Source organism: Symphalangus syndactylus, chromosome 2 (genome assembly GCF_028878055.3).
Source record: "Symphalangus syndactylus isolate Jambi chromosome 2, NHGRI_mSymSyn1-v2.1_pri, whole genome shotgun sequence".
In the NCBI taxonomy this organism is placed as follows: Eukaryota; Metazoa; Chordata; class Mammalia; order Primates; family Hylobatidae; genus Symphalangus; species Symphalangus syndactylus.
The window spans coordinates 127,533,418-127,819,755 of record NC_072424.2 but is presented as its reverse complement, the minus strand read 5'-3'; the positions used below and the strand labels follow the sequence as shown (position 1 = coordinate 127,819,755).

Here is a 286,338-nt window from a genome sequence, read left to right as displayed (position 1 = left end):
TGCCACATTGTATTCTTGTAAACTTTCAGTTTCATCTCAAAAAACGTAAGATGTGCAAAGAAGCAGGGAAGGATCCCCAGACACAAACAAGGAACCAGCCCTTGGAACTGTCCCCAGGGAAGCCCAGCCATTGGCCTTAGTGAGTTACTCAATGTCACTCCGAGGCGATGGCAGTCAAGGGGAGACTGTGGGGAGGAGGCTGTCCAGCTTCCTCATTTCCATGGAGGACTCAACAGATGTGGTGCTAGAGACTGAATGTCTATGTCCCCCCAAACCTAATCCCCAATGTATACTAGGAGGGGCAAGTTTGATAGGTCATTAGGTTTTGAGAGAAAAGCTTTCAAGAATGGGGTTGGAGGGCCAGGCATGGTGGGGTCATGCCCGTAATCCCAACACTTTGAGAGCCTGAGGCTGGAAGATCACTTGAGGTCAGGAGTTCAAGACCAGCTTGGCCAACAAGGTGAAACCTGTTTCTGCTAAAAATACAAAAATTAGCCATGATGTGGTGGCAGGCACCTGTAATCCCAGCTACTCGGTAGGCCAAGGCAGGAGAATCACTTGAACACGGGAGGTGGAGATTGCAGTGAGCCGAGATCGCACCATTGCACTCCAACCTGGGCAACAATAGCGCAACTTTGTCAAGGAAGGAAGGGGAAGGGAATGGAAAAGGGAAAGGGAAACTGAAAGGGAAGGGAAAGGAAGGGAAAGGAAGGGAAGGGAGCAGGAAGGAAGGAAGGAAGTTAGGAAAAAAAGGAAGGAAGGAAGGAAAAGGTTATAAAAGGAAGGAAAAGAAAGAAAAAGAAAAAAGAAAACATGGAAGTAAATCCTTGTGACGTTGGGTTTGGCTAAGGCTGCTTAAGTACTGTATGCCAAAGCACTAGTGACAAAAGAAAAATAGTTTAATTTGACTTATTCCAATGGTAAAACTTCTGTGCTTCTAAAAGAATGCCATTTAGAAAGTGAAAAGACAACTTACAGCATGGAGAAAAAATGTGCAAATTATGTATCTGGTAAGGGACTGGTATCCTGAATCTATAAAGCACTCTTACAACTCAATATTGTAAAGACAAATAATGCAATATAAATATGTGGAAAGGATTTGAATGGACATTTCTCCAGAGGAGTATACATTGGTCACTAAGCCCATGAAAAGAGGCTGAACATCAACAGCCATGAGGGAAACATAAATCACACCCACGAGGAGATGCCACCTCACACCCAGTAGGAAGGCTGTTATCATAATCACAGTGAGGACATGGAGAGACTGGATCCTTCACCCCTTCCAGGGGCAGAGCAAAGAGAGATGGGGTAGGGGTGGAGTGTGGGCGAGCGTGTGGTCTGCAGGGCTGTGATGGTGAATATTAGGTGTCCAGTGTGGGTGGGCACCATACCATGGGCTGCCTGCCGGGCTAGAGGAAAGCAGGCGGGAGAGGGTGGGGTGACTCTGCGGGTGGAGCTCTCTGGCTTCTCTTTGCCTTCCCTGAGAGTTCTTGCTTCATTCCTCCTTGGACATCAGACTCCGGGTTCTTTGGCCTTCGGGCTCTGGGACTTGCACCAGCAGTTTCCGACTTTCGGGGGCTCTGAGAGCTTTGGCAGGGGGCTGAAGGCTGCCCTGTGGGCTTCCCCGATTTTGAGGCTTTCTGACTTGCACTGGCCTCTACTGGCTTGTCTCCTCCCCAGCTTGCAGACGTTCTACCATTGGACTTCGCCTTGAAATCGTGTGCACCAGTTTTCCCAAATTCCCGTTCATATATATACCTATATCCCATTGGGGCCGTCCCTATGGAGAACCCTAACTGGGGGTGGGGGCTTGTCCCTGTGTCACCCTCTCCCCATTTTCGGGGCGGGGGTTTCTTCTGGTTCTCCTGCCACCCGCTTCTCCTTCCCTTTCTCCCGTCCTCTCTCTGAACGTACTTTTCCACACATTCCCGGCTCAGGACGTCCATCCTGGAAGGGACCTCAGCCCAGCAGAGGAACCAGGGACCCTGTACTGCAGGCGACGGGGTGGGGAAGGGGACGACTAGAAGCTCCTGGCCCGACCCGTGGACCCTAAGGACCAAGTGGATCACGGGCGCCGCCCACCAGCACCCTCAAAGCAACCAGGAGGGGGATCCGCGTGGGAGCCGCTCTGTTGGAGCCCCAAGGACCCCAGCTGGAAGGTGACGTCTCCGCAGGAGCCAGGTGTAAAGTCCTCCCAGCCCCCCTCACCAGGCTTTGGGAGGAAACCAGCAGTCACCTCTGATTTCCCCTCACCTCAAGCCCCAAGAAAAAAAACATCCCTGCCGCCATGGGCTAGTCCTCCCACGTCTTCCAAAGGCGTTTCTGCCCGCGGCGACCCGCCCGGGGCCAGTCCCTCCCAGTGGGACATCCGGGCGCCCCCTGCGAGGCATCAGGCTAGTGGGGGCCCCAGCCTAGTAGTTCATCTACCTGAAGAGATAAAAGATCTTTACCGGAGAACTACAAAACACTGCTAAAAAAAAAAAAAAAAAAAATCAGACACAACACAAATGAATGGAAAAAAATATTTCATGCTCATGGGTTGGAAGAATCAATATAGCTAAAATGGCCATACTTCCCAAAACACGTAGGTGTTTGTTTCTATGCCTGGATTCTAAGTTCCTGGCGGACTGGACACATCCATCACCCACATGTAAACCCAGCACCTAACACAGTGGCTGCCATACAATAGGGTTTAAGACACATGGGAGGAATCCAATCATCAGACTACCCCAGGGCTGCTAGAACTCAGAAAGGGATCCCCATCATTAGGGGGATTGGACAAAGGTCTTCATTTCTGTTATTTCCAGCACCAATCTCCACGGCTCCACTCATCCCTACTGCTTCCTCCTGTTAAGATTGGCTGGTCAGGAGAGGGGTAGGGGCAGGAGCAGCTATACCTGGTCTCTTCCACCACCCACAGTGGAGTGCACCCTTGATGGGACCTGGGGAGCATGACAGCCCCTGAGCCGTGGGGACCTGGAGCCTCTGCAGCCCCACAGAGACCAGGAGGAGCTGTACAGTAACTCGCAGAGACAGCCAGAGAGGGCTTCAAGGACTGCATGGAGCTCTGCAGAAGTGGGGAGTTCAGGACCCTCTTTTGAGGGGCGTGAGATATTTAGGCAGGATCATGTCTACAAAAGTGGCTGTCACTTTGGCTTATCAATGCTTTCACCTCTTTACCCCTTCCAGATCAGAGTGGGTGCTTTACTTGCTTCTATGGATTATTGTGTCAACCAAAATGAGAGGTCAGAATCAACCTAAAAATTTGAAACTTCTTCCAGATTTGACGAATGCACAACATTTTAACACCACTTCTATTTTTAGGAAGCTGTGGCTAAAGAAAACATTTTATTATATAGCATTCCCCAAATTACTTATACAGAATTTTAAAAATCTACATAATGTCATACAACCATGTGAAAAGTAAAAACTAAAAAGCAATAACTTTTTGGGTCAGGAGTGGTGGTTCGTGTCTGTAATCCCAGAACTTTGGGAGGCCAATGCCGAGGATTGCTTGGGGCTAGGAGTTGGAGATGAGCCGTGGCAACATGGTGAGACCCTGTCTCTACAGAAGATTTTAAAATAGACCAAGTATAGTAGCATGTAACTGTAGTCCCAGCTCCTCAGGAGGCTAAGGCAGCAGGATCACTTGAGCCTGGGAGTTTGAGGTAGCAGTGAGTCATGGTGGTGCCACTGCATTCCAGACTGGGTGACAGAGTGAGAGCTTGTCTCAAAGAAAACAACAACAACAGCAACAACAACAGCAGAAATAACAAAAAAAAATTAAACTCCAATAAGCTAAATTGACAGAAGACTTGTGGGACCCAAATGACCAAATCATGCAATTTCTTACTTTTGAGGTATTCAGGGGTATGCTGAGTGTTACTATTCTCAGAAGGTTACATCTCATGAAATATAATTCCCTCTGGCGAATCCACTCCTTAGTCCAGGTCCTCTGAGAAGCAGATGCTTACATAGGATTCATATGGGGACTTCATTGGTGGAAACCCTGGGAGACCCATTCAGCAGGAGGCAGTTCTGACCCCAAGTGCAGGAGGAAGGACAGGAGGTGGGGCAGGTGCATCCTACACTGCAGTGAATGGTGCTGGGACAACTGGATGCCGCATGCAGAAGAATGAGGCTGACCCCTTCCTTACGGCACACACAAAAACTAGCTCTAGATGAATGGCAGATGTCCACCTAAGACATGACACTATGACAGTCTCAGAAGAAAGTAGAGCAGTAAATTTTTGTGATCCCGGATTTGGCTAATGCTTCTTAAGTACCATATGCCAGTAGTGCAAATGGCAAAATAAAAGGTAGTTTAATTTCATTTCATACTAACGTAAAACCTCTGTACTTCAAAAAGGCCTCCATTTAGAAGGTATAAACCCTTTAAAAATTTAGAAAATTTTTGAAAATCGTGTATCTGGTAAGGGGCTGCTATGCTGAATAAATAAAGAACTCTTGCAATTCAACATTATAAAGCAAAATAACCCAATTTAAATATATGCAAAGAATTTGAATAGATATTTCTCCAAAGTGAGAAACAAAGTGGTCACAAAAGAATAGAAAATTTTAGGCAGCAGTTTCAGGTGACTAGCAAAAGGAATTTGTTGAAATATCTATTAGGCTCTGGGCTGATAAAACCCTAAAAGACAGGATGTGGACCAAGCTGGCTAGGAAAGAGTGGACCCAACATGGCCCTGGATTTGACCTAGGTTTCACCTAGGACCTCATTATATGCTCATTAACATACTAAACACACACACACCAGCGTCCTGGCAATTCTGAGAACACCCATATTTGGTGTAAAAATGGGTGGCACCACAGTTCTGAGAAATCTCCACCTTCTTCCAGGAATTTTCATGAATATTCCACCCCTTGTTTGAAGAAACCCCCGAAAGGTGGCAGCCCCAAACCCCCTTGCCCCTGCCTCTCTCTTGAGTTCCCCTGCACTCCCTTTACTTGACTGTGTACTTTTCCTTTTACAATAAATCTCCGTTCTTTCTCTATTTTCCTACTCGTCCTTGAATTCATTTCCTCATGCAGTGTCAAGAGCCCCACACCGGCTAGAGTCGGGGTCCCATCAGCGTTTGGGGACCTCCCCTTGCCCACTGGCATCAGAAGAAGAATGCAAATTGCAGTGAGCACAGGAAAAGGTGTTTGGTGTTCACAGCCCTCAGGGAAATACCAATCGCACCCACAAGAGGACGCCTCATCCGGCTGAAATGGCTGATCCCAAACACAGTGAGGGTGGAGGGGGTGGGGCCTGCGTTCCTTACAGGGCAGAGAGCAGGAGACAGAGAGTCGGTGGAGTGTTGGGGCTGTGCTTATCACCCTCTCCCCACTTTCGTGGTGGGGGTTTCTCATTGTTGGCTCTGGCCTTACCTGCTTCCTTCCTCTCCCTTTCTCCCGCCCTCCCTCCGATCCTTCTTTTCCACCCATCCCAAGGATTTCTCCGCCTCACGACGTCCATGCTCCGGGCCCCCAGCCCAGTGGAGAAACCAGGAGCCCTGGACCGCGAGCGGCAGGGTCGGGGAGGCGACAACGGGAAGCCTCTGCCGGACCCTGGGCACTCAGGACCTAGTGCTCCATGGGCGCCCTCCCGCAGCAGCCCCAGGGCAAGGAGGATGGGGGTCCTCGCGGGGACTGCACTGCCGGAGCCCCATGGATCCGAACCGGACGGTGAGGTCTCCACACTGAGCCGGTGGCAAACTTTCCGCGAGGATGAAGGAGGAATCTTGTGCTCCTCACCCCACCGGCCCCCCGCATTTCCTGGCTCCTCCTGGCAAGGGAACCGCCTGTCCCTTGCCGCTACCGGCGAGTCCTCCCAGGTCTTCCAAAGGCCGTTTTGTCCGGACGCTGTGGACCCGGAGGCCCGGGGGCATCGGCCGGAAGCGGGGCACCAACTCCGCGGTCTCCACTGGGCAGGACCCGGGTCCGGAGCTCGGGGACAGCGCGCGCCCTGGGAGGAGCGCGCAGAACTCGGAGAGGACGCGGCGGGGTAGAAACTGAAACTCCCAGGAGAGAACTTTCCCCGAAAGTCATCTGTGGTTGAAATCAGCAATCACCTGTAATGTCCCCCCCATGACAACACGGTTGGGTAAATATCTAGAACCAGTGCCTCATCACTGCAGCAGCCTCGTGCGACTCTGCCCAGATTGCCCGTCCCCGGACTCTCGTAGCCCACAACAGATCAGGCGAGCTCAACTGGTGACCGTCGCCGGGGCTGCCGGCCCAACTCTTCCTTACTACTTCACCTCCATATTTTCACGTGTATCAGGATCCAAACCATGAAAAGTCATCTGTGAAAGGCTCCCCCGCCTATGCCTGCGTCCACTCTCATTGGCCACACAGACGAAACTTTATTGGCTTCTTTTCATCTTTCCAGGGAATCTTTACCCCATTTCAAATGCATATGAATACATATTCTTCATTCAGACTTGGATATTTTTGGCTCTTGATGAACCCTGTCACCCTGTCCCTCAGGAAGCCTGTTCCAGTTTCCCCTCCCTCTACAGTGGATGTTTCACCATCCTCTGCCCAAGCTGGGTCTTCACAATCACAGACAAGAGTGTCGCCAGCATTGCCATCCCGTGACATGAGACACTTTAAAGGTGCATTACTTTGCACAGCAATTCTGTGTCTGGAAATCTATTCTACACAATTAAATTGAGATTCATGCAAGCACAGTTTCTGTAGCATTTGACTTCTGTAAAAACAACTGACTGGAGACTATCTGGATTTTCAGACATAGACACTGTTTACATTTGATGCGATGCAGTCATTCTATACAATGTCGTGCAGAGAAAAAAAAGGAAAATAATCTGTATGTGAGGGTCTTGGAAGATCTTCAGAGTGTGTTATTTTGAGATAGAATCTGCATGCAGCAGAGTGCCTATGGGCTTATATTTAAAAACCAGCATTGATATGTATACACATCTCTACTGTTAGTAAGGAAAACAGTATTTCCACAACTTATTGCTAATCTGTTTATCCGTTTTAGGAAAAATCAATATAGTTGAAAAGCCATGGTGGCAGGAATTGGTCATCACCGATCCAGATTCTACACTGCCCTACAGATGATCCCAACTGAGGTTGCCAGAGGAACAGGATGTGGAATACAGTCACGTTTCAGAGAGGAACCTAAAGTCAATCTGGACCAGGAGTCTTGCCCTGACCTCTGCCTCTTCACCCAACCCCCACCTGGTCAGGCAGTGACCCTGGAGGGGCTGGGAGGATGCTGGGAGGGCAGTGATGATGGGGAGTCAATGGTGAGAGCATGGTGAACACAGTGAGCCTGGACCCTACAGTGTCTGGGAAGGAGCTGGTGTGATGCTGGGAGCACTGGGAAGGCAGCGAGCCTGGGCTCAGCACTCACTGCTCCTCCCATCTGGGACAGGATTGGGGTGGGTGATGAGAAAAGTTTCCTGAGTAGCACAGTTCCCAAGCCTGGCAGAATGACTCGCCCCGATTGCACTCACAGCCAAGACCCACTCGGACCCCGGACCAATCTACTGCAAGGCATGGTAAAGGCAGGAGTGTGACTGCTACTGAGGCTTCTGCCAGGGCATGGGAAACAGCAACCCGAGGACGGCTCAGAGGGAGGCTCAGGCTACCCTGCACCCCACTCTCCCACACTGAGTGGGGAGAAAGCCTTGAGCCCAGGAGGTTGAGGTTTCAGTGAACTTTGATCGTGCCACTGCACTCCAGACTGGTCACACACACGCTCACATGCACAAATTAAATTGTGGTATGATACATGTAACATGAAAGTTTCCATCTTAACCATTTTTAAATGTAAAGGCATCTTTTTCAAAATGCAGTATTTCCACCTGCCTGAGCAATCCTAGGCCTTCTTCACCTGAATTTTTTCTTCCTGAAGCAAGGACCACTTTAAAACAGAGAGTGTTAGCTTTCAATAGCTGTTGTAACAAAGTACTACAAATTTAGTGGCTTAGAACAACATATACTGATTTTCTTATGGTTCTGGAGCTCAGAAGTCTGAATGGTCTCAGGGGGATAATGTCACTGCACTGTCAGAGCTGTGTTCCTTCAAGGGGCTCTCAGAGAGAACCTGTCTCCTCCTTTCCTTTTCTAGCTTCTCCAGCTGCCCACATCCATGGCACAGGACCCATTTCCCCACCTTCAAATGGAGCTCCACCAGGCTGGGTCCTCAGTGTGCCCTCTGTCTCATTCTCCCTATTCTGTCCCCACCTTCCTATATAAAGATCCTGTGGTTACAATGGACCCCTGGGAAATCCAGAGAATTACCCATCTCCAGGACAGATGATGAGCAACCTCAGCTCCATCTGCAGCCTTCACTCCCCTTTCCATGTAACCCAATGCAGAGGTTCCAGGGACTCAGACCCACATCTTGTCAGGGAGGTGGGGGTGAGGGTAGGATGATTCTGCCCAGCACCCATATCGTATACCTTTTATAGTTATCATTTTTCCACCTTAAAATGGGGGAGGGAGCAGAGCAATCTTGGAGAAGAGATTTTACATCCTATTAAAATTAAGCATGCAGCTCATCCCTCTGCTCTTAGCACTTTGTAAGGCCAAGGAGGAAACATTGCTTGAGCCCAGGAGGTCAAGGCTATAGTGAGCTATGATCATGCCACTGCATGCCAACCCGGGTCAGCCCAGGAGGTCAAGGGTGCAGTGAGCTATGATCATGCCGCTGCATGCCAGCCCGGGTCAGCCCAGGAGGTCAAGGGTGCAGTGAGCTATGATCATGCCACTGCATGCCAGCCCGGGTCAGCCGAGGAGGTCAAGGCTGCAGTGAGCTATGATCTTGGCACTGCATGCCAGCCTGGGTATCACAGTGAGACCCTGTCTCCGAAAATAAAATAACATAAAATAAGATTAAAAGTTGTTTTTAATCCAATCTAGGTTGTGATAAATTAAGATATTAATTGCTATTCCCCAGGAAAACCACTAAGAAAGTAACATTTTAAAAATAATCAAGGAAAAAGAAACAAAAGGAAACTAAAGTGATGCAGTAGAAAATATCTATTTAACACAAAGGAAGGAAATAATGGTGGAAAAGACCAACAGGAAAGATATAGGACACATGGAAAAGTAAGAGCAAGGTGACAGGTGTAAATTCTGCCTTAGCAGTAATTCCATTAACTCTCACACTATTAAATACTCAAAAGCAAAAGCAGAGGTTGACAGAATGCATTGTATAAATGATCTAAAGATACAATATATATCCAAAGATACAAGTAGATTGAAAGTAAAACTGTGAAAAAGATAAAGCACAACAATAGTAAAGAAAGACAGTTGAGATTGCTATTAACAATTTTTTGTCTGTGTTTCTAGAGACAGGGTCTTGATTTGTTGCCCAGGCTGGCCTTGCTCCTGGGCTCAAGCAATCCTCCGATCTCGGCCTCTCAAAATGCTGGGATTACAGGTGTGAGCCACAGTGCCCGGCCTGAAATTAATAATATCAGGCAATATGGTCTTTAAGACAATAATATTTTCCAAAACACTCTTTAAAAACGAAATGATCAAAAAGAAAATGACAAGGAAAATCAGAGAATACTTTAAAGTGAATTAAAACAAAAACACAGCATATTATAACTTATGAGAAGTAGCTGAAGCAGTCCTTAGAGGGAAATACGTCGCTGTCAGTGTGAATATATTGAGAAAGAGAAAAGAAACTAATATTTCACTTGAAGAAACTCAAAAAAAGAAGCCATCTACCCAAAATAAACAAAAAAACAAATACAAATTAGAGTGTAAATAAATGAAATAGAGAAGAGAAAAACATTGGAGAACTCAACAAAACCGATAGCTGAGTCTTTGAAAAGCTGGGTCATTGGCATTGGAGGTGGTTTTGATGGATTTCTAGAAACAGACCAGAGAGAGGAAACGAAAAGTAATTCTCAAGAGAGGGAACACTAAGGAGAAAGATCTGAAAACACAATGACACCCACAGTTTCGAGGCTGGTGAGAAATCCACAGTGAGTGGAGCAGAAGCAAGTGCAGTGAGGAAGAAGAGTCAGAAGGGAGAAGGGAGAGGAGGATGGGAGAGCACAGGCACGCCAGCATGACTAGGAGGAGCCCCCCGTGAGGGGGTCATGTTCACACTCGCACACACACTCACACTCACACACACTCTCACACATAAACCTACACCTACACACACACACACACACACACACAAGGGTGTACTTCAATGGCATCTCCAGGGCACTCCCAGTGCCCCCCAGTCAGTTACCTGTGAGCACCAGCCTCTTTTCCCTGTGCGTGGGGAAGTCCCTAAGCCAGCTTTTGCAATCTCCCTTGGAGAGCTTCTGGAAGAACATGGTCATTTCCCTTCATTCTTCCACTTCTCTTTCATCTGTCTGCCTCCAGCATGAATCACTGTCCACTTTCTCTTCTCTGAGTCAGAGAGGAGGAAGATCTGTCTATCAAAGTCTAAATGCCAAGATCCACTGCTATGTCCATCACCCTCCCGCTCACAAGTCATCCTGGCCTGCAGGGTGAGGGGTTCTGCCCCCTTGGAAAGAGATCAGCTCTGCTCTTGACACATCCTGTGCCACTACCCTGTCCCACTTCCGACCTCCTGCTCTTGCTCTCGCTGCCACATCCTGTCCTTGCCTCTGGCCCTCTCGGATTTATATTGCTACAGGAAATCAATAATTGCCTCCAACCTACCACTGTGTCTGCTCCCTCCTGTCCTGGGCCATTTTAAACTTATCCCTGGGTGTGTCCTTCTCCAGCTGAATGTCCAGCAGTTGCTCTGGGAGCATGTCCACCACCTCTTTCAGTACTGGGTTCTGTGCTTTCCAGACCCGTGTAACATTTATTTTCTTCCGCAGGGAACTGAAGGATTTAACTGTGTTGTTGCAACAGAGAGAAGAAAAATCTTTTTATCCACCTGACCTTGAACCTCGCACTACCATGGTTCAGATCTGAACTTAAGGATGATGGTGACGTCATGGCAAAGAGAGTGAGGGCCTGAGCAGGAGAAATGTAGGCGACGGTTGGGTGGTAGTAAAAGGACAGCTGGACACCCCTCCCCCACACTGTGACAGCAAGAGGATGCCTCTGGAGGGATGGGCTGGCCAAGTAAGAAGTCCCCTCTTGGCCAGGCATGGTGGCTCACGCCTGTAATCCCAGCACTTTGGGAGGCTGAGGTGGTCAGATCACCTGAGGTCAGGAGCTTGAGACCAGCCTGACCAACATCGAGAAACCCCATCTCTACTAAAAATACAAAATTAGCTGGGTATGGTGGTGCATGCCGGTAATCCCAGCTACTTGGGAGGCTGAGGCAGGAGAATCGCCTGAACTCGGGAGGCAGAGGTCGCAGTGAGCCAAGATCACGCCATTGCCCTCCAGCCTGGGCAACAAGAGCAAAACTCCATCTCAAAAAGAAAAAAAAAAGAAAGTAAAAAAGAAGTCCCCTCTCCAGGGCTGTGGCCTCCACCAAGTACAGGCGAGTGCTCCTCCCTTGCTTGAAGACAAGGAGGAGGAGGAAGATCCTGCCTGCTGAGAAACCACATGTCCCAAGAAATGTCCCAGTGCCCCCATGTCCACATGGTTAACACATGACCATGCCGGGTAGGTGCTCGGCCTGCTAGAGGAGGAAGGGCCTGGGTGGCAACGAATCCTTAGCAGCAGCCCATGTGGATTGCAGGAGGTAGGAGGGGGGAGGGGCTGCCTCTGAGGATGCTGAACATGTTGAGGGTGGGGTGAGGACAGAATCCAAGTTGGATGATGGAGAGTTAATTATCATGGTCACAGGATTTAACACGTTGGTAAAGCACCTGGTGATGGTGCTCATCAGCTAAGAGGATGCATTCCGGCAACCTTTAACAAAGGGATGATCCATACAGCAAAAAACAGAAAATCCAGAACTTCTAAGGCAGGGAATAGAGCAACGGATCAAAGAGTCAGAGAAGTGCCCATGCTGGAGGGGTCTGAGTGTGAAAATCCAGAACAATGTCCATCCACTGTGCTCATGGGAAGCCTGGAGGACTCCTGTTCACCCAGCATGTAAAGAAGGCCCTGAGAGAAAGCAGCAGAATGAGAAGAAGCCCGGGGATGCCTGTTGCTGAAGGCCAGGGTTGCAGATACGAGGTGCTCTTTTTGAAATGGGCTCCCAGGAGTAATGGGATGAAAAATCCTGGGCTCAACTATTGGTAGCATGGAAGGTGCAATGATGGAAAGAATTGGAGAAGTCACAATGCCAGCTCGGGACGTAAGCCACAGAGAGCTATGCCCATGGCTCATATAAAACAAGGGGATCTGAAAGGCAAACAACACAGAGACCCAGCCTGGATACAGCTGGATTTATATAATTATGACAAGGAACATTAAACACAAGGATGGATGACCTGGAGGCTGAAACTAGGCAGTCTATTAAAAACCAGGCTTCTCTGCCCAACTTGCAAAACCAAGCCACTTCTCAGACCCTGAAGCCATTACTAGAAGGAGACACCAGGTTCCAATGAGGAAGGACCTTTCAACCCCACCTCAAGTGCAATGAGTCTTTCTGGCCTTCCCCACAGGTATTTATGGCCTCTAGAGTTTGCTGTGAATGGTGATCTTGTAAACTCTTAAAGGTTTGCAGAGAATGTATTCTCTGCCATAACTACTTAACTCTGCTATTGTAGCTCAAAAGCACTCACAGACAATCCACAAATGATGAAGGAGGCTGGACCTGTTTTGAGCATCCTAGGACCCAGGACACCCTAATCTCCTAGAGGTACCTGTGGTTGCAATTACTAATTGGCAAATCACAACATGGATGGTTAGTGTTACAGAGGCAAGGCAATGACACTGACAGCAGGGAAATCTCAACATTAAAAAGTGGCTCCTGTAGAGTACTGGCAGAGATGAGGCCTTTAGTCATGGGAGGGCAGTGATCACACAGCCTCAGAGCTGCCTATCACCGAGTGTTCTTCACTCTCTAGGTCATTAAGAAGATAGGCCCGGCAGTGAGAATACGAAGGTGGTTATCCTGGGATGGGCAGGAGCAGGGCCACAGGGAACCAAGAAGCTGTACAACCAGTTGGCTCCAATCCCAAGGACACCACCTGGCTGCACTCCCTCACCCTCAGATCACAGCTGTGGTTTCTGGGAGGATCCCTGATGGCCTCTATAGAGCAAAGAAGCTACTCAGCAGCCAAGGAGGGGAGAGTAGGCTTCAAACCATGGAACCCCACAGCCATCACATCCAACCACCCAGAAGCCACAGGCAGGGTGGGACCCACTTCTGATTCTTCAACCAGCAGCTGAGACACCACTTGGAGATGACACCTTAAGGGAAGGGGCACCAATTGCTGGGACACTGTGATCCACTTATTTGGGTCAGCAACCTAGGACGGTGTTCAAATCTGGTCCCTCTGTCATTTGCAGGTTGTCCTGGCCTGCTATTGCTCTATAAAGGAACAAAATTTGACACAGAGACAGAGAACCCATGGCCTGCAAAGATCAAAGTGCCTCCCACCTTCCCTTTCTAGAAAGGGTTTGCCAACCCCTGTTTACATAGTGACTATTTTCTGTGATGCTGGCTCCCCAGTACGAAGAACAGGCGTGGCTGGGACCCAAGGGAAGAGTGGATGCCTCTACTCACCAGCATTCCAAGGGTCACGAACAAAACAATGAAAGAATAAAAAGGAGAAATGAAAGCACAGACTTACTGAAATTAAAGTACACTTGACAGAGTGGTAGCTGGCTGGGGGAAGCCCCTCAAGAATGCAGCTGGTTACAGAATTTTCTGGGATTGGAATACCCTCTAGTGGTTTCCCATTGGTTACTTGGTTACACACTATGCAAATGAAAGAGTGGCCTGTGCCCAGGGGACCAATCAGAGACTGAAGTGAAGTTACAAAGTTACACCCTATGCACCTGAAGACTGGTTGCAGAACGGGACCAATCAGAGGTAATTTCTGTTTTTCTTCTGCAGGAGAGTGGAAATTGGGGGGATCGTGGATTGTCAAGGGAGTATCCTCTAGTCCTTTTGTTGCTTGGGCACAGAGAGGTGGGGTTTTCCTTTTGATTCACTTCTAAGAAGTCAGAGCAAATCACCCTTAGGTTCCCTGCATCCAGAACCTATTCTCCTGCCTCATTGAAGCCTCCTTCAATGGATTCGGGGGTGAGGTGGGCCTATGGGGTGACAAAAGGTGACAAGGCTGGGTAGAGAGGGAGTAAAAGGATGTGACCTGGGTGGTGGCAGTGAATGGTGAGGGGAGGGGTGGGAAGTGTCTGCTGATCTCCTGGGTGCAGGTGAGTGTCTGCAGCAAAGTGCAGGGGGAAGTTCAATGGCAGGGAGCCCTGGGGGTGCTCGAGAGTTTGTGAGGTGGAGAGTGGATGAGAGCAGAGCAGGCCTGTGGCTGTTGAAGGCGGGGATCTGGGGTTGACTCCCTGCGGAACCATCCACTTTCCCACACCCCCAGCCACACAAGGTCTCCCGTCTCCCTCACCAGACACGACCAGGGAAGAGTAACCTTGGTTTACAGATGCTCTCCGGCCCCAGCTGTATAGAATCTGCCAGAAAACATTTCATCCCTCCTCACCTCCCTCTTCCCCACCACTCCAGACCACAGCTCCCTGCTGCTGGCCAGGGCTCCCAGTTCCCAAGGGCGGGTGAGGCTGTAGAGGGGGCGCTTCGCCATCATCTCGCCCTCTCCAGCCCTCTCACTGCTCCCCTCCTGCCATTACTCCTTCGAGGGCCCACTCGGTGATGGTGGCCACTGCTGCTGGGAACCTGGAGCCAGGAGGAGGACAGCCCAGAAGAAAGCACAGCAGCAATGCTGAGTCTGGACCACGCCCCCCAGGCTTTTACAGGGCTAGGTTCGGCAGGTTCCCAACCACCAGCGGGAGCCAGTCCACGCCCCGCCCACCTGCTCTTTCTCCAGATCTAGAGGAATCGCTCTGACCCCTTTTTTGTATCCGCCCCTCACCCCTTCTTTTCTCCTTCTCTTCCCTCCTGACCCTTCCTTTTCCCATTTCCATTCCTGATTTCTGGCTCGTTCCTTTAAACAAAGTTTAAAGGGCAAGGTTTTCCTGCCCCAGCCACTCACAATTGTACCCTCTGGGTTCAATCAAAGAGGCTAAAGAGAGCAGCTTGCTGTCCTTCAATAATGTTTTCTAGAAGATTTTATCCTGCTGGGGCCCAGACCAGCTGCAAACCAAAGTTATTCTTCCTTGGAAAATATTTGTGGCCGCCCAGGCAGGCATTCACATTTCCAAATTGTGCCACCAATGAGGTCTCCAACCACGATATCCTCACCTTCAGGCCTCTGGGGGTTACAACCTCCACTCCAGCTCCACTTCTGCACCTGGGGTTTTCCCCTGAGCCCCATTCACTCCCACAACTGTCTCATTCATTCAGTCATTTGCTCAGCCTCCAGCCACCCTTAAATCATGTTAGGCTCTCCTGGTGATGAAGAGTAAAACCACCATCCTCTCTGGGTCCAGTCTTTGCCTTCATTTACACCCATTCAAAGAGCCCCCAGGGCCATGAAGAGGCCATGGCATGATCGCAGGGCTCCAGCTGTCACCTGGGTGGGCCTGGCCTTTGCTGAAGTTATGGAAGGCAGGGCTCACACGTGAAATAGGAAACCTTTGCTGGGTCCTTAGCATGTGCAAGGACAGGGTTCCTGGCATAAACTGCTCATTTCCTCTGTGTTCATAGTATTAATTTCCACATGTGGACACCCATGCCCAGAAAGGTGAAGAAACTTGCACAAGAATATTCGGCCACAATGCCAGCTGACTTCCATGTCTGAATGCATGCTGTCTAGATTATGGCCATTATAATCATCTTTCAGCCACGTCTATCCTCGTCCTGGGCTGGCCTGAATCTGGTGGCCAGGAGTCTGCAGCAGGTGTGAGGCAGGAGGACCCAGGTGTGCACAGAGTCCCCTCCTACTGTCACCTGGCTGTGCTGCCTGGGACTCTTCTGCCAGGCTTCTGCCTCTCTTCTGTTCCCCTAGTCCCCCAGTCTCTGGCCCAGGTCACCCAGCCTCAGGGGTGGGGGCTGCCAGGGCCTTCCCAGTGCCCTCCTTTCAAATGCTCCCGTTCCCAGCCCTATGCATGGGAGGCACTTCTCACACACAGATCCCTGGACCTGCCAAGCTCTGCCCCTCTCAGATCTGAGAACTGCCCACCCCTGTGTGTCTGTTGTCCTCCAGACCACCCTCCACATGGCCCCTCCTGGACAGAGGCTCTAGTGCATCAGGCCAGAACCTTCTAGGCTCCGGTGTCCCTGCACAGTCACAGAGGGGCTGCTATACCATCCCCCTGTCCAGAAGCAGAGACAGTCCCTGGGCTTGGTCTAGGCCTCCTCCCCTTTCCCACAGCCTCAGGGCCCTGGGGATTGCTGGTCACCAGGTGTGCATCCTCCCCACATGAAGACTGTGTGGAGAAGAAGGTCTGTGTCTATTTTACTCATTTAATAGGGAGAAGGCTGAGTGGCTGGGGGCAGTGTGGGACTCAGGGGCTCTGCCCATTCCTTACCCCAGCAGCCAGGGACCGCTGGGCCCCCCACCTCCCTCTGCCTTCTGCCTACAGGTCTAGGTGCCTTCATGGTGACTAAGACAAGGGGGCACTTGGGGTTGCCCCTTTGATAATGAGTCCAGTGACCATCTAGGAGCTGAGCAGAGGTGTGGGCGCAGTCATGGATTCAGGTGTGGTTGGCCACGGATTGGTGTGCTGGAAAGTGAACCCCACACATGTATAGACCCCTCCCTCAGCTCCTGCTCTTCGTGGAAACACAATTGATTACATGATTGAGCAAAAGTTGTTCACTAGGTCTTTTTAGGAAGGGATGTAGTGTACTCTCAAAGACCTCGTGCTTCTAGCAGAGAGGCCAAGAATTGTGTGAGCAGTTGTCACACAGGGAGCTCTGGATGCGCTCACTGTGGGCCCAGGTCTCAGGGAGCAGGAGGGTGTTCTGTATTGTGGGAAGATGAGGGACACACATGGGAGGGGGCATTTGTGCCCAGCTGTGAAGGGTGGCTGGCCCTTTGCCCAGGGGGAACAGGCCAGCAGAATGCACTGACAGTGGGGAACCACTAGGAACTTTCACTTGAACCTGCTCTTCTGAGCCCCCTGCGCCATCTGTGGACCTGGGAGAGGGAGACTGCTGAACTGGGATCTCAGGGCCCATCTTTCCGAGGAGCTTTCTAAATCAGCGAGTGTGTCACAGGTTGAGATTTTAGGAACGAGGTCCTCAATGCTGTCCTCGATTTTAATGAGTAGACTCTTTTGGCCAATCTGCATTGGGCAGAGCAGGAGCAAGACATAAATTTTGAAGATAATTTTAAAAGCTGTTTAATTTTGGTAAAAACATAGAAGATAAAATTTACCATCTTGACCAATTGTTTAGTGTACAATATGTTGTTTTAAACCTCTGGAACCCTGCCTGCTGTTCCTGTACTAAAACCTAGCCCTGGCCAGGCGCGGTGGCTAACGCCTGTAATCCTAGCACTTTGGGAGGCTGAGGCGGGTGGATCACCTGAGGTCAGGAGTTTGAGACCAGCCCGGCCAACACGGTGAAACCCCATTTCTACCAAAAGTACAAACAATTCGCCGGGCATGGTGGAGGGCGCCTGTAACCCCAGCTACTGTGGAAGCTGAGGCCAGAGAATCCCCTGAACCCGGGAAGTGGCGGTTGCGGTGAGCCGAGATCATGCCACTGCACTCCAGCCTGGGCAACATGAGCAAAACTCCGTCTCTAAATAAATAAATAAATAAATAAATAATAAAACCTAGCCCGGACTGTAACTACGTCCACTGGGAACTGGGGAAGTAGTGGAGGGGACGAGATCAGGCCCGTGGCTGTGCCCTGAGCATGATGAGCCAGGGACCCCGCGGCGCAAGTGGAGGGAGGGAGAGTGTCGCGGGCCCAGGCGGGGACAGGCAGACGCCGCGGCCGCTGAATATTCCTCTGCAAGTTTCTTCACCTTCAATAAAAAAATGCTGTGATGATTAAATGAGTCTGTAGTGGAAGGAACCGTGTCCTGGCAGGAGCCGGGCGGACACCCAGACACCAACCCCAAGGCGGCTGGGGCAAAGGGGAGGGACGCCCGAAAAGGGGAGGGTCACCGTCAGGGGCAGCCAATCATATTTCTAGCCTCTGTAACGGAGGGAAACGTGGATGGAGCGCGCCCATATATAAGCCGACTTTTCAACCTTGAAGTGATTCATCTTCCAGGCTCCCCTTCGATCAAGTCTCTCGTCCCCAGCGCCCTGGGTCCCCAATGGCAGCGGCCGCCGCTACCAAGATCCTTCTGTGCCTCCCGCTTCTGCTCCTGCCGTCCCGCTGCTCCCGGGATGGGCGAGCCGGTGAGTTCGTGGATGGAGCTTAAGCGGGGCGGGGGCCAAACCTGGGGGGCTGTGAACTGCAGCGGGTTTCAGAGGAGGGGAGGCTTCTGGAAGGACGGGGGAGATCTCCCCGAACTGCGCCCCCGTTCAGTTCCGGTCGGCGGCTCCTTCCTGCCGGGTCCACCGCCCCCCCACCCCCCCCCATCCCCGAGGCTGCTTCTTGCCCCGGGAGAGGCGAAAAGGAGCGGGGTGGAAAGGAGGCTGGCAGGAGGGTGGAGGGGCCAGAAGGCTGCAGAGAGCAAGGTGGGGCGGGGATCCCTGGTGCAGCCTGGCACTCCCACCCACCCTCAGAAAGGAAAAACCAGAGTCCCCAGAACCCGAGCTGGGGACAGGACAGGGGTGAAGCGGGGTTCCACAGGGACGCGATCACAGACACCCCCACCAGCCACAGGCCTGCTCTGCTCTCACCCGCTCTCCACCACACAAACCCTCCAGCACCCCCAGGACTCCCTGCCCTTGAATTTTCCCCTGCACTCTCCTGTAGACATTCACCTGCACCCAGGGGCTCAGAAGACACCCCCCACCCCTCCCCTCACCATCCACTGCCACCACCCAGGTCACATCCTCTTACTCCCCACCTCAGCCCAGCTGGTCACCCCAGAGGTCTCCCCATCCATGAAGGGGCCCTCACCACCTCCTATACCACGTAGCATCTTCTGCTTCTTGCCCGAGGACACACCCCAGCAAGCACACCCCAAGCTCCCCACAGAACCTGTGCAGGGGAGATGGGAAGCACCATTTCCTCCAGGATGACCCTGGGAACTCTGGTGAGTAGAGGCGCCCAATTCTGCCCTTGGGGCCCAGACCTGCCTGTTCTTCCTACTGGGGCGCCAGCGTCATAGAGAATAGTCAGTGTGTAGACAGGGGTCAGCAAACCCTTTCTAGAAAGGGAAGAAAGATGCCCTGTGATCTTTGCAGGCCTTGGGTTCTCCGTCTCTGTGTCCAGTCCTGTCCATTTGTAGAGCAACAGCAGGCAATGGCAACCTTCAAATGAGCGGGGCTAGATTCAGACCCTGTCCTAGGTTGCTGATCCCAGATCAGGGGATTACAGTGTCCCAGTGAATACTGCCCCATCCCCTAGGGTGTCATCTCCAAGTGATGTCTCTGGTGTCAGTTGGAGAGTAGAAGGTGGTCCAACCTTGCCTGTGGCTTCTGGGTGGTGTGGATGTGATGGGATTGGGGGTCCCATAGTTGGGGGCTTATTCTCCCCTCCTTTGTGCTGAGTGGCATCCACGGGGACCATCAGGGACCCTCCCTGAAGCCTCAGGTGTGAGCTGAGGGTGAGGGGCTGCAGCCACCTGGTGTCCTGGGGATCGTATCCAACTGCTTGTGCAGCTTCTTGGTGCCCAGTGGCTCTGCTCCTGTCCATCCCAGGAGAACCACCTGCGTCTTCTCACTGCTGGGCCTATCTTCCTAATGACCTAGAGGGTGAGGAGCCCACCAGTAATGGGCAGCACTGAGGCCCTCAGCAATAGGTATCACTAAGCTTCATTTCATTCTGGTGCCTTGTCATGGAGCCTTCTTTATATGCATGGCAAAAGGCCCCATCTCTGCCAAGGCACAGTACTCTACAGGAGCCACTGTTTAATGTTGAGATTTCCTTGCTGTGAGTGGCATTGCCTTGCCTCTGAACATTCACATGGAATCTCTGTTGTGATTCTCCAATTAGACATTGTGACCACATGTACCTCTAGGATATTAGGGAGTCTTGGGTCATTGGGCACTTAAGGCAGGTCCAGCCTCACTCATCATTCATGGATTGTCTATGGCTGCTTTTGAGCTTCAACAGCACAGTTGAGTAGTTACAATGGAGAATATATTCCCTGCACACCTTTACATGTTTACAACATTGCCCTTCACAGCAAACTCTAGTGGCCATAAATATCTTTGGAGAAGGCCACAAGGACTCATTGTACTGGCTGCAGGGTTAAAGGGTCCTTCCTCACTGGAAACTGGTGTCTTCTTCTAGTCATGGGTTCAGGGTCTGAGAAGTGGCTTCATTCTGCAAATTAGGCAAAGCAGCCTCGTTTTTGATGGACTGGCTACTTTCAGCCTCCTGATCATCCATCATTTATTTTATCTGTTTCTTGTAATTATTTAAATCCAGCAGTATCCGGGGTGGGTTTCCATCTCTTTTGGACCTTGGACCCCTTTGTTCTATGAGCCATGGGCATAACTTTGTATAACTGAGGTCCCCAGCTGGCATTGTGACTTCTCTAATCATTTCCATCATTGCACCCTCCTTGCTCCTGACAGTTGACAGCCTCCACCTGGAATTTGTAATTTCAGAATTTTTCATCCCATTACTTTGGGAACCGATTTCAGGAACAGCATCTCCTACCCTCAACCCTGGCCTTCAGCAATAGGCATCCCTAAGCTTCATTCCATTCTGGTGCCTTCTCATGGGGCCTTCTTTATATGCTGGGTAAACAGGAGTCCTCCAGGCTTCCCATAAGCACAGTGGATGGACATTGTTCTGGATTTACACACTGAGACCCCTCTGGCATGGGCACTTCTCTGAGCCTGTGATCCCTCCCTCTACTACCTGCCTTAGATTTTCAGATGTTCTGTTTCTTGCTGCGTGGACCATCCCTTTGTCCAAGGTTTCAGGAAGGCCTCCTCATAGCAGATGCATGCCATCACCAGGGGCTTTGCCAACATGTTAAATCCTGTGACCATGATAATTAACTCTTCTTTATCCAACGGGGTTCCAATCTCACTCTGTTCCACCATGCACCAGCATCCGCAGGGGTGGACCCACACCCTCTCCCACCTCCCACAGTCCAGGTGGGCTACTGCTGAAGATCCTCTGCCATCCAGGCCATTCCTCCTCTAGCAGGCCTGGCACCTCTCTAGCAAGGTCACGTGTCAACTGATGTGGGCAGACGGGCAGTGGGACATGTCTGGGGACATGTGGTTTCTCAGTAGACAGAGACCTCCTCCTCCTCCTTGTCCTCATGCAAGGGGCAAGCACTCGCCTTAAACTTGTGGACACCACAGTTCTGGAGGAGGCACTCCTTCCTGGGCCAGCCCAGCCCGCCAGAGGTGTCCTCTTATTGACCCAGTGTGGAGGGGGGCTAACTAGGGGTCTTTATCTCCTCACCCACACCTCACCTGCCTTTCTCCACAGACCCTCACTCTCTTTGCTATGATATCACCATCATCCCTAAATTCAGACCTGGATCATGGTGGTGTGCGGTTCAAGGCCAGGTGGATAAAATGATTGTTCTTCGCTATGACTGTGGCAACAAGACAGTCACACTCGTCAGTCCCCTGGATAATCAACTAAATGTCACAAAGGCCCGGAACGCACAGAACTCAGTACTGAGACAGGTGATGGACATACTTGCAGAGCAACTGTGTGACATTCAGCTGGAGAATTACACATGCGAGAGTAAGTTTCAGATGGCCCAGGACAGGAGGGAACAGATACAGTGGTAGTTTAGAGACATTTATAGTTTTCATGTAAAAATACAAATGGGTACTGGGCGCGGTGGCTCATGCCTGTAATCCCAGCACTTTGGGAGGCCGAGGTGGGCCGATCACAAGGTCAGGAATTCGAGACCAGCCTGACCAACATGGTGAAACACTGTCTCTACTAAAAGTGCAAAAATTAGCCAGGCGTGGTGGTGCATGCCTGTAATCCCAGCTACTTGGGAGGCTGAGGCAGGGGGATCCCTTGAACCCAGCAGGCAGAGGCTGCAGTGAGCTGAGGTTGTGCCACTGCACTCCAGCCTGGGCAACAGAGTGAGACTTTGTCAAAAAAAAAAAAAAAGCCAGGCATGGTAGCTCAAGCCTGTAATCCCAGCATTTTGGGAGGCTGAGGCAGGTGGATCACGAGGTCAGGAGATCGAGACCATCCTGGTTAACACAGTGAAACCCTGTCTGTATTTAAAATACAAAAAATTAGCCGGGTATGGTGGCGGACGCCTGTAGTCCCAGCTACTCGGGAGGCTGAGTGAGCGGAGATCATGCCACTGCACTCCATCCAGCCTGGGTGACAGAGCGAGACTCCGTCTCAAAAAAAAACAATACAAATGGGAAGGTCATCTCACCCCTCAAGAGGCCTAGTGGCAAGGCCAAGATGTGGCAGAGAGAGTAAGGCCAGGAAATTGTAAGGGGAACAGGATAGGGGTGCAAAATTTGTCAAGACCAGAGCTGATCTCTCTCTGATGGGGGCAGAATCCCTCATCCTGCAGGTCAGGATATGTTGTGAGCAGAAAGCCGAAGGACACAGCAGTGGATGTGGACAGTTCAGTTTCGATGAACAGATCTTCCTCCTCTTTGACTCAGAAAACGGAACGCAGACAACCGTTCATCCTGGAGCCAGAAATATGAAAGAAGAGTGGGAGAATGAGAAGAATGTGACCAAGTTCTCCCATTGCATCTCAATAAGACCCTGCACAGGTAGGCCTGACGACTTCTTGAAGGGCACCGACAGCCCCCTGGAGCCAAGTGCAAGAGGTAACAGAAGAAAAATATCTCAAATGAGATCAGAAATGGTGATCTCAAGAAACAAGTTCTTGAATTCAGCTTCAATCATCCCAGTGTACACGTTTATGTTAAAATGACCTCCTCGTGGGGTGCTTCTCCTGGGGGTGCTGGTGTGCCTGTGCTCTCCCATCCTCCTCTCCCTTCTCCCTCCTGACTCCTATTCCTCACTGCACTTGCTTCTGCTGCCCGCACTGTGGATTTCTCACCAGCCTTGAAACTGCAGGTGTCACCGTGTTTTCAGACCTTTCTCGTTAGTGTTTCCTCTTTTGAGAATCACTTTTCCTTTCCTTTCCCTGGTCTGGTTCTGGAAATCCATTAAAGCCACCTCCAACACCAGCCCAGAGACCCTCCCCTCCCCAAATCTGGGGCATCACCTCCTCTTCCCCCACAGCAGGAGGGTGGGGTGCACTGTCACCTTGCTTCCCTCAGCAGCTGTGTGAGCTCCCTGAGGACAAGACACACGCCCTCTCCCTTCCTAAGCCAGGACCTGCCATACTGGCTGCCCCACACCAGGGGTGAGGGGACAAAACTTTTGCCTCCCAGGAAGACCTAGGGTGGCAGGAACTGAGGAGGTGTCTCCTCAGATTTGGGGCCTGGACAAGGGTTGTCACTTTTGTGTTTCCATTTCAGCACCACCCACCATGTCCTCAGGCACAATCCAACTCAGGGCCACGGCCACCACCCTTATCCTTTGCTGCCTCCTCATCATCCTCCGCTGGTTCATCCTAGCTGGCATCTGAGGAGAGTCCTTTAGAGTGACAGGTACTGTGGGCAAAATTGGAAGGAGGCAAGGAGAAGGTGGGTGAGGAGGCAGGATGGGGAAAGAGAATTCCCGGAGTCCCACCCCTCCCCATGGCTGGGACCTTCTCATCCTAACATGAGACAGGTGAATGAGACCTTGTGTCGCCTGTTGGCAATGCTGGCAATGACCTGGGCAGCTCAGCCCTGAGTACTGATGGATTCTCACCTTCAGAGTCCAGAGGGAAAGGGAGGGGCCCATACCAAGGCTCAGGGTCTGTTGAGCTTGAGAAGATTTAGCAAGTTGAGCTCTGATTCAGAGCAGGTTCAGGCAGCAGGAATTCAGACATGGGCAGTCCTCTTAATCGGATTAGGTGCATCATGGTAGCTTTACATGAAGTGTGACAAGGGAAGGGGGATTCCATCTTTGAGGCTAAGAGAGAGATCTGGGTGTAATCCCAGGAGGAAGGGGCTGGGAGAGCCTTGGTACACCTAATTGAAAAGGAGGGAGTGCAGGGATGCCTTCCCACAGAAAGTGGCTTGGGTTCCAGGAATTCAGGTGAAGGTGAAAAGTAGAGGCTGCTCAAGAGAAGGATTTTTAAAAAGTCCGTCCCATGGACACGTGGGGTTTGAGTCTGGGCCCTGAGGCAGCTCCCCTGCCATCACCCTCCTGCACACCCCAGATCCTGAGCCCGCTGATGACCCTGCCAGGAGCAGAGTGGACTCAGAGGAAGGGGGGTCTGAGCTGCTGCTGGGGTTCCACAGGCACCACTGGGCTGGACCAGGAATGGATAAGGTGGAACAGGGAAAGACACCTTTAGAACTATGGGTGCTGCTCCCAGTGTGAGGAGAGGCTCAAGAAGAAGGGGAAAGAAGGATGTTTGCCTGCAGGCCCACCAAAGGCCAAGGGCACGGGAATACAGAGCCCTCTCTTTGGAAGTCTGCCCCACCCCTTGCCATGTTTTAGGCCCTGTCATCAGATGATAGAGAGGGCCTTGAGTGAGGGCACGGACCCATCACTACCAGCTTCAGACCTGTGGGCCCCTCCACTCCATCCCCTGGTCAGGTGCAGGGCCTGGGCTGACTCTGTGATGTGACAAAGGAGGAAAGAGGTAGGTCCAAGCTGCAGTCGCCAGGGCTGAGGCTCAAGGGAAAAATAGGTCCCTTAGCACATGGGGCTCTGAGACATGGAGTGACTAGGGAAAGATTGCCCTGGAAAAGTGATCCAGGTTCTCTGCCCCTTTCAACCAACATTTGTGTCCTTTCTGAAGGTTAAAGATGATACCAAAAAGCCCCTGTGAGCACGGTCTTGATGAAACTCACCCTTCTGGCTGGCCACCTGCCCACCACCTACTGTGTATGTCCAGCGGCCTCCAGCAGATCATGATGACATCATGGACCCAATAGCTCATTCACTGCCTTGATTCCTTTTGCCAACAATTTTACCAGCAGTTATTCCTAACATATTATGCTATTTTCTCTTGGTGCTACCTGATGGAATCCTGCACTTAAAGTTCTGGCTGACTAAACAAGATATGTCAACATTTTCTTTCTTCTGTTTTTGTTTGGAAAATCCACTACTTTGAATGATGATCTCTTTCTTGCAAATGATATTGTCAGTAAAATAATCACATTAGACTTCAGACCTCCGGGGATTCTTTCCATGTCCTGAAAGAGAATTGTTTAATTATTTAATAAGAAAAAAATTTATATTAATGATTGTTTCCTTTAGTAATTTATTGCCCTGTACTGATATTTAAATAAAGAGTTCTATTTCCCAAAAACCTGAGTTTAGAATTTTGTTGTATTACTCAGTAGAGAATTAATGTTATTTCATTTTTCCTCCATGATATGGAGTAATAAATGAGTGATTCTACCAGACTTTGTGTGGAAAAAGAGAATCTGCAAACTACAAAGCATGGCTGAAAAAAATCAGAGACAACACAAATACATGGAAAAATATTTCATGCTCATGGATTGGAGAATCAATATAGCTAAAATGGCTGTATTTCCAAAAGCAATTTATAGATGCAACACTATCTCTATCAATACCAATGTCATTTTCCACAAATTAGAAAAATCTAATCAAAAAGGTATTTGGAATTAAAAAAGAGCCCAAATCGCCAAAACAATCATAAGCAAAAAGAACAAAGCCAGAGGCATCACATTGCCTGACTTCAAACTATAATATAAGGCTACGGTGATCAAAACAGAATGGTACTGGTACCAAAATAGACACTTAGATCAGTGGAACAGGATAGAGAACTCAGAAAGAAACCTTCACACCTTCTAACCTTCAACAAAATCAACCAAAAAAAGCAATAGGGAAAGAGTCCTAATTCAATAAATGGTGCTGGGATAACTGGCTAGCCATGTGCAGAAGAATGAAACTGAACCTCTGCCTTTCACTATATATGTAAAATAACTCAACATGAATTAAAGATTTAAATGTAAGTCCTAAAACTATAAAAATCCTGGAAGATAACCTAGGAAATGCCACTTTGGACATAGGGCCTGACAAAGATATCACGATGAAGACACCAAAAGCATTTGCAACCAAAAACAAAAATTGACAAATGTGACCTCATTAAACTAAAGAGCTTCTCCACAGTAAAAGAAATTATCAACACAGTAAACAGCCTATAGAATGGGAACGATATCTGCAATCTATGCATCTGGCAAAGCTCTAATATCCAGAATCTACACGGAACTGAAACAACTCAACAAGCAAGAACAAAATTCCAATTAAAAAATAAGCAAAGAATGTGAACAGACACTTTTCAAAAGAAGACCTGCAAGTGGCCAACAAACATGAAAAAATGCTCTTTGGGAAGCCACGGTGGGAAGATTATGAGGTCTGGAGTTTGAGACCAGCCTGACCAACATGGTGAAACTCCGTCTCTACTAAAAATACAAAAATTAGCCAGGCATGATGGTGCACACCTGTAACCTGTAATGGTGCATAGTCTAATGTTGAAACTATAAAATACCTTGGACTGGTACTTTCTAGGGTTTTCCAGCAGATGACACTGCTCATCTTTCAAATATTTCACTAAGCCCAGAGGGTTTGCCCACAGCGAGTTTGTACCCTGGGCTCCTTGGCACACAGCTTGGGATCCACAGCCAAGGGCTACAGAGAAGACAAAAGAGACGTTGACATCATGGTGGAAGAGGAATCCATAAAGAGTTCATTTTTGAGGATTGGGGCAGTTCCTCCCACCCTGCAGATCAAGATGCCCTGAGGGCAAAGAGCAGAGGGGTGCTCTCTGGTGGCCCAGCAGTTCTGCCCCCGGGTAGCATTCTCTTCTGCTTCAGTGAAAACCAACAGGACGCTGCTTCATCCCAAGGGGAACAGGAAGATAGGTGAGAGTGAGGAGCTGTCTGAGTGTTTCAGATCACATAGTGACTGCCTGCTTGATGGCTTCAGAACTCCTTCATGAGCTGGGAGACAGCCCCCAAGGTGAAAGGTGCGTGGGCAAGATGGGCCCGACATGACAGCTCTCAAGATGACACGCAGTTTCTCTCGAATGTTTCTGTGTGTCTTTGTGTGTGCCTGGGTATGTGCATGGCTGCGTCTGTATTTCTGCATGCATTTGTGTATGTGTGTCTGTTTGTGTGAGTGTGTGTGCCTGTGTGGTGTGTGTGTGAGAGACTGTGCCTGCATGTCTGTGTGTGTGTGTGTGTGTGTGTGTGTGTAAGATAACATAAGTGTATGAATGTTGAATTGATTTTCTGGTTAACTTGCTGTGGAGAGAGACAGGGACTCCAGGGGGCTCCCTGCCCACCCCTCGTTCCCTGTAGCCAGTAGCACAAATGGCAAAATAAAAGGTAGTTTAATTTCATTTCATGCAAATGTAAAACTTTTGTGCTTCAAAAACGACTTCATTTAGAAGGTTAAAAAAAAAAAAAACTTCCAGAATGAGAGAAAATAATTGAAAATCATATATCTGGTAAGGGACTGTTATTCTGAATATATAAAGAACTCTTGCAACTCAATATTATAAAGGGAAATAACCCAATTTAAATGTATGCAAGGAATTTGAATAGGCATTTCTCCAAAGTGAGACAGGTATACTACACGGTGGTCTCAAAAGAATAGGAAATTTTAGGCAGCAGTTTCAGGTGACTAGCAAAAGGAATCTGTTGAAACATCTGCAGCGGCTCTGGGCTGATAAGTTGCTGAAAAACAGCGTGTGGACCAAGCTGACTAAGAATGAGTGGATCCAACACGGCCCTGGATTTGACCCTAGGTTTCACCTGGGACCTCAGTGCATGCTGATAAACATACTAAACACACACCAGCCAGCTCCCTAGCAGTTCTGAGAATACCCATATTTGGTGTAAAATTTCAAGGCACCAGAGTTCTGAGAAACCCTGTCCTTCTTCCAAGAATTTTCATGAATATTCCACCCCTTGTTTGAAGAAACCCAGAAAGGCGGCAGCCCCAAACCCCCTTGCCCCTGCCCCTCTCTTGAGTTCCCCTGCACTCCCTTTACTTGACTGTGTACTTTTCCTTTTACAATAAATCTCTGTCCTTCCTCTATTTTCCCACTGGTCTTCGAATTCACTTCCCCAAGAGCTGCCAAAAGCCCCGCACCGGCTGGGGTCGCGGTCCCACCCGCGTTTGGGGACCTCCCCTTGCCCACTAGCATCAGAAGAAGAATGCAAATGGCAGCGAGCCCAGGAAAAGGTGCTCAGTGTCCACAGCACTCAGGGAAATGCCAACCGCACCCACAAGGCGACGCCTCACCCCGCTGGAATGGGCGACCCCAAACACTGTGAGGCTGGAGGGGGTGGGGCCTGCGTTCCTTACAGGGCAGAGAGCAGGAGAGGGAGAGTTGGTGGAGGGTAGGGCTGTGCGTGTGTCATCCTCTTCCCATTTTCCTGGCGGAGGTTTCTCGTTCTCTGGCCCTCCCTGCTTCCTTCCTCTCCCTTTCTCTGGTTCTCCCTCCCATCCTTCATTTCCAACTATCCCAAGGTTTTCTCGTCCCCACGACATTCATGCTCGGGGCCCCCAGCCCTGCGTAGAAACCAGGAGCCCTGGACCGCGAGCGGCGGGATCCGGGAGGCGACAACTTGACGCCCCTGCGGGACCCTGGACACTCAGGACCTAGTGCGTCCCGGTGCCCTCCTGTAGCAGCCCCAGGGCAAGGAGGATGGGGGTCCTCGCGGGGCCCACACTGTCGGAGCCCCACAGATTCGAGCGGGACGGTGAGGTCTACACACAGAGCGGGTGACAAAGTACCTGCGAGGATGAAGGAGGGACCTCGTGCTCTTCACCCCACCAGGCCCCGCATTTCCTTGATCCTTCTGACACGGGAACCGCGGGTCCCTTGCCGAGACCAGCGAGTCATCCCAGGTCTTCGAAAGGCCGTTTTTTTCCGGACGCTGTGGACCCGGAGGCCCCGGGGTATGGGCCAGCAGCGGCGCACCCACTCCGGGGTCTCCACAGGGCAGGACCTGGGTCCGGAGCTCGGGCGAAGCGGACGCCCTGGGCGGAGCCCGCAGAAGCCAGAGAGGACGCGGAGGGGCGGAAACTGAAACCCCCAGGAGCGGAACTATCCCCCAAAGTCATCTGTGGTTGAAATCAGCAATCGCCTATAATATCCCCCGTGTGACAAACCGTTTGGTAAATATCTAGAACCAGTGCCTCCTCACTGCAGCAGCCCCGCCCGCCCCTGCTCCGGTTCCCCGTCCCAGGACCCTCGGGGCCCACGACAGATCAGGCGAGCCCATCGGGTGACCCTCCCTGGGGCTCCCGGCCTCACTCTTTCTTACTTCTTCACCTACGTATTTTCACGTGTTTCAGGATCGAAACCATGAAAAGTCATGTGTGAAAGGCTCCCCCGCCCCTGCTTGGGTCCACTCTCATTGGCCACAGCCCAGAATGAGACATTACTGGATTCTTTTCATCTTTCCAGGGAGTCTTTATGCCATTTCAAACGCATATGTATAGATATTCTTAATTCAGACTTGGATATTTTTTAACTCTTGATGAAACCTCTCACCCTGTCTTTCAGTTTCCCCTCCCTCTATAGTGGATGTTTCACCATCCTCTGCCCAAGCTGGGTCATCACAATCACAGACAAGAGTGTCACCAGCATTGCCATCCATGACACGAGACGCTTTAAAGGTGCATTAATTTGCACAGCAATTCTGTGTCTGCAAATCTATTCTACACAATTAAATTGAGATTCACGCAAGCACAGTTTCTGCAGCATTTCGTTTTTCTAAAAGTAACTGACTGGAGACCATCTGGATCTTCAGACATAGACACTGGTTACTTGTGATGCAGTCATTCTATGTAATGTCATGCAGAGATAAAAAGGAAAAGAATCTGTATGTGCGGGTATTGGAAGATCTTGAAAGTCTGTTATTTGGAGATAGAATCTGCGTTCAGCAGAGTGCCTATGGGCTTTTATTTGTTTTAAAAACCAGAATTGAAACATAAACACATCACTACCGTTAGTAAGGAAAACAGTATTTCCATAACTTACTGCCAGTCTGTTTGTCCGTTATAGGAAAAATCAATATAGCTGAAAAGTCATGGTGGCAGGAATTGGTCATCACTGGCCAAGATTCTACACTGCCCTACACATCATCCCAGCTGAGGTTGCCAGAGGAACAGGATGTGGAATGCAGTCACGTTTCAGAGAGGAACCTAAAGTCAAACCGGACCAGGTGTCTTGCCTCATTCTCTGCCTCTTCACCCAACCCCCACTTGGTCAGGCAGTGACCCTGGAGGGGCTGGGACGATGCTTGGTGGGCAGTGAAGATGGGGAGCCAATTTTGGGAGCATGGTGAACATGGAGAGTCGGGACCCCACAGCAACTGGAGAGGAGCTGGTGTGATGCTGGGAGCACTGGGAAAGCAGGGCGCCTGCTCCTCCCATCTGGGACAGGATTGGGGTGGGTGATGAGAAAAGTTTCCTGAGTAGCACAGTTCCCAAGCCTGGCAGAATGGCTCGTCCCGGTTGCCACTATGCCCAGCCCAACCTACACTTTATATTCTGTCAACAGCAAATTTTAAAACATCATATCCAGAACGCAGACAAAGATAATCAACCACATAGGGAGATAAGATAGCAACAACAAGAACCAGCTGAAACGTGCAACAGAGACAGAAAATACATGGAACCTCTGGATCAGTCCTCTGCTAGAAATATAATGCAAGCCACAAGTGTGAGCCACACAGGGAATTTAAAAAATTCTAGTGAACACATTGGAAAAATAAAAAGAAACAGGTAAAATATATTTTTACAACATTTTTAACTCAATATGTTTTAACTAAATTTTTTTAACCAAAATTACTATTTCAGCATGTCATCAATGGAAAAATGAATAATGAGACATTTGAAATTTTTATACTAAACCTTTGGAATTTGGTGTGCACCATATACTGACAGTACTTCTCAATTTACACTAATTGTATTGCAAGCTCTCAATAGCCTCATGTAGCTAGTAACTGCTGGGTTAGACTTTGCAGCTTTAGATTTTAGAATTATCTTGCCAGGCGCAGTGGCTCACCCCTGTAACCTCAGCACTTTGGGAGGCCGAGGCGGATGCATCACCTGAGGTCGGGAGTTCGAGACCATCCTGACCAACCTGGTGAAACCCCTTCTCTACTAAAAATACGAAAATTTGCTGGGTATGGTAGTGCACGCCTATAGTCCCAGCTCCTCAGGAGGCTGAGGCACGAGAATCAATTGAACCCAGGAAGTGGAGGTTGCAGTGAGCCGAGATCATGCCACTACACTTCAGCTCTGGCCAGCAAGTGAGACTCTATCTCAAAAAAAAAAAAAAAAAAAAAGAACAAAAAATTAGAATTATCAGGAACGGATTTAATAATAACTATGCTTACTATGTTTCAATAGCTTTTTAAAAAATCATTGAGCAAAAAATTTTCCTGGTTTTCTTGCTCTGTTGTTGCTATGGCACGTGTCGCCTGCCAGTTAGAGCTAAACAGTCAGTTTTGCTGTTTCTAGGCAGGAAAATGCTCACATCACAAGTAAATGTGTAGGCATCCCAGGAGGTGACTCTGGAAATGTATATTTTCATTAGTCAATTCCACTCTTAAAGGTACAATTCTCCTGATTTTTAACGTTTTCCTAGGGTGCTATCCTGTATGTTAAATCCAACATTGATGATTTATTCTCAAAGGCGGTGTTATCATAATTCACACCATTTAGATATATTATTTCAAAAGTGTTTAAATCTATTCAACATTGTTCATTAAGCTTCTGTTAAAATCGTAAAAATATCTTGTCATGTCTGATTAATTCAACTGAGTTCAGTTTTGAAACAGTACTGCTGTTCTACAATGTGCTATTTATTGTTTAAGCCTAGAATTCATTAGTGTTTCCAATAACTGAAAGGGACGGAGTATTTTACTAAGATATCTATCATAAATTATAGTAAATTTAAGACTGTGGGCTGATTTTATGAAATATATAAAATATAGAAATGATAGGAAGTAAAAATGAATTAAATATAGTCCTAGCATTCATTTTGTCTAAAAGCCAATGTTCAGTGAAAACATTGTTTTTCTCTTCTGCAAACCTGAAGCAAGTACTGCTACAAATGTGATTTTTCTACAGAATTGACAGGTTGGTAAGATGATACATGACTGAAGTAATATCATTCATCTGTTTAACGTTTATAGCCTGGGAACATGCCTTATAATATGGCCAAATGCCTACAAGTTTCAATATACTCCTAAAGATAAGAGACTTTAAGCTCCTATGTTCACAAAGGAGTATTGTCTGTAAATTATATCTCAGTAAGTTTAATATTTATGAAATTATGAAAGGTGGTAGGAGAGAAGACTAACAGTAGCTGAATAAGAGAAAAATAAGCTTGTCCGATCTACAAGTGCATCTATGAAAAGGTAGGCTAAAGCAGAAACCATTCTCAGCCTCCTTGAGACTGTGACTAACAGCCTAGAACAGTACAAATCCACTGGATGAAGACAGGAAATAAGGTCAGGCTTCTGGCTCCCTCCCCCAAATTACCCCAGAGAAACAATGGAAGGAAGAAGGAAACACTTGGCCCTCAGACTACACAACAATAACCCTGGTTGCAAGATAACAATGGAGTATTCTTTCTAAATTATGAAGGAAAAGAGCTTGAGCCTGGAATTGTATATCCAGTCAAATTCTCGTTTAAATAGGAAGGTATCTTTTCTGTTGCAGCCATAACAAATTGCCACATACTTACCTGCTTAAATCAGTACATCTTTATTATTTCACAGTCCTCTAGGTTGCAAGCCTGAGATGGCTTGATTGGTTTCTCTTCTCCCAGTTCCTCAAGGTCAAGGTCAAGGTCAAGGTGTCCACCCACTGGGCTCTGATTGGGAGGTTCTGGGAAGCATCTGCTTCCAAGTGCACTCAGGTTGCTGGCAGAATCTAGTCCTTGGACCTGTGGGACTGAGGTCCCAGCTTCCCTGCTGGCTGTCAGCTGCAGCCCTTCCCTAACTCCCAGAGGCCCCTCTCCAGTCCTGCTCATGGCCCCCACATCTCAGACCCAGCAACAGTGCATGGAATCCTTCTCATGCTTACAATCTCTCTGACATTTGATGCATGTTTCTTGGCTCCAGCCTGAGAAAATTCTCTGCTTTTTAGAGCTCATGTCATGGCACTGGGCCCACGCAGAGAACCCAGGAAAATCTCTGTTTTAAGGTCAACTGATGAGTAGCTTTAATTATGACTGTGCAGAGCCTAGACTACCGGTGCCTAGACTCACAGTACCTAGACTAGCGATGTCTAGACTCACAGTACCTAGACTAGCGATGTCTAGACTCACAGTACCTAGACTAGCGATGTCTAGACTCACAGTACCTAGACTAGCGATGTCTAGACTCACAGTACCTAGACTAGCGATGTCTAGACTAGGAGCTGCTGGTTTCTCTAGGCCCCTCACCCCTTATTATCTCCATCCCCTTCTTCCTGGCCCCCTTTTCTTTCCCATTTGCATTCCCACTTTCATACTCCTTCCTTCCTTCCTTGCTTAAAATACTGGATTTTCCTGAGGCTGGTACGCTCCATGCTCAATCAAACAGGCTAAGACAGTGGTTAGTTGTCCTATCATCAGTGTTTTCTAGAACATATCATTCTAGAAAAGGTACAGGAAACTTGAGGGTGCAGCTTCCAAATCCTGCCCACTGCAGTGTATTAGAAATATTCGAAATTAGAGAAAACCTGAAGGATATTTGCCTCCTAAGATCCAAGTTGGAAATGGTTTAGAGGAAGGTACCTTAATAGCAAGAGAAACACAGGAGATGTGACAAGAGAGCCGAGGAGGACGAGTGACCAAAGCATCTGTTCCAGATTACTGTTATCTCACAACAAGGGGAAATGTGAAGTTAGGATCACAGAAACAAGGAAGTGTAGCTAAGAATAACTGAGAATTACAGCTAGGAAAGCTATCAGGAAAATGGGGCTGGAGGTGGCATGGGAAAGGGATAGGAAAACATGCTGAGAGTTCTAAAACTAGGAATAAAACAAAACCAATAATACCAATAAATGTGACACATACTAATATGAGTCATAGGCTAAGGGCAGCCACCCTGAGAAGAAAACTAGAATGTATAACTTTTAAAGCAACAGAAAAAAACCCTCAGTATACTGAATGGAACACAGGTACAGAGGGGAAATGCCAGCATTAAAAAACACAATAAATACATGTGGATCAGGCACAGTGGCTCACGCCTGTAATCCCTGCACTTTGGGAGGCCGAGGTGGGAGGATCGCTTGAGCTCAGGAGTTCAAGACCAGCCTGGGCAATATAGGCAGACCCCATCCCTACAGACAAATATAGAAAATTAGCCCAGTGGGTGGCGCATGCTTGTAGTCCTGGCTACTCGGAGGCTGAAGCAGTAAGATGGCCTGAACCCAGGAGTTAGAGGCTGCAGTGAGCTATGACCACGCGATTGCACTGTAGCCTGGACAGAAGAGAGAGCTAGTATCAAAAAAAAAGGCGTAGCTAAATCCTAAACAGTAATAATTACAATAAACATGAATTACTATACTCATCACACAAATCACTGAAAATCCCAAGTTGCATTTTAAGATATCGAATAATATACACTATTTTCAAAAGGCAATGTTAAATGTAAAGATTAAAAATAAAAGGTGCTGTATCTGCCAAGAAAGGCTACTTTGTTTTTTTGTATTTGTTTCTTTTAGCGACTACAATATGCTTTATAGTTCTTGGAAAGGACTCAGGGTTTGGCTTTAAATCAGGCTGCACGCTTTTCATCAGTCTCACATCGCTCTCCCCATGCCAGGCTGGCTCCAGCCTGCAATGCTGCATTACATTCCAGGGAGACATTCAGGAGCTTACAGAAGCCTCCCCTCCTCCTGACATCCCTGCAGTCCAAGAACCCCCATGACCCCTGCTTAGGGTCCAGCCTGGAACTCACCGACCCGACCCACCCTGGACCATCCTGGCACCAGGAACAGAAGCTGGATGCAGACACCCAACTCTATGCCAGCACCTGTGCCACTGGGGACCTGGATCCCAGGGCCTGACACACTGAGAGGAAACAGAGGGCCCCCACGTGAGTCACCTCGGCTCTCAAGGCTGTCACAGTTCCAGTGGCCCCGCCCTGCCCACTTGCAACTCCAGGCCATGGGGCTGGAAATACTTGGATCCTGGCTCCCTCTCAGACCCTAACCCTTCTTTTCTCCTTCACTTTCCTCCTGGCCCCCTTATCTTTTCCCAATGCCATTCTTGCTTTCAGACTCATTCCTTCTTTGCTTAAATACAAGATTTTCGACCAGGGCGTAGTGGCTCACAACTTTAATCCCAACACTTTCGGAGGCCAAGGCTGGTGGATCATGAGTTCAGGAGTTCAAGACCAGTCTGGCCAACATAGTCAAACCCCATCTCTACTAAAAATAAAAATAAAAAAAAATTAGCCAGGCGTGGTGGTAGGTGTTTGTAACCCTAGCTACTGAGAAGGCTGAGGCAGGAGAATCACTTGAACCAGGGAGGTGGAGGTTACAGTGAGCAAAGATTGCGCCACTGTGTACCAGCCCGGGCAACAGTACAAGATTCCGTCAATAATAATAATAATAATAAAGGCAAGATTTTCCTGGCCATGGTGCACTCTAGGCTCAATCAAACCATATGAAGACAGCAGTTTGCTGTCCATCATTACACTACGTTTTCTAGAAGTTTCTATCCTGATGAAGCACCCCAGACTGGTTGAAAACCAAAGTTACTCTTCCTTGGAAAATCTTTGTGGACACCCAGGTGGGCATACAAATTTCCAAGTTGTGGCCGGGAGCAGTGGCTCACACCTGTAATCCCAGAACTTTGAGAGGCCAAGGCAGGTGGATCACCTGAGGCCAGGAGTTCGAGACCAGCCTGGCCAACATGGTGAGACCCTGTCTCTACTAAAATTGCAAAAATTAGCCGGGCACGGTGGCTGGCACCTATAATCCCAGCTACTCGGGAGGCTGAGGCAGGAGAATCGCTTGAACCCAGGAGCTGGAGGTTGCACTCAGCTGAGATCGTCCCACTGAACTCCAGCTTGAGCAATAAAACAAGACTTCGTCTCAAAAAAAAAAAGTAGGGACATGGATGAAGCTGGAAACCATCATTCTCAGCAAACTATCCCAAGGACAAAAAACCAAACACCGCATGTTCTCACTCATAGGTGGGAATTGAACAATGAGAACACTTGGACACAGGAAGGGGAACATCACACACCGGGGCCTGTTGTGCAGTAGGGGAAGGGGGGAGGGATAGCATTAGGAGATATACCTAATGTAAATGACGAGTTAATGGGTGCAGCACACCAACATGGCACATGTATACATATGTAACAAACCTGCACGTTGTGCACATGTACCCTAGAACTTAAAGTATAATAATAATAATAAAAACACCAACTAAAACACGAAAAATGGGCAAAAAAAATTTACCAACCTCGATGCTGCCACCTTCAGGCCGCTGGGGGTTACATCCTCCGCTCCAGCTCCCCTCTGCACCTGTGCTTTTCCTCTGAGCCGCATTCACTCCCACAACTGTCTCATTCATTCACTGGTTCACTCAGCCTCCAACCACACTTATATCATGTCAGGCTCACCAGGTGATGGAGAGAAAAGTCATCCTCTGTGGGTCTGAAAAACATGCCTGAGTCCTGATGGTGGGTCTTGCTTTCATTTCCTCCCCCTCACAGCACACTCAGGGCCATGAAGAGGCCACGGCCTGGGCTCAGAGCTCCAGCTCTCCTCAGGGTAGGCCCGGCATTTGCTGCAGGGAGGGCGGCAGGGCTCACAACTGAAATAAGAAACCTGCCCTGGGTCCTTAGCATGTGCAAGGACAGGGTTCCTTGTAGAATCTGCTCACTTCATCTGTGTGCAGATGAAATCTGTCTCTACCAATTGGTGGACAAGAAATGGAATATCAGAGACTTCTTACATTGTAGGTAGGAGTCCAGATTGAATCACCACTTTGACATCTACTCAGGCAGTATCCAGGACAGTGGGCGCGGTGCTCATCCCACTAACCAGCAATCCCAGAGTCAGTTCCGGGCTCCAAACATGTTCCACAGAGCATGGAGATACTGGACTGCTGACCGTGCTGTTCTTTGCCATAGCAAAAAGTTAACAATGAAATATTCTAGTACAGTACAAGATGCTTTTCGATGTTGATGAAAGATTTCTCTTTTGCCCTACGTCAGACTACAAAATCTGAACTAGCAAAAATGAACCAATCCAAATGCAGGATGAAAATGTTAAACTTTTCCAACATGTTAGTGAGGATTTCAGATTTACACACAATAAAAATAATCACATCAATTTAGATCACTTTCCATATTTCCAAAAATATACAGATCTACCACGGGGACAAATAGAACACCGTAACGTATATATTTAGGAAAATAAGGGGGTAGGAAATGCCCACATATATCAGCTCCCTGGTGATTAAAGGCATTCTTAGAACAATTGCTGAGCCCAGAGTGGTATCTGAGCATGAGGTGGTCGTAATGTCTGGAGTGAAATCTAATTTGGAGTTTGCACAGTGGTTATCTGGAGATTGTTCTGGTTTGCAAGGAAACCACAGTAAAGTATGGAGCATGAGGTGGCATCACTAAGACGGGGCATCAGCGTGACAGCTCACTCTCAAGTAGTGCAGGCAAAGAAGTTCTCCATAATGTGCTTGCAACCACTCTGTTTATTCTGATTGTTTCATATTTCTTTTACTAGTTGAAGATAGAAATTGAAGAAAAACTTACTTTTCAGAAATTGATGTGAAGGGGTGAATACCTCCATAAATGGCAGCAGAGCTCCTCCTCCTCCTCCTGCAAAGCCAGGGCCTCCAGGAGTTTCCTTCTCACCCCTCAGCCTCAGGCAGCTTCTCCTGCCCCCTCCTCCTCTGCAGGCAGCCCCCAGGCCCCTCCAGAGAACGAAGCAGCTCAGGTCCAGAATCCCTTCATCACCTTCGAAATATATGGCCTAATCCAGAGGAGACTCAGATCTGTGAAGGGTTGGATTTCCATGGGCACAGGAGCTGAGGGAGGGCTCTCCTTCCACCTGGGGCTCACTTTACCACACAGCCATCGATGGTCGCCCAGGCCTGAGTCTGCAGCAGTAACTCCTCTCCGTTTGGCTCATCCATGTGGTCACTTCGTTTAACCACAACTGAGGAATCCCCAGCAGATCCTCGTGTCAGTCACCACGGAGGCATCTAGACCTGTGGGCAGAAATATGAAGGACATGAAGAGCCCAGTGGCCCCTTGCTGGTGGGGAGGGCTTAGCCTGCGGTGAGGACTGGGCAGAGCCCCTGAGTCCCACTCTTCCCCCAGCTGCTCAGCCCTTTCCCCATTAAATGACAAAAAGTAAGCACTGACCTCCCTCTCCACACAGTCTTCATGTGGGGATCACCTTCATCTGGTGGCCATCAATCCCTAGGGCCCTGAAGCTTTGGGAAAGAGGAGGAGGCCTGGACCAAGCCCAGGGCCTGTCTCTGCTTCAGGACAGGGGCATGAGACGACAGCTGCCTCTGTGACTGTTTAGGGACACAGGAGCCTAGAAGGTTCTCGCCTGATGCACTAGAGCCTCTGTCCAGGAGATGCCACGTGAAGGGTGGTCTAGAGAACAACAGACACACGGAGGTGGGCAGTTCTCAGACTTGGGAGGGGCAGAGCTTGGTGGGTCCCGGGATCTGTGTTTGAGGAGAGCCTCCCATGCATAGGGCTGAGGACAGGAGCCCAGGTTAGTCTTGGGAGGAGGCCAGTGGGAAGGCCCCAGTAGCCCCCACTCCAAGGCTAGGTGACCTGGGCCAGTGACTGGGGAACAGGAAAAAGACAGAAGGCTGGTAGGAGAGTCCTGGGCAGCACAGCCAAGTGACAGGAGGAGGGGCATCTCTGCACACCTGGGCCCTCCTGCCTCACCCCTGCTGCAGGCTCCTGGCCACCAGACTCAGGCCCATGGAAGCTGGGAATAGAGGCAGCCAGGTGACTATAATGGCTGTGATCTAGCAATTATGCACCTCCTCCAGCAACCACGGGGACCCAGGACACAATTATCAGGAATCCAGAGTCCTTTTCAAACTCACAGAGGATGGTTTTTCTCTCCTTCATCAAGTGAACCTGACATGATTTAAGGGTGGCTGGAGGCTGAGCAAGCAAGTGAATGAAAGAGACAGTTGTGGGCGTGAATAGGGCTCAGAGGAAAACCCCAGGTGCAGAAGGGGAGCTAGAGTGGAGGTTGTAACCCCCAGAGGCCTGAAGAAGGCAGCAGGAAAATCCTAGCTGAAGAATAAGGCAAGATGAAGAAAGAAAAGGCATTCAACTAGGAAAAGAACAAGCCAAACCATCTCCCTTTGCCATGATGTGATTCCATTCATAGAAAACCCGAAAGACGGCCAGGCATGGTGGCTCACACCTGTAATCTCAGTGCTTTGGGAGGCCAAAGTGGATGGATCATGAGGTCAGGAGTTTGAGGCCAGCTTGGCCAATATAGTGAAACCCCATCTCTACTAAAAATACAAATAAATTAGTGGAGCGTGGTGGCGGGCAACTGTAATTCCAGCTACTTGGGAGACTGAGACAGGAGAATTGCTTGAACCCAGGAGGCAGAGGTTTGGAGTGAGCCGAGATCGCACCACTGCACTCCAGCCCGGGCAACAGTGCAAGACTCCATCTCAAAAACAAAAAGAAAGCCTGAAAGACTCTGTCAAAAGGCTCCTGGAACTGATACATGAATTCAGTCAAGTTTCAGGATACCAAATCAATGTACACAATCAGTAGCATTCTTATGCACCAACAACATTCTAGCTGAGAATGAAAGCAAGAACACAATCTTATTTACAACAGCCACAAGGAAAGTGCAGTACCTAGTAGTTCATCCACCCAAAGAGATGAAAGATCTTTACAAGAGAACTACAAAACATTGCTGAAAAAAATCAGAGGCAACACAAATAAATGAAAAAAATATTTCATGCTCTTTGGTTGGAAGAATCAATAGAGCTAAAATGGCCATACTTCCCAAAACAATTTATAGATGCAAAGCTATCTCTATCAAAATACCAATATTATTTCTCACAGAATTAGAAAAATCTATTCTAAAATTTGTTTAGAGCCAAAAAAAAAAAGAGAAAGAAAGAAGGAAGGAAAGAAGAAAGAAAGAAAGAAGGAAGGAAAGAAGAAAGAAAGAAAGAAGGAAAGAAGAAAGAAAGAAAGAAAGAAAGAAAGAAAGAAAGAAAGAAAGAAAGAAAGAAAGGGCTCGAACTGTCAAAACAATCCTAAGCAAAAACGACAAAGCCAGAGGCATCACATTGCCAGACTTCAAACTATACTATAAGGCTACAGTGACCAAAACAGACCAACATCAGTACAAAAATAGACACAGATCAGTGGAACAAAATAGAGAGTCCAGAAATAAACCTGCACACCTACAGCCATCTAATCTTCAACAGAAATGAGTAATGGGGGAAAAACTCCCTATTCGACAAATAGTGCTGGGATATCTGGCCAGCCATATGCAGAAGAATGAAACTGAACCCCTACCTCTTCCTATATATGTAAAATAACTCGATATGGATGAAAGATTTAAATGTAAGTACTAAAACGGTAATAATCCTGGAATATAACCTAAGAAATACCAATGCGGACATAGGGCCTGGCAAAGATTTCATGAAGAAGACACTAAAAACAATTGCAACAACAACAACAAAAAATTGACAAATGGGACCTCATTAAACTAAAGAGCTTCTGCACAGAGAAAGAAACTAGCAACACAGTAAACAGACAGCCTGTAGAATGGGGAAAACTATTTGCAAACCATGCATCTGACAAAGGTCCAATATCCAGAATCTACAAGGAACTTAATTCACAAGCAAGAACAAAAAACCCAATTAAAATTGGGCAAAGATATGAACAGACACTTTTCAAAAGAAGACATACAAGTATCCAACAAACATGAAAAAGTGCTCAATATCATTAATCATCAGATAAGTGCAAATCAAAACTGCAATGAGTTACCATCTCTTACCAGTCACAAAGTCAGAGATGATGGTGAGGCTGCAGAAAAAGAGAAACAGACACTGTCGGTGGGAAAGCAAACTTGTTCAGTTGCTGTGAAAAGCAGTTTGGAGATCTCTCCAAGAACTTAAAATAGAACTACCATTCAATCCAGCAATCCCACTACTCAGGATATATCCACAGGAAAAGAATTCATTTTATCAAAAAGACACCTGCACCAATATGTGCATTGCTGTGCTGTTCTCACTAGCAAGGACACAGAATCCAACCTAAGTGCCCAACAACAGTGAGTTGCATGAAAAAAATGTGGTACATAGACACCATGGAAAACTATGCAGCCACGAAACACAAGAAAATCATGTCCTTTTCAGCAACATGGATGGAACTAGAGGCTATTATCCTAAGCAACCTAATACAAGAAGAGAAAACCACATACTGCATGTTCCCATTTGAAAGTGGCAGCTAAACATTGAATTCACATGAACCACGGACACTGGAGATCACTAGATGGGAGAGACAGGAGGGGCACCTGGGCTAAAAAAGCACCTGTTACTTTTACTAAAAAAGTACCATGCTTACTGTTTGGGCGATGGGATCATTGGGACACCAAGCCTCAGCCTCCCAAAATCTACCCATGTAACAAACCTGTATGTGTACCCTTTAATCTATTACATAGGTTGAAATTAAAGTGAATAAATAAAATAAAATGACATAAGGTAAAAAAAAAAAATAGGGTTAACTGACCGGAGTGAGAGATCTCTCCACTATGAACCCAAACCCAGCTTAAAAAAATAAACTCTAGTCATTTAAAATAATCATACATTCTACGATGCTGATTGTATAAAAATTATACATGAAAGTGCCAAAACCCTAAAATTAAAGACTGTATAATAGAATTACAGATGATTTCCATCTTCTTCTTTATACCCTTACTTCTTTTTCCATTTTCAAGTGACATTTTTTGTTTATCCTCAGGAAATCCTCGCTGTCAGCCTTCTCCTTCTGCACCCACCTCCTCCTTTTACACTGTCCACCTCAGCCCTTCATCTGGCCTAGGACTGTGGCATCCTTGGCACTGAAAGCACAAGAGCTGCATTCAGCCTCTGGAGAGAGAATGATGCAGGGCAGGTTGTGGGGGTGGTCTCGGCATTGCAGGGGAACCTAACAGCTCTGGTCCTCTATTTCAGATAGCTGCATTTCTCCACCAGGCTAGCTACAACCAAGCCAATCTTGCCCCTGTCCTCATTGTTTTTTTTTTTTTTTTTTTTTCTAATTCTTCCCTTCACTTGAAAATTTATATTCTTCCTCCTAACACTTCTTTCTACTTCTTGTCTGCACAATATATGCTGATTTATTATGCCCAGAAAACACTGGACTCACCAGGTCCGTGACAGCTGCAAAGCCACAGTCTCCACTTGCTGGAGTGGCACGCTGGGCTTGGAGCCATTCAAAAGCCCCAGCTCCAGAGAACTCCATTTGGCCTGTCTGGGACTCACTGGAAAAGCCTCATTCATTGGGTTTGTCATCATTTGACCTGCCTGCTGAGGTCGCTCTCTAAGGGAAAAGCCAGATCTTCAGAGCATTGGCTGAAAGCAATCATTCCAACTGTACAACCTCACCGTTTGCATGTGGGACAAACAAGAGGCTGGGGGGAAATTGAGAGAAAGGTTTGGGGAATGAGATGTGCATAGCGGCTGGCGTGTGCCCAGGAAGCACCTGAGAAGGCCACATCTCTCAACTTTGGCTGAACTGGAGGTTCTGCGCAGGCAGGAAGTGGAGCTGCAGTGGTGACATCAGCTGCCCACCTGAGTGCGGCAGGGGCAGGAGTGCACCACACACACAAAGCCCTCTGCACTGGGGAGAGACTCGCCCACTCAAGGCATTGATGCAAACCTCTGTCCAACCTCACCTAACTGAGCAGAGACTTCAGGGTCCACCTGTGACAGGGAATACAGATGTTATAAGATCCATCCAGGAAAGTCACTAAACAAGCAGCAGCAACACACCTTGAAGAGTGGGGACATCTGATTCCCAGAGCTGTCACATTGTATTCCTGTAAACATTCAGTTTCATCTCAAAAAAATGCAATACATGCCAAGAACTAGGGAAGGATCTCCAGACACAAACAAGGAAACAGCCCCTGGAACTGTCCCCAAGGAAGCCCAGCCATTGGCCTTAGTGAGTTACTCAATGTCACTCCGAGGCGATGACAGTCAAGGGCAGACTGTGGGGAGGAGGCTGTTGAGCTTCCCCATTTCCATGGAGACAGGACTCAGCGGAGGTGGTGCTAGAGACTGAATGTCTATGACCCCCTAAACATAGTGCCCAGTGTGCACTAGGCGGGGGAGGCTTTGATAGGTCACTGGATTATAAGAGAAAAGCCCTCAAGAATGGGGTTGGATGGCCAGGTGCAGTGGCTCACGCCTGCAATCCCAGCACTTTGGGAGGCTGAGGCAGGCGGACCACTTGTGATCAGGAGTTCGAGACCAGCCTGGCCAACATGGTGAAACCACATTTCTGCTAAAAATACAAAAAGTAGCGATGCATGGTGGCAGGCACCTGCAATCCCAGCTACTCGAGAGGCCAAGGCAGGAGAATCACTTGAACCTGGGAGATGAAGGGTGAAGTGAGCCAAGATTCTGCCACTGTACTCCAGCCTGGGCAACAAGAGTGAAACTTTGTCATGAAAAGGAGGAAAGAAGGAAGGAAGGAAGGAAGGAAGGAAGGAAGGAAGGAAGGAAGGGAGGGAGGGAGGGAGGGAGGGAGGGAGGGAGGGAGGGAGGGAAAAACAAAAGAAAACATGGAAGTAAATCTTTGTGACTTTAAGTTTGGCTAAGGCTGCTAAAGTAGTGTATGCCAAGGCACTATTGACAATAGAAAAATAGTTTAATTTGACTTATTCCAAAGGTAAAACTTCTGTGCTTCAAAAAGAATGCCATTTAGAAAGTGAAAAGACAACTTACAGCATGGAGAAAATATGTGCAAATTATATAGCTGGTAAGGGACTAGTATCCTGCATATATAAAGCACTCTTTACAACTCAATATTGTAAAGAGAAATAATGCAATATAAATATGTGGAAAGGTTTTCAATGAACATTTCTCCAGAGAAGTATACATTGGTCACTAAGCCCATCAAAAGAGGCTCAACATCAATAGCCATTAGGGAAATGCAAATCACACCCACAAGGAGATGCCACCTCACACCTAGTAGGATGGCTGTCATCATAATCACAGTGAGGACATGGAGAGACTGGATCCTTCACCCCTGCCAAAGGCAGAACACAGACAGTTGGAGTCAGGGTGGAGTGTGGATGAGAATGTGGCATGCGCGGCTGTGATGGTGAATATTAGGTGTCCAGTGCATTGGATTGGGGGATTCCTAGATGGCTGGTAATGTACTCTTTCTGGGTGTGTCTGTCAGGGTGTTGCCAGAGGAGACTGACATTTGAGTCAGGGGACCGGGAGAGGAAGACTCCCATCAGTGTGGGTGGGCACCATACCATGGGCTGCCAGCCGGGCTAGAAGAGAGCAGGCAGGAAAGGGTGGGGTGACTCCTTGGGCAGAGCTCTCTGGCTTCTCTCTGCCTCCCCTGCGGGTTCTTGCTTCCTCTCTCCTTGGATATCAGACTCCAGGGTTTTGGCCTTTGGCCTCCAGGACTTACACCAGCAGCTTCCGACTTCTGGGGGCTCTGAGAGCTTTGGCAGGGGGCTGAAGGCTGCCCTGTGGGCTTCCCCGATTTTGAGGCTTTCTGACTTTGGCCTCTGCTGGCTTCTCTCCTCCCCAGCTTGCAGACGGTCTACCATTGGACTTCGCTTTGAAATCGCGTGCGCCAATTCTCCCTAATAAACTCCCTTTCATATACATATACCTATATCCTATTGGTGCAGTCCCTCTGGAGAACTCTGACTAACCTGGGGGTGGGGAGTTGTCCCTGTGTCACCCTCTCCCCATTTTCGGGGCGGGGGTTTCTCCTCGTCCTCCTGCCACCTGCTTCTCCTTCCCTTTCTCCTGTCCTCTCTCCGTACCTACTTTTCCACACGTCCCGGGCTTTTCTCAGCCTCAGTACGTCCATCCTGGAAGGGGCCCCAGCCCAGCGGAGTAACTAGGAGCCCTGGACCGCAGGCGACGGCGTCAGGAAGTGAACGACGAGAAGCCCCTGGCCCGACCCGTGGACCAAAAGTGCTGGGGGAAGTTCAAGGGCAGGGAGCCCTGGAGGTGCGGGAGGGTTTGTGTGGTGGAGAGCCAGTGGGAACAGAGCATCTGTGTTTGTCTGGGATGTGTGTGCTCCTGTTTCTGCGACACCCCCTCCCTCACCTCTGGTCACCCCTGTGTTCTGGTAGCTCAGGCTCCTTCAGCCCCAGGGCGCAGTGGAGATTCCAGCCTCAACGTAGAGTCCCGCCGTGTCCTCTGGCCCCCTCCAATCCTCTCGTCCCTCCCATCCTCCTGCTGTTATAGGAGATAAGAAAGAAATCATTTAGGTAAATAGGGTAAAAAGAGTCCACGGTAAAAAAAAATTTCCTTCTAACAAAAAGCAGCTCAGAAATTACTCCCTTTCTAACCCCAAGCAGTTCAAAGAAATAACTTCTCTTCTAACAAAGAGCAGCCTGGAAGATCAATAAAACCCAGGTAAGCAACTCCGGCACAAAACTTCCCCTGCGCAGGCGCCGCCCAGCAGCAGTCTCAAAGCAAGCAGGACGGGGATCCACGCGGAAGCCGCACTTTTGGAGCCCCAGGGACCGCAGCTGTAAGGTAACGTCTCCGCAGGAGCTGAGTGTAAAGTCCTCCCAGCCACCCGCACCAGGCTGTAGGAGGAAACCATCAGCCGCCTCTGATTTCCCCTTATCTCAAGCTCAGAGATAATAACTGTCCCCTGCAGCGATGGGGTGGAGTTCTCACGCGTCTTCCAAAGGCGGTTCCGCCCGCAGGTCCCGCTAGGCGCCCGGTGCCTGCTGGTGAGACATCGGCGGCAGCTGGGGGCTCCCTGCGGGGCATCAGGCAATCGGGACGTGGCCGGAGCTCGGGCGCAGCCGGCGACATGGGAGCGCGCAGAACCCTGAGGGATGCTGCCGGGCGGAACTGAAACCCCTCGCAATGAACTTTGAGGAAAGGCTTTAGCGGTTGAAATCCACAAAAGCCTTTAACATCCTCCCTGAGGCGCGCAAGAGACAAAGATGACTTTAGAGCGACTCCGACCCGATTTCACCACCCACAGACACACAAAAACGAACCACGCAGAAAAAGTACAAAACCCAATCCGTGCTCTTTGTGAAACATTCATTTAAGACAATAAAGAAGCAGCGCTCAAACGGGAGAAAAGATTTGCAAAACAATGAAGCGAAACGATCTCCTGGGAAGGATGGGAAGCAGGAGACTGGAGGAGTGAAACGTCAGGACTTTTCTCCGCGCTTCGGCTCCACCCGGGTGACCAAAGCTCCAGACGGCTCAGCGGGAGGCTCCGAAGTTTCCCCTGCGCGGCGAACACCGGTGTCCTCGGCATTCCATCGCCAGGTCCCGGTCCCAAAGGCGCTGTCTGAGGGCCGCACGTTCATTCATTGTATCCTGGCTCTGCTTCTGCTGCAGAATTGTCCCCGGACCGCGCGGGCCGGTGAGTTCCAGGAATAGGTCGGAGAAAGAGGAGAGGGCGTCGCGGAGGACGGATCTTTCTGACCGCGCCGCGCCCTTCTCAATTCCCCACGAAAGGCTCCTTCTGCCCCTGTCGCGTCCCTGGGGCTGCTTCTCCCGGCCCGAGAAAACACAGTGGCGGAAACGAGGCCAGAAACTAAGGGCAGTGAAACAGCTCGTTGTCTAGAATAAATGCTTGGTCTCGTGGCCAAGGAAATCAAGGACGGGGACGCAAATCCACGGAGTGAGATTGGAGAGGAAAGGAAAGGAAAGCTGTTCTTTATGGGCGAGAGGAAAGAACAGCTCTCTGTCACAGAGAGGTGTCCCGAACGGGTTGCCAGGTTGTAGTAAAAATATCAGGATTTTTATAAATGGGCCAGTGAGGATGGAGTGTCTTATCTCCACAGGGCCCGAAGAACCGGTTAGGACCAGGTGTGCTATCGGCATAGGGCAGAGTCTCCAGCAGCCCACACCCCATTCTTCGATCATACAGTCAGGCTCTTGGTTTGTGTTGCTCTGCGCTACTTACCTGCCTGTGACAAAAGGGGATGAAGAGTTTCTGTGCCTGTTCCCAGGCACCTTCTTGCAGCTGCAGGCATCCCCACCCCATGCGCGCTTCCGGCTTCCCTATCTCAGTGTGCCTAAAGAAATGGACAGGGGCCAGGCACAGTGGTTCATGTCTGAAATCCCAGCCCTTTGGGAGACTGAGGCCAGTGAATCACCTGAGGTCAGGATTTCGATATCAGCCTGGCCAACATGGTGAAACCGCGTCTCTACTAAAAATACAAAAATTAGCTGGGGATGGTGGCGGGCGCCTGTAATCCCAGTTACTTGGGAGGCTGAGGCAGGAGAATCGCTTGAACCCGGGAGGCAGAGGCTGCGGTGAGCTGAGATGGCGCGATTGCACTCCAGCCTGGGCGACAATAGCGAAACTCCGTCTCAAAAAAAGAAAGAAAAAAAAAGGACAGGCATGTGCTCATTGAGGCCCCGTTTCCATCTTCTGTATGTGAAGTTCGGTCATTATCCAGGAAGCTCCCCCTTCTGTGCCTATTATGTGCTCCTTCTGTGAGTTGCTTATTTGTGTTTTACAGCCTGATCTTCTAGGATGCTCTTTGTTAGAAGACAAGTGATTTCTTTGCACTGCTTGAGGTTGGAAAGGGAGCAATTTCTGAGGTGCTTTTTGTTCGGAGGAAAGTTTTTTTGATGGGGACACTCTTTAACCTATCTACATAAATGATTTCTTTCTATCTTCTATAACAGCAGGAGGATGGGAGGGACGAGAGGATTGGAGGGGGCCAGAGGACACGGCGGGACTCTATGTTAAGGCTGGAACCTCCACTGCGCCCTGGGGCTGAAGGAGCCTGAGCTACCAGGACACAGGCGTGACCAGAGGTGAGGGAGCGGATGTCGCAGAAACAGGAGCACACACATCCCAGACAAACACAGATGCTCTGTTCCCACCGGCTCTCCACCACACAAACCCTCCCGCGCCCCCAGGGCTCCCTGCCCTTGAACTTCGCCCTGCACTTTAATGCACTCACCTGCAACCAGGGGCCCAGCAGACATTTCCCTCCCAATCCCCTCACCACCCACTGCCGCCAAACAGGTCACATCCTTTTACCTTCAATCTCAGCCTGCAATGTCACCCCACAGGGCTCCTCCTAGTCATGCTGGTGTGCCTGTGCTCTCCCATCCTCCTCTCCCTTCTCCCTCCTGACTCTTCTTCCTCACTGCACTTGCTTCTGCTCCATTCACTGTGGATTTCTCACCATCCTCGAAACTGTGGGTGTCACCGTGTTTTCAGCCCTTTCTCCTTAGTGTTCCCTCTTTCGAGAATTACTTTTCGTTTCCTCTCCCTGGTCTGTTTCTAGAAATCCATCAAAGCCACTTCCAATGCCAACGACCAAGCTTTTCAAAGACTCAGCTTTCGGTTTTGTTGAGTTCTCCAATATTTTTCTCTTCCCTACTTCATTTGTTTACACTCTAATTTCTATTCTTTGTTTGTTTATTTTGAGTAGATGGCTTCTTTTTTGAGTTTCTTCAAGTGAAATATTAGGTTCTCAATTTGAGATTACTCCTTTGTTTCTTTTCTCTTTCTCGATATATTCACACTGACAGCAATGCATTTCCCTCTAAGGACTGCTTTAGCTACTTCTCATAAGTTATAATATGCTGAGTTTTTGTTTTAATTTATCTTGTTTTCTGATTTTTTGTGATTTTCTTTTTAATCATTTAGTTTTAAAAAAGTGTTTCAGAAAAAATTTCTGTCTTAAACACCATATTGCTTGATATTATTAATTTCAGGCCGGGCACTGTGGCTCACACCTGTAATCCCAGTACTTTGAGAGGCCGAGATCAGAGGATGGTTTCAGCCCAGGAGCAAGACCAGCCTGGGCAACAAATCAAGACCCTGTCTCTAGAAACACAGACAAAAGATCGTTAATAGCAATTTCAACGGTCTTTCTTTACTATTGGTGGCTTTATCTTTTTTATACTTTTACTTTCAACCGACTTGTATCTTTGGATCTACATTGTATCTTTAGTTCATTTATAAAACGCATTCTGTCAACCTCTGCTTTTGCTTTTGAGTATTTAGTTTGAGAGGTAATGGAAGCACTGCTAAGGCAGAATTTACACCTGTCACCTTGCTCTTACTTTTTCATATGTATTTATTGTATTTTTTAGTAGAGACAGGGTTTCTCCATGTTGGTCAGGTTGGTCTTAAACTCCCAACTTCAGAGGATCTGCCCGCCTCGGCCTCCCAAACTGCTGGATTTACAGGCATGAGCCACTACACCTGGCCCCTTAATTATTTTTAAAATGTTAGTTTCTTAGTGGTTTTCCTGTGGAATAGCAATTAATATCTTAATTTATCAAAACCTAGATTGGATAAAAAGCAACTTTTTATCTTATTTTATGTTATTTTGTTTTTGAAACAGGGTCTCACTCTGTGACCCAGGCTGGCATGCAGTGGCATGATCATAGCTCACTGTAGCCTTGACCTCCTGGGCTCAAGTAATGTTTCTTATTTGGCCTCCCAAAGTACTGAGAGCAAAGATGTGTGCCTCATGCTCAATTTTAATAGGATGAAAAATCTCTTCTCCAATATTGCTCTGCTCCCTCTAGCATTTTGTGCTGTAAAAATGATAAATATAAAAAGTATATGGCATGGGTCCTGGGCAGAAGCATCCCACCCCCACCCCCACCTCCCTGATAAGATGCGGGTCCGAGTCCCTGGAACCTCCGCATTGGGTTACATGGAAAGGGGAGTGAAGGCTGCAGATGGAGCTGAGGTTGCTCATCATCTGTCCTGGAGATGGGGTAATTCTCTGGATTTCCCAGGGGTCCATTGTAACCACAGGATCTTTATATAGGAAGATGGGGACAGAAGAAGGAGAATGAGACAGAGGGCACACTGAGGACCCATTTGAAGGTGGGGAAATGGGTCCTGTGCCATGGATGTGGGCAGCTGGAGAAGCTGGAAAAGGACACGAGGAGACAGGTTCTCTCTGAGAGCCTCCTGAAGGAACACAGCTCTGACAGCGCTGTGATGTTATCCCCCTGAGACCATTCGGACTTCTGAGCTCCAGAACCATAGGAGAATTTAAGAGAATCAGTGTGTGTTTTTGTTTTGTTTTGTTTTGTTTTGTTTTTGAGTTGGAGTCTCGCCCTGTCGCCAGGCTGTAGTGCAGCGGCATGATCTCGGCTCAGTGCAACCCCGTCTCCTGGGTTCAAATGATTCTCCTGCCTCGGCCTCCTGAGTAGCTGGGACTACAGCCACATGCCACCACGTGTGGCTAGTTTTTGTATTATTAGTAGGACGAGGTTTCGTGATGTTGGCCTCGATCTCTTGACATCGTGATCTGCCCAACTCGGCCTCCCAAAGTGGTGGGATTACAGGCGTGAGCCACCGTGCCTGGATGAATGTATGTTGTTTTAAGACACTAAATTTGTAGCAATTTGTAACAATAGCTATTGAAAACTAACACAGTCTGATTTAAAGTGATCCTTGCTTTAGGAAGAAAAAATTCAGGTGAAGAAGGTCCAGGATTGCTCAGGCAGGTGGAAATACTGCACTTTGAAAAAGATACTTTTACATTTAAAAATGGTTAAGATGGAAGCTTTCAAGTTACATGTATTATACCACAATTTAATTTGTGTGTGTGAGCTTGTGTGTGACAGAGTCTTGCTCTGTCACCAGTCTGGAGTGCAGTGGCACCATCATAGTTCACTGAAACCTCAAGCCCCTGGGCTCAAGGCTTCCTCTCCACTCAAAGTGGGACAGTTGGGGGCAGGGTAGTCTGAGCCTCCTGCTGGTCATCCTACGGTTGCTGTTTCCTATGCCTTGGCAGAAGGCTCAGTAGTATTCACACTCCTGATTTTACCATCCCCTGTGGTAGATTGGTCCAGAGGCCAAGTGGGTCTTGGCTGTGAGTGCAATCGGGGTGAGTCATTCTGCCAGGCTTAGAAACCGTGATATTCAGGAAACTTTTCTCATCACCCACCCCAATCCTGCCCCAGATGAAAGGAACAGTGAGTGCTGCACCCAGGCTCCCTGCCTTCCCAGTGCTCCCAGCATCACACCAGCTCCTCCCTTGACGCTGTGGGGTCTGGGCTCTCTGTGTTCACCATGATCTCACCATTGGCTCCCCATCATCACTGCCCTCCCAGCATCCTCCCAGCCCCTCCAGGGTCACTGCCTGACCAGGTGGGGGTTGGGTGAAGAGGCAGAGGTTGGGGCAAGACCCCTGGTCCAGTTTGACTTTAGGTTCCTCTCTGAAACGTGACTGCATCCCACATCCCGTTCCTCCAGCAACCTCATTTGGGATCATCTGTAGGGCAGTGTAGAATCAGGGCCTGTGATGACCGATTCCTGCCACTATGGCTTTTTAACTATATTGATTTTTCCTAAAACGGATAAACAGACTGGCAATAAGTTATGGAAACACTGTTTGCCTTACTAATAGTACAGACGTGTGTACGTATAAATGCTGGTTTTTAAAACAAAGATAAGCCCATAGGCACTCTGCTGCACGCAGATTCTATCCCAAAATAACACACTTTGAAGATCTTCCACGATCCGCACATAGAGATTCTTTTCCTTTTTATCTCTGCATGATAGTGCATAGAATGACTGCATCACAACAAATGTAACCAGTGTCTATGTGTCCATCTTCCCAGCAGTTCCTGTGCAGATGCTGCTGAAGAGAGGTGCCGGGGAAGGGCAGAGAAGAGGCAGTCTGTCCCTTAACATAAGGCTGATTCTCTTGAACTGTGCGACCAGCAGAAGCAGGTGTGTGTGAACTGGACACAGATTGAAGAATCTGCCCCTATTGAGGTGGATGGGCCTGATTGTTGTCCCCCAGGGTCCTAAAACTTGTACGGACTTGGATAATGAGGAGGCTTGGGCCGAGATGTGAGTCCTGTTGGAGACTCCCTCTCTACCTCCCACCTTGGTCCCTCTCAAATACCCAACGGAATTCCAACTTTAAGGATTGCATCCTGCTGGAGCTGAACTTGCCTGCCAAAGATGTGTCCGACCTGCGTTCCTGGCTCCCTGGTTCAGAGACTACCTTTCTCAAGGGCTCTGGGCCTGTGCTGGGAAGGAAACAACCATAGGAAGGAAATAAATGTGTATAAACTGCTGTCAGTAAATGACACCCAGCCCTTCCAGCTCAAAAAAAAAAAAGAAAAAAAAAAGACACCCAGCACTTCCAGCTAAAAAAAAAAAGACACCCAGCCCTTCCAGCTCAAAAAAAAAAAGACACCCAGCCCTTCCAGCTCAAAAAAAAAAAAAAGACACGCAGCCCTTCCAGCTCAAAAAAAAAAAAAAGACAGGCAGCCCTTCCAGCTCAAAAAAAAACACACAGACCTTCCAGCTCAAAAAAAAAAGAAGACACCCAGCCCTTCCAGCTCAAAAAAAAACACACAGACCTTCCAGCTCAAAAAAAAAAGACACCCAGCCCTTCCAGCTCAAAAAAAAAAGGACACCCAGCCCTTCCAGCTCAAAAAACAAACAAAAAAAAACACGCACAGCCCTTCCAGCTCAAAAAAAAAAAAAAAAAAGAGAGAATGAAATAAATATACTACTTTTTCAATTCATGTGACATATTTTCTTAAATGGTGATTAAATTGCTAGGTCATAAATATTTATTTCTTCATCCTAATTACTTAATAAATACATTCTTGGGTATTTCTTCTGTTTTAGGGTTGTCTTGAAAATGTTACAGAGGCACCTTCTGGATTTTCCCTGGATCACTCAAGGCCATTTTGCCGGCTCTGCCTCCTGAGGGAATGCTCACCCCCTTGAAGCCAGGATTCACATGTCACCTTCTTTGGAGACCTTCCTGTTCAGGCTACTGAGGACCTGGGGGCTCCCCTCCCGGTGGTCTCCTCCTCACAACCTTGTTCCCAGCCCCCCTGAATCATCTGTCACCTTCCTACGTCCGAAGCAGTGGACCTGCTCATTACGTTCACCTGCTGTTCCCACTGGAGCAGGGATTTTGTCTGTTTTCCTCAGGGAAGCATCCACAGCACAGCCCATTGTTGGTGCTGAGGCTGTACTTACCCTGTGAGTGAATAAATGAGAGGCAATGATTGGGGCAGGGACCTCTTTCCTGTCCACTCATTCACTACACTTTAGATGGTAACTTAAGACATGGTGGGACCAGTGTTTTCTGGGCACAATAAATCAGTATACACTGTGAAGACAAGAAGTAGAAAGAAATGTTAGGTGGAAGAATATGAATTTTCAAGAAGCAGTTGGGAATAGTGAGACAAAAACCAATCAAGAAAGGGGCGAGTTTGGCTTGCTCGTAGCTAACGTGGTGGAAAAATGCAGCCGTCTGCAATGTAGACTGGGCGCTGTTAGACTCGTTTGCAATGCCGAGACCACCCCCACAACCTGCCCTGCATCCTCCTCTCTCCTGAGGCTGAATGCAGCTCTTGTGCCTTCAGTGCCAAGGAAGCCATAGTCCCAGGCCAGAGGAAGGGCTCAGGTTGACACTGGAAAAGAAGGTGGTCGGTACAGAAGGGGACCCCTGGAAGCAATGAGTTCCTGAGAATAAACAAAAAATGTCACTTGAAAATGGGACAAAAAAAGAAGGATATAAATAACAAGGTGGCAATTATCCATGATTCCATTACACAGTGTTTAATGTTAGGGTTTTGGTATAATCATATGTAATTTTTATAAGATTATGATCATATACCTTACACTTATTTTACATGACTAGAGTATATTTTTTTAGAGCAGAGTTAGAGTTGATAATGCAGAGTTCTCTCTCACCCCTGTCAGTTAAACCCATTTTTTGTTTTTGCCTCATGTCATTTTATTTTCTTGATTCATTTTTAATTTCAACTCTTTTTATAGATTAAAGAGTACACGTGCAGGGTCGTTACATGGGTCAATTGTGAGAGGCTGCAGCTTGGGATCCCAACGATCCCATCGCCCAGACAGTAAACGTGGTACCCAGTGGGTGGTTCTTCAGCCCACGCGCCCCTCCTCCCTCCCCTGTCTAGTGATCTCCAGTGTCTGTGGTTCCCATCTTTATATTCATGTATATTTAATGTTTAGCCCCCCTCTTATAAATGAGAACCTGCGGAATGCACTTGCCTGTTCTTCTGTTAAGTCACCTATAGGATAATGGCCTCCAGCTCCATCCATGTTGCTGAAAAGGACTTGATTTTGTTGTCTTTCGTGGCTGCATGGATTTCCATGGTGCATATGTACCACATTTCCTTCATTCAGTCCCCTGCTGCTGGGCACTTAGATTGGTTCTGTGTCCTTGCTCATGAGAATAGCATTGCAATGAACATATGGGTCTATGTGACTGAATAAATTATTTTCCTTTAGATACATCCCCAGCAGTAGGATTACTGGGTTGAATGCTAGTTCTATTTTACCTTCTTTGAGAAATCTCCAAACTGCTTTCCATAGTGGCTGGACTAGTTTGCTTTCCCAGCAACAGGGTCTAAGTGTTCGCTTTTCTCCTCAGCTTCTCCAACATTTGCGGGTTTTTTTGACTTTTTAAGAATTGCTGTTTTGGGCCGGGCGGGGTGGCTCACGCCTGTAATCCCAGTACTTTGGGAGGCCGAGGCAGGCGGATCACAAGGTCAGGAGATCGAGACCATCCTGGCTAACACGGTGAAACCCCGTCTCTACTAAACATACAAAAAATTAGCCGGGCCTGGTGGCGGACGCCTGTAGTCCCAGCTACACGGGAGGCTGAGGCAGGAGGATGGCGTGAACCCGGGAGGCGGAGCTTGCAGTGAGCCAAGATTGCGCCAATGCACTCCAGCCTGGGAGACAACCAGACTCCGTCTCAAATAAAAAAAAAAAAAAGAATTGCCGTTTTGACTGGTATGAGATGGTAGCTCACTGTGGTTTTGATCTGCATTTCTCTGATGATGATTCATACTGAGCATTTTTTCATGTCTGTCGGCCACTTGCGGGTCTTCTTTTGAAAAGCGTCTGTTCATGTTCTTTGCTTATTTTTTTTTAATTTTTGTATTTTTTTATTAATTTTTTTTGCACACAAAACAATAAACATTTTCTAAAAATACATACAAACAAAAAGATGCATATCAAACATATTAGGAAGGTTGCACATGGGAAGACGGGGAATAGAAATGGGGAGTGGGAATTAAAGAAAATGAATGAGAGAGGGACTTTGTATGGATCAATGATAATAACTCAATCCTCTATTTGACAAAGAAGAAGGAGAAGGAAGAGGAAGAAAAAGAAAGTGGGATAAAGGATCAGAAAGGGAGGAAAATAGAAAAAATTAGAGTATGACTCCAGGGTAGACCTGTTTTATTGTCGCTGGGTTGGTTGGTTGGTTTGTCTGTTGTATTTTTCATATGTTTTGCCATGTTGGCCAGGCTGGTCTCAAACTCCTAGCCTGAAGTGATCAACCTGCCTCAGCCTCCCAGAGCGCCGGGACTACAGGCGTGAGCCACCACGTCCAGCCCTCACATTGCTTCTGGCCTCCGTGGTAGACCTCCCAGACGGGGTGGTCGGGCAGAGGCGCTCCCCACATCCCAGACGGGGCAGCCGGGCAGAGGCGCTCCTCACTTCCCAGACGGGGTGGCCGGGCAGAGGCGCTCCTCACTTCCCAGACGGGGTGGCCGGGCAGAGGCGCTTCCTCACTTCCTAGACGGGGCGGCCGGGCAGAGGCGCTCCTCACTTCCCAGACGATGGGTGGCCGGGCAGAGGCGCTCCTCACTTCCCAGACGATGGGTGGCCAGGCAGAGGCGCTCCTCACTTCCCAGACGATGGGTGGCCGGGCAGAAGCGCTTCTCACTTCCCAGACGGGGCGGCCGGGCAGAGACGCTCCCCACCTCCCAGACGGGGCGGCTGTCGGGCAGGGGCTGCAATCCCAGCACCCTGGGAGGCCAAGGCAGGCGGCTGGGAGGCGGAGGCTGCAGCGAGCCAAGACCACGCCACCGCACTCCAGCCCTGGCAACACCGAGCACCGAGTGAGCGAGACTCCGTCTGCAGTCCCAGCACCTCGGGAGGCCGACGCGGGCAGAGCACTCGGGGTCATGAGCCGCAGACCAGCCTGGCCAACATGGCGAAACCGCGCCTCCAGCCAAAGGAGAGAAAGCAGGCAGCTGTGGTGGCGCGCGCCGGCAATCCCAGGCAGGCCGCTGGCCGGGGCAGGAGAATCACGGGAGCCTGAGGCATGGGGTCTGCAGTGAGCGGACTAGATTCCAGCCTGGGCCACAGAGGGAAAAGAAAGAAAGAAAGAAAGGAAGGAAGGAAGGAAGGAAGGAAGGAAGGGAGGGAGGGAGGGAGGGAGGGAGGGAGGGAGGGAAGGAAGGAGGGAAGGAAGGGAGAAAGAGAGGCCTTTGCTTACTTTTTAATTGGGTTTTTTGTTCTTGCTTGTTGAGTTGTTTAAACTCCTTGTAGATTCTGCATATTAGACATTTGTCAGATGCATAGTTTGCAGATATTTCTCCTATTCTATAGGCTGTTTACTGTGTTGCTAGTTTCTCTTGCTGTGCAGAAGTTCTTTAGTTTAATGAAACCCCATTTGTCAATTTTTGGTTTTGGTTGCAGTTGCTTTTGGTGTCTTCATCATTAAATCTCTGCCAGTTCCTATGTCCAGAGTGGTATTTCCTAGGTTATCTTCCAGGATTTTTATAGTTTTAAGACTTACATTTAAATCTTTAGTCCATATTGAGATATTTTACGTATAAGGTGAAAGACAGGGTTCAGTTTCATTCCTCTGCACATGACTACCCAGTTATCCCAGCACTATTTGTTGAATAGGGAGTCTTTACCCATTGCTTATTTTTGTTGATTTTGTTGAAGGTTAGATGGCTGTAGGTGTGAAGGTTTCCTTCTGAGCTCTCTATTCTGTTCCACTGATCTAAGTGTCTATTTTTGTACCAGTACCATTCTGTTTTGATCACCATAGCCTTATATTATAGTTTGAAGTCGGGCAATGTGATGTCTCTGGCTTTGTTCTTTTTGCATATGATTGTTTTGGCTATTTGGGCTCTTTTTTAATTCCAAATAACTTTTATATTAGATTTTTCTAATTCTGTGAAAAATGACACTGATATTGATAAGGATAATGTTTCATCTATAAATTGTTTTTGGGGGTATGGCCATTTTAGCTATATTGATTCTTCCAACCCATGAGCATGAAATATTTTTCCATGTATTTGTATTGTCTCTGATTTTTTCAGCCACGTTTTGTAGATTCTCTGTTTCCATACAAAATCTAGCAGAATCACTCATTTATTACTCCATATCATGGAGGAAAAATGAAATAACATTAATTCCCTACTGGGTAATACAATAAAATTCCAAACTCAGTAGGTTTTTGGGACATAGAACTCTTTATTTAAATATCAGTACAGGGCAATAAGTTACTAAAGGAAACAATCATTAATATAATTTTTATTAGATATTTAACAAATTATCTCTCAGGACATGGAAAGAATCCCTGGAGGCCTGAAGTCTAACATGATTGTTTTACTGACAATATCATTTGGAAGAACAGGGTCATCATTCAAAGAAGTAACTGATTTTCTAAACAAAAGCAGAAGAAAGAAAATGTTGATATATCTTATTTAGTCAGCCAGAACTTTAAGTGCAAAAATTCCATCAGGTAGCACCAAGAGAAAATAGCATAAGATGTTAGGAATAACCGGTGGTAAAATTGTTGACAAAAGGAATCAAGGCAGTGAGTGAGCTATTGGGTCCATGGTGTCATCATGATCTGCTGGAGGCCTCTGGACATACACAGTAGGTGGTGGGCAGGTGGCCAGACAGAAGGGCAAGTTTGATGGAGACCGTGCTCACAGGGGCTTTTTGGTTTCATCTTCAGCCTTCAGAAAGGATGCAAATGTTGGTTTAAATGGTGAAGGAGAACCTGGATCACTTTTCCAGGTCTGAAAACCCAGTGACACCCACAGTTTCAAGGCTGGTGAGAAACCCACAAGGAGGGGAGCAGAAGCAAGTGCAATGAGGAAGAGGAGCCAGGAGGGAGAAGAGAGAGGAGGATGGGAGAGCACAGGCACCCCCAGGAGGAGCCCCCCATGAGGGGGTCCCATTCACACTCACTCAAACACACACACACACACACACACACCCCGGACTGATTATATCTGAACTCAGGACAGCTACCTTTGTTTTCTTCCCACTTACTTGTTCTCTTCAGCATTTTTTCCCAGTGTATCAAGAATTCCTCAAGCCAAGTTTCCGTCTCCCAGTGAAACCTTCTGGAAGAACATGGTCACATCCCTGTTCTTCTCCCACTTCTCTTTCATCTTCTTGGCTCCAGGATGAAGCGCTGTCCACTTTCTGTTGGTTGGGTCAAAGAGGAGGAACCTCTGTCCATTGAAGAGGAACTGCCAAGATCCTCTGCTGTGTCCACGGGCTTCATGCTCGCAAGACATCCTGGCCTGCAGGATGAGAGGTTCTGCCCCTTTGGAAAGAGATCAGCTCTGATCTTGACAAACCCTGAGCCCCACCCTGCTTCCCTTCCTGTCTGCCCCCCTTCCTCCTTGACCTCTTAAGTGATATAAACTTGATTTATTTGTTTATTTTTAATTAATTAATTTATTTTTTTAACTAGGCCAAGAACATTATTAACCTTTGTTTCAAACTTTATTCTCAGGCTTCTTTGGCCTAATTAGCTGCAAAGAATAAATTGTGTAAATGCAAAAACTGAAAAGAGCTCTGTGTCCAAGGGGCTTGGGCTCAAAAGTATTAGAGACCTAGATTTTATCACATCCGTAAACAAATATTTCTTAAAAAGCAGTCATAATATAAAATAGCAGTTCCTAGTAACTTCTTCAAGTTTTATCTTCAGAAGTTGACTCAATTCAGTTTGCCTCATTCTTGGAAGCCTCATCAAAATTCTCCATAAGACCTGGAACTTCATCATCATCATCCTCTCCAGTTGCAAGTGGTGCTGTTCCATCCACAGATTGTTTGGGCAGAGCTTCATCCAGTCTCCTTAAACTAGCCAGACTGTCTGCACCAAGCTGGATTAAGATGCTGGGTAGCATTTCTGTCAGCTGCTTTGTCTTAGCATGGCCTGTAATGGTGAAAGTGTTCCCTGCCAGAGATGTCTGAACTTCAGGGTTGTTAAAGTGGATCAGTGTTCCTTGGTTTGTAAACATATTCACCTCTTCAATACCAGAGATATTGGTTACCCCTAACTTCTTCAAGGAGAACTGAAAGTTTTTATCTTCTGCTGTGGCTGTTCTATGAACCACCTTCTTCTTTCTGGGAGCAGGTCCTTTCCCACCAACGCACACTTGTGCCTGCAGTTTGGCAAGATTTTCCAGGTTCGTGATTGTTTCTTTCATCTTGTCGGAGTGGATAAGGGGCCGCATGGGAGACTAGGGTTGGTGTTCAGGTTGTCTCAGGTGGACCAGCTGAGATTAGGCACACACACGCTGGGATGCCTACCTGATTTATTTTTTGCATGAACACATTAAAGGCTTCTAAGCTATTATAGTGTCTGCTCCCTCCTGTCCTGAGCCATTTTAAACTTACTGCTGGGTATTCAATTCTCCACTTGAATGTCAGGCAGTTACTCTTTGAGGAAATCCACCATGTCTCTTAGTGTTTCGGTCTGTTCTTCCCAGGCTTTTGTGACATTGACTTTCTTCCCCAGAGAAGCAAAGGCTTTGGCCTTATGGCTAACACAGTCATAGTGAAGAAAAGCCCTTTTATCCACCTGATCTTGAACTGCACACCACTGTGGTAAAGGTCTGAACTTAGGAGTGATGATGAAGTCATAGCAAAGGCAGTGTGTGTGTGTATGGAAGGAAAACACGGGAGGGGGTTGGTGTGGGGGGAAGTGGATCCTGAGACCCCTCCTCCCCCTTATGGTGACTGCAAGTAAACACCTCTGAGGGGCTGGGCTGGCAGAACAAGATGTGCCCCAGCCAGGACTGTCATGTCAACTAGTTAAAGACTAGAGTATCTCCTTTGCTAGAGTACAAGGTGAGGAAGGTCCCTGCAGCCATGAAAGCACGTGTCCTCCCAAGACATATCCCACCTGGGCTCTGCCCACATGGGTCAGCACATGACCTTGTCATGTCAGCAGCCAGGCCTGCTGTGGCAGGAAAAGGCCTGGATGAGGAGGATCTTCCTCAGCAGCCCCTGTGGACTGCGGGAGGTGGGAGAGGGTGTGGGGGCTGCCCTAGGATGCTCCAGCACGGTGGGTGGGGTGAGGACAGAATCCAGTTTGTATAATAAAGAGATTATTGTCATAGTCACAGGATTTAACACGTTGGCAAAGCCCCTGGCAATGCTGCCCATCTGCTATGAGATGCATTCCTGAAACCTTGGAAAAGGGATGGTTCACAGGGCGAGAAGTAGAAAATCTAGAACTTCTAAGGCAGGGCGTAGAGGAAGGGATCACAGGCTCAGAGAAGTGCCCACGCCAGAGGGCTCTGAGTGAAAATCCAGAACAATGCCCATCCTCTATGCTCATGGGAAGCCTGGAGGACTCTTGTTTACCCAGCGTATAAAGAAGGCCCTGGGAGAAGGCAGCAGACTGTCAAGAAGCTCAGGGATACCTGTTGCTAAAGGCCAGGGTTGGGGGTAGGAAATGCTGTTCCCTAAATGGCTCCCAGGAGTAATGATCTGAAATAATTGATCCCAGGTGGAGGCTGTCACCTGTCAGGAGGAGAGAAGGCCAAACAACCTGCAGTCTGAAGTTCAAGGAGGAAGGAAGCAAGGACCCCCAGGGAAGGCAGAGAGAAGCCAGAGAGCTCCGCCAACAGAGTCACCCCACCCTCTCCCACCTGCTCTCTTCTAGCCCGGCTGGTAGCCCATGGTATGGTGCCCACCCACACTGCTGGGAGTCTTCCTCTCCCCGTCCCCCGGCCCAAATGTCAGTCTCCTCTGGCAACACCCTGACAGACACACCCAGAAAGAGTACATTACCAGCCATCTAGGCATCCCTTATCCAATGCACTGGACACCTAATATTCACCATCACAGTGCCACAGGCCACACTCTCATCCACACTCCACCCCGACCCCATCTCCCTGTGTTCTGCCTCTGGCAGGGGTGAAGGATCCAGTCTCTCCATGTCCTCACTGTGATTATGATGACAGCCATCCTGCTAGGTGCGTGGTGGCATCTCCTTGTGGGTGTGATTTGCATTTCCCTCATGGCTGTTGATGTTCAGCCTCTTTTCATGGACTTAGTGACCAATGTATACTTCTCTGGAGAAATGATCATTCAAAACCTTTCCACATATTTATATTGCATTATTTCTCTTTACAATATTGAGTTGTAAAGAGTGCTTTATATATTTGGGATACAAGTCCCTTACCAGGTATATAATTTGCACATATGTTTTCCATGCTGTAAGTTGTCTTTTCACTTCCTAAATGACATTCTTTTTGAAGCAAAGTTTTACCTTTAGAATAAGTCAAATGAAACTACTTTTCTTTTGTCAATATTGCCTTAGCATACACTACTTTAGCAGCCTTAGCCAAACTCAGAGTCACAAAGATTTACTTCCATGTTTTCTTTTCTTTTTCTTTCTTTCCCTTCATTCCTTTTTCCTTTTTCCTTCCTTCTTCCTTCCTTCCTTTCCTTCCCTTTCCTTCTCTTTCCTTCTTACCTTCCTTCCTTCCCTTTCCTTCTCTTTCCTTCTTACCTTCCTTCCTTCCTTCCCTTTTCTTCCTTTCTTCCTACCTTCCTTCCTTCATTCCTTCCCTCCTTCCTTCCTTCCTTCCTTCTTTTCTTGACAAAGTTTCACTCTTGTTGCCCAGGCTGGAGTACAATGGCGCAGTCTTGGCTCACTTCAACCTCTGTCTCCCAGGTTCAAGCAATTCTCCTGTTTCAGCCTCCCTAGTAGGTGGGATTACAGGCACTTGCCACTATGCACAGCTAATTTTTGTATTTTTAGCAGAAATGGGATTTCACCATGTTGGCCAGGCTGGTCTCGAACTCCTGACCTCAAGTGGTCCCCCCCCCCCCAGCCTCACAAAGTGCTGGGATTATAGGCATAAGCCACCACGCTTGGCCAGCCAGCCCCATTCTTGAAGGCTTTTCTCTCATACCCTAATAACCTATCAAAGCCTCCCTCTCCTAGTACACATTAGGCACTATGTTGAGGCGCACATAGACATTCAGTCTCTAGCACCACCTCTGCTGAGTCCTGTCTTCATGGAAATGAGGAAGCTGAACAGCCTCCTCCGCACAGTCTCCCCTTGACTGCCATCGCCTCAGAGTGACATTGAGTAACTCACTAAGGCCAATGGCTGGGCTTCCTTGGGGACAGTTCCAGGGACTGGTTCCTTGTTTGTGTCTGGGGATCCTTCCCTAGTTCTTTGCACATCTTGCATTTTTTTGAGATGAAACTGAACGTTTACAAGAATACAATGTGACAGCTCTGGGAATCAGATGTCCCCTCTCTTCAAGGCGTGTTGCTGCTGCTTGTTTAGTGACTTTCCTGGATGGATCTTATAACATCTGTATTCCCTGTCACAGGTGGACCCTGAAGTCTCTGCTCAGTAAGGTGAGGTTGGACAGAGGTTTGCATCAATGCGTTGAGCCAGCGAATCTCTCCCCAGGGCAGAGGGCTTTGTGTGTGTGGTGCACTCCTGCCCCTGCCACACTCAGGCAGGCAGCTGATGTCACCACTGCAGCTCCACTTCCTGCCTGCATAGAACCTCCAGATCAGCCAAAGGTCAGAGATGTGGCCTTCTCAGGTGCTTCCTGGGCACATGCCAGCCCCTATGCACATCTCATTCCCCAAATCTTTCTCTCAATTTCCCCCACTAGCCTCTTGTTTGCCCCACATGCAAACGGTGGAGTTGTACGGTTGTAATGATTGCTTTTAGCCAATGCTCTAAGGATCTGGCTTTTCCCTAGAAAGAGACCTCAGCAGGTCAAACAATGACAAACCCAATGAATGGGGCTTTTCCAGTGAGTCCCCAGACAGGCCAAACAGAGTTCTCTGGGGCAGGGGCTTTTGAAGGGCTCCAAGCCCTGTGTGTCCCTTCAGCAAATGGAGACTTGTAGCTGTGGCCTTGTAGCTGTCACGGACATGGTGAGTCCAGTGTTTTCTGGGCATAATAAATCAGGATATATTGTGCAGACAAGAAGTAGAAAGAACTGTTAGGAGGAAGAATATAAATTTTCAAGTACAAGTTCGGAAGTATTAGAAAAAAAGCGAGGAAAAGGGCAAGGTTGGCTTGGTTGTAGCTAACCTGGTGGAGAAGCGCAGCTGTCTGAGATAGAGTGCTCGAGCTGTTAGGTTCCTCTGCAATGTGGAGACCACCTCCACAACCTGCCCTGCATCCTCCTCTCTCCCGAGGCTGAATGCAATTCTTGGGCCTTCGGTGCCAAGGAAGCCACAGTCCCAGACCAGAGGAAGGGCTGAGGAGGACAGTGGAAAACGAGGTGGTGGGTGCAGAAGGAGAAGGCTCACAGCAAGGATTTCCTGAGGATAAACAAAAATGTCACTTGAAAATGGAAAAAAAAGTGAGGGTATAAAGAACAAGATGAAACTCATCTATAATTCCATTATACAGTGTTTAATTTTAGGGTTTTGACACTTTCATGTATAATTATTATACAATTATCATCATACAAATTTTTATACAATTATCATCATACAACTTATGATTATCTTAAATGACTAGATTTTATCTCTTTGAGCTGGGTTTGGGTTCATAGTGCATGAACCTAAATGAATAATCATGAATGTAATATTTTCATATTAAATAATTAAAAATTTCTACAACAGGCACTGTGGTTCATGTCTGTAATCCCAGAGCATTGGGAGGCCAAGGTGGTAGGATTGCTTGAGACCAAGATTTGAAGACCATCCTGGGCAACATAGGAAGACCCTATCTCTACCTAAAAATAAAACAATTTGCCAGGCCTGGTGTCATGCACCTGTAGTCCCAGCTATTCTAGAGGCTGAGTCTAGAGGATCACTTGAACCCAGGAGCTGGAGATTACAGCCAGTGATGATTATGCCACTTGACTTCAATATGGTTGACAGAATGAGAAACTGTAAAAAGCCATAAAAATAAAAAGGATTATCACAATTCCTAGTCAGTGCATGGAAAGGATCCCTGAGGTCTGAAGTCCTGCATGCTATTTCACTAGCGATACCGTTTGGAAGAATAAGATCATGTTTCAGAGAAGTGTCTGCTTTTCCACAATCAAAGAAGTAGAAAGAAAATGCCTTTTGCTGGGATTTCTTGTTCAGTTAAAATGTGTGCAGGAATTCCATTCATTAGCACCGAGAGAAAGTGGCAGAAGGTGTTAAGAAAAATGGCTGCTGGGACCATGAGCAAAGGTAATGAGTGGCATGAGATGTTGAGTCTACAATGCCCTCATCACCTGCTGGGGCCTGTGGGCTTGCTAAGGCTTGAACTCCTGCTTTCCAGAAAGGCACAGTGGTGAGTAGACAGGCGGCCTCCCTGAAGGGAGAGCAGGATCCAGACCAGGCTAACAAGGGCTTCTTGATATCATCTTCCACCTTGAGAAAAGATGAAGCATTGGTTTAAGTGGCTGAGAAAAACCTGGGTCTGTTCTCCTGGGTGATCCCTCCCAGGCCCTCCCCATTTCAGAACCTCTCCCACAAATAAGGAACAGGTTTTTCCCTCCAACCCTACTCTTGGCTCTGTAGCCTGTCCCAGCCTCCACCCTCCTTCACCACACCACAGAGCCAGGCCAGGTCCTGTTACAGCCCATAGGGGCTTACAACTGAGGCTGGTAATGAGGGGTCTGCACCCTCACTGAGGGCCTGCTCCCCCTTCTCATAGAAGGGTCTAGAGGACTTGGGGGAGCCCTGTCCAAAGAGAGGTCTTTCTATCCATGTTCCCTGGCCTTGGGTGGGCTTGTAGGCAAACCTCCTTCTTTCCCCTTTGCTCTCAGCCTCTCCTCACCCTGGGAGCTGCACCCATAGCTCTGAATGGGACTGCCCCTGCCCCGCCCCATTCATTCCTGGCCAAGCTCAGTGGTGAGCATGGAACTCCAGCAGCAGCTCAGCTCCCCTGCCTGAGTCCACTCTGCTCCAGGCAGGGCCATCAGCTGGCTCAGGATCTGGAGTGTGAAGGAGGCAGAATGGCAGGGGCATCGCCCCAGCGCCCAGCAAGGACTCCCATGGGTCCAAGGGGCCTGGCCTTTTCCTGAACCTCAGTCTGGACACACTCTAATCTTCACCATCCAATTTAACTGCTGAGACCCGAGCTGCTTTCTCTGGGAATGCAGCCTTTGGAATTGGGTGGGCCAAGGCCCTCACAGCCCCCTCCTCCTGGGATTCTCCCAGATCACTCTCTTCTTAGCCTTCTCCAGGAACGCCCTTTCCCTTGACATCCTAGGTGAAGCAGCCATGCTGCTCCTCTCCTACTGTGCAGATTGCCCATGCCTGTGTTCCTGCTGCCTGCAGGCCACACACCACTACCCTTCCCGAATAGGAACCTCCTCTGAAACAGGCCTGAATTGGTTAAGCCCTCTCAAGCTCAACAGGCCTTGAGCCTTGGTATGGGTCCCTCCCTTTCCCTTTGGCCTCTGACAGTTAGAATCCATCAGAACTCAAGGTTGAGCTGCCCAGGTCATTGCTAACAGGTGACACCACGTCTCATTCATCTGTCTCATGTCAGGATGAGAAGTTCCTGGCCTCTGGGACTCTGGGAATTCTCCTTCCACATCCTCCCATCTCACCCATCTACCCCTTGCTCCCCTCCCAATATTGCCCACAGTACCTGTCACTCTAAACAACTCTCCTCATCTGCCAGCTAGAATGAAGCAGAGGAAGATGATGAGAAGGCCCCAGGGACTGAGAGTGGTGGCCATGGCTTTGGGTTCGGTTGTGCCTGGGGTCAGAGAGGGTGGTTCTGAAATGGAAACACAGGAATGACAACCCTGGTCCAGGCCCCAAATCTTAGGGGATGCCTCCTTAGCTCCTGCCACCCCAGATCATCCTGGAAGGCAGACCTTTTGTCCCCCTCTGCTGTGGGGCAACCTCCGGGACAGATCCTGGGGTAGGAAGGGAGAGGAAGTGTCCCCTGTCCTCAGGGAGCTCACACAGCTGCTGAAGGAAGCAAGGTGACAGCACAGTCCACCCTCCTGCCGTGGAGAAAGAGGAGGTGATGTCCCAGGGCCAGAGAGGGGAGGGTCTTAGGCCCTGGCATTGGAGGTGATTTTGATAGATTTACAGAAACAGATGAGGGGAGAGGAAAGAAAAGGTGATTCTAGGAGGAAGGAACACTAATGAAAAAGATGTGGAAACACTATGACACCCACAGATTCGAGGCTGGTGAGAAATGCACGGTGGGTGGAGCAGAAGCAGGTGCAGTGAGGAAGAGGAGTCAGGAGGAAGAAGGTAGAGGAGGATGAGAGAGTACAGGCACGCCAGCACCCCCAGGAGGAGCGCCCCATGAGGGGGTCATGTTCATAGGCAAACACTCACACACACACACAAACACACACACACTCACACACACTCACACAACAGGCTGATAAGATCTGAACTCAAGACAGCTTCCTTTTTTCCCCCTCTCACTTACTTGTTGGATCCAGCATTTGTTCCCAGTATGTCAAAAATTCTTCAAGCCACATCTTACAATCCCCCATTGAAACCTTCTGGAAGAACACAGTCACCTCCCTGTTCTTCTCCCACTTCTCTTTCATCTTCTTGGCTCCAGGATGAAGCACTGTCCACTTTCTGTTGTTTGAGTCAAAGAGGAGGAACTTGTGTCCATTGGAGAGGAACTGCCAAGATCCTCTGCCGTGTCCATGGGCTTCATGCTCACAAGACATCCTGGCCTGCAGGGTGAGGGGCTCTGCCCCATTGGAAAGAGATCAGCTCTGACCTTGACAAATCCTGAGCCCCACCCTTCTTCCTTTCCTGGCTCCTGGACTTGCTGTCTCTGCTGCATCCTGCCCATGCTCCTCAACCTCTTGGGTGACATAAACTTCTGATTTATTTTTTATATGAAATCAATAAATGACTCTAAGTTATGACTTGTCTGCTCCCTTGGCCATTTTAAACTTACCAATGGATATTAAATTCTCCACTTGAATGTCAAGCAGTTGCCCTTTAAGGAAATCCACCACATCTCTTAAGGTTTCAGTCTGTTCTTCCCAGGTTTTTGTGACATTGACTTTCTTCCCCAGAGAAGCAAAGGCTTTGGCCTTGTGGTTAACACAGTCATAGTGAAGAAAAGGCCTTTCATCCACCAGGCCTTGAACTTCACACCATTGTGGTTCAGGTCTGAACTTAGGAGTGATGATGAAGTCATAGCAAAGACAGTGTGTGTCTGTGGAAGAAAAACACAGGAGGGGGTTGGTGTGAGGGGAAGTGGAACCTGAATCCCCTCCTCCCCCTTATGGTGACTGCAAGTGAAGGCCTCTGAGGGGCTCGGCTGGCAGAGAAAGATGTGCCCCAGCCAGGACTGTCATGAAAACTAGTTAATGACTAGAGCGTCTCCCTTGCTTGAGTACATGGAGGGGAAGGTTCCTGCAGCCATGAAACCACATGTCCCCTCCAGACATGTCCCACCTGCCCTGTGCCCACATCGGTCAGCATATGACCTCGTCATGGAGGTGCCAGGCCTGTTGTGGCAGGAAAAGGTCTGGATGAGGAGGACCCTCAGCAGCAGCCCATGTGGACTGCAGGAGGTGGAAGAGGGTGTGGGAGCTGCCCTGGGGTGCTCCAGCACAGTGGGTGGGGTGAGGGCAGCATTCAGTTTAGATAAGCAAGTGATTATTGTCATGGGTCACATGATTTAACATGTTGGCAAAGCCCCGGTGAAGACGCCCATCTGCTATGAGCATGCATTCCTGGAACCTTGGAAAGGGATGGTTCACAGGGCAAGAAGTTGGAAACCCAGAAGTTCTATGTCAGGGTGAAGGGGAAAGAATCAAAAGGCTCAGAGAAGGGCCCATGCCAGAGTGGCTGCAGTATGAAAATCCAAAACAATGTCCATCCTCTGTGCTCATGGGATGCCTGCATGACTCTTGTATACCCAGCATATAAAGAAGGCCCTGGGAGAAGGCAGCAGTCTATCAAGAAGCCCAGGGATGCCTGTTACTGAAGGCCAGGGTTGGGGGTAGGAAATGCTGCTCCTGAAATGGGCTCCCAGTAGTAATGGGGATGGAAAATCCTGAAATAAGAGATCTCAACTGGAGGCTGTCAATTTTCAGCAGGAAGGAGGGTGCAATGATGTAAATAATTAAAGAAGTCACAATGCCAGTGGGGGACCTCAGTCATAAAAAGGTATGCCCATGGCTCATAGAACAAAGGGGTCAAGGATCCAAAAGAAATGGAAACTCAACCCCGATACTGCTAGATTTAAATAATTACAACAAACAAAGACAAAATGCAAGGATGGATGACCTGGAGACTGAAAGGAGTCACCCTAGGAAATAACTGAGCTCCTTTGCCCAGAGAACTGAGCCACATCTCAGACCCAGAGTCCATTGCTAGAAGGAGAGCCCAGAGGCCCTGGTGAGCCCCTTCAACCCCACAGCAACTGCAATGACTCCTTCAGCCTCCCCCACAGAGCCAGATGGGCATTCACTCTGGTAACTGTACGCCATGAAACAACAAATACCCAGACACTCCTAGTGAACACAGTGTGTGGTCCAACCTCCTCCCAGGGACCTGAATAATTAACTTGCTCCCCTATTACTCATGAGGTGCATTTAGGGCAAAGTAACGGATGGACACCTGTGTCAGGTCCAGCTTAGAGGGATGTGCTGGGTTCATAGACCCATTCGATGGTAATTTCACATTTCCTGGATTCGTACCAGGAATGGATAGTGTTTGTAGTTAATGTAGTAACTATTATAGGTTGTGCTGGTCGTATGACCTCCCCTGTCACTACTCAACTCTGCTCTTGTAGCTGGGATGCAGCCATACACACTCTGTGATGAGGGGTGACACTGGACCTACCAATATGGCTATTTGACCCTGGACTCCCTAAGATCCCAGAGGCATGTGTGGTTGGAAAAGGTGCTATGTGGATTTCATGGCAATTGCCAACCACAGAATCACAATAGGGTCCCCTAGTGCTCAGAAGCAAGGCTGTGCCACTCACAGCAGCAAAATCTCCTCATTTAAAAGTGGCTCCTGTTGTGTTCTTGGGCCCTGGTGGAGATGGGCCTCCGGCTATGGGAGGGCCTCAGAGCTGCCCATCACAGGGTGTGCTCCTCACCCTTCCGGTCATTAGGAAGTTAGGCCCCACAGTGAGGAGACGCAGGTGGGTCTCCTGGGATGGGCAGGAGCAGGGCCACAGGGAACCAAGAAGCTGCACAAGCAGTTGGCCCCGATCCCCAGGACAACACATGGCTGCACCGCCTCACCCTCAGCTCACACCTGAGGCTTCAGGGAGGGTCCCTGATCACCCTGAGGGACAAATGATGCCACCCAGCAGCAAAGGAGGGGGGCAGTGGGCCCAGAACCATAGAACCTCCATTCACATCCATCACATCCACACCACCCAGAAGCCGCAGGCAGGGTAGGACACACTTGTGACTCTTCAACTTACACCATTTGGAGATGACACCCTAAGGGATGGGGCAGCAATTGCCAGGACACAGCATGTGCCCGCATCTGGGGTCAGCAACCTAGGACAGTGTCCACATCTGGTCTCCCTTTTATTTGCAGGTTGCCATTGCCTGCTGTTGCTCTGCAAAGGGACAGGACTTGATACACAGAGAACTCATGGCCAGCAAGGACCAAAGTGCCTTCAGCCTTTTCTTTCTAGAAAGGGCTTGCTGACTCCTGTCTGCGTAGCGACTATTCTATATAACCCTATCTCCCCAGCAGGAAGAACAGGCGGGTCTGGGACCCAAGGGCAGAAGTGGGCGCCTCTACACATGGGCGCTCCCAGGGTCATCCTGAGGGAAATGGGATTTCCCATCCCCCCTGCACTAAGTTCTGTGGAAAGTCTGGGGTGTGTTTGCTGGGGTGTGTCCTCAGGCAAAAGGGAAGAAAATGCTAGTTGGTGGGGGAGGTGCTAAGGGCTCCTTCATGGATGGGGAGGTGAGGGAGGCCTGTGTGGTGACAGGGGTAAGCTGAGATGGGGAGTGAAAGGATGCGACCTGGGTGGTGAAAGTGAATGGTGAGGGAAGGGGTAGGAAGTGTCTGCTGAGCCTCTGGGTGCAGGTGAGTGTCTGCAGCAAAGTGTAGGGGGAAGTTCCAGGGCAGGGAGCTCTGGGGGTGCTGGAAGGTTTGTGTGGTGAAGAGCAGGTCAGAGCAGAGCAGGGCTGTGTCTGATGGGGGAGTCTGTGATCGCGTCCCTGTGGAACTCCCCTTCACCCCTGTCCTGACCCCAGCTAGGGTTCGGGGATCTGGTTTCTCCTTCCCTAGCGCGAGTGGGGCTGCGGGTCTGCACCAGGGATCCCTGCCCCACCTTGCCTTCTGTAGCCCTTTGGCCCCTCCACCCTCCTGCAATTCCTTTTCAGCCTTCTTTGACACTCCCCCTGGACTGCGGGGCTAGCAGCGGCCGCAGGAAGCGGACCCGGCGGAAAGGAGCCACGGAGGGGAACTGAGAGCCTTCAGCTGGGCATGTTTGGGGAGATCACGATGTTCGGGGAGATCGCGATGTTCGGGGAGACAGCGATGTTCGGGGGGACCGCGATGTTCGGGGGGACCGCGATGTTAGGAGGGACCGCGATATTCGGGGAAACAGGGTTGTTGAGGGGACCGCGATGTTCGGGGAGACCGCGATGTTCGGGGAGATCGCGCCGGTACTTCCAGAAGCCTCCCCTCCTCTGAAACCCGCTGCAGTCCACAGCCTCCCAGGTTTGGCCCCCGCCCCGCTTAGGCTACATCCCCGAACTCACCAGCCCGCCCTGCCCGGGACCAGCCAGACAGCAGGTGCAGAAGCCGGAGGCACAGAAGGAACGCGGGGCTGGCGGCCGCTGCCATTGTAGACCTGGAGCTCCGGGGACAGGAGGCGCAGTGGACGTAGAGACCGGCTGATGAATCGCTTCAGGGCTTCCACGCGGGCTATGTATATTGCGTAGTACGCACCGGGCGGGATCCTAGGAATGCTCCACCCCCTGACGCCCCGGGCGTCATCTGACAGCGGCCTGGCTGACGAAACTTTCCCCTCCAACCCGCCCCGCGGCTTGGTGGCGGCGTGCGCGGGCCCCGAGCGGGCCAGGACGCGATTCCTTCCATGGCCCCATCACATAATTTTTCAACACAGCATTTATCATTACCCCAATGTAAACACTGATGCACAGGAAGGTGAAGAAACTTGCCCAGGAATACTCAGTAGCGGCGGTGTCTCCCTGTCACCGCCTGCGTCAGCGACACCCGCCCTCCCTCCGCCTGCAGTCGCGGAGTCCCCGCCCCTCTCCGTCCAGGGCGCAGCCGCTTCCCCAGTCCGGAGCGGACCTTCTTTGCCTCTCCACTAAAAGCATGAGGTGGTCTTTGAGTATATTCTATATCCCTTCATGACTTCTGGAAAAAAAGAAGAAAGCCCTAGAGGGCTACCGTGATCAATCATCATGTGATCAATTGTGTTTCCCTGGAGAGCAGAAGCCGAAGGAGGGGTCTATACATGCGTGGGGCTCACTTTGCCACACACCCTTCTGTGTCTAACACCACCCAAATCCAAGGCTGTATCCGCACCTCGGCTCAGTCCCTGGATGGTCTCTGCAGCTATCCTCAAAGGGGCAACCCGAGTGCATCCTCGTCTCAGCCACCATGAAACCATCTAGATCTGTGGGCAGAAGCCAGAGGGAAGTGGGGGGCCCAGTGGCCCTTGGCCACAAGGGAGGGCTTAGCCTGGGGTGAGGACTGTGCAGAGCCCCTGAGTCCCACTCTGCCCCCAGCCACTCAGCCTGTCGCCCATTGAATGAGAAAAATAGGCACAGATCTCCCACTCCACAGTCTTCATGTAGGGATACCTTCACCTGGTGACCATCAGTCCCCAGGGTCCTGAGGCTGTGGGAAAGGGGAGGAGGCCTGGACCAAGCCCAGGGCCTGACTATGCTTCAGGACAGGGACATGGGATGGCAGCCATCTCTGTGACTGAGCAGGGACACAGGAGACAAAAGTTTCTGTCCTGATGCACTAGAGCCTCTGTCCAGGAGGGGGCACATGAAAGGTGGTCTGGAGGACAACTGGGCAGTTCTCAGATTTGGGAGGGGAATAGCTTGGTGGGTCCGGGGATCTGTGTGTGAGAAGAGCCTCCCACGTACAGGGCTGGGGGCAGGAGCCCAGGTTAGTCCTGGGAGGAGGCCACTGGGAAGGCCCTGGCAGCACCACTCCTGAGGCTGGGTGACCTGGGCCAGTGCCTGGGGGAACAGGAGGAAGGCAGAAGGAGGCTGGCAGGAGACCCCCAAGCAGGACAGCCAGGTGACAGGAGGAGGGGCCTGTGTGCACACCTGGGCCCTCCTGCCTCACCCATGCTGCAGGCATCTGGCCACTAGACTCAGGCCTGCCCAGGATGGGCATGGAAGTGGCCCAAAGGTTGTTGCAATGGCTGGGATCTAGAGATCATGCATTCAGACATGGAAGTCAGCTGATATGGTGGCTGAATATTCCTGTGCAAGGTTCTTCAGCTTTCTGGGCATGGATGTCCGCATGTGGAAATTGACAAATGCTATGCACACAGATGAAATGAGCAGATTCTACAAGGAACCCTGTCCTTGCACATGCTGAGGACCCAGGGCAGATCTCCTATTTCAGTTGTGAGCCCTGCCGCCCTCCCTGAAGTCAGCAAATGCCAGGCCTACCCTGAGGAGAGCTGGAGCTCTGAGCCCAGGCCGTGGCCTCTTCATGGCCCTGACTGTGCTGTGAGGGGGTGGAAATGAAAGCAAGACCTATCATCAGGACTCAGACACGTTTTTCAGACCCACAGACGGTGATTTTTCTTTCCATCAGCTGGTGAGTCTGAAATGATTTAAGGGTGGTTGGAGGCTGAGTGAACCAGTCAATGAATGAGACAGTTGTGGGAGTGAATGGGGCTCAGAGGAAAAGCACAGGTTCAGAGGGGAGCTGGAGCGGAGGTTGTAACCCCAGAGGCCTGAAGGTGGCAGCATCGAGGTTGGAGACCTCATGGCTGGCACAAGTTGGTAATTTTTTTTGCCCTTTTTTTTTTTTTTCTTGAATCTGAGTCTTACTCTGTCACCCAGGCTGGAGTGAAGTGGGATGATCTCAGTTCAGTGCAACCGCCTCCTCCTGGGTTGAAGCGATTCTTTTAACTCAGCCTCCCGAGTAGCTAGGATTACAGGGCCTGCCACTGTGCCCAACTAATTTTTGCAATTTTAGTAGAGACAGGGTCTCACCATGTTGGCCAGGCTGGTCTTAAACTCCTGGCCTCAGGTGATCCACCTGCCTTGGCCTACCAAAGTGCTGGGATTACAGGTGTGAGCCACTGAAACTGGCCAAGACTTGGAAATTTGAATGCTCACCTGGGTGACCACAAAGATTTTCCAAAGAAGAGTAACTTGGTTTTCAACCAGTCTGGGGGTGCTTCATCAGGATAGAATCTTCTAGAAAACATAGCATAATGATGGACAGCGTAATGATGGACTTCAGCTGGTTTGCTTGAGCCTAGGGTGCACCAGGGCCAAACGAATCTTGCCTTTTTTTTTTTTTTTTTAGACAAGAGTCTGTCACTGTCGCAGGGGCTGGTGTGCAGTTGTGCAATGTCAGCTCACTGCAACCTCCACCTCCCAGGTTCAAGCGCTCCTCCAGCCTCAGCCTCCCGAGTAGCTAGGATTACAGGTGCCCGCCAACACACCCGGCTAGTTTTTTTGTATTTTTAGTAGAGACGGGGTTTCACTATGTTGGCCAGGCTGGTCTTGAACTCCTGACTTCATGATCCACCCGCCTTGGACTCCCAAAGTGCTGGGATTACAGGCATGAGCCACAGTACCCAGCCGAAAATCTGTGTTTTAAACAAAGAAGGAACGAGTCTGAAAGTGGGAATGGAAATGGGAAAAGATAAGGGGGCCAGGAGGAAAGAGAAGGAGAAAAGAAGGGTTGGGGTCTGAGAAGGAGCAAGAATCCAGGCATTTCCGGACCCATGGCCTGGAGTTGCAAGTGGGCAGGGTGGGGCCACTGGACCTGTGACAGCCTTGAGAGCCAGGGCGACTCACACAGGGGCCCTCTGCTTCCTCCAAGCATGTCACGCCCTGGGCTCCAGGTCCCCAGTGGCACAGGTGCTGGTCCAGAGTTTGGTGTTTGCCTCCAGCCTCTATTCCTGCTACCAGGCTGGTCCGGAGTGGGTCAGATCGGTGAGTTCCAGGTTGGACCCTAAACAGGGGTCGTGGGCCAACATACGAGATCTTGGACTGCAGGGGTGGGGGTCAGGAGGAGGGGAGGCTTCTGGAAGTTTCTAAAGGTCTCCCTGGAATTTAATGTGGCATTGCTAGCTGGAGCCAGCTTGGCATGGGGAGAGCGATGTGGGACTGATGAAAAGCATGCAGCCTGATTTAAAGCCAAACCCTGAGTCCTTTCCAAGAACACTAAAGCATATTGTAGTCGCTAAAAGAAACGAACAAACAAACAAAGAAAGTAGCCTTTCTTGGCAGATACCTTCCATTTTTAATCTTTACATTTAACATTGCTTTTTGAAAATAGTGTATATTATTTGATGTTTTAAAATCCAACCAGGGAGTTTCAGTGATTTGTGTGATGAGTTTAGCAATTCACCTTTATTGTAATTATTACTGTTTAGGATTCAGCTATGCCATCTTTTCTGTTTGTTTGTTTTAAGATATGGGGTCTTCCTCTGTTGTCCAGGCTGGAGTGCAGTGGCATTGTCATCACAGCTCAATGCAGCCTCTAACTCCTGGGTTCAGGCCATCTTACTGCCTCAGCCTCCGAGTAGCCAGGACTACAAGCATGCGCCACCCACTGGGCTAATTTTCTGTGTCTGTAGAGATGGGGTCTGCCTATATTGCCCAGGCTGGACTTGAACTCCTGAGCTCAAGCGATCCTCCCACCTCGGCCTCCCAAAGTGCAGGGATTACAGGCGTGAGCCACTGTGCCTGGTCCACATGTATTTATTGTGTTTTTAATGCTGGCATTTCCCCTCTGTACCTGTGTTCCATTCAGTATACTGAGGGTTTTTTAATGTTGCTTTAAAAGTTATACATTCTAGTTTTCTTCTCAGGGTGGCCGCCCTTAACCTATGACTCATACCAGTATGTGTCACATTTATTGGTATTATTGGTTTTGTTTTATTCCTAATTTTAGAAGTCTCAGCATGTTTTCGTATCCCTTTCTCGTGCCACCTCCAGCCGCATTTTCCTGATAGCTTTCCTAGCTGTAATTCTCAGTTATTCTTAGCTACACTTCTTTGTTTCTGTGATCCTAACTTCACATTTCCCCTTGTGAGATAACAGTAATCTGGAATAGATTCCTTGGTCACTTGTCCTCCTTGGTTCTCTTGTCCAATCTCCTGTGTTTCTCTTGCTATTGAGGTACCTTCCTCTAAACTATTTCCAACTTGGATCTTAGGAGACAAATATCCTTCACGTTTTCTATGTTTTGAAGATTTCTGATACACCGTGGTGGGCAGGATTCGGAAGCTGCCCCCTCAAGTTTCCTGTACGTTTTCTAGAACAATATGTTCTAGAAAACACTGATGATAGGACAACTAGCTGCTATCTTAGCCTGTTTGTTTCAGCCTGGTGCATACCAGCGGCAGGAAAATCCAGTATTTTAAGCAAAGAAGAAATGATTATGAAAATGGGAAAGGAAAGGGGGCCAGGAAGAAGAGGATGGAGATAATAAGGGGTGAGGGGCCTAGAGAAACCAGCTGCTCCTAGTCTAGGCACCACTAGTCTAGGTACTGTGAGTCTAGGCACCGCTAGTCTAGGCTCTGCACAGTCATAATTAAAGCTACTCATCAGTTGACCTTAAAATAGAGAGATTTTCCTGGATTCTCTGAGTGGGCCCAATGCCATTACATGAGCTCCAAAAAGCAGAGAATTTTCTCAGGCTGGAGCCAAGAAAGATGCGTCCAATGTCAGAGAGATTGTAAGCATGAGAAGGATTCCATGCACTGTTGCTGGGTCTGAGATGTGGGGGCCATGAGCAGGACTGGAGAGGGGCCTCTGGGAGTTAGGGAAGGGCTGCAGCTGACAGCCAGCAGGGAAGCTGGGATCTCAGTCCCACAGGTCCAAGGACTGGATTCTGCCAGCAACCTGAGTGCACTTGGAAGCAGATGCTTCCCAGAACCTCCCAATCAGAGCCCAGCAGGTGGAGACCTTGACCTTGACCTTGATCTTGAGGAACTGGGAGAAGAGAAACCAATCAAGCCATCTCAGGCTTGCAAACTAGAGGACTGTGAAATAATAAAGATGTACTGATTTAGGCAGGTAAGTATGTGGCAATTTGTTATGGCTGCAACAGAAAAGATACCTTCCTATTTAAACGAGAATTTGACTGGATAAAAAATTCTAGGCTCAAGTTCTTTTCCTTCATATTTTAGAAAGAATACTCCGTTGTTATCTTGCAACCAGGGTTGCTGTTGTGTAGTCTGAGGGCCAAGTGTTTCCTTCTTCCTTCCATTGTTTCTCTGGGGTAATTTGGGGGAGGGGGCCAGAAGTCTGACCTTATTTCCTGTCTTCATCCAGTGGATTTGTACTGTTCTAGGCTGTTAGTCACAGTCTCAAGGAGGCTGAGAATGGTTTCTGCTTTAGCCTACCTTTTCATAGATGCACTTGTAGATCGGACAAGCTTATTGTTTTTCTCTTATTCAGCTACTGTTAGTCTTCTCTCCTACCACCTTTCATAATTTCATAAATATTAAACTTACTGAGATATAATTTACAGACAATACTCCTTTGTGAACATAGGAGCTTAAAGTCTCTTATCTTTAGGAGTATATTGAAACTTGTAGGCATTTGGCTATATTATAAGGCATGTTTCCAGGTTATAAACGTTAAACAGATGAATGATATTACTTCAGTCACGTATCATCTTACCAACCTGTCAATTCTGTAGAAAATCACATTTCTAGCATTACTTGCTCCAGGTTTGCAGAAGAGAAAAACAACAATGTTTTCACTGAACACTGGCTTTTAGACAAAATCAATTCTAGAATTATATTAAATTCATTTTTACTTCCTATCATTTCTATATTTTATAGGTTTCATAAAATCGGCCCACAGTCTTAAATTTATTATAATTTTGATAGATATCTTAGTAAAATACTCCATCCCTTTCAGTTATTGGAAACACTAATGAATTCTAGGCTTAAAACGTTGTAGAACAGCAGTACTGTTTCAAAACTGAACTCAGTTGAATTAATCAGACATGACAAGATATTTTTGTGATTCTGACAGAAGCTTAATGAACAATGTTGAATACATTTAAACACTTTTTTATAATATATCGAAATGGTGTGAATTATGGTAACACTGCCTTTGAGAAGAAATCATCAATTTTGGATTTAACATACAGGATGGCACCCTAGGGAAACGTTAAAAAGTTAGGAGAATTGTACCTTTAAGAGTGCGACTGAGTAATGAAAATATACATTACTAGAGAAACCTCCTGGGATGCATAGACATTTACTTGTGATGTGAGCATTTTTCTGCCTAGAAACAGCAAAACTGACTGTTTAGCTGTAACTGGCAGGCCCCATGTGCCATAGCAACAACAGAGCAAGAAAACCAGGAAAAATTTTTGCTCTATGATTTTTTTTTCATTTTTTTAAAGCTATTGAAACATAGTAAGCATAGTTATTTTTAAATCCCTGCCTGATAACTCTAATTTTTTTTTTTTTTCTTGAGACAGAATCTCACTCTCTGGCCAGAGCTGAAGTGTAGTGGCATGATCTAGGCTCACCGGAACCTCCACTTCCTGGGTTCAATTGATTCTCGTGCCTCAGCCTCCTGAGGAGCTGGGACCATAGGCGTGCACTACCATACCCAGCAAATTTTCATATTTTTAGTAGAGAAGGGGTTTCACCAGGTTGGTCAGGATTGTCTCGAACTCCCAACCTCAGGTAATCCACCCGCCTCGGCCTCCCAAAGTGCTGGGATTACAGTGGTGAGCCACCGCGCCTGGCAAGATAATTCTAAAATCTAAAGCTGCAAAGTCTAACCCAGCAGTTACTAGCTACATGAGGCTATTGAGAGCTTGCAATACAACTAGTGTAAATTGAGAAGTACTGTCAGTATACGGTGCACACCAAATTCCAAAGGCTTAGTATAAAAATGTCAAATGTCTCATTATTCATTTTTCCATTGATGACATGTTGAAATAATAATTTTGGTTAAAAAAATTTAGTTAAAACATATTGAGTTAAAAATGTTGTAAAAATATATTTCACCTGTTTCTTTTTATTTTTTCAATGTGTTCACTAGAATATTTAAAATTCCCTGTGTGGCTCACACTTCTGGCTTGCGTTATATTTCTGTCAGAGGACTGATCTAGAGGTTTCATGTATTTTCTGTCTCTGTTGCACATTTCAGCTGGTTCTTGCTGTTGCTATCTTATCTCCCTATGTGGTTGGTTATCTTTGTCTATGTTCTGGATACAGTGTTTTAAAAATTGCTGTTGACAGAATATAAAGTGTAGGATGGGCTGGGCATAGTGGCAACCGGGGCGAGCCATTCTGCCAGGCTTGGGAACTGTGCTACTCAGGAAACTTTTCTCATCACCCACCCCAATCCTGTCCCAAATGGGAGGAGCAGTGAGTGCTGAGCCTAGGCTCCCTGCCTTCCCAGTGCTCCCAGCATCACATGAGCTCCTCCCCAGCTGCTGTGGGGTCCCGACTCTCCATGTTCACTATGCTCCCAAAATTGGCTCCCCATCTTCACTGCCCACCAAGCATCGTCCCAGCGCCTCCAGGGTCACTGCCTGACCAGGTGGGGGTTGGGTGAAGAGGCAGAGAACGAGGCAAGACACCTGGTCCAGTTTGACTTCAGGTTTTTCACTGAAATGTGACCGCATTCCACATCCTCTTCCTCCAGCAACCTCAGCTGGGATGATGTGTAGGGCAGTGTAGAATCTTGGCGAGTGATGTCCAATTCCTGCCACCATGACTTTTCAGCTATATTGATTTTTCCTAAAACAAATAAACAGACTGGCAATAAGTTAAGGAAATACTGTTTTCCTTACTAACAGTAGAGATGTGTACATATACCAATGCTGGTTTTTAAAACAAATATAAGCCCACAGGCACTCTGCTGAACGCAGATTCTATCTCAAAATAACACACTTTCAAGATTTTCCAATACCCGCACGTACAGATTCTTTTCCTTTTTATCTCTGCACATTACATAGAATGACTGCATCACAACAAATGTAACCAGTGTCTGTCTGAAGATCCAGATGGTCTCCAGTCAGTTACTTTTAGAAAAACGAAATGCTGCAGAAACTGTGCTTGCATGAATCTCAATTTAATTGTGTGGAATAGATTTGCAGACACAGATTTGCTGTGTAAATTAATGCACCTTTAAAGCGTCTCATGTCACGCATGGCAATGCTGGCGACACTCTTGTCTGTGATTGTGATGACACAGCTTGGGCAGAGGATGGTGAAACATCCACTATAGAGGGAGGGGAAACTGAAAGACAGGGAGACAGGTTTCATCAAGAGTTAAAAACATCAAAGTCTGAATTAAGAATATCTATACATACGCGTTTGAAATGGCATAAAGACTCCCTGGAAAGATGAAAAGAATCCAATAATGTCTCATTCCGGACGCAGGCAGGGGCGGGGGAGCCTTTCACACATGACTTTTCATGGTTTCGATCCTCAAACAGGTGCGAATATGTAGGTGAAGAAGTAAGAAAGAGTGGAGCCGGGGCCCCAGGGCGGGTCACCGGATGGGCTCGCCTGATTTGTTGTGGGCTCCGAGGGTCCCGAGCAGGGGCGCGTGGGGCTGCTGCAGTGACGAGGCACTGGTTCTAGATATTTACCAAACGGTGTTGTCACACGGGGGATATTACAGGCGATTGCTGATTTCAACCACAGATGACTTTCGGGTAAAGTTCGCTCCTGGAGATTTCAGTTTCCACCCCTCCGCGTCCTCTCTGGCTTCTGCGGGATCCGCCCAGGGCGTCCGCTTCGCCCGAGCTCAGGACCCAGGTCCTGCCCTGTGGAGACCCCAGAGTGGGTGCGCCGCTGCCGGCCGATACCCCCGGGCCTCCGGGTCCACAGCGTCCGGAAAAAAACGGTCTTTCGAAGACCTGGGATGACTCGCTGGTCGCGGCGAGGGACCCGCGGTTCCCGTGTCAGAAGGATCAAGGAAATGCCGGGCCTGGTGGGGTGAAGAGCACGAGGTCCCTCCTTCATCCTCGCAGGTACTTTGTCACCCGCTCTGTGTGTAGACCTCACCGTCCCGCTCGAATCTGTGGGGCTCCGACAGCGTGGGCCCCGCGAGGACCCCCATCCTCCTTGCCCTGGGGCTGCTACAGGAGGGCGCCAGGACGCACTAGGTCCTGAGTGTCCAGGGTCCCGCAGGGGCGTCAAGTTGTCGCCTCCCGGATCCCGCCGCTCGCGGTCCAGGGCTCCTGGTTTCTACGCAGGGCTGGGGGCCCCGAGCATGGATGTCGTGGGGACGAGAAAACTTTGGGATAGTTGGAAATGAAGGATGGGAGGGAGAACCAGAGAAAGGGAGAGGAAGGAAGCAGGGAGGGCCAGAGAACAATGAGAAACCTCCGCCAGGAAAATGGGAAGAGGATGACACATGAACAGCCCCCTACACTCCACCAACTCTCCCTCTCCTGCTCTCTGCCCTGTAAGGAACGCAGGCCCCACCCCCTCCAGCCTCACAGTGTTTGGGGTCGCCCATTCCAGCGGGGTGAGGCGTCGCCTTGTGGGTGCGGTTGGCATTTCCCTGAGGTCTGTGGACACTGAGCACCTTTTCCTGGGCTCACTGCCATTTGCATTCTTCTTCTGATGCCAGTGGGCAAGCGGAGGTCCCCAAACACCAAACGCGGGTGGGACCGCGACCCCAGCCGGTGCGGGGCTCTTAGCAGCGCTTGGGGAAGTGAATTCAAAGACCAGTAAGAAATAGAGAAAGGATGGAGGTTTATTGTAAAAGGAAAAGCACACACTCAAGTAAAGGGAGTGCAGGGGAACTCAAGAGACAGGCAGAGGCAAGGGGGTTTGGGGCTGCCACCTTTCTGGGTTTCTTCAACCAAGGGGTGGAATATTCATGAAAATTCCTGGAAGAAGGACAGGGATTCTCAGAACTCTGGTGCCTCGAATTTTTACACCAAATATGGGTATTCTCAGAACTGCTAGGGAGCTGGCTGGTGTGTGTTTAGTATGTTTATGAGCATGCACTGAGGTCCCAGGTGAAACCTAGGGTCAAATCCAGGGCCATGTTGGATCCACTCATTCTTAGTCAGCTTGGTCCACACCCTGTTTTTCAGCAACTTATCAGCCCAGAGCCGCTGCAGATGTTTCAACAGATTCCTTTTGCTAGTCACCTGAAACTGCTGCCTAAAATTTCCCATTCTTTTGAGACCACCGTGTAGTATACCTGTCTCACTTTGGAGAAATGTCTATTCAAATTCCTTGCATATATTTAAATTGGGTTACTTCATTTTATAATATTGAGTTGCAAGAGTTCTTTATATACTCAGAATAACAGTCCCTTACCAGATACATGATTTTCAATTATTTTCTCTCATTCTGTAAGTTTTCTTTTTACCTTCTAAATGGAGTCTTTTTCGAAGCACAAAAGTTTTACATTTGCATAAAATGAAATCAAACTACCTTTTATTTTGCCATTTGTGCTACTGGCCTACAGTAGTTAAGCGTTTGCCAAATCCAGGGTCACAAAAATTTACTGCTCTATTTTCTTCTGAGACTATCATAGTTTCATGTCTTAGCTGGACATCTGCCATTCATTTAGAGCTAGTTTTTGTGTGTGCTGTAAGGAAGGGGCCTGCCTCATTCTTCTGCATGTGGCGTCCAGTTGTCCCAGCATCATTCACTGTAGTGCAGGATGCACCTGCCCAACCTCCTGTCCCTCCTCCAGCACTTAGGGTCAGAAGTGCCTCCTGCTGAACGGTTCCCCCAGGGTTTCCACCAATGAAATCCCCTCATGTGAATCCCATGTAGGCATCTGCTTCTCAGAGGACCTGGACTAAGGAGTGGGTTTACCAGAGGAAATCATATTTCATGAGATGGAACATTCTGGGAATACTGGCACTCAGCATACCCCTTTCTACATCAAAAGAAGGACATTGCATTATATGGTCATCTGGGTCCCACAAGTCTGTCAACTTAGCTTATTTGTGTTTAATTTGTTTTGTTATTTCTTCTGCTGTTGTTGTTTTTGTTGTTGTTTTCTTTGAGACAGGCTCTCACTCTGCCATCCAGTCTGGAGTGCCGTGGCACCATCTCAACTCCCTGCAACCTCAAACGCTCAGGCTCAAGTCATCCTCCCACCTTAGCCTCCTGAGGAGCTGGGACTACAGTCACATGCTACTACACTTGGTTAATTTTTAAAGTTTTCTGTAGAGACAGGGTCTCACCATGTTGCCATGGCTGATCTCCAACTCCTAGCTTCAAGCTATCCTCCAGCATTGGCCTCCCAAAGTTCTGAGATCACAGGCATGAGCCACCACTACTGGCCCAAAAAATTATGGCATTTTAGTTTTACTTTTCACATGGTTGTATGACATTATGTAGATTTTTAAAATTCTGTATAAGTAATTTGGGCAATGCTGTACAATAAAATGTTTTCTTCAGCCACAGCTTCCTAAAAATAGGAGGGGCATTAAAATGTTGTGCATTTGTCAAATCTTGAAGAAGTTTCAAATCTTTAGGGTGATTCTCACCTCTCATTTTGGTTGACACAATAATCCATAAAAACAAGTAAGGCACCCACTCTGATCTGGAAGGGGTAGGGAGATGAAAGTATTGATAAGCCAAAGTGACAGCCTCTTTGGTAGAAATGATCCTGCCTATATATCTCATGCCCCACAAAAGAAGGTCCTGAACTCACCACTTCTCCAGAGCTCCATGCAGTCCTTGAAGCATTCTCTGGCTGTCTCTGCAAGTGGCTGAAGAGCTCCTCCTGCTCTCCGTGGGGCTGGAGAGGCTCCAGGTCTGCTAGGCCCAGGGGTTGTCTCACGTACCTGGTCCCACCAACGGTGCACCCACCACCATGGGAGGTGGAGGAGACCAGGTGTAGCCGCTCCTGCCCCTACTCCTCTCCTGACCAGCCAATCTTAATAGGAGGAAGGAGTAGGGATGAGTGGAGCCGTGGAGGTTGGTGCTAGAAAGAAGAGAAATGAAGACCTTTGTCCAATCCCTTAAATTATGTGGATCCCCTTCTGAGTACTAGCAGCCCTGGGGTAGTCTGATGATTGGATTCCTCTCATGCATCTTAAACCCTATAGTATGGCAACCAGTAGGCTAGGTGCTGGGTTTACATGTGGGTGATGGATGTGTCCGGTCCTCAAGTCACCTAGAATCCAAGGATAGAAATAAACACCCACGTGGCCGCTGCTGCTGATGTGATGTCCTCGCGGAGGTTGAGGCTATCGGGGGGCAGAAGAGGGGGTGACTCACTCTGCCTGGAGAGTTGCATGGAGGCTTCTCGGGAGCTGGCATTTCAGACTGTTCTTTTAGGCATAGGAAGAATACAGCATGGCCAGGAGGCCTCGAGAAGACAGGGCATCCAGCAGATGGACAAGCATGAGGAGGAGGCCTGGGGATACAAATATCACAGAACTTTGGAGAGCTGTGAGACGTCTGCACTAACGAACCCTCAGTTACTGGGGTAGACTCTTTCCACAGGGAGGAGGGAATGTCAGAAGACAGGGAACAAGGAGTGGGCAGGAACCCCCCTGGAGTCCCTGTCTCCCTCCACAGCAAATCAACCAGAAAAATCAATTCATCATTCATACGGCATGTTATCACACACACACACAGACACACATGCACACACACAGAGACATGCAGGCACAGTCACACACACACTCACACCACACAGGCACAGACACATTCACACAAACACACACACATACATAAATGTATGCAGAAATACAGACAGCCATGCACATACACGGGCACACACAAAGACACACAGAAACACATGAGAGAAAGTGTGTGTCATCTCGAGAGTTGTCATGTCGGGCCCATCCTGCCCATGCACCTTTCACCTCGGGGGCTGTCTCCCAGCTCATGAAGGAGTTCTGAAGCCATCAAGTAGGCAGTCACTGTGTGATCTGAAACACTCAGACAGCTCCTCACTCTCACCTATCTTCCTGGTCCCTTTGGGATGAAGCAGCGACCTGTTGGTTTTCACTGCAGCAGAAGAGAATCCTCCCCCGGGGCAGAACTGCTGGGCCAGCAGAGTGCACCCCTCTGCTCTTTGTCCTCAGTGCCAAAGAGCTCAAGGCTCACTCGCTGTGAGCAAACTCTCTGGGCTTATTGAAATATTTGAAAAATGAGCAGTGCCATCTGCTGGAAAACACTAGAAAGTACCAGTCCAAGGTATTTTATAGTTTCAACATTAGACTATGCACCATTACAGTTTATAGGTATGCGCCACCACAGCTGGCTAATTTTTGTATTTTTAGTAGAGACGGAGTTTCACCATGTTGGTCAGGCTGGTCTCAAACTCTTGACCTTGTGATCTCCCCACTGCGGCTTCCCAAAGAGCATTTTTCATGTTTGTTGGCCACTTGGAGGTCTTCTTTTGAAAAGTGTCTGTTCACATTCTTTGCTTATTTTTTAATTGCAATTTCGTTCTTGCTTGTTGAGTTAAGTTCCGTACAGATTCTGGATATTACAGCTTTGCCAGATGCATAGATTGCAGATATTGTTCCCATTCTATAGGCTGTTTACTGTGTTGATAATTTATTTTACTGTGGAGAAGCTCTAGTTTAATGAGGTCACATTTGTCAATTTTTGTTTTTGGTTGCAAATACTTTTGGTGTCTTCATCATGATATCTTTGTCAGGCCCTATGTCCAAAGTGGCATTTCCTAGGTTATCTTCCAGGATTTTTATACTTTTAGGACTTACATTTAAATATTTAATTCACATCGAGTTGTTTTACATATATGGTGAAAGGTAGAGGTTCAGTTTCATTCTTCTGCACATGGCTAGCCAGTTATCCCAGCACCATTTGTTGAATTGGGACTCTTTCCCCATTGCTTGTTTTTGTTGATTTTGTTGAAGGTTAGAAGGTGTGAAGGTTTCTTTCTGAGCTCTCTATTCTGTTCCACTGATCTAAGTGTCTATTTTGGTACCAGTACCATTCTGTTTTGATCACCGTAGCCTTATATTATAGTTTGAAGTCAGGCAATGTGATGCCTCTGGCTTTGTTCTTTTTGCTTATGATTGTTTTGGCGATTTGGGCTCTTTTTTAATTCCAAATACCTTTTTGATTAGATTTTTCTAATTTGTGGAAAATGACATTGGTATTGATAGAGATAGTGTTGCATCTATAAATTGCTTTTGGAAATACAGCCATTTTAGCTATATTGATTCTCCAATCCATGAGCATGAAATATTTTTCCATGTATTTGTGTTGTCTCTGATTTTTTTCAGCCATGCTTTGTAGTTTGCAGATTCTCTTTTTCCACACAAAGTCTGGTAGAATCGCTCATTTATTACTCCATATCATGGAGGAAAAATGAAATAACATTAATTCTCTACTGAGTAATACAACAAAATTCTAAACTCAGTAGGTTTTTGGAAAATAGAACTCTTTATTTAAATATCAGTACAGGGCAATACATTACTAAAGGAAACAATCATTAATATAAATTTTTTCCGATTAAATAATTAAACAATTCTCTTTCAGGACATGGAAAGAATCCCCGGAGGTCTGAAGTCTAACGCGATTATTTTACTGACAATATCATTTGCAAGAAAGAGATCATCATTCAAAGAAGTAATGGATTTTCCAAACAAAAACAGAAGAAAGAAAATGTTGATATCTCTTGTTTAGTCAGCCAGAACTTTAAGTGCAGGAATTCCATCAGGTAGCACCAAGAGAAAATAGCATAATATGTTAGGAATAACTGCTGGTAAAATTGTTGGCAAAAGGAATCAAGGCAGTGAATGAGCTATTGGGTCCATGATGTCATCATGATCTGCTGGAGGCCGCTGGACATACACAGTAGGTGGTGGGCAGGTGGCCAGCCAGAAGGGTGGGTTTCATCGAGACCGTGCTCACAGGGGCTTTTTGGTATCATCTTTAACCTTCAGAAAGGACACAAATGTTGGTTGAAGGGGCAGAGAACCCGGATCACTTTTCCAGGGTAATCTTTCCCCAGTCACTCCATGTCTCGGAGCCCCCTGCACTAAGGAGCCTATTTTTCCCTTGAGCCCCAATCCTGGCGACTGCAGCTTGGACCTACCTCTTTCCTCCTTTGTCACATCACAGAGTCAGCCCAGGCCCTGCACCTGACCAGGGGATGGTGTGGAGGGGCCCACAGGTCTGAAGCTGGTAGTGATGGGTCCGCGCCCTCACTCAAGGCCCTCTCTATCATCTGATGACAGGGCCTAAAACATGGCAAGGGGTGGGGCAGACTTCCAAAGAGAGGGCTCTGTATTCCTGTGCCCTTGGCCTTTGGTGGGCCTGCAGGCAAACATCCTTCTTTCCCCTTCTTCTTGAGCCTCTCCTCACACTGGGAGCAGCACCCGTAGTTCTGAAGGTGTCTGTCCCTGTTCCACCTTATCCATTCCTGGTCCAGCCCAGTGGTGCCCGTGGAACCCCAGCAGCAGCTCAGACCCCCCTTCCTCTAAGTCCACTCTGCTCCTGGCAGGGCCATCAGCGGGCTCAGGATCTGGGGTGTGCAGGAGGGTGATGGCAGGGGAGCTGCCTCAGGGCCCAAATTCAAACCCCACGTGTCCATGGGACGGATTTTTTAAAAATCCTTCTCTTGAGCAGCCTCCTCTCTTCACCTTCACCTTAATTCCTGGAACCCAAGCCACTTTCTGTGGGAAGGCATCCCTGCACTCCCTCCTTTTCAATTAGGTGTACCAAGGCTCTCCCAGCCCCTTCCTCCTGGGATTACACCCAGATCTCTCTTAGCCTCAGAGATGGAATCCCCCTTCCCTTGTCACACCTCATGTGAAGCTACCATGATGCACCTAACCCAATTAAGAGGACTGCCTGCTCATGTCGAATTCCTGCTGCCTGCAGGCCACACACCCTTCCTCAATAGGAACCTGCTCTGAATCAGAGCTGAACTTGCTAAACCTTCTCAAGCTCAACAGACCCTGAGCCTTGGTATGGGCTTTTCCCTCTGGACTCTGAAGGTGAGAATCCATCAGTACTCAGGGCTGAGCTGCCCAGGTCATTGCCAACATTGCCAACAGGTGACACAAGGTCTCATTCACCTGTCTCATGTCAGGATGAGAAGGTCCCAGCCATGGGGAGGGGTGGGACTCTGGGAATTCTCTTTCCCCATCCTGCCTCCTCACCCACCTGCTCCTTGCCTCCTTCCAATTTTGCCCACAGTACCTGTCACTCTAAAGGACTCTCCTCAGATGCCAGGGAGGATGAAGCAGGGGAGGATGATGAGGAGGCAGCAAAGGATGAGGGTGGTGGCTGTGGCCCTGGGTTGGGTTGTGCCTGAGGACACAGTGGGTGGTGCTGAAATGGAAACACAAAAGTGACAACCCTTGTCCAGGCCCCAAATCTGAGGAGACACCTCCTCAGTTCCTGCCACCCTACGTCGTCCTGGAGGGCAGAAGTTTTGTCCCCCTGCTGCTATGAGGCAGCCGGTGTGACAGGTCCTAGGTTAGGAAGGGACAGTGGGATGTCCCCTGTCCTCAGGGAGCTCACACAGCTGCTGAGGGAAGCAAAGTGACAGCACACCCCACCCTCCTGCTGTGGCGGAAGAGGAGGTGATGCCCGAGAGTTGGGGAGGGGAGGGTCTCTGGGCTGGCGTTGGAGGTGGTTTTAATGGATTTCCAGAACCAGACCAGGGAAAGGAAAGGAAAAGTGATTCTCAAAAGAGGAAACACTAAGGAGAAAGGTCTGAAAACACGGTGACACCTGCAGTTTCAAGGCTGGTGAGAAATCCACAGTGCGGGCAGCAGAAGCAAGTGCAGTGAGGAATACGAGTCAGGAGGGAGAAGGGAGAGGAGGATGGGAGAGCACAGGCACACCAGCACCCCCAGGAGGAGCCCCTCATGAGGAGGTCATTTTAACATAAACGTGTACACTGGGATGATTGAAGCTGAACTCAAGGACTAGTTTCTTGAGATCACCATTTCTGATCTCATTCGAGATCCCCGTTTCTTTTTCTCCTGTTACCTCTTGAACTTGGCTCCAGGGTGCTGTCCATGCCCATTGAGAAGTCCTCAAGCCATCCTGTGCAGTCTCCCATTGAGATGTAATAGAAGGACTTGGTCACATCCTTGTCATTCTCCCACTTTTCTTTCATCTTTCTGGCTCCAGGATGAACCGTTGTCCACATTCCATTTTCTGAGTCAAAGAGGAAGAAGATCTGCCCATCGAAACTGAACTGCCAAGATCCACTGCTGTGTCCTTCGGCTTTCTGCTCACAAGACATCCTGGCCTGCAGGGTGAGGGGTTCTGCCCCCAGCAGAGAGAGATCAGCTCTGGTCTTGACAAATTTTGCACCCCCATCCTCCTCTGCTTACAATTTCCTGGCCTTACTCTCTCTGCCACATCTTGGCCTTGCCTCTAGGCCTCTTAAGGGGTGAGATGACCTTCCCATTTGTATTTTTTTTTTTTTTGAGACGGAGTCTCACTCTGTTGCCCAGGCTGGAGTGCAGTGGCACAACCTCGGCTCACTGCAGCCTCTGCCTGCTGGGTTCAAGCACTCCTCCTGCCTCAGCCTCCCAAGTAGCTGGGATTACAGGCATGCGCCACCACACCCAGCAAATTTTTGCACTTTTAGTAGAGACAGTGTTTCACCATGTTGGTCAGGCTGGTCTCGAATACCTGACCTTGTAATTAGCCCACCTCGGCCTCCAAAAGTGCTGGGATTACAGGCGTGAGCCACCGCACCCAGTACCCATTTGTATTTTTACATGAAAACTATAAATGCCTCTAACCTACCACTGTATCTGCTCCCTCCTGTCCTGGGCCATCTGAAACTTACCCCTGGGTGTGTAATTCTCCAGCTGAACGTCAAGCAGTTGCTCTGTGAGCATGTCCACCACCTGTCTCAGTACTGGGTTCTGTGCTTTCCAGGACTTTGTGACATTTAGTTTCTTCCCCAGGGGACTGACAGGTGTGACTGTCTTGTTGCCACAGTCATAGTGAAGAAAAGTCTTTTTATCCACCTGGCCTTGAACCGCACACCACCGTGGTCCAGGTCTGAACTTAGGGATGATGGTGATGTCATAGCAAAGAGAGTGAGGGTCTGTGGAGAAAGGCAGGCGAGGGGTGGGTGGGGAGAAAAAGACCCCTGTTAGCCCCCCTCCACACTGTGACAATAAGAGGATGCCTTTTGCGGGCTGGGCTGGCCCAGGAAGGAGTGGTGCCCCCTCCAGAACTGTGGTGTCCACAAGATTAAGGCGAGTGCTCGCCCCTTGCATGAGGACAAGGAGGAGGAGGAGGAGGTCTCTGCCTGCTGAGGAACCACATGTCCCCAGACATGTCCCACTGCCCCTCTGCCCACATCAGTCAACATATGACCTTCCTAGAGAGGTGCCAGGCCTGCTAGAGGAGGAAGGGCCTGGATGCCAGAGGATCTTCAGCAGCAGCCCACGTTGACTGTGGGAGGTAGGAGAGGGTGTGAGGGATGTCCCTGAGCATGCTGGTGCATGGTGGAACAGAGTGAGGATGGAACTCCTTTGGATAAAGAAGAGTTAATTATCATGGTCACAGGATTTAACATGTTGGCAAAGCCCCTGGTGATGGCATGCATCTGTTATGACGAGGCCTTCCTGAAACTTTGGACAAAGGGATGGCCCACGCAGCAAGAAATAGAACATCTGAAAATCTAAGGCAGGTAGTAGAGGGAGGGATTACAGGCTCAGAGAAGTGCCCATGCCAGAGGGGTCTAAGTGTGAAAATCCAGAACAATGTCCATCCACTGTGGTTATGGGAAGCCTGGAGGACTCCTGTTTACCCACCATATAAAGAAGGCCCCATGAGAAGGCACCAGAATGGAATGAAGTTGAGGGATGCCTATTGCTAAAGGCCAGGGTTGGGAGTAGGAGATGCTGTTCCTGAAATGGGCTCCCAGAGTAATGGGGTGAAAAATTCTGATATTACAGATTCCAGGTAGATGTTGTCAACTGTCAGGAGCAAGGAGGGTGCAATGATGGAAATGATTAGAGAAGTCACAGTGACAGCTGGGGACCTCAGTTATACAAAGTTATGCCCATGGCTTATAGATCAAAGGGGTCCAAGGTCCAAAAGAGATGGAAACCCAACCTGGATACTGCTGGATTTAAATAATTACAAGAAACAGAGATAAAACAAATGATTGGTGACCAGGAGGCTGAAAGTAGCCAGTCCTTCAAGAACAAGTCTGCTTTGCCTAATTTGCAGAATGAAGCCACTTCTCAGACCTTGAACACATGACTAGAAGAAGACACCAGTTTCCAGTGAGGAAGGACCCTTTAACCCCGCAGCAAGTACAATGCGTCCTTGTGGCCTTCTCCAAAGATATTTATGGCCACTAGAGTTTGCTGTGAAGGGCAATGTTGTAAACATGTAAAGGTGTGCAGGGAATATATTCTCCATTGTAACTACTCAACTCTGCTGTTGAAGCTCAAAAGCAGCCGTAGACAATCCATGAATGATGAGTGAGGCTGGACCTGCCTTAAGTGCCCAATGACCCAAGACTCCCTAATATCCTAGAGGTACATGTGGTCACAATGTCTAATTGGAGAATCACAACAGAGATTCCATGTGAATGTTCAGAGGCAAGGCAACGCCACTCACAGCAAGGAAATCTCAACATTAAACAGTGGCTCCTGTAGAGTACTGTGCCTTGGCAGAGATGGGGCCTTTTGCCATGCAAGGGCAGTGACCATCCAGCCTTAGAGCTGCCCATTACTGGTGGGCTCCTCACCCTCTAGGTCATTAGGAAGATAGGCACGGCAGCAAGAAGACGCAGGTGGTTCTCCTGGGATGGGCAGGAGCAGGGCCACCAGGAACCAAGAAGCTGCACAAGCAGTTGGCCCCGATCCCCAGGACACCACGTGGCTGCGCCCCCTCACCCTCAGCTCACACCTGGGGCTTCAGGGAGGGTCCCTCATGGCCCCCATGGACCATAGATGCCACTCAGCAGCAAAGGAGGGGAGAATAAGCCCCCAACTATGGGACCCCCACTCCCATCACATCCACACCACCCAGAAGCCACAGGCAAGGTTGGACCACCTTCTACACTCCAACTGACACCTGAGACATCACTTGGAGATGACACCCTAGGGGATGGGGCACTATTCAATGGGACACTGTAATCCTGTGATCTGGGATCAGCAACCTAGGAAAGGGTCCAAATCTGGTCACCCCTCATTTGAAGGTTGCCATTGCCTGCTGTTGCTCTACAAAGGGGCAGGACTGGACAAAGAGATGGAGAACCCACGGCCTGCAAAGATCACAGGGCATCCTTGCTCCCTTTCTAGAAAGGGTTTGCTGACCCCTGTCTACACAGTGACTATTCTCTATGACGCTGGTGCCCCAGTAGGAAGAACAGGCAGGTCTGGGCCCCAAGGGCAGAAGTGGGCGCCTCCACCCACCAAAGTTCCCAGGGTCATCCTGGAGGAAATGGTGCTTCCCATCTCCCCTGCACAGGTTCTGAGGGGAGCTTGGGGTGTGCTTGCTGGGGTGTGTCCTCAGGCAAGAGGCAGAAGGTGCAACGTGGTGTAGGTGGTGAGGTCTCCTTCATGGATGGGGAGACCTCTGGGGTGACCAGCTGGGCTGAGGTGGGCAGTAAGAGGATGTGACCTGGGTGGTGGCAGTGGATGGTGAGGGGAGGGGTGGCGGGTGTCCGCTGAGCCCCTGGGTGCAGGTGAGTTTCTACAGGAAAGTGCAGGGAAAAATTCAAGGGCACGCAGCCCTGGGGGTGCTGGAGGGTTTTTGTGGTGGAGAGCAGGTGAGAGCAGAGCAGGCCTGTGGCTGGTGGGGGTGTCTGTGATCGCGTCCCTGTGGAACCCCGCTTCACCCCTGTCCTGTCCCCAGCTCCGGTTCCGGGGACTCTGGTTTTTCCTTCCCGAGGGCGGGTGTGACTGCCAGGCTGCACCAGGGATCCCCGCCCCGCCTCGCTCTCTGCAGCCCTCTGGCCCCTCCACCCTCCTGCCAGCCTCCTTTCCACCCCGCTCCTTTTCGCCTCTTCCCGGGCAAGAAGCAGCCTCGGGGGGTGGACCCGGCAGGAAGGAGCCGCCGATCGGAACTGAACGGGGGCGCAGTTCGGGGAGATCTCCCCCGTCCTTCCAGAAGCCTCCCCTCCTCTGAAACCTGCGGCAGTTCACAGCCCCCCAGGTTTTGTCACCGCCCGGCTTAGGCTCCATCCACGAACTCACCGGCTCGCCCAGCCCGGGACCAGCCGGACAGCAGCGGGAGGCACAGAAGGATCTTGGTAGCGGCGGCCGCTGCCATTGGGGACCCAAAGCGCTAGGACGAGAGACTTGATGGAAGGAGAGCCTGGAAGATGAATCACCTCAAGGTTTTAAAGCTGGCTTATGCCTGGGCCAGCTCCTTGTTTCCCGCCCTCATAGCGTCACGCGGCTAGAAATATGATTGGCTGCCCCTGACGGTGTCCCTCCCCTTTCCAGGCGTCCTTCCCCTTTGCCCCAGCCCCCTTCGGGTTGGTGTGTGGGTGTCCGCCCGGCTCCTGCCAGGACACGGTTCCTTCCAGGACAGACTCATTTAATCATCACAGCATTTTCTATTGAAGGTGAAGAAACTTGCAGAGGAATATTCAGCGGCGGCGGCGTCTGCCTGTCCCCCGCCTGGGCCCGCGACACTCTCCCTCCCTCCACTTGCGCCGCGGGGTCCCTGGCTCATCATGCTCCGGGCACAGCCACGGGCCTGATCGCATCCCCTCCACTACTTCCCCAGTTCCCAGTGGACGTGGTTACCGTCCGAGCTAGGTTTTGTTATTTATTTGTTTGTTTATTTAGAGATGGAGTTTCGCTCTTGTTGCCCAGGCTGCAGTGCAGTGGCGTGATCTCGGCTCACCGCAACCGCTGCCTCCCGGGTTCAAGGGATTCTCTGGCCTCAGCTTCCGCAGTAGCTGGGATTACAGGCGCCCTCCACCATGCCCGGCGAATTGTTTGTATTTTTGGTAGAGATGGGGTTTCATCTTGTTGGCCAGCCTGGTCTCAAACTCGACCTTAGGTGATCCACCCGTCTCGGCCTCCCAAAGTGCTGGGATTACAGGCATTAGCCACCGAGCCTGGCCTGGGCTAGGTTTTATTACAGGAACAGCAGGCAGGGTTCCAGAGGTTTAAAACAACATATTGTACACTAAACAATTGGTCAAGATGGTAAATTTTATCTTCTATGTTTTTACCAAAATTAAACAGCTTTAAAAAATATCTTAAAAAATTATGTCTTGTTCCTGCTCTGCCCAATGCAGATTGGCCAAAAGAGTCTACTCATTAAAATCGAGGACAGCATTGAGGACCTCGTTCCTAAAATCTCAACCTGTGACACACTCGCTGATTTAGAAAGCTCCTCAGAGAGACTGGCCCTGAGCTCCCAGTTCAGCAGCCGCCGGGGCCCAGGTTCACGGATGGCACAGGGGGCTCAGAAGAGCAGGTTCAAGTGAAAGTTCCTGGTGGTTCCCCACTGTCAGGGCATTCTGCTGGCCTGTTCCCCCTGGGCAAAGGGCCAGCCACCCTTCAAAGCCGGGCACAAATGCCCCCTCCCATGTGTGTCCCTTATGTTCCCACAATACAGAACACCCTCCTGCTCCCTGAGACCTGGGTCCACAGTGAGCGCATCCAGAGCTCCCTGTGTGACAACTGCTCACACAATTTAATTTGTGTGTGTGAGCATGTGTGTGACAGACTCTTACTCTGTCATCAGTCTGGAGTGCAGTGGCACGATCATAATTCACTGAATCCTCAACCTCCTGGGCTCAAGACTTCCTCCCCACTCAATATTGGAGAGTGTGGGGCAAGGTAGTCTGAACCACTAGCTGAGCGGTCCTCTTGTTACTGTTTCCTATGCCCTGGCAGATGCCTCAGTAGTATTCACACTCCTGAATTTACCATGCCCTGTGTTAGACTGGTCCAGGGGCTGAGTGGGTCTCGGCTGTGAATGCAATTGAGGCGAGTCATTCTGCCAGGATTGGGAACTGTGCTACTTGGGAAAGTTTTCTCATCACCCACCCCAATCCTGTCCCAGATGGGAGGAGCAGTGAGCGCCGTGTCCAAGCTCCCTGCCTTCCCAGTGCTCCCAGCATCACATGAGCTCCTCCCCAGATGGTGTGGGGTCTGAGCTCTCCATGTTCACCATGCTCCCACCATTGGCTCCCCATTTTACTGCCCTCCCAACATCATCCCAGCCCCTCCAGGGTCACTGCCTGACCAGGTGGGAGTTGGGTGAAGAGACAGAGGTCAGGGCAAGACTCCTGGACCAGTCAGACTTTAGGTTCCTCTCTGAAACGTGACTGCATTCCACATCCTGTTCCTCTGGCAACCTCAGTTGGGATCATCTGTAGGGCAGTGTAGAATCTTGGCCGGTGATGACCAATTGCTGCCACCATGGCTTTTCAAGTATATTGATTTTTCCTAAAATGGATAAACAGACTAGCAATAAGTTATGGAAATACTGTTTTCTTTACTAACAGTAGATATGTGTTTATGTATCAATTCTGGCTTTTAAAACAAATATAAGCCCATAGGCACTCTGCTGAATGCAGATTCTATCTCCAAATAACACACTTTGAAGATCTTCCAATACCCGCACATACAGATTTTTTCCTTTTTATCTTTGCACATTACATAGAATGACTGCATCACAACAAAAGTAACCAGTGTCTGTGTCTGAAGATCCAGACGGTCTCCAGTGACTTTTAGAGAAACGAAATGCTGCAGAAACTGTGCTTGCATGAATCACAATTTCATTGTGTAGAATAGATTTCCAGACACAGAATTGCTGTGCAAAGTAATGCACCTTTAAAGCGTCTCATGTCACGGATGGCAATGCTGGCGACACTCTTGTCTGTGATTGAAGACCCAGCTTGGGCAGAGGATGGTGAAACATCCACTGTAGAGGGAGGGGAAACTGGTACAGGCTTCCTGCAGGACAGGGTGACAGGGTTCATCAAGAGTCAAAAATACCCAAGTCTGAATGAAGAATACGTATTTATATTTTTTGAAATGGCATAGACTCCCTGGAAAGATGAGAAGAATCAAATAAACTTTCCTCCCTGGCGTGTGGCCAATGAGAGTGGACGCAGGCAGGGGTGGGGGAGCCTTTCACACATGACTTTTCACGGTTTTGATTCTGAAACAGGTGAAAATGTGGAGACGAAGTAGTAAGGAAGAGTGGGGCCGAGAGTCCCAGGGACGGTCTCACGGTGGGCTTGCCTGATCTGTTGGGGGCCACTAGGGTCCGGGGAGTGGAACCCGGGCAGCAGCGTGCGGGTCTGCTGCAGTGACGAGGCACTGGTTCTAGATATTTACCCAACGGTGTTGTCACAAGGGGGATATTATAGGTAATTTCTGATTTCAACCACAGATGACTTTCGGAGACAGTTTGCACTGTGGTTTCAGTTTCGACCCTGCTGCGCCTCTCCGGGTTCTGCGCGCTCCTCCCAGGACGCCCGCTCCGCCCGAGCTCCGGACCCGGGTCCTGCCCAGTGGAGACCGCGGAGTGGGTGCCACGCTGCCCGCCGATGCTCCCGGGCCTCCGGGGTCGGGGGTGTCTTCTGAGCCCCTGGGTGCAGATGAGTGTCTACAGGAAAGTGCAGGGAAAAATTAAAGGGCACGCAGCCCTGGGGGTACTGGAGGGTTTGTGTGGTGGAGAGCGGGTGGGAACAGAGCAGGCTGGTGGCTGGTGGGAGTTTCTGTGATTGTGTCCCTGTGGAACCCCACTTCACCCCTGTCCTGACCCCAGCTCGGGTTCGGGGGGCTCTGGTTTCTCCTTCCCGAGGGCGGGTGGGACTGCCGGGCTGCACTAGGGATCCCCGCTCCACGTCGCCCTCTGCAGCCCTCTGGCCCCTCCGCTCTCCAGGTGTTCCTTTCCAGCCTCCTCTCTGACCAGCTCCTCCCCTCGGAGGGTAAGTAGTCTCCGGGAGCGGATCCGGCGGGAAGGAGACGGGGAGGGAAACTGAGCGGGGGCGCAGTCCGGGGAGATCGCACGGGTCCTTCCAGAAGCCTCCCCTCCTCTGAAGCCCGCAGTCCACAGCCCCCCACGGTTGGCCTCCGCCCCGCTTAGGCTCCATCCCTGAACTCACTGGCCAGCCCTGTCCAGCACCAGCCGGACAGCAGGAGCAGAAGCGGGAGGCGTAGAAGGAACGCGGGGCTGGCGGCCGCTGCCATTGGGGAGCTGGATCGCAGGGGACAGCAGAAGTGGAGCCCAGCCCGTGGATCACCTGGCGGCTCGCAGGCTGTCTGAACGCAGCCCTAAACGCCACAAAGTCTAGCACGCCTTCTGCCCCGCCCCTCGGAGGAAACACGCCCCCTTTGCCGCGCCTCTAGCCAATCAGGTGTCTCTCAGCCAAGTTGCTCAACCAAGTCTACCCCACTTTCTTTTTTTTTTTTTTGAGACGGAGTCTCGCTGTCGCCCAGGCTGGAGTGCAGTGGCAGGATCTCGGCTCACTGCAGGCTCCGCCCCCCAGGGTTCACGCTATTCTCCTGCCTCAGCCTCTCTACAGGCGCCCGACACCTCGCCCGGGTAATTTTTTTTTGTATTTTTAGTAGAGACGGGGTTTCACCGTGTTAGCCAAGATGGTCTCGATCTCCTGACCTCGTGATCCGCCCGCCTCGGACTCCCAAAGTGCTAGGATTACAGGCGTGAGCCACCGCGCCCGGCCGTCTACCCCACTTTCTACTGCAGCGCTTGCGCACTTCCCCCTGCGTCAGCCAGTCAGACTTTGCTGGCTGCCTGCCCGGGACCAGTCCTGCCAAAGGCTTCTTTCCATGACCCCCTCATGTAATCATCACCGCAATTTTTCCATTTTGTGTTAATCCAATGTGGATACCGATGCACAGAAAGGTGAAGAAAATGCACAGAAGTGTTCAGTCGCGACAGGGACTCCCTGTCCTCCCCCGGACCTGCGACACCCGCCTTTCCTCTCCCTGCGTTGCAGAGTGCCCCCCTCCCCGTCCTGCGCGCAGACCCAAGCCCAGTCCCATCCCCGCGGCCGCATCCCAAATCCCGAGTGGACGTGGTTATAGCCTGGGCTAGGTTGGTTTGTTTGGTTGGTTGGTTTTTCTTTCTTTTCTTTTTTTTCTTCGTGACAGTCTCGCTCTGCCGCCCAGGCTGGAGTGCAGCGGCGCGATCTGGGTTCACTGCAACCTCTGCCTCGCGAATTCGAACGATTCTCCTGCTTCAGTCTCCCAAGTAGCTGGGACCACTGGTGCGCGCCACCAAGCCCGGTTAAGTTTTGTATTTTAGTGGAGACGGGGTTTCACCATGTTGCCCAGGCTGGCTTTGGACTCCTGGGCTCAAGTGATCAGCCCGACACGGACTCTCAAAGCGCTGAGATTACAGAGGTAAACCACTGCGCCTGGCCTGGGGCTAGATTTTATTACAGAAGCACCAGGTTTTCAGAGGCTTCAAATAACATATTGTACACTAAACAATTGGTTAAGATAGAAAATTTTATGTTCTCTTTTTTACCAAAATTAAACAGCTTTAAAAATTATCTTAAAAATATATGTCTTGCTGGGATCTGCCAGCTGGGATCTGCCCAATGCGGATTCACATGAGGGGATTTCATTGGTGGAAACCCTGGGAGAACCGTTCAGCAGGACGCACTTCTGACCCCAAGTGCAGGAGGAGGGACAGGAGGTGGGGGAGTGGCATCCTACACTACAGTGAATGGTGCTGGGACAACTGGATGCCACATGCAGAAGAATGAGGCGGGCCCCTTCCTTACAGCACACACAAAAACTAGCTCTAGATGAATGGCAGATGCCCACGTAAGACATGAAACTATGAAAGTCTCAAGAAAATAGAGCAATAAATTTTTGTGACCCTGGATTTGGCAAAGGCTTCTTAAGTACTGTATGCCAATAGCACAGATGGCAAAATAAAAGGTAGTTTAATTTCATTTCATGCAAATATAAAACTTTTGTGCTTCAAAAAGGATTCCATTTAGAAAGAAAGAAAAAAACTTGCAGAATGAGAGAAAATATTTGAAAATCTGTATCTGGTAAGGGACTGGTATCCTGAATATATAAAGAACTCTTGCAGTGGGCGGCAGGGCACCCACTCGTCGGTCTCCACTGGGTAGGACACGGGTCCGGAGCTGGGGTGCAGCGGGCGCCCTGGGAGGAGCGCACAGAACCCAGAGAGCACGCGGCTGGGTGGAAACTGAAACCCTCAGGAGCCAACTTTCCCCAAAAGTCATCTGTGGTTGAAATCAGCAATCACCTGTAATATCATCCTTATGACAACACAGCTGGGTAAATATCTAGAACCAGTGCCTCGTCACTGCAGCAGCCCCGTGCACCCCCGCCCAGGTTCCTGATTTCCAGACCCTCATGGCCCACAACAGATCTGGCGAGTATACTCGGTGACCATCCCCGGGGCTCCAGTCCCTCTTCCTTACTCCTTCACCTCCATATTCTCACTTGTTTCAGGATCGAAACCATGAAAATTATGTGTGAAAGGCTCTCCTGCCCCTGCCTGCATCCACTCTCATTGGCCACAGCCTGGGACAAAACTTGATTGGATTCTTCTCATATTTCCAGGGAGTCTTTGCCGCCATTTCAAACGCATATGAATACATATTCTTCATTCAGACTTGGATATTTTTGACTCTTGGTGAGCCCTGTCACCCTGTCCCTCAGGAAGCCTGTACCAGTTTCCCCTCCCTCTACAGTGGAACTCTCCTCCGATGCCAAGTAGAATGAAGCAGAGGAGGATGACGAGGAGGCTTCAGGAACTGAGGGTGGTGGCCATGGCTTTAGGTTGAGCTGTGCCTGGGGCCACAGTGGGTAGTGCCAAAAGGGAAACACAAGAGTGACAGCCCTTGTCCAGGCCCCAAATCTGAGGAGACGCCTCCTCAGCTCCTGCCAAGCCAGGTCATTCTGGAAGGCAGAGGTTTTGTCCCCTCCCCCTCGCTATGGGGCAGCCCCTGGGACAGGTTTTGGGGTAGGGAGAGGGGGTGTCCCCTGTCCTCAGGGAGCTCACACAGCTGCTGAGGGAAGCAAGGTGACAGCACACCCCACCATCCTGCTGTGGCAGAAGAGGAGGTGATGCCCCAGGGCAGGGGAGGGGAGGGTCTCGGGGCTGGCATTGGAGGTAGTTTTGATGGATTTCCAGAAACAGACCAAGAAAGAGGAAAAGAAAAGTGGTCCTAGGAGGAGGGAACAACCTCCATGGCTCCACTCATCCCTACTGCTTCCTCCTATTAAGATTGGCGGGTCAGGAGAGGGGTAGAGGCAAGAGCAGCTACACCTGGTCTCCTCCACCACCCACGGTGGGGGGCACCCTTGGTGGGACCTGGTGAGCATGACAGACCCTGAGCCATGGGGACCTGGAACCTCTGCAGCCCCACAGAGACCAGGAGGAGCTGTTTAGCCACTTGCAGAGACAGCCAGAGAGTGCTTCAAGGACTGCATGGAGCTCTGGAGAAGCAGGGAGTTCAGGGCCCTCTTTTGTGAGGCATGAGAAATTTAGGCAGGATCATGTCTAGAAAAGAGGCTGTCACTTTGGGTTATCAATGCTTTCACCTCCTTACCCCTTCCAGATCAGAGTGGGCAGGGACACAGAGCCAAAATATCATTCTGCCCTTGGAACCTCACAAATCTCATGTCCTCACATTTCAAAACCAATCCTGCCTCCCAACAGTCCCCCAAAGTCTTAACTCATTTTAGCATTAACTCAAAATTCCATAGTCCAAAGTCTCATCTGAGACAAGGCAAGTCCCTTCTGCCTATGAGCCTGTAAAGTCAAAAGCAAGTTAGTTACTTCCTAGATACAATGGAGGTACAGATGTTGGGTAATTACAGCTGTTGCAAATGGGAGAAATTGGCCGAACAAGGGGGCTACAGGCCCCATGCAAGTCCAAAATCCAGTGGGGCAGTCAAATCCTAAAGTTCCAAAATGATCTAGCTCTTTTGACTCCATGTCCCACATCCAGGTCATGCTGATGCAAGAGGTGAGCTCCCATGGTCTTGGGCAGCTCTGCCCCTATGGCTTTGCAAGTTTCAGCCCCTCTCCTGGCTGCTTTCAAGGACTGACATTGAGTGTCTGTGGCTTTTCCAGGCACACAGTGCAAGCTGTCAGTGGATCTACCATTCCAGAATCTGAAGGACAGTGACCCTCTTCTCACAGCTCCACTAGGCAGTGTCCCAGTGGGGACTTTGTGTGGGGGCTCCAACCCCATATTTCCCTTCCACACTGCCCTGGCAGAGGTTCTTCATGAGGGTGTCACTCCTGTGGCAAACTTCTGCCTGGACATCCAGGCCTTTCTATTCATCCTCTGAAATCTAGGAAGAGGTTCCCAAACCTCAGTTCTTGACTTCTGAGCACCTGTAGGCTCAACACCACATGGAAGCTGTCAAGGCTTGGGGCTTGCACCTTCTGAAGCAACAACCCAAGCCATACCTTGGCCCTTTTTAGCAATGGGTAGAGCAGCTGGGACATAGGGTACAAAGTTCCTAGGCTGCACACAGCAGGGGGACCCTGGGCCTGGCCCAGGAAATCATTTTGTGTTTTCGTGAGCCAGGCCATTTTTTCCTCGTAGGCCTCTGGGCCTGTGATGGGAGGGGCTGTTACAAATGTCTCTGACATGCCCTGGAGACATTTTCCCTATTGTTTTGGCAATTAACATTTGGATCCTTGTTACTTATGCAAATTTATGCAGCCAGCTTGAATTTCTCCCCAGAAAATGGATTTTTCTTTTCTATCCCACCATCAGATTTTTGGAACTTTTATGCGCATTTTCCTTTTGAAACTAAATGCCTTTAACAGCACACAAGTCACCTCTTGAATGCTTTGCTGCTTAGAAATTTCTTCTGCCAGATACCCTAAATCATCTCCCTCAAGTTCAAAGTTCCACAAATCGCTAGGGCAGGGGCAAACTGCCACTAGTCTCTTTGCCAAAACATAGCAAGAATCACCTTTATCCAATTCCCAACAAGTTACTCATCTCCATTTGAGACCACCTCAGCCTGGACTTCATTGTCCATATCATCATCAGCATTTTGATAAAAGCCATTAGACAAGTCTTGAGGGAGTTTCGAACTTTCCCACATTGTCCTGTCTTTTCTGAGCCCTCCAAACTGTTCCAACTTCTGCCTGTTACCCAGTTCCAAAGTCGTTTCCACACTTTCGGGGATCTTTACAGCACTGCCCCGCTCCCAGTACCAATTTACTGTATTAATTAGTTTTCATGCTGCTGATAAAGAAATACCTGAGACTGGATAATTTATAAAGAAAAAGAGGTTTAATGGACTCACTGTTCCACATGGCTGGAGAGGCTTCACAATCATCATGGAAGGCAAAAGGCACATCCCACATGGCAGCAGGCAAGACAGAATGAAAATCAAGTGAAAGGGGTTTCCCCTTATAAAACCATCAGATCTCATGAGACTTATTCACTACCATGAGAACAGTATGGGGGAAACTGCCCCCATGATTCAATTATCTCTCACTGGGTCCCTCCCACAACATGTGAGAATATTGGGAGCTACAAATGAAGATGAGATTTGAGTGGGGACACAGCCAAACCATACCACCCCCCAAAGGCACCCCTTTCCTCTCAGTAAAACCAAAGCCACCACAGAGGCCTAGGGAGCCCTGCACAGCTGTCCTTGACTCTGTCCTTGCTCGTTCATCTCCTATCCCTGGCATCCTTGCTGGTTCTCAGGGCCTGTTCCCCTGCCTCAGGGCCTTTGCATCACCCTCCCCTGGGCCTGGACTGTTCTCTCCTCAGAAGTCTACCCAGCTCACTTCCACACCTGTTCCTAAGTGACACACCCTTCCACACCTGCTGCCACCACCCTCCCACTTTGGAATCCTTTTATTATTATTTTCTTTAATTTTTAAATTTTGATATAATTGATGTAACACAAAATGTTCCATCTTAACCACATATATATCTATATCTATTTATCTATCTCTCTATCTATGGGCATCACTTTACCCCAAGGTTGGTCATTATTGAGAGGTATTTTTACAGTCCTCCTTCACTCCTTCCTCAGCTGCCTCCTGGTTAGAGATGCTAACAAGAATTCAGATGGCCCAAAGATACTGGAGGAAGTAAAAATGGTGAAGGCCATACACATTTTGGTTCACATTTGGCATGTTTGGGCCTTTGCTCTGTGTATGGCAAGGAGAGAAAGATATGAAATCAAAATTACAGATAAATACAAGGAACAACTGAAATGAAAGATGCTAATTTTCTTTCTCTTGTTGACTCAACCAGGTTTTCTTCTCCATTTCTGGCTGATAGAGACCAAACGGGTTGGCTTTATTCCACAGTCCTCTAGTGGCTGGAGACTGCTTTCCAATACTGTCCAAATGTCACCTCCATCTTAAAGACTCCTTCTGGGAAAGATGACTTTGTAGCCAACAATTAGGGAGAAGAGAATAGGAAGCAGGAGAAAGGGTTAAAGTACTGTAGAGAGGCTGGGCGCAGTGGCTCACGCCTGTAATCCCAGCACTTTGGGAGGCTGAGTGGGCAGATCACAAGGTCAGGAGATCGAGACCATCCTGGCTAACATGGTGAAACCCCATCTCTACTAAAAATACAAAAAATTAGCCAGGCGTGGTGGTGGGCACCTGTAGTCCCAGCTACTTGGGAGGCTGAGGCAGGAGAATGGCGTGAACCTGGGAGGCGGAGCTTGCAGTGAGCTGAGACTGCGCCACTGCACTCCAGCCTGAGTGACAGAGCGAGACTCCGTCTCAAAAAAAAAAAAAAAAAAAGTGCTGTAGAGAAGCTTCCATCCATAGGAGGAGCACGCCACCAAAGCAGCTGTAGAATACACAGTATGGCAAAGGGCTGGAGTCCAGTCCATGCTGTCTGAGAAGACATACCAAGCTCAGAACCAGGTCCCACCCAGAGAAGCAGTCCAGTCCTCCTTGTCATTGAGAAATAGCCAAACCCAGTGTGCTAGACAGAGACCACGTACACCACACTCTCTCGCTGAAGCTTTCCAGGGAAGAGATAGACCAACAAGATGATCTGCAGACCATCCTTGGCCAGAGCCCTAGAGCAAGGAGAGCTGGGCAAGTCCATGATGTCCAATCAGAGCTGGGCCCAGGGTTCATGTCTTGAACATCAGGAAGCCCCCGAATGCAGTGCCTCGCTGGTTTCTGTTTGTTACCAATGCTTGGGTTAACTCCAACCACACTCTCTCACCCTTTTGCAGCTCAGCCATAGCAAAGGTGGCTGCTGTGCTTCCCGCCCGGTGGTACAGATCAGGGTCGCTGATGGAGCCCTCCAAACACCAGGTGCCTGGTTCCTGGCCCTGGGCCAAATTCAGTGCTCACTGCAAATGAGACACCAAATGCCGGCTTGGTAGTAGCCATGTTCAGGGAAGTTGCTGCTGTCAGTGTCGATGTAGCTAGTGTTGAATTTCAGTGTCTGCAGGGCAGCCATCCTTTCTGAAAAACTGGCATAGAAGGCCACAGGGGAGCCTGCCTGCCAGAGCTCAGTGTTCAAGGCATCTGGCACTGGCCCTTTGATATGTGTGTCTGCCAAAGGCTCAGCTTCTTTCCTGTCCCTCTTCCGGGGAACTTCCGGGCCTTTCTGCTTCTGCTTCCCTTTCCTTCTGGGCATGGCTTCCAGCTTCCCCAGATTTAGGCTGACACTGCTGTCACCAGCCCTTGGAAGTTTCCAAGGAGGAGCCGCTGGTGCTGTCCAAGCTGCACTTGGAGGCGGACCATGGAGGCCCCGAGGCAGGTGAGAGAGGTGGCTGGGCAGCCTTGCAGCACCACCGGAGCCGCTGAAGTCAGATCTCAGGAGCTGGAGCTCCTGAGCCAGCCCGGCCAGGGCTTCACACCGCTTCTTCTGGGCCCAAGTGGTCGCCAGCTCCAGGTGCCCTGCCGGCCATGGGGGCTCTATGCCACGGCCCATTCGTGGCCTGCTCCAGGGCCGCCACCCTGGTAGCCAGCGAGTCCAAACCGAGCACCTCCTCCTTCAGGGCCAGGCAGATCTGCTCACAGGCAGGGGAAGCTGGCCGTGCGCCTCCTCTGACCTCTCCTCCATCACCTCCTCCCCAGAGAGGGAGGCCAGCAGGCCTCCATCAGGGCAGCCTAGGAGCTGTGCAGCTGCGCCGCCATCCAGGCTCCCCTGGGTCTCCTTCAGGGTGCGTGGTGTCCCTGTGGCACTCCCAGATGGCCTCCAAGTGAAAGTAGAGCTTGTGGCAGCTGCCTCCTTGACGTACTTGATGAGGTCGGTGTGGTCGCCCCACAGGTGCTGCAGGGTGAGGCTGAGCTCCAGGAGCGGCTACTCCACCTCCACCTTGTTCGCCTCCATAATTAGAGGCTTCATCAGGACCACACACAGCTCACGGAGCACCCTGTGGTTCACCTCCATCTCTGGCTCCATTTTGCTGATCTGATGGAAGGTCTCGTCCAATTCGGAGCACAGCTCCTTCATCTCATCCATGTGCCGGGTCAGGGTAGCCCTCATATCCCTGAGGGGTGTTTTGCAATTCCTCTTCCCTGTAGGCCGAGGCCACGTGCAGCACCCAGAGGTTCCTCTGCAGTTGGCCCAGCCTGGCCTTCAGGCTCTCCAGTTCAGGCCTTGCCCCAGCCCCTGCCGTCACCACCACGCAGCTGCCATTAGTCCTTGGGGCCTCCTGGGTTTGGCCTCTTCAATTTGGTGTCCACATTGGCCTGGACCTCAGAGAGGGAGTGTACAGGGCAGAGCGCCGAGCATGCCATCAGTCCTCCACATCCTTTCGCAGCTAGCCCACTCTCTGAGCATTTTCCTGGATCTTGGCTTCAAATTTACCACCAAGCTCCTGGCAGTCAGCCCTGGCCACAGCACTATCCTGGACCATCGTGATGGCCTGGTGGTTGGCCTCCACATCAAGAAACAGATTTGTTATGTCCTGGGAAAAGCCATGCAGGCTTTCCTTTAAGCTCTTTCAGATGGGGCCGAAATGCACTTGCGGGAAGGCATCCATGTGGGGCAGCAGCACCTGCTCCAAGGATCTACCAGACAACTCCAGCTCTGTTTGATTTGCCACACTGCAGCTGTGAGGTTACTAGCCAGGGCTTTCCACGGGCCTGGTAGGCTGTCACCCGGGGGAATGTCATCCTGGAGATCTCTCAGGAGGGATTCCTGCTGCTCCTGTCGCACTTCAGCCTCATTGATCTCCACAGCCAGGTGTCATGACTTTAACTTTCTGGCAGTCGGGAGCCCTGTGGACATGGCTGCTGTGAGTGGATGTAGAATTTCTCTGTTTTGCAAGCAGCTGTGAAGGTAACCAGCTAGGACTTCTGGAAAAGCATTGTTTTCACAGCCCCTTAATCCCAGGCTGGCTCCCTCTTTGTGCCTTCCCTTGGGGACCCCTGCTGGGTGCCCTCATCTCTCAGTGAGCTACTGAAAGGCAGGTGCCTGCCCAGAGTGAATGTGGAGCTCCTGCAGTCTGATTTGGGCCTGCACTTGGCCTGCCATGGCCCCAGCCTGCTGCCCTGCCACAGCCGGGAGCCATCTCAACCGTTTTCAAATGTAAAGGCATCTATTTAAAATGGCAGTATCTGTGCCTGCTCAGGCGATCCTGAACCTTCTTAACCTGAACTTTTTCCTCCTAAAGCAATGACCACTTTAAAACAGATAGCGTTAGCTTTTGGTTGCTATTGTAAGAAATTACAAATTTAGTGGCTTAAAATAACACAAATTTGTTCTCTTACCATTCTAGAGATCTGAAGTTGGAATGGGTCTCAGTGGGCTAACATCCCTCTGCTGTCAGGGCTGTGTTATTTCAGGAGGCTCTCGGGAAGAACCTGTCTCCTCCTTGCCTCTTCCAGCTTCTCCAACTGCCCACATCCATGGCTCAGGGCCCATTTCCCCATCTTCAAAGGCAGCTCCATCAGACTAAGTCCTCACTGTGCCCCCCATCTGGTTCTCCCTCTTCCGTCTGCCTCTTCCTCTATAAAGATGCTGTGACTATATTGGACCCCCCAGGGAAATCCAGAAAATCACCCCATTTGCAGGGCAGATAATAAGCAATCTCAACTCCATCTGCAGCCTTCACTCCCCTTTCCGTGTAACCCAGTGGAGAGTTCCAGGGGTTCACACCGGCGTCCTCTGTGGTTGGCAGGAGGGGGTGGGGGTGGCAGGTGATTATTCTTTACAACACACATGCCATATAATTTATGTATATATCATTTTCATACCACAAATATGGAGGAAGAAGCAGAGCAATATTGGAGCAGAGATTTTGCATCCTGTTAAAATTAAGTCTTTAAATATGATCTAGGTTGTGGTAAATTAAGATATTAATTGGAATCCCCTGAAATGACTAAGAAAATAACTTTTTTAAATAAAAAAAGGAAAAAGAGACAATAAAAGAAGTAAAATGATGCAGTAGAAAGTATCTGTTTAACACAAAAGAAAGCAATAGTGGTGGAAAAGATGAGCAAAACGACATAGTGCATACGGAAAACTAAGAAAAAGGTGGCAGACGTTAATTCTGTTCCACCTTAGCAGTAATTCCCTTACATGTCAAAGTGATAAACATTCAAAAGAAAAAACAAAGATTCTCAGAATGCATTTTAAAAATGATCTAAAGATACTATGTAGATCTAAAGATACAAGTAGTTGAAAAGTAAACATATGGAAAAAACACATCCATAGTAAACAAAGACAACTGAAATTGCTATTAATAATATCAGGCAAAATCATCTTTAAGACGAACAATTTTATAAACACTCTGAGAACCAATCGATGAAAGGGAAACTCACAGGGAAAAATAGAAAATACTTTGAGATGAATGGAAACAAATACACAGCATATTATGACTTATAAGAAGCAGATAAAGCAGCACTTAAAGGAAAACTTACTGCTGTAAATGCCAATATACTGAGAAAGAATGGGATAAAGAAAGGATTATCTCAAACTAATAACTTGACATTTCACTTTAAGAAACTCAAAGAGCAAAGTGACCTAAGCCCCAAATAAGGAAACAGAAGGAAATAAAAATTGGAGTGTAAATAAATGAAATAAAGAATAGAAAAACATTGGCGAACTCAATAAAACCAAAAGTTGGTTCTTTGAAAAGATCAACCAAATTGTCAAACCTTAACCTAGAATGACCAGGTAAATGGTGGAGGGATAAAACTCAAATGACTAATACCAGGAATGAAAGAAGAAACATCACTATCAACTTTACACCAACAAAAAGGATTATAAGGGGATACTATGTACAACTGTATGTCAATGAATTCAAGAACCTGGATGAAATGAACATCTTTCTTTTCCATTTATTTTCCAGTTATTATTAAGCCACTTTTGATTGTATCCTCCCCTCTCTACCAGACAGGAAAAAGGTTGATCGCCAAAGACAATTTCAGACTCTTGTCAGGCCTAGGGACAACAGCAGAGGCACCACAAGCTTCTCTGATGCCATAGATTGGCCTTCCCATGATCTACCACTTCTCTAGACATTTATTGTTTTCTGTTGAAGATGCTGGAGTTCTAAGCCAGCACTTTAAGGATTACTTGTTTTCTCCAGGTGTTTCCTGTGTATATACAAGAGATGATAGATAGATAAATAGATAGATATAGATAGATAGATGATAGATAGATGACAGATAGATAGATAGATAGATAGATAGATAGATAGATAGATGATAAACTCCTGTTTGTTTTTTTCATGAAAATCATTTTTCCTCCCCTGCAGTACAAAGGCTTGTCAAGTGCACACTAATGAGCAGCTGATCTGGCTCCTCCAACCCATGAACTCTGTGCTTGGCTCTGTTTGGAAACACACTGAGGAGTTCAGCCTCTTTGGCTGCCACAGGACACATTTCCAGAAACACCTGTTAGGCGTTTGTGGGTGACTCACGCCTTCCTACCTGAAGCCTTATTGGCTCCTGCAAGTGCTAAAGAAACCCCTGGGGACAGGCTAGGCTGCCTGTTCCTACCGGATTTTAGGCCTGGAGACTTCTGGTGGGGGCAGCCCAGGCAGGGAAATCAGGAGCTGTGGACAGGGAGTGGAGGAGATCAGGAGGGGATGGCAAGACCCCCAGCCTGACCCCAGTCCCCAGTGCCCTCTAGCAGCAGAAATAGGAAAAGGAGGTTGAGGGCAGGCAGTACTGCAACCTCCTGTGCTGAGAATACAGATAGGTCCAGCCTGGTGGCCCCGCACCTGCAGATTCAAGGCAGCCCTGCCCTGCACTAACCCTGCACCTCCCAGGCCCACTGCTCTCCCACTGTGACCCCACCCGGAGACTGGTCTATCCAAAGACCAGAGCATTGACCAGCAGCCCAGTGCTCTGCTCCATGGCCTCTGTCAGGCAGGATGGAGCTGGAGCCCAGGCAGAGATGAGGACAGGGGAGGATGGCCCTTGTCAGCCAGGGATGTTCTGTCCTGCTGGGCCTGGGGCTTCTCTCACAGAGAACCTACGTGATCTTGCTTCCCCCACTTTCTTATCTCATAGGCCCTACATATTTGCCAGAAACCACCTGCATTCCTAACTCTTTGCCAGATGTCAGGGGCCAGCCACTGGGGGAACTGTGTGGCAGAGACCCTGTGACAATGGCCAAAGAAATTCAGGAGTTCCCAGAAAACAGAGATGCTGGAAATCCAGGTGGGAGAGCTGCTCCTTGCACCAAGACTTTCCTCAGAGGCTCCTTCTCTGGTGCCCTGAGCAGGGCCGAGCCTGGTGAATATTAGAATTTCTGCTGGGCTGAGAAAACAACAGCAAAAGAAGAAGCAGTCTCGGGGGTGACTTGGAGATGGAAACTGTGAGTGGAGCCTGGAGGCCAATGAGCGCCCCACCCTGGCAAGTCACAGCAGGACAGGGCAGGGGACCAGGCATACAACTGGGCCAGTTGTAACCTGCACAACCTGGAAAAGGATTTGTATTTGTATTTCATGAACCCATTGGGTAAGGTGGCATATATCTCCAGCTTCCTTGAGGTGAGCTCAGTTTAGGAAGTTTCTTTTCGACTGAACTGTGTCAGGAATCTCGCCAATGCCTGATGCTGCCCACCACATCTCTTTTGCTGCTGCTGTGGCTGGAACCTGCCTGGGAGGCACTGGCTGTAAAGGCTGGAGACCCAAGGAGGCTGCCCTGACACCTCTTCTTGTTCCCTGGGCCAGGGGGCCCATCTGAGCCCCTTCACCCCTGGGGAGCTGTTGTTTTCTGCGCCTTGTATGAGGTTTGTGTCTTCATAGAAATGGCACTCTAGTAAGAGACAGAAATTTTAAATGGATAGATATGTAAATTATATGGTATGTGTGTTGGGCAGAAGAATTCCCTCCCCAACCCCCAGGATGGCAGATCCAGTCCCTGGAACCTCTGTGTTGGGGTACCAGGAAAGGGCGGTGAAAGCTGCAGATGGAGCTGAGGTGGCTAATCAGCTGCCCTGGGAGAACCAGCCAGGGAGGGTTAGTGTTCTCATGTGAACCGGGACTCAGCCTGGTGGAGCTGCTTTTGAAGATGAGGAAATGGGGCCCTGAGCCATGGATGTGGGCAGTTGGAGCAGCTGGAAAAGGTGAGGAGGAGACAGGTTCTCCCCGAGAGCCTCCCAAAGGAACACAGCCCTGACAGCACAGTGATGTTAGCCCTGTGAGACTATTCAGACTTCTGAGCTCCAGAATGGTAAGAGAATGAATATATGTTGTTTTAAGGCACTAAGTTTGCAGTAATTTGTTGCAACCACAATTAAAAGTTAATAAGGTTTTTTCGTTTGTTTATTGGGATAGAGTCTCATTCTGTTGCCCAGGCTGCAAAGCAGTGGCGTGATCTCGGCTCACTGCAACCTCCGCCTCCTGGCTTCAAGTGATTCTCCTGACTCAGTATCCCGAGTAGGTGGGATTACAGGCGCTGGCCACCACACCCGGCTAATTTTCATATTTTTTAGTAGAGACAGGGTTTCAACATGTTGGCCAGGCAGGTCTCAAACTCTCAACTTCAGGTGATCCAGCCGCCCTGGCCTCCCAAAATGCTGGGATTACAGGTGTGAGCCACCGTGCCCGGCTTACTAAGGTATGTTTTAAAGTGGTCATTGCTTTAGGGGAACAAGTTCAGGTGAAGAAGGTCCAGGATGGCCCGGGCAGGCAGAGGTCTCCCATTATGAAATAGAGGCCTTTACATTTAACAATGGTTAAGATGAAAAATCGTGTTACATGAATCATACCACAATTTTAAAAAAGAAAGAGAGAAAGAAATGAATACAAGGATTCCAAATAGGAGGGGCAGGGAGAACCAGGCGTGGAAGGGTGTGCCACCTGGGAGCAGGAGTGGGAGTGAGCCGGGCAGATGCCTGAAGGGCAGTCCCTGCTGAGGGGAGGGCAATGCAAAGTCCCAAGGCACAGGGACATCTGCAGGGCTCTGAAGACCAGCAAGGAGGCCGAGGGTGGAGGTTGGAACTGGGCGAGTCAGGGGGCATAGAGGACAGCTGCCCAGACTGTGCAGGGCTCTCTAGGCCTCTGTAGTGACTTTGGTTTTACTGAGAGAAAAGGGGCACTTTTGGAGGGTTTGGAGCAGAGGAGGGGCGTGAGTGGTGAGGTTCTGAAGGATCACTCTGGCTGCTCTGTAGCCATCTGGGAGGTGGGGACAGGCACGGAGAGCCAAGTAGGGCAGGACTGCAATCACCCTGGCCAGGAGGATGGTGGCCTAGAACCAGGGTCAAGTACTAGATGACAGTGTGGTCAAATCACAGATATTATATTTCTAGTCCAAAGAAGAGATAAGAAAGAGGTCGAGCAAATAGGTGACTTTTTTTTTTTTAATTCTTCACAGCCTTACCACATAACCTCTAAATCTTCAGTAAAGTTGGCTACATTCACAAGTAGCTGGTGTCACTTTGGTGGGGGCTTTGTAAGGAAGTGGGCAGGGTGTCTTTTAAGGAAGACTCAGGAGAAGCGCTGGTCTTCCAGCTGCAGAGGGGAATGGAGTTGCAAGAAGGAAACAGCGAGGTTCAGTGACACACAGTGGGAACACAAGCTCAGGGCGCAGGAGCTCCAGGCCTCAAGAGGGCAGGACGGTAGTGCAGTGTTCGCACAGAAACCAAGCAATAGAGGGCGCCAGCACCCACCAGAAACGAGATAGGGCCGCTGTCACAGCTAGGCCAGGACCTGCAGAAGCCTAAACCCTGAAAAAAGGTGGGGGCCCCCACCTACATATTAAGGAAAACATATGTATGCCATTACATGCTGGTCTCCAACAACTGCTAAAATTACATTAAATCCTTTCTAGAATTTCGTGGCTGGGACTTGAGTCTGGTCTTGGTCCATTTACTGATAGTGAATCCAGTACTGAATTGGATCCAATTCCGGATGAGGTACCCTGTCCTAGAATCACTCATACGTGACAGTTGACAGGTGGCCCCACCGGGTTTGCATGGTGGATGGGTGTTCTGCTAGGCCGGCCTCTCCACGCCCAAGGAGACTGAACTGGTTTCTGCTCCTCAGAGAGTTTGCACAGAGACTCTGAGGAAGCAGTCACCTCAGGTCTCTCCATCCTGGAGACGGCAGAAAGACAAACATCTCCTGCTGGCACAAGGTAGGGGTGGGGGATGGCTGGTGTTCCAAACACCAGTGCAGAGGGAACGTGTGCGTGTTTGGGAGTGAAGGAGGAAAGCAGGGGCTCGAGTGGTGAGAGAACCAGGGGCAGATAATGAAGTAAAAGTGGGGTTGGGGGAGACGCTGGGGGTGTGGCAGTGGGGACGCTGCATAAGGCAGGGAGGACAGGGGTGGCTCTGCGGGTCCTCTGCCTCCACACCAAGCACTGAGGGATCCGTGCCTCCCTCCAGTCTGGAGTCCCAATCGCCCCTCTCTCCAATTTGGGGGACAGGGATTTCTCCTTGTTCTCCTGCCCTAACTCCTTCTTTACGACTTCTCTTGTCCCATTCTCCCTCAGATCCTCCCTTCCGCTTATGCCAAGGCTTCCACAGCCTCGCTCTGCCAGGCCTTGGCATTCCCAGCCTGAGTGTTGAAACCATTGGCCGGGACCTCAAGGCAGCTGGGGCAGGGAGAGGATGGTTAGAATCCCAGGGCACACTGCCACAGAAAGGCTGTGACTCATTTTCAGGGATTGATAAATGCAGTCCAATTCATTTTAAAATTTTTGTCTCTCTTTGGACTTCAGGCTGAAAGTTCTTTATAGCAACGGGCTTCCAGGGACTACATGAAATTATTGGTTTCACTTTCCTTATCACCTGCTTCTTACTTCAATTAGAATTCCACTTCAGCCGGGCATGGTGGCTCACTCTTGTAACCCCAACACTTTGGGAGGCTGACGGGGGGAAGATTGCTTGAGCCCAGGAGTTCGAGATCAGCCTGGGCAACGTGACGAGACCCTGTCTCTACACCAAAAATTTAAAAATTAGCTGGGTGTGGTGGCTCACGCCTGTAGTCCCAGCTATTCTGGAGGCTGAAGTGGGAGGACTGATTGAGCCTGGGAGTTCAAGGCTGCAGTGAGCCGTGCTCATGCCACTGCACGCCACCTGGGTGACATAGCAAGACCTGGTCTCAAAAAACAAAACAAACAAAAATCTACTTCATATGTAACCATTACTTCGGTTTTGAAACCATTGCCTGAAGCTGACATTTTGCAGTTGGAATATGGCTATTCCTTCCCATCTTCAGGTTGGCTCAGGCCAAGCTGAGATTCAGGACCACAGAGGGCAACAAAGGTGGAAGGGCCCCATTTCCCCTTTCTGTATATTTTTCCCAGCCTGTCTGCAGCTCTTTCTTTTTCTTCAGTGTTAGGTCAGCATCCCAGATGTCAGGACCCAAGTACAGGCCTGGTGTGCTCCTTCCTGTGAATCATCAGACTTGTAGAAAATATCGGCCCTGCTAAGGAGCTACTCAGTGGTCATATCACACATATGCATGCACGCACACACACACGCACCCATACACACACACACACACACACACACACACTCTGTTCTTGGCCCACCCCCGCTGGTGTCCCCACAGCAGCAGCATTGGCAGGGCAGTAGCAGTGAGTTCCTCTCCGTGTACTCTCAGGGCCTGGATGTGTACAGAACAGGCTCCACTCAGGACAGATCTGAGACCCCTTCTCCAGACCAAGAAGTGCACCCTCAAAATTGAGGTTCTTTTTTTTTTTTTTTTGAGACGGAGTCTCGCTGTCACCCAGGCTGGAGTGCAGTGGCGCGATCTCGGCTCACTGCAAGCTCTGCCTCCCGGGTTCACGCCGTTCTCCTGCCTCAGCCTCCTGAGTAGTTGGGACTACAGGCGCCCACCACCACGCCCGGCTAATTTTTGTATTTTTAGTAGAGACGGTGTTTCACCATGTTAGCCAGGATGGTCTCGATCTCCTGACCTCGTGATCCGCCTGCCTCGGCCTCCCAAAGTGCTGGGATTACAGGCGTGAGCCACCGCACCCGGCCCAAAATTGAGGTTCTTTAACCTTAGCAGCCAGAAAACCACGTATGGGATACGTAAAAAATGTGCATTCCTGGGCCCCTTCAAACTCTTGACCCACTGACCTCTGAGCAGACAACCCCTTATTCCCCCAGCTCTGGAGAGAGAGCCCTGCCCATAGTCCGTGGTTACTTTCTTTGAAGTCTGTTCCATCTAGTTAAGAAAGGACAGTGGTACAGACCCACTTATTACCAGGCATCAAAAAGGCCCCAGCATCTGAGTCACAGGATGTCACCCTCCGGGTCTGATGTGCACTTGAATTAACTGGCATACTGCCCAGCACACAGAGGGAACCTAGATGTGGAATGGATATGGGTGGTGTTACAGGCTGCATGTTTGCCTGCCTTCCAAATTCATATGCAGAAATCCTAATTCTCAAGGTGATGCTATTTAGGAAGTCATAAGTCATGCAGGTGGAGCCATGTGGGATTAAGAAGTGACAGGAGAGCTTGCTGTCAGTCTCTGCTCTCCACTGTGTGAGGATACAACAGGAAGACAGCCATCTGGTGAGGAGGAGAGGGCCCTCGCCAGATACCCGACGTGCTGACACCTTGATCTTGGACTTCCCAGCCTCCAGGATGGTGAGAAAGAAATGCTTGGTGTTTCAGCCACCTTGTCTATTGTGTTGTAGCAGCCTAAACTGGCTAAGGTAGCGGGGTCTATGATGAAATGGGACAGCTGTAAAAGTGAGGCGGGAAGGGGGGCTACAGATACTAAGTTTTATGAGGAAACCTTGTGCTTGAGAAATTTGAAAATGACACAAAATGTTGTTCTAAGACAAATTTTCGGAATTCGAAACTTAGAGCCCCAAGACTTTTCCCAGTGATAGACTTGGCTTTCCTTGAGGTCTTGGCCCCAGTAGGACTGCTGGAGTCTATTATAAAATTCATCTGGAAGGGCATCTGCCATTGCTGAGGCTTGAGTAAATGGTTTTAAGGTCACAGTGTAAACAAAACTGCTGGGAAATTGGAACTGGGTGGAGCCCACTGCAGCTCAGCAAGGCTGCTATGGCCAGACGGCCAGATTTCTCCTCTCTGGTCAGGGCATGTCGGTAAACAAGGCAGCAGCCCCAGTCAGGGGCTTACAGCAGACTTAAACGTCCCCGCCTGATGGCTCTGAAGAGAGCAGCAGACCTCCCAGCACAGCATTCGAGCTCTGCTAAGGGTCAGACTGCCTCCTCAAGTGGGTCCCTGACCCCCACGTATACTGACTGGGAGACACCTCCCAGTAGGGGCCGACAGACACCTCATACAGGAGAGCTCTGGCCGGCATCTGGCAGGTGCCCCACTGGGTCGAAGCTTCCAGAGGAAGGAACAGGCAGCAAACTTTACTGCTCTGCAGCCTCCACTGGTGATACCCAGGCAAACAGGGTCGGGAGTGGACCACCAGCAAACTCCAGCAGACTGGCAGCAGAGGGGCCTGACTGTTAGAAGGAAAAGAAACAGTTCCTTCCTTCCTTCCTTCCTTCCTTCCTTCCTTCCTTCCTTCCTTCCTTCCTTCCTTCCTTCCTTTCTTTCTTTCTCTTTCTTCTTTTCCCTCTCTGGCCCAGGCTGCAATCTACTCGGCTTGCGGCTGCCCGCGCCGCGGACTGCCTGGGTCTGCCGCCGCGCGCCACCGCTGCCTGCCTTTTCTCCTTTCGCTGCAGGCACGCGTTCGCCATCTTGGCCACGCTCGTCGCCAGCTCCTCACGCCGAGTGCTCTGCCCGCCTCAGCCTCCCGAGCTACTGGAACTACAGACGGAGTCTCGCTCACCCAGTGCTCGGTGTTGCCCAGGCTGGAGTGCGGTGGCGTGGTCTGGCCTCGCGGCAGCCTCCGCCCCCCAGCCGCCTGCCTTGGCCTACCAGGGTGCTAGGATTGCAGCCCCTGCCCGGCCGCCGCCCCGTCTGGGAGGTGGGGAGCGCCTCTGCCCGGCCGCCCCGTCTGGGAAGTGAGGAGCGCCTCTGCCCGGCCGCCCTGTCCGGGAAGAAGTGAGGAGCGCCTCTGCCCGGCCACCCATCGTCTGGGAGGTGAGGAGCGCCTCTGCCCGGCTGCCCCATCTGGGAAGTGAGGAGTGCCTCTGCCCGGCCACCCATCGTCTGGGAGGTGAGGAGCGCCTCTGCCCGGCCACCCATCGTCTGGGAAGTGAGGAGCGCCTCTGCCCGGCCACCCATCGTCTGGGAAGTGAGGAGCGCCTCTGCCCGGCCACCTATCGTCTGGGAAGAAGTGAGGAGCGTCTCTGCCTGGCCGCTCCGTCTGGGAAGTGAGGAGCTCCTCTGCCCGGCCGCCCTGTGTCTGGGTAGAAGTGAGGAGCTCCTCTGCCTGGCCGCTCCGTCTGGGAGGTCTACCACGGAGGCCAGAAGCAATGTGGGGGCTGGACGTGGTGGCTCACGCCTGTGGTCCCGGCACTCTGGGGGGCGAGGCGGGTTGATCACTTCGGGCTAGGAGTTCAAGACCAGTCTGGCCAACTTGGCGAAACATGAAGAATACAACAGACAAACCAACCAACCAACTCAGTGACAACAAAACAGGTCTACCCTGGAGTCATACTCTAATTTTTTCTATTTTCTTCCCTTTCTGATCCTTTATCCCACTTTCTTTTTCTTCCTCTTCCTTCTCCCTCTTCTTTGTCAAATAGAGGATTGAATTATTATCACTGAAAAAAAAAAAAAAAGAAGGAAAAGAAACAAACAGAAAGGATTAGCACGTCCCCTCAAAGACCCCATCTGAAGGTCACCAACATTAAAGACCAAAGGTAGATAAATCCACAAAGATAGGAAAAAACCAGCGCGCAAAGGCTGAAAATTCCAAAAACAAGAACGCCTCTCCTCCTCCAAATGATCACAACTCCTCGCCAGCAAGGGAACAAAACTGGACAGAAAGTGAGTTTCACTAACTGACAGAAGTAGCCTTCAGAAGGTAAATGATAACAAACAACTCCGAGCTAAAGGAGCACGTTCTAACAAATGCTAGGAAGATAAGAACCTTGAAAAAAGGTTAGTCGAATTGCTAATTAGAATAACCAATGTAGAGGGGAACATAAATGACCTGATGGAGCTAAAAAACAGCATGAGAACTTCGTGAAGAATACTCAAGTATCAATAGCCAAATCAATCAAGCGGAAGAAAGGGTATCAGTGATTGAAGATCAACTTAATGAAATAAACAGAGAAGACAAGATTAGAGAAAAAAGAATAAAAAGGAATGAACAAAGCCTCCAAGAAATGTGACACTATGTGAAAAGACCAAATCTACATTTGATTGGTGTACCTGAAAGTGACAGTGAGAATGGAACCAAGTTGGAAAACACTCTTCAGGTTATTATCCAGGAAAACTTCCCCAACCTAGCAAGGCAGGCCAACATTCAAACTCAGGAAATACAGAGAACATCACAAAGATACTCCTCAAGAAGAGGAGTTCTGAAACTATTCCAAACAATAGAAAAAGAGGGAATCCTCCCTAACTCATTTTATGAGGCCAGCATCATCCTGATACAAAAACCTGGCAGAGACACAACAAAAAGAGAAAATTTCAGGCCAATATCCCTAATGAACATTGATGTGAAAATCCTGGCAAACTGAACCCAGCATTACATCAAAAAGCTTATCCACCACAATCAAGTTGGCTTCATACCTGGGATACAAGGCTGGTTCAACATACACAAATCAATAAACGTAATCCATCACATAAACAGAACCAATGACAAAAGCCACATGATTATCTCAATAGATGCAGAAAAGGCCTTTGATAAAATTCAACACCCCTTCATGCTAAAAACTCTCAATAAACTAGGTTTTGATGGAACATATCTGAAAATAATGAGAGCTATTTATGACAAACCCACGGCCAATATCATACTGAATGGGCAAAAACTGGAAGCGTTCCCTTTGAAAATCAACGCAAGACAAGGATGCCCTCTCTCACCACCCCTATTCAACATAGTATTGGAAGTTCTGGCCAGGGCAATCAGGCAAGAGAAAACAATAAAGGACATTCAAATAAGAGGAGAGGAAGTCAAATTGTCTCTGTTTGCAGATGACATGATTGTATATTTAGAAAACTCCATCATCTCAGCCCAAAATCTCCTTAAGCTGACAAGCAACTTCAGCAAAGTCTCAGGATTCAAAATCAATGCACAAAAATCACAAGCATTCCTATGCAACAATAACAGACCAACAGAGAGCCAAATCATGAGTGAAGTCCCATTCACAATTGCTACAAGGAGAATAAAATACCTAGGAATACAACTTACAAGGGATGTAAAGGACCTCTTCAAGGAGATCTATAAACCACTGCTCAAGGAAGTAAGAGGGGACATAAACAAATGGAAAAACATTCCATGCTCATGGATAGGAAGCACTAATATCGTGAAAATGGCCATACTGCCCAAAGTAATTTATAGATTCAATGTTATCCCCATCAAGCTACCACTGACTTTCTTCACAGAATTGGAAAAAAACTACTTTAAACTTCATATGGAACCAAAAAGGAGCCCGCATATCCAAGACAATCCTGGGCAAGAAGAGCAAAGCTGGAGGCATCACGCTACCTGACTTCAAGCTATACTACAAGTCTACAGTAACCAAAATAGCATGGTGCTGTTACCAAATATATAGATCAATGGAACAGAATGGAAGCCTCAGAAATAACACCACACAGCTACAACCATCTGATCTTTGACAAACCTGACACACACAAGCAGTGGGGAAAAGATTCCCTGTTTAATAAATGGTGTTGGGAAAACTGACTAGCCATATGCAGAAAACTGAAACTAGACTCCTTCCTTACACCTTATACAAAAATCAACTCAAGATGGATCAAAGACTTAAACACAAGACCTAGGACCATAAACATCCTAGAAGAAAACCCGGGCAATACCATTCGGGACATAGGTATGGGCAAAGACTTCCTTTCTAAAACACCAAAAGCACTGGCAACAAAAGCCAAAATTGACAAATGGGATCTAATTAAACTAAAGAGCTTCTGCACAGCAAAAGAAACCATCATCAGAGTGAACAGGCCACCTATAGAATGGGAGAAGATTTTTGCAATCTATCCATCTGACAAGGGGCTAATATCCAGAATCTACAAAGAACTTAAACAAATTTACTAGAAAAAAAAAAAACAACCCCATCAAAAAATGGGCAAAGTATATGAACAGACCCTTCTCCAAAGAAGATATTTATACAGCCAACAGACATATGAAAAAATACTTATCATCACTGGTCATTAGAGAAATGCAAATCAAAACCACAATGAGATATCATCTCATGCCAGTTAGAATGACGTTTATTAAAAAGTCAGGAAACAACAGATGCTGGAGAGGTTGTGGAAAAATAGAAACGCTTTTACACTGTTGGTGGGAGTGTAGATTAGTTCAAACATTGTGGAAGACAGTGAGGCAATTCCTCACAGATCTAGAATGAGAAATACCATTTGACCCAGCCATCCCATTACTGGGTATATACCCAAAGGATTATAAATCATGCTGCTATAAAGACATACACACACGTATGTTTATTGTGGCACTATTCACAATAGCAAAACTTGTCCATCAATGATAGATTAAGAAAATGTGGCACGTATACACCATGGAATACTATGCAGCCATAAAAAGGGATGAGTTCATGTCCTTTGCAGGGACGTGGATAAAGCTGGAAACCATCATTCTCAGCAAGCTATCACAAGATCAGAAAACCAAACACCACATGTTCTCACTCATAGGTGAGAGCTGACCAATAAGAACACATGGACACAGGGAGGGGAACATCACACACCAGGGCCTGTCAGGGGGTGGGGGGCTAGGAGAGGGATAACATTAGGAGAAATACCTAATGTAGGTGATGGGTTGATGGGTGCAGCAAACTACCAGGGCACGTATATACCTATGTAACAAAACTACACGTTCTGCACATGTAACCCAAAACTTAAAGTATAATAAAAAAAAATTTTTTTTTGTAGAGATGGAGTCTTACTACGTTGCCCAGGCTGGTCTTGAACTCCCAGCCTCAAGTGAACCTCCTGCCTCATCCTCCCAAAGTGCTGGGATTATAGGCATGAGCCACTGTGAGGGCCTGACCATTTCAGTTTTGTTAATTAGCATCTACAATAGTGCCTGATACATGTAGTAGACACTCTGTAAGTGTTTATTGAGTGACTCAATATGTTTTATTACAATTACACACACACATACACACACACACACACAAAACCCATCTGTCATGGTAGACCAGTTGCTGCCTGTTTGCAGCTAGTTTAGTTAATATTGGGGTGTGCTTGGTGAGAGAAAATCTCAACCATTCAAGAGGAAAGAGTTTGAACGGATTAGGGATAGTGGGAGAGGAGAGAATGGAGATGGGAGAAAATACAGGAATGGGGAGGGGGTACCAGGAAGAAAGGGAAAAGCAAAAGAGGCAGGGAGGAGAAGGGAAGAGGAAATTGGAGGAAAGGAGAAGGAGCTCACATAACCTCCAACCATCCTGCTCACACCAGAGGGGGTTTTTTTGCAGGGGCAGTGGGGAGAGGAGAGGAGAGAGAGTTTATTCAAAGTTAATTTTGTTTTTAAATGTCTTCTTTTATTTTTCAATAAATAATTATATTCTGAATACTTGGAAAACACTCTCTTCACAAAATTGTTCTTTATTTGGGTCTCTACAGGCCTGACCTCAGTTGTTCCAGGGTAAAGAATTTGGGCAGTGCCCACACCCACGCTGTGGGATAACACTCCTTCACCATACCAGTGAGGGTGAATGTGTACACGCCCAGCTTCCTGCCCGTTACTCTCCACAGTATGCGAAGAATGTCCCTGACTTCTAGCCCTGTACGCCTTTTTTTGCTTCTACTGTTGCAACTAATAGCCTTGGAGATCATGGTTGGTGAGTGTTCCAAGGTCACAAGACCTGGCTGAGGACAAGGAGGAGGAGGGAGAAAGGTGGGGGGTAGGCGACTGGGGCTTCATACAGGCTTCAGACAAGTGGGTGCCTGCTCTTAAGGATGAGGTGAGGGAGAGGATCCCTGGGATGTTACCCCCAGTTCATGGGAGAACCCAGCCTGAGGCCCTAGGCCAGGCACTAGCTCACAGAGGGCAGCTCTACAATGCTACCTCCCACCTTCTACTCCAGGACACTTTCCTGAACATCTGGGACCCCGGAGGAATTCGGCGTGTGTCCTGTGATAAATGCCTCTTTTTCCTTTCTATTGAAGGTCCTGTGTGTTCAGCTAGATTTTAAGTCTCAGGAGATCATACACTGGCTTGTCTGTTTTGTGCCTCGGAACTTAGTAGATGTTGCTAAAAGTACTTGTGACATGAATCCTCCTGTTAACACCATTAACACTAAGTGCACCCCAGGGGTCCCTGGTACCATCAAGTATCTCACCCCAGACAGTCAGGGGGAGATGGGAGCAGGGATCCAGAAGGTTGAGGGAGTCTGGGATGGAGCCGCCCCACCTGTGCCAGCCTGACCCAGTCCAGAGAGTCTTGGGTCACAGAAGCACAGGTTCTAATGGGCCTCCCCCTGTCCTGGACCTCACCTGCATCTTTTTGTCACAGGTGCTCACTCTCTTTGCTTCAACTTCACTATAAAATCATGGTCCAGACCTGGACAGCCCTGGTGTGAAGCGCAGGTCTTCATGAATAAAATTCTTTTCCTTCAGTACGACAGTGACAACAACATGGTCAAACCCCTGGGCCTCCTGGGGAAGAAGGTAAATGCCACCAGCACTTGGGGAGAATTGACCCAAACGCTGGGAGAAGTGGGGCGAGATCTCAGGATGCTCCTTCTTGACATCAAACCCCAGACAAAGACCAGTGGTAAGTGTGGAATGGGGTGGGGAAACGGAGGCAGGCAGTAAGAGAGGGGAGGGAAGAACACAGGTGGGGAGGGGCTTCAGGTAGATTTCTGTATTGATCATTGGCCCAACCATAGAGGCACATGGGACCCAATGGGCAGGAAAGGGCAAGTCTGGGCAGAAAGAATACAGGCCCCTAAATGTGCAGAGAAACACTTGACCTATTGGAAGACGATGGACCTCTCAAAGAGTGGAGGATGATGGCTTTGTGTCTGGATTGCAGGTCCTTCCACTCTGCAGGTGGAGATGTTTTGTCAACGTGAAGCAGAACAATGCACTGGTGCGTCCTGGCAGTTCGCCATCAATGGAGAGAAATCCCTCCTCTTTGACGCAATGAACATGACCTGGACAGTAATTAATCATGAAGCCAGTAAGATCAAGGAGACATGGAAGAAAGACAGAGGGCTGGAAAAGTATTTCAGGAAGCTCTCAAAGGGAGACTGCGATCAATGGCTCAGGGAATTCTTAGGGCACTGGGAGGCAATGCCAGAACCGACAGGTAACTGAGCTGGGTGGGAGAATGTGGCAGCTCCCTTTAAAGGTCAAAAGCCTTCCCTGTGTGGGTGTCAATGTGTGTGTGCAATAGAAAATTTCATTGACTTCTCCGTGGGCTTCCTGTCTGGAGAGTCAGTGACGGCCATAAGAATTTCCCACCATCCTCCCTTTCCCATCCCACCTCCCACTGTTTCTTCCTCAGTGTAGAAGCCCCTTCCCATTAACCAATGATCCAGTCACAATGACCCACTGCTAAATGGTCCCAAGTCTATCTGCATCATTGCAAACATCCAGGCCTTCTCTTCCTCTATTATAATTACCCTTCCACCAGCTCTAATGCCACTTCTTAGGAAGCCTTCCCCACCTTCCCCACACAGAATTAAGCACCACCCATTGTGTCATCCTCCAAACAGTTCTAACCACAGTAATGTGAAACTGTGTGGTAATCAGATGGATATTTGCTACCTCTGTCAGTAGAAATCTGAGCTCCATAGGACAAGGCACAACCCCTATTCATCTTCATGGCCCAGGGCCTGGTAGAATGGCTGTCACATAAGCCAGTGATTATGTGGGGCACCATGTGTTCCTGGGGAAAGCAGGGGCTAAGGAAAGCATATTTTTATGCTTTTTTTTTTATGTGACAGGGCTTGTGCTTTCTTTCTTTTTTTTTTTTTTTTTTTTTAGTGTCACCAGTAAATGCTTCAGATATCCACTGGTCTTCTTCTAGTCTACCAGATACATGGATCATCCTGGGGGCATTCATCTTGTTAGTTTTAATGGGAATTGTCCTCATCTATGTCCGGTGGCAAAATGGTGAGTGGCAGGCTGGTCTCTGGCCCTTGAGGACATCTTAGTCTGGTAAGGACTCGAGAGAGGTGAACCATGGGTCTCACCCAAGCCCCTGCTCCCTGATCCATCTCTCTCCACAGAAATGGTGCACTGCCTTAGTCTTGAGCCCCCACACTACACAGCAGGGCTGGTAGCACAATGTGCAGTGAGAGGAGGGATGAAGCAATCATCTCTTCTCGAGGAGGGGCAAGGTCTAAGATCTGGAACGCCTGCCTGGGGTGTCATCTCCTTGCCATCCGGCCCAGGGTTTCCCCCAGCTCTTTGATGGAAAGTTTGTTTGCTGTCTGTGTTTACCATGATTTAGCTCAGCAGGTCCCATCCCCTTCTCCCGTTCTCCCTGAAAGGACTGGCTGCAGCATTTACTCCTAGGTAACATACAAGTTGTGGTATAAGAAATCCTTTCACCACCCTCTAAACATTACAGTGCCGAACTACATCCTACATTTTTAGTAGAGATGGGGTTTCTCCATGTTGGTCAGGCTGGTCTTGAACTCCCGACCTCAGGTGATCCTCCCGCCTCGGCCTCCCAAAGCGCTGGGATTACAGGGGTGAGCCAACACACCTGGCTGAGAGAACTATTATATGCCAGACACATTGCCAGACATCTTCTGCTTTTTGGTTCTGTTTCTCCGCCACTGCTCTGACACAAAGAATTCATTTCTTTCTTCCATTGCTGTCTTTGTCCTCATAGTGTCTTCTCCAGATTGACCCAGGCTGACCTCAACATTTTCAAGTACAGCAATTTGGAAAAGTTAAGTAGAGCTCTAGGGTTCAAGTCACAGTTCCTGGGGCTCTGTCTGTGGAGTTCAAAGTTAGGGTTCCCTCTAATGAGAAAAATAGGCTACTCCATTTATGACTCACTGAGGAGCAATGTTTCTGATGTAAGAAATGATTCTATCCTTTTCATTGCTTAAACGAATACCATGACTCAGACCTGTCTGTTTTGCAGGGGCCCTGACATGAAAAGTGAGTTTGCCAAGATCAGTGTCACAACAGCTTCGCAAGATATGGCTTGAGTCAGATAAGGGCCACTGGTCCAGAAGGGGCTCGTGTGGCGGGTGGTGTGATGGCAGCAGGAACCCAGGGAGTGAATATGCTCAGATGGGAAGGGGTCCCACCCACAGAGCTGCAGGCAAAGGGGTCCCACCTTAATCCCTGGTGGAAGGTGACTGAGAAGGACTTAACTGCCCCAACCAAGCAGGCTGGGACTTCATTGCCATTGACAGTAGTGAAGGGGATTGGTGAGTAGGAAGGGAAGGAGAAGAACAGTTTTAGAAGCTGGGTCTGAACAGTAGGGATTTAAAGGAGGTGGGAACTCCATGGACACCTAGGGGTTCCTGGCTCCCAGCCTCATCCTGGCGACCGAGTTGGCTGCTGAAGGGCTTCCTGTCTGGGCAGGAGCAGGCAGGGATCACGTGCCGGTGGAGGTCAGTGCCCACGGCTGAGCTGAACAGAAGTGGGAGGCAGAGTGGGCCTGGGGAAAGGTGTGTTAGAATTCAAGGGGAAAAAAATGTATCTGCCACCCTTTGGGGAGGGCCTCCCCACTGTGTCGCATGGGTTTCTCTGTCATGGGGAAGAGCAGCACCCAGGGAAAAAGAGCTTTGTGTGCCCATGACACATTCCTATTTTGTTGTCTCTGGCATTTCTTGGCATTGTTTCTGCTGATATGACAGAAGAGAGAAAAAGCTGATCAAAGCTAAATGACAGAGCGAAGGGGTTGACAGGGAGTGTCTTTTCAAATACATAGGGACATTCACCAAGAAGGGCCATTTTTGGATCATAAAATAAATCTCATCTGGGCATGATAGCTCACTCCTGTAATCCCAGCACTTTGGGAGGCCAAGTTGGGTGGATCATTTGAGGTCAGGAGTTCGAGACCAGCCTGGCCAACATGGCGAAACCCTGTCTCTACTAAAAATACAAAAATTAGCTGGGCGTGGTGGCATGGGCCTGTAATCCCAGCTACTCGGGAGGCTGAGACAGGAGAATCGCTTGAACTCAGGAGGTGGAGTTTGCAGTGAGCTGATATTGCGCCATTGCACTCCAGCCTGGGTGACACAGTGAGATTCCATCTCAATAAATAAATAAATAAATAAATCTCAACATATGTAAAGGATTGAAATCAGGTGAAGCATCTTGTCCAAGCACAATGGAAATAAACTAGAAATCAATAGCAGGAAGATATCTGGAAAAATCCTCAAATGTTTGGATATCAAATAATATGCTTCCAAATAACTACATATCAAACTAAAAAGTACAAGGAAAACTAGAAAGTATTTTGAAATGAATGAAAATGATAATACAAAATATCAAAATCTATCAGACACAGATAAGAAAATGTCTAGAGGCATCCACACTGAACTTTCTGATCTCTAAATCACCGTGCATCATTGCTGCCAAATTTTTTGTTCATGCTCATCTCTCTGCCTAGAATTTTCTTTCCTACCTGACCGAATTCCAGACAGCTATCCAAGTCCAGTTTAACTGTCACCTCCTCTAAGAAGTCACCATTCTTTCTGGATAGAATTAACTACCCCCACTCGTAGCTCAGAAACTCTGACCACAGAAAAATTATCACATTGTTTTATGATTGGGTGTATGTCAGTAAATTGATGCGCTTACTTGAGGACATTACTTTTGTAACCTGAGAATCTATCGTGGCTGCTATATAGTAGAAGCTCAGGACATGTGAGGACTTGAGTGGCAGCCGAGGTAAGGGTCATCTCCTGGGTATGGAGCTTGGACAAGAACCTGCACTCTTCTGTTCCATTTCACCTCAACCATCCATGTCCCCAACCACATCTCCACCATCCTACCTGTACCAGGTGCTAATCCCTTAAATCACCTCAGTGACTATCTTCAGCTCCATCCCAATCACAGGTCAGGAGGGAGGGCATCAGGTATACTGTGAGCAAAACAGAGTATGAGATGGGGCCAACTGGCCTCTGGATTAAGGGCAGGGCTTGTCCTGTATGAGGACAGGGAGAAACAAGATTGCTAAGTCTCCCCAAGACCCCTGCCAAATCTCACCATAGAAATAAGATGAGGTGAATTTCATTTCTCGCCTGGGCATTCACAACCTGAGAGGCTTAGCTCTGGGTCAAGTTGAGCCCTCTCTGTCCCTGGCCAACAGGAGAAAGGCAAAGGCTGAATGAGTCTCGGGGACTGTCTCTGCTTTGCAAATGGGCCCTGAGGTGAACAGGGACCTTTCCAAATTAATGCATCCACAGTGGTTTGGCAAAGTCAGGCTTGATTTAAACCAGGGTCATTCTCCAGGGGGTGCCTATGTGATGGGTGGTCTGATGGACAGAAACACAGAGGGTGGGCAAGACACAATGTTGGGTGGGGCAGCAGCTTGATGATCTGACCATGGGAAAGTATATCCCATGCCAAAGGTTGAGGGGTCTCTAGGTTTAATTCCTAGGAGGAAATAATTAAGAAGGCTGCCTGGGCTCCAACAAAGCAGGCTGGAGGCAGGGCCACACAGACAGTGGGAGAGGGGATTGTGAGCAGAAGGGAAGGCTGAAGGTGAACCCTAGACACTCCGTGAGGACAGCAAGGACTAGAAGGTGAGATTCCTTGGACACCCGGGTTTCTGGTTCACCCCTGACACAGGAATCCTGGCAAATGGCGTCGTGCCAAGCCCCACCCTCAGTGCTCTAGACCTGCCGCAGGGATATCCTTGCCCACAGCTGGAAGACTCTTGCCCCCGCTGTGGGTTTTCCCACTGTGTTTCCACTGATACTTTGCCTTCCTCGGCTCTGAACCCCTAAAATCTCTGCTGGGGTCTGGGTCTAACTAATGATGAAGTAAGAGAAAGTGAACAATCATAAACTAGATGACAGAGAGGCAGGATGTGAACAATAGCGGCTGATCTCTCCCTGAGAGAGAGGTGGGATCTGAGCCCTGAGAGATCATGGAGGGGTCAATCCTGAGCTGATCTGACCCAGGGTTCTGCACTCTTTTGTCTCCTTCTTGAAGGCAGAAGATGGCGCGGAGTTGTTCACCTGTGGTCCTCGATCGCTGACAGCCTCGGCTCCCACTGCTCTGTGTGCCCTGAGTCAAGAGGAGTTACAAACCCCCTTCCAAGACCAGATGGCACTGACAGACACGGCTTATTCCTTTGCCAAATCAATCTGGCAGGGTGTGGTGACCCTCGCTTGTAATCCCAGTACTTTGGGTGGCTGAGGCAGGTGGATCACCTGAGGTTAGGTGTTCGTGACCAGCCTGGGCAACATGGTGAAACCCAGTCTCTACTAAAAATACAAAAATTACTTGGGTGTGGTGGGAGGCACCTGTCATCCCAGCTACTCGAGAGACCGAGGCAGGAGAATTGCTTGAATCACGAGGCAGAAGTTGCAGTGAGCTGAGATCACTGCCCATGCCAGCCTGGGCAACAACAGCGAGACTCCTTCTCAAAAAATAAAAAATAAATAAATCTTCAATCCATCTTGAATTGATTTTTGTGTACGGTGAAAGTGAAGGGTCCAGTTTCATTTTTCTGCATATAAATAGCCAGCTATCCCAGCACCATTTATTGAATAGGGAATACCTTTTCCCATTGCTTATTTGTGTCAATTTTGTCAAAGATCAGATGGCTGCAGATGTGCAGCTTTATTTCTGGGTTCTCTATTCTGTTCCAGACATTATCCTAAGTGAATTATGCAGGAACAGAAAACCAAATACTGCATGTTCTCATTATGTACCAGTACCATGCTGTTTTGGTTACTGTGGCCTTATAGGATAGCTTGAAGTCAGGTGATGTGATGCCTCTCCCATTTTTTTTTTTTTTTTGGCTTAGGATTGCTTTGGCTAATGGGGCGGTCTTTCAGTCCCATGTGAATTTTAGAATAGTTTTTTATAATTGTGCGAAAAAGAACATTGGAAGTTTGATAAGAATAGCATTGAATCTGTAGATTGCTTCGGGCAGTATGGCCATTTTAACGGTACCGATTCTTCCAACCTATGAGCGTGGAATGTTCTTCCATTTGCTTGTGTCATCTATGATTTCTTTCAGCAGGATTTTGTAGTTATCCCTATAGAGATCTTCCATCTCCTTGGTTAGATGTACTTCTAGCGGCGTGTGTGTGTCTGTGTGTCTGTGTGTGTGTGTTGTAAATGGGATTGCATTCTTGATTTGCCTCTCAGCTTGAACATTATTGATGCATGGAATAACTAATTTTTATACATTGATTTTGTATCCTGAAACTTTACTGAAATCATTTATCAGTTCTAAGAGCCTTGTAGCAGAGTCTTTAAGGTTTTCTAGTTATTATCATATCGACAGTTGAGAGAGACCGCTTGACTTCTTTTCCTATTTGGATGTCTTTTCTTTGTTTCTCTTGCCTGATTGCTCTGGCTAGGACTGCCAGTACTATGTTGAATAGAAGTGGTGAGAGTGGGCATCCTTGTCTTGTTGCTGTTCTTAAGGGGAATGTTTCCAGCTTTTGCCCATTCGGTATGATGTTGGCTGTGGGTTTGTCATAGACAGCTCTTATTATTTTGAGGTATGTTCCTTCAGTGACTAGTTTGTTGAGAGTTTTTGCCATGAAGGTATGTTGAATTTTATTGAAAGCTTTTTCTGCATCTATTGAGATGATCATATGGTTTTTGCTTTTAATTCTGCTGATGTGGTGAATCATATTTATTACTTTGCATATGTTAAACCACCTTGCATCCCAGGAATAAAGAAAATAGGCAGCTATTGTCAGGCAGTGGACAACAGACAGTGCAAGACTGCTATCCTTGAGAGAAGGGACACTCCCATGGTGAGCCCTACAACTGTCTGCTGGGGACAGTTCCCCATGGTGCTATGAGCTGAAGTCCAAGCAGAGCACAGGGGCCTCACTAGCATAGAAGGCAGAGATCAGAGATTGGGGAAGCTAAAGTGGCTGGAATTTGCAAGACAGGTCACCAAAGAGGGAATTGCCAAGTGGAGAGGAGGGGCAGAAGTCTGTGGGGGGAGTCCTTGGCCAAGTAGTGCTTGCTCAGAGTGAGACCTCCTGAAGTTTGCCAGAGAACCACTGCTATGGGGTTGAAACAGAGATAGTAGAGGCAGAGCCGTGTTGCAGGACATTGGGGGCCAGCCCAGCCAGAGAGGAGAGATATTGTTAATACTTTATTAACACCATGAACATCCTAAGGCCATAGCTCAGAAATAAGAGTCACATCCCAGAGCGAGATCTACCCAACAAAGCTTAAAATCAATCCCTGTCAAGACGAGCAGAGGAGACAGAGTTTTGAGGTTGCATTTAGGTCATAGGAACTGCGTGGACTTTCCGCAGATCTACCTAATAGAGCATAAAACCAAGCCTTCTAGAGTTCAAGATGGTTAACAGGTCATTGAATTGCCTACTGGAACAAAAATCAACACAGTTCAGAGGAAAATAACAGAATCCAGAGTTTCTACAATGTGTCATCAATAGTAGTCAAGATATAATAATGAAAAATCTCTGGACAGTATGGCAGTTTTGTAAAATGGCTGCCAATTCTTTGACACACTTCCCATCAAGAGGTAGAATCTCTGTCTTTTCCCCTTGATTCTCGGTGGGTGCTATAGTCTGGATGTGTCCCCCAAAATTCATGTGTCAGAAACTTAATCCCCACTGCAACAGTGTTGGGATGTGAGGCCTTTTGGGAGATGTTTAGGTCAGACCACTCAGGCCAATGGTGTGAGAAAGCCAAGCCACATGTGGGTAGTAAAGTCAGTGGGCCTAGACATCAAGTCATCCTAACCCAGGCATCAGACACGCTAGTGAAGGAATCTCCATGTCATTCCACCAAGAATTGAGTCACCACTTTCTGGTCTTTCCAGCCGTGGAACAGAGACAGACAATACTTGTTGTGCCCTCTCCAAATTTCCTGATCCACAGAATCTATGAGAACCCATAAAACTGTTGTTGTTTTAAACTATTAATCCTTGGAATGGTTGTTTAGTTTTGTTTTCTTTAAAAAGCAAAAATCATCAGTGCAACCTGCAAAGTAGCAAGAAAATGTTCCTCAAGAAAAAAAAGCAGTCAATAAAAACAAACTCTGAACTAATCCAGATGTTGGATTTAGCAGACAAAGCTTTACTACATACACAGTCATTCATGTCATCTGAAAAGAGAAACAGTTTTCTTTCTTGCTCTCCAGTCCTCTCCAGTGTCTGGCCCCTACCCCTTTCGTATCACCTATTCAATCAGAAATACTGTCAGCTTCCAGTATTTTATAGGTACCATGGAAACTTAGGTGCTTGGGCATTGAGTATTTCTGTTTTGGCAAAAGGAATGATTTTCAGACTAACCAGGGAAAACAAACACTAGTTAGGAGAGGAACGAACATCAGGGAGTCCTAACTGCTCTCAGAGAGCCCAGGTTTCCTGATCGACATGAATGACAGTCCCACATACCAATTTGCAAATGAGAGGACTGGACCATTGTCTGTGACCTTTCAGAGATTATGGACATCATCAAAGGTGTCTAGACTACAGAAATGGGCAAAAGTTATCCAAATGTCAAGAGGGGAGTATAGTTTATTTTGCAAAGACTATACCGGCAAAGACTATACCAGTCCGATATCAATCCAGTACAAGATTCTAGCAATAGTTTTTGAGGGCCTATTTGGAAAATTCTGACAAAAAAAAAAACAATGCTCATCAGAACCTTAAATTGCTTACTAAATTCCCCAGTATATTTTTATTTTTTAATTGCCGTTATAAATTGGCAAGTATGAGAATACAATAACCTCAACTCCAAGGTTTTCAACAATTTTGCATGTGTTTGTGGAGAAGATGGAAATATATGAGCTGGATAAAGGCAACTGGGTGGATTAATAAACTAATAATCACCAGGCACGGTGGCTCATGCCTGTAATCCCAGCACTTCGGGAGGCCGAGGCAGGCGGATCACCTAAGGTCGGGAGTTTGAGACCAGCCTGACCAACATGGAGAAATCCTGTCTCTACTAAAAAGACAAAATTAGTTGGGCATAGTGGCACGTGCCTGTAATCCCAGCTACTTGGGGGAGGCTAAGGCAGGAGAATCGCTTGAACCCGGGAGGCGGAGGTTGCTGTGAGCCGAGATTACGCCATTGTGCTCCTAGGCAACAAGAGCAAAACTCCATCTCAAAAAAAAATTAAAATAAAATAACCTAATAATCATAGAGGATTCAAATTAATGAATTGATATCAATGTTGGCATAATGAAATGTCTCAAGGCTCTCCCCTTGGCCTTCTCATAGTCCGTATTTTACATGGATTTCTTGGATGAAGACATAGAAGGCAGGATCATCAGTTTATAGAGGATACAAATCCAGGTGAGCAAAAAGTATCTTGAGACAAACAAAATGGAACCACAACATGCTAACACTTATGTGATGCAGCAAAAGCAGTTCTAAGAAGGATGTTGCTATTGTCTGGAGGTGTTCTTTCCAAAATTCAGGTGTTACCAATGTGATAGTGTTAAGAGGTGGGCCTTTAAGAGTTGATTAAGTCATGAGGGCTCCTCCCACCTCGATGGGATTACTACTCTTATAAAAGAGGTTTCATGTACCATTTGGCTAGTTTGCCCTTCTGCCTTCCACCATGTGGGGATGCAGCAAGAAGGCCATCACTAGACACCAAATGCCAGTGCCTTGATCTTAAACTTCTCAGTTTCTAGAATTGTGAGAAAATAAATTTATGGTATTTAAAAATGACCCAATTTCAGGTATTTGTTATAGCAGCACAAAACAGACCAAGACAGGTGTGTATGGAAATAAATGCCTAGACTAAAAAAGATTCAACAGAACATTAAGTCTAATAAATAAATAATAACAAAAGAAAAAAGGAAGATCTCAAATAATGTAACTTTAAACCCCAAGGAACTAGAAAAAAAAAGCCAACTAAGTTGATAGTCAGCAGAAGGAAGGAAATAATAAAAATTAAAGCAGAAATAGATGAATTTGAGACTAGGAAAACAATAGAAGAGATAAACGAAACTAAGAGTTGGTTTTTTGAAAGATAAAATTGACAAACGTAGACTAATGAAGAAAAACAGAGAAGACTCAACTGATTAAAATTATAAATGAAAGAAAGACATTACAATTGATATCACAGAAAGACAAAAGATCATAAGAGACTACTATAAACAATTGTGCACCCACAAATTGGGTAACCTAGAAGAAATGGATAAATTGCTAGAAACATAACCTATCAAGACTGCATCATGAAGAAAGAAAACCAGAATAGACAATTAGTAAGTAAGGAGATTGAATCAACAATCAAAAATCTCCTCACGAAGAAAAGGCCAGGGTCAGATGGCTTCACGAGTAAATTCTACAAGACATTTAAAGAAGAAATAACATCTATTTTTCTCAAACTCTTCCAAAAAAATTGAAGGAGAGGGAGCACTTCCAGACTCCTTTTACAAGGCCATCATTACCCTCACACCAAAGCCAGATAAGAAAAATATAAGAAAATAAAATTACAGGCCAATATCCCCAGTGATCACGATGCAAACATTCTCAACAAAATACCAGCAAACTGAATTCGACAGCACATTAAAAGGATCATACACCACGATCAAGTGGGATTTATCCCTGGGATGCAAGGATGGTTCAACATGCAAAGCAATAAATGTGACATACCATATTAACATAATGAAGGATAAAAATTATACAATTATCTCAACAGACACAGAAAAAGCATTTGACAAAATTTAGCATCTGTTTATCATAAAAACTCTCAACAAATTAGATGTAGAAGAAATGTATCTCAACATAACAAAGACTGTATACAACAAGCCCACAGCTAACATCATTCTCAATGGTGAAAACCTGAAAGCTTTCCCCCAAAAAATCAGGAAAAAGACAAGAATGCCCACTCTCAGTGCTTCTATTCCAGAAAGTACTAGAAGTCCTAGCCAGAGCAATTAGGCAAGAGAAGAAAATAAAATATTCAGATGAGAAAGGAAAAAGTTAAATTGTCTTTGTTTGCATATGACATGATCTTATATATAGAAAACTCTAAAAACTACTCCCCCAAACCATTAGAACTAATAAATAAATTCAGTAGGCCAGGCATGGTGGCTCACAACTGTAATCTCAGTACTTTGGAGGGCTGAGGCAGGAGGATTGCTTCAGGCTAGGAGTTTGAGACCCGCCTGGGCAACATAGTGAGACCCTCATTCTCAGGAGGCTAAAAATGGGAGGATCACTTGAGCCCAGGAAGTCAAGGCTGCAGTGAGCCATGATTGTACCACTGCACTCCAGCCTGGGTGACAGAGTGACCCTGTCTCAAAAATAAATAAGTTAATTTATACAACAAAGTTGTAGGATACAAAATCAACATACAAAAATCAGTTGGATTTCAATACACTAACAATATATTATCCAAAAAATAAAGACACATTTATAATTGCATCAAAAAGCATAAAATACTTAGGAATAAATTGAACCAAGGAAGTAAAAGGTCTGTACACTGAAAAATATAGACATTGATGAAAGAAATTAAAGTAGACACAAATAAAAGGAAAGATATCCTGTGTTCATGGATTGGAAGAATTAATATAGTTCCAATGTCCATATTACACAAAATGTTTTACAGGTTCAATATAATTCCTATCAAAATTCCAATGACATTTTTCACAGAAATAGAAAATACAATCATAAAATTCAAATGGAACCACAAGGCTGGGCTCAGTAGCTTATGCCTGTAATCCCAGCACTTTGGGAGGCCGAGGTGGGCTGGTCACCTGAGGTCAGGAGTTCAAGACCAGCCTGGCCAACATGGTGAAACCCCGTCTCTACTAAAAATACAAAAATTAGCCAGGCATGGTGTCGCACACCTGTAGTCCCAAATACTCGGCAGGCTGAGACAGGAGGATCACGTGAACCCAGGAGACAGAGGTTGCAGTGACCTAAGATTACACCATGAACTCCAGCCTAGGTGATAGAGCGTGACTCCATCTCAAAAAAAAAAAAAAAAAAAATGGAACCACAAATGAACTCAAATAGCCAAAGCAATTTGAGAAAGAAGAACAAAACTGGAGACATCACACTTCTTGATTTCAAATTATATTACAAAGCTATAGTAATCAAAACGGTATGGTACTGGCATCAAAGCAGACATATAGACCAATAGTGGAACAGAACAGAGAGCCCAGAAATAACCCCACACATATATGGTCAACTAATCTTTGACAAGGGTGTTAAGAATATGCAATAGGGAAAGGATAGTCTCTTCAGTCAATGGTATTGAGAATATGTGGTAACCACATCCAAATAATGAAATTGGAGCTTTATCTTACAACCTATACAAGAGTTAACCCACAATGTATTAAGATTTAAATGTAAGACCTGAAACTGAAACTACTAGAAGAAAACATAGGGAAAAAGCTTCTTAACATTGGTCTTGGTAATAATTTTCTTGATGTGACACCAGAAACACACAAAAGCAAAAATAAACAACTGGGACTGTATCAAACTAAAAAATCTTCTGCCCAATAAAGGAAACAATCAACAGAGTGAAAAGGCAACCCACAAAATGGGAGAAATACTTGCAAACCATATATCTGATAAAGAATTAATATCCAATGTTAGTCTTTAACACAGAAAGAACTGATACAACTCAATAGCAAAAACAAAAACAAAACCTGATTTTTAAAAACTGGCAAAGGACACGAATAGATATTTTATTCAAAGAAAACATACAAATGGATGACAAATACATAAAACGGTGCTCCACATTATTAATAATCAGGGAAATGCAAATCAAAATCACAATCAGATATCACCTTGCATCTATTAAAGTGGTGTTATCATTTAAAAAAAATACAAGAAATAACAAGTGTTGGTGAGTGTGTGGAGAAAAGAGAACCCTTGCACACTGTCAGTGGGAATGTAAATTGGTATAGCCATTATGGAAAACAGTACAAAAAAAAGTTCTATTAGAAACAGAGCTACCATATGACCCAGCAATCCCATTTCTAGGTATATATCCAAAGGAACTGAAAGCAGTATCTCCAAGAGATATCTGTACCCCTATGTTTATTGCAGTACTGTTCACAATAGCCAAGATATGGAAACAACCTAAGTGTTCACTGACAGACCAATTAAGAAAATGTGATATAGATACACAGATAGATATAGATATAGATAGATACGCAATGGAGTATTATTCAGCCATAAAAGAAGGAAATCCTGCCATTTGTGACAATATGGGTGAATCTGGAGAACATTAGGACATTATGCTACTTAAGTAAGCTAGACATCAAAATAAAACTTTATATGATTTTTCTTGCATGTGGAATCTAAAAAATCAAACTTAAGCAGAGAATAGAACGATCATTGTCAGGGGCTGGGGGAGATGTTGCTCAAAGGGTCAAACTTTAAAGTTGGTCAAACTTTCAGTTATAAGATGTGTAAGTTGGATCTAATGTACAGCATGGTGATTATAGTTAATAATACTGTATTTTTTACTTGAAATTTGCTAAAAGAGTAGACCTTAAGTACCCTCACCAAACACACAACACACACAATGGTAACTGTGTGTGGTAATGGATATGTTCATTAATGTGATTGTGGTAATCATACACAATGTATATGTACGTAAAATTATCATGTCACGTACATCGAATAAATACAATTTTTTTTTTAGATGGAGTCTCACTCTGTTGCCCAGCTGGAGTGCGGTGGCACCATCTCGGCTCACTGCAACCTGGGCCTCCCAGATTCAAGCAATTCTCCTGCCTCAGCCTCCCGAGTAGCTGGGATTACAGGTGCCAGCCATTATGCCCAGCTAATTTTTTTTTTTTTTTTTGTATTTTTAGTAGAGATGGGATTTCACCACTTTGGCCAGGCTGATCTTAAACTCCTGACCTCGTGATTTGCCCGCCTCAGCCTCCCAAAGTGCTGGAATTACAGGCGTGAGCCACTGCTCCAGCCTACAATGTTTATTTGTCAGTTATACCTCAGTATTGCTGAAAAACACAACAATAACAAAGCCAGGTGGGATAGAAAACAGGTTAGATGACAGAATGGAGATCTGCAAGCCTCACGATGTGATGAATCAATGAGCTGAGAAAGGATGATCCCAGCTAACACTTAGGAGCCTTTAGCGCACTCGCCATTGTGCCAAGTGCTTTATGTGCTGTGTTTCACCTAATCCTCACCACACTTGTGGGAAACAAGGTGAGGCAATTATTCCTATATTACAGAGGGGTGATCTGGTGCTTGAAAAGGGTAGGTGACTTGCCCAAAGTCACACAGCCAGCAGGTGTTGGACACTGCTGTCATAAGCCACACTCAACACTGTGCCGTACTAGGCAGGCTGAGTTGCCTGAGCTTCAACGGCATTTTAAAATTATTTAAAGGACTATCACTTGGGAGTAGGTATAGGTTGCTCTGAGTGGTCCCAAGAGAAGGAACTGGGACAAATACTTGGAAGCTACAAAACAGATTGTAACTGAATATAAGGAAAACATTCTAATGAATAGTACGAGTTGCCCAAAGATGGAAGGAGCTTTGGTGTGTGAAGGTGAAACTAGCTCAATTTCCCCAGAGAACTGATGTTTGCCATTTTTTTCCTATTAGAGTTAGAAATGGACCCTGCTTTTCTTAATGCTTAAAACTTACATTTGTCTTACCTGAATTCCTTTTTTAGGAAACCCTCCGACTTCCAGATAGTATCGAGGAAGTGAAACTCACATCACCACATCCAGATAATGAGACATCAGACTCCTCTCCTTACTCCTCCATAATTCCTGTTTTCCTAACCAACCATCTGCTTCCTGTTGACCAACTGTTCTTCCTTACCTCTCCTTAATTCCTGTTTTCCTGTGGGTAGCTACACCCCTTCCCCACTATATACACCCCCAATTTAAGTTGGTCGAAGATTTGAGACTTATCTCCTCTTATCTTTATTTGGCAGCACCAAAGAAAGCCTTCTTCCCCAAAAATACTTGATCCAGTGATTGGCTTTCTGTGCTGCAAGCAACAGGACCTAAACTGAACCCCTGGTGTTTCAGTAACAAAATATTGCATTCCCTACCTGTGAATTGGGAGTAATACTAGCATGTGCTGCGTAATTGTTGTTTTAAGTAAATAAGTGACTGTGCAGAACTCAGAACGGTTCCTGGTAGTCGTAGCACAGTACTTTTTATAAGCGTTTCTTAAATTTAAAATGAAAATTAATGAACATGTTCAAGCAGACATGGGGCATTGCCTTAGTCAATGCAGAAGACAACTTTTCGGGATTTTCCCCAGTTACTACCACGTCCTTCCTCAAAGAATGGCCTCTCGTTCCATCCTCAATGAGGAGAGGGAAGGCCACGTTTGTAGCCCTATTTGCGCCTCATGGACTCTGCACACTAACCTCAGTTTAGGGTGGACACAGGACCAAGCTGGACTCATCAGAGTCTCTCTCTTGGTACTGATGGTCACTGTTCTGAGTTTCTGTTCATTGCTGCAGGTGAGGTGAGATAGACTCAGGCTCTGTGCATGGAGGGCAGAAAACTCCAGACTCTGAGAGAAGCATGAATCAGATGTGCAGAGAGAAGTGGAGATCTCAGTCTACTTGGTCCCAGGAGAGAGAAGCAGCAACTGGGAGACCAGCTGCCTGATGGCTGAGGGTTCTGCCATGTCTGGTCCAGGCCCTCCTAAGGCCCAGCGGCATTTCCTCCCTGCCTGTGAGTGCATGTGCGTAAACACGGTAGTTATTTTTTATTTAAACCAATCTAAAATGAGTTTCTGTTGTTTGCAATCCACAGAGATTTAACTAGGACGAACCTAGATCACTGAACTGCAAGGCAAGAACTCCATGAGAGGAATTCCAGGTAGAAGGCCAAGTAGGTGCTCAGGGGAGAGATTTGAGACCAGAAAGTGTCAGGCAACTCCTGTCTTCACTCCCTCCCTCTCTCAGGGCTACGTATGCACTGTTCTCTACTTCCTCTTTCCACTGTTCCATTTGTCCCCCTCTGCTGAACAGCTTCTCTTTGCTATCGTCCCCTTCCATGTACCCTGGAGCTCACCTGGCTTCCCAGCTACACTTCCCTCCCTGACTCAATTTGTTGAGTCAGTTTGTTGAGTCGATTTGCTGAGTCAGTTTGTTTCTCAATTCTGTTTTTACATTCCTTAGAGAGAGTATCTGATTGGCTCTGCTTGGGCCAGGTGTTCATTATTGATTCCGTCCCTAGTGAACAGGGGGTGTGGTCACCTGGGGGTTGGGGCTGCCCCTTTCAGGGATGTGAGCAGAGCAGATTCCATGAAAGGGGTATGGAGAAGGAAGAATCTTAGTGCAGAGGCCACTCGGCTGGGATGTTGTAGAGAAGATTCAGGCTTTAAGTGGTTTCATGACTTCTAATCTTAGGAAAGGTCCTTCATTTCTGTTGTAATAACAACAATAACTACCATTTATTGAGCTTCTACCATGTGTCAGATGCCCTTCTAAGCACTTCACATGCACTGATTTAACTTATTCGATGCCTGTAAATGTATTTAAGATGGGCAGTAGTGAGTAGGGGAGGGCAACAAAAAATGATGGTCACCAGGGTGTTGCTATAGATTGGATGTTTGTAACCCCCCAAAATTCCTATGTTGAAACCTAATGTGATGATATTTGGAGGTGGAGACTTTGGGAGATGATTAGGGCATGAAGGTGGAGCCCTCATGAATGGGATTAGTGTTCTTGTAAAAAAGATCCCAGGCCAGGCGCAGTGCCTCACGCCTGAAATCATAGCACTTTGGGAGGCCAAGGCAGCCAGATCATAAGGTCATGATTTCGAGATCAGCCTGACCAACATGGTGAAACCACGTCTCGACTAAAAATACAAAAATTAGCCGGGTGTGGTGGCGTGCGCCTGTAATCCCAGCCACTCAGGAGGCTGAGGCAGGAGAATCGTTTGAACCCAGGAGGCAGAGGTTGCAGTAAGCAGAGATTGTGCCTCTGAACTCCAGCCTGGGTGACAGAGACTTTGTCTCAAAAAAAAAAAAAAAAAAAAAATCCCAGCGTGCTCCCTAACCCCTCCCACCAGGTGAGGACTCAGTGAGAAGACTGCTGTCTATGAACCAGGAAGTGGGCCCTCACCGGACATCAGCGTCTGCCAGCACCATAATCTTGAACTTCCCAGCCTCTAGAATTGTGAGGAATACATTTCTGTTATTTAGAAGCCTCCCAGTCTGTGGTATTCTGTTACAGCAGCCCAGCTAAGATACACATCATCTCATTCCAACATTCAACAAACTTACCTACAAAGTCCAATCTCAATTTGATCCACTCTTATTCTTAATGATCTATCTTATAAAACAGAAACATATCTTCCCGATATTTTCATCCTCACATAAAAATTCTTCTATCCATTGATAAGGTTTTGATGTTTAGGCTTTTAAAACAAAGATAGTTTTATTTCTGAAAAAAACTGAAAAGAGAACTAGAAGAAGAAGATAAATCATAATGCACAGTGCAATGAAACTTGGTTTTTAAAAATAACCTTATTAACATATAATTGACTATACCCACTTAAAATATACAATTTGATGAACTTTGATCTATGTATTCACCAGTGAAACCATCACCACAATCAAGGTAATGAACTCACCTATTACCTGCAAAAGTTTTCATGTGCTTCTCTGTAATCCCTTCCCTTCCTATTCAAACTCATGCCTCTTGTATCACAAGGTTTCTCCACTCTGCCTGTTGGGAACATGAACTATTGCCTGGCCAATGCAAGCTCAGAAGTTTTTCAGCCAGCTTTTTTCTAGTGGTTGCCTCTCTGTCTTGGGAAGTTTCCTCACATGCATGTACCTGGTGGAACTTCTGCTGAAGACTCAGAGGAAACCTGCGCAGATCTCCAGAGCTCCCTCCTTCCCTTGCACTCTCTCCTCTCTGGTACTCTAGCCACCCTGGCCTCCCTGAATTCTCAGCTCTATTTTCCAACTCAGGGGCGCTTTGGGTTCGCCTGTCTGCATTGCAGCTTGGAAACCCTCTCCAGGCAGTAAGCTGGAGCAAGCAGCATCTTCACTTCCTTTGTCTCCCTTCTCTTGGGCCCTGCATTGCCTGTTGCCCAATGTCTGAAAACCATTGTTCCATACGTTTTTTTCACAGATTTTTCATTTCAGGTTACAGAGTAAGTCCAGTCCTTGTTGCTCCCTCTTGGCTGAAGCAGATGTCAACACTTATTTTTAAAAAATAGAAAATCATTTACAACAAGCTCATTGTAAAAAAAAATTCAACAGATATAAAGTCTTATAAATTATAAAAGTCAATATTTCCCCTTCAGTACTTGCAACTCACAGCCCAGAAATAACCACTGCTCACGGTAAACACAACATTAAATAATTTCCACTTCTCCCAAAAAGACCTACTGTAAAGTTGCAGATGCAGGAAAATCTTTGATGGTGCTGGAGGGATTTAGAAATGAATGCCCCCGAGAAATGCTGTCCTCTCCCCTGTTCACTTCCCTACCACGGAGCATGTGAGCTAGGGATCACTCTATACTGACTTCTCTTTCACTGTCCCAAAGGCAGGAGTGAGGTGGTCAAAGTCTCTGTGAAGGCACATAAAATCATGTATGTGAAAGTGTTTGGCAAACTTTGAAATCATATACAATTCTTAGTTAATATTATGTATTATCATGTTATTTTTAATATTAATAGCTTATATAACAACTAGTCCTTGGAGGGTTTGATGATACCCTCAGTCAGCATTTTCATCACTAGTGAAATTTCTCCTCATAAAATCCTGCTCAAGCTCTCCAAGGTCTATGGCAAAAAATAAAAATAAAAAATAAAAAGCATCATGTTGCTTCAAGGTCATCTTACAATGACTGCAGTTGTGTGGGATGAGTATGCCATATGAGGAAGAATCTCCAGGCCAACGTAGTACAGTCCAGACACAGCCTTTAGAGCTAAGAGGCCATTTCTTTTAGCCTCAAAAATCACTCAAATATACCCCTGCAAAAACTTCATAATTTCTCCGTTCCATGGAATGGCAAGTAACATTGAGCTTTTTTCTTTCTTTTCTATTTCTACCTTTTAATTTTACCTCCTACTCTGGTCTGGACCTGCAAGCAATAGGTTCCTAAATGTCAACTCTGGAGATAATAAACACATAGCAGAGACTGATATTTTCCCACCAATTATTTATTCTTTCCCTCCTAAAAAATACAGACACTTAACAATGTTCTATTTACAATGTGCGCATCCAGGCAAAAATTTCCAGACAGGCTAAAAAGCAAGAAAATGCGATCCATAATCAGGAGAAAAATCAATCAACAGAAGCTGATTCAGAAATAAACAAGATGCAGACGCTGCTCACAGAAGTCTGGAACGCCAAGGTGAAGCCCCCACTAGGTTGGACATTTTCTTATTCCTTATGTCATTTAAAGCACAACTCCCGAGATTTTACGTCATATAACCGCTAGAGGCCTCTCTGTCACAGGCTGTATTACTCCCAGGTCCCCATGTTGGTTGTGTTCAGATTTTTAGTTATATTTGTGGAAATCTGAGTGCATGTGACGACTGCTATTTATGGGTTTTGTTTTTATTTTTAAAGACAGGGTCTTGTTCTGTCCCCCAGGCTGGAGTACAGTGGTGTGATCACAGCTCATTGCAGTCTCGAACTCCTGGGTCCAAGCGATCCTCCCAACTCAGCCTCAGGACTTACAGACGAGTACCACCTCACCAGGCTTGATTTTTGTGTTTTTAAACAGACTTAACATCTTTCAGTACTTCCCATCCCCACCCCTCCCGTCCCCGACTCCGCCACCCCAACCCCGCCCCACTTTGTACTACCCAAGCACATCTTGGGAACATGATGCGGAAAGTCACGGACGCCAGAGGTGAAGGACTGATGACGCGCTACGGTGTTCCTAGGTGCGCGTGCCCACTCTCTGGAGTAGTCCCTGGGGTCACGAGGATTTGAAGAGAGGCCCTCCCTTCCCACTGCCCCCATTCCCCCGAATGCCAAGCCCCTGTGGGCGGGCGCCCTGGGCAGGTCTGGTTGGTTGCTAAAGCCTGCTGGGCCCAGACATGAACCCTGCCCTCCCTGGGCAGCGGCGCGGGAGCAAAGTTGTTATGAGGCTGCCCTCCCCGGAGCCTGCTCTCCCAGCCCTGGAGGAGCCGGCGCGAGACGCGCGGGGGCGGGGCCGCGCGGAGGGGCGGGGCTCACCAAGGCTCCACCCCGCCGCGGCCGCTGTTCGCACACACCTGGTGCTGATCAGCACCGAGGCCGAGTAACCGCCATCCAGCGCGCCGCAGGCCGGGGCGGAGAGGCGCAGGGCGCCGGGCAGTCTCCGGCGAGGGCAAGGAACGGTGCCCGGCTGGGCCGGCTATGTCTCCCGCTACTGCGGTTCCCGCCGGCGCCCGCGCGCCCGCGACCTCGGGGGAGCAGCCGGGTTCCGGGGGCGCAGCGCTGTGAGGCGGGGGCCTAGAGCCAGCCGCGGCCGCGCAGTAGGGGCCCAGGGCCCGCGCTCGCCCGCGCCCGCGTCCCCGCCTTCCTCCCGCGCCCCCGCCTTCCTCCCGCGCTCGACCCCGCCTCGGCTCGCTGCCCTTGGCTCCCGCCGCCATGGCCTCCGTAGCCCGGGAGAGCGCGGGCTCGCGGCGCCGGCGACCGCCGCGTCACGGGGCGCTGCGCGGGCTGCTGCTGCTCTGCCTGTGGCTGCCGAGCGGCCGTGCGGCCTTGCCGCCCGCGGCGCCGCTGTCCGAACTGCACGCGCAGCTGTCGGGCGTGGAGCAGCTGCTGGAGGAGTTCCGCCGGCAGCTGCAGCAGGAGCGGCCTCAGGAGGAGCTGGAGCTGGAGCTGCGCGCGGGCGGCGGCCGCCAGGAGGACTGCCCGGGCCCGGGCGGTGGCGGCTACAGCGCAATGCCTGACGCCATCATCCGCACCAAGGACTCCCTGGCGGCGGGTGCCAGCTTCCTGCGGGCTCCGGCGGCCGTGCGGGGCTGGCGGCAATGCGTGGCGGCCTGCTGCTCCGAGCCGCGCTGCTCGGTGGCCGTAGTGGAGCTGCCCCGGCGCCCCGCGCCCCCGGCAGCCGTCCTCGGCTGCTACCTCTTCAACTGCACGGCGCGCGGCCGCAACGTCTGCAAGTTCGCGCTGCACGGCGGCTACAGCAGCTACAGCCTCAGCCGCGCGCCGGACGGCGCCGCCCTGGCCACCGCGCGCGCCTCGCCCCGGCAGGGTAAGCGCGCGACTGAGGGACTGGCCTTGGCCAGAGCGCTGGAGACCCGCAGCGCCCTCGCCAAGTTGAAAGCGAAACACACTCGTGCCAAGTTATTTTAGCCGCGGGCACCCAGAGGAGTTTCTGGCATGGGTTTCTGTGTCTTAGGGAAGAGGAAGCCCAGTAGATTGGCAGAAGCGGGCGGGCGCGGTGACATGCTACTGGAATTTTTCTGGGCTTAAAGAGGAAGGCTGATCTGAGAGGATTCGTGGAAATATGATTTAAAAGAGGAGAAATGCCGAGAGAAAAAAGTTTTAGTCTCATGGGTTGTATAAGGCATGGTTTGTGTTAAGTAATTGCAAGAGCAAAATCTAATTAGATGCCGGGCCTCTCGTAACACCCACTCCTGTTTCTTAACGTGGCTCTCCTGACTTTGCCTGCAGTGGCTTTCATCATACAAAAATGGGAGGAGAACTACTGCTCCCTTTTATAAAAAGTGAAAAGAGGGGACTTGATTTTCGTTGAAAATAGGAAACTTTAAGGCCAGGCGTGGTGGCTTGTGCCTATAATCCCAGCACTTTGGGAGGCCGAGGCGGGCAGATCACCTGAGGTCGGGAGTTTGAGACCAGCCTGACCAATGTGATGAAACCCCATCTCTACTAAAAATAGAAAAATTAGCCAGACCTGGTGGCATGCGCCTGTAATCCCAGCTATTCGGGAGGCTGAGGCAGGAGAATCGCTTGAACCTAGGAGGCGGAGGTTGCAGTGAACCGAGATCGCGCCATTGCACTCCAGCCTGGGCAACAAGAGCGAAACTCCGTCTTAAAAAAAAAAAGGAAAAGAAAATAGGAAACTTTAAAGCATGTTTCTTAAGGAGTAAAAATGATGCTGATTCGACGGTTTGACTTTTTGTAGATGCTCTGAATGAGAGAATCAGGACACATACGGGAGGCACAAAAATGGTAGTGGTTGGACGTGAATGTCACGGGGGGAATAAGAGACCTTGATTGTGCCCACGTATGGTCAGGCTCTGTGTGTTTAATCATGCCCTGTTGCTGTTTGATTTATAATAGCACAAATGATATCAGCAAGATGGGGGCGGAGCTCAGCCCCTTTGGAAGTGTGGATTCTCCAAAACCTGTGGATCCATTAAAAGAGTCTGGAAATCTGTGTCCGTCACATCCTGCCTCCCTCCCCACCTCTACCTTAGATGAGGCTCAGAACCCTTGTCAGGGGAGCAGATATCAAAGGGTCACCCTGCGACTGCTTGGCCTTGAGGCAAACACTGGGAAGGACTCCGTAGCTTTCCCTCTGAAGTGGAGGCAGGCAGCACTTTCACTTGGACTCCCCACCAGCATCGCTGAGGCCCACCACGGCTGTTCCATACACATCCTCTCTGCCCAAACACAGACCAAAATATCCCAGCAGCAAAGAAACAAAGTCTCTTCTCTGTGTTCTCACTACTTAACCTGGAAGAAACTGACATTGCCAAAGTGAGCTTTCCTATAAACCCCGAGGAAACCTTTGAAAAGGAAAATAAACGAGGAAAGAATATGCCATAGAAAAAAAATTTTAAAGTTCAGATTACTTTGAGAGGCCAGGCACGGTGGCTGATAACTAACCCCAGCACTTTGGGAGGCCAAGGCGGGTGAATCACTTGAGGCCAGGAGTTAGAGACCAGCCTGGCCAACATGGCAAAACCGGTCTTTACTAAAAAAAAATAAACACAAAAATTATCCTGGCATGGTGGCGCGTGTCTATGATCCCAGCTACTCGGGCGGCTGAGGCAGGAGAATCGCTTGAACTGTGGTGGTGGAGGTCGCAGTGAGTACAGATTGTGCCACTGCACTCCAGCCTGGGCAACAGAGGGAGACACTGTCTCAGAAACAGAAAAACTTTAGGTTACTATGAGAAGTTTCTGGGTTGTTTTTCCTCTTGCTTGCTTCGTTGCCCTTCCTTTCCCCGGGGGAGTTTGTCTAGGAATTGTTTTGTAGATGTTTGGTATGAGAATAGGCGAGCGGGGTGTTGGTCCTAATTTCTGAGAGAACACTGGTGTGCTCAGACTTCCTGAGGTCCCAGCAACATGGAAACGCGGAAGGTGCGGCTCAGGTTCCTGTAGAGCCTCAGTTGTTCTCTCTGCGTGGAGGTCAAAAATTGTTCCCCAGTGTCCTGTGTGTCCCTGTGTCCCCTGCTCAGATGCTTGACAGGTTGAAGTTGTTTATGCTTCTGAGACTAAGTTTTTCCTTCTTGAATTGTTCCTTTTTGGGGCAATGTTGTGAGCATGTGAAAATGGTTTAGAAGAGCCCTTGGAGAGGAGCTGTGACTGGGTCCATCTGAGGTGGATAAAAGCACCATGAAGAAATGGTGACGGGATAGCACGAACTTACAGCAGGACACACCGGCCCTGTTTTCATGCCCACATTTGTTGACTTTGGTGTTAGGTGCTGTCCTCAGCCCTTTGCACGCATGAACTCACTCTGTCCTCACAACAACACAAAGGCCTAGGTTCTGTTATAATCCCTAGTGTATACAAGGCTTGGCAAGCGAAAGTAAACTGCCCGAGGCTCACACAGCATGGGGTTGTGGAGCCTGAACTCCTATGCTTTCTCCAGCACCACCAGCAGAAGCCGAGAAAGGGATCACTAGGCTGGGACTGCGAGGGTAGAGGTAGGGAAGGCTGGAGGATGCAGGAATGAGTGAGAGATGCTGGAGAGAGGTGTCTTGTAGTGACTGAGCCTGCCTGCTAGAGTCTGTAGAGCGACAGAGCAAGGCTCGGTCAAAATATATATTTTATATATATATATATATATATATATATATATATATATATATGACTCATATGAGTCAGCAAGAAAAATCAAAATAAATGGCTTGAAGTTCTGGGGCCTGGCGTCTCCACAAACAAGTCCCTGCTCATTCCTCCAGGACTTGGTGTCTGCTTGTCCTCCATCCCAGGCTGTCGTGAGGTTCAAGGGGGGACATGCTTTGTAAGTTTAGGAAGGTGGCACGCATGTACATGATACTGTTCTAGGAACCTGGTTGGGTCATGCCCATGACTGGAGGGTTGGGGGACTGGATGCCATGAAAAAAAGTGAAGAACAGCAGGAGGGAGAGAGGGAGGGAGGAGAGGTGAAAGCTAGAGCTGCTAGGATTCCAGAAGAGCAGGGAATATAACCTCCAGGGACTCAAGGATGAGAACCTTTATGTGGTTTCTGCTGGATATTCAGCCTGAAGTCCAGTATCTCGGGGAAGAACTTGGGAAGTGGGCCCTTTGCCTTGTGTGTCAGGGAAAATCAAAGCTGTTAGGCAGAAGAGGTCTGCTCTCCTCTCTGCAGACGCAACTGCTGCCACCCCCAGCCTTTCCCTGTCTCCGCCAAGTGCAAAGAAAAGAGTTGACCTTCCCATTCAAGGTTAATCCCTCTACAGGTGCTTGACCACTCTCCCTCTCCAAGGGCCTTACTTTCTCACATTCTCATCTTCTCCCTTTTGTGTTATAAACAAACAATTATATTTAATAAATAATAGTAAGATAACTGGTTGGCAGTGTCAGGGAAAATACATTTAGACCTACAACTGACCATACACAAATTCCAGATGGATTAAAGAATTAAATATTTTTTTAAATTGAGCCATAGATTACTCCACACATAAAAAAACTTAAAGGAAATAAACTTCCATATCTGGAAGGAAGACAGGTTTCAAATTAAAGAGGTCACAAAGAAAGGGGATAGATTATATGCACATTTATAAAAAACTTCATATCAAGAAACAAAAGGAATTGCAAACGAGAGTCTGGGGAAAATGTGACATTAAAGTATTTATTCATAGAGTTTATGGGCCAGGCACAGTGGCTCACACCTGTAATCCCAGCACTTTGGGAGGCCAACACAGGTGGATTGCTCAAGGCCAGGAGTTAGAAACCAGCCTGACAAACATGGTGAAACTCCATCTGTACTAAAAATAGAAAAAATAGCCTGGTTTGTTGACACATGCCTGTAGTCCTAGCTGCTGGGGAGGCTGAGACATGAGAATAGCTTAAACCCTAGGTTTAAGTAAGGAGGTTTAAACCCGGAGGTTACAGTAAGCTGAGATTGCAACACTGGACTCAAGCCTGGGCGACAGAGCAAGGCTCGGTCAAAATATATATTTTATATATATATATATATATATGACTCATATGAGTCAGCAAGAAAAATCAAAATAAATGGCAAAGGACATGAGCAGACACTTCCCAGAAGAGGAGGTATGGTGGATAAACATGGAAAAATGTTCGACCTTAGAATCAAAGAAATGTAAATAAGGCCAGTTTTCATTTATTAACTTGGTAAAAATAGGTTTACTCATATTGGCATGCATATGGGAAACTTAATATACACTTCTATGCTCACTGATGGTGTAAATTGCTACTTCCCTCTTGGAAACCAGTTGGGAAATATGTGGTAGAGACCATTAAAATATTTGTTCATACTTCTGGAATACTTTTTAGGAAAAGGAACCATGCCGAAGTGAACGTATGAGCAAAAAAGTGTTTTACTCATATTGACATGCATATGGGAAACTTTATATACACTTCTAGCTCACTGATGGTGTAAATTGGTACTTCCCTCTTGGAAAGTAATTGGAAAATATGTGGCAGAAACCATTAAAATATTCATACTTCTGGAATATTTTTTAGGAAAATGATCTATGCTGAAGAGAACGTATGAGTAAAAAATGTTTATTATGGCATTATTTATAATGGTGAAAAAAACAGTAACAAAGTAAATGTCCAGTAGTACAGATTAGGAAACTCAAGTGGCAATTGCGAAGCTTATGTAATCACATGGGCAGTGCTAAGATATATGAAGAAATATCAATAACAGGAATATACCAATAAGTTGATGGATTAAATTCAGGATTAAAATTATATTTATTGTAACTGGAATACACCTAGGGTTGTCTCGAAGTATAGTGGAAGGACAGAACCTTTGAGTTAGAAATAACTGGGCTGCATTCCTGGGTATATATTCAAAGGATTATAAATCATGCTACTATAAAGACACATGCACATGTATGTTTATTGTGGCACTATTCACAATAGCAAAGACTTGGAACCAACCCAGATGTCCATTAATAATAGACTGGATTAAGAAAATGTGGTACATATACACCATGGAATACTGTGCAGCCATAAAAAAAGGATGAGTTCATGTCCTTTGCAGGGACATGGGTGAAGCTGGAAACCATTCTCAGCAAACTATCACAAGGACAGAAAACCAAATACCGCATATTCTCACTCATAAGTGGGAGTTGAACAATCAGAACACATGGACACAGAGAAGAGAACATCACACACCGAGGCCTGTCAGGGGGTGGGGGTCAAGGGGAGGGATAGCATTAGGACAAATACCTAATGTAAATGACGAGTTGATGGGGGCAGCAAACCAACATGGCACATGTATACCTATGTAACAAACCTACACGTTGTGCACATGTACCCTAGAACTTTAAGTATAATAATAAAAAATTAATTAAAAAGGAGTATCTGATCTGACAAATTTATCGCCTGTGTGATGTAACAGCCCTCTGAGCCTAGTTTCTGCATCAGTATTATGCAGATGATAATACCTACCTCAGAGATTCGTTGTGAAAGTTGAGTGAAGTTATTTCTATAACTTCACCTGGCCTGGTACCTGGTACAAGGAAATTGTAACCGCCCAATGGGTTCTCCTTGCCCACTGCCTACACAGAGTCGATTTATCAAGACAGGGGAATTGCAATAGAGAAAGAGTTTAATTCACAAGGAACTGGTTGTGCGGATAAAACACAAGACCAGATGAGCCAGTTTATCAATCTAGGTACTGCCAACGGGGTGCTGCCAACCATCGAGGACAGGGTCTATAAAATATCTCAAGTGCTGACCTTAGGTTTTATAATGGTGATGCCTAAACCATGATTTCTAATCTTGTGGCTTATTAGTTTTGCAAAGGCAGTCCAGTCCTCAGGCAAGAAAGGGGCTTATTTGGGGAAAGGGCCGTTACCATCTTTGTTTCTTTTTACTTTTTTTTTTTTTGACACAGGAACTCACTTTGTTATGCAGGCAGGAGTGAAGTGGCACAGTCTTGGCTCACTGTAGCTTTGAATTCCTCAGCCCCTCAAGTAACTGGGACTATAGGCATGTGCCCCACACCAGGCTACTTTTTGTATTTTTAGTAGAGATGGAGTTTCACCAGTTCCAGGCTGGTCTGGAACTCCTGGACTCAAGCAATCTGCCCACCTCAGCCTCCCAAAGTGCTGGGATTACAAGCATGAATCACCACACCCAGCTGCGTCTGTTTCAAAGTCAAACTGTAAACCAAGTTCCTCCGAAAGTTAGTTCGGCCTATGCCCAGGAATGGACAAGGACAGCTTGGAGATTAGAAGCCACATGGAGTCAGGTCAGATCTCTTTCACTGTTATAATTTTCTCAGCTATAATTTTTGCAAAGGCAGCTTCAAAATCACCCAGTAAATGGCAACTATTATAATTATTAGCAGCAGCACCATAGGGAGAAGGACTGGATCAGTACATACCAAAAATCACAATAATCATATCGGGGTTGCGGATAATTTTTTTTCCGAAGTGTTGCAGTTGGAAATCCATGATGGATTTTGACCGCATGTATCTGAGCCTCTTCCCCTAGTCTGGCCCCACTTCCGCACCCTGACTTCAGGGTTCTTTCCAGTTGCTCCGCCTGAGCTATACCATTCGTTCCCACACAGCACAGAACGTCTTCCTTGTCATGGAGGCTCTGTGCACAGTAGTGTGTTGTGAATGAGGCTGGTTGATATTATATTACACTTCTCTGAATAAAATGCCACCTTGATATGCTCATTCTAAATTGGCAGGAGTCTTATTTCACCTCTGTAGGTCTTACTAAGTGTGTTTAGTTTTCAAAAGAAACCAGTGTTTCCCTAGTACTTAACATGGGTTTATTACATTTTTTTGACAAGAATTCAAAATTACATATATCTTGTTCTTCATTAGCAAGTCACACATTTTAAAATGGCACACTCCCTCTTCCTGTTGTTATTTGTTTATTTTAAGGACTGTTTCTGGGTAAATAAGCTCTGGGTTATTTTAAAATACATTTTACAATGGAATTGGCCTGGACTTGAACTGAAAAGGAAACATTATCTGTGTTATTTCAGACACATCAGTGATCAGTTTAGAAGATAGGATGATGTCACTAAGCTTATAATTCATCTTAAAGCTCACCTAAGTAAAAGTAAGTGACTAAAATGATCTTTTCCTTCCAGGAGAGGTAGGATTAATTAATTGTATAATGTGTGGAATATTTCAGCGCTTATCTGATTCTTCCATCTTAAATCTTTGAGAGCTTTAAAAAAATTATGTGTCCATTACTGTTTATATCACATAGGCATATTTTCATTTGTCTACTTAAAAAATGTATTTTTAACAAAGTTTAAATGGCTGCTAGCTATAATGTATAACTGCTGAGTTACAAGATGCTTTCCAGAATTATAAAGTCATAAACCATTGTGTGGAAACAATGAACCTTTCAGAACCCAAGAAAAGATCAACACTATGAAAGGACTATTAAAGTAACGCAGGTATCCTATCTCTCCTTACCTGGCAGAGGCAGCATAAAGACATCAGACACTCCGTGTTTGCCCAGAGGTGGAAAAAGGCAGAAGAACAAGTTTCTTCCTAGGCAGGGGGTTGTTTACTTGGCTTGTTTAAATCACAGTTACTAGTCCTTACTCTTAAGTGACTGGAAAAATGGGACACGTCTTCTCCATAGTTAGCAATAGCATGTGAAAAGCAATTGTGCTTAATTCCTTGTAATGTGCTTTAAAAAAAAAAAAGGCATCTTCCCTTTGTGGCTGGCAGCAGCATTCTCATTCAGAAAAGCCCCATCTCGAAGAGCCCCAGGCCCCTCACATAAATCCCCTTGTTCCTGGATGGACAAGGTCCAGCTGCTTTTTCTCGCTTTCCAATGAGATGCAGACAGACTGGGAAAGAAGGGAGTTTATTTCTGCAACTGGTGACAGGAAGATGGTCAGAGTGACTCACCAGACTAACTCAAAGTTTTCCTTCAGTGTTTATTTACATTCGATTCAATCTCTATGCCTGTGTGAGAGTGTGCACCTACAAGCAGGAGTGTTTCATTCAGTCCAGTCTTTAAGATCTGGGGTCTGGAAAGTTTCTCTAGAGCCTTGGAAAATTTTCTTTAATCTTAAGTGGCCGTGATACAAGGTATATGTGTAAGAATGCCTTCGATCAGATGTTAGGGTCTGAGAAAGTCCAGGTGAGGTCTTAATGTATTTGTTTTCACATTCTAGGCCTTGTACTCAGGCACCAGTTTCTCCAGCTTGAATGTTTAACTTATGCATTCATCAGAATTATAGGAAAGGGTTAGTGGAAACTGGCTGCTCTGGCTGCTATTGATGACCTGTTGCCACACCCTGGTGCGGGGCATTGAGGGAACCACTAGAAGAGAAGAGAATCCTGGAGGGTTAGGTCCTAAACATCTGAAAGGCAATGGTAACTTGCTGAAGGGTTTTTCCTACTCGCAGAATGACCCAGTCAGATTAGTATTCCAAAAGAGTCATTTCAGCTGCAATGTATCAAGAGTGGTTCCGTAATGAGACACTGAGGTGGGATTGCAGTAAGCCCCAAAACTCAAGCACTGGGATGTCTGGCTTGGCCCTTTAGAAGTTTGTGTAGGTAGCAACATTGGCCCCTGTGGAGGAAAGTGATGGGCTCGAAAGCAGGAGGAGAGGCGGTGCCTTGCAGCACTGTGCAGGGTGAGCCAAAGAGGGGCAAGCCCAGCCAGCACTTGAACCAGAGCTTTGGCACTGAAGGAATGGGGAATTGGATGCAAAAGAGGGCGTGTTACACAAACCTGTAGAGTTTTTCCAGTTCTGTTGCTGTTTCTTTAAAATATGTGTGCATTTGGGTGAATTTACTAAGAAGCTTACATCAATTAAAATTTTGGTAACTATGCTCTTAGAAATGTTTTCTTTGTGCAGCTTATCCTTTCAGTCATCCCTGTAGCAGCTGTCAGTAAAGTATTAATATTGAAACAAACGTAATTAACCTTATATTATTTAGTACCATTCTAGGTTAAAGGTAAATGTAGGCTGGGTGCAGTGGCTCTCACTTGTAATTCCAGTACTTTGGGAGGCTGAGGTGGGAGGATCACTTGAGGTCAGGAGTTCAAGACCAGCCTGGGCAACTCTCACTACAAAAGAGTGAAAATAGGTGGGAATGGTAGCGCACACCTGCAGTCCTAACTACTCGGGAGGCTAAGGCAGGAGGATCACTTGAGCCCAGGAGTTGGAGGCTACAGTGAGTGAGCTATGATCGTGCACCAGCCTGGGTGATAGAGACCCTGTCTCAAAAGCAAAACAAAACAAAAACAAAGGTAAATACAGATTTATTTTGCTGTTGTAGTCATCTGAGCATGCTGGCTTCTGTTATAAAAATTAGTTATTAGAAATGGTGAACCTCTTCAATTTTCCTAGATGAAAAATTGGATTCCAGAGAATTTCCATGCAGGCTTTATTTTGTATGGCTCTAAAAATTTGCCTTAACTTTTCAAACTTAATATATTTCCCATTCATTGAATACTTTATATCACTCCTATTTTTAAAACTTGAGGATAAGAAAAAAAGAAAATCCATATTAGAGGTGAATTTGGTGTTTCTCAGGTTTGTTTTAATAATCTTTTCAAGGCCAGGCGCAGTGGCTCACGCTGATAATCCTAGCACTTTGAGAGGCCGAGGCAGATGGATCATCTGAGGCCAGGAGTTCGAGACCAGCCTGGCCAACATGGCAAAACCTGTCTCTACTAAAAATACAAAAAACAATTAGCAGGATGTGGTGGCACACACCTGTAATCCCAGCTACTCGGGCAGTTGAGGCAGAAGAACCACTTGAACTCGGGAGGCAGAGGCTGCAGTGAGCCGAGGTTGCACCATTGCACTCCAGCCTGGGTGACAAGAGCAAAACTCCATCTCAAAACAATAATAATCTTTTAAAATAAATTTATTTAATAGTACTTTGAACTTGTGATTTTAAAATTAAGTGAAAAATCCACTCTAGAAAATAAAACTGCTTCTCCGTATTTACACATTGGTGGGACCTCGTATGCTACCTTGTACCCAAAATTGCTACCAGCCAACACTCCACACAGCCTCTTCTGCGTGTATTATAGCTAAATTCCACAATCATAAAATAAATAGAAAAATACTTTCCATTTAATATGCATTCTCTTAGCAGTTATTTGCTGAATCATATCTATTCAGCAAACAAGATACCTCTCCATAAATTAGAAAAAATAAGAAATCATCTTTTATGAATTATTTCTTTTCTTTCTCAGAAAAGGATGCGCCTCCACTTAGCAAGGCTGGGCAGGATGTGGTTCTGCATCTGCCCACAGACGGGGTGGTTCTAGACGGCCGCGAGAGCACAGATGACCACGCCATCGTCCAGTATGAGTGGGCGCTGCTGCAGGGGGACCCGTCAGTGGACATGAAGGTAACGCATGTTGTCACTGCTAACAAAAACAAGTATTTCAGTGAAGTGGTCTTTCGTAATGTCCTGCCACTTCATGCTCCCTAAATGTCTGTACACTAGCAGAAGGCATAAAATGGAGAATGTATAAAACTGATTGTGCCAAAATGGTTTATTATCTCAATGTGCTTTTCTGCTGAGTGAGCAGCAATCTCGGTCATTTGTCTTGGAGCCTACCCTCCTTCTTGCTGCTGTTTGTGACTTGTCTAGAGGACAAAGACACTTCAAGGAAAAAGGCTCATGCTTTGTTTTAATGACTCAGATTGCTTTTTTAAAGTTCTGTTTCTTTTTCTGAGCTCAAGATCCAGGTAGAAAATTTGAAAAGTATAAAGGAGTCTAAAGAGGACAATAACAATAGGATGAACTTATCCTTCACACGAGCCGGAAAGTAGACAGCTTACCTGGCAGCTAGGTCTGCTGGGGTGCACCGGGCCTGTGAGGGAGGGAGGCCAGTATGCGGTGCTCCTGCCCAGGGCTCCTGGGATTGCCACCGATGGAAATCAGCCATGTGCCTGGTGGCTGCCTATGCTCAGGAAGTCTTGAGTGGTGAGACAAGTGGCTTTTTATTCACCCTGTCAGGGTGGATTCCTGGCTTAGGCAAATAAGCACTTCCTGGCTTAGGCAGATAAACTGCATCCAAACCACTTCAGTTAGAGGAAGTGGAGAAAGAGGGTGAGGTAAGGAGGCACTGATTTATACTCTACTGGAGCCAAAACAAAAACGAATCAGGAAGTCCCTCACCACTGATTAAGAGTGATTTTACTCCCTGATTATATTGCATTAGAATTGGACTCACCCTTGTCCAGTGTGGTTTGCCTTTGTCCCCACCCAAAAATCTTATCTTGAATTGTGATCCCCATAATCTCCACGTGTCAAGGGAGAGACCAGGTGGAGGTTATTGAATCATGGGGGCAGTCTCCCCCATGTTATTCTCATGATAGTGAGTGAGTTCTCGCAAGATCTGCTGGTTTTATAAGTGTTTGGTAGTTTCTCCTGCTGCCTTGTGAAGAAGGTGCCTTGCTTCCCTTTGCCTTCTGCCGTGATTGTACTAGTAAGTTTCCTGAGGCCTCCCCAGCCATGTGGAACTGTGAGTCTGTTAAACCTCTTTCCTTTGTAAATTACCCAGTCTTGGGCAGTTCTTTATAGCAGTGTGAGAATGGACTAATACACCCAGCATCCTTCCCAGCCTTTCCTCCAAACAAGAGTGCCTTCCACAACACCCTTTCCAAGGCTCATCTGCCGTCTGTCTGACTTTTCCAAGGGCAGAAGCTCACTACTTCACATCATGTCCATGACATCACTCATCACTGTGTTGGGCAAGCAGGCTACGCCTCCCCTTACTTCTGTGCATTGGTGCTGGGTCTTCCCTTTGGAAAAACACTGAACTCATCTTTTTATCCTATGTAAAAGCTTTGGAAGTCTTTGAAAAAAAAAAAAAAGAACATCACCACTTGGTATGCTGTTCTCAGAACTCAGCACCCCACAATTTGTCAGATGTTCCTCATATGAATTGATTTTTCAGACCCACCACTATCCTGCCCTGTCTGGATTTTTTCGTATTAATCCATACCCTTCTTAACATCTTATACCCCTAATTGAACCCCATATTTAAGCTTTGGTTTTCTGACTCATCCATTACCTACTGTGATCCAGATATTGCCTCTCCTTCTGTTAATGAGCTTCGTTACATGAACTGTGTTAGTAGCTGCATCACACAATGGGTTCGTGCTGCGTTTTTCTTGCCGTCAAAAGGAAACTCTGAACCAGTTCCCAATCGTGTATAACAGTGACGGCAGGTAGACCTCAAGTTATGAAGCCGTCATCTAAATGACAGAGCCTGCACTAGGGGAAACATCTGTTACCAATTTGTGACTGTCTTAGAATGATATACATTCATGAATGTCCCCCAAAGTTAACACTCATCCTGCTGAGACTTCATCATAATCAGAGCCCCCATGGATTGAGCACCCACTGAGTGCCAGGCAGCTTAGAGAGATCTGTAATCCACTGGACACCCTCGCTTGTAGGCACATCCCCATTTGGTGGATGAAGACTCTCAGGAAACATTGTGGAAGACTTTGAGGTGGGCAAAAGATTACTAAGTACCTTCCAATGGAATGCTGGGTTGGTTGGTGGATCCTTCAGGGTTAACATCTATAAGTTGCAGAAAACTGATAGGAACCAAATGATTCTTGCCCATAGAAATGCAAAAAAAAGTTGGTATATAGGGATAATTGACTTTCACCCTGGAGAGAATAAGATTTCAAACATGACATTTTAGTACATGTAGATACTAACCAATCTATTAGTAGATTCATTTCAGTACCGATTAGCAAGCCCATTTCAGTTTTGAATCTCCTAGCAACTTCTTTTTGGCATTCATGGTTGCCTGTATATGCGTAGTCTTTGGATTCTTTAAATCAGTTGAACACCTTATTGGTTCCCTCTTTAACTAATGTCTTTGAAAAATATTCATATTACATTTGTGTGACAGTCATAGCTTTACTATTTTGAGAATTTTCCTTTAACAGTAATTAACCCTCAGGAGCTATACCTCTGATCCCTTTAACTTGAGCAGTCTGATTTCACACCCCATCATTTCTGCCAGGAGAATTGGGCCTCTGAAATCAAATTCCTTTTTCTCTGAGAATGGCTTCCTGCTGACTGGAACACTGATGCACTCCGCCCTCAAGCTGCAAAATGGGGCTAAGTTTGAAGGTTGTTGAGAATGGAGGGAGGGCAGTCACACAGCAAAATAGTTAAAACCTGATGTTGGATGCCCTTGTTCCTAAGTCCCTTGACTGTCCCTAGCACCCAAGAGCATCCATTGATTGGGCTTTCCCCTTTCGCCCACCTCCTCCTCTTCTTGAACCATTCATCCCTCCTCTCATCTCCCCTGCTCTCCACCATCTGCACGGGCTCCTCACCTTTGCTGTCTGTCCTCAGGCAGAGTAGTGATCTCTCCGTTTGCCTCGTGATACTTTAAGATCAGGTTCCAGGGCCCATCTTTTCATGTCCAAGTGACCCAGACAGATATTCAACCTGCAAGGAATTATGCTGCCAGATTAGTTATGAAACAATTAATAGTTAATTTTTAAGCATCTGGTATATGTCCAGTACTGTACTAGGCAGTAAGCATACAGAAAAGCTCATGTTCCTGACTTGTCTCATTCATTCGTTTATTCACTCATTCATTCATTGACAGGGTCTCACTCTGTTGCCGAGGCTGGAGTGCAGTGGCACAATCATAGCTCACTGCAGCCCCAAGCAATCCTCCCACCTCAGCCTCCTAAGTAACTGGGACTATAGTCATGGCTAATTTTTTTTTTAACTTTTTGTAGAGATGAGGTCTCACTATGCTGTCCAGGCTGATCTCAAACTCCTGGGCTTAAGCAATCCTCCCTCCTTGGCCTCCCAAAGTGTTGAAATTACAGTCATGAGACACAGCACCTGATCTGTCTTTTTCATTTGTGAAGACAGAATAGATGATTGGTCAGAACCAAGAGATTATCTACTGGATTTAAAGTTATATATTTTCTGCCCTTGAACAGGATATTTTACATCCACTTAACTGAATATTTATAATACATCAAAATGCAAGATGACACATATTTTTCAGGCAGCCCATCAAATGACACTGACTTTCATGGTTATTAAACATAATACATTTAAATCTGAAGTCAGAATGTAGAATATGACATTTAGGAACATGATACAAAGTAGGACATTCAGGAGATTTGGAATTCATAAATCAGTATATTGATATACATTCATGAGTTGCTTAAAATTTTCTAAATGATTATCTTAGTCCATTTGGTCTGCTATAATAAAACACCATGACTGGGTGGCTTCTAAAGAGCAGAGATGAATTTCTTTCAGCTCTGGATGCTGGGAAGTCCAAAATCAAGGTACAATCAGATTTGGCATCTAGTGAGGACCCATTTCCTATTTTATAACCAGCCATCTTCTCACTGTGTCTTCATATGGCGAAAGAGGCAAGGCAGCCCTCTGGGGCCTCTTTTATTTTATATTTAAACATATTTTAACTTTTACGTTAAGGGGTACATGTGCAGGTTTGTTATATAGATAAACTAATGACTTAGGGCTTGGTGTACAGATTATATCCTTACCTGGGTATTAAGCATATTACCCAACAGTTTTGTTTTTTTTCTAAACCTTTCCCTCCTTCCATCCTCCACCCTCAAGTAGGTCCCAGCGTTCTGCTGTTCCCCTTTCTCTGTCCATGTGTTCTCATTTAGCTCCCACTTATAAGTGAGAACATGTGGTATTTGGTTTTCTGTTCTTGCGTTAGTTTGCTGAGAATAAGGACCTCCAGTTCCATCCATGTTCCTGCAAAGGACATGATCTTGTTGTTTTTTATGGCTGCATAGTATTCCATGGTGTATATGTACCACATATTCTTTATCCAGTCTACCATTGATGGGCATTTAGGTTGATTCCATATCTTTGCTATTGTGAATAGCGCTGCAGTGAACATATGCGTGCATGTGTCTTTATAGTAGAACAGTTTGTATTCTTTGGGTATATACCTAGTAATGGGATTGCTGGGTCAAATGATAGTTCTGTTTTTAGTTCTTTGAGGAATTGTCACACCACTTTCCACAGTACACCACTTTCCACAATGGGTGAACTAATTTGCACTCCCACCGGCAGTGTGTAAGTGTTCCCTTTGCTCCACAACCTCACCAGCATCTGGTGGGTTTTTTTTGTTTTGTTTTGTTTTTTACTTTTTAATAATATGGGGCTTCTTTTACAAGGGCACTAACCTCATTCGTGAGCACGTATCTCCAAACGCTATCACATTGGGCATTAGATTTGAACATGTGACCTTGGGAGGGCACTCAGCCATTCAGTCTACAGCAGTGACTTCAGAAAACCACACGTAAGGAAGCTTGCTAAAGGATGGACATTATTTAAACCAACAACTTCATTATTAAATTAAAACTAACTGCATCCTGGCCTACCTGCTGTACATAATTTTTTTAAATAGACAGGTATTACTAAGTCTTTGTAACCAAGTATATACAATGTGTGTGTGTGTGTGTGTGTGTGTATGTGTGTAATTTAGTTTATACATATATGAGAAGCCCAAACGTGTATTGCTAGCCACTGAATTCCTAGCTAGGAAGATGGGGTTGAGTCAGAAAACAGGCTGAGTCATTCATTGATTTGGTCAGAAGCCAACCACCAAAGGCTGTTACTGCTGAACAGGGATCTTGAGCAGAGATTGGAAGCTCCTGGTTTCATGATCATGTCTTTCTCCAAGTTACAAATTGGATATGTTGTGTGTACATATGTAGATAGTTTTTTATCCTGATACTTGGAACATGTCTGTGAAACACTGTAAACCCTCTCTCCAATGTCATCCTAATGGGAGAAAATGTATAGAAGGGTCACCTGGGCCCTTAAAGGGAAAGCGTCCGTGTGACAGTTCTATATCTTCTAAATATCTGAATGCAAGGAGAGACAGCTCTCGTTAGCTAAAAGAGCCATGGAAGGGACATTTAATCTGGATAGATCTAAACTGGACTGTGCTCAGGAGGCTGAGGTGATCATCATCGTCTGCATCTGGACCCAGTGTTGCCTGTATCAGAGAGGCAGTGCCTGAGCAGGCCGGGGGGAAGCATGCCAAGGCCAGGTGTGAGGATGGCCCCTGACCCAGGGATGCTCTGTCCTTTCAGCCCCAGTGTTGACAAGAGGCTTGCTAGTGAACCACAGGCCTGCAGAGTTTAGTCTGACATTGGCACTCTGAGCTTTGACGCCCAGAAGCTCAGTGACTCACTGACTTTTGCAGGGAGCCCTGGCACAGGGTGATGCCAGCAGCCTCATGGATGGTACCCCCAGCTCCCTGGCCTCAGTGCTTCCTTGGTTTATTTCATTTTATTTTATTTTATTTATTTTATTTTATTTTTTATTTTTTATTTTATTTTATTTTATTTATTTTATTTTATTTTATGTTATGTTATGTTATTTTAATTTTATATTTTGTATTGAGGTAGGGTCTTGCTCTGTCACCCAGGCTGGAGTACAGTGGTGCAATCTTGGCTCACTGCAACCTCTGCCTCCTGGGTTCAAGCGTTTCTCATCTGCCAGGCGCGGTGGCTCACACTTGTAATCCCAGCACTTTGGGAGGCTGAGGCGGGCGGATCACGAGGTCAGGAGATCGAGACCACGGTGAAACACCATCTCTACTAAAAATACAAAAGCTTAGCCGAGCGTGGTGGCGGGCGCCTGTAGTCCCAGCTACTCGGAGAGGCTGAGGCAGGAGAATGGTGTGAACCCGGGAGGCGGAGCTTGCAGTGAGCCGAGATTGCGCCACTGCACTCCAGCCTGGGCGACAGAGCGAGACTCCGTCTCAAAAAAAAAAAAAAAGGTTTCTCATGCCTCAGCCTCCCAAGTAGCTGGGACTGCAGGCACGCACCACCTGGCTAATTTTTGTATTTTTAGTAAAGATGGGGTTTCACCATGTTGGCCAGGCTGGTCTCGAACTCCTGGCCTCAACTGATCCACCCACCTCAGCCTCCCAAAGTGGTGAGATTACAGGCGTGAGCCACCGTGCCCGGCCCCTTGGTGTTTTTTAAAATCTCTGTTAACTTTGTCTCCATTCCAGTGGCCACTCTCAGAATCTGGTCATGACTCAGCATCCCCCTGTCACACCCACCTTCTAAATCCCTGCTCTGAATCAATCCTGCAGCCCACACCTCCACTCACATACCATGGCAGGGGGCCAGCACCTGCTGGTCCCTGGCAGTCTCAGGGCTTCTTGTCTGCTTTTAGGTGGAGCAGCTGGGACAGAGCAGCTTTCTCATATCACCTTACTTGACTGAAGGCGGCAGGGTCTCACCTAGACATACTCCAGCATGCCTGTCATTTGCAGCCATGCTCCCTTGTGTTCCTAAGTCCCAAGAGGCAGTAAATGAGGGCGTAAGCCATTGCACTGCTGCCCACCAGCCTGGTTCCGAGCCAGGATTAAAGAGAGCCAGAGCCTGCGACACACCCGCCCACCTCTCCACTTATGCAGCTCTGAGCTTCACCACCTGCACCTTGCCCTGTCTTTGTCTCGCTTTGGTTCAGCCTGATGCCCATAGGAAGAGGCCATAACTGACCTTCCTCTCACTGTGGATGGAGGTGGGAGGAAAAGTTTCCAGAAAAAAGGAGACACCAGGCCTTGGTCTTCCCAGAGCTCAGGCCTCCTGGCCACTGCAGTGACCTAGGCAAGAGACAGGGTGGGGTCAGAGCAAGGTGGTACCTGTGGACAGGGTGATACATGGTCAAATTCTGGATGTGTTTTTAAGGCAGACCCCATAGAAATTCCTGATGGATTGGAGGTGAGATACGAAAGAAGGATCATTAAATGCAATCTTGAGGTCTCAAACCAGAGTTCTAGTCTTGTTTTCAGTCTTATTTATCTGATTCTCTGATCTTATCTGACCAGATAAGATCTGGTCTTATCCGACAGATAAGACCTGAGCCCCAAGTCTTATCCGATGAGATTAAGACATTATCCGTTCTTGTCCTATCTCAGACTGACTTCCACTTTTATTTCAGTGGGCTCAGATTCCTAGCATCAGCGGCCCACTCCAGGCTCTTTGGAAGTTCTCTTATTGTCATTACAGCGCTCTCTGCTGCCCTTAGTATTTTAGCACTCACATAAATGACCCGTTTGGCATTCTGTCAGTGTAGTTGGGCCTGAAGGTAATGTAACAGCGTGGCAGTGAGCACTGCTTAACATCTCTTTGAAATAAACAACAAAAGGCATGTGGCCGTCATTGCCAGCCCTCCAGAGTAAGACTTTTGCAGGGAAAGTGATGGATAGCTTGTAGGCCAGTGTAGACTTTTACAACTCGAGGTCTCGATTCTGTCACTGTCTCAGTGAATGAAAATCACTTCACGGGGATTCGTTTCTTTGTAAAGAGTCATTGTGTAATGTTCAGTTAGAGGTAAGAATCAACCAGTGGAGACGGTGGATATATTTAAGTGCTTACTATGGGCCAGGCCCAGCTCTTTTACATGAGTTACCTTATTTGATCCTCATCAGGTAGGTGCTATTATTATTTCCATTTTATAAATGAAAAAAATGAGGTTGAGAGACGTTAAGTGACTTGTACATCATCAGCCAGCTGATACAGGGTAGGGCTGGCATTCAAACCCATGTCTATTGGACACCAGGTTCTGTGCTCTTAACCACGCACCAGTGTTTCTTTCAGTGTGATCATGGGTCACCTGGTAAGTGTAGAATCCTAGGTCCTGCTCTCCTGACCAATCCACTGACTCTGACTCTCTGAGGCTGGGACCTGGAAATCCACACCTTAGCTAAAGTGGCATAAAATATGACAACCACAGTAATCTCATTATATCTAAATGATTGTAAAGCATCCTGTGGGTGTGTATATGTAGTGTTGACAAATCCTCTAAGCCTAAGTCAGTCCAAATTCTAGGATTTCCTAATTAAAAACAAGCAGATGGTTCTTATAATAGTGCAATCCCATCCTCTGTAATTTCCAAAGTCCATTATTAATGCGTCAATGTAATAGAATGTCGAATGGCCAGCATTCTGCAGAGGACAATATCCAGACTAGTTCATTTAAGCAGAGAGGAATTTTTTTAAATAGAATATTAAGTAGGTAATAGAATCATTAGGAGAGCTGAAAAAACAGTCTTTAGGCTGAATGTCCAGCAATGGCCCCCAGAATCCCACCACAGAGCTAAGCTTCAGAAGCTGTTGCTCCAGCATGCTCAGCAAGCTGCCTGTGAATGTTGGGAGAGCAGAGGGCAAGCATGGAGCCCTGGGTTAGGGGGTGATCAGAACTGAGGGCCTCTGCAATGAATGAGTGGGGGAACTTGGATAGAAAAGGAGGCCAAGGAAGCAGGGGTTTTCAAACAGCCAAAGTGGCCAGCATGGCCAGATACAGTAAGAGCGCCAGTTAAACATGGATTTTTTTTTTTTTTTGAGATGGAGTCTTGCTCTGTCAGCAGGTTGGAATGCGGTGGGTGATCTTGGCACACTACATACAACCTCTGTCTCCTGGGTTTAAGCGATTCTCCTGCCTCAGCCTCCCAAGTACCTGGGACTACAGGCACACGCCACCATGCCCAGCTGATTTTTGTATTTTTAGTAGAGATGGGGTTTCACCATGTTGGCCAGGATGGTCTCCATCTCCTGACCTCATCATCCACCCGCCTTGGCCTCCCAAAGTGCTGGGATTACAGGCGTGAGCCACCGCGCCCAACCAAACATGGATTTTTAAAAAATAGTATTGTTGGTCTTGACACCTAGGTGACTTCTGCTAGGTCAGTTAGTGAGTTTTGCCAGCACTGTTTCGGGGGGATGGTGAGGAAAGCAGCCACACTGGGTGGGCGAAGACTAAATGGGAAGTGAGCAAACAGAAACAGCAAGCACAGCACAGCCAGGCCTTTCAGGGAGCCAAGTGGAGATGGGAAGGAAGTGGGGCTGTGGCCGGCGAGCCCTTGGAGCTCAGGGAATTTTTTTTATTTGTTGTTTTGTTTGTTTGTTTCTTAGGATGCGACAAACTTGGGCATAGTAATAGCAGAGCCATTTGAAAGAGAAATGAGTCGATGTGTCAGTGTTCTAAAAGTCCTAGAAAGAAAGGGGGCAAGGACTAGAAGGAGGGGTTGGCCTGGAACACAGGAGGGACAGCTCCTCCCTGCTGGCTGTCAGAAAGAGGTGACAGTGGGTACAGGTAGGGTACCAGGAGGAGGTGGGTGGTGGAGCCCTAGTCATCGTCCTGATTTTCTCCCTGAAGCTGACGAGGCCCCCTGCTGAGACGGCAGGGCCTGGATCCTGAGCGTGAGGCTGGGGATGAGGTGCAGGTTTGGAGCAGCAACTGCTGCAGACAATTGAAGGGATTGTCAGTCAAGGCCTTGGCCGCCTAAATAAACTAGAACTGATGAGTTCAAGGTGGGCCAGCTGCCAACTGCGTGTGATGTAGTTCAGCAGCCTCAGGCTGGAGTGCAGAGGCAGGTCCTGGGGCTGCTCTGAGGACATGGACTTTCAGTTGAGGATGGTGTTGGGCTCGGAGCTCAGGTCTGCTGCTCAACGTGATGTGTCCCATCTGTGTGGCAGGTGCCTCAATCAGGAACCCTGAAGCTGTCCCACCTACAGGAGGGAACCTATACCTTCCAGCTGACCGTGACGGACACTGCCGGGCAGAGAAGCTCTGACAACGTGTCAGTGACGGTGCTTCGCGCAGCCTACTCCACGGGAGGTGAGAAGAAAGTCCTTCCCTCGCTTCCCACTGCTTGTGGAAGGCGATGTCGGGTTGGTGCTTTGTCTTCTGGCCCTGCACTCCATGGGCTCTTCCATTTTATTTTTGGTTATTGCTGAATGAGAGAGTCTTTGCTAAAAATACAATAACAAAAGCAGGCTCTCTTCTGTTTTGGGCTTAGCTGATGCTTCTGGATCGGGGTGGAGGGAGCACTCCAGGGGATGAGAAGAGATGCTCCCGCTTTTCTTGACTTAATCAAAGACAATTGCCTGGCTATTCTGGGAGAGGACTTTGTTTACAGATGGATGGTCCATTTGATGCATCTGTTCCAAGAGGGAAGCTAAGGAGTTTAGTGAAACCAGTTGAACTCGTGGAAGCAGAGAGTGGAATGGTGGTTACTGGAGGCTGTGCGGGGGACGGAATGGGAAAGGGGAGACGCTGGTCAAAGGGTATAAAGTGTCACTGAGACCGGAGGAACAGGTTCTGGTGATCTGTTGCATAGCATGGTGACTATAGTTAATGATAATGTATTGTCTGTTTCAAAATTGCTAAAAGAGTAGGTTTTAAATGTTGTCATCACAAAAAGATTACAAGTAGAGGAGATGATAGATATGTCAGTTAGCTTGATTTAATCATTCCACAATGCAAACATATATCAAAACATCACATTGTACCTCATAAATATATACTCTCCTTTTTTGTCAATTAAAAATACATATTAAAAAAAGCAAGGAAAAGGCATACCACAGGATTGAAGAAAGACTTGGCTCTTGGGTGTAATCAATAGCTGATGTAATAAGTCACTTCAAAAATTTTAGAAAGAGAAAAAGAGTGCAGCTAAGGAGTGTGGTTAACATTAATTGAAATATGCAAAGGACCCGTGAATTTGAAAGTACTACCTACACATTTTCATAGACACTTTACACAGATGCATGGCTATATTAATAATGTAACTTTAAATACATATGATGGTTCTCACATTCTGTTGTACAGTGTAACAATGTAAAACTTATTTCATTCAGCTATGTTTCTTACTTTTCTAAACATCTACATTTTTTTTTTTGGATGGAGTTTTGCTCTTGTTGCCCAGGCTGGAGTGGGAGTGCAGTGGCACAATCTCGGCTCACTGCAACCTCTGCCTCCTGGGTTCAAGTGATTCTCCTGCCTCAGCCTCCCAAGTACTGGGACTACAGGCATGCACCACCATGCCCTGCTAATTTTGTATTTTTAGTAGAGACAGGGTTTCACTATGTTGGCCAGCCTGGTCTTGAATTCCTGACCTCAGGTGATCCACCCGCCTCAGCCTCCCAAAGTGCTTAGACTACAGACGTGAACCACCGTGCCCAGCCCAACATCTACATTTCTAAGAAAGATTAGGTCATCAAATTTTTTAAAATATCCATTGCATGGAACTTAGTGACACTAAAGATTCACTTCTGGAGAGGTGCTAAGATCTTGTACATTTAAATATCCTGTTAATTGGTCATCGGTATTTTCGTAGTGTATGCAGTGTGCAGGGACCTTGCCAGGCACTGGGGATTGAGTGGTGTACTGGTGGTGCCTGACTCTGGTAAACTTGCAGTAAGTCTCTGACATTTTTGAATTCTCAGTATTCACTACTCAGGATCCAGATGGTAATTAAGCCAGCAGTGTGCAGAATGAGGATAAAAGAGTTGGAACAGGACTGTGATTTACTTGTACTATATTGGATCTAGCCTTCTATCAAAAACAGAGGTTAGTATGCATACTGGAAATGAAATTTTCTAAGGAGTTAGAGATTTTAGAATCCTAAGGACTTGCCAACTTTGATAATTTTCATAGGCGGCATTAAAAATTTGTTTGGCTGATGACTCCCTGTCCAGCCAGGGGTTAAGCTTACTGTAAGGAAGGAGGGTAAACATTCACAGACAGGACAGGCACCAAACTCCAGCCCATGCCAGCACTGTGAGGTCACCAGTGATAGCGAGTAAACAGAGTCTGTCCAGCCCAGTTCAGATTCCATCAGCCCTGCTGATTCATTGCAGCTGGACAGGAGAGCCAGCCAGCTACTCAGAACATTGTTGAGTCCCTTTGCTGGGCAGCTACTCAAAACATCGTCGGTCCCTTGGCCACCAGGACCAGTAGAGACACGACATTGGCTCCAGCAGGGATGGCTCACTTCTGTAGAACTGGGCGCCCTCTAGAGGGCTTTCCCCCTGGGTACCAGGACTCACCTGGACAGGGTCTGAGTCAAGTGCTGACTCTGGGAGGAAAGGGCTCTTGGGAAGAAGACACAGATACCCTGTCATCCCCACAGAAATCAGAAAAGGATTGCTCTTGTACAACTGAGGTGCTTGGGAGGGAGGAAGGGCCTGCACTGATAGGAGCAGATGGCCAGCACCTCACTGGCCACTTGTTTGCCCTGGTTTATTTACTCAGGCAGCTTTCCGGGCTCCAGCGGTAAATTGCCAGCTGTAAATTTCTGGCCCTTCTCCAAGATGGTAATAAACTGTATTTGAAGTAGCAGAGAGTGATGTGTGAATCATTTTTGATTACTCAATGGCCGCTTGAGTATAGGTCTTGTGTGGGTGACTTTATATGGAAAAAGGAATTGGTGTGGTACTAACTGCTGTCCAGAATCACTTACTGGTTATATTGGAATAACATGCTATGAACTAAAGTTAATAAAACACCACAGAGAGACATTGGAAAATAGAGGTAGAAGAGACAAGTGTTTCCCACCCCTCCATTGTATGTATTGGTCTTGCAGTGAATGACCCAGATGTTGTGGTAACCAAGGGTGGCACCAGCTGAGGTAGACAGATGAGCAGGTATCCTGCTTATATGATCATAACTTGGTTCAGTTTTTAATAAGTTGACATTTTGAACATTTTTCATGTTTAGAAAAATGATCTATTCAAACATCAAGCCAGCAAGCTCTTCCAACATGATCTAGCTCAGCAGTCTCCAAACAGGATGCCCCTGAGTTGTTCAAGACATTTTTAGGGTGAGGAAGAAGATAGCAGAGTTTATATTTTTGTTGATTTTTAATTTTTTTCCTTAAAATTTCAATATATTTTATAAGATACATCCCATGTTAGTACAGTAATATGCATGTATTATTTATAAATAAACTGGACTAGCCGGATGTGGTGGGACACACCTGTAATCCCAGCTACTCAGGAGGCTGAGACATGAGAATCGCTTGACCCTGGGAGGTGGAGGCTGCAGTGAGCTGACATTGTGCCACCCACCGCACTCCAGCCTGGGCGACACAGCAAGACTCCGTCTCAAATAAATAGATAAATAAATAAACTGGAGATGCCTGTTCAACAATATATTATTGATCAGAATACATGATCAAAAAAGTTTGGAGGCTGCTAATCCAAAAATAGATAAGAAAATTTACAAATATGGATCCATCTCCAAAACCACCAAGGAATAAATAAAACCTTGAGATATTTGGGATTTTCATGCCATGAATTTAAGAAACCTGATGAGGAACTGTATCCTGCTTGATATCCAGCGTGTCCCCCACCTCTGCTCCCTGCTTCTTCCCAGTGGCTGGAGCTGACTCTCCTTCAGGCCCATGTTCTCAGTCATAACTGCAAGCTCTTTGCTTCCTCTTCTTCCGCAGGAGCTTCTGTCAGCATTTATTTTCTTTAACCTCTCTTCCTCCTGGATCAATATATCTTCAAATTGCCTCACACCGAGATAGACTCCTTTTCCAACCTCTTGATTTAACCACGTTCCAATAAAAGATGTGACCAAGGCCAGGCACGGTGGCTTACACCTGTAATCTCAGCACTTTAGGAGGCCGAGGCAGGAGGATTGCTTGAGTCCAGTAGTTCAAGACCAGCCTTGGCAACATAGTGACACCCTGTATCTACAAAAAACAAAACAAAACAAAAAGACAACAAAACAACAAAAAAAACCCAAGTGTGTGTCCAAGATTTCACTTGGGTTTGTGAACTGTGCTCAGCCATTTGGTTTTGAAGGAATATCATATAATCTGCGACTTCCCCATGTTCCTAAGAGAATTGTCTAGTCCACTGTGTCCCTGTAAAACTGTGGAGCTCCTATGACCTGCTTCTAGCCTTATGCCTTAGTCCATGTTGCCAGTACCAGATAGTCACCCGGTTCTCATCTAGCTAAGTCTAATAAAGTTGGCTTAATCAAGGGAGAGGGAAAATGCATTTCAGGAAAATATTTGTAGCTCCTATGAATTGCACTGCAAATTAAAAGCTCCTAAGAACTCCAGAAGGGAGAAATGTCATTATTTCTTTTTTTTTCTTTTTTTTTTTTTTGAGACAGAGTCTCCCTCTGTTGCCCAGGCTGGAGTGCAGTGTCACGATCTCGGCTCACTGCAACCTCCGCCTCCCGGACTCAAGTGATTCTCCTGTCTCAGCCTCCCGAGTAGCTGGGACTACAGGCGCATGCCACCAAGCCCGGCTAATTTTTTGTATTTTTAGTAGAGACGGGGTTTCACCGTGTTAGCCAGGGTGGTCTCGATCTCCTGACCTCGTGATCCACCTGCCTTAGCTTCCCAAAGTGCTGGGATTACAGGTGTGAGCCACTGCGCCCGGCCAGTGTCATTATTTCATGAAACTAAATTCATGCCAGCCCATAACTAAAGATTTTGTTTATTCTCTGCAGTACCAGGGATGTTATGATAATCAACAAATAGGATTCAATAGTAAAAAGTTAATCTCAGTGAAAAGTATTACTTAGGAAACAAGAATGTAGACATAGCATATGGAAAATAGTACCTCTGGGCCAGGCACGGTGGCTAACACCTGTAATCCCAGCACTTTGGGAGGCCAAGGCAGGTAGATCAGTTGAGGTCAGGAGTTCGAGACCAGCCTGGCCAACAAGGTGAAACCCCGTCTCTACCAAAAAATACAAAAATTAACTGGGTGTGGTGGTGCATGTCTGTAGTCCCAGCTACTCCAGAGGCTGAGGCAGGAGAATCTCTTGGACCCAGGAGGTGGAGGTTGCAGTGAGCCAAGATTGTGCCACTGCACTTCAGCCTGGGCGACAGAGTGAGACCTTGTCTTAAGTAAGTAAATAAATAAAATGGTACCTCTGTTAAAACATAGCCAACTGCCATCCAGGGGGTGGGATGGTATTAGGTGGCCTCCTGCAGAGCAATTGATGGCCAGAAGAAGAGGTTCCAACAATGGCTTCTATGAATGAACGAATGCAGAGGGAGACAGCTGAGGCGGGGAAGCAACGGTGGAGAGAGACCTGGGCTGTTGCTTCTCTGTGCCACCTCCTGGCAAGGCAAGCATGGAGAACAGCCCTCAGACCAGGAGCCCTTGAGGAGTCTGAAGAATTAAGTCGGGAGGCTCAAAAAGTGCCCTCCAGCCTCTCCAGAACCTGTTGCTCGAATTGTTAGGTTTGCCTCATTATTTGCATCTCTTCCCCCAAGTGCATTTTATCATCCCCATGGACTCCCCTTTGTCATCCCCATCTTGAGAGTCTGAACTTCTCCTGCACTCGTGTGACTTGAGATTTGTTTACAAACAGGATGTTTGCACACTTGTTCGCGCTACCACTTCTTCTGTGACGATGGCTGCTGCATTGACATCACGCTCACCTGCGATGGAGTGCAGCAGTGTCCTGACGGGTCTGATGAAGACTTCTGCCAGAATCGTGAGTTGGCTGTGTCACATTGCTAGGCAGTGGCTGGAAGGGATGGAGTTGAGAGGTCTGTGTTCTGAGAATAAAATGCAAATGCAGTGTCCTTCCCCTGCTTGATTTTAGTTACAACTTTACATGTAAAAGCTATGCCTTAAATGAGAATATATCTCTAGTCTAAGTTGCAAATGTCAAATTTTCAGTATTGCTTATGTTTTCAGTTTTTTTCAATTTTCCAGGTTCTTTCTATCCTAAAAATGCTGCAGGTCATGTGCTTAAAAAGTGAAGTGATTTGATGCTTTGTTTTGATTTTTTTTTTTTTTTTTTTTTTTTGAGAAGGAGCCTTGCTCTTTCACCCAGGCTGGAGTGCAGTGGCGCGATCTCGGCTCACTGCAGGCTCCGCCCCCCGGGGTTCACGCCATTCTCCTGCCTCAGCTTCCCGAGTAGCTGGGGCTACAGGCGCCCGCCACCTCGCCCGGCTATTTTTTTGTATTTTTAGTAGAGACGGGGTTTCACCGTGTTAGCCAGGATGGTCTCGATCTCCTGACCTTGTGATCTGCCCGCCTCGGCCTCCCAAAGTGCTGGGATTACAGGTGTGAGCCACTGCGCCCAGCATTGATAATTTTTTAAAGAAAATTTACAATACACCAGGGTGTGGCTAAGTCAGAGCTGTAAATCAGTCTTATAATGTCATACACATAGAAATACCCTGTAAGAAAGAAGAAAAACTGAAGAAAATGTAATGAAGTATGGATTTGAGGAAGGACGCGAAGAGTCTCAAAACCTTAAGTTTACGTTTAGTCTTTGTCCATTTCTTTTTTTTTTTTCTTTTCTTTTTTTTTATGAGACCAGTTCTCACTCTGTCACCCAGGCTGGAGTGCAGTGGCACAATCATGGCTCACTGCAGCCTCGACTTCCCCAGGCTTAGGTGTTTCTCCCACCTCAGCCTCCCCAGTAGCTGGGACTGCAGGCATGTACCACCATGCCCAGCTAATTTTTGTTAGTTTTTTGTAGAGATGGGGTTTTGCCTTGTTGCCCAGGCTGGTCACGAACTCATGGGCTCAAGTGATCGCCTACCTCTGCCTCCCAAAGTGCTAGGATTACAGGCATGAGCCACCATGCTGGGCCCTGTCCATTTCTTTATGTGTAACATTTGGAAAGCTGACTATTGGAAGAAGAAAGATTACCCATTTGAAAACGTGAGAATAGATTTTTATGGTCCTCTGACATGTCTTAGATGAGTGGGCTGTTATATCCAAATATCCTTGATTTTAAATCAGCTGCAGATGTAGTGTTTTTAGTATTAAAGCTCAGAAAAGAAATCCAGCAACTAACAGTAGCTCTTCCACACTTCAGTGGGCCTGGACCGCAAGATGGTAACCCACACAGCAGCTAGTCCTGCCCTGCCAAGAACCACAGGGCCGAGTGAAGATGCAGGGGGTGACTCCTTGGTGGAAAAGTCTCAGAAAGCCACTGCCCCAAACAAGCCACCTGCATTATCAAACACAGAGAAGAGGAATCATTCCACCTTTTGGGGACCAGAGAGTCAAATCATTCCTGTGATGCCAGGTAAGGATTCACAGCGGGTTCTCAGCGAAGAACCTTGTTTTCTGTAGGCAAACTTGGCTCACAATTAAGTTTGTGTTTGAAGAGTATTAAGGAAGTATCTTGAAATAAGAGTTAAAATTAAGAATGTGGCCAGAAAGGGGGGAAAAAATCTTGACATTTGCACTAATTTATAGTAAGGGACACTTAACTAAATACACTCATACATATATACCTACTCCAGAGATACCAATACATGTATTTGTAAATACATTAACACTTAGCTTACAGAAGCCAATACCCAAAGTGTTAAATTTTAGGTTGTTTTGAGATGAAACAGCATAACCATTATGTATTTGTGTAAATCCTCTTCACCCAAGCAAGTGAACATTTTAAAAAGTCGTCTTGAAAGAGATGCACGTGCTAGTAATTCAACGTTATACCTCCAATTTAACTAAATCTATCACTAAAAAAAATAAGGCTAATAAGATTTCTTTTTATTTTTTTTGAGACAGGGTCTCACTCTGTTTCCCAGGCTGGAGTACAGTGACGCGATCACAGCTCACTGCAGCCTCAACCTCCCAAACATGATCCTCCCACCTCAGCCTCCTGAGTAACTGGGACTATAGGCGTAGTAGCTGGGACCACCATGCCTGGCTCATTTTTGTGTTATTTATAGAGACAAGCTTTTGCCATGTTGCCCAGGCTGGTCTTGAACTCCTGGGCTCAAGTGATCTGCCCACCTTGGCTGGCCTCCCAAAGTGCTAGGATTATAGGTGTGAGTCACTGCACCTGGCCTAAAATACATTCACATGACTAAAGCATTACAGAATTTAGCCAGATGCAGTGACTCACCTATAATGCCAGCTACTCTGGAGGTTGAGGCAGAAGAATTGCTTGAGGCCAAGAGTTTGAGACCAGCCTGGGCAACATAGTGAGACCTTATCTCAATCAATCAACCAATAAGTATTACAGGATTCCATCATTTTTTACACACTTACTATTTGCATGATTATGTGACAGACAGAAATGAAGATTATCACATTTCCAAAAGCTTTCGTAATGTCTTTTCAGACTCTGCATAAGTTGTATTGAAATAACCTGACATGATTTTAGTAAGTTTATTAAGAAAAATTTTTGTTCATTGTACAAGATACGGAAGATGCAAAATAATTTAAGAAGGAAAGTGAACTTAAAATACCACCTCTTTTGAAAACTGCTTTTAATATTTGTTATATTTCCTTCCACTCTTTTGTTTATGTGCCTTGTAGATTTTAAGTGCCTCCATAAAAATATATCTGCAAAACATTGCATTCTATCAGGGACTTTTCTTTCTGAGTTTTGGTTAAGTACACTGCCAAGTGTCTGCTTTTTGGTCCATTGCTTGTTGGTACTGCCACCTACTGGTAAAATCGGTCACTACATGCAAGCCTTTGGATGTGGTTTTAGTGGATTTTCTCTGCTTAAGATAGTTTGTGTGGAGAAGAGCATCACAATCTAAGAAACAGGGTCGGGGAGACCAGGCGTCTTTGGCAGGACTGCCAAAGGGGTGAAGAGTTTATGGAGAGATCTGTGTTATCAGAGGCCAGGATGGATGAATTCCTACCACATTACTGTGGTGGAGAGAACCACGTGAGCATGAACAAATTAGCTGAAAGTAGAGTCGAGACCAAAGCCCAGGTCTTGGCTCTACCTTTAGAACCTTGAATAAGTCACTTCATATCTCTGGACCTCAGTTGCCTCATCTGTTAATAAGGGACTTCAACCAGATGTCCTCCAAGGTGCTGTCCAGCACTGAGGAATGATAAATAGGCTGACATTCGTACTTGACCCCATCAGCCCTTACCCAGGCTAGGTGTTACTCATTGAGCCCAACACTCCCATGGGGAATGTGGACTTAGCTCAGAATCCTTTTGAAAATAATGCTCCAGGCTAGAAGCCATTATTCTCAGCAAACTAACGTGGGAACAGAAAACCAAATACTGCATGTCCTCACGTTAGAAGTGGAAGCCGAATGATGAGAACACATGAACATATGGAGGGAAACAACACACACTGGGGCCTGTCAGAGGGTGGGAGGTAGGGGGAGGGGGAGCATCAGGAAGAATAGCTAATGGATGCTGGGCTTAATACCTAGGGATGGGATGATCTGGGCAGCAAACCACCATGACACATGTTTACCTGTGTAACAAACCTGCACATCCTACACATGTACCCCAGAACTTAAAAGTAGGAGGAAAAAAAAAGAAAAGAATGCTCCAGGCTGCCACCTGTGGCTGATGGGAGTCAGCACCCAATTTCCAATCTATTTATGATCTCTCCTTTTGCTTTTTGATAATCAGCCTTTGGATTTGGTTATGAAGATGTTAAGAACGGCCTTTCACAGATGCAGAGAGATTAGATGTCCAGTTATTATAACATATTAGGGCTTTTTCTAATTATTAAAATAATATGGATTTACTGTCGAAAATCTAGACAAATACAAAGAAAGTTAAAAGCATCTAGCAAAACTCACCATTAAAATTTTGTTGCGTTTTCTTCTGGTTACTTTTATTCATACACATATACGTATTTATTCATTTTTAACAAAAGCAGGATAATGCTTTTATAAAACTTTTTTCTTACTCATGAGCATTTTCATGTATTATTAACTATTCATAAAAAACACACTTTTTGAAAGTCCTGGGGTGAAGAAAGTGGGAAGAAAAGAACAAAACTTTGAAAATGTTAGAAAGAGCCCTCACATCCTGTAGTTTCTGTTCAGACAGCAGCTGTCCCTGCCCTCCCCCTCTGCTGTCCCTAAGACCACCAGACTAGAGTCCCCAGCCTCTGATTTCATGTAAGTAAGTTAAAGACCCATAAGTAGATTTAAAAGTGCGTTATTGGCCGGGCGCAGTGCCTCATGCCTGTAATCCCAGCACTTTGGGAGGCCGAGGCGGGCAGATCACAAAGTCAGGAGATCGAGACCATCCTGGCTAACGTGGTGAAACCCTGTCTCTACTAAAACTACAAAAAATTAGCTGGGCGTGGTGGTGGGTACCTGTGGTCCCAGCTACTCGGGAGGCTGAGGCAGGAGAATGGCGTGAACCTGGGAGGCGGAGCTTGCAGTGAGCCAAGATCGCACCACTGCACTCCAGCCTGGGCGACAGAGCAAGACTCCGTCTCAAAAATAAAATAAAATAATAAAAATAAAAATACAAAAAATTAGCCGGGCGTGGTGGCAGGCACCTGTAGTCCCAGCTACTCGGGAGGCTGAGGCAGGAGAATGGTGTGAACCCAGGAGGCGGAGCTTGCAGTGAGCTGAGATTGTGCCACTGCACTCCAGCCTGAGCAACAGAGCGAGACTCTGTCTCAAAAAAAAAAAAAGTGCATTGTTGTTCATGACACATGCCTGGGTTTTAAGAAGACCATCAGCTAGTACAATAAATATGAATGAGTTAAATTCACTGCTGCCTCCTTCCTACACAGACATGTGGTGAGGACAAATAAGACTTAGCTTGGCTGGGTGCGGTGGCTCATGCTTGTAATCCCAGCACTTTGGGAGGCTGAGGCAGGCAAATCACGAGGTCAGGAGTTCGAGACCAGCCTGGCCAACATGGTGAAACCCCATCTCTACTAAAAATACAAAAAATTAGCTGGGCGTAGTGTCAGGCACCTGTAATCCCAGCTACTCAGGAGGCTGAGGCAGGAGAATCGCTTGAACCCGGGAGGCGGAGGTTGCAGTGAGCCAAGATCGCGCTACTGCACTCCAGCCCAGGTGACAGAGTGAGACTCTGTCTCAAAAAAAAAAAAAAAAAAAGACTTAGCTCATGGAAGACTTGTTAACAAGATACTAAGATTAATACTAACAGTGTAGCATGCAAAGTAGTGAGATGTAGTTTTTCACCTATCACACTGACAATGATGAAGAATTATAGTAATTAATGTTTCTAAGAGTAGAGAGAAACAAGTCTCACCCTCTGCTGGTAGCAATGCAATTAGTACGTCCTTCCAGAGGCCAGTTTCTGAAGGCTTAAAACTATGCATATGATCGGGTGCAGCAGCTCACACCTGCAATGCCAGCACTTTGGAAGGCCAAGGCAGGTGGATTGCGTAAGGCCAGGAGTTCTAGACCAGCCCTAGCAACATGGCAAAACCCCATCTCTACAAAAACTACAGAAATCAGCTGGTCATGTTCACCTGTAATCCCAGCTACTTGAAAGACTGAGGTGGGAGAATCGCTTGAGCCTGGGAGATCGAGGCTGCAGTGAGCTGTAATCACACCACTGCACTCCAGCCTGGGTGACAGAGTAAGACCTCATCTCTAAAACAAAACTATGTGTACCTTGACCCAATTATCCCACTTTTGGGGATTTATTCCACACAGGTTACTGAGGATAAAATGAAGGTATGTGCGGACATTCAGTTACACCAGCGAATGCATGCTCAGTACACTCTGAGCCACTGGTCAGGAGGAGCACAGAGCTCCAGTGTGGCCTGTGTTTGCTCAGCATGTAAAGGCACAATGGCTGGGTTGTTGGCCATGGTCATAGCCATAGGGCCTGTTCTCTGTGTGGTCCAAGTCATTCATTAACAATTCCATCCTCTTGTATCCAAGCTACCCCGAGGAAAGAAATCTGGTTTCCAGCCCTACAAAGGGCTAGAAAAGTGGTGCTATATCCACATTCACGTGGAATCCGATTTTTTGAAACTTGAGAATTCATGGGCATATTAAAGTATTTCTTCCGGATCATGCCTGCATGCTCTATGGCAGCTGGAAATGAAATGGAAACAGCTTCCATCCAGCTGCCAATTCCCTCTGTGAATGTGTCGCCATGCATAGTAAACATAATACATTCAGAAGACAGGAAAAATAGTTTCCTAAGACATTTAACTCTTCCAGAAGGATCATTACCAAAAGTAACTATTTCCAGAAGCAAGTGATGTCATTGTTTTGTTTTGTTCTGATTCGCCACACTGGCTAGAGCCTGTGATTGGATGTGTGAAAGTGAAGCATTTCTCTATGGCGTTCCTTATGCTGAAATCTAGGAAAAATGAATCAGGCAGACTGGGAAATCATAGTGAATTCCTTCATGGAATGTAAACAGCAGAAATTCACATTTCAATTACCCAGAAGGCAGAGCAAGGTTCCTGGGTAATCCTAGAGTCCGGGGCAACTGCGCCTTCTGAAGTCTCCCATGCACACTGCCCGCTGCCTGATACCTGATCCCTCCCTACATCACCATCTTCCTCTCCCCAGGGAATAAGGGCATTTAAGAAAATGCTGTTTAAAAAAAAGTTTTTAAAGAAAAAAAGTGCTCTTTAATTTTGACAACTGAAGATTCAGAAAGAATTTGCATAGTTTTTTAAATGAACCCACCTGTGAGGTTAGGTCCCTTTTGCAAGTACAGTTAGCCAATTTCTCTACTGCATCCTTAATAAAGCTTTGTCCAAAACCTTCCTAAAAATCATTTAAAAGTGTGTGATTTTGCCTGGGTATGAGTAGATAAATATAGTATCAACTTGGTTCTTGGAGTAAAATACTCGTATTTGCTAGCTGTGACCTTGAGAGCAGTATGGTTCAATGGAAAACTCCTGCTTTGGATCAGTCCTGGGTTCTAATTCCAGCACCACCAATTACTAGCTACTAGGTAATCAACTTCTCTAAACTTAATTTCCTTACCTGTAAGAGGATAATAATCTCAGTGGGGCGTGGTGGCTCATCCCTGTAATTCCAGCATTTTGGGAGGCCGAGGCGGGTGGATCACCTGAGGTAGGGAGTTCGAGACCAGCCTGGCCAACATGGAGAAACCCCGTCTCTACTAATAATAAAAAAATTAGCCAGGCGTGGTGGTACATGCCTGTAATCCCAGCTTCTCGGGAGGCTGAGGCAGGAGAATCGCTTGAACCCAGGGGGCGGAGGTTGCAGTGAGCCGAGATCACACCATTGCACTCCAGCCTGGGCAACAAGAGCAAAATTCCGTCTCAAAAAAAAAAAAAAAGAGGATAATAATCTCTCATAATATGGCTACAAAGATTGCATGAGATATTATATGTAAATATAATTTATGTCTCTCAGTAAATGTTAGTGCTATATGAATTTTTGCTAGAACATTCAAGTCCAGTGGTATTCACTAAGAAACCAGGGTAAGAGAGCGCCAAGTGTATAAGGCAGTTAATTCAGATAAAAAATAGAAATAGCGCAGTAGTGTTTCCAGTACTGAGTTCCTTTAAGAATTAAGATGAGCAAGCTCTCATCTTCATTGGGAAGAAACAGAGTAGGGTGAACATTGTAAATGCAGTTATCTTATGTTTTTTTATTGGGTGAAAGACAATACTCTGAAAAAAATTGGGAGTTGGTGAATTTTGGCCCTTTGTTTTTATTCCTGGCTCATTATTTTTATTTTTATTTAATTTTATTTATTTATTTATTTATTGAGATGGAGTCTCGTTTTGTCACCCAGGCTGGAGTGCAGTGGTGCTATCTGGGCTCACTACAACCTCCACCCCCCAAGTTCAAGCGATTCACCTGCCTCAGCCTCCCAAGTAGCTGGGATTATGGGCACGTGCCACCATGCCCAGCTAATTTTTGTATTTTTAGTAGCGATGGGGTTTCACCATGTTGGCTAGGCTGGTCTCGAACTCCTGACCTCAAGCGATCCATCCGCCTCGGCCTCCTAAAGTGCTGGGATTACAGGCGTGAGCCACCATGCCCAGGCCCTGGCTCATTATTTTTAAAAAGTAGGACTTGAGTTTCCAACCATGTGATCTTCCCACTTCCAAATGTATTATTGGAGAGAGAGATAAAACAGACAGAGTCTCGCTCTGTCACCCAGGCTGGAGTGCAGTGGCGCGATCTCAGCTCACTGCAAGCTCCGCCTCTGGGGTTCACGCCATTCTCCTGCCTCAGCCTCCCCAGCAGCTGGGACTACAGGTGCCCGCCACCACGCCCGGCTAATTTTTTTTGTATTTTTAGTAGAGACGGGGTTTTGCCATGTTGGCCAGGCATGAGCCACTGCGTGCAGCCATTATATGATAAAATCTTATAGAACTACCCGACATGGGATCAGGTATCATATAAGAGAATCCAGGTAGCTGGAGAGGTCCTTGGTGACCACTGTCCTGGCTACTGCAGTGAATTGGACAGTAACAGAACTCTCTTTGCAGGGAAATCTGATCCTGCAGCCTATGAGCAATGACTGTGCTTTCCTCATCTCTCTCCTTCTGTCTGAGCTCAGAGTGTGTGGAGAAAGCCCCAATTATTGGCTGTACGTAGGACCAACATACATGGATCTTTCTAGAGTAACAAGACACAGTAGACTGTCCCCAGAGTGCCAGGATTATAGGCATGAGCCACTGCACCTGGCCAACTTTGTGACTTAGTAAATTTGCAAAATGCAAGTTACCAAAGAATTTTATATACTACCTTTAAATAGTCTTATTTCAGTTGCAGGAATTAGGAACATTTATGTTGATGCCATATGAGTAAAGAAGCTTTAAAAATTTTTTTGTTTCTCAATAAAATTTGTCAGTAGATTATCTCTAATTCATTGCCATTAAGCATTGTAATACTCAAAAATCCCACCTGAGGCTGGGCATGGTGGCTCAGGCCTGTCATCTCAGCACTTTGGGAGGCTGAGGTGAGCAGATCACTTGAGCCTACTGCGGAACATGGCAAAACCCATCTCTACTAAAAATACAAAAATTAGCCAGGCATGGTGGCACGCATCTGTGGTCCCAGCTACTCGGGAGAATCGCTTGAGCCTAGGAGGTCAAGGCTGCAGTGAGCCATGATCGTGCCACTGCACTCTGGCCTGGGCAGTGGAGACCCTGTCTCAAAATAAAAGTAAATAGGCCAGGTGTGGTGGCTCATGCCTGTAATCCTAGCACTTTAGGAGGCCGAGGCAAGTGGATCGCTTGAGGTCAGGAGTTCAAGACCAGCCTGGCCAACATGGTGAAACCCCATCTCTACTAAAAATACAAAAATTAGCAAGGCGTGGTGGCACATGCCTGTAATCCCAGCTACTCGGGAGGCTGAGGCAGGAGAATTGCTTGAACCCAGGAGGTGGACATTGCAGTGAGCCAAGATCGTGCCACTGCACTCCAATCTGGGCAACAGAGAGAGACTCTGTTTCAAAAAAAAAAAATAGTAAATAAATAATAATAATAATTTCCCCCTCAGTATTATAACTCAATAGTTAAGTAATATATCATTAAATTAGAATATTGGTCTCCACCAAGAAACCAGTTTGCATCCCAGCCCTGTGACCCACTTACTTGTGTGAACCTAGGTAGGAACCTGATCCTGAGCCTAACCAGAAAAAAATTGAGCTATTTATACCTGCCATCCAGAGTTGTGGTGAGAAAGAGAAAGAGCATGTCTAAATGCCTTATATATGCCCATTGTTTATTCTTCAAAGAAAAACCTTTCTGATTTCTGCTTTTCATGGCATGATATCCAGAGACTCCCTGTAACTCTTCTTGCCTGAGATCTCCCTTCTCCAAGAGGTGTGGTGGTAGTTCCGGTGCAGGGTGTGTCTTCCGCTCTCTCTGTCGGTAGTTTCGTATTAGCTGTGTACTTTGCGTTATTCGATGGGTTGCCTTAGTTATTTACTGCTTAACTATCAAATATAAGCCTTTGTTTAGTAGAGAAATAAACAGTTCTTCTCTAAGTCCATCTTAAAAGAAAATAAGCCTGTATTTGCACATTTGTTTCCTGAAGTTTCTGATGCATACACCTTCAATACATGTTCTCTTTCTTTTCTGCAGATAGTAGTTCCTCAGGGAAGAACAGAAAAGAGGAAAGTTATATATTTGAGTCAAAGGGCGGTGGAGGAGGAGGGGAACACCCAGCCCCAGAAACAGGTAAACGTCCACCTTGGAAACCCTTTGCAGACTGTAGTCTTCTCAGAACTGCATGCCCTCTGGCTGAGGATATTCCCTGAGGCCATGAGAGCTCATGACAGGAGCACTTCGTCAGTGGACCGAAAGAACTGTCTCCTCGTAGCTTGTATTGCACTGCATCTTGGGGCTCCTGATAGTAACCTACCATCTTTGGACCTCAGCTGCCTTTTCTATACACCCTTCCAGGTGTGACACCTGTGGAAAATGTCATACTTGTGGCATGGTGGGAGAACACAAGCTTTAGAGTCAGATGCCACAACTCAAATCCTTACTCAAAGCTGGGCACAGTGGCTCACGCCTGTAATCCCAGCACTTTGGGAGGCCAAGGCAGGAGGATTGCTTGAGCTCAGGAGTTCAAGACCGGCCTGGGCAATATGGCAAAATCCCGTCTCTACAAAAAGTACAAAAATTAGCCAAGTGTGGTGACATTCACCTGTAGTCCCAGGGAGGCTGAGGTGGGAGGATAACTTGAGCCTGGGAGGTCGAGGCTGCAGTGAGATAAGATTGTGCCACTGCACTCCAGCCTGGGTGACAGAGTGAGACCGTCTCAAAAAAAAAAAAAAAAAAAAAATTCTCACTTACGCACTAAACTGTATGACCTTGAGCAGGCTATCTTATTTCCCTGGATCTCAGTTTCCTCATTCGTAAGATGAGGATAGTAACAATACCTGCCTCATAGGGTTGCTAAGAAGAATATATGGGATAATTAATCTAAAGCATTTAATGCACTGTGTGGCTCATATTATGAGCCAAATATAGAAATGATGGCAGTTATTACCGAGTTATTTATGATGAAAGAAGAGTAAAGGTCTTAGAGTACCTAGTTCTCTTTCCAAGTGCCCCAGTGACAAAGACAGAAGACAATAGAAATGAGGGAAGGGTGTAGGAAGTAGAATATTACTAAGTGGAAGAAGAATACAATAATGTCATTAATTTTGGTTGATTTTAACTAGAAAGAAAAGACTTTGGACACCATCCTTTAGAAAGGCAGGCTTTAGTCTTAAATCCTACAAACTAGTAAAAGAAGCTTTAGAAGAACAAAATATAAGCTTAAGTTATAAACATTGAGAAAACTTTCTTTTTACCCTATTTATAATATTTGGGCAATATTAAAACACAATGTTTAAACAATAGATAGTTAAGAATAATCTAGATGTCAAGTACCTGGGTGACCCCCTTGGTCTGCTGGCCTTCTGGACTTAGCCTGTCCCAAGATATTTGAATAAAAGAGGCCCTGTGCCCTATCAAGGGAAGAGGGAAACCAGCCTGCCTCTTGCCTCCCCATACATATGTATCCAGAGTCTCAGCTCTAGTTGGCTGTTGCCTATTCTGGTTGTTACATATTTTTTTTTATTTTGTTTTTGAGACATCGAGTCTCACTCTGTTGTCCAGGCTGGAGTACAGTGGCGTGATCTCAGCTCACTGCAGCCTCTGCTTCCTGGGTTCAAATGATTCCCCTGCCTCAGCCTCCCTAGTAGCTGGGATTACAGGTGCATGCCACCACGCCTGGCTAATTTTTGTATTTTTAGTAGAGATGGGGTTTCGCCATGTTGGCCAGGCTGGTCTCAAAACTTCTTACCTCAAGTGATCCGCCTCCCTCAGCCTCCCACCATGCTGGGATTACAGGTGTGAAACACTGTGCCCAGCCTGTTACATATTTTAAATGTCACCCCCATTCATATGAACAGAATACATAATTCATCACCCTAGCTGGTTACTGAGAATACCATTTTGTGTTTTAGAAGGAGCTAGAAAGTTGTAAATCTCAAATTATCCAAACTAAGCCAACTAAATATTAAAGGTCAAGAATAATTTTCAATATTCTGGCAAGTACTTTTGGGAGATTTCATTTTCCTTGTCATAAAAGCATTAAACAGGAATCAGATCAGACAGTTTAGCAGCCTCATATCTGACTTAGCAAATAGAACATTTTCCCAGATCTCGTCTGTTTCATTGTTACCATAGCTAAGCCTGAGCCCCGGCATTGGGATTGGCATCTTCAATCACAGCTTCCTAACCCTTTAGCCTAAATGCTGGTGCTCATCTTTAAGCAAGTCCCCCAGACTGGGGCTGGGTGTTGCGGTCCAATTCGTGAGAAATGATTTGGGGTTCCTGGGGTTTTCTGTGGGTATTGACCAAAGTCTCTTTTTTTGTCCTGTTTCTTTGTAACATATGCAACTTATAGGAAGGTGGAGGGAGAATGACACCTTGGGGCCACTTAGCCGTGTCAGAACTTCTTTCATCAGGTGGAGACTAGGAGGCAGTAGTAGCTACTGAGGCCCCAAACTGCTGGCATGGAGAGACCAGGCAGCCATCTTGACACCTCCAGAGCTGCCGTGTGTGGAATGAGACAGCTGTAGAATCCAATTCCAGTCCATAGGGTTATCACCGATTTGCATCTTTCACAATTCTCTGGAGGAATGCTGGCCTCTTCCAGAACTTTGTTTGATACCTGACAGTCTCTAAAGCAGCTTTCCCATCCCCTCCTCTGGCAACCAGACACTTTCAAACTGTTCTTGAGAATCTTGTTCAGGAGTTTTACCTGGGATTCTAAAAATACACCAGAGTTGAAGTGCCGTGAGTGTGTCATCAGCTCCAGGTCCTCTTGTCTTCAAGAGGCGGCCAACTATACCTGGGACCAGTTTTAAGCCCAGTAAATCAAGACTGTCTGGAGTGAACTTCCTCAGCTACCTGCCCCCCAAATGAAAAAACTCATCTGGTTGCATTCACCCCTCTTCCTCTCCTCCACTACTAAAGGAAGAGGTGTCCCCTCTTTCCAAGCTCTCTCTCCCTGATCTGGATATAGCCCCTGATTTCCTCAGCTTCATTTCTCATCATCTCCTAGCTCTCCCACGTTTTTCTTCTCTGTTTCTTTACTGGCTCATTCCCCTGACTGTGATCACGTTCAAATTTCTTAATATGGAAAGAAACAAAGTAGCATCCTCCATCTTCTGTCCTCCCATAAATGAATTACCAATTGCTAAATCCAGTGGGCTCTCCAGGCTTCACCTCACTTGACCTTTCCTTAGCATTTGATTCAGCTGAGGACTTTCTTCTTGGACGTCTCTTTCCTCAGCTTCCAAAAGCCCACTCCCTACTATAGCGGTCGTCCTCCTATTTCTCTGACTGGTCGTCTTCTGTTTTTTTGGTCCTCTGCTTTTGTCTGCCCTCTAAATGCTGGTGTTTCCCAGGACCTTGTTCCTGGCTCACCTTTCTTCTTCCTTTCTCTCTGGCTGTCCTACCCACTATCGCGACTGCAGCTACCACCTTTATGCTGAAGGCTCCCACATATTTAGGCCCAGATAATCCAAAAGCTTAAGAGAAAATTCCACCTGATCGCTGATAGGCATCTCAATCTGACAAATATCAAAAAATAAACTTATCTCCTTCAACCGCGCAACAGTCTCTATCATACATCAAAATCACTCAAGCAAAAATCCTACAGACCAGGTAGATGGACCACCTATTTTATTAATACATCTGTGCTCCATATATAATTCTATCATAGTAAGTATAATACCTTGTTGCATTTTTTCCCATTTAAATGTCTACCCAGAATTAGTCGTTCAAAAACAGTCTCATTTACATTTTGCAGAAGTAGAGTACCATAGTGGTTAGAACTACAGGCTCTGGGGCTGTCCCGTCTGGGGTTATTTGCTAACTCTACCACTTAACAATCTTAGACAAGTCACTTCAGTCTCTTTTTTTTTTTTTAAAGACAGGATCTTACTCTGCCACCCAGGCTGGAGTACAGTTTAAGAGCTCACTGAAGCCTCTACCTCCCAGACTCAAGTGATCCTTCTGCTTTAGCCTCCCGAAGTATTGGGATTATGGACATGGGCCACTGTGCCCAGCCTCACTTCTCTTTTTTTTGAGATATGCTCTCACGCTATCACCCAGGCTGGAGTGCAGTAGCCTGATCATGGCTCATAACAGCCTCAACTTTCTGGGCTCGGGTGATTCTCCTACTTCAGCCTTCCAAGTAGCTGGGACTGCAGGTGCATGACACAACTGGCTAATAATTTTTTGTAGAGACAAGTTCTCGCCATGTTGCCCAGGCTGGTCTCGAACTCTTGGGATCAAGCAATTTTCCCACCTCTGCCTTCCAAAGTGCTGGTTTCACAGGCCTGAGCTACTGTGCCTGGCTCTCACTTCATTGCTGATGCCATAGCTCCCTCATTTGTAAAATGGGGATAATAATAGCACCAACTTATGTGGTGGTTGTGAGAATTCAGTGATGTAAGCTATAAAGCTGGTATTCTTGGCATTAGCTTATCTTGAGGGGGGTGGTATTTATTTACAAATAAAAGGATTATCAGCACTTAGCTTAGTGTCTGGCACATGGAAGAAGGCTTTTAATGAATGCAGAATGAATGAGTAAATGAGAGCAAATGTTATAGAATGAGCCTACACAAAGGAGATGTTTCTCCTCTAGTTCCACCAGTTGGCAAGATTCCTATAGCTAAAAACGGTTCCACCACATCATCTCCAGACCTGGCCTGGCCACAGAGTAGATCAGACTAAAAATAGAGCCTGCTAAGCTTGATAAAAAAGACTGATATTGGCACACCCTGTCCTTCCAGACTCCTGCAAGCCTTGCTACTTCTAGTCTGGTGTCTAGGATCCGCCTCACGGGAAAAACTAAAGAAATGTTTTCCTTTAATGTCTAAAATCACACCAGCATATTTGGAAGTTAGTTTTCAACAAAGTTCTACTGACTGAGTCGGTTCCCTGGATTTAGAAAGGAAATAAATTTCTTAAGCCCTAACCAGAACAAGAAATCAGGAGTTAGTTCATACTTAGTTGAAGAATGATCATGTATGAATCCATAAATATAGTCTATGACTACAACAAAAAAATTTCGTGATCAGAATGCCTATTTCAGTTGGATATGAGTGATCAGATGGTAGTATGTGTACCCATTGATGCCATACAAATTTTGTAGGAAGCTAGTAGAGAATTTGGTTTTAAAGAGGTCTGTGTTGGCCGGGCACGGTGGCTCACGTCTGTAATCCCAGCACTTTGGGAGGCCAAGGCAGGTGGATCACGAGGTCAGGAGTTCGAGACCAGCCTGGCCGAGATGTTGAAACCCTGTCTCTACTAAAAATGCAAAAATTAGCTGGGCACAGTGGCAGGCACCTGTAATCCCAGCTACTTGGGAAGGCTGAGGCAGGAGAATCGCTTGAACCCAGGAGGTAGAGGTTGCAGTGAGCCGAGATTGAGCCATTACACTCCAGCCTAGGCAACACAGCAAGACTCCATCTCAAAAAAAAAAAAGTCTAGGTTTGGGACCTGGACCTACAACTTACAGCCTCCTAGGCAAATAAGCAAATTACTTAACCTCGGTACACCTTAGTTAATCTGCAAAATGGTGGTAATACTGATACCAATTTGTTTGGATTAAATAAAATAGTGCATGCAAAGCGCGTAGCATATAGTGACCAGTAGCTGTCACTGTGACTAATCACTGGCTTGCCCTCTTCATGTCTAACCTTCTCAAAGGTGCGGTGCTACCCCTGGCGCTGGGTTTGGCTATCACTGCTCTGCTGCTTCTCATGGTTGCATGCCGACTACGACTGGTAAAACAGAAACTGAAAAAAGCTCGTCCCATTACATCTGAGGAATCGGACTACCTCATAAATGGGATGTATCTATAGTAATGTAATTTCAATAGCTTGGGGCAGGGACATGTTTTGTTTATAATTTATACATCTATTAAGTTCTGGATATTTACAGCTTCTTTTGTTTTTAATTGGGCCAGAAGATTCTGCAAATCCCAAATCTTTCTTTATTATTTATTGTAAAAAAATGTTCCTTAGAAAGTCGTAAAATATTTTGAAATTTAGAGAGGAATTCATGATTAAAGATTTCTAAAAATATAATTCTGATTTATGTAAGCTGTCCCTGAAAATAGAAATGTGTACTTAGCTGAGAGAAAATTCAGCATCTCAGGAGGTGGTATTAGGATGACTGTGTTAACCCATTACCTTTTAGAAGCCAACTGTTGGCCCCTTACCATGCTGGACTGCTATAGGCCCAGCTTCCCCTTGTTCTGTGGCCCTTTTCTTCCTCCTTGAAGCTCCCAATGTTCTTTTTCTTTTCCCCTCTAAACCTGTTTCTGAGAGTGGATCTCAAGCGAGTTCATGCCTTCAATCAGATGTTACTTATGGTGGGTATACCTAAATTATAAACCTATGTACAAGTCAGTGAGCCTTAAGGAAGGTGAGTGTGGGTCCTTCCTAATCCCTCTGACATCATGTCATATAGGTGGCTGCCTCCTTAGACTGACCTTTGGAAGAAAAAAAAAACCCAGACTTTGAATTAGTAACAGCTCTAAGATGGTCATGCAGTGAGATAGGAAATCAAGATGGAAGCAGAGAATCTGGCATGCCAAAAACTAACAGAAACTTAGTTGAGGGCAAAGAGAGCAAGGAGAACGTTTAATACTTCGTTACATCAAGTCAACACTGCTCCATGGTGAGAGCACAGCAACTCATTTATATATATATAGCCTTTGTTGATGAAAGAGAAAAATGACAATTGAAGAGAGGACGTTGAGTGGATTGCTGGGTACAGCTTTTGTAAAAATGTCACTGTGGCTTTCATCCAATGGAATGAGTCGATTTTTTTTAATGCTATAAAATGTTAGAATGTGCCATCAGCTAATGCCAGGCTTACATATTTCTAGAGCATAAAGCAGTTTTTCACAAATTCATCTTTATAGAAAACCAGCATCTAGCTTAGCATCTTTCCCCTTTTAATTTGTAGGCTTTTAAAGGCAAATCATTCCCACCATCACTTAACGCTGGGATTATACACATTCTAGAAATTATTCTGAGAGGAATGTATAGTATGGTGCCTATCTACACTCACATGATATTCTTATTTACATATTTTTTTTACCATAAGTGGCAAATATTTTAAAATATTTGAAAAACACTCCAGAATCTAGTACACTTTATTTTTAGACTGAACCTAAAGTAGGTTGTTCTTTTAACAAGGGGTTTAATTTGGGTGGGGAATATAACATATCAAAATACATGAATAAATGGAAAGTTACTTCTAGAAAAGCAAAGAAATTGGGTATCATTTTTGTTTCTTGGGAAGCTAATTTTGTTGAATGTTTAGAATTGGGCAAAGATGTAAATTTTTGAAGGGCAGTGTAGAAAAATTAATTTTGTGAATGAACTTAAGATGTCTGTACTCTATATGTGATGCTGTGCAGTTTGTTTTTATATGGAAAGATGTCACCTATAGCCATAACCAATAAAATAAAAACTGATGAGGCATGCAGCTTTCAGCACATCTTTTATACATGAAGAAATTAATTTTGTGTTGCTATTGTGTTGAAATATCCAAGATGTTCTGTATCTATGTAAACATGATTCCTTTAATAAATTGTATTTTATTATTAAGCCTTTTTTTCCTTTTAATATAATCATAAGTTGCTATTATTGACTGAGCTGTTACTGCATTATTTGGATTCAATCATACCAACCCTATTTTATAACGGGGGAAATTGAATATTAGAGAAAGTAACTTGCCTGGGGCCACATAAAGCATACTCGAGGGAAGGAGAATCAAGGTCTACAAAATATTTATATTATCAGGTAGACTGAATGTGACTTTTAAAAGTGATCTTACCTGTAGATTATCTGATTGAAGGAGTTCTGCATCTAAGACAATTGAAACATAATTTTAAAGGGAAAGGTGTCCACAATTTATCTCTTAAACATGTTCTTGTGTTTTACATGTCTTTTCCTAAGGCTAACTCCTCCTGAACACTTAAAACTTACTTTTTCCTTTCATTCTTAGTAGACAGCAGCTACTCCTCCAGCCTTCCACAGCATTTTACTGTTTCAAATCAGCTGAGTACCCAATACATTCTCTTCCATAGGAAAATAACAGGATTTTTTTCATCTTGCTCCCAATGACTTTGAAACCTGTGGTCTGGCCCCACAACTCAGTCCCACTCAGCAACACCTCTCTTCAGTTACTGATGGCTGTTCACATTGCCCTTTACTAGACTTTCCTTTGACCCACACATAGAGATGCTTTTTTTCTTTTTTTGGGACCGAGTGTCACTCTGTTGCCCAGGCTGTAGTGCAGTGGTGTGATCTCAGCTCTCTCAGCTCACTGCAACTTCCGCCTCCCAGGTTCAAGCAATTCTCGTGCCTAAGCCTCTGATTAGCTGGGACTACAGGTGTGCGCCACCACGCCCAGCTAATTTTTGTATTTTTTTAGTAGAGATGGGGTTTCACCATGTTGGCCAGGCTGGTCTCGAGCTCCTGACCTCAGGTGATCCACCCACCTCGGCCTCCCAAAATGCTGGGATTACAGGCGTGAGCCACCACGCCTGGCTGAGATGCATATTTCTATTTCCCTTTCCATTTTGCTGTTCAAGGCCAACTCTGTTGATTACTTCACCTGTGTAAACAAACAGGTGTGCTGTGCCCCAGAACACAAGCCACCATCCTTACCTTCAGATGTTCCCTCAACATCATGTTGATGATGCCTCTTAACGCAGCATCTGAGCCTGAGATTCCGTAATTTGGGCTCCTTGTTAAATTCTATTATAGTATCTCAAAACAATTTCATGTTTTGGCTTGCTTTCTCAAAATGGATTATGCCACTTTATTCCTAGCAGAATTACTTTAATGTTTTGTTTTCTGGACTTCAGGTTTTCTACAATTTTTCGGATTAAAATTGAACGAGAATTTCTAACAAAGAACTGCCCAAGCTGAATACAAAGAGGGAGAAGCTTAGTTTGCAGTTTGCCATTCACAAATTTCTCGTCTCATTGGCTTTTTTTAAGCATCTGTGTTGCAGACTTTTCTGTTCCTGTCCCCATTTTCCGACCTACTGGATTCTAGTATTCTAAAAATAAAATGAATATTTTAAGTTATAGCTACTTTAGTGGATAAACACAGATTCTCCAGCTAAATACAAAACCACCAAGGACAAAAATAAGGTTAGACATCCCAAAGCTGAATGTTTTTGGGAATTGACTGGTTAGAACTGAGCCTTCTCCTATATTTCCCATATTTAGGTCTAAGTATCTCTTCCTTCCTACTTATTTTAATTCTCAAATCACATCAGTTTTTAAAATCTTATGTCATCACCCTGGAAATTGGAAAGAGATCAATTTATAATATTATTCAGCTTAAATCCTTTTATGAAGTTATTTCAAAATTTAGGAAACTTCTCAAAATATTTTAATACAAAAATAATGTTAACTTTTACAAAAATAGCTTAGGGAAATTGGGCCAGGTGCAGTGGCTCATGCCTGTAATCCCAACACTTCGAGAGGCGAGGTGGGCGGATCACCTGAGGTCAGGAGTTCGAGACCAGCCTAGCCAAAACGGTGAGACTAAAAATACAAAAATTACTAAAAATACAAAATTAGCTGGGCATGGTGGCAAGCCTGTAAAGCCCAGCTATTTGGGAGGCTGAGGTGGGAGAATCACTTGAACCCAGGAGGTGGAGGTTGCAGTGAGCTGAGATTGTGCACTCCAGCATGGGCAACAGAGCAAGACTCCATCTCAAAAAAAAAAAAAAAAAAAGACCACACGCAGTGGCTCACACCTGTAATCCTAACACTTTGGGAAGCCAAGGTGGGCAGACCACGAGGTCAGGAGTTCGACACCAGCCTGGCCAACATAGTGAAACCCCGTCGCTACTACAAAAATTAGCTGGGCGTGCTGGTGTGTGCCCGTAGTCCCAGCTACTCGGGAGGCTGAGGTAGGAGAATCGCTTAAACCCAGGAGGCAGAGGTTGCAGCGAGCCAAGATAGCACCACTGCACTCCAGCCCGGGCAACAGTGTGAGACTCCATCTCAAAAAAAAAAAAAAAAAAAAAAGCTCAGGAAAATAGCGTAGGGGCTTTTTTTTTTTTAAAGGTACTCTTTCATTTTCATAGTCATTTCATATGACCAAGTACTCAAAATCCAAATGAATCAAAAGAGTTCTTACATTTAAACAAAACAGTTCTACAGATGAAACTAGAGATCTCGATAAATCTCTAAATATATGATCTAGAGATTTGTGTATAGAAAAATAAAGAAATCAGAACCATGAACTGCAATCTATGAGACCACAGCTTTAACTTTTTTTTTCTGCCAGGGAGGTGGAAAGATGAAGAAAAACTGAGGAGGGTGAGAGGAGGGACAGACAGAAGCATGCCTCAGAGGTTCTGAGGGCCCCCTAGCACAGCACAGCACTATATGGGAACTGAAAGTCAGATTTTACTCTATTTTCTCTCCCACCAAGCAAAGGGCCATTTCACAGAGATTCCTGGTTGAAACAACACAAAGTCAGTTAAAAAGATGAAGCTGGGGCTGGGCACAGTGGCTCACGCCTGTAATCCCAGCACTTTGGGAGGCTGAGGTGGGAGGATCACGAGGTCAAAAGATCGAGACCATCCTGGCCAACATGGTGAAACCCTGTCTCTACTAAAAATACAAAAATTAGCTGAGCATGGTGGCGCGTGCCTGTAGTCCCAGACACTTGGGAGACTGAGGCAGGAGAATCACTTGAACCTGGGAGGTGGAGGTTGCAGTGAGCCGAGATTGCACCACTGTACTCCAGCTTGGAGAAAGAGTGACAGACTCTGTCTCAAAAAAAAAAAAAAAAAAAAAAGCCAGAAAGATGAAGCCGGAAGTGGGGAACCAACAATCATTATTGTAGCAATGATATTAGAAGGATTAAGGATAAGGAAATTATTGGACTTGATTCTCCCCCCCACTTTTTTTTTGAGACAGTATCTGGCTCTGTCGCCCAGGCTGGAGAGCAGTGGCGAGATCTCGGCTCTGGCAACCTCTGCCTCCTGGGTTCGAGTGATTCTCCTGTCTCAACCTCCCAAGTAGCTGGGATTACAGGCACCCACCACCACACCTGGCTAATTTTGTATTTTTAGTAGAGACGGGATTTCACCATGTTGGTCAGGCTGGTCTTGAACTCCTAACCTCAGGTGATCCACCCACATCGGCCTACCAAAGTGCTGGGATTAAAGGTGTGAGCCACCGCACCCCGCCTGATTTCCTTTTTATCATATTACAATACACAAACATTCCTTGGCCCCTTGGGTCAGCTGGTTTTCTTCAAGTGGGATTCTTTCACCAGCCCTCTATTTGAGCCACGTGCTAGGTTCAGTGAGAAGACAACACTCATCTTTCTGGAAAATGGTCAGAGGAATCCAGAGATCCAGCTGAAATCCAATCAGAACCCATTTGTTTTACTGTTCAGTTCTTTAAGAACACAGTAAGTTGTAGGCAATGATTTATACCTAGAAGAATTTTAGCACTTACCTAAAATAAGGTATTAGCCTCTGAACCCCATTTAGAACTAAAAATAATCCATTTATTTCATTCACAATATTAGTGTTCAGTTACCATACTCATATATTTTAGTAACATATCAAACTATTGAAAATTTGTTAACATTTAGCTGAAAACCAAAAATACTCACCTGGCTAATGAAACAAAACTAAGCAGCTTTGTTTCCTGGCTAACAATCACACACCAAGAATAGCTTCAAAAATTCTTGAGCATTATTACTCAAAGATGTTATTCTATTTTAGATCAATTGAATTTTTAAGATGCTTTAATAGAGGTGCATTATATACCAATTTTAAAAGTTCAGTGGGCCAGGCACGGTGGCTCACGCCTGTAATCCCAACACTTTGGGAGGCCAAGACAGGCAGATCCCAAGGTCAGGAGATGGAGACCATCTTGGCTAACACAGTGAAACCCCATCTCTACTAAAAATACAAAAAATTAGCTGGGCATGGTGACGTGGGAGGCTGAGGCAGGAGAATCACTTGAACCTGGGAGGCGGAGGTTGCAGTGAGCCGAGATTGCACCACTGCACAGTGAACGTTTTTGAACAATGGCAGTTTTTAAAATTAGGGCAGTGGAATTTAAAATACTTGCATGAACAATGTTAATGGATTATTTTCCCCCCAGAATGTCATTTTCTTCTAATGTTATTGACTGGAAAAGAGTTGAAACCCTTGACCGGGTGCAGTGGCTCACACCTGTAATCCCAGCACTTTGGGAGGCCAAGGTGGGTGCATCACTTGAGGTCAGGAGTTCGAGACCAGCCTGACCAACATGGCGAAACCCCGTCTCTACTTAAAAAATACAAAATTAGCTGGGTATGGTGGCGCTTGCCTGTTATCTCAGCTACTTGGGAGGCTGAGGCAGAATTGCTTGAAACCAGGAGGCGAAGGTTGCAGTAAGCTGAGATCGCACCATTGCACTCAAAAAAAAGAAACCCTCAATAAAAAGCTGATATTCATAATTCAGGCTTAGATTATATGAGTGGTTTTTGTTTTAAGAGATAAGGTTCTTAGGTTTCTATTAGAAGGGTGGAGGAAAAGAGTTTTTTAAAAAGAGGGGGAGAGACTGAGTCTTACTCGTTGCCCAGGCTGGAGTGCAGTAGCGTGTGATAATAGCTCACTATAGCTTCACTCACTACAGCCTCGAACTCCTGGGCTCAAGCAATTCTCCTGCATCAGCCTCCCAAGTAGCTAGGACTACAGGAGCACATCACCATGCCTGGCTAATTTTTGTTTTTTTGTAGAGACAAGATCTCACTTTGTTGCTCAAGCTGGTCTTGAACTCCTGGTCTCAAGCAATCCTCCACCCTCAGCCTCCCAAAGTGCTGAGATTACAAGTTTGAGCCACCATGCTTGGCCAAGATTACATAAATTTTGAGAGCTTGATTTGGCCTTTAATAAAACCAAATCTGTAGAAAAAATCTCATCTCAACAGGATCTCACTAGACTGAAACTTTTTGAAATGTTTTCATTGTTGCCCTTCATATTATGTAATCACTTCTATTAAGGAAAATGACATAAGGAAATGTTTTAGAAATTATGAATACTAAAGATTAAGGAGACTTTTCTTGACTGTAATCTGTACACACACACACACACACACGTATATCTTACAGAAAAAAAAACCCTTAGGCCTAGCTAAAACCCATTATTTCCATTTCTACCCATTTATTCATGCTCCCTTAAAGCCCATACCTGTTTATTCAACATTCTACAATTTTAATTCATAAACATGTAAAGTCCAAGAGCAGTGCTTGAACAATGCTGAAGGCATAGCACTGTCTGTACTAATCAGGTGGCACTTGTTTGTCTTATCATATTTATATAATTGTCTCCTCAAACAGACTTCACACTTTTGAGAGTAAGGGCCTTTTTCTATCCCCAAAACCAAACATAGAGACTCACATATAGTAAAATGTTGGTAATGGCTATGAAAGGCACAGACCAGTGGATACATTTAAGAACCAATTTAAGTTGTAAAGAATATTTGACCTTGGCTGGGCGCAGTGGCTTACGCCTGTAATCCCAGCATTTTGGGAGGCCCAGGTGGGGGGATCACAAGGTCAGGAGATTGAGACCACCCTGGCTAACACAGTGAAACCCCATCTCTACTAAAAATACAAAAAATTAGCCAGGCGTGGTGGCGGGCACCTGTAATCCCAGCTACTCCGGAGGCTGAGGCAGGAGAATGGCATGAACCTGGGAGGTGGAACTTGCAGTGAGCAGATCGTGCCACTGCACTCCAGCCTGGGAGACAGAGCGAGACTCTGTCTTGAAAAAAAAAAAAAAAAAGAATATTTGACCTTTATAACTATTTAAAATGGACTAGTCCTGGACCACAGGGGTTCATGGCCTGAGTATGGAAGCAATAAACAGCAGCAAACTGAAGCCAACAATAAATTTAAACTCAAGTTTTGGGCACCAAATAATGCTAGTTTCCTGTGTCTAAAACCTTACCCAAGAAGAGGCACTTGTGAAAAGATGCATCAGTTTTAAAAGCCATTTTATTTATTTATTTATTCATTTATTGAGAGAGTTTCACTCGTCACCCAGGCTGGAGTGCAATGGTGCAATCTTGGCTCACTGCAACCTCTGCCTCCCCGGTTCAAGCAGTTCTCCTGCCTCAGCTTCCCGAGTAGCTGGGATTACAGGTGTGTGCCACCAGGCCTGGCTAATTTTTGTATTTTTAGTACAGAGGGGGTTTCACCATGTTGGCCAGGCTGGTCTTGAACTCCTGACCTCAGGTGATTTGCCCATCTCGGCCTCCCAAAGTGCTGGGATTACAGGCGTGAGCCACCGCACCCAGCCTAAAAGCCATTTGTAAAGAAGTAATATTTAAGACTTTTTTCAAGAGCTGGGGGGAGTGTCTCACATGCCCACAAAGGTTCTTTGCCAGAATTACGCACCCACACATGCACCCAGTAGAAGGGCTTTGCTGGGAGTGCTGATTCTGCTCATTCTGGAGCTTATATTTCCTCAGTTCCAGAATTTCTTATTATAAAAGTCATAAATCACAACATTTAAATAAGATCCCAAAGTGCTACTGCCTTCTTAGAAATTCAGCTATAGTCATTATATTAATAAATCTTTGTATAGGTGAGAGATGGGTTTTGGCCTGTTCATCCTCAATTCTGTTCTTTCCTGACTTTAAGTCAATACATTCACCACTCACTCACCAGCATTTACTGTCTAGCTACTACAGGACAAGCCCTGGGCTAGGGAGTCAAAGAGAAACGACGACTGACGTACGGTCCTGGCCCTGGAGCAGTGTAGTCACATTCTACAATGTACAGTTGGATTAATGCTATTTACTTACTCAGACTTCGCAAAAGGAAACAACCAGAGAAACAGTCTTTTTCCCGTGATCATAAACACTCCCTATCTGGTGGACTTGCTGTTCTTTCTTCTATATTCAAAAACAACCAATGCCTCTTTTACTTTTAACTTTATTTGGCAAAGCAGCACTGCATAAACTGTTCAAGAACTAGGACACAGCTTACACAGCATGTTAAGTTCATATACATTATCAGCAGCAAATTAGAAACAGAAAACAACACTAAACTACAAGTCTCCTATAATTTTGAGAGAGAGAGAAGGGAAGAACTAAGTCAGTTATGTCCAATCTGAACAGCTGAGTGTTTACAGGACATCACCTGCCATCTTAAGGTTTAATATTTACAAATGCCTAGTTTTAAGGTAACAAAGCAGCTGATTGTATCTACAACATGCTATTCTATGACACCACATCAAAAGCTTTAAAAAGAAAGCTCATCTCTATTTTCTTAGTAGCATCTAACAGACATCCAAATACCAAGAATCTTAACTTGTGAATGGTGGTGTTATCCAATGCACAAAAGCAATCTGATAAATTAATATCAGAACAGAACTAAGTGTCCAAGAAAAGAAAAATCACTCCTCAAAATCAATTCACAAACTAAGTTTTCCATTTTACAGAACCCTTTCTTTTAATATTTCCAAGTAAAATATGGGCATGTTAAAGTAATATTACACAAATTTATACTTTGCATCCTTCCTCTACCAATTTGGCTCTGTACCTCTTTGAAGAATCAGAAACCCTAAAAAAACACACATTTTCATGCTGAAAATAACAGTGTAACAAAGTCCAAAAAAAGCTGTGATGGTGTTGGTTTTCAAAAAGCTTTGAGGACTGAGATGAGCAATCCACTGTAATTTTATACTGGTCAAGCTGATGTTGCTTTTACAATTCATCCCTGTGAGGAAAAAAGAGAGAAATACATTAGTAGAAGTTACACACTGCCCAATTTGGCTTTATAATAGTTTAGATACAACTATTAAGTAAATAAAAATGTGCTGATCACCAAGCAATATATTTAAAAAATAAAAAAGCAAACAACCCAAGTGAAAGCAACAGAGGGTCAGCCATTCCAAACATCTTCCATGCCACTCCAGAACCAAGTATGCAACCTAAAGGGCGTAAGTTCTTCATTTTTGATTTCTAAAAACAGATTTCTTCCTTCAATGTCAAAATTCAGAAAAATTATCTTTTAGAACTATGGTCATCTTTACACTATAGTAAAATGACAACTTAAGTGTTTTAGAGTTCAAATGAGTTAATAGTTACATTCACAAAATTGGACAGAAATGTGGTCTTTTGCTCAGAATGTCCACTAGCAATTGCAGAGTGGGTCAATCTCAACCCAAGCGCTCTGAGAGAAAAGGCATCATCTGTAGGTATCATATACCTGTCAGCTGATTTCATAAGGCAGCTTTATCAGCTCCAAAAGAAACCATTCGCTCAGCCAGGTGCAGCACTGTGCCAGCAACTGCCAGTGAGAGGAAGGAAGGAATAAAAATGCAGTCTAAAATAAACTGTATGGTATCTCAGTTATACCTCAGTAAAACTGTTAAAAGTGAAAAAATGAATAAAACTACGAGAAAAGCCCACAAGCCTCATAGCTGAAGGTAATCTGAGTGACAAAAACAAGAACTTTAGGGGTAAAGAAGCATGATATTGATAATTAAGTCTCAAGTGGTTTAAGAAAAAGGAAAAAAATTACATATATGTATATATAGAAAGAGGGGAAAGAAATGTAGAAAAATGATAATAATTGATGACTCTGGATACAGAGATTTAGGAGTTATTTGTACTATCCTAGCAACTTATCGGCAATAAAAATTGAAGTTAAAAGTTTTGAAAAAGTTGTTAAGATAAATTTGAAGGGAAGAAGAAAAGAGCTCATAATTTCACAAGTAAGTGGGGGTAAATTACTGGACAATTTTGTAAACTAAATTTTGTAAACTGTGCAAGAAAATATTTCTAAAATTATTTCTCCAATAAGCTGCCTTTATCCTACAGTATTGGATTATCTATTAAATGACAAATCATAAGTCTGCTTCCTCTTAGTATATTCTTCCAAATAACAATATTATAATTCTCATAGAACAGCTTTTACTTAAACTCATGCAGGCATTAAAATATTTGGTTGACAAACAATTACTTGCAAAGTGCTCTATTCATAAAGTAAAATTCACTTCTGCTTTTTAGAATATGAATTGAAGATATTGTTTTTCTTGTTTTGGCTTTTTTTTTTTTTTTTTTGAGACAGAGTCTCGCTCTGTCGCCTAGGCTGGAGTGCAGTGGCGTGATCACGGCTCACTGCAACCTCTGCCTCCCAGGTTCCAGCAATTCTCCTGCCTCAGCCTCCCGAGTAGCTGGGATTACAGGCAGGCACCACCACACCCGGCTAAATTTTTTTTTGTATTATTAGTAGAGACAGGGTTTCAACACGTTGGTCAGGCTGGTCTCAAACTCCTGACCTCAAGTGATCTGCCCACCTCAGCCTCCCAAAGTGCTGAGATTACAGGTGTGAGCCACTGTGCCCAAGCCAAAGATACTGTTATTTTTAAATAATTTACTACAATTTGGCCAGGGGCAGTGGCTCACACCTGTAATCCCAGCACTGTGGGAGGCCAAGGCAGGGAGATCATGAGGTCAGGAGATCGAGACCATCCTGGCTAACACGGTGAAACCTCATCTCTACTAAAAATACAAATAATTAGCCGGGTGTGGTGGCATGCACCTGTAATCCTAGCTACTCGGGAGGCTGAGGCAGGAGAATTGCTCGAACCAGGGAGGCAGAGGTTGCAGCGAGCTGAGATTCCACCACTGCACTCCAGCCTGGGCGACAGAGCGAGACTCCATATCAGAAAACAATAATAATAATTTACTACAATTTACCTGCTGCAAGACATTAAGTATATTGTAAATAAATTAATGCCCCCTCAACAACATAGTACCATTTTTCCAACTATCCTCTCTGTCTAAAAAATACTTTAAAAAAGGAAAAGAAATTAGGTTTATAGACCTGAATTTTAAAATTAGGGGTGCTAGGGAAAAACAAAAACTTGCTGCCAGCACATGCACAATCTTGTAAAAGACTAATACTCTAAAATCCATGTAACTTTCAAGTTATTAAATTTTTCCCAATGTTCAAAATTCTGTATGACCATTTCTTTATCTGACTTACATGCACAGATCATTTACAAAGGAAGTCAAATTGTCCCTGTTTGCAGATGACATGATTGTATATCTAGAAAACCCCATTGTCTCAGCCCAAAATCTCCTTAAGCTGATAAGCAACTTCGGCAAAGTCTCAGGATACAAAATCAATGTACAAAAATCACAAGCATTCTTATACAGCAATAACAGACAAACAGAGAGCCAAATCATGAGTGAACTCCCATTCACAATTGCTTCAAAGAAAATAAAATACCTAGGAATCCAACTTGCAAGGGACGTGAAGGACCTTTTCAAGGAGAACTACAAACCACTGCTCAATGAAATAAAAGAGGACACAAACAAATGGAAGAACATTCCATGCTCATGGGTAGGAAGAATCAGTATCGTGAAAATGGCCATACTGCCCAAGGTAATTTATAGATTCAATGCCATCCCCATCAAGCTACCAATGACTTTCTTCACAGAATTGGAAAAAACTACTTTAAAGTTCATATGGAACCAAAAAAGAGCCCGCATCGCCAAGTCAATCCTGAGCCAAAAGAACAAAGCCGGAGGCATCATGCTACCTGACTTCAAACTATATTACAAGGCTACAGTAACCAAAACAGTATGGTACTGGTACCAAAACAGAGATATAGATCAATGGGACAGAACAGAGCGCTCAGAAATAATGCCACATATCTACAACCATCTGATCTTTTTTTTTTTTTTTTTTTTTTTTTTTTGAGACGGAGTCTCGCTCTGTCGCCCAGGCTGGAGTGCAGTGGCGTATCTCGGCTCACTGCAAGCTCCGCCTCCCGGGTTCATGCCATTCTCCTGCCTCAGCCTCTCCAAGTAGCTGGGACTACAGGCGCCCGCCGCCACAGCCGGCTAATTTTTTTGTATTTTTAGTAGAGACGGGGTTTCATCGAAACCATCTGATCTTTGACAAACCTGACAAAAACAAGAAATGGGGAAAGGATTCCCTATTTAACAAATGGTGCTGGGAAAACTGGCTAGCCATAGGTAGAAAGCTGAAACTGGATCCCTTCCTTACACCTTATACAAAAATTAATTCAAGATAGATTAAAGACTTACATGTTAGACCTAAAACCATAAAAACCCTAGAAGAAAACCTAGGCAATACCATTCAGGACATAGGCATGGGCAAGGACTTCATGTCTAAAACACCAAAAGCAATGGCAACAAAAGCCAAAATTGACAAATGGGATCTCATTAAACTAAAGAGCTTCTGCACAGCAAAAGAAACTACCATCAGAGTGAACAGGCAACCTACAGAATGGGAGAAAATTTTTGCAATCTCCCCATCTGACAAAGGGCTAAGATCCAGAATCTACAAAGAACTTGAACAAATTTACAAGAAAAAATCAAACAACCCCATCAAAAAGTGGGCAAAGGATATGAACAGACACTTCTCAAAAGAAGACATTTATGCAGCCAACAGACACATGAAAAAATGCTCATCATTACCGGCCATCAGAGAAATGCAAATCACAACCACAATGAGATACCATCTCACACCAGTTAGAATGGCGATCATTAAAAAGTCAGGAAACAACAGGTGCTGGAGAGGATGTGGAGAAATAGGAACACTTTTACACTGTTGGTGGGACTGTAAACTAGTTTAACCATTGTGGAAGACAGTGTGGCGATTCCTCAAGGATCTAGAACTAGAAATACCATTTGACCCAGCCATCCCATTACTGGGTATATACCCAAAGGATTATAAACCATGCTGCTATAAAGACACATGCACACGTATGTTTATTGTGGCACTATTCACAATAGCAAAGACTTGGAACCAACCCAAATGTCCATCAATGATAGACTGGATTAAGAAAATGTGGCACATATACACCATGGAATACTATGCAGCCATAAAAAAGGATGAGTTCATGTTTGTAGGGACATGGATGAAACTGGAAACCATCATTCTCAGCAAACTATCACAAGGACAAAAAACCAAACACCACATGTTCTCACTCATAGGTGGGAACTGAACAATGAGAACACATGGACACAGGAAGGGGAACATCACACTCCGGGGACTGTTGTGGGGTGGGGGGAGGGGGGAGGGATAGCATTAGGAGATATACCTAATGCTAAATGACAAGTTAATGGGTGCAGCACACCAACATGGCACATGTATACATATGTAACAAACCTGCACATTGTGCACATGTACCCTAAAACTTAAGCTATAATAATAATAAAATTTAAAAAAAGAAAAGAAAAAGAAAAAAAAGTATGTACTAAATTTTTCGAAAGGCTCTTTAAAATTGCTATATACTATGCTAAATATATTCATTAGGTTAATAACTATATATTTCTACTAGTATATAATTATACATAATTTATTTATTAGATTTTAGTAACTCTATGATACTAACATTTAGTCTTATACATTCTTTACCAAGAATGAAAAGATATACGTAAGGAAACAACAATCAAAATCCATGAACGTTTTCTAATAATTTCATGGATCTTCCAAGGTAATAAAAGTGCTGTACAATTTGCTTTGTACGAAGCATTATGAGAGACAAAAAGAATTCCAAAAGTAACAGAATATATCCCTGCTTTTAAGGATGCAATGTATGTCACAATACTGGAACATATGTAAAGAGATTAAAAAGGAACAATATAGAGTATGGAACACAGGATCAATTGGATCCCTTAGCACCAATACTGTCAATCTTGGAAATGCAGTCAATTCCTAACATCTTTTTCATAGATGCAAGGCACTTTAAGAAGACATCAATAAACAAAGAGCTTATGGAATAATAAACTTGAACATTCCTCAGTTCCACAAACTAAAGATGGACCAATTACACTAACTCTTGTGACTACTAAAAACAAAAATAGTCTGGGTGTGGTGGCTCACACCTGTAATCCCAGCACTTTGGGAGGCTGAGGCGGGCAGATCACTTGATTTCAAGAGTTTGAGACCAGCCTGGTCAACACAGTGAAACCCCGTCTCTACTAAAAATACAAAAATTAGCTGGGCCTCATGGTGCGCACCTGTAGTCCCAGCTATACGGGAGGCTGAGGCAGGAGAATCACTTGAACCCAGGAGGTGGAGGTTGCAGTGAGCCGAGATCACATCACTGCACTCCAGCCTGGGCGACAGAGCAAGACTCTGTCTCAAAAATATATATAAATAAATAAAAATAAAAATAAAGCTTTTACCAGAAGATTAACAAAATATTTTTACATATAATTTATTTAAAATAAAATACATACTTAAGAACTATTAACTTTCTGTAGCAACTAATACAACTATTACATGTCCATAGGCATGAACACAATTCCACAGATTCTAGGTCTCTGGCCTATAGATCTGGCATTGTCTCCCCTTCTATTAATCCACCAAAATTACAAGTGACATCTTTCCAACCAAGTGTAAAAAGACTCAAGTCTACATTCAAGTTTGGATCTTTACCTGGTACTAGAATTCCGCATGTCCACTAATTCTCATTTTTAAAAATACAGTTTCTGCCACATCTCCTCAGCAAAAATGGGATCTCACCCTCATCAGAGCACCGCAATTAGCTCTGGATTATTCCTCAGTAAGAAAGGTGGAAAGCTGGTGAGACACAAGAGAAGGTTCCTAGGAAAGTATTATAATGAGTTAAAGTAATCCTGAAGAAAGTTTGAGGCTGGTGGCTCAAGCCTGTAATCTCAGCACTTTGGGAGGCTGAGGTGGGTGGAACGCTTGAGCTCAGGAGTCTGAGACCAGCCTGGGCAACATGGCAAAACCCCTTGTCTACAGAAAAAAAAAACAAGAAAATCAGCTGAGTATGGTGGCACAGCCTGTGGTCCCAGCTACTCAGGAGGCTGAGGCAGGGGGGATCGCTTGAGCCCAGGAGGTTGAGGCTGCAGTGAGCAGAGATCATGCCACTGCACTCCAGCTTGGGTGACAGAGAGACTGTATCAAAACAGAACAAAATAAAACAAAACAAAAACAGAAAGTTTGAAAGAACAGAAATCACGTAGCCTGGCAAGAAGTTGACTAGGGAACTTTTTAGATGATAATTCCCAGAAAACAGTGACAGTATTTTAGATGTAGCTATCCACCCACTTCTCTCTATCCTTACTAACACTGCCTTAATGCAGACCATCATTTCACCCCTGAATTGCTATAACCACTTCCTGTTTCTGACTCGACTTTTGTCCTTTCCCAGGCTACTCTCTACATGACAGCTAGAGTTATCTTTCTGACATGTAATTCTGATCACTTCAATGCCTGGCTCCCTACTGCGAGTCTGAACACTACCCTGTAACTGCCTATTCATCTTGGTCTTTGCATCTCCTACGTTACTGTAAGCTCCATGAGAGCAGTCAGTTTCAAATTCACAGCTGACGACTCCTAGCACCTACTACAGTGCCTGGCCTAGTTGGCATATGCATATTGGTTGAATTCACGAATAATATTAAGAAGATCCTCACGCTGAAAAATATTTAACAACGGAACAAATGGCCAAAGAAAAACATCTACAACAGAAAAATTAGAAAGTCCTCCTGGTACAACTGGAGAAATTTTTTTTTTTTCTGATGGTGCAAATATGTAAATTTGCTCGATTTTTTTTTTTTTTTTTTTTTTGAGACAGAGTCTTGCTCTGTCGCCAGGCTAGAGTACAGTGGCACAATGTAGGCTCACTGCAACCTCCACCTCCCGGGTTCAAGCGATTCTCCTGCCTCAGCCTCCCGAACAGCTGGAATTACAGGTGCCCGCCACCATGCCTGGCTAATTTTTTTGTATTTTTAGTAGAGACGGGGTTTCACCATGTTACCCAGGATGGTCTCGATCTCCTGACCTTGTGATCCACCCACCTCGGCCTCCCAAAGTGCTGGGATTATAGGCGTGAGCCACCGCACCCAGCCTAAAAGCAGATATACATTTAATGTTTAAGCAGATGACTAATTGTCCATAAATTTAAAAATTATTCTAAATATATTTTTTAGAGATAAAGATCTTGCTCTGTTGCCCAGCCTGGAATGCTGTGGTGATCACAGCTCACAGCCGCTTCTGGGCTTAAGTGATCCTCTTATCTCAGCCTCCCAAGTAGCCAGAACTAGAGGTGCACACCACCACGCCTGGCTAGTTCTTAAATTTTTAGTAGATACGAGGTCTCACTGTTTCCCAGGCTTGTCTTGAACTTCTGGCCTCAAGTGATCTCCCACCTCAACCTCCCAAAGCATTGGGATTACAGGCATGAGCCACCGTACCTGGCCCTATTTTAAATTTGTTAATGCAAATAGTTTGGTTTTATCAAAGGTGGATTCAGGTTTTGTGGGGGCCTAAGGTTTATATAATTAGAGAACAGGGGAACCTTTCTATGAAGTTAAAAAAAAAAAATCAGTAAGACTATGCATAATATAAAATTAAGAACAGGGCCAGGCATGGTGGCTGACACCTGTAATCCCAGCACTTTGGGAGGCCGAGGCAGGCAGATCACCTGAGGTCAGGGGTTCGAGACCAGCCTGGCCAACATGGTGAAACCCCTTCTCTACTAAAACTACAAAATTTAGCTGGGCGCCTATACTTTCAGCTACTTGGGAAGCTGAGGCAGGAGAATTGCTTGAACCTGGGAGACGGAGGTTGTAGTGAGCTGAGATTGCACCATTGCTCTACACAGCCTGGGTAACAGCAGGACTCTGTCTCAAAAAAAATTTTTTTTAATTAAATTAAATTAAGAACAGGGTCAGAGAAAACCTAGGCAAGCAAGGACTCTGCAGCTTCAGCTTTGTTAGCTTCACAGTAAATCTACCTCTAGTCATAAAAACAAAATTCCCTTTTTATAATTCCTTCATAATTAAATTATAGGCAAGATGTTCAACACTAATATTTATTGTAGGTAAAAAGAAAAATTTCTAAGTTTCTAATGAAAATCAACTCTTCTTATCAAATTTCAGTAATTTCAGTAACATATTTGCCCCTTTTATACTATAATAATCTCACAATTACGTAATTGTATAAACCATACTAGAAGCAAAGTGAAGGAAGGTTTTAGTTAGTTGTTAATAACTACATCTGATTCCAGTTGAAGAAACCAGTAATTTTTTAAATGCCTTTTTAGTTTTAATTTTTAATTTTTTTTTTTTTTTGAGACAGAGTCTCGCTCTGTCACCCAGGCTAGAATGCAGTAGTGTGATCTCGACTCACTGCAACCTCCGCCTCCTGGGTTCAAGCAATTCTCCTACCTCAGCCTCCTGAGTATCTGGGACTACAGATGCAAGCCACCATGCCCAGCCAATTTTTGTGTTTTTAGTAGAGACAGGGTTTCACCATGTTGGCCAGGCTGGTCTCAAACTCCTGACTTAAGATGATTGGCTCGCCTCAGCCTCCCAAAATGCCTGGCCTAAAATGCTTTTTTTTTTTTTTTTCAGTGGCTGTGCTCCACGCTCTAATTCACCGAAAATAGCTATTGGTGAAGAATAAAAACAAAATTGAGAGATCTATTAAAATTATCACCTCTTTTACTTATTAAGAACTATTTTAAAATAAGAATCTTTATAAAAATAGATTCTAAGACAAAGAAACTGTAAAGCATTTCTTGTTTTGGCATTTAATTTCAAGCAATTTGAGCTAATGGCACTGTTATGTACTGATGTCACTCTCTCTCATGGAAGGGAGTGGGAAGGGGAGGAAAAGAGAAGAGAAATCTTGGCTTCAGACAAAATATTCAGATTATGCTGAGACATAAAACAAAAGTGGACATTCTTTATAAGCCATGCTGTGCTGAAAGTTGCTGCATGCTGCTGACCCTTTGGGTGGGTTTGTGAGACCTGGGCACTCACTGGGTAACTTGTAGAATCCTTGCCTCTCCCTAGGAATTTAGCCAGAATAGCTTAAACAGTGGCTGGCCTATTCTATAGAATGGGGAGAAGGTGACTCTTAAACAAGGCTGAATCAAAAATAGGCATGGGCTGTCAGTATCTATGATTTGGTTGAAACAGATAAACCAAGCTGAGAGGTAGAATGTCCTCTCTGGTATTCTGACATTTTAGAAAACTGAGATGACTGTTATCTTTCCCCTTCTTTCTCCTTGTTGGTACAATAAACAGGGCAGGAAATGATGGCCCCTTGTTGTTTTTTTTTTTTTTTTTTTGAGACAGCCTTGCTCTGTCTCCCAGGCTGGAGTGCAGTGTCAAAATCTCGGCCCACTGCAACCTCCGCCTCCAGGGTTAAAGCAATTATCCTGGCTCAGCCTCCTGAGTAGCTGGGATTACAGGCCTGCGCCACCATGCCCAGCTGATTTTGTATTTTTAATAGAGATGGGGTTTCACCATGTTGGCCAGGCTAGTCTCAAACTCCTGACCTCAAGTGATCTGCCCACCTTGGCCTCCCAAAGGGCTGGGATTACAGGCGTGAGCCACTCCACCTGGCCTCTTTTACAGACCAAACTCATTGTTTCCATGCCCATCCAGTGCTATAAAAATAATTTAAAAATATAAAAACAGAGTGGTTGATAATGAATAAAAAATCCTTACAAAGTACTGAATTGAAGCTGAAAGTCTCTCTAAAAAAAAAAAAAAAAAAGCCTTTGTGCCAACAAGTCTCACCCTCCCTTTCCCAAAGATATATATGTTAAACCAAAATAAGGGCAGACCATGCAACATTTTTCACATTTTTAATGTAATGAATTTCTGATGTTATAATGGAGGAGCATAAAGGTGACAACCAAAAACAGCTCTTGTAGTCTAATGTCTTAAAATCCACACCCTTTCACCTTGCATGTGTGGAAGAAGAAAGAGCAGAAGATAAAATCACTTCCACCTGGACCACTGCTTTTCTTTATCTGTTAAAGGCACGTATATCACCCCCATCAGAGGCTTCATTTTGACGCTGCCATCTTGTAGCTTGTCATACTGCTCCAACATTTGGTTTCCGCCTGCAGGACCTACAGGCAGTATCAATCTTCCTCCAGGCTTTAACTGATCTATTAGCTAAAAGAAAAAAAAAGCACATACACACCAAGTTACAGATTTTATTTTATTTATTTTTGAGACAGGGTCTCACTCTGTCGCCCAGGCTGGAGTGCAGTGACACGATCTCAGCTCACTGCAACCTCTGCCTCCTGGGTTCGAGCGATTCTCCTGCCTCAGTCTCCCAAGTAGCTGGGACTACAGGCACATGCCACCATGCCCAGCTAATTTTTGTGTTTTTAGTAGAGACAGGGTTTCACCATATTGGCCACACTGGTCCCGAACTCCTGACCTCAAGTACTCCACCCACTTCGGCTTCCCAAAGTGCTTGGATTACAGGCGTGAGCTACTGTGCCTGGCCCAGATTTTATATTAATAGTCATTTGACATCATTATAAACAACTTTTAGCATCCATAGGCAGAAAGCAGAAACGTTCTTTATTTAGTATATACAGGTTAAGGCCAGACACGGTGGCTCACGCCTGTAATCCCAGCACTTTGGGAGGCCAAGGTGGGCAGATCACTTGAGGTCAGGAGTTCAAGACCAGCCTGGCCAACACAGTGAAACCCCAACTCTACTTAAAAAGTACAAAAATTAGCCAGGCATGGTGTCAGATGCCTGTAGTCCTATCTACTCGGGAGGCTGAGGCAGGAGAATTGCTTGAACCCACAGATGGAGGCTGCAGTTGGCCAAGATCACGCCACCACACTCCAGCCTGGGTGACAGAGCGAGACTCTGTCTTAAAAATAAATACATAGTATATATATACAGGTTGAGCATCAATAATCTGAAAACCCGAAACTGGAAATGCTCCAAAATCCAAAACTCTGAACATCAACATGACACCATAAGTAGATAATTTCACACCTGACCTCATGTGGCAAGTCACAGTCAAAATGCCTTCACAATTTTATTCCATGCACAAAATTATTTGAAATATTATACAAAATTACCTTCAGGCTACGTGTGTAAGAGGTATAACATAAATGAGTTTTATGTTTAGACTTGGTCCCATTCCCAAGATATCTCATTATGTATATGTAAATATTCCAAAATGCAAAAAAATCTGAAAAAATCCAAAATCCAAAACACTTCTGGTCCCAAACATTTTGGATAAGGGATACTCACCCTGTACATACTTTGACTGTTATATTATTACCCAACTATCAGCCTCCTCTACTAAACGACAAGCTCTTCAGGATGGGGACTGTGTCTTATTCATCTTTGTGTCTTTAGCATCTAACACAGTACCTGGTACAACTGTAGTGCTCAAAATGTTTGAACTGAACCAACTAATATAGAACTATCTTCTTGGCGGGCCAAAGGCAGAGCATAGAATTCTAATGCCTGTGTGCCTGTTTTGAATCTTTGTGGGTTTGAAGGAAGGAGGAGGGGAGGAGAGGAAGTGTAGAAAATCAGCAAGGAATCCCTATCCTATTATTGTAGAATCTAGGGCATCACTGAAGGGATAAGGGAACCCTAGTTATACAATTCAATTGAGGTTTACTGGTACCATAAGGAGGGAAGGAAGGGCTGGAGTCCCTGCAGCGTTAGAATGAGGACACTCCTGTCAATGAAGAACCAAGAGCACTCAATGAAAGCTCTTACAGTCAGAAAACTTTTAAATCATGTTACCATTTTCATATAGCTTTACAGATCACTATTAAGAAAAAACACTAAAGAAGAAACCTTACTTTGGTTTTTTGTTTTGTTTTGTTTTTTGTTGTTTTGAGACTGAGTCTCGCTCTGTCACCCAGGCTGGAGTGCAGTGGCACGATCTCGGCTCACTGCAACCTCCGCCTCCCGGGTTCAAGTAATTCTCATGCCTCAGCCTCCCAAGTAGCTGAGATTACAGGTGCCCACCACCGAGCCCAACTAATTTTTTTTGTATTTTTAGTAGGGACAGGCTTTCAATGTGTTGGCCAGGCTGGTCTCGAACTCCTAACCTCAAGTGATCCGCTCGCCTCGGCCTCCTAAAATACTGGGATTACAGGCATGAGCCACCATGTCCAGCCAGAAACCTTACTTTGGATATTTACTACCTCAGGAAAGGGTGCCCTCAATCAAAATTTTGGCTGTCTGCAAGTCTATCTTGTTTTTCTCAATTTCAAGGCTTATAATGAAAAACAGCTGACTTCCTCTCCCTACCCCACCCTTGCTCTCTAAATCTAGTAATTTCAAATCCTTTTAGCTATGTCTTCTAGTATTTACCTTTATATTTCAAAACATATGCTAGATAAGGATTGAACTCTCTTAATCTACATTCTGCTTCCTTCCCCCAGTCCAACCAATCATTTTTTTTTTTTTTTTTTTTTTTTTTTTGAGACAGAGTCTCGCTCTGTCGCCCGGGCTGGAGTGCAGTGGCGCAATCTCGGCTCACTGCAAGCTCCGCCTCCCGGGTTCACGCCATTCTCCTGCCTCAGCCTCCGAGTAGCTGGGACTACAGGCGCCCGCCACCGCGCCCGGCTAATTTTTTGTATTTTTTAGTAGAGACGGGGTTTCACCATGGTGTCGATCTCCTGACCTCGTGATCCGCCCGCCTCGGCCTCCCAAAGTGCTGGGATTACAAGCGTGAGCCACCAATCATTTTTTATTAAAATCATTTTTAGTTATGACTGTGTAACTATGATTTGCTGCTGAGTCAAGAAGTATCCAATGATTGTTTCCTTTCCCCCTCTTGCTCCAAATCTGAGCTGGTTATTCTCCAGGCCTGCTGCACAGCTTCCATCCAGGCCCTTCCCTTTGTAACAATCCCGCAAACTTCCATGCCTCTGCCTGATCAAGATGCCCTATGTGGTTTCCTTTTTTGGTTTTTTCCTACTGTCTGTCTCTTCCCTCATTTCAATTCTGGATGACAAAAACGGCATTTTAAGACATTAAATTTTAAGACATTTTAAGACACCTTAATCATTTAAGAAAGTTCCTTCAGAAGCATTTTGTGAAATACTGCATGGAATGTATTAAAAGAAAGAGATGGAGATTTGCAAACCTAAAACTATCTTGGTGATGTGTGTGCACACAGAATTCAAGGTTGGAAATAATTTTCAATTCAGAATTTGATGGTTTGGTACTCTGACTTACAAATTCTAATGCTGTTTGCAGTCTGATGCCTTTCTGATTACCAGTCCTTAACAGGAGATCTGTTTTATTTTTCTAGAAGCTTTTATTTTTTTTAGAGACAGGATCTTGCTCTGTCACCTAGGCTGGAATACAGTGGTGCAATCACAGTTCACTGAAATCTCAACTTCCTGGGCTCAAGCAATCCTCCCACCTCAGCCTCCCATGTAGCTGGGACTACAGGCACAGGCTGCTACATCTGGCTAATTTTTAAATTTTTTTGTACAGATGGGGTCTCGCTATGTTGCCTAGGCTGGTCTCAAACTCAGATCCTCAAGCGATCCTCCTTCCTTGGCCTCCCAAACTGCTGAGATTACAAATGTGAGCCACCACACCTGGCCTCTAGAGGCCTTCAGAATCTTCTCTTTATCCCCTAATATTCTGAATATAAATGATATGGTTGTTCTTTTTTCTTATTTTAAAAATTCTTTGTGTTAGAATTATGTCCATCAGTTTTTAGAAAATTTCTTACTCAGGGATTTAGTGCCGATTATTCCTCATGCAGAGTCTCAAGCAGCATTCCCTCTTTTCAGACCCATGCTTTACCTATGATTTTCAAGGTCTTGATGCCACCAATTCCTAAGCCTTTTCAGAGTTTTGCAGAGCAAACTGCGTATGCATAATATTTCACTCTGTAATCTCTTTAGTTTCTACTTCCTCCACCCTCCTGGGTCAGCTATTATTCCATTGCTTTCTATCTTCACACACTGTGGAGTTCAGGATTGCAGGTATAGTCTCCTAGTTAATTGAGTATGGAGTTTATGCTTCTGTTTTTCTGGTTATCTTGGGGTGATATCCAAGAGAAGGCATAAACATCTTCATTCTGCTATCTTAAAACTGGAAAGCCCCTTCAGTACATCTATCTTAAATCAGATGTATACATACCCCTATAATACTTGCAAGTATTACTACAATATTTAAATTCAATTTAATTAAATCTAGAAATATCTTTCAAGATCACTTCAGGGTCCCAGTAGGGAGAAATGGGCCCTGCACCCACCCCCCTCATTTAAGCACACAGTTCTATTTCAGATTTTAACTGTTCACTCTAGGTTGTCAATATTTTTTTTTGAAAAGTTAAAAACCCATTGATCATGTGTTCAAATTAATTGAGCTGTTCGTTTATGACTTGTAAAACTTTCTACATTATATTAATACTTCAGTAAAAATGTGTTAAAACCACCAGTTCAATCTACCTTTTTTTTTTTTTTTTTTTTGAGACAGGGTCTCACTTTGTCACCCAGGCTGGAATGATGTAGTAGTACAAGCATGGCTCACTGCAGCCTCAACCTCTCAGGCTCACACAATCCAAGCTATCCTCCCACCTCAGCCTCTTGAGTAGCTGGGACTACAAGCGCCTGCCACATCTAATTTTTTGTATTTTTTGTAGAGATGGGGTTTTGCCATGTTGCCCAGGCTGGTCTCGAACTTCTGAGCACAAGTGATTCATCTGCCTTAGCCTCCCAAAGTGCTGGGATTACAGGCGTGAGCTACTTTTTTTTTTTTTTTTTTTTTGTTAAACAGATAATCAACAGGGCCAAAGCAATTAAGTCATTTTCCCAGTCACTCGGCCAATAAGCAGCAAGTCCATGACCAGAACAAATTATACAACTTTCAGCTTCCCATAACTGATCTAAGCCTACAAAAAAAACGGATGAGACTAGGCAGAAGAAACAGTGTCACCTTCATCCCCTGGTCATCTAGTCAAGAACTACGCAAAAGGCATATGTAACAGAAATCTAGGACCATAGGCTAGAGTGCCACAGCAAAAACAGGGCTCAATGCAGCCTCAACTGCTTGGGCTCAAGCAGTTCTCCCACCTCAGCCTCCAGAGTAGCTGGGGCTACAGGCATATGCGCCACTGTGCCTGGCTAATTTTTTTTTTTAACAGTAACTCAGACTGGTCTCAAACTCCTAGGCTCAAGCAATCCTCCCACCTTGGCCTCCCAAGGTGCTGGGGTTACAGGCATGAGCCACCATACCTGGCCATATATCCTACTATTCTTTAAGATTCAGTTCAAGTTCCATCCGTGTGTGATGTCTCCTTGACCACTCACTGCACAATTCTCTCCCTCGTAGGCATATTTTATTTTCCTTCCAATAGATATCCTGTGTTAATTATATGCTATCATATTGCTAATTTCCCGGTTACATATATGACATATCTCTTCTAGAATACAAGCTTTGTGAAAATATAATGTATGGCAAATACTTTCTCATATCTCCCATACACCAAATACAGCCTTACGTATTCTGGTATTTAAAAAACATCAAACTGGCCGGGTGCAGTGGCTCACGCCTGTAATCTCAGCACTTTCGGAGGTTGAGGCAGGCAGATCACCCGAGGTCAGGAGTTCGAGACCAGCCTGGCCAACGTGGTGAAACCCCGTCTCTACTAAAAATAAAAAAATTAGCTGGGCGTGGTGGCAGGCGCCTGTAATCCCAGCTACTCGGGAGGCTGAGGCAGGAGAATCACTTGAACCCGGGAGGCAGAGGTTGCAGTGAGCTGAAATTGCACCACTGCACTCCAGCCTGGGCAACAAGAGCAAAACTCCACCTCAAAAAAACAAAATAAAAATAAATAAATAAAATAAAACTGATTATCAGGTCATAAACTCCAGAGGGATTTTCCCAATTCTACTGTTGTCCTAGTTCTTACCTGGATCAAATATGAGCATCACAAACCGGGATTTAGTAATTTTCATGTTATTTATACAATTGCTTGCATATGAAAAAAGAAAAGAGTAACAGCTCATTGTAACCAAAATGTATGATATAAAAGTCTAATTATATTTTGAACATCATCTAGAAGTCTTTTCTATTTAAGTCTTGTAGAGTTTTAGTTGAATAAAAACACAAAAACAGAAAAAATCCCGACTCACCGCCTGGGGTACAACAGGGGCTGCAGCTCCCACGTGAATGGCATCATAAGGGGCTTCTTCAGCATATCCCATTCTTCCATCCCCCACTGAAAGAAAAACAGCTATGCTTTAAAAACCTGTTTAGATCAAACTTAATGTGAAGAATTCTAGTACAGGAGATTTACAATGGAGAAAGAATAGATTTTTCAATAAATGATCCTGGGACAACTGGATATTCACTTTTTTGCTGTTTTTAACTCATTTTATTTTATTTTTTGTTTGGTCAGAAACATTAAAACAATGGAATTTTATTTTGATTAAAAACTGGAGTTAACAATCATTTAGTAAATGAAAAGCCCTTCATTTTCCTATCTCATGACTCTGTTTTTTGAACTCCTGACCTCAGGTGATCCACCCACCTCAGCCTCCCAAAGTGCTGGGTTTACAGGTGTGAGACACTGCGCCCAGCCTCTATCCCACAACTCTTAAGAACGAAAGCATTAGTAAATAAATATCTGTGAACAGATTAAGAATAAGGCAGACTGGATAATAAACCACCTCTGACGTTCACAATCCCTGCACGTGACTCACTCTAAAGCATGAAACAGCACTGGAGATAACGGAACTGATAAGTTCCGTTTTAAATCTCATCCTAATCATTCAAATAAGCCCAAGATAAATATTTTTTGCTCCTTATGGGCAGCAAACTATATGAATTTTACTGGAGGAATACTTTGGCAGAAGCACCTATTTAAGTTAACTTAAGATATAGTACCTTAATAGTACTACATTCAAAAGATATACATACATAGTCCCATGCTTCTCTCAATTCAGGAACAGTTATGCCATCAGGACAACAGGTAATTCCTATTTTATAGTAATCCAGAATAGATTGATACACAGTGGAACCAATTCCCTCTGCTACTTCATACTCTCCTTTCTCATTGGGTTGTGTAAAGTTATGTTCTTGGCCAGATCCAAACAAACATCCTGCCCAACACTGTATTTGACTGTGCAGTAGAAACGGATGGGTCTACAACAAATCTAATGTTACTCACTATTGGTGCTATTCATTCAGATGTTCTTATATTCCGAACTCCTTCTTTTGCATTCTCAAATACAAACACCATCTCCCCAGATATCTTAACAGCTATTATCTAAACTTGACTGACTACTGTTTCTACTGCTGTTCCCAGCATTGCTAATGGAACCATTTGGGGAGGCTTTTGGAGAACAGGGACTGCTTGGACGAGAGGAACTGTGATCTTTTTCTCGTGCAACATGGTGCTGTCGTGTTGGAGAAGTAACATTTCTTTGTGTGGTTTTTTTTTTTTTTTTTTTTTTTTTTTTTTTGAGACGAAGTCTCGCTCTTGTCCCCCAGGCTAGAGTGCAATGGCGCGATCTGGGCTCACTGCAATCTCTGCCTCCCGGGTTCAAGTGATTCTCCTGCCTCAAGTTCCTGAGTAGCTGGGATTACAGGCGCCTGCCACCACGCCTGGCTTATTTCTGTATTTTTAGTAGAGACGGGGTTTCACCATGTTGGCCAGGCTGCTCTCGAACTCCTGACCTCAACTGATCTGCCTGCCTCGACCTCCCAAAGTGCTGGGATTACAGGCGTGAGCCACCACGTCCAGCCAGAGAAGTAACATTTCTAATACAAGAAGTGAGTTTAGACTCTGTTCTTTCATGAGATGAATCCTGCGATCTGTCACTTGACCTTTATCTATCTCTTGATCTCTCATGTCCCTCACTGGCAACACGAGACTCATTTTGGTGTGGTTTACTCCTGTATTCCCCTTTCAGCGTCCACAGAGGATCACGGCAAAGGCCAAGGCCAGCAACACCTCTACTTCCTCCTCAGCCAGATCCCTCTAGAGGTGGCTGTGGAGGCAGCCACTCAGGCGGCTGTGGCTACTAGAGCTGCCTGGGCCTTTATTTTATTTTATTTATTTTATTTATTTACTTTTTTGAGATGGACTCTAGCTCTGTCACCAGGCTGGAGTTCAGTGGTGCGATCTCAGCTTACTGCAACCTCCGCCTCTCGGGTTCAAGCGATTCTCCTGCCTCAGCCTCCTAAGTAGCTGGGACTACAGGCATGTGCTACCACGCCCCCCTAATTTTTGTATTTTTAGTAGAGACGGGGTTTCACCATGTTGGCCAGGCTGGTCTCAAACTCTTGACCTCATGATCTGCCCGCCTCAGCCTCCCAAAGTGCTGGGATTACAGATGTGAGCCACTGCTCCTGGCCAATATTTTATTTTTTAAACAGAACTGAGTGTGTCTGGGGAATACAACTGGATATTCATATACAAAAACATATAACTGCACCTTTACCTCATACATACACAGAAACCAACATCAGGAAGATCAAAGACCTAAACATGAAAAGCTAAAAAGATAAAGGTTCTAAGAAATAATAAGACACATATCTTCATGGCCTCAGAGTATCCTTAAAAAGGACACAGAAAGCACTGAAAAAAATTGGTAAGTCTGACCACATTAAAATTAAGAATTTGTTATCAAAAGGGTACAAATAAGATGAAAAGGCACACCTCAGATGGGAGAAGAAATGTATTTATATATATAGACAAAGGGCTAGAAGCCCTATAAGTCAAAAATACAAGCAATCCAATATCTGAACAGGCACTTCACAAAAGACAAAATCCAAATGGCCAAAGACATTACAAAAAATTCAATCTCAGAGGTAAACAGGAAAATACAAAATTAAACTCACAAAGAGATGGCTGCAAAACACTCACTAGGTGAGCAAAAAGAATAATCGTTTTTATTTTTTAGTACTTAAAAGTGATTGTAAAAAAAGAGCAATAATTACCTCTGAGTATTATTTAGCTTGCATTGGATCTTCTGAAAATAAAAATCCTCCGAAGAAATTTTTAAAGTTTTCTGATACTTACCAACAAGCTGTACTCTCCCTGAAGACAGAAGTGTTGGATCATCCTTCCTGACATTATTTATTGAGTCATCTACTAGCTCTTTAATGTGATCAATTCCTATGACTTTTCCAGTACATCCAACCTGGAAAAGAGAAAACAATTCAGTAGCTCATTGGGCTAAATTTGTTTTTCTAAAGTATTATGGAAGTTTTTCCTTATCTAAAGTCATATTCTGCAAAGAGAAAACAAAAATAGCTTAAGCCTTTTCTACAGATTGCTAAACACTCAGTTTATCATAAATTATTTACCATATATACAACTTTCTCAACTATCACTCTCATTTAATAAAACTTGTAATACTAAGAAAAATTATGTTTCTTAGATTAAATCTAGAACTTTGAAGAAAATTACCAATATTTAATAGTAGTACAATAATTTTTTATTTAAATTCCATCTAAAGTATAACTTTAAATATTAAAATGTTACATAAAGAATGACAGGGAGGAATTTCCTTTTTTTTTTTTTTTTTTTTTTGAGAGAGTCTTGCCCTGTCACCCAGGCTGGAGTGCAGTGGCGCGATCTCAGCTCACTGCAACCTCCGCCTCCCAGGTTCAAGTGATTCTCCTGCCTCAGCCTCCTGAGTAGCTGGGATTACAGGCACGCACGACCATGCCTGGCTAATTTTTTTGTATTTTCAGTAGAGACAGGGTTTCACCATGTTGGTCAGGCTGGTCTCAAATTCCTGACCTCGTGATCTGCCCACCTCGGCCTCCCAAAGTGCTGGGATTACAGGAGTGAGCCACCACACACCCTGCCTCCCACCTGATGGGAAGAAATTTCTACATTTGATTCTACTGCTTTTAGTAGAAAACATGAAAACATACACAGTGGCTCACACCTATAATCCCAGCACTTTGGGAGGCAGAGGCAGGTAGATTGCTTGAGCACAGGAGTTTGAGAGCAGCCTAAGCAAAATGGCAAAACCCCATCTCTACAAAAGAATACAAAAACTAGCCAGGTGTGGTGGCATGCGCCTGTGGTCCCAGCTACTTAGGAGGCTGACATGTTGGGAGGATCACTTGAGCCTGGGAGGCAGAGGCTGCAGTGAGTTGAGATCATGCCACTGTACTCCAGCCTGGATGGCAGAGTGAGACCCTGTCTCAGAAAACAAAAAACAAAAAGCAACAACAACAAAAATCCCTTCTTTGCATATTTATTTATTTGTAAATTAAAATATTAAGTATACATGTTTTAAGAAAAAATATAAAAATTTTAAAAATGAACACTTATAAAGGCTTTGAAGTCAGACTATCTGGGTTCTTGTCGAAGTGTCATCACTTACATACATACATACCTTGGCAAGTTAACGATTCCTTCTTTTTTTTTTTGAGATAAAGTCTCGCTTTGTTGGCCAGGCTGGAGTACAGTGGCGTGATCTCGGCTCACTGCAACCTCTGTCTCCTGGGCTCAAGCAATTCTCCTGCCTCAGCCTCCCAAATAGCTGCGATTACAGGTGTGTGCCACCACACCTGGCTAATTTTTGTATTTTTAGTGGAGACAGGGTTTCACCATGTTGGCCAGGCTGGTCTCGAACTCCAGACCTCAGATGATCTGCCTGCCTCGGCCTCCCAAAGTGCTGGGATTACAGGCATGAGCCACCACACCCAGCCAATCATTCCTTGTATGAATCAGGTTCCTCAGTACAAAATGCAGAGGAAAAAGGCATATACCCCATCATAAAAATGGGGAGCACTTAGAATACAGGCGCTAGTGCTTAAAACACAAAGCACTTTCACACATGGTAAATGTGTGAAAAACATTAATGCCATTTTATGAAAAATAACTCAAACCAAATGATTTTTTAAAATGAATACATCCTCTAAAACTATAAACATGTCAAGTATAGAGAATGAGTCATTTATTAAATGGCATTTCTAACCTTAAAAAAAAATCACTGATATCCATTAATGAGGACTTAACCTCTACAAAATGAGCAAAACATCTGAGAAAATATGAGTCCTTATTATGTGCCAGGCATTGTTTTAGATGTTTAGGATACCATCAATGAAAAAAAAAGAGCAGACAAAATTCCCAACTCCCTGGAGCTTACATTCTAGTAAGTCTGCTGATTATACATTTATAGCAAGTTACATGGATTCTAGTCCAAGGTGGATCCACAACTCCTAATTTAACTAGATCAGAATCGTCCAATCTGGCCTCCAGGCACGATATTTCTCAAATCAAACTGATTTGATGATCTAAGCAATGATCAACCTTTACTCCAACATATATTAGTGGGTGCCCAGTTAATACTCTGGATAGCCATTGACCAGATAAGGCTCTGATGAGAAAAGGCAGAAGTGTAATAATAAGGCATTATTTTTCTAAGAGCACTTTTTCTAATGCAGAAGTTCTACCTTCATCCTGGTAAACCTGTAGGAATGTTTAGAAACCAAGCTCATTCTGGGCAGGAACAGTGGAGAGGGTGCTGGGAAATGAGTCCCCTGGGAGACGGGGCCCAGCTACGATGCTAAATATCTCAGGCTTCTGAGTGGCTGGATTTCCCTGGGACCCTCAGACATGTCCCAGGGCCCGGTGGGGAAACTGAGGGCTGTACAAGGAAGTAGAATCCTGAGTTGTTGGGGCTAAGCCTGACCCCCTCTCCATGCTAACCCCAACCCCCACACTGTGCCTCAGTAGGTTTTTGTTGTTGTTGTTGTTGCCCAGGCTGGAGTGCAGTGGCGCAATCAAGGCTTACTGCACCTCCACCTCCTGGGCTCAAGGGATTTTCCTGCCTCAGCCTCCTGAGTAGCTGGGACTGCAGGTGCTCCACCATGTGTGGCTAATTTTTGTATTTTTAGTAGAGATGGGGTTTCACTATGTTGGCCAGGCTGGTCTCGAACTCCTGGCCTCATGTGATCCGCCTGCCTAGGCCTCCTGAAGTGCTGGGATTATAGGTGTGAGCTGCCGCATCCGGCCCCTCAGTAGGTTTTAAGGAGCCCCCAGCCCTCCTTCTCCCCTTCTGGGCCTGACCAGCTGTACTGCTCCGTCTCCCCCAGCCACATGCCCCACCAAGTACTGTACAGTCCCCTACCCAGGGTCCCTGCACCATGAGATAAAGTGAAATACCAACTGTGGACCAAATGCAATAAAACCTCTGTTTTTAAGAAGAAAAAAAAAAAGAGAAGAAAACCAGGCTCATTTTATTCTTTTCTGCCAAATGAGAACTTGGAAGAAGGTAGTTTGGGAGGTACTGGCCACCATCTTGTGATTACAAGGGTAGAGCTTACTGGATAATGACACCGACATGCGGAGGAAAGTAAAGCCAAATCAAGAAACAGAAAGAACCCTATTGTCAATAACAACACCTGCTCTTCTAAATCCAGCCACACAACAGACCGTATATACCCCTAGACTTTTCTGTTATATAAACTAAATAAACTCCCTTTTAGCTCTGACAGTTTGGGCTGCATGTTCTGTCACTTGCAACAACAACGAAATCCTAAGTGATGCTCATTCCAACTGCTATCCTAATAGAATAAACAAACAAACAAACAAACACAAAAACCACTAGTTAAAAAAACATACAGCCAAATCATATAATATTCTTCTGTTGGGGCCAGAATGAGAAATAAAACTCTTACCATACGTGCAAAACATGCAGTAAGGATTCCACTTCCAGATCCTACATCAAGAGCTTTAGCTCCTTCATGCAACTGATCAAATAGAAGTTCTAGCGCATATGCATGCTGCCAAAAGAAAACAAAATATTCATTAAGACTAAAGTACACACATCATGGCATATAAACAAAGTTGCCAACTTTCTAGTAATTTTTCTACTATTGTCATCTACCAAGATAACCAAGTTATCTTGGCTATCTGCCCAGGTATTACTTAAGAAAACTGTTTGATTAGAATTCTTACATTCAGATCATGTGTTTCAGTAATTTTAGACCTCCAGTGTGTGAATTTTTAACTTTTAATTAATTCAGTAAAAAGATTAAAAGATTTATAAGTGAAAAGTCTCCACCCTACTCCCATTTCCAACCATCCAGGTTTCTCTCTGTAAAGGTAACCAATATTACTAGTTTCTTGCGACTCCTTCCAAAAAGGAAGGAATTGATTCTTTGCATATATAAGCAAATACAAAAATACAAACGCTAATTTTGTATTTTTAGTAGAGACAAGGTTTCTCCATGTTGGTCAGGCTGGTCTCGAACTCTCGACCTCAGGTGATCCGCCCACCTTGGCCTCCCAAAGTGCTGGGATGACAGGCACAAGCCACCACACCCAGCCAGTATTCTCATTATTAAAAATAATCAGATCAGGCTGGGAGTGGTGGCTCAGGCCTGTCATTCCAGCATTTTGGGAGGCTGAGGTGGGTGGATCACGAGGTCGGGAGTTCAAGACCAGTCTGGCTAAGATGGTGAAACTCCATCTCTACTAAACATACAAGAAAATTAGCTGGGCATGGTGGCGGGCGCCTGTAATCCCAGCTACTTGGGAGGCTGAGGCATATAATTGCTTGAACCCAGGAGGGGGAGATTGCAGTGATCCGAGATCACACCACTGTACTCCAGCCTGGGCTGTAACAGAGCGAAACTCCATCTCAAAAAAAAAAAAAAAAAATCAGATCCAGTAGGAGTAAACACATTTACTACCAGATCTTGGTTGATAAAAATACGCATCCATTAATCTATAGTGATAAATACATCATTCTACATATATATACATATACAAATACATACATATATAAATGAAAAATAGGAGAAACTGTTCCCAACAAATATATGATACATAATGAATACATGTAGAAAAAATGATGAAAATCATCCTTTGGGCAGCCATCTCAATAATAACTGATTGATTCAGGTAAAAATCATAAATGGAAGCTAAAACTAGTAGACTAACATCTGAAAAATAAACAGGATATTTACATAATCTCAAAGGGTTTGCCCCAAATAATTATTAATCACAAAAGGAAAAATAGTAATTTTACAGTGGAGTTCAGAAAAAAGTTTTCCAGTGGAAAAACTTGGTCAACACTACCTTAATCAGATGATCAAAGTTAATGTCACAATTATGGGACACACTGACATCAAATGCCTCTGCTAAGATACTTCATTTCTGGGATATGCCAGGCAAAAATGCATAATCCATATTGAATTATGAGGAAACATCAAACAAACTCAAATTGAGGGACATTATATAAAATAAGTGGCCCATATTCGTAAAAATTTTCAAGGTTTTCAAAGCTGTAAAAGAATAAGGAACCATTTCTCAGTCATTCTTTAAAGGGAACTAAAAAGACATGACAATCAAATAAAACTCACAATCTACCACTTTCTTTTCCTATAAGGAACATTATCAAAACAACTGATGAAATCTGAATAAGGTCTGTAAATTGGCTAATAGTGTTATATCAATGCTGACTTCCAGATTTCAAAAATTGTACTATGGGTATGTAAGAGAATGTCCTTATTCTTAAAGGTAAAGAGCATTGGCCAGGCGCGGTAGCTCACGCCTGTAATCCCAGCACTTTGGGAGGCCGAGGCAGGAGGATCATGAGGTCAGGAGATCGAGACCATCCTGTCTAACACAGTAAAACCCCATCTCTACTACAAACACAAAAAAGTAGCTGGGCGTGGTGGTAGGCGCCTGTAGTCCCAGTTACTTGGGAGGCTGAGGCAGGACAATGGTGTGAACCCAAGAGGCGGAGCTTGCAGCGAGCTGAGAACATGCCACTGCACCCCAGCCTCGGCAACAGAGCGAGACTCCATCTCAAAAAAAAAAAAAAGGTAAAGAGCATTATGCCTGTAATTTACCCTCAAAGAGCTCGGAAAAAAGGAAATATAATACACACACACACACACACACACACACACACACACACACACACACACAGGAGAGAGGCAATAAAGAAGGGAGAGAGAATAAATGACAAAGCAAATGGTGAGATTTGCTCTACCAATGGTAAGACTGTGTGGACAAAGGTATACAGGAACTGTACTATCTGTATAATATTTCTGCAAGTCAGAAATTATGTCAAAGATTTAAAAACATTTGGGCTGGGCGCAGCGGTTCATGCCTGTAATCCCAGTACTTTGAAAGGCCGAGGCGGGCAGATCACCTAAGGTCAGGTGTTCAAGACCAGCCTGCCCAACATGATGAAACCCTGTCTCTGCTAAAAATACAAAAAATTAGCCAGGCGTGGTGGCAGCTGTAATCCCAGCTACTGGGAAGCTGAGACAGGAGAATCACTTGAACCCGGGAGGTGGATGTTGCAGTGAGCCAAGATCGTGCCATTGCACTCCAGCCTGGGTGACAGGGTGAGATTCCATCTCAAAAAAAAAAAAAAAAAAATTAAAAGCATTTTATCACCAAAAATAGCCAATGCCAAAGAGAAAGAACGAAAATGCCCTATTCCACGTAACAATTTAAAAAAAATTGACAACTACTTATTCCAATCACTAAAAGTGGATGACCAGACGTTATGAACCGCCTGATATGATGCAACAGGAAGGACCATTAGGAAGTGTTCCTAAAGAAAAAAAAAAAAACGTTTAAAGAATAAGTCAGCCACCACCAGGAAACAATTAACCAAATTCAGAATATGGGAAATTCTATATAACAAATGAACTAGTTTTGTCAACAAACAAATGGCATTTAAAAAAAGAAAGGGGTCTTTCTTTAAAAATTAAATGATAATTTAAAAAACTGAAACAAGACCAAAAAGATGCAACGTATAGACTCTGTGTGGTTACTGATTTAAGCAAATTAACTATAAAAATTTTTAAGCACCTGGCAAACTTTGAACATGGAGTAGACATAAGATATTAAGGAACATTGTTAGGTATGATAATGGCATTGTAGTTTATTTTTAAAGTCTTTGAGATTTATAATAAAGTATCCATGGATGAAATAATATTATGTATGTTTGGAAGTTGCTTTAAAATACTTTGGCAAAAGAGAGAGTTACACTGGGAACAGTGGTTCACAGCCTGTAATCCCAGTCTTCGGGAGGCCGAGGTGGGCGGATCACTTAAGTTCAGGAGTTCAAGACCAGCCTGGGCAACACAGCGATACCCTATCTCTACAAAAATACAAAAATGAGGTGAATGTGGTGGTGCACACCTGTGGTCCTAGCTACTCAAGAGGCCAAGGTGAGAGGATGGTTTGAGCCCAGCAGGCCACAGTGAGCTAAGATTGCGCTACTGCATTCCAGCCTGGGACACAGAGCATGACTCTGCCTCAAAGAAAAAAAAAAAAAAAAAGAGAGAGAGAGTTAGATAAAACAAGATTAGTAAATTGTTGGTCATTATTAAAGCTGGGTGATTTATAGGTTCATTATACTATTTTATTTGTATATATGGTACTGGAACTCTTTTTCCATAATAAAAAGTTGTGTTTTTATTTAAAGCTAAGGTTTCCAAGTACTTGGGAGCTTAAAAAAAGAATTTTTAAAAAGTTAAAGCTATCTTTTCCCCCAACTAATATATGGAGAGAAGGCCTTTGATACAGCCTCACATAATCCAAGACATTTCAAACTTTCAAACCAGGAAGTCCTCAATGTTCCACAGAACCTTTTAGGGGTAACACACAAATATGTGTTAAATGGCTGTTTTTTTCCCTAATATATTCAAGGTTCATGCATTACATTTGCCAATCTAGAATGTTCCCCCAATTATCTTCCTCCATCTACCACTTTGCTCTGTTCTTTAGGACATTGACTCATTTAAGGAGTCCTGGCAAGGCATGGGGTGACTTATACCTATAATCCGAGTGCTTTGAAGGGCCAAAGTGGAACAATAACTCGAGACCAGGAGTTTGAAATCAGCCTGGACAACATATTCGAGACCGTATGTCTACAAAAAAGTTAAAAATTATCTGAGTGTGGGTCATGGCACATGCCTATAGTCCCAGCTCCTTGGGAGGCAGAAGCGAGAAGATCACTGGAGCTGAAGAGTTTGAGGTTATAGTGAGCTATGATCTTTGCACTCCAGCCTGGGCAACAGAGCAAGATCTTGTCTCAGGGGAAAGAAAAAAAAAAAAAGAGTCCTGTCCAGTTGTCCCCACACATAATGCACCACATTCTAGATGTGTCTACTTCCTCAGGGTTAGATTCAGATCAAAGACTTCCAACAAGAACACACGCAGGTCTTGCTATGCAACTCCCTCAGAGCATCACATTAGGAAGTATATAATATTGGACCACCACACCACTGGACATGTCAACCTCAACTACTCAGTAAATTTGGGGTCACCAATAGATCACTCTACTTTCAAGGCATATTTTTTTCTTTATAATGAATAATATGTGGGCCGGGTGTGGTGGCTCACGCCTCTAATCCCAGCACTTTGGGAGGCTGAGGTGGGCAGATCATGAGGTCAGGAGTTCGAGACCAGCCTGGCTAACATGGTGAAACCCTGTCTCTACTAAAAATACAGAAATTATCCAGGTATGGTGGTGCATGCCTGTAATGCCAGCTATTCGGGAGGCTGAGGCGGGAGAATTGCTTGAACCCAGAAGGCGGAGGCTGCAGTGAGCCGAGATCACGCCACTGCATCCAGCCTGGGTGACACAGCAAGACTATGACTTCAAAAATAATAATAATATGTGGAGTATTAATTTGAGACTACATGAGTATTTTTGTTCTCCAACAATCTTCCTCCTAATCGTTTTAGATTCATTAATAATCTTTGCCTAATTCATTACATTGATGATTACAAAATAGTGACCTTTATTTTTATTTTTGTAGAGTCAGGGTCTTGCTTTGTTGCCCAGGGTGGTCTTGAACTCCTAGGCTCAAGGGATCTGCCCGCTCGGCCTCCTGAAGTGCTGAGATTACAGGCATGAGCCACTGCACCCAGCCAAAATACTGATCTTTAAAATTTCATTATTCCTTCCACATTTATTCATTAACACTCTTCTGTTTTTCTGAAAAAAATCATTTTCATTTTTCCGTCTTGCTCTTTTTGTTTTTTTTTAAGTCTCCGTAGACTCACGAATTTTTGTTTTTCAATTCACTGTGTATAATCTGTTACCATCATTATTCTTGTTGATTCTCAAATTCTCTCCAAGTTGGCCTTTGGGAGCCTCTTCAAATCTGCTCATATGTCCTTCTGACATTACCTCCTCAGCCTTTGAATACTTCCTCACTTGACAGATGTCAGTCACTACTCCAAGGAGCACTCAACTCTTTTAGTAAGCAGTGGTATTTAGGATCCCAAACCTGGATGCCAGGTGTGCTCACTGCTACCAGGATACCATTTTAACAGGCTGCTTTTAATCTCTTCACCACTGCACGCATCACATTTTCCTTTACAGGTTTGGAAAATATTCCAGGATTATAGTTAATTCCAAGCTTGTGATTTTAAGGTTCATTAGATGTAGATGTCATTTCTCTTTTCATCCTCACTTTCTGCTTCTCTTATAATACTGCTGAGATTTATGCAACAAATGATTCAAGATGACAACTGCTTGTTCATACAATTAAAAATATTTTACCCTACTCACATCTTGCACTGTATGCTTATTGTCTGCATGTGCATATATATAAACATTCATATAGACGTTTCATGTGACCATATACATACATAGATACATAAGTTTTCCTTATTAACAGTCATAGATCACTCACAAAATATAAATAATTAAAAATGCATCCATTTTGGGAGAAAATTCTGACATAAGCTATGACATATGCTAAGTGAAATAAGCCAGTTACAAAAAGACAAACAAACACATTATGATTCCACTTATATGACGTACCTAGAGGAATCAAATTCATAGAAACAGAAAATAGAATGGTGGTTGCCAGGGGCTGAGGTAAAGAGAGAATGAGAAAACTGGGAAACTGTTATTGAATGAGTATAGAGTGTTAGTTTTGCAAGATGAAAAGTGTTCTGAAGACTGATTGCATAACAATGTAAATGTACTTAACACTACTAAATGATACACTTAAAATGGTTAAGATGGTAAATTTTATGTTATGTGTATTTTTAACACAATTAAAAATTTTAATGCATTTATATAAAATACAGTTTTAACAATAAAAAGACAAATAACCCAATTAAGAAATGGTCAAGAGGCCAGATATGGTGGCCCATGCTTGTAATCCCAGCACTTTGAGAGGCACAGACAGGAGGATTGCTTGAGCTCAGGAGTTTGAGACTAGCCTGGGCGACACAGCAAGACCCTGTCTTTAAAAAAAATTTTTTGGCCGGGTGCGGTGGCTCACGCCTGTAATCCCAACACTTTGGGAGGCTGAGGCGGGCAGATCACGAGGTCAGGAGTTCAAGACCAGCCTGGCCAACATGGTGAAACCTGTCTCTACTAAAAATACAAAAATTAGCCCGGTGTGGTGGTACGTGCCTGTAATCCTAGCTACTCAGGAGGCTGAGGCAGGAGAATTGCTTGAATCTGGGAGGCGGAGGTTGCAGTGAGCCTGAGATGGCACCACTGCACTCCAGCCTGGGTGACAGAGCGAGACTCTGTCTCAGAAAAAAAAAAAGTTTTAATTATTAAAAAAAAAAAAACAAAAAAAAAAAACAAGAAAGGGGTAAGAGACTGAATAAATGTTTCTCCAAAGAAGATACAGAAATGGCCAAAACGCACATGAAAAGATGCTCAGCATCATTCATCATTAGGGAAATGCAAATCAAAACCACAATGAGACACCACTTCATAGTCACTAGGATGGATAAAATTCTTTTAAAAAAAGAAAATAACAAATGTTAACAAGAAAGCAGAGAAACTAGAACCCTCATACATTGCTAGTGGGACTGTAAAATGGTGCAGCTGCTTTGAAAAACGGTTTGGCCATTCCTCAAAATGTTAAACATAGAGTTTTCATATATGATCTGGTAATTCCACTCCTAGGTAAATACTCGAGAGAAATGAAAACACACAAAAATTTGTACACAAATGTTCACGGCAGCATTATTTAGAATAGCCAAACACTGGAAACAATCCAAATGTCCCTCAACAGTTAATAGATAAATGTTGTATATCCATACAATGGGATATTATTCAGTCATAAAAAGGAGAGAAATACTGATTCACACTACAACAGGGATAAATCTTGAAAACATTATGCTAAGTTTAAAAAGTCAGTCAAAAAGGCAACATATTATACGATTCTATTTATATGAAATGTCTAGAATAGGCAAATCTATAGAAACAAATAATAGATTAGTAGTTGCCAGGACCTGAGCAGTGCAGGGGTTTGGATCTGACTGCTAATGGGTATAAGGAAGGTTTCTTTCTGCAGTGATGAAAACCTCATATTAGATCGTGGTGATGTTTGTGTAACTCTGAATAAACTAAAAACCACAGAATTCTACACTTTAAAGGGATGAATTCTGTAGTATAAGAATTATATCTTTTTTTTTTTCTGAGACAGGGTCTTGATCTGTCACCCAGGCAGGAGTGTAGTGGTGTGATCATGACTCACTGCAGCCTCCATCTCCCAGGCTCAAGCAATCCTTCCACCTCAGTCTGCAGAATAGCTGGGACCACAGGCACATACTATCACACCCAGCTAAATGTTTTTTATTTTTTGTAGAGATGGGATCTCACCGTGTTGCCCAGGCTGGTCTCAAACTCCTGGGCTCAAGTGATCCTCCAGCCTCGGCTTCCCAAAGTGCTGGGATTACAGGCTCAAGGCACTGTGCCTAGCCAAGAATTATATCTTAATAAAGCTGTTTTGTATTGTTGTTTTAAAATGCATCTTTGCCATGAAGTAACTGCTATGCTTTATTCAGCAATGAACTGGACACCCAGACCAAACTTCAGGGGAAAGAAAAAATCACAAAGTATTTCCCTTAATACCTGAAAGCATACCACTCCAGTCAATTTCCCAACCATGCTAGATACTGGTTCTCCAAAATGACTTTTAGCATTCATGCTTCTTTTTTTTTTTTTGAGTCAGAGTTTTGCTCTTTCGCCTAGGCTGGAGTGAAATGGCACGATCTTGGCTCACTGCAACCTGCACCCCGCCAGGTCCAAGTGCTTCTCTTGTCTCAGCCTCCTGCATAGCTGGGATTATAGGCGCCTGCCACCATACCTGGCTAACTTTTGTATTCCTAGTAGAGACGGGATATTGCCATGTTGGCCAGGCTGGTCTCGAACTCCTGACCTCAGGTGACCCACCTGCCTCGGCCTCCCAAAGTGCTAGGGTTACAGGCGTGAGCCACCCCGCCCAGTCACATTCATGCTTCTACATAAATCTTTCATTTAGGTAGTGTTGTGGGACAAATCAGAGATGGGAGAGACCGAGCACAGTTCAGGAGAGTGTTTAATTATTAAAGTCATTGCTGGCTCAGTCGTACTAGGGTCCAGAAAGTCTGATCCCTGAACAAAGGGATCAATCACCTTTGAAGCAGTTTGTGGCGGGAGTTACGTGCTGCAGGAAGCGTACTTGCAGAAGCGAGAACAAAGGCAGTTAATTACTCTTTTACATTTGTTACACCGTATGTCTTACATCCTTGGGAATACATGCTTTTGTAGCAATTGCTTATCAACCTCGTGACTTTACAGCCGAGCTAGGGAGGGAAGCAAGAACTCGCTGTGCCTCAAGGAATGTAAAACGATGGAACACAGATAAGCCTCTCTGGGCATAGAGGAGGGATAAGCAGTTAATATTCTCTCTTAACCCGGACCTCTGCCAGAGTGAGGGGGTGAGGTGGGGCTATATCACATTCTACCTTCAAGAAAAAGAATAAATTTTTCTACCATTATACTTATAAAATTCATTAATTCCCCCTTCAGTAGTAGTTTAAACTGTTTGCAGATTATTTTAAGACTAAAACTTTTCTTTTTAACCACTTATTGAATAGGTAATATACAAAAAAGCCATTCCTAATCTATGGTTTAAAGAAAAAAGAAAGTCAGGCCCAGCGGCTCATGCCTGTAATCCTAACACTTTGGGAGGCTGAGGTGGGAGGATCGCTTGAGCTCCAGGGTTCAGAACTAGCTTGGGCAACACAGTGAGTCCTCATCTCTACAGAAAATGATTTAAAAAAGTTAGGGGTGGTGGTATGTGCCTATAGTCCCAGCTACTCAGGAGGCTAAGGTGGGAGGATCTTTTAAGCTCAGCAGGTCTCGGCTGCAGGGGGCCATTATCATGCTTCCGTACTCCAGCCTGGGCAACAGAGCAAGACTCTGTCTCAAAAAAAAACAAAAATTAAAAAATTAAGGGCTCAACGCAGTGGCTCAGGCCTGTAATCCCAGCACTTTGGGAGGCCAAGGAGGGTGGATCACTTGAGGTCAGGAGTTTGAGACCAGCCTGGCCAACATGGTGAAATCTCGTCTCTACTAAAAACACAAAAATTAGCCGGGTGTGGTGGTGCACGTCTGTAATCCTAGCTACTCAGGAGGCTGAGGCAGGAGAATTGCTTGAACCTGGGAGGCAAAGGTTTCACTAAGCTGAGATTGTGCCACTGCACTCCAGCCTGGGTGACAGAGGGAGACTCCATCTCAAAAATAATAATAATAATAAATTAAAATGTTAAAAAAATTAAGGAAAAGGAATAAAGAAATTGATAACATGCCAGGCACAGTGGCTCGAGCTTGTAATCCCAGCACTTCGGGAGGCCGAGGCAGGCAGATTGAGGCCAGGAGTTCAAGACCAGCCTGGCCAACGTGAGGAAACCCTGTCTCTACTAAAAATACAAAAATTAGCCAGGCGTGGTGGTGTACATCTGTAATCCCAGCTACTTGAGAGGCTGAGGCAGGACAATCACTTGAACCCAGGAAGCAGAGGTTGCAGTAAGCCAAGATCACCCCACTGCACTCCAGCCTGGGCAACAGAGTGAGACTTTGTCAAAAAAAAAAAAAAAAAAAAAAGAAAGAAAGAAAGAAAGAAACGAAGGAAGGAAGGAAGGAAGGAAGGAAGGAAGGAAGGAAGAAATTGATAACAGATCAAGGACACAGAGTGAAAATCAGATCTCAATTCCACTCATATATCCTAAATAAGCTAATTCCCTATCTTAGAAGAAATCATTTTTAGTTTTCATTCCCAAAGAAAAACATACGTGTGCATGTATGTGTGCATATGTGATTTTCATACATTACAGAATATTCTAAGTACCCTTTGGGACTCAACTTTTATACTGTTTCATTCTTATTTTTCCCACCCAAAAAACCACCTGTAAGTATTATACTGTATTTCTTGAAGACTTTGTCATATTTGTACTTGCAGAGCTCTTTCATTTAACAGTTTCACAATAGTCCACAACATGGAGGTTAAGATGGTCCCTGACTTAACAGTGGTTCAACATATGATTTCTCGACTTTACGATGATGTAAAAATTATACACGTTCTGTACAAATTGTACTTCAAGTACCCATACACCCATTCTATTTTCCACTTTCAGTATAATATTCAATAAATTACACGTGATATTCACCATTTTATTATAAAATAGACTTTGTGCTAGTTGATTTTGCCCAACTGTAGGCTAATGTAAGTGTTCTGAGCACATTTAACGTAGGCAAGGCTAAGCTATGAAGTTTGGTAGGCTAAGTATATTAAATGCATTTTAGAGTTACAGTATTTTCAACTTATGATAGGTTTATCAGGACATACCCCCATGTAAGTCAAGGAGCATCTGTACTATAATTTATTAACTATCCACCATTTTGTGGACATTGCTACTTTTTGTAATTATAATAAATATCAATAAATAACTTTAGTTAAGTCATTCTGCACTCATGTAACTATATTATGGGATAAATATCTTGAAATAAAACTGGGAAATCTAAGTTATATTTATTTCACATTTCGATAGATACTGCCAAATTGTCTTCCAAAAATATTCAATGTACTCTCCCACACAAAAAAGTATGTGACTGCCAGTTTTCCATTTCCAATACAAAGTATCAAATTTTTTAATCTGTAACAATCTGATAGGTGAAAACTGGTACCTCATTATAGTGCTAATTTGCAATTCACCAAGTATAAGTGAAGATGAGGCTGGGCATGGTGGCTTATGCCAGTAATCCAGCATTTTAGAAGGCCAAAGCAAGATGATCACTAGAGCCCAGGAGTTCAAGATCAGTCTGGGGTAACAAAGTGAGGCCCTGTCTCTACAAAAAAAAATTTTAATGGCCAGGCACAGTGGCTCATGCCTGTAATCCCAGCACTTTGGGAGGCCAAGGCGGGTGGATCACTTGAGGTCAGGAGACCACCTGAGGTCAGGAGGTCAGGTCAGGAGACAAGCCTGGCCAACGTGGCGAAACCCCATCTCTACTAAAAATACAAAAATTAGCCAGGCATGGTAGCAAACGCCTGTAATCCCAGCTACGAGGAAGGCTGAGTGAGGCACGCGAATTGCTTGAAACCAGGGGGCGGAGGTTGCAGTAAGCCGAGATCATGCCACTGCACTCCAGCTTGGGTCACAGAGCGAGACTCTGTCTCAAACAGCTACTCGGGAGGCTGAGGCAGGAGAATGGCGTGAACCCAGGAGGCAGAGCTTGCAGAGAGCCGAGATCATGCCACTGCACTCCAGCCTGGGTCACAGAGCGAGACTCCATCTCAAACAGCTACTCGGGAGGCTGAGGCAGGAGAATGGTGTGAACCCAGGAGGCAGAGCTTGCAGAGAGCCGAGATCACGCCACTGCACTCCAGCCTGGGCAACAGAGCGAGACTCTGTCTCAAAAAAAAAAAAAAAAAAAAATTAAATACGTGAAGATGACATCTTTTCATTTGTTTAAATGTCAATGTCATTCGTGTTTCTGTTCAATGAACTATCTTAGCTTTTTTTTTTTTTGAGACAGAGTTTCACTCGTGCTGCCCAGGCTGGAGGGCAATGGCGCAATTTCAGCTCAACGCAACCTCTGCCTCCCAGGTTCAAGCGATTCTCCTGCCTCAGCCTCCCAAGTAGCTGGGATTACAGCCATGTGCCACCATGCCCAGCTAATTTTGTATTTTTAGTAGAGACAGGGTTTCTCCATGTTGGTGAGGCTGGTCTCAAACTCCCAACCTCTGGTGATTTGCCCACTTTGGCCTCCCAAAGTGCTGGGATTACAGACGTGAACCACCATGCCCGGCCACGATGAACTATCAATCCTGTCCTTTACACATTTTCTTTTGGGCTTACTGGTCTTTTACTTATTAACAGGACACACACAAACACAAATGTATGCATACATGTCTACATATTGAAATTTTCCCTTGCTGTCATATGTATTACAATATTTCCCTCAATTGTTAATTATTATAATTGAGATGAGGGTCTCTCTCTGTCAACCAGGCTGGAGTGCAGTAGCACAATCATGGCTCACTGCAGCCTCAAATTCCTGGACTCAGACAATCCTTCTGCCTTGGCCTCCCTTGTAGCTAGGACTACAGGAACATTGCCACAACACCCAACTAATTTTTAAAATTTTTTGTAGAGACAGAGTATTGCTTTGTTGCCCAGGCTGGTCTCAAACTCCTAGCTTCAACCGATATTCCTGCCTCAGACTCCCAAAGTGTTGAGATTACGTAGGTGTGAGCCACCACACACAGCCAATTCTTCCTCTTTAATTTTTGCTTGTAACATTTTTTCTCCACAAAAATCCTAGATATTTAAGTTTCAAAATGTATCAGGTTTTTTTAATGGCTTCTGTGTTTTCTGTCTTGTTTCAAAAAGACATTTCTATTCAATTTTTATAAATGTCTGCTTTTTTCTTCTAGTATAATTATCAATTCACTATAAATACATACACAATTTATTTTAGTATTAAGTTTAAATAAGAGCTTCTCCAACCCCAAATACTTGCAGAGAATCAGAAAAGTTATTATTCTGGCCAGGCGCAGTGGCTCACGCCTATAATCCCAGCATTTTGGGAGGCAAAGGCGACCTCACCTGAGGTCAGAAGTTCAAAACCAGCCTGGCCAACATGGTGAAACCCTGTCTCTACTAAAAATACAAAAAGTTAAGGCCGGGCGGGGTGGCTCACGCCTGTAATCTCAGCACTTTGGGAGGCCAAGGTGGGCGGATCATGAGGTCAGGAGATCGAGACCAGCCTGGCCAACAGAGTGAAGCCCCGTCTCTACTAAAAATACAAAAAATTAGCTGAGTGTGGTGGCAGGCACCTGTAATCCTAGTTACTCAGGAGGCTGAGGCAGGAGAATCACTTGAAGCCGGGGGCGGAGGTTGCAGCAAGCCAAGATCGCACCACTGCACACCAGCCTGGGCGACAGTGTGAGACTCCATCTCGAAAAAAAAAAAAAAGAAAAGAAAAGCTATTGTTCTTTCTTACAAAATAAAACAAGAGTACTCACTCAAATACTGACATTTAAACCCTAAGAAAAGGTTGGGCACAGTGGCTCATGCCTGTAATCCTAGCACTTTGGGAGGCTGGGTGGGAGGACTGCATAAGCCCGGGAGTCAAGGCTGCAGTGAGCTGTGATGATCATACCACTGCATTCCAGCCTGGGTGACAAAGTAAGAACTTGTCTCAAAAATAAAAAATAAAAAATAAAATAAAATAAAATAAAACCCAAGAAAATTCCCAACAGATTAAAACTGCTAGATAACTCAAAGTAAGTCCTTCTCAAGGAGCTATGCAGCTTAATGGCTCCTATACTTAACCACTCCCTAATGAATTTTCCACATAAAATGTGAAATAATATTCAACTTGAGATTTCTATAAAATGTCCATTATACTATTTAAAATATTATCTCCTGTAATTAACTCTCTACTAAATAACCTTTTATGTTCAATTTTTACATGTCACAGATACTGACAACCACCAAAAACTTTAATATGCCAGTTTCTACCTTAAAAAGCTCCTTCTGGACTGAGCGCAGTGGCTCACGCCTGTAATCCCAGCACTTTGGGAGGACGAGGCAGGCGGATCAAGAGGTCAGGAGATCGAGACCATCCTGGCTAAGACCGTGAAACCCCGTCTCTACTAAAAATATAAAAAATTAGCCAGGCGTGGTGGTGGGCACCTGTAGTCCCAGCTCGTGGGGAGGCTGAGGCAGGAGAATGGCATGAACCCAGAAGTGGGAGGTTGCAGTGAGCTGAGATTGTGCCACTGCACTCTAGCCTGGGTGACACAGCAAGACTGCATCTCAAAAAAAAACAAAACAAAACAAAAAAAAACTCCTACAGACCCTGTATTAAGAATAAGATGTTCAAAAAACAAAATGATGTTCATTACCAATTCACATAACTCATAGATGATAAATTGATATAACTAAAAATTTAAAACTTTCTTTAAATCTTTTTTACTACAGAAAATGATTACACAGAAAAATGTGATCCATTTGTAACCAAGTGAACAAACTTAACTTACCATGTGTGGAGCACTGATTGTTGCTTGGAAACCTGCAAAACAAGAAGAGAACTACTGATACAGTCAGCTGTAAAAATATACTATTTCGCATAATTTCTTTTCTACCATCCACACGTTATTTTTCACAATAATTCTTTTTTAGGTTTTATGATCTCAAAAAAATAAAACTTACTTCTATTAGAGTACTGTCACCCAGCAGTTAAAATTAGAAAATATAATCATGCCAAAGGGTAATGTGCTCATCTAGTAAAACAGTCCCTCTAAAGTACGGCAGCTAAAAATTTCTTCTCCTGTAGAGTCAGCTAAGAAAGGAAGAATTTCAGTAAGTTGAGAGTTGATATATTTTTGGCTTGTTTTTCCTTCAGATTGTTTTTTAAAAATAAGTTTTCATATGTAATAGGTATACAAAGTCTGTGCAAAATTAAATTGCTTCATATTTCTGTCAACTTAAAAAAAAACTAGAATAACTGAAAAAGTAGCTTGAAAGCCCAATAAACTACTTCATTTTATCCTTTATCTTATCATCTAATGTTAATTCACACAATCTTTTCGTGGTTCTTAACTTTTAGTTTCTTTTCTTCTGGTGTTGCTTTCTCAAAACTTATTTACCTGCTTCTTTCTGCCTCTGAAGCAAGTTTCACTGAGCAGTGGTGGCAGGTGCCTTCGGGGTTCAGAAGCTCCCCAGGATCTTCTCTGCTGACTGTTATAGTGCTTCAAAAGAAGACAGCATGGCAGCCGACTTACAGAATCCTGAGGCACTTCTAAGCCTCAAAGGCGCCCACTGCCAAGGCTCAGCAGTTCAGCAAAACCTGCTTCAGGAGAAGGAGTTAAATACAGGACTTTCTAAAAACAAACACAAGCCAAAAAAGCAGGGCAAATAAAGTAGAGAAGTCAGTAATAACTTAAGCACACTTACTGATTTAAATATTGATTTAAAAAATTAATCCTAACCTGAAAACTAATCTTTAGTCAACACTAAGGCCCCTAAAGAAAACTCAGCACTCAGCTAATACTGTAAGTTTTCATTAAAAGTTTTTTTTTATTGCAGGGTGTGGTGGCTCATGCCTGTAATCCTAGTGCTTTGGGAGGCCAACACGGGCGGATTGCCTGAGTTCCGAGACCAGCTTGGGCAACACGCTGAAACCCCGTCTCTACTAAAATACAAAAAATTAGCCGGGTGTGGTGGCATGCACCTGTAATCCCAGCTACTCGGGAGGATAAGGCAGGAGAATTACTTGAACCCAGGAGGCGGAGGTTGCAGTAAGCTGATATTGCGCCACTGCGATCCAGCCTGGATGATAGAGTGAGACTCCGTCTCCAAAAACAAAAGTTTTTTTTCAATAAAATATTTTATTTCAAAAAATGTTTTTAATTTTTTATACATATTATATATTGTTCGAGAAAACAGAAAAACATATAATTTTATTAAAATAGGTATGTTTGGGATTATAAAACTTGCTGATTCATAAAATTCAAATTAAGAAGGTAATAATAGACAAATATCTGTGTCTCAGGCTTTTTCTACTTCCAAAAATCATAAAGTAAATGATGAAAACTGTGATATTTTCAGAAATCTAAAGCTTACCTATTGATTGTGGAGAATCCATGTATGGGTTACATTTTGCATAGTGGGAGCGGTCTGTAGCCAGCATCACTTCAAATACTTTATCTGTCTTGATGATTCCATTTTCTGAAACAAATGAGGCAAATATTTTCAGAAGAGACAGACATGATCAGACATATCTGGGAATAATTACACCAGCTTTGCTGTAGAGACTGAACTGGAAAAGAGAATGATTGGAAGTTGTCATAATGGCCCAGGTAATGGCAACCTGGTTTCTTTTTTTTTTTTTGAGACAGAATCTCGCTCAGTTGCCCAGGCTGGAGTGCAGTGGCACAATCTCGGCTCACTGCAAGCTCCGCCTCCTGGGTTCACACTATTCTCCTGCCTCAGCCTCCCAAGCAGCTGGGACTACAGGCACCCGCCACCACGCCTGGCTAATTTTTTGTATTTTAGAGACAGGGTTTCACCGTGTTAGCCAGGATGGTCTCGATCTCCTGACCTTGTGATCTGCCCACCTTGGCCTCCCAAAGCTCTGGGATTACAGGTGTGAGCCACCACACCTGCTTTATTTATTTATTTATTTATTTATTTTTTGAGATGGAGTCTTGCTCTGCTGCCCAGGCTGGAGTGCAGTGGTGCCATCTCGGCTCACTGCAACCTCCACCTCCCAGGTTCAAGCGATTCTCCTGCCTCAGCCTCCCAAGTAGCTGCGACTACAGGTGCATGCCACCACGCCCAGCTAATTTTTTGTATTTTTAGTAGGGATGGGGTTTCACTGTGTTAGCCAGGCTGGCCTTCATCTCCTGACCTCATGATCCACCCACCTCAGCCTCCCAAAGCTGGATTACAGGCGTGAGCCACTGTGATCAGCCCAACCTGGTCTTTAGTAACAGCAAGGACACAGAAAATTAGAAGGATAATGAGTTATATTTGGTAGGTAATATATACCTGACTGACTGGATTTGGGGGTGGGAGTGGGGGTAATCATTGATATGCTGATGCCATTTTCCGATTTAAGAAATCCTATAGAAGGATCAAAGTTAAGGGGTAAAAAGGTAAGTTATCTGTTCAGTTAGGGGCTTCAGATCATACAACTGGAGATATTCTGTAGTCAGCTGGACACATGGATCTGGAGCTCAGGAAAGAGATCTAGAATAAAGATTTCTATCTATTATGGATCACAACTGAAGCAATCAAAGTGAATTCAAAGTGGCCAGAGAATAAATAGAGAAGACAAACAAAGCCAACATCTAAAAGATATGCAAAGAAAACAGAGCCATCAAAGATGATGAGCAGTCACAGAGGCAGGATGAAGACCAGACCATACTGTTGTAGAGCCAGGAGAAGTGAATTTCTCAAGAAGGAAAGCAAGATCAATAATATATATTTGCCTTCCCCAACAATTAGTTGAGATTAAGGCCGGGTGCAGCGGCCCATGCCTGTAATCTCAAAGCCTGGGGAGGCCAACAGGGAGGATAGCTTGAGCCCAGGGGCTTGAGACCAGGCAAGGCAACATAGTGAGGCCCTGTCTCCACAAAAAAAAAAAAAAAAAAAAAAAATTAATTAGCTGGGGATCATGGCACAAGCATGTAGTCATAAATACTCAGGAGGCTGAGGTGGGAGAATTGCTTGAGCCCAGGAGTTTGAGGTTATAGTGAGGTATGATCATACCACTGCACTCCAGCCTGAGTGAGAAAGCATGACCCTGTCTCAAGGCCAGGCATGGTAGCTCACACCTGTAATTCCAGTACTTTGGGAGGCCCAGGCAGGCAAATTACTCAAGGTCAGGAGTTTGAGACCAGCCTGTCCAACATGGTGAAACCCCATCTCTACTACAAATTCAAAAATTAGCCAGGTGTGGTGGCGCACACCTGTAATCCCAGCTACTCAGGAGGCTGAGACAGGAGAACTGCTTGAACCCGGAGGCTGAAGTGGCAGTGAGCCAAGATCGTGCCACTGAACTCCAGCCTGCGTGACAGAGTAAGACTTGGTCTCAAAAAAAATAAAAAGAGGCTGGGCGCGGTGGCTCACGCTTGTAATCCTAGCACTTTGGGAGGCCGAGGTGGGCGGATCACGAGGTCAGGAGATCGAGACCACAGTGAAACCCTGTCTCTACCACGGTGAAACCCCGTCTCTACTAAAAAATACAAAAAATTAGCCGGACGTGGTGGCGGGCGCCTGTAGTCCCAGCTACTCGGAGAGGCTGAGGCAGGAGAACGGCGTGAACCCGGGAGGCAGAGCTTGCAGTGAGCCGAGATTGCGCCACTGCACTCCAGCCTGGGCGACAGAGCAAGACTCCGTCTCAAAAAAATAAATAAATAAATATATAAATAAATAAATAAATAAATAAATAAAATAAACAATAAAAAGAATCCTGCACAAACACGTGCTAACTTCCCTTTTCCTCCCCACTACCAATATCATCATCCATTAAAGAAGGTGCAGGGTGCTATACTAACAGGAGGGGGTACACAATGAACTCTGTCCACAAAATGCCTAAAAGTAGGAAAAAAAAAAAAAAAAACCAATGCCATTCAAAACCAATGTAAAAAGAAAACTAAATGCAAATAAAAACATTTCTGCTGATTAAACAAAACCAGTATTTAAAACTATACTCTAAGAAAATGTGCCAGGAAGTAAACATATTACCAGGAAGAATTAACTTCAAAATACATTCTAATGAAACTATTATATTTTAAAGGAAAGGAAAAAAATTCTCAAAACATCAAGGTAAAAATAATTAGCCAGGCCGGTGCAGTGGCTAACGTCCACAATCCTAGCACTTTGGGAGGCTGAGGCAGGCGGATCACTTGAGGTCAGGAGTTCAAGACCAACAGGGCCAACATGGCGAAACCCCATCTCTACTAAAAATACAAAAATTTGCTGGACGTGGTGGCACATGCCTGTAATCCCAGCTCCTCAGGAGGCCGAGGTACAAGAATCGCTTGAACCCAGGAGGAGGAGGCTGCAGTGAGCTGACATCGCGCCACTGTACTCAAGCATGAGCAACAGAGCAAGGCTCTGTCTTTAAAAAAAATTAAAAAAGAAAAAAAAAATTAGCCGTGCATGGTGGTGCATGTCTGTGATCCCAGCTACTCAGAGGCTAAGGTGGGAGGATTGCTTGAGCCTGGGAGGCGGAGGTTGCAGTGAGTCAAAATCATGCCACTGTGCTCCAGCCTGAGTGACAGGGTGAGACTCCATCTCAAAAAAAAAAAAAAAAAAATCAAGACAAGAAGATCAAATTACCTATTATAATAAGAATTTTAAAAATTAGGGGCCAGGCGCAGTGGCTCATGCCTGTAATCCGAGCACTTCGGGAGGCCAAGGCAAAAGGATTGCTTAAACCTAGGAGCTCAAGACCAGCCTGGGCAACATGGGGAGACCCCGTTTCTTTAAAAAACTTTGAAAATTAGCCAGGTATGGTGCCATGTGCCTGTGGTCCCAGCTACTTGGAGGCTGAGGTGGCAGGATCACTTAAGCTCAGTAAGTTGAGGCTACAGTGAGCCTTGATCATGCCACTGTACTCCAGCCTGGGCAACAGAGCAAGACCCTGTCTCAAAACACAAACAAACAGGTCGGGCATGGTGGCTCATGCCTGTAATCCCAGCACTTTGGGAGGCCAAGGTGGGTGGATCACCTGAGGTCAGGAGTTTAAGAACAGCCTGGCCAACATGGTGAAATCCTATCTCTACTAAAAATACAAACATTAACCGGGTGTGGTGGTGCACACCTGTTATCCCAGCTACTCAGAAGGCTGAGGCAGGAGAATCGCTTGAACCTGGGAGGCGGAGGTCACAGTGAGCCAAGATCGCGCCACTGCACTCCAGCATGGGTGACAGAGCGAGACTTCGTCTCAAAACAAACAAACAAATGAACAAAAAATTAGGTCACTACAGGTTTCTTAAGAGCAACAAATAAGCCGGATGCAGTGGCTACGTCTGTAATCCCAGCAATTTAGAAAGCCAAGGTGGGTGGATCACTTGAGTCCAGGAGCTCGAGACCAGCCTGGGCAACATGAAGAGACCCCCATCTCTACAAAAAAACTTAAAAAATTAGCTGGCCGTAGTGACGCATACCTGTAGACCCAGCTACTCAGGGGGCTGAGGTGGGAGGATTGCTTCAGCCTGGGAGGTCAAGGCTTCAGTATGCCCTGATCATGCCACTGCACTCTAGCCTGGGTGACAGAGTGAGACCCTGTCTCAATAAATAAAAATAAAAATTAAGAGCAAGATTCAAAGCAAAGTAAGAATAAAGCAGCATTTTCAAGAAATTCAAGGAAAGAAAGTGCAAGTCAATCATAAAAAGGAGTGAACGGCTAGGTGCGGTGACTCATGCCTATAATCCCAGCACTGTGGGAGGCCAAGGTAGGAGGATCACTTGAGCCCAAGAATTGAAGACTAGCAAAAAAAAAAAAAAAAAAAAAAAAAGGAGCAAATTACTGATATACCCAACATGAATGAATCTCTTTTTTTTGAGACAGAGTCTTCCTCTGTCACCCAGGCTGGAGTGCAGTGTCGTGATCTTGGCTCACTGCAACTTGCCTCCTGGGTTCAAGCGATTCTCCTGCCTCAGCCTCCGAAGTAGCTGGAATTATAAACGCCTGCCACCACGCCCAGCTAAGTTTGGTATTATTAGCACAGACGGGGTTTCAATGTGTTGGCCAGGATGGTCTCGAACTCCTGACCTCGTGATCCACCCGCCTCAGCCTCCCAAAGTGCTGAGATTACAGATGTGAGCCACCACCCTCAGCTTGAATGAATCTCAAAATCTCCTTAAGCTGATTAGCAACTTCAGCAAAGTCTCAGGATACAAAATCAATGTACAAGCATTCTTGTACACCAATCACAGACAAACAGAGAGCCAAATCATGAGTGAACTCCCATTCACAATTGCTTCAAAGAGAATAAAATACCTAGGAATCCAACTTACAAGGGATGTGAAGGACCTCTTCAAGGAGAACTACAAACCACTGCTCAATGAAATAAAAGAGGATACAAACAAATGGAAGAACATTCCATGCTCATGGGTTGGAAGAATCAATATCGTGAAAATGGCCATACTGCCCAAGGTAATTTATAGATTCAATGCCATCCCCATCAAGCTACCAATGACTTTCTTCACAGAATTGGAAAAAACTACTTTAAAGTTCATATGGAACCAAAAAAGAGCCCGCATCGCCAAGTCAATCCTAAGCCAAAAGAACAAAGCTGGAGGCATCACGCTACCTGACTTCAAACTATACTACTAGTCTACAGTAACCAAAACAGCACGGTACTGGTACCACAACAGAGACATAGATCAATGGAACAGAACAGAGCCCTCAGAAATGATGCCGCATATCTACAACTATCTGATCTTTGACAAACCTGACAAAAACAAGAAATGGGGAAAGGATTCCCTATTTAATAAATGGTGCTGGGAAAACTGGCTAGCCATATGTAGAAAGCTGAAACTGGATCCCTTCCTTACACCTTATACAAAAATTAATTCAAGATGGATTAAAGACTTAAATGTTAGACCTAAAACCATTAAAATCCTACAAGAAAACCTAGGCAATACCATTCAGGACATAGGCGTGGGCAAGGACTTCATGTCTAAAACACCAAAAGCAATGGCAACAAAAGCCAAAATTGACAAATGGGATCTAATTAAACTAAAGAGCTTCTGCACAGCAAAAGAAACTATCATCAGAGTGAACAGGCAACCTACAGAATGGGAGAAAATTTTTGCAACCTACTCATCTGACAAAGGGCTAATATCCAGAATCTACAATGAACTCAAACAAATTTACAAGAGAAAAACAAACAACCCCATCAAAAAGTGGGCAAAGGACATGAACAGACACTTCTCAAAAGAAGACATTTATGCAGCCAAAAAACACATGAAGAAATGCTCATCATCACTGGCCATCAGAGAAATGCAAATCAAAACCACAGTGAGATACCATCTCACACCAGTTAGAATGGCCATCATTAAAAAAGCAGGAAACAACAGGTGCTGGAGAGGATGTGGAGAAATAGGAACACTTTTACACTGTTGGTGGGACTGTAAACTAGTTCAACCATCGTGGAAGTCAGTGTGGCGATTCCTCAGGGATCTAGAACTAGAAATACCATTTGACCCAGCCATCCCATTACTGGGTATATACCCAAAGGACTATAAATCATGCTGCTATAAAGACACATGCACACGTATGTTTATTGCGGCACTATTCACAATAGCAAAGACTTGGAACCAACCCAAATGTCCAACAACGATAGACTGGATTAAGAAAATGTGGCACATATACACCATGGAATACTATGCAGCCATAAAAAATGATGAGTTCATGTCCCTTTGTAGGGACATGGATGAAACTGGAAAACATCATTCTCAGTAAACTATCGCAAGGACAAAAAACCAAACACCGCATGTTCTCACTCATAGGTGGGAATTGAACAATGAGAACTCATGGACACAGGAAGGGGAACATCATACTCCGGGGACTGTTGTGGGGTGGGGGGAGGGGGGAGGGATAGCATTAGGAGATATACCTAATGCTAAATGACAAGTTAATGGGTACAGGAAATCAACATGGCACATGGATACATATGTAACAAACCTGCACATTGTGCACATGTACCCTAAAACCTAAATTATAATTAAAAAAAAAAAAAAAAAAAAAAAAACAAAAGCACTAATCTAAGTGAAAGAAGCCAGGCGAGGAGACTACATATGATTCCATTTTTAACACATTTCTAGAAAAGCCAAAACCATAGTGGTAGAAGGCCCATCTGTAGTTGCTAGGGGTAGGAGAAGGGAGGAGACTAATTACAAAGAGACACCAGAGAACTTTTTGGGTGAAAGAAGCATTCTATAGCAGAGATCAGCAAACAACTGTAAAGGTCCAAATAGTAAATATTTTAGGATTTGCAAGCCATATAATCTCTGTTGCAACTACTAAGCACTACCACTGTGATGCAAGAACAGCCAGAAACACTACATAAATGCAAATGTGGCTGTGTTCCAATAAAAATTTATAAAACCAGGCAGCAGGCCAAATTTTGTCTGTGGCCTGTAGTTTGCTGACCCATGTTCTACATCATAATGAAGTTGGTGGTTACACATTGTTTGTCACATTTTTCAAATTGTATTCTTACAATTGGTGAATTTTTATATAACTTATACCTCAATAAAGCTGATTTTTTTAAGCGTAAGCCAACGATTTTATACCCAGCCAAGCTGTCCTTCAAATATCAAGGTTATAGGAAGGAAAAAAACATTTTGAATATGCAGGAACTCAGAGAATGCTGTATACACAAGCCCTTTCTGAGGAATCTTCTAGAGGATGTGTTTCATCTAACCAAGAGATAACCAGGGATATGTTGGCAAAGGACACATACCCAATTTTATAGCAAAGACAAAAATAAGGATACGAACATGGGTGAAATAATAGCACTTAAATGTTATATGTTCTGACAAAGTAGAAAGAATACAACTAAAAACAATGGGAGGAGGAAAAAAGGGAAAGTAGAATTAGATCACTGACTGTTGTACAGGTAATAGAAGGAATCAAAGGATACCATTTCATACTGATAAACCAGATAGTAAAAAAAAAAAAAAATTTATTTTTTTTTTTTGAGGCAGAGTTTCACTCTTGTTGCCCAGGCTGGAGTTCAGTGGCACGATCTCCGCTCACTGCAAGCTCCACCTCCCAGGTTCAAGCAATTCTCCTGCCTCAGCCTCCTAAGTAGCTGGGATTACAGGTGCCCACGGCCACACCCAGCTAATATTGTATTTTTAGTAGAGGTGGAGTTTCACCATGTTGGTCAGGCTGGTCTCAAACTCCTGACACCTCAGGTGATCCACCTTCCTCGTCCTCCCAAAGTGCTGGTATTACCGGTACGAGCCATCGTGCTTAGCAAAAAAAAAATAAAAAATAAAAAATAAAAAAATGAGGTCAATCAATGACACTATAAAAGATATAAATACAAACTTTCCAAATAACAATGAATATTTTTTAAAATTAGCAAAAAAGGCACATCAAATAGAGAAAACAATGTAAATAGTAATAAACTAGCAAAGACAAACTTAGATGGTCTTTCCATCTTAAAATATAAATTTTGGATAAATTACCCAAATAGAGGCCAGGCGTGGTGGCTCATGCCTGTAATCCCAGCAATTTGGGAGGACGAGGTGGGCAGATCATGAGGTCAGGAGATCAAGACCATCCTGGCTAACAATGTGAAACCCTGTCTCTACTAAAAATACAAAAAATTAGCCGGGCGTGGTGGCAGGCACCTGTAGTCCCAGCTACTCGGGAGGCTGAGGCAGGAGAATCACTTGAACCTGAGAGCAGAGGTTGCAGTGAGCCGAGAATGCGCCATTGCACTCCATCCTGGGCGACAAGAGTGAAACTCCGTCTCAAAAAAAAAAAAAAAAAAAAAAAAAAAAAGAAAATATTATTTCTACACAAAGAAGCGTAGGCAAGCTACCCAAATAGGTCATTAGAATAAAACACTGAAAGCATTTTTTAATTTTCATTTATTTATTTTTTGAGACGGAGTCTCGCTCTGTCCCCCAGGCTAGAGTGCAGTGGCACGATCTCGGCTCACTGCAACCTCCGCCTCCCGGGTTCAAGCCATTCTCCTGCCTCAGCCTCCCAAGTAGCTGGGACTACAGGCGCCCGCCACCACGCCCAGCTAATTTTTTGTATTTTTAGTAGAGACGGGGTTTCACCATGTTAGCCAGGATGGTCTCAATCTCCTGACCTCGTGGATCTGCCCACCTTGGCCTCCCAAAGTGCTAGGATTACAGGCATGAGCCACTGCACCTGGGCGCATTATTTTATTTTATTTATTTATTTATTTAGAGATGGAGTCTCACTCTGTCGCCAGGCTGGAGTGCAGTGGCGTGATCTAGGCTCACTGTAAGCTCCGCCTCCTGGGCTCACGCCATTCTCCTGCCTCAGCCTCCCGAGTAGCTGGGACTACAGGCGCCGGCCACCATGCCCAGCTAATTTTTGTATTTTTAGTAGAGATGGGGTTTCACCGTGTTAGCCAGGATGGTCTCAATCTCCTGACCTCGTGATCTACCCGCCTCGGCCTCCCAAAGCGCTGGGATTATAGGCCTGAGCCACCACGCCCAGCCCCATTTTTTAATTTTTAAAAAGATATGGTCTGGCTTTGTTGCCCAGGCTGGAGTGCAGTGGCACCATAATAGCTTACTATAACCTCAGACTCCTGAGTTCAAGTGCTCTTCCTGCCTTAGCCACCCCAACACCTAGGCCTACATGTGCTTGCCACCACACTCGGCTAATTTTTAAAAGTTTTTTTTTTTAGAGAGTGGGTCTTGCTATGTTGCCCAGGCTGGTCTCAAATTCTTGGCCTCAAGTGATCCTCCCACCTCAGCTGAGATTACGAGTGTGAGCCCCTGTCCCTAGCCTGAAAGCATTTTTTTTTAAGTTTTAAAAGCAGAGTAATAATAGCAGTGATATTCGCTTAATGTTTACCATGTGAAAGATACAGTTCTAATAAACAGAATCTTATGTTGTCTCAAATAAGCCTATAAAGTAGGCACTATTATTATTTCATTTGACAGATCATAACATTGAGGTTAGAAAGACTAGTTAAGTAGTCCAAGATAACAGAGCAAATAAGGGGTAGGGTTACTCAAATTAAGATGTTAGATTTCTATTATCACTTCACTATACTGTTACTAACATATTCAAATAGCTTAGTGAGTTCTACTAATTCATTTCCCAAAATAATTCTTGAGTGGTTCATTTCCCCTGAAATTAATTCAAATTCCAGAGGGTGATTCATAGACTCTCAAAGTCACAAGAGGCTTTAGGAGCCATTGAGTCTAACTTCATAAATTGGTACCATATTCTCTTCTAAAAGAGTTCCATTATTGTGGTTCCTAACTAGCTCATTCAGACCACTCTGATTATTAAGACAATTTCCCTGTATTAAGATGAATCTCCCTTTTCATAATTCACTCACATGAAACTCTTAGTGTTATTCTCTAAAGCCACAAAGAATATATTGAATTTCTATCTAGTCAACCATTTTTTACATAAAGATAAATCATGACTACCTCAAGCTTTATTTTTTTCAAGTTAGGCAGCTTCACTCAACACTGCCAATTACTCATCAATTTTTGAAACCATCATCATATTCACTGTATTCATTCTTCTCTAGATGGATACTTAAAGTATGACATCTTAAAGATTTTACTTGAGGCACATTCTAAAAATCAAAGTAAATTAATCACTTCCTTCAAGCTCAGTAATATACTTCTATCAAATTTATGTGAGCTTCTTTGGCTCTATAGATATGAAGGCACATGGAAGTTACTAAAAACTCTAAATTGTTATTAATAGCATGCCATCAGTCATTTATTAAAAAGCTGAACCCTAGGCCAGGTGCAGTGGCTCACGCCTGTAATCTCAGCACTTTGGGAGGCCGAGGCGGGCAGATCACGAGGTCAGGAGATCGAGACCATCCTGGCTAACACGGTGAAACCCCATCTCTACTAAAAATACAAAAAATTAGCCGGGTGTGGTGGCGGGCGCCTGTAGTCCCAGCTACTCGGGAGGCTGAGGCAGGAGAATGGCGTGAACTCGGGAGGCGGAGCTTGCAGTGAGCCGAGATCACGCCACTGCACTCCAGCCTGGGGGACAAAGCCAGACTCTGTCTCAAAAAAAAAAAAAAAAAAAAAAGCTGAACCCATCAAGCCTCAGAATAAAGCTTTTTTAGGCATTACTGGGTGGTTTCCAAAATTTTCACAAGTTTCTTATTATTTATTTTTGCCCAGGATCCCGTGTTTTAAAAGATGCTTAAACCAAACTATTATATATTTACTAAGTTATTAAATAATTTTTCTATCGTTGGTAATCTACAATATATATAACTGCCAGCACCCTAAAATATTTCTAACAAACAGAAAAGTAATTTGATGTTTTACTTTGCATGTACAGGCTAATTAGGGGTAAACGTGCAATTACCATTAGGCTTTTCTGAAATACAGAACAGCTTGAGAGCCACCCATACCCGATCTGCTTGCCGCCCTAGGGTCTAAAGACCCTAATTAAATGACTATAATAATGGCTAATGTTGGTCCAAATATGCAACTGATCCAAATGAAAACAGGATTCAAAAAGGAGAATACAATAGAATCCAAGCTATCAGCCAAATAATAAAAACGTTGAAAAAATTAGGGTCATGGTAAGAAAAATACGTTTCTTTTCCCAACTTGAAGCGTGGGTGAAAACGGGCACAGAGGATAAATCAAATTCCAGGAAAAAAAACAAAAAAACTACACAAGAGTTATGATTTACATATAAGGAAAACTAAAATGTGGCAAGATTTAAAGCAACTGATGAAGCATTAAAAAAAAGGAAAAACATTTGACAGTCTTCAACAGTAGAAAGGTCTGTAATATAGGAAACAAAGGGCAGGGAATAAACTCAATACACTACATAGTTCAGCAAAGTATGGATACAGTTATAAATATTAATGATGGCTACTGATTTTCAACTTTTGAAATCAACAATAAGGTGCAGAAGATTTATTTACTGCTCAAAACAAAATGTAAATGTTATCAACTTTGACAATGTAAAAGAACTGTCAACCAATTACGAAATAAGAGCAGGAACTCCCTAATACCCTTTCTTACCAAGTGGACGGGTTAAGAGGTAGTCTCAGTTTATAAATTATGGAACAAGAAACACAGGTTAAAGTCTATTACTCAAAGTTACAAAGGTAACCACAAAAGAGGAACCAAAAACTATGATATAACTATATGAAGGAAGGGGATAGGTTTGTATCGTGTAAATACTCATCCATCTTGGCAAGAGGTCAGCAGATGATGTCTAAAGTAGATAAAACATGAAATATCAATTTAAGCATATGATTTAGAGATATGAAGATAATCACAAGAACCAAAAACAGTTAAAAGTGGTTCACTCTAAGCAACAAGTCTGGGAATGGGGAAGAATGTTGTTTTTCATTATAAGCACATCTTATTCTGTATCTTTTAAATATGTACATATATTACTTGATTAAAAATTAATATTCTCAATTCTCCTAACCTATCATAGATAGTATGTATGTGTATATATGTGTACACACACACAACCACCCTTACAATTAGCAAGATACAGCAAGTACTGCTTTACTTTCATAGTGATAAAATTTTATTTTGTGTGTGTGTGTGTGTGTGTGTGTGTGTGTGTGTATTTCATGTTTTATCTACTTTAGACATCATCTGCTGACCTCCTGCCAAGATGGATGAGTATTTACACAATACAAACCTATCCCCTTCCTTCATATAGTTATATCAGTTTTATATATGTGTACACACACACACACACACACACACACACACACACAATTTTCTTTTTACCTGCATCCTCTATAATCCAGTATATAGTGACAGAATTATTTGGGTGCATTCCCAATTAGTCTCCCTGTGATTATGTGAACCCTTACAATTAAGTTCTTGTCAATGGAACATATGTAAAAATTATGGATACAACTTCCAGATCATGCTCTTTTTGTTTTGTTTTGTTTTTTGAGATGGAGTCTCGCTCTGTGCCAGGCTAGAGTGCAGTGGTGTGATCTTTGCTCACTGCAACCTCCGACTCCCTGGTTCAAGCAATTGTCCTGCCTCAGCCTCCCGAGTAGCTGGGACTATAGGCACGCACCACCATGCCCAGCTATTTTTTGTATTTTTAGTAGAGACAGGGTTTCACCATGTTAGCCAGGATGGTCTCAATCTCCTGACCTCGTGATCCGCCCACCTCGGCCTCCCAAAGTGCTGGGATTACAGGCATGAGCCACTGCGCCTGGCCCAGATCATGCTCCTAAAAGGAATGGGTGTTTTCCTTTTTCTCCTGCTTACCTCCCCATTGGCTGGAAGAGGGAAATGGTGAAGGTAAACTATCTTTAACCTTGTAGATGAGGGAAAGAGCAGAGCAACAAGAGAGGAGTCTAGGTCTTCAGCACCATGGACCCACCATATTAGTCTTGAACTGTTTGGATTGCTATGGGAGAGAGAAACTTTTATTTTGTTTAGGGTATTGTGGTTTGGTCTTTGTTATAGCAACTGAACAATGTACCCTCATGCACAAGGCATATGAAGAGGCAAATAAGACCAGCCTGAAGAACGGGATTGGAGTTGGAGCATGCGAGTAAGCTATATAAGACTTTAAAAAGGCCTGGAAAGGTAAGCAAAAGGTGTTTACACCTGATACAGTAAGCATTAAGAAGCCTAAGCAGCAAAGTGACATAACAGAAATCAGTACACTAGGAAAATCAGTATAATGTGTAGAATGGATTGGATCTGAAGGGAGGGAAACTGAAAAGTATGACAACCAATCAGACACCAGGTATGTTACTCGTAAGTTTCAACTACAAACCTGTGCTGGGATGGTATCAATGAAAATATGGTGAAAGGGATGGCTATGAAAGGCATTTGTAAGAACTGCTGAGATGGCCGGGCGCGGTGGCTCATGCCTGTAATCCCAGCACTTTGGGAGGCTGAGGTGGGCGGATCACGACGTCAGGAGATCGAGACCATCCTGGCTAACATGGTGAAACCCCGTCTCTACTAAAAATACAAAAAATTAGCCGGGCGTGGTGGCGGGCGCCTGTAGTCCCAGCTACTCGGGAGGCTGAGGCAGGAGAATGGCGTGAACCCGGGAGGCGGAGCTTTCAGTGAGCCGAGATCGTGCCACTGCACTCCAGCCTGGGCGACAGAGCGAGACTCCGTCTCAAAAAAAAAAAAAAAGAACTGCTGAGTTAATTTGATGACAGCCTGAAAGAATCAGTGATTATTCTAAGATATATGATCTAAGGGAATAGAAAAATGCTGAAAACTCTGGCAGAAATAAAAAAATAAAGAGGGCCTGTGTTGGTATGAATCACTGAAAATACAGGTAAGAAAATAGGCCAGGCGCAGTGGCTCACGCCTGTAATCCCAGCACTTTGGGAGGCCGAGGTGGGTGGATCACCTGAGGTCAGGAGTTTGAGACCAGCCTGGCCAATATGGTAAAACCCCGTTTCTACTAAAAATATAAAAATTAGCCAGATGTGGCAGGCGCCCGTAATCTCTGCTACTCGGGAGGCTGAAGCAGGAGAATCACTTGAACAAGGGAGGCAGAGGTTGCAGTGAGCTGAGATCCCGCCACTGCACTCCAACCTGGGCAACAAGAACAAAACTCCATCTCAAAAAAAAAAAAGAAAAGAAAGAAAGAAAGAAAATAAGCTGCAGATGGATTTCAAGTCATATAGAAACTTTCTAAACTTCTTACAAGGTTACATCTAAATAAAAGAAATATTACCTTATTATATTAGTTTATAAGACTTGGATAGCTGTTAACCATCTACCCTACATTTCTTCTCTGCTATCAACATATCTGGAAAAACAGGCCGGGCGCGGTGGCTCACGCTTGTAATCCCAGCACTTTGGGAGGCCGAGGCGGGCGGATCACGAGGTCAGGAGATCGAGACCATGGTGAAACCCCGTCTCTACTAAAAATACAAAAAATTAGCCGGGCGTGGTGGCGGGTGCCTGTGGTCCCAGCTACTCGGAGAGGCTGAGGCAGGAGAATGGCGTGAACCCGGGAAGCGGAGGTTGCAGTGAGCCGAGATCGTGCCACTGCACTCCAGCCTAGGGGACAGAGCGAGACTCCGTCTCAAAAAAAAAAAAAAAAAAAAAAATATCTGGAAAAACAGTAAGAAATTACCAAAACTTTCACCTTTTTCTTCCCATTCAGAATGCTTAGGCATGATACATGCTAAGTAGAAGCTGAGACACTCCCAAAGTACTTTCTGTACTGCAAAAGTCTGAAAGGAATTAGTTTTAAATTCACAATATGGACGGGCACAGTGGCTCACGCCTGTAATCCCAGCACTTTGGGAGGCCCAGCTGGGCATATCACGAGGTCAAGAGATTGAGACCATCCTGGCCAACTTGGTGAAACCCTGTCTCTACTAAAAATACAAAAACTAGCTGGGCATGGTGACATGTGCCTGTAATCCCAGCTATTCGGGAGGCTGAGGTAGGAGAATCACTTGAACCTGCGAGGCGGAGGTTGTGGTGAGGCGAGATTGCGCCATTGTACTCTAGCCTGGGCAACAAGAGCGAAACTCCATCTCAAAAAAGAAAAAAAAAATTCACAATGTAATTAAGGAAGAATTTTATGTGATGGCAGGTTATGGTAAGGCATATTCTTGGCCGGGCACGGTGGCTCAGGCCTGTAATTCCAGCACTTTGGGAGGCCGAGGAGGGCGGATCACAAGGTCAGGAGATCGAGACCATCCTGGCTAACATGGTGAAACCCCATCTCTACCAAAAATACAAAAAATTAGCTGGGCAAGGTGGTGGGCGCCTGTAGTCCCAGCTACTTGGGAGGCTGAGGCAGGAGAATGGCATGAACCCCGAGGGGCGGAGCCTGCAGTGAGCCGAGATCACGCCACTGCACTCCAGCCTGGGCGACAGCAAGACTCAGTCTACAAAAAAAAAAAAAAAAAAGCATATTCTCTTTTTTGTTTGTTTGTTTTTTTTTTTTTTTTTTTTTTTTTTTTTTTGAGAAGTCTCGCTCTGTCGCCCAGGCTGGAGTGCAGTGGCACAATCTTGGCTCACTGCAAGCTCCACCTCCCAGATTCACACCATTCTCCTGCCTCAGCCTCCCTAGTAGCTGGGACTACAGGCACCCGCCACCACGCCCGGCTAATTTTTTTTTTTTTTGTATTTTTTAGTAGAGACGGGGTTTCACCGTGTTAGCCAGGATGGTCTCGATCTCCTGACATCGTGATCCACCCGCCTCGGCCTCCCAAAGTGCTGGGATTACGGCGTGAGCCACCACGCCCGGCCAAAAAAAAAAAAGCATATTCTCTAAGTACCAGAGATTATTTTAAAATATGTACCTTTCTCTGCCAACCAATGGGGGAAAAAAAATAAAATGGATCTTTCACTATACCTTAATAACTTTTAACTGATACATAGTATTTAGATGTTATTTCTCAAAGGATATGTTCCTTGGATTCCTTTATATCTCTAACAAACTACAATGTTATACAAAACCTAAAATGCAGGTAACATTAGAAGTTAATGTTAAACTTCTGTAGCTGGCTACTAAAACACATACACTCCATAAGTAATTTCATGCAATCCATAACACTATTAAAAAGAAAAACACTGGGCCAGGCGCAGTGGCTAACGCCTGTAATCCCAGCACTTTGGAAGACCAAGGTGGGCAGATCACAAAGTCACGAGTTTAAGATCAGCCTGGCCAACGTGGTGAAACCCCATCTCTAGTAAAAATACAAAAATTAGCCAGGCGTGGTGGCACATGCCTGTAATCCTAGCTACTCAGGAGGCTGAGGCAGGAGAATTGCTTGAACCGGGGAAGTTGCAGTGAGCTGAGGTTGCGCCACCGCACTCCAGCCTGGATGACAGAGCAAGACTCTGTCTCAGAAAAAGAAAGAAAGAAAGAGAGAGAGAGAGAGAGAGAGAAAGAAAGAAAGAAAGAAAGAAAGAAAGAAAGAAAGAAAGAAAGAGAGAAAGAGAGAGAAAGAAAAAATTGGTCGGGCACAGTGGCTCACTCCTGTAATCCTAGCACTTTGGGAGGCCAAGTCGGGTGCATCACTTGAGGTCAGGAGTTCAAGGCCATCCTGGCCAACATGGTGAAACCCCATCTCTACTAAAAGTACAAAAATTAGCTGGGTTTGGTGGCATGTGCCTGTAGTCCCAGCTACTCGGGAGGCTAAGGCACGAGAATCACTTAAACCGGAGAGGCGGAGGTTGCAGTGAGCCGATATCACACCACTGCATTCCACCTTGGGCAACAGAGTGAGACTCTGTCTCAAAAAATAAAATATTTGTTTAAATCATAAAATCTAGGTACCAAGGGACCACTGGGGAAAAAAATCACAGAATCTTGGATTTGGAAGGGTCCTTAGAGATCTAGTGTACATTCAAATCTGATGACAAAATCCCTTCTACAATATCCCTTACACTGAAATGGTCAACCATTCTTTGCTTCAACATATTCGGTGACAGAAAACACTTTTTCAAAGCCAACTTTTTGATTGTTAGGATAGCTTTGTGAATACTTACTTACGATGAGCCAAAATCTGCCTCCCATTTGTCCTGGTTTGACCCTCTACTACATGACATTTCTTCAGATTTAAACACCACTGCTCCCTAAAGGCTTTGCTAAACCAAACCACCTCCATCCCTTCAAAGCACCATGTAAGATGCTGATCCTCTTGTTATCTTCATCACCCTTATCCAATAATCTTTAGTTTTACACTGCCACCCTGAAAGCATTTAACCAAAGCTAAATATAATATTAATAAAAATATTTTTGTAACAGCACAATCGAATCTTTCCCCTCCTACAGCCTAAGATCTCATTAACTAGAATGTAAATACAGCCAAGCATCAAGATCTACTGCAATCCAAAAGAACCTTCAGTGATGGCAGATCTATTCTCTATCTGCACTGTCCAACAGGGTGGTCACTAGCTCCATGTGGCTACTGAGCTCTTGAAATGTGGCTAGTATGACTAAAGATATAAATTTTTAATTTTAATTATTTATTTATTTTGAGACAGTTTCGCTCTTTCACCCAGGCTGGAGTACAATGGAGCGATATCGGGTCACTGCAACCTCTGCCCCCCAGGTTCAAGTGATTCTCCTGCTTCAGCCTCCGAGTAGCTGGGATTATAGGCTCCTGCCACCATGCCCAGCTAATTTTTGTATTTTTAGTAGAGACGGGTTTTCACATTGTTGGCCAGGCTGGTCTTGTACTCCTGACTTCAGGTGATCCACCCACCTCGGCCTCCCAAAGTGCTAGGATTACAGGCATGAGCCACCATGCCCGGCCAATTTTATTTATTTTTATATAATTTAAATTTAAATATACACATAGGATTTCAAGTTTACTTACTAGTACCTATCCATAAGACTGGCTTGAAATAAGTCAAAATGAGAAGGCCTCTGGACTCTGAGGCTCCAATTTCTTAACGATTTTACTAGCTGGTTCTATTTTTCCCATGTACATACAAAAGTAGTGGAATATTAAGACTAAATGCTGGCTGGGCGCAGGGGCTCATGCCTATAATCCCAGCAATATTGGAGACTGAGGCAGGTGGATCATTTTAGCCCAGGGGTTTGAGACCTGCCTGGGCAACATGGCAAAACCCCGCCTCTACCAAAAAAAAAAAAAAAAAAAAATAGCCAGGCATAGTGGTGTGCATCTGTAGTCCCAGTTACTCGGGAGGCTGAGATGGGGGTGTCGCTTGAACCCAGGAAACGGAGGTTGCAGTGAGCTAAGATCACGCCACTGCGCTCCAGCTTGGGCGACAGAAAGAGGCTCTGTCTCAAAAAAAAAAAAAGAAAAAAAAAAAAAGAAAGAATAAATGCTCTTTTCTACTAGCAACACCTACTAGTGGCTAAGAACTGGTGCTGTAGATAGAATTAGAAAATAATTTCATTAGTTACAAAAGTAAATGCTTTCAGGATATAAAAACTACAAATCATCGTAATTCTTGCATATTCAAATGCCTACTAAAAATCTCGACTTAAATGTCTTACAAGAAAAGCATTCCTCAAAATAATCTCCTGATCTCCCACAGTCCCCTCCTCACAGAATAAACGTGGCTGCTCACTCACTCACCATTTCCAATATAGAAAATGGCAAATCATTCCAGTTGCCAAGGCCTAAAACCTTGGTGTTGGATCCTTGCCTCCAACCTTTCTGCCAGATCCTAAATCCAAATCTGGAATTCGCTACTTCTTCTGCCTGGAATGCTTATCCCAAGTCTACCTGCATGATATGTGTCTACTCCTCCAGCAAATCTTTGGTCTAATGATACTTTACTGAGGCCTTCTCTACAACTATAAACCTACTGCCCCACACACTCTGTCCTCCCTCTCTACTTTGTCACTTATCATGTGACATACTATACTTGGCTGCTCCCATTAGAAGCTACAAGAGGGAGTGGATGTTTATTTTCTTCACTGCTGTATCTCCAGTGCCTGTCATATAGAAAGCACTCAAATATCAGCTGACTAAATGACAAATTCCATAAACATATATGTAAAATGACAAAATCAAGAATGCAAAAGAAACGTTAAGTAGAAATAACTGATCATTAGGGGAATGGTTTGAATTATTTTTACAAATAAAAATAGATAAAAGAACAATTGCTTTCAGTGGTCAGTAGTTTCCCTTTACCCACAGGGAATACGGTCCAAGACCCTTAATAGATGCCTGAAACCGCATACAGTACCAAAGCCCATACAGCCCATACAGATGCTCAACATTTTTTTTTTTGAGACAAGGTATTGCTCCATCACCCAGGCTTGAGTGCAGTGGCATGATCTTGGCTTACTGCACCCTCAACCTCTCGGGCTCAAGTGATCCTCCCATCTCAGCCTCCCACGTAGCTCATGTAGCTGAGACTGCAGGCACGCACCACAATGCGCAGCTAATTTTATTTTTTGTAGAGAAAATGACAAATGTTATTCTCACTATGTTGCCTAGGCTGGTCTCGAACTCCTGGACTGAAGCAATCCTCCTGCCTCAGCCTCCCAAAGTTCTGAGATTACAGGTGTGAGCCACCGCACTCGGCCCTCCTTAACTTATAAGAGGTGATGTGACAGGTTTACATCCAGTAAAGTAAAAAACTTGTAAGTCAAACTACTGTTAAGTCAGGGACCATCTGTATGTTGTTTTCTTCCTATACATAACATACCTATAATAAAGTTTAGTTTATAAATTAGGCACAATTAAGAAATTAACAAAAATAATGAATAAAATAGAACAAGTATAATTACATGCCAGCACCATTATTCTTGCACTTTGGGTCCATTATTAAGTAAAATAAGGATTATTTGGACACAAGCCCTGTGATACCATGACAGTCACTGCTAACCAAATAGGCTACTAAGTGACAAACAGGCAGGTAGTGTAGACAGCATGGATATGCTGAACAAAGGGATGATTCATGTCACGGGCAGGATCAAGTGGGACGTCCAGAGAGTTCCTCACGCTACTCAAAATGGCACACAATTTAAAACTTATGAATTGCTTGTTTCAGGAATTTTCCATTTAATATTTTCAGACCTCAGTTGACTTGGGGTAACTGAAACTTCAGAAAGCAAAACCATGGGATAAGGGAGGGACTACTGTATAGCATTTGAAGCCTATCCATTAAGTTAACCTCCCACAAACCCTCTGGTTTAAATATCCCTGCTCCAGAACATCACCTCACCTACTCTGGCTATCTTCCTAAATTTTACCATGGCTTGAAATTATCTGAATACAAGTAAAAAGTAAACTCTAATATAAACATTATTTAAACAGTCACATTCCCTGGATTAAGCAGGCTCACAGTTTTAAATTAAGCTAATTTGTTTCACGAGCACATTACCAGTCCATAATCATAAAATAATTGTATTTTTCATTTCTAGAGACCTGTGCTGCCCAATATGGTAACTACTGGATACATGTGGTTATTTCATTAAGTTAATTTTTTAAAAAATTGAATTTCAGTTCTTCAGTTGTCCACATTTCAAATGTCAAATGCCACATGTAGCTAGTAGCTACCACACTGGACAACATAGAGAACATCACCAAGCACTCTATAGGGCAAGACTGCTATAGACTTTTTCTAAAACATTATTCTAAAGCATAAAACTGATTTAGCTGAAATGCTGGCAGAATTCAACCTTATAATTTTCAATTCTCCATGTCACTGGTTCTCAAAATGTGGTCCCTGGACCAGCAGTGGCACCACTTACAAATCTGTTAGAAATACAAATTCTCAAGCTCCAGCAATCTGTGTTTTGAAAAGCTCTCCAGGTGATCCAGGAGATTTTGAAGCATCCTCAAGTTTTAGTCACTGTTCTAATTTACTTAAGAGTGGTTATAATACAAGCCATGACATAAGAAATCTACCATTACAATCTGAAATATTCTATAAATCATGCATCAACTATGAAATCACACAACCATATTTGTATTATGATAGATTCTAATACAAAAGGAAAACAAAATATTCTTAACAAATTATATTAAGCTTCATTTCTTTAAAAAAAAAAAAAAAAAAAACCATTGGCCGGGCGCAGTGGCTCACGCCTGTAATCCCAGCACTTTGGGAGGCTGAGGCAGGCGGATCACCTAAGGTTGGGAATTCAAGACCAGCCTGACCAACATGGAGAAATTTTGTCTCTACTAAAAATACAAAATTAGCTGGGCGTGGTGGCACCTGCCTGTAATCCCAGCTACTCGGGAGGCTGAGGCAGGAGAATTGCTTGAACCTGGGAGGCAGAGGTTGTGGTGAGCCGAGATCGCACCATTGCACTCCAGCCTGGGGAACAAGAGCGAAACTGTCTCAAAAAAAAAAAAAAAAAAAAAAACATTAAAACTGTAATTTCCTTCCTCTTCTAGTAAGCAGGCCCCTTTTCATTTCAACATCAACATAATCACATTTTTATATTTTTCTAAGATTTCAATTAAAAGCTTTTAATTTAGGAAGAATATACACAGTAGAATAATGAGGAAGGAAGGCAATATTTTCAAATTTTATGTCAATTGCAATTTTCACATGAGCAAATATTACTTTTATAATAAGCTAATAAAAAGAAGTCTATTAGCTGAATTACCTCAGCAAGAAGTTGAAACTAAAGTTGCACAAGTGTTACAAAAGAGGCTAAACAACTATACTACTCTAATTTCCTCTTACCAATCATAAATCTAGTATAAAACTATTTGCAAAATCAACATCTATGTATGTTAAATATTCCTTATTAAATTTCCTGACAGAAAAAGATCCTTAGAAATTTCAGCTAAGAACAGTAATGCAATACATTAAAGTGATTATGAAACCACTGGGAAAAGATCTATCTAGTCTTGGCTTACCACAAATTTGGCCCAAAAAGGAGAGACTTTAAGAGCCTGATTGATTACAAATTTCTGCCACAGCCAAGTGCCTACTATGATAACCTACTGGTGGAAAATTACTTAATCACAATTTGTGTACAAAATGTTTCAGGCACATATACTGCAATAGAAGGCACTGAGATCATGTTAAGGGATTTCGTAAAAATATTTACAACATATTCAGCTTATGTGCCATCCATGAGAACCCAAATCATACTTCATACTACTGTTGTAGCACATAAATGTCCATTTCCAATCAAGCATCATTGCATAAAATGAACCTGACAATGCTTAACAAAATATTGACATCTAGGCTGGGCATGGTGGCTCACGCCTGTAATTCAAAAACTGTGGGAGGCCGAGGCAGGCAGATCACCTTAGGTCAAGAGTTCGAGACCAGCCTGGCCAACATGGTGAAACCCTGTTTCTACTAAAAATACTAAAAATTAGCCAGGCGTGGTGGTGGGCGCCTGTAATCCCAGCTACTCAGGAGGCTGAGGCAGAAGAATCGCTTGAACCCAGGAGGTAGAGGTTGCAGTGAGCCAAGATCACGCCATTGCACTCCAGCTTGGGCAACAAGAGCAAAACTCTGTCTCAAAAAAAAAAATGTTGATATCTAAACTTTCACCATGGCCAGATGCGGTGGCTCACTCCTGTAATCCCAAAATTTTGGGAGCCTGAGTCCAACAAATCGCTTGAGTCCAGGAGTTCAAGACCAGCCTGGGCAACATGGCAAGACCCCATCTCATAAACTACCAAAAAAAAAAAAAAAACCCAACAAAAATTAGCCTGGCATGGTGGCACCCCTGTACTCAGGAGGCTGAAGTGGGAAAATCGCTTGAGCACGGAAAGCAGGGGCTGCAGTGAACCAAGCTCACGCCACTGCACGCCAACCTGGGTGACAGTGAAACCCTGTCTAAAAAAAATAAACATTCTCTGTTAACCAAACACTAAAGACTCAGTTTCCACATTAAGTATTATCCCTCCACCAAAAAAAATTCAAAATGACTAATATATTAAGTACTGGCCAGGCCCGGTGGTTCACGCCTATAATCCCAGCACTTTGGGAGGCTGAGGTGGGCGGATCACAAGGTCAGGAGTTCGACATCAGCCTGGACAACATCGTGAAACCCCCTCTCTACTAAAAATACAAAAATTAGCCAGGCGTGCTGGCGGGCGCCTGTAGTCCCAGCTACTCAGCAGGCTGAGACAGGACAATTGTTTGAACCTGGGAGGCGGAGGTTGCAGTGAGCTAAGACCGCACCATTGCACTCCAGTCTGGGCTACAGAGGGAGTCTCTGTCTCAAAAAAAAAAAAAAAAAGTACCAACTATGTGCCAAACAGTACTCCTAATTTCTCTCAATCACCTTTGTCTGTGTAGCACAGATTTAGGCATATAACGGACACTTAAAGGGCATTTATGAAAAAAAGGGATGACTATTAAATTCTTAGAGAAGATTCAAAAAAAAAATTTTTTTTTTTTTTTTTGAGACGGAGTTTCCGCCCTTGTTGCCCAGGCTGGAGTGCAGTGGCAAGCTCTTGGCTCACTGCAACCTCCCCGTCCCGGGTTCACGCGATTCTCCTGCCTCAGCCTCACAAGTAGCTGGGATTACAGGCAGGCACCACCACGCCCGGCTAATTTTTGTATTCTTAGTAGAGACGGGGTTTTCACCATGTCGGCCTGGCTGGTCTCGAACTCCTGAACTCAGGTAATCCAACCGCCTCGGCCTCCCAAAGTGCTGGCATTACAGGCATAAGCCAACGAGCCCGGCCAAAAAAAATTTTTTTAATGGTGCCAGCCCTTAAGGAAATTACAAATCGAGTTGGGAGATAAGACAAACACATGAAAAGCTAAGTAACACAGGACAATTAAAAATACCATGTGACAAGATATGACTACTGCATAGTAGCAAAGAATGCTATAAATTCTGACCAGAGAGATTATTATAGACTGCGGCCCTTGTAGTCTCCCAACAAAACGGGGACGCTATATTTCGATTTAAAAAAAGAAAGTGACACAGCACTCATCCTATCCTAAAATTATCATCAGAAGAAGGAATACAGTAACTAAAGAGAGTGATATAAAGAAACTCCACACAAGGTTTTTAAAGCCTATGGTAGCCCTGAAAAAAGTTAGAATACCAGACACACAACCCTTTGCTGATCCAGGACCTGCAAAGGCTCCTGAAATACAAGTCTCTCAGGAACAGCATCCCCTGTTCTTCCTCCGCCCCCCACGGAGCTTTCCACTGGACAGCCGCCCGAGAAATTTCTCCCAGCATCTGCAATGGCAATACTCTCATCTTCCTCCCCTCGCCTGTATCAGACGGTGGCATCTCCCTCCAGGGGAAAAAACGGAGGGCGGGGGAGGCTGCATAAGAGGGAAAGCTTGCAGCGAGGTTGATTATGGAGGAGGAAGGTGAGAAAAAATGCAGGGGACGAGGGTGGGGTCTCCTGAGCGCCAGCCCACTCTCCATAAGGCCTAGCCCACACGCTCCCACCCCGAAGGCACGCCCCTCACAAGCCGGACCCGGACGCGGACCTGAGTGACAGCAGCACCACCTGTACTGCACTCCCTCCCCCAGGGCCTGCAGGGAGACGACTGCCCCTGCCCCCACCAGCAGCGGCCCCTGGTTCTTTCTCTCCCCTTCCAGTCCACGTCGTCGACGAATGACAGGTCCCGAGGGAGGCGACTGCAAGCGCACGCCGTTCGGGACTACCGGGGCAACTCTGCGCCGAAGCCCTCCAATAGGCGCGCGGGGGCAGACAGAACGTTCCGGACGGCCCAGGGGTACCCGGTCCAGGCCCAGCCTGCCCCAGCTGCCCTACAACGGGCGGAGGTGGCACTTACTGCGGAGATTGTGGATTAGCTCCGAGTGGCTGGCGCCGCCGGATTTCCAGGCCATCGCTAAGCACACTCGGAGCAGGTACAGAACCACCTTCAGCGCGACGACGGTGCCCAGCAGTTTTCCCAAGAGTGAGACCACCTCCCACACCGTCACCGCCCCGCTCGCGTCCCCGCTGTAGCTGCCGCTGTTACTGCCGTCGCCGCCGCTGCCGCCACTGCGCGCTCCCGGCATCCCCCGCGACACGCATGCGCTCTGTGACGCCGCGCGGCTTAGGGTGCGGCCGGGTGGGGCCGAGGGCGGGGGATGCGTGTGGCCCAGCAGCCCGCCCCTGTGGCTGCTGCGGCTGCCAGGGGACTGCAGGGATGTCGGGCTGAGTCAGCGCCACTGCCGCTGCTGCGTGTCCCTTTATGAGGCCTCGGACCGCACCTCCTTCGCCCTGCGGCCAGGCTCGGTAGCCTGATGAGTCGCGTTCCCCGCTGCGTCTCCGGTTACCGAGCGGGACGGCGGGATGGCGGGGTCGGTCTGTGCAGACGCTGCTAGTGGTTCCGCAGTCGCCGCTGGGTCAGCTGTTTCGAGCGGCGGATCTGCTCCTATAGATGTCCAGATTGTTGGACGGTGGGCTTCATCCGTCCTACCTCGCCCAACCCAGTTGACTAATATTTGGGTCGGCGGAGCCCGAATAATACAATAAGAATAAAACCCAACGACAAAGGCCCTCTCTAACCCGAGTACACCGGCCTCTGGCTTTGTGACAAGCACGTCACTGTTAGGCTAAGCAGAGACTTTGGAACCCTGGTTCTAAAGCTCTCAGAGAGTGGAAGAGTACCAGGACATGGGGGTGGGGGTTGGGGCAAAGCTTTGCTCCCTTAGAATAATACGAACGTAAAGAGTTGCGATTGGTTAAAAAATACCACTGTGTCCTTTGGTGAACGTGTTATTCTCCCGACGTAAGTGTGCATTTCCACCTAATTAAGCCTCACAAATTCCACCGTGGCTTTATTGCTATCAGCTCTGCAAGACCATGAGTGAGAAGCTCACTGAGAACATTGCTTGTCGCGTCCAAATCGCTGACTCCTAATTAGACCTGAGACTGACAGAATCCAGCCATCATTTAGTCCAATAATCTATTTTTTTTTTTTTTTTTTGAGACGGAGTCTCGCTCTGTAGCCCAGACTGGAGTGCAGTGGCGCGATCTCGGCTCACTGCAAGCTCCGCCTCCCGGGTTCAGGCCATTCTGCCTCAGCCTCCCGAATAGCTTGGGACTACAGGGGCCCGCCACCATGCCCGGCTAATTTTTTGTATTTTTAGTAGAGACGGAGTTTCACCGTGTTAGCCAGGATGGTCTCGATCTGCTGACCTTGTGATCCGCCCGCCTCGGCCTCCCAAAGTGCTGGGATTACAGGAGTGAGCCACAGCGCCCGGCCTCCAGTAACCTTTTAGAAGGAAACAAAGCTAAGACATATGTGCCACTGTGTCAGCACAATTTTCAAATTCTAGTTCTTATCCGATTTTGTAAAATGTGACACTGGCCTACTTCCAATCAAAAATCAACATTACCCATTTTCTGGGATTCTGTGACCATAAATGAAACTACAGGCAAAAATGGTTTCTTTTTGTTTTTTTGTTTTTGTTTGAGACGGAGTCTCGCTCTGTAGCCCAGGCTGGAATGCAGTGGCATGATCTCGGCTCATTGCAACCTCTGCCTCCCAGGTCCCGGTTCAAGCAATTCTGCCGCGGCCTCCCGAGTAGCTAGAATTACAGGCACGCACCACCATGCCTGGCTAATATTTTTATATTTTTAGTAGAGACAGGGTTTCACCATGTTGGCCAGGCTGATCTTGAACTCCTGACCTCGTGATCTGCCTGCCTTGGCCTCCCAAAGTGCTGGGATTACAGGCGTGAGCCACTGTGCCTGGCCAAAACAGTGTTCTTTACTTCAATATTAAACATGAATAAAATTGTTGATTTGGGACTGTAACCCACTTAATATTTTCCATTTCATCTTTCTACAGTTTCTTGATGATCTTCCATTTGGAGAAAAGAAAAAAGTCAAATCCTTGATAGGAAACTGATAACTCTAAAGCTGACCCAGATGGATTGCATTTACATGCAGTGTCCCTGCGAAGTAGGACTACCAATATCACATAAAAACAACAGTAGCATAATGGCCCTTTTTAAAAAAACAACCAACATACAGTTATGAATACCTATAGTGTAAAAGAGGTTCATTTTTTAGATGAATAAGTCATACCTCTTGTATTCAGTAGGATTTACATTCTAATGGGGGAGGAATATGCATCTAAAGAAAACTAACAATAAAATATATCCAAAATACATGTCATTAGTGGTCTAGATATCAAATGCTAGCTCACGCCTGTAATCCCAGCACTTTGGGAGGACAAGGCAGTTGGATCACCTGAGGTCAGGAGTTCGAGACCAGCCTGGGCAATATGGTGAAATCCTGTCTCTACAAAAAAAAAAATTAGCCAGGCATGGTGGCGCACACCTGTAGTCCCAGCTACCCCGGAAGCTGAGGTGGGAGAATCACTTGAACCTGGGAGGCGGAGGCGGAGGTTGCAGTGAGCTGAGATTGTACCACTGCACTCCAGCTTGGGCCACAGAGTGAGACCCTGTCTTAAAAAAGAAAAAAATGGTGTTGATTTAGATCAACATTGGCTGGGGTCATCAGGAAATGGTAAAGGAAAGAACAGATCCTTGAAGGATAGGCAGGATTGTGAGGAGTAAAGAGGAGGGGAAGAATATTATAGGTGTAACCAAAAGCACAGAAGGAACCTAGAAAACTGATTCCTGGGCCGTTGACAATAGGTATCACAAACTTCATTCTTAATCACGCACATATTGAATTGACCAAAGCTAGGCAATTGGCATCAAAACTAAAACTGGAGTCTTTCAGAATTCCAACTCCAGGCTCTGACAGTGTGTATTAACTTTGAAGCAAAGTATTTGTTTGGGAGACAAGAGGGAGAGGTTTAGGATAGTAGGTTGGCACTTTATTCGAGGTACTTCCACGAGTATTTAAGGATTTTTGAATCGTTTTCTATGCGCAGTGACCTGCAACTGCTTAGGTGTGGTTTCAAGGTGGTTTCTACTGCATTGATTTTGTTCTATTTTTGCTCTTAAATTTTACACTGCACAATTATTGAACACAAGAAAATACTGATATTGCAGATTAGGAGCAAGTCCTACTGCTCAAAGGCCAAAGCGCTCTTGCCTTTGCTCAGAGCCGCTCTGTGAGATGGATGGGCCTCCCAGTCTAGGTTCTCCCAGTTTGCATACTGACTGTGCCCACACTGGCTACCGACGAGAATTGACTCTCTGCAGCCACCGTCTCCCTCCTAAAGTCCCATCCAATCAGGGTTCCGCGGGAAGAGGCGGGGCTGAGAGGCGCGCATTGTGCTTGCTTTTTGCAGTACCTGCTGCGGCTGCTTTCGGCATGGAGGAAATTTATGCGAAGTTTGTGTCTCAGAAAATCAGCAAAACTCGCTGGCGACCGCTGCCTCCGGGAAGTTTACAGACCGCGGAGACGTTCGCTACAGGATCTTGGGACAATGAGGTATCCCCGCTGATAGGGACGAGCCCCTACCTCCTCCTCTCCGGCTGCGCTGACACCTGGCCTCCCGCGCGCCAACTCCCACCTTCTGGTTCTTCTCGCACTTCTAGGTCCCCCGGACCCGTCTCAGGCGCAGTTGCTCCGTAGCTCAGAGCCGGTGATGGCATGCCTGAGCCTCGTATCTCGTTGTGTTTTAAGCTTACCATACCATTTGAGATGTTTTGGAGCAACATTTCCGGACGGGAGCACAACTTTTATTTTCCGAGAGTTGACGTTTATGTCATCTCAAGACAAAACTTTTTGTTTTACAGGAAAATTATGTTTCACTGTGGTCTATTGGAGATTTTGGAAACTTGGACTCTGATGGAGGGTTTGAAGGAGACCATCAGTTATTGTGTGATATCAGACACCATGGTGATGTAATGGATTTACAGGTAAATCTGTGTATCATCCAAAAGCTAACTTTGAAAGTCCTAAGTAATACATTTAAACAAGCAGAGCATCGTAAAAGTTGTCTGGTGTCACCCATCGTTTACAGAAAACTGAGTGCTCTGTAAGTTATGATTTGCCCAACATCATTTAGCCATTTAGTGGCAGAAAAAGGACTGGGAAAGGGGATGTAGATTTAATCATACTTTTTTATTAATTGACTATCGACTATGTGCTAAATACCGTTTGGGGAGCTTTACAAAAATTAATAATTGTTGCATGCCAGTGAATCAAGTATCGTTACTTTGTTTTACTAATGAGAAAACTGAGACTACTATATCTTGAGCATGTACTATGTGACAGATACTGTGCAGGGGGATAACATTTTGTTTTTTGAATTCTCATAACAACTCCCTGAGTAGAGATTAGTGCTCCCGTTTTAAAGATTTACCACGATTTGAACTTAACTTGGCCAAAGTCTCAAAACCAGTAGTGAGTGGTGGGGATGAAATTGAGTTTTTTTTTTTTTTTTTTTAAGATGGAGTCTCGCTCTGTCACCCAGGCTGGAGTACAGTGGCATGATCTGGGCTCACTACAACCTCCGCTTCCCGGATTCAAGCGATTCTCCTGCCTCAGCCTCCCGGGTAGCTGGGACTACAGGCGCAGGCCACCATACCCGGCTAATTTTTTGTATTTTTGATAGAGATGGGGTTTCACCATATTAGCCAGGATGGTCTCGATTTCCTGACCTGGTGATTTGTCTGCCTCGGCCTCCCAAACTGCTGGGATTAAAGGAGTGAGCCACGGCGCCCGGCCGAAATTAAGTTTTCAAATCCTGGTGTGGAGAGCCCCTGCATTTTCCATAGAAAGCTACCTAGCCCTGGCGCGCGCTTGTAATCCCAGCTACTTGGGAGGCTGAGGCAGGAGAATCGCTTGAACCCAGGCGCAGAGGTTGCAGTGAGCCGACAGTGCGCCAGCTTGGGCAACAAGAGCGAAACTGTCTCAAAAATAAAAAATAAATTAAATAAAATAAAAAAGAAAGCTATCTAGCTCTAGGAAAGATACGTTTTTTTTTTTTTGGAGACAGAGTCTCACATTGTCACCCGAGCTGGAGTGCAGTGGCACAAGCTCAGCTTACTGCAATCTCTGCCTCCTGAGTTCAAGCAATTCTCCTGCCTCAGCCTCCCAAGTAGCTGGGACATCAGGCACATGCCACCATGCCCGGCTAATTTTTGTATCTTTAGTAGAGATGGGGGTTTCACCATGTTGGCCAGGCTGGTCTTGAACTCCTGACCTCGTGGTCCACCCAGCTTGGCCTCCCAAAGTGCTAGGATTACAGGTGTGAGCCACCGTGCCCAGACGATATTTTCCTTTTCTTTTTGAGATGAGTCTTGCTCTGTCACCCAGGCTGGAGTGCAGTGGCACGATCCCGGCTCACTGCAACCCCGCCTCCTGGGTTCAAGTGATTCTTCTGCCTCAGCCTCCCGAGTAGCTGGGAGTACAGGCTCATGCCACCACGCCCAGCTAATTTATGTATTTTTAGTAGAGACAGGGTTTCAACATATTGGCCAGGCTGGTCTCGAACTCCGACCTTGTGATCTGCCTGCCTCGGCCTCCCAAAGTGCTGTGATTACAGGCATCAGCCACCGTGCCTGGCTTTTCTTTTTTAAAATTTTTATTCTTTTTTTTGAAACTGAGTCTTGCTCTGCCAACTAGGCTGGAATGCAGGGGCTCAGTCTTGGCTCACTGCAACCTCCGCTTCCCTACAACCCCAACTCATTTTTGTATTTTTGTAGAGACGAGGCCTCGCCGTCTTGCGCAAGCTGGTCTTGAACTCCTGAGCTCAAGCGATCCGTCCGCCTAGGCCTCCCAAAGTGCTGGGATTACAGGCATGAGCCACTGCACCCAGCCAGGAATAATATTTTCCTAAGGTTTTATTGTGTTGGTCCCAAATTAAATCAATTGTGGATGAATGTGTCTAGGAAAAAATATTGTTTATTCATGAAAATACTTTGTATGGCAGTTTGGCCTTTCAGCTTTATTAGCACATTTTATTTGCTTAGCACTCATAGGCTCTTTGCTTTTTAAAATTGTTAGAAGATTTGCTACTAATTGAGTTAAATAAACAAATGGACTTCCTCCCTGCTGATATTTCTGAATCTTTAACAAGCAGAAATTTTCTCTTTAGTTTTTTGACCAGGAAAGAATTGTCGCTGCTTCATCAACAGGATGTGTAACAGTTTTCCTTCACCATCCAAATAACCAGGTAAAGAACTTTAGTTTGAAAGTGATTTTTTTTTTTTTTTTTTTTTTTTTTTTTTGTGACGGAGTTTTGCTCTTGTTGCCCAAGCACTGGAGTGCAATGGCGCAATCTCGGCTCACCGCAGCCTCTGCCTTCCGGGTTCAAGTGATTCTTCTGCCTCAGCCTCCCAAGCAGCTGGGATTACAGGCACATGCCACCACGCCCGGCTAATTTTATATTTTTAGTAGAGACAGGATTTCTCCCTGTTGGTCAAATTGGTCTCACCTGACCTCAGGTGATCAGCCCTCTTCGGCCTCCCAAAGTGCTTTGATTACAGGTGTGAGCCACCGCGCCCAGCCAAAGATAACCTTTCTAATAGACATGCCTAGTTAATATAAGGCCCAGTTCATGTTAAGGGTTTTTTTTGAGTCATTTAGAAAAAGCTATAGAGATTAATATTTTATTTATTTTATTTTATTTTTATTTTATTTATTTATTTTTTTTGAGACAGATTCTCTCTCTGTCACCCAGGCTGGAGTGCAGTGGCGCGATCTCTGCTTACTGCAACCTGCACCTCCCTGGTTCAAGCAATTCTCCCACCTCAGCCTTCCAAGCAGCTGGGATTACAGGCGCGTGCCACCACACCTGGCTAATTTTTGCATTTTTAGTAGAGACAGGATTTTGCCATATTGGCCAGGCTGGTCTCGAACTCCTGATCTCAGATGATCTGCCTGCCTTGGCCTCCCAAAGTGCTAGGATTCCAGGCATGAGCCACAGCCGTGGGCCAGATATGTATATTTTAGATGTAGGTTAATTCCCATAAGAATACAAAGAGTTGCTTTTGAACATCCAACTGCTTGATCCCTAAAAGTCATTACTGTAGTTTGAGATAAATGTGGGGCATTATTAAACAATATTCCTTTTGAATCTAATTCAGTGTATATAGAACTTTGATGGCAGTAGTTTATAGATTTCATTATTCTAAAGGAAAAAGGAGAGATTTATTCTTGTAGAAGGGTGTGAGTCAGAATTTAAAGATACTCTTGTTGGGAAGAAGTGCTAGTTCCTTAGTACTTTGCTTTAATAGTATCCTCATTTCTGATGCCTAGACTCTGTCAGTCAACCAGCAGTGGACTACAGCTCATTACCACACAGGCCCTGGCAGTCCTTCCTATAGCAGTGCACCATGTACAGGTGTTGTGTGCAACAACCCAGAAATCGTTACAGTTGGAGAGGATGGTCGAATAAATCTCTTCAGAGCTGATCACAAGGAAGCTGTAAGAACCATAGGTAAGAAAAATCCCAGCCTGGCCAACATGGCAAAACCTCGTCTCTACTAAAAATACAAAAGTTAGGCTGGGTGTGGTGGCTTACCCCGGCAATCACAGCACTTTGGGAGGCCGAGGCGGGCGGATCACCTGAGATAGGGAGTCCGAGACCAGCCTGACCAACATGGAGAAACACTGTCTCTACTAAAACTACAGAATTTGCCGGGCGTGGTGGCACATGCCTGTAATCCCAGCTACTGGGGAGGCTGAGGCAGGAGAATCGCTTGAACCTGGGAGGTGGAGGTTGCAGTGAGTGGAGATTGCACCATTGCACTCCAGCCTGGGCAACAAGAGTGAAACTCTGTTTAAAAAAAAAAAAAGAAAGAAAAGTTAGCCAGGTGTGGTGGCACATGCCTGTAATCCCAGCTACTCAGGAGGCTGAGGCAGGAGAATAGCTTGAACCTGAGAAGTGGAGGTTGCGGTGAGCTGTGATGGCACTCTGCACTCCCACCTGGGCGACAGAGGGAGACTGTTTCAAAAAAAGAAAAATCATTGTATTCCTTTCATCCATCAGAGTAATTGAGTATTTACCATATACTAAGTAAATACTGCCAGGCACGGTGGCTCATGCCTGTTACCCCAGCACTTTGGGAGGCTGAGGCGGGCGGATCACTAGGTCAAGAGATCGAGATCATCCTGGCCAATGTGGTGAAAATCCATCTCTACTGAAAATAACAAAAATTAGCTGGGTGTGGTGGCACATGCCTGTAGTCCCAGCTACTCGGGAGGCTGAGGCAGGAGAATCACGGGAACCCGGGAGGCAGAGGTTGCAGTGAGCCAAGATTACACCACTGCACGCTAGCCTTGTGCCAGAGCGAGACTCCATCTCAAAAGAAAAAAGTAAACACAATGTTAAGTGATTGAGGGATATAAAAATATATGGCCAGGGGCAGTGGCTCACGCCTATAATCCCAGCACCTTAGGAAGCCAAAGTGAGCAGATCATTTGAGGCCAAGAGTTTGAGACCAGTCTGGCCAACATTGCAAAACCCTGTCTCTACTAAAAATACAAAAATTAGCTGGGCATGGTGGCACACGTCTGTAATCCCAGCTGCTTGGGAGGCTGAGGCATGAGAATTGCTTGAACCTGAGAGACTGAGAGCCTGCAGTGAGCCAAGATCATGCCACTGCACTCCAGCCTGGGTGACAGAGCAAGACTCTGTCTCAAAAAAATATATGTACACATGCACATAAACACACGCAAGGCAGGATCCCTTTGTCAAGAGAGTGTGTTGATCAGGCCAGTACGAATGACTGACTAGAGGAAGCAGAAACCTTTTCTTTTGGCGAGAGGGCATTATCAGATAAAACATCTGGAAGCAGGTAGTAATTAATAGTTTTTCTAGGTTCTAGACCATAAGTAATACTAAAAGATGGCGTGCTAGACAAAGAGAATAGGCCAGAGGCAGGATAAAGACGTTCAGAGAATGACAAAAAGTATAGTTTGACCCGACTTTAGATATTTATGTAGGAGAGATGAAAGATGAAGCAAGAGAGGAGTAAACTGGGGCCAGATTGCAAAGAGTCTGTAATGCAAAATCACAGAGATTATATCTTTTAGGTGGAAACTAAGTGTATTGGTTCTGAACTATGCTTCAGCCAGACTTCTCTGAGGAAATTTTTTAACTGTTGACCACTCTAGACCTTTTAAATCAGAATCTCTAGGAATTAAGCCTATGAATCCATTTTGTGTATGTGTGTTTTTTTGTTTGTTTGTTTGTTTGTTTGTTTTGAGACGGAGTCTCGCTCTGTTGCCCAGGCTGGAGTGCAGTGGCGCGATCTCGGCTCACTGCAAGCTCCGCCTCCCGGGTTCACGCCATTCTCCTGCCTCAGCCTCTCCGAGTAGCTGGGACTACAGGCGCCCGCCACCACGCCCGGCTAATTTTTTTTTTGTATTTTTAGTAGAGACGGGGTTTCACCGTGGTCTCGATCTCCTGACCTCATGATCCGCCCGCCTCGGCCTCCCAAAGTGCTGGGATTACAAGCGTGAGCCACCGCACCCAGCCTGTTTGTTTTTTTAGATGGAGTCACGTTCTGTCACCAGGCTGGAGTGCAGTGGCACGACCTCAGCTCACTGCAACCTCCACCTCCCAGGTTCACGCAATTCTTCAGCCTCAGTCTCCTGAGCAGCTGGGACTACAGGCGCACACCACCACACCCAGCTAATTTTTGTATTTTTAGTAGAGACGGGCTTTCAACATGTTGGCCAGGATGGTCTTGATTTCCTGACCTTGTCATTCGCCTACCTCGGCCTCCCAAAGTGCTGGGATTACAGGCGTGAGCCACTGTACCTGGCCTTTTGTGTTGTTTATTATGATTTTCATTTCTGAGTTAAGTTGCATTACTTTTTTTTTTTTTTTTGAGACAGGGTCTTGCTCTGTCACCCAGGCTGGAGTGCAGTGGCATGATCCCAGCTCACTGCAACCTCTGCCTCCCAGGTTCAAGCGATCCTCCCACCTCAGCCTTCCAAGGATGTGGGACTACAGATGCACACCACCATGCCCAGCTAATTTTTGTAGAAACGAGGTTTCACCATGTTGCCCAGGCTGGTCTCAAACTCCTGGGCTCAAGTGGTCTGCCCAGTTCGGCCTCCCGAAGTGCTGAGATCACAGACATGACCCACTGCACTGGGCGACATCACTTATTTGTTAATTAATGACCATTGCCTGGTGGCAGTGTAGAGGAGTGGCACAAACTAAAGTCCATAAAGTGTATGTTAAATTATGAGGCGTAAGTTCTAAACACTAGGAAATCAACAAAAAGGGCCATTATGACAATAAGGAATGACTTCATGGGGAGGGCAAGAGTTGATGAGGGTGAAAATGAGTAGATTTGGGATGAGTCTGCAGAATAACACAAGGTTAGAATGAGCTCTGTAGGAAGCACTGGGGTTTGGCTCAGTAAAATGGAAGTTCTAGGTCAGGGACTAGTGGGAAGTAAGATTGGGTTTAGAGGAGCTTGAACAACTCTCTCAGAAATGCGGGGTAACAATCTTAAGAGTTAAAAAGAAATGTATGAAAACTCAGCCTTCCATTTAGAAAACAGTTCAAGGCCGGGCCTGGTGGCTCATGCCTGTAATCCCAGCACTTTGGGAGGCTGAGTCAGGCAGATCACTTGAGCTCAGGAGTTGGAGACCAGCCTGGCCAATATGGTGAAACTCCGTCTGTACTAAAAATACAAAAATTAGCCAGGCATGGTGGCATGTACCTGTAATCCCAGGTACTAGAGAGGCCGAGGCAAGAGAATCGCTTGAACCTGGGAGGGAGAGGTTGTAGTGAGCCCAGAGTGCGCCACTGCCCTCTAGCCTGGGCGACAGAGCGAGATCCGTCTCCAAAAAGAAAAAGAAAAAGAAAACAGTAAGCCAGGTGTGGTGGCTCACGCCCGTAATCCCAGCATTTTGGGAGGCCGAGGCTGGTGGATCACCTGAGGTTGGGAGTTCGAGACCAGCCTGACCAACAAGGAGAAACCCAGTCTCTACTAAACATACAAAATTAGCTGGGTGTGGTGGCGCATGCCTATAATCCCACCTACTCGGGAGGCTGAGGCAGGAGAATAGCTTGAATCCGAGAGGTGGAGATTGCGGTGAGCCGAGATCGCGCCATTGCAGTCCAGCCTGGGCAACAAGAGCAAAAAAAAAGAAACAAAACAGTTCAGATGTCCTGTGAGTAAATATTTTTCCCATCCAAAGAGAATCCATTTAAACATATACATTAACCATGCATTTTTCTATAGAAATTTAAATTATAAGTTATTGGAAATTGTAATATATCAATCCATGAAAGGAGTGTGATTTAAGATTTTCTTGGAAAAAAAGGGGACTCACTAACACATACTACCATTTTTTAAATTTTTAGACAATGCAGATAGTAGTACACTCCATGCTGTAACCTTTCTTCGAACTCCTGAGATTCTTACTGTAAATTCAATTGGACAGTTGAAAATATGGGATTTCAGACAACAAGGAAATGAGCCTTCTCAGATATTGTCACTGTAAGTGTTGATTTGTAATTTCAGTAATGTAATCCACAAATTAATGTGTTAGGTTGTTTATAGCTACTGGCTTTAAGCCATATTGTATTTTAATTGCATTTTAAGAGGGAGATCCCTGATTAAAATTTGGTAGAGCAAGCATAACTTGACGGGGTTGATACTACTATGCTTCATTTAGTAATTATTAGTTATAGTGATTCAGAGCCTTTACTCTTTGAAGTTTGTATTATTTCATGGAGAACTTATTTCTGCTCTTTCAATGATTGTTTAGTGGATAAAATATACTCCAGATGTAATGATTGGGGGAAAAATATAATTCCAAATATTTTTTCTGAGCAGAAATCCCCCTTTTTAGGTGTACAACCTTCTCTCATAAGAAAACAGAATGTGTCACACTGAAAAAATAGTTACATAAACTAAGCATTAAATAAGATGATAAATAATATTTAGTATAATTGATGTATGAGTTTTTAAATAATCTAATAAGTGGAAATGTGATTTGTACATCTTACCATCGGATTGTCTTTCATTCCATGTCTCCAAATTGAAGTGAAAATGAATAATTGTGGCCTTGAATTATTTCAAAATTGTACTATTTAGAAATATATCTAATTTAGTTCATTTTTTTGGTATCACTAAGATTCAGCCAGGCTGGGCGTGGTTGCTCACGCCTGTAATCCCAGCACTTTGGGAGGCCCAGGCAGGCAGATCACTTGAGGTCAGGAGTTCAAGACCAGCCCGGCCAACACGGTAAAACCCCGTCTCTACTAAAAATACAAAAACTAGCCAGGCATAGTCGCGCATGCCTATAGACCCAGCTACTCAGGAGGCTGAGGCAGGAGAATCACTTGAACCTGGGAGGCAGAGTTTGCAGTGAGCCAAGATCTCGCCATTGCACTCCAGCCTGGGCAACAAGAACAAAACTCTGTCTCAAATAAAAAAAAGATTCAGCCAGTAGCTCCAGCCACTAAGTTGTCACTTAGTTAGTTACCATATAAAACATGTTTCTTGGCTGAGCATGGTGGCTCGTGCCTGTAATCCCAACATTTTGGAAGGATCATCTGCAGTGAGAAGTTTGAGACCAGCTGGGGCTGGTGTGAGACCCCATCTCTACAAAAATTTCTTAAAATAGCCTGGCATGGTCGCATGTGCCTGTAGTCCTAGCTACTTGGAAGGCTGAGGCAAAAGGCTCTTTTGAGCCCAGCTTGCAGCAAGCTGTAGATAGGCCACTGCACTGTAGCCTGGGTGACAAGACAAGACCCTGTCTCTCTCTCTCTCTTTTTTTTTTTGAGACAGAGTCTTACTCTATCACCCAGGCTGGGGTGCAGTGGCATGGTCTTGGCTCACTGCAACTTCTGCCTACCGGGTTCAAGCGATTCTCATGCCTCGGCTTCACAAGTAGCTGGAACTACAGGCATGTGCCATCATGCCTGGCTAGTTTTTTTTTTTTTTTTTTTCTTTGAGACGGAGTCTCGCTGTCGCCCAGGCTGGAGTGCAGTGGCGCGATCTCGGCTCACTGCAGGCTCCGCCCCCGGGGGTTCACGCCATTCTCCTGCCTCAGCCTCCTGAGTAGCTGGGACTACAGGCGCCCGCCACCTCGCCCGGCTAATTTTTTTTTGTATTTTTAGTAGAGACGGGGTTTCACCGTGTTAGCCAGGATGGTCTCGATTTCCTGACCTTGTGATCCGCCCGCCTCGGCCTCCCAAAGTGCTGGGATTACAGGCGTGAGCCACCGCGCCTGGCGCCTGGCTAGTTTTTGTATTTTTAGTAGAGATGGGGTTTCACCATTTTGGCTTGGTTGGTCTTGAACCTCAAGTCATCCATCTGCCTTGGCCTCCCAAAGTTCTGGGATTGCAGGTGTGAGCCACTGAGCCTAGTCAAGACCCTGCCTCTTAAAAAAAAAAAAAAAACAGGCTAGGCACAGTTACCAGTCATCCCAGCACTTTGGGAGGCCAGGGTGGCTAGATCACTGGAGCCTGGGAGTTTGAGACCAACCTGGGCAACATGGAGAAACCCCATCTCTACAAAAATACAAAAAGTTTACCAAGCATGATGGTACACACATGTACTCCCAGCAACTCAGGAGGCTGAGGTGGGAGGATACCTGAGCCCGGGGAGTTTGAGCCTACAGTGAGCAATGATTGCAGCACTGCATTCCAGCCTGGGTAAGCGAGGCCTTGTCTCAAAACAAACAAACAAAAAACGTGTTTCCTATGTTACACAAAGATAAATTATACTTCATTTGATTTTTATGTCATTGTTATCTCCCACAAAAGGACTGGTGACCGAGTGCCACTCCACTGTGTTGATAGACATCCCAACCAACAGCATGTTGTAGCTACTGGTGGCCAAGATGGAATGTTGAGTATTTGGGATGTTAGACAAGGTACTATGCCTGTATCTCTGCTGAAGGCTCATGAAGCTGAAAGTAAGTATTGTGGAGATACAGAAAGTTTATATTGGGTGAGTTATATGACATATAATAAGCACCTTTCCATAATGATACATGTGGATCATTTTACATCGTAGCTTTTAATGGCTGAATTGTGCACATTTAAATAATTATGTAATTTCTTTTTACTTGATATTTAAGTTCTTTAACGTTTGTTTTTGTTTTTTTTGGAGACGGAGCTTCACCCTTGTTGCCCAGGCTGGAGTGCAATGGCGCCATCTTGGCTCACCACAACCTCCGCCTCCCAGGTTCAAGCGATTCTCCTGCCTCAGCCTCCCGAGTAGCTGGGATTACAGACATGCACCACCACACCCGGCTAATTTTATATTTTTAGTAGAGACTGGGTTTCTCCATGTTGGTCAGGCTGGTCTTGAACTCCTGACCTCAGGTGATCCGCCCAGCTCGGCCTCCCAAAGTGCTGGGATTACAGACATGAGCCACCGTGCCCGGCTTTTTTTTTTTTAAGAGACAGGGTCTGGCTCTGTCGCCCAGGCTGGACTGCAGTGGTGCAGTCACGGCTCACTACAGCCTTGACTTCCACGGCTCAGGTGATCCTCCCACATCAGCCTCCCAAGTAGATAGGACTATAGGTGTGTGCCACCATGCCTAGCTGATTTTTTGTTGTTGTTTGTTGGTTTTTTTGTAGATATGGGGTTTCACTTTATTGCCCAGGCTGGTCTCAAACTCCTGGGCTCAAGTGATCCTCAGGAAGTGCTGAGATTACAGGTATGAGTTATGAGCCACCACACCAACCACAGGTTTCATTCTTATACCCAAAACTGTAGTGAGAATCCTTAGATATTTATCTCTGTATATTTTTTTTATTTTTTATTTTTTTGAAGACAGGGTCTCTGTTGCCTAGGCCAGAGTGCAGTAGTGGTGTGATCATAGCTCATTGCAGCCTTGAACTCCTGGACTTACACAATTCTCCCAAAGTGCTGGGCATAGCCATTATGCTCATGCCCAGCCTTATGTACTTATTTTCTTAGGATAATTTTTTAGAAGTAGAATTGCTAGGCCAAACATTTTGCATAGCACATTGACAGATTTTTCTACACAAAAATAATACCAGTTTAAGCCAGGCACATTGGCACATGCCTATCCAGGCTTCTCCTACTCAAGAGCCTGAGCCAGGAAGATTGCTTGAGCCCAAGAGTTTGAGGCCAGCTTAGGCAACATAACCTCTTTAAAAAGTTAATAATACTAGTTTAATCCGGGTGGGTGGCATACACCAGCTTCTCAGGAGGCCGAGGCAGGAGGATTGCTTGAGTCCAGGAATTCAAGGCTGTAGTGCATTATGATTGCACCTATGCACTCCAGCCTGGACAATATAGTGAGACCCCACTCCCTGAAAAAAGGTGATAAAAATTATACCATTTTATATGCCGTAGTGAAGTGTGCAAGAATGCCCTTTTCCCATGCAAATGCAGGCTCTTTGTCATATTTGTTAATAAATGTTGTGCTCCTCAATTTATTGTTGTATCACATCATTTTTTTAACATGAACAATAGATTTATAAGCTTTTTTTTTTTCTTTTGATTCTGGTGGAGATGATGTAGCCAGACAGAAATTTTTCATTTTCTCACTCTGTTTTTGATATCATGTCAGAATGGATTGTACTTTTTTTTTTTTTTTTTTGAGACAGAGTCTTGCTCTGTCACCCAGGCTGGAGTGCAGTGGCAGTCGTGGCTCACTGAAATCTCTGCCTCCTGGGTTCAAGCCATTCTTCTGCCTCAGCCTCCCTAGTAGCTGGGACTAAAGGCATGTGCCACCATGTGTGGCTAATTTTTGTATTTTTAGTAGGAACGGGGTTTCACCATGTTGACCAGGCTGGTCTCAAACTCCTGACCTCAGATGATCCGCCTGCCTTGGCATCCCAAAGTGCTGAGATTACAAGTGTGAGCCACTGCGCCCAGCCCTGTGTATTTTTTTTAAAATGGGGTCTCTCTCACCCAGGTTAAAATGCAGTGGTGTGATCACAGCCCACTGCAGCCTCAGCCTTGCCTCCCTGGATCAATCAATCCTCCCACCTCAGCCTCCCGAGTAGCTGAGGCTACAGGCACGCACCCCCACTACATCCGGCTAATTTTTTATTTTTATTTTTTTTTTATTTTTTTTTTTATTTTTTTTTTTTTTTTGAGACGGAGTCTTGCTCTTTCGCCCAGGCCGGAGTGCAGTGGCGCAATCTCGGCTCACTGCAATTTCCGCCTCCCGGGTTCACGCCATTCTCCTGCCTCAGCCTCTCCGAGTAGCTGGGACTACAGGCGCCCGCCACCACGCCCGGCTAATTTTTTGTATTTTTTAGTAGAGACGGGGTTTCACCGTGGTCTCGATCTCCTGACCTTGTGATCCGCCCGCCTCGGCCTCCCAAAGTGCTGGGATTACAAGCGTGAGCCACCGCGCCCGGCCTAATTTTTTATTTTTTGTAGAGACAGGGTCTAACTATGTTGGCCAGGCTGGAGTGCAGTGGCATGGTACCTCACTTAAGCCTCAACCTTCTGGGGTCAAGTGATCCTCTTGCCTTGCCCTTCTGAGTAGCTGGGACTACAGGTATGTGCCACTACACCTAGCTAATTTTTTTATTATTAGATTTCTATAGAAATTATGATTCCATAAAAGATTTTGAGGAAATGATGGCCGGGGCGGTGGCTGATGCCTGTAATCCCAGCACTTTGGGAGGCCAAGGCAGGTCAATCACCCTGAGGTCGGGAGTTTGAGACCAGCCTGACCAACATGGAGAAAGCCCGTTGCTACTAAAAATACAAAATTAGCCGGGCGTGGTGGCACATGCCTGTAATCCCAGCTACTAGGGAGGCTGAGGCAGGAGAGTCACTTGAACCTGGGAGGCAGAGGTTGTGGTGAGCCGAGATCGCACCATTGCACTCCAGCCTGGGCAACAAGAGTGAAACTCCGTCTTAAAAAAAAAAAAAAAAAAAAAAGATTCTGAGGAAATGAGGAAGACTGGTATCTTTCAGAATTGAATGTGATTTTGAAATATATAGAATTTCTTTGGGGCTGGGCATGGTAGTTCATGCCTGTAATTCTAGCACTTTGGGAGTCCAAGGCAAACAGATCGCTTGAGCCCGGTTGTTTGAGACCAGCCTGGGCAACATGGGGAAACCCCTTGTCTGTTAAAAATACAAAAGTTAGCCAGGTATGGTGATGCATGCCTGTAGTCCTAGCTACTCAGGAGGCTGAGATAGGCGGACTGCTTAAGCCTCGGAGGTCAAGGCTGCAGTGAGCCATGACCATGCCATTCTGCACTCCAGCCTGGGTGCCAGAGCAAGACCCTGTTTCAAAAAGAGAGAGAATTTCTTTGAGTTGAATTGTGTAGAAGTTTGTCACTGCCCTATGTTCCTAAAGTATGAAGCATAAATATGTGGGCTAAGAAATAGTTTCTCTTGATAAATAATCAACAAATAAAAAATAAAAAGCATCTGCAACTGGATCCAAATTCTTGGAACATTTCCAAATTTTGGTTTGCTAGAAGTCAGTTGCTATTTCTGTGATAAAGACCAGAAGTATTCAGAATCTTGGCATTAACCAATATTGGATATTGCCTCTTAGAAATTCATTTTTATATTTCATTAGGGTCTTTCTCAGTTTTTCCAATAATATAATCTTCATATATTAATGACACAGGAATTGAAAAATAAGACAACTTACCAATTTAAAAAAAACTTTTCCGTAAAAGACAGTCATTCCTAGCTGGGCACACACCTGTAATTCCAGCACTTTTTGGAGGCCGAGACAGGAGGATTGCTTGAGGCCAGGAGTAGAAGACCAAGGTAGACAACATAGCAAACCCCTGTCTCTATTTAAAAAAATAAAATGAAGCATTTTCATAAAGTAATAGGGTTAAATGTTTTAGCAATGATTTTTTTTTTCTTTCTTTCTTTTTTTTTTTTTGAGACATAGTTTTGCTGTTTTTGCCCAGCCTGGAGTGCAGTGATGCAATCTCAGCTCACTGCAACCTTGCCTCCCGGGTTCAAGCAATTCTCCTACCTCAGCCTCCCAAGTAGCTGGGATTACAGGCACCTGCCACCACGCCGGGCTAATTTTTTGTATTTTTGGTAGATACAGGGTTTCACCATGCTGGTCAGCTGGTCTTGAACTCCAGATCTCAGGTGATCCACTCACCTCGGCCTCTCAAAGTGGTAGGATTACAGGCGTGAGCCACTGAGCCTGGACTTTTTGTTTTTGTTTTTTTTCCTTGAGACGGAGTCTTGCTCTTGTTGCCCAGGCTGGAGTGCAATGGTGTGATCTTGGCTCACTGCAACCTCTGCCTCCCGGGTTCAAGCGATTCTCCTGCCTCAGCCTCCTGAGTAGCTGGGATTACAGGCGCCCACCACCATGCCTGGCTAATTTTTAGTATTTTTAGTAGAGACGGAGTTTCACCACGTTGGCCAGGCTGGTCTCGAACTCCTGACCTCAAGTGATCCACCCACCTTGGCCTCCCAAAGTGTTGGGATTACAAGCGTGAGCCACTGCGCCCCGCTACTATTTTCATTTATTTCCTTGCCCAGTACACAAATTTAGTTGGCTTCTTTTTCCTTTCTTTTTTTTTTTTCCTCAGAGTCTCACTTTGTCGCCCAGGCTGGAGTGCAGTGGTGCGAGCTCGGCTCACGGCAACCTCTGCCTCCCAGGTTCAAGTGATTTTCCTGTCTCAGCCTCCTAAGTAGCTGGGACTACAACCATGCGCCACCACACCTGGCTAACTTTTGCATTTTTAGTAGAGATGGTGTTTCACCATGTTGCCCAGGCTGGTCCTGACCTCAGGTGATCCACCCGCCTTAGCCTCCCAAAGGGTTCTTTTTCCTTTCTATGTGTTATAGCCATTAGAAAGTTATGTCTTTTCTTTAATTCTGAAGCCTTTAATTTTTATGACAGACTTGAGGCTTGAAGGTATGTGATGGAGGATAATGGAAGATGGTGCCTAGAGATGGGGGTTTAATGTTGTTTGTTCAGCTAATCTACACAGGAATGAGCTTCTTGATTCTTGTCTCTTAGTGTGGGAAGTTCATTTTCACCCATCCAACCCAGATCATCTGTTTACCTGCTCTGAAGATGGATCCCTCTGGCACTGGGATGCTTCCACAGATGTACCTGAAAAGTCGTCACTCTTTCACCAAGGTAAAACTTTTTAATGAATACTGTTATGTGTACTTTTTTTTTAAGACAGAGTCTCACTCTATCACCCAGGCTGGAATGCAGTGGCACGATCTCAGCTCACTGCAACCTCCGCCTCCTGGGTTCAAGCGATTCTCGTGCGTCAGCCTCCCGAGTAGATGGGACTACATTCACGCACCACCATGCCCGGCTAATTTTTTTGTATTTTTAGTGGAGATGGGGTTTCACCATGTTGGCCAGGCTGGTCTCAAACTCCTGACCTCAAATGATCCGCCTGCCTTAGCCTCCCAAAGTGCTGGGATTACAGGAGTGAGCCACCACACCTGACCTTTTTTTTGAGACAGAGTCTTACTCAGTCACCCAGACTGGAGTGTAGTGGTGCAATCTCAGCTCACTGCAACCTCTGCCTCTCAGGTTCAAGCTTTTCTTGTGCCTCAGCTTCCCTAGTAGCTGGGATTACAGGTGTGTGCCACAACTGGCTAATTTTTTTTTTTTTTTTTTTTTGAGACGGAGTCTTGCTCTGTCACCCAGGCTGGAGTGCAGGGGCGCAGTCTCAGCTCACTGCAAGCTCCGCCTCCCAGGTTCACGCCATTCTCCTGCCTCAGCCTCTCCGAGTAGCTGGGACTACAGGCGCCCGCCACCACGCCTGGCTAATTTTTTGTATTTTTAGTAGAGACGGGGTTTCACTGTGGTCTCGATCTCCTGACCTCGTGATCCGCCCGCCTCGGCCTCCCAAAGTGCTGGGATTACAAGCGTGAGCCACCGCGCCCAGCCAACTGGCTAATTTTTTTGTATTTTTAGTAGAGATGGGGTTTTGCTGTGTTGGCCAGGCTGGTCTCAAACTCCTGGCCTCAAGTGATCTGACCACCTCAGCCTCCCCAAAGTGCTGGGATTACAGGCGTGAGCCACTGTGCCCAGCCCGTTATGTGTAATTTTATCATACTTTTATTTTGTTTTGTTTTGTTTCAGACAGCGTCCCACTCTGACATGCAGGCTGGACTGCAGTGGCATGATCACAGCTCGCTACATCCTTACCCTCCTGGGCTCAAGCGATCCTCCTGCCCCAGCCTCCCAAATAGCTAAGACCAGAGATGCTTGCAACCACAACCAGCTAATTTTTTATATATATATATATTTGTAGACACGAGCTCTCACTATGCTGCCCAGGCTGGTCTCAAACTCCTGAGCTCAAGCGATCCTCCTGCCTGGGCCTCCCGAGGTGTTGCGATTATAAGCATGAGCCGCTGTACCCAGCCATTTTATACTTTTAAGTACCAAATTAGACATCCTCGTATTTTTTACTTAATGGCAAAACATTTTTATTCTCTTGCCTCAGTAAATTTGAGTATCACAGAGCTTGAAATCTGTCAAGTTACTTACTACTGTATGGCTGATGGCTAGAAATGCTATAAGCTGGCTCACTTGAGACAGCCAAGGTTCTCCTTTGTGAGTGCCATTAACCTGGACCCTCATGCCATAGCATAGACACAGGCAAATCTTTTATATTGCATTGCCAAGTTTGTGTGAATGGCAAGAAAAAAGTTGATATTTGATGTAACTGAGGGTACTGGTTTCTTCTCAAGTTAAATGGCCTGGTCTCAGGCCAGGTGTGGTGGCTCACGCCTGTAATCCCAGCACTTTGGGAGGCCGAGGCAGGTGGATCACTTGAGTTTGGGAGTTCAAGACCAGCCTGACCAACATGGAGAAACCCCGTCTCTACTAAAAATACAAAATTAGCCGGGTGTGCTGGCTCATGCCTGTAATCCCAGCTATTCAGGAGGCTGAGTCAGGAGAATTGCTTTTACCCGGGAGACAGGTTGCAGTGAGCCGAGATTGCACCATTGCACTCCAGCCTGGACAGCAAGAGCGAAACTCCATCTCAAAAAGAAAAAAAGGCCTGCTTTCCTCATTACAGTCAGTGGTAGGTTATGGTCAGCCAAAAACCATGCACTTGTAGTCAGGGTTTATGTGTTTTTGCATTTTCCAAGTTTCCTGTTTTTGAGGGTTTGTCTGTGGTTCCAAAGTTCTTTTGCTTATTCATTCATTCAGAAATGTTTACTGAATGCCTACCATGTGGTAGGCATTCTTCTAGGTGTTGGGCGTATAACAGTGAGCAGAACGAAATGTCGACCACACATAGAGCAAATATTCTAGTAGACAGTTAAAAAATAGATAATGTATCATTAAGAGTCCAATTAGAATGTCAGAAACTACCTTAGATGTGGAAGGAATTGGTCTCATGTGTTAGAAGGGCTGGGAAAACAAAAGGTAATAGGAGGGGTGCTGGGAGAACAAACAGAAAGAAAAGGGAACACCCAGAAATAATAATTGTTAGTACCCCTGCTACTGCACTGCTGAAAATGCTGTTAAAGTTTGTTCTGAATTAGGAGAAAAGGCGCTCCCTCAACCAGGCTGGAACTACCACTAGTGTTGTTGCCAGAAACCTGGAGCAGGAAGGAGCTGCTTCTCCCCTCCGCCTTCCAGTCACCCACTATTAATACCTGCTATTGGCAAGGCCCATCTGGATGGCAGATGGCAAAGCAGCCTGGAAAGTGGAGTTTGCTGACTTCCACCTCCTCCTACAGTATATAGTGGAGCACAGAAAAGTGGAAAAGGAGACTGAAAAGAAAAAGGAGGCCGGGCACAGTGGCTCACACCTGTAATCCCAGCAATTTGGGAGGCTGAGGCGGGCGGATGACCCGAGGCCAGGAGTTTGAGACCAGCGTGGTCCAACATGGTGAAACCCTGTGTCTACTAAAAATACAAAAATTAGCCAGTCGTGGTGGTGGGTGCCTGTAATCCCAGCTACTCTGGAGGCTGAGGCAGGAGAATAGCTTGAACCCAAGAGTTGGAGGTTGCAGTGAGCCAAGGTCACGCCACTGCACTCCAGCCTGGGCAACAGAGCGAGACTCCGTCTCAAAAAAGAAAAAGGAAAATAACATGGCCAAATACACTGCTAATTACCATGAAGAAGAATACAGCAGAGTAGGAGGATAAAGAATAAAGACAGGGGTGAGGGGAGCCACTCTAGTGAGAGTCATAAGAAGAGGCCACTTGGCAGAAGGAACATTTGAGCAGAGACTTAAGAGAAGTGAAGGCGTAAGTGACATGAAAGCATTCCAGGCAGAGGAAACAGCAAATGCTGAGGGCCTGAGACAGGCAGAGAACTGCAAGGACACCATGGTTGCAGCTCAGGCAGCAGGGTACAGTGGTGGGAGATAAGGACTGGTGGCTGAGGAGCCCTGGGACTTTGTAGCCCATGATAAGGACTTTAGACTTACGGAAGGGGGAGGAGAAAAGTGGAAACAGGGAGATGAGGAAGGAGTCTTATCACAGTGGCTTGAATAATGTGTTAATCTTTACAGTGTCCAAGAGCAATGTAAAATGTAGGGGCAGTAAAAGATAAACAGAAAAACTAAGGGGAAAAAAATTCTAAAACTTCTCCAGAAAAATTCTGGAGTGGAGAGCATGTATGGAGCATGCATGCATGTCCATGCTATAACTTCATCTACAGAGAAACAAACAGTTTCATCTAAGGATTAACTAAGTATGTACTTCGTTTTTACTTCCTTCCTCCCCTAACCGCACAGTCTTGAACTTGCAAGTTTACTTTTAAGGAACCTTGGTTAGACTGGAAATAAAACTTTATTCTGTGTCTACTATTGCAAGGCACAGTATTAGACACTGTGAAAAAGTAAAACAAATATAAAATATGCATCCTGCTCTTAAGACATACTTAGTCATGGACAGAGGCATGGATAGTTCAATTAGGATATAAGAATTGTTATAAAGTAGTAAATTAATGGTACATACAAGTGCTGAGGGTTCGAGGAAAGAGAAAAACATGAAGTAGAGGTTGTCTTCAAAGGTTTCTTAGAGAAGGAAGTTCAGCCATATTTTAAAGGATCAGTAAGATTTTAAATGTACTAATCTTTAAGCTTCAAGACATAGGGACTTGGCACAGAGCACTTAGCACAGAGCCTGGCACATAGTAGATACTCAGTCATTTGTTGAGTGAATTAAATTTGTACTTATTTGATATGACAGCAAGTTGAGAGGAAAGTAAGTTGCGAACAATGACTAAAATTGAAATATACTGCCTCTGCCTCACTTTATTCTATAGTAAGTACAATGCACTGTTAGAGATAAAACCTTATAATCTAGTAGTGTTCTAATCTACTTGTAAGAACATTTATCTAAAAAGCATAAGAATGAAAGATTTGAGGTAAGGCAATTATATTTTTAGAAATATAGTAACAAATATATATTTAGAAATATATTTCTAGAAATGTTCATCTAGAAATATGTCTAGAAATTCTTTCTCATGATCATTTTATTTTGTTATTACCCAAGAGTTTATATTTCCATATATTACCTACATCTTTGGTTTCTTTTTTTCTTTCTTTATTCAACTTGTCTGCTGGCCGTTTTGCTACCTTTCTGAGACTTTCCATTAAAAGATGAACAGAAAGACAGTCAGTTGAAATAATCTGCTTTTCCTGAAGACTTCAAGTTTGGTATCCATATTATCCTATGGAAATTTGAATATTTAATATCACTGAATAAGCCTTTGATCCAAAGTGGTGATGTATAATAATGGAATTATTAGCCTATTATTCTGAGAACTAAACACATTGATATTATCACCTTTCTAAATATCAGTAGAAGTTTGGATGTTTACTAATATAAAAGTCATCTTGAAAGATTTCTTCCTATTCTTTTTTTCTCCCAGGAGGAAGAAGCAGTACTTTTTTGTCTCATAGCATTAGTAACCAAGCTAATGTTCACCAGTCTGTCATTAGCTCCTGGCTCAGCACTGATCCTGCAAAAGACCGAATTGAAATCACAAGCTTACTTCCCAGTAGGTCTCTGTCTGTCAACAGTTTGGATGTTTTAGGTCCTTGTCTTGTTTGTGGAACCGATGCAGAAGCAATTTATGTTACTAGACATCTTTTTTCTTAGAAGTACTATAATTATAAGATTTCAGATAGAACATTAGCCTTTTGAAATCCAACTTCTGTGCAAAATTTTATTATCAGAAAATACGAGATTTGCAGGGGAAACATCAGTAAACTACCATTAATGTCAATGCCCAGTTTTGACTTTTGTTAGCCTGACACTCCCAAACAGTTGTAGAATCCAATAGGTGACTGATGGCAAAAGATTGTGAACGTGTGGAAGAAAATCAATGGGATTCTGGTGCTGATGAATAGGTTGCCTTCAGAGTATTATTGACAGACAGCTTGTGGAACTAGTTCTGTATTTTTGATGTTGTGGGAATTAACACATCATTGGTGGTTATGGGAACTACCAATGGGTTCCTACAATTTTTATCAGTAGCATGTGGAGTATACACCTTCCTAGTGGCAGTTGCCAATGTTAACGATTATTCTTTTTATTGCAAGTATTTCCTATGATCCTTCCACACTTTATTTCCTTAATTATAATAATAAACTTTTTCAGAAAGAATTGAGTAGAGCAAAAATGACAAAGATGTATAGCTGTGTTCAATTTTTTTTTTTTTTTTTTTTTGAGGCAGAGTCTTGCTCTGCTGGAGTGCAGTGGTGCAATCTCGGCTCACTGCAACCTCCACCTCCCAGTTTCAAGCGATTCTCCTGCCTCAGTCTCCTGAGTAGCTGGAACTACAGGTGTGCGCCACCACGCCCAGCTGATTTTTGTATTTTTAGTAGAGACAGAGTTCACCATGTTGGCCAGGATGGTCTTGATCTCTTGACCTCATGATCCACCCGCCTCGACCTCCCAAAGTGCTGGGATTACAGGTGTGAGCCACTGCACCCGGCCTGAAATTTTTTTAAAGTGAAAATGTTTTGACAAGTTCCTTTTTCAGAATAGGTTTTTGAGCAGAACTCTTTCAGCTCATTAGACCCAACTTTGCTTTTGTTTAGCTTCACAGCATAGCTGAAAGTTGCCAAACTGGACATTGTGCAATAAAGTAGAATTCTGTATTGATAAGCGAACTATTTCCAAACTAAAAATGTGATAGATAAAAGTGTGATTCATCAAATGATATGATCAGAGTAAAGAATTTTGCCATTTTAATTCTTTTACTTTGTTTTAGCCACCTATAGTCTTACCAACCATCTTTATCCTTGTCTGCAGGGATAATAATGAACTAATGTGGTGTTTTAAGATAATTTAATGATACTATCTTTCCAAACTTTGTTAGATTTTAAATGTATTATTGACCTGAGACCTTAATGACAAATCACTGCTATTAGACAATTGAAGTGTTCATTTACTTTGTAATTCCAATAATCATAGTTATGGAATTATGGTAAGGTTTTGCTTTTCTGTCCTAATAAATATATATATTTTTTGAGATGGAGTTTTGCTCTTGTTGCTGAGGCTGGAGTGAAATGGCATGATCTCAGCTCACTGCAACCTCCGTCTCTTAGGTTCAAGCAATTCTCCTGCCTCAGCCTCCCAAGTAGCTGGGATTACAGGTGCTCACCACCACACCCAGCTAATTTTTGTATTTTTAGTAGAGATGGGGTTTCACTGTGTTGGCCAGGCTGGTCTTGAACTGACCTCGTGATCTACCTGCCTCAGCCTCCCAAAATGCTGGGATTACAGGCATGAGCCACCGCTCCCGGCTGATTTTTGTATTAATAGTAGAGACGATAGGGTTTCACCATGTTGGCCAGGACTGGTCTCAAACTCCTGACCACAGGTAATCAGCCCGCCTCGGCCTCCAAAAGTGCTGGGATTACAGGCGGGAGCCATGGCGCCCTACCTATTTTCAAGTCTTTTAATGCCACTTTACCTCAGGGGTTTTCGGTTTTTGATCTGTCTATAGTATTATTGCTGGGACTAATTTTTTAAAGACTTTTTGTTACTACTAAATAATTACAGAAAAAGCAAAGTCAAAAGAAAATTTTAAGTACTTAGAATTTCAAACAGACAATATTCTTTTCATATCCGTTTCTATCCATCAATGTGTATAATTTTTTAATAAAATGAAATATACATATTTGTGGATGCACGTTCCCTAACATTTTTTTCTATTATCATTTTAAACTGCTATGTAATATTCTAAGGTATACGTGTGTGTACCATAATTTATTTCATTTGGTTGCCTATTATTATTTCATGTTTCCAGCTTTTCATTATTATGATTAGTGCTATAACGCCTATTTGATTTAATTTGCATTTCTTTTAAAACTTGGCTTTTATTCTTGGTGTTTTGTTTTTGTTTTTTTTTTTTTTGTTTTTTTGAGACGGAGTCTTGCTCTGTAACCAGGCTGGAGTGCAGTGGTGCAATCTCAGCTCACTGCAACCTCCACTTCCCAGGTTCAAGCGATTCTCCTGCCTCAGCCTCCCGAGTAGCTGGGATTACAGGCGTGCGCCACAACACCCGGCTAATTTTTTGTATTTTTAGTAGAGACGGGGTTTCACTATGTTAGCCAGCCTGGTCTCGAACTCCTTACCTCAGGTGATCCACCCACCTCAGCCTCCCAAAGTGCTGGAATTACAGGCGTGAGCCACTGTGCCAGCCAAATCATTTGATGTGTTTCTTAATACTTTTTGTTCCCTGGCATCATACTGTCCTGTCCTAGGTTTATATAAATAACCTGTAATTCCTTTTATTTTGTGGTTTTGTATTTTGCATGTAATGATTGCATTTGGAATGTAATTTAATGCATCTGAAGTTTTTTTCTTTTTATTATGGATAATTTCAAACATATGAAAAGGATGGTTTTATTAACCTATGTACTCATCGCCCAGCTTCATCAATTAACAACACACAGCCAGTCTTATCTCTGCTGCTGTTCATTCCCCACCCCTGCTCTGGATCACTGTAAAGCAAATTCCAGATGGCATTTCACTCATAACTCTTCACTGTACATCTCTGAAGGATGAGGAACACATACACACTTTTTTTTGGGCAGAGGGTAGGTAGGGGAGACAGGGTCTCACTCTGTGACCCAGGCTGAAGTGCAGTGGCATGATCACAGCTTATTGCAGCCTCAACCTCCCAAGCTCAAGCAATCCTCTCACCT

The 286,338-nt window shown here is 45.6% G+C and overlaps 8 protein-coding genes and 2 pseudogenes across 17 annotated transcripts; 4 read left to right on the top strand and 6 right to left on the bottom strand.

Annotated features, from left to right (window-relative positions):
* Positions 1-18,132: 18,132 nt before the first annotated feature.
* LOC129475224 (UL16-binding protein 2-like) lies at positions 18,133-25,324 on the top strand. 2 transcript variants are annotated; one of them, XM_055267364.2, is made up of 5 exons: positions 18,133-18,312; positions 21,482-21,745; positions 22,534-22,758; positions 23,476-23,607; positions 24,855-25,324. In XM_055267364.2, exons 1-4 carry the CDS (start codon positions 18,228-18,230, stop codon positions 23,583-23,585), a joined length of 684 nt encoding a protein of 227 aa, XP_055123339.2. In that variant the 5' UTR covers positions 18,133-18,227; the 3' UTR covers positions 23,586-23,607; positions 24,855-25,324. The 2 variants fall into 2 exon arrangements, with proteins under 2 accessions (XP_055123339.2, XP_055123330.2); XM_055267355.2 differs by having other exon boundaries at positions 22,534-22,815.
* A 32,219-nt stretch (positions 25,325-57,543) lies between these two features.
* LOC129462402 (uncharacterized) lies at positions 57,544-60,492 on the bottom strand (annotated as a pseudogene).
* Positions 58,976-59,647, bottom strand: LOC129475243 (transcription factor BTF3-like). The gene has a single exon (XM_055267404.2). The coding sequence runs from the start codon at positions 59,556-59,558 to the stop codon at positions 59,043-59,045; it is 516 nt and encodes a 171-aa protein (XP_055123379.1). The 5' UTR covers positions 59,559-59,647; the 3' UTR covers positions 58,976-59,042.
* Positions 60,493-63,714: 3,222 nt separating the features above from the next.
* LOC129475216 (UL16-binding protein 1) lies at positions 63,715-71,213 on the bottom strand. The gene is made up of 5 exons (XM_055267327.2): positions 71,005-71,213; positions 67,209-67,472; positions 66,720-66,995; positions 65,916-66,047; positions 63,715-64,687 (listed from the first exon to the last, which is right to left on the bottom strand). The coding sequence occupies exons 1-4, from the start codon at positions 71,087-71,089 to the stop codon at positions 65,938-65,940; spliced, it is 735 nt and encodes a 244-aa protein (XP_055123302.2). The 5' UTR covers positions 71,090-71,213; the 3' UTR covers positions 63,715-64,687; positions 65,916-65,937.
* Positions 71,214-85,831: 14,618 nt separating this feature from the next.
* Positions 85,832-92,699, bottom strand: LOC129475219 (UL16-binding protein 2). Its single transcript, XM_055267341.2, has 5 exons — positions 92,578-92,699; positions 89,199-89,462; positions 88,385-88,666; positions 87,587-87,718; positions 85,832-86,319 (listed from the first exon to the last, which is right to left on the bottom strand). Exons 1-4 carry the CDS (start codon positions 92,651-92,653, stop codon positions 87,609-87,611), a joined length of 732 nt encoding a protein of 243 aa, XP_055123316.1. The 5' UTR covers positions 92,654-92,699; the 3' UTR covers positions 85,832-86,319; positions 87,587-87,608.
* Positions 92,700-103,452: 10,753 nt separating this feature from the next.
* LOC129462396 (multimerin-2-like) lies at positions 103,453-106,231 on the bottom strand (annotated as a pseudogene).
* A 14,297-nt stretch (positions 106,232-120,528) lies between these two features.
* RAET1E (retinoic acid early transcript 1E) lies at positions 120,529-122,935 on the top strand. 3 transcript variants are annotated; one of them, XM_063633950.1, is made up of 4 exons: positions 120,529-120,609; positions 121,392-121,548; positions 121,810-122,085; positions 122,766-122,935. In XM_063633950.1, exons 1-4 carry the CDS (start codon positions 120,529-120,531, stop codon positions 122,933-122,935), a joined length of 684 nt encoding a protein of 227 aa, XP_063490020.1. The 3 variants fall into 3 exon arrangements, with proteins under 3 accessions (XP_063490020.1, XP_063490018.1, XP_055123367.1); XM_063633948.1 differs by having other exon boundaries at positions 120,529-120,613; positions 121,288-121,548; XM_055267392.1 differs by lacking the exon at positions 122,766-122,935 and having other exon boundaries at positions 120,529-120,613; positions 121,288-121,548; positions 121,810-122,093.
* Positions 122,936-141,460: 18,525 nt separating this feature from the next.
* LRP11 (LDL receptor related protein 11) lies at positions 141,461-187,309 on the top strand. 3 transcript variants are annotated; one of them, XM_055267158.2, is made up of 7 exons: positions 141,461-143,061; positions 153,407-153,564; positions 163,706-163,847; positions 169,356-169,481; positions 170,823-171,035; positions 179,760-179,855; positions 185,397-187,309. In XM_055267158.2, exons 1-7 carry the CDS (start codon positions 142,449-142,451, stop codon positions 185,549-185,551), a joined length of 1,503 nt encoding a protein of 500 aa, XP_055123133.1. In that variant the 5' UTR covers positions 141,461-142,448; the 3' UTR covers positions 185,552-187,309. The 3 variants fall into 3 exon arrangements, with proteins under 3 accessions (XP_055123133.1, XP_055123140.1, XP_055123149.1); XM_055267165.2 differs by lacking the exon at positions 179,760-179,855 and having other exon boundaries at positions 142,385-143,061; XM_055267174.2 differs by lacking the exons at positions 169,356-169,481; positions 170,823-171,035; positions 179,760-179,855; positions 185,397-187,309 and adding an exon at positions 164,149-164,827 and having other exon boundaries at positions 142,385-143,061.
* A 7,348-nt stretch (positions 187,310-194,657) lies between these two features.
* Positions 194,658-259,697, bottom strand: PCMT1 (protein-L-isoaspartate (D-aspartate) O-methyltransferase). Of its 5 annotated transcripts, XM_055267294.2 has the most exons (8): positions 259,179-259,697; positions 234,411-234,515; positions 232,826-232,857; positions 218,177-218,281; positions 214,554-214,674; positions 211,660-211,745; positions 205,511-205,680; positions 194,658-195,463 (listed from the first exon to the last, which is right to left on the bottom strand). In XM_055267294.2, exons 1-8 carry the CDS (start codon positions 259,405-259,407, stop codon positions 195,451-195,453), a joined length of 861 nt encoding a protein of 286 aa, XP_055123269.1. In that variant the 5' UTR covers positions 259,408-259,697; the 3' UTR covers positions 194,658-195,450. The 5 variants fall into 5 exon arrangements, with proteins under 5 accessions (XP_055123269.1, XP_055123281.1, XP_063488526.1 ...); XM_055267306.2 differs by lacking the exon at positions 218,177-218,281 and having other exon boundaries at positions 259,179-259,444; XM_063632456.1 differs by lacking the exon at positions 234,411-234,515 and having other exon boundaries at positions 259,179-259,436.
* Positions 259,698-259,774: 77 nt separating this feature from the next.
* Positions 259,775-285,308, top strand: NUP43 (nucleoporin 43). The gene is made up of 9 exons (XM_055267267.2): positions 259,775-259,791; positions 262,608-262,750; positions 263,059-263,181; positions 265,365-265,442; positions 266,528-266,708; positions 270,600-270,735; positions 273,012-273,163; positions 278,198-278,320; positions 283,050-285,308. The coding sequence occupies exons 2-9, from the start codon at positions 262,631-262,633 to the stop codon at positions 283,277-283,279; spliced, it is 1,143 nt and encodes a 380-aa protein (XP_055123242.2). The 5' UTR covers positions 259,775-259,791; positions 262,608-262,630; the 3' UTR covers positions 283,280-285,308.
* Positions 285,309-286,338: the final 1,030 nt, after the last annotated feature.

Excerpts from the sequence above, each read along its gene's own strand:
- LOC129475224 (XM_055267355.2), top strand. The coding sequence starts at position 18,228 with ATGGCAGCGGCCGCCGCTACCAAGATCCTTCTGTGCCTCCCGCTTCTG. Across the intron at positions 21,746-22,533 it reads GGAGAATTACACATGCGAGA|AATCCCTCATCCTGCAGGTC; the intron begins GTAAGTTTCAGA and ends TGATGGGGGCAG. Across the intron at positions 22,816-23,475 it reads CCTGGAGCCAAGTGCAAGAG|CACCACCCACCATGTCCTCA; the intron begins GTAACAGAAGAA and ends TTTCCATTTCAG.
- LOC129475243 (XM_055267404.2), bottom strand. The coding sequence starts at position 59,558 with ATGCGGCCCCTTATCCACTCCGACAAGATGAAAGAAACAATCACGAAC.
- LOC129475216 (XM_055267327.2), bottom strand. The coding sequence starts at position 71,089 with ATGGCAGCGGCCGCCAGCCCCGCGTTCCTTCTGTGCCTCCGGCTTCTG. Across the intron at positions 67,473-71,004 it reads GTCCCGGGCAGGGCGGGCTG|ACACACACTGTCTTTGCTAT; the intron begins GTGAGTTCGGGG and ends TTTCTTCCACAG. Across the intron at positions 66,048-66,719 it reads ACAAATGCTGGATCCAACAA|AACCACCCTCTCTGACCCCA; the intron begins GTAAGTGAGAGG and ends TTTCCATTTCAG.
- LOC129475219 (XM_055267341.2), bottom strand. The coding sequence starts at position 92,653 with ATGGCAGCGGCCGCCGCTACCAAGATCCTTCTGTGCCTCCCGCTGCTG. Across the intron at positions 89,463-92,577 it reads GTCCCGGGCTGGGCGAGCCG|ACCCTCACTCTCTTTGCTAT; the intron begins GTGAGTTCGTGG and ends CTTTCTCCACAG. Across the intron at positions 88,667-89,198 it reads GGAGAATTACACACCCAGGG|AACCCCTCACCCTGCAGGCC; the intron begins GTAAGTTTCAGA and ends TGCTGGGGGCAG.
- RAET1E (XM_063633948.1), top strand. The coding sequence starts at position 120,529 with ATGCGAAGAATGTCCCTGACTTCTAGCCCTGTACGCCTTTTTTTGCTT. Across the intron at positions 120,614-121,287 it reads AGCCTTGGAGATCATGGTTG|GTGCTCACTCTCTTTGCTTC; the intron begins GTGAGTGTTCCA and ends TTTTTGTCACAG. Across the intron at positions 121,549-121,809 it reads ACCCCAGACAAAGACCAGTG|GTCCTTCCACTCTGCAGGTG; the intron begins GTAAGTGTGGAA and ends TCTGGATTGCAG.
- LRP11 (XM_055267158.2), top strand. The coding sequence starts at position 142,449 with ATGGCCTCCGTAGCCCGGGAGAGCGCGGGCTCGCGGCGCCGGCGACCG. Across the intron at positions 171,036-179,759 it reads AATCATTCCTGTGATGCCAG|ATAGTAGTTCCTCAGGGAAG; the intron begins GTAAGGATTCAC and ends TCTTTTCTGCAG. Across the intron at positions 179,856-185,396 it reads ACACCCAGCCCCAGAAACAG|GTGCGGTGCTACCCCTGGCG; the intron begins GTAAACGTCCAC and ends ACCTTCTCAAAG.
- PCMT1 (XM_055267294.2), bottom strand. The coding sequence starts at position 259,407 with ATGCCGGGAGCGCGCAGTGGCGGCAGCGGCGGCGACGGCAGTAACAGC. Across the intron at positions 214,675-218,176 it reads CTGCATGTTTTGCACGTATG|GTTGGATGTACTGGAAAAGT; the intron begins GTAAGAGTTTTA and ends TCTCTTTTCCAG. Across the intron at positions 205,681-211,659 it reads CCCCTGTTGTACCCCAGGCG|CTAATAGATCAGTTAAAGCC; the intron begins GTGAGTCGGGAT and ends TTTTTCTTTTAG.
- NUP43 (XM_055267267.2), top strand. The coding sequence starts at position 262,631 with ATGGAGGAAATTTATGCGAAGTTTGTGTCTCAGAAAATCAGCAAAACT. Across the intron at positions 266,709-270,599 it reads GGAAGCTGTAAGAACCATAG|ACAATGCAGATAGTAGTACA; the intron begins GTAAGAAAAATC and ends TTAAATTTTTAG. Across the intron at positions 270,736-273,011 it reads CCTTCTCAGATATTGTCACT|GACTGGTGACCGAGTGCCAC; the intron begins GTAAGTGTTGAT and ends CTCCCACAAAAG.